The 223,343-nt window shown below is 43.3% G+C and overlaps 11 protein-coding genes and 3 long non-coding RNA genes across 26 annotated transcripts; 8 read left to right on the top strand and 6 right to left on the bottom strand.

Annotated features, from left to right (window-relative positions):
* Nucleotides 1-974: 974 nt before the first annotated feature.
* On the bottom strand, nt 975-6,215 carry LOC127143528 (uncharacterized). Its single transcript, XR_007815042.1, has 7 exons — nt 5,531-6,215; nt 4,715-5,383; nt 3,899-4,567; nt 3,083-3,751; nt 2,267-2,935; nt 1,451-2,119; nt 975-1,303 (listed from the first exon to the last, which is right to left on the bottom strand). It is a non-coding gene; the product is annotated as an uncharacterized LOC127143528 (long non-coding RNA).
* A 5,575-nt stretch (nt 6,216-11,790) lies between these two features.
* Nucleotides 11,791-31,851, bottom strand: LOC108890584 (ubiquitin carboxyl-terminal hydrolase 15). Of its 7 annotated transcripts, none has more exons than XM_018687490.2 (22): nt 31,717-31,851; nt 30,815-30,951; nt 30,380-30,510; nt 28,282-28,408; nt 27,705-27,850; nt 26,574-26,635; nt 26,091-26,180; nt 22,066-22,213; nt 21,498-21,671; nt 20,958-21,116; nt 20,644-20,868; nt 20,479-20,562; nt 20,005-20,099; nt 19,031-19,219; nt 18,823-18,941; nt 18,325-18,609; nt 18,031-18,101; nt 17,367-17,482; nt 17,093-17,242; nt 16,496-16,599; nt 15,818-15,906; nt 11,791-14,576 (listed from the first exon to the last, which is right to left on the bottom strand). In XM_018687490.2, the coding sequence occupies exons 1-22, from the start codon at nt 31,803-31,805 to the stop codon at nt 14,181-14,183; spliced, it is 3,186 nt and encodes a 1,061-aa protein (XP_018543006.1). In that variant the 5' UTR covers nt 31,806-31,851; the 3' UTR covers nt 11,791-14,180. The 7 variants fall into 7 exon arrangements, with proteins under 7 accessions (XP_018543006.1, XP_018543007.1, XP_018543008.1 ...); XM_018687491.2 differs by having other exon boundaries at nt 30,824-30,951; XM_018687492.2 differs by lacking the exon at nt 26,091-26,180.
* Nucleotides 31,852-32,666: 815 nt separating this feature from the next.
* On the bottom strand, nt 32,667-40,749 carry LOC108890586 (sodium- and chloride-dependent GABA transporter 2). 2 transcript variants are annotated; one of them, XM_051077613.1, is made up of 15 exons: nt 40,160-40,746; nt 39,736-39,933; nt 38,928-39,062; nt 37,998-38,138; nt 37,820-37,901; nt 37,603-37,735; nt 37,262-37,396; nt 36,336-36,439; nt 36,122-36,246; nt 35,923-36,035; nt 35,654-35,791; nt 34,364-34,466; nt 34,172-34,272; nt 33,860-34,030; nt 32,667-33,643 (listed from the first exon to the last, which is right to left on the bottom strand). In XM_051077613.1, the coding sequence occupies exons 1-15, from the start codon at nt 40,164-40,166 to the stop codon at nt 33,494-33,496; spliced, it is 1,836 nt and encodes a 611-aa protein (XP_050933570.1). In that variant the 5' UTR covers nt 40,167-40,746; the 3' UTR covers nt 32,667-33,493. The 2 variants fall into 2 exon arrangements, with proteins under 2 accessions (XP_050933570.1, XP_050933569.1); XM_051077612.1 differs by having other exon boundaries at nt 37,820-38,138; nt 40,160-40,749.
* A 498-nt stretch (nt 40,750-41,247) lies between these two features.
* Nucleotides 41,248-54,217, bottom strand: kdm5a (lysine (K)-specific demethylase 5A). Its single transcript, XM_018687489.2, is given in 29 exon segments — nt 41,248-42,186; nt 44,429-44,902; nt 45,027-45,247; nt 45,358-45,505; nt 45,603-45,731; nt 46,237-46,395; nt 46,506-47,066; nt 47,155-47,473; nt 47,586-47,764; nt 47,848-48,024; nt 48,182-48,302; nt 48,440-48,590; nt 48,677-48,801; nt 48,912-49,093; nt 49,226-49,420; nt 49,505-49,624; nt 49,716-49,832; nt 49,834-49,879; nt 49,972-50,153; nt 50,334-50,492; nt 50,618-50,737; nt 50,979-51,137; nt 51,237-51,328; nt 51,418-51,496; nt 51,739-51,930; nt 52,446-52,616; nt 52,831-52,953; nt 53,383-53,460; nt 54,071-54,217. Coding segments are annotated over 29 exon segments (5,232 nt in total). The 3' UTR covers nt 41,248-41,880.
* Nucleotides 54,218-54,683: 466 nt separating this feature from the next.
* On the top strand, nt 54,684-57,033 carry LOC127143529 (uncharacterized). The gene is made up of 3 exons (XR_007815043.1): nt 54,684-54,815; nt 56,549-56,711; nt 56,851-57,033. It is a non-coding gene; the product is annotated as an uncharacterized LOC127143529 (long non-coding RNA).
* Nucleotides 55,937-58,478, bottom strand: LOC108890588 (aldo-keto reductase family 1 member D1). 2 transcript variants are annotated; one of them, XM_018687501.2, is made up of 9 exons: nt 58,240-58,478; nt 57,929-58,130; nt 57,690-57,806; nt 57,487-57,564; nt 57,109-57,231; nt 56,848-56,957; nt 56,523-56,688; nt 56,335-56,417; nt 55,937-56,251 (listed from the first exon to the last, which is right to left on the bottom strand). In XM_018687501.2, the coding sequence occupies exons 1-9, from the start codon at nt 58,326-58,328 to the stop codon at nt 56,209-56,211; spliced, it is 1,011 nt and encodes a 336-aa protein (XP_018543017.1). In that variant the 5' UTR covers nt 58,329-58,478; the 3' UTR covers nt 55,937-56,208. The 2 variants fall into 2 exon arrangements, with proteins under 2 accessions (XP_018543017.1, XP_050933571.1); XM_051077614.1 differs by lacking the exon at nt 55,937-56,251 and having other exon boundaries at nt 56,331-56,417; nt 57,929-58,100.
* Nucleotides 58,479-58,687: 209 nt separating this feature from the next.
* On the top strand, nt 58,688-67,305 carry LOC108890587 (transcription intermediary factor 1-alpha-like). The gene is given in 21 exon segments (XM_051077610.1): nt 58,688-59,428; nt 59,557-59,675; nt 59,769-59,916; nt 60,194-60,219; nt 60,221-60,327; nt 60,435-60,551; nt 60,678-60,792; nt 60,891-61,037; nt 61,123-61,237; nt 62,402-62,541; nt 62,696-62,941; nt 63,172-63,294; nt 63,382-63,471; nt 63,473-63,530; nt 63,655-63,706; nt 63,890-64,393; nt 64,573-64,684; nt 64,808-64,882; nt 65,232-65,393; nt 65,564-65,827; nt 65,829-67,305. Coding segments are annotated over 21 exon segments (3,303 nt in total). The 5' UTR covers nt 58,688-59,154; the 3' UTR covers nt 66,138-67,305.
* Nucleotides 67,306-67,378: 73 nt separating this feature from the next.
* On the top strand, nt 67,379-77,274 carry LOC108890585 (fibulin-1). 2 transcript variants are annotated; one of them, XM_018687498.2, is made up of 17 exons: nt 67,379-68,020; nt 68,331-68,439; nt 69,447-69,582; nt 69,734-69,887; nt 70,507-70,569; nt 70,705-70,794; nt 71,384-71,521; nt 71,686-71,823; nt 71,922-72,065; nt 72,172-72,294; nt 72,392-72,517; nt 72,603-72,722; nt 73,266-73,397; nt 73,488-73,611; nt 75,952-76,088; nt 76,421-76,561; nt 76,644-77,274. In XM_018687498.2, exons 1-17 carry the CDS (start codon nt 67,966-67,968, stop codon nt 76,781-76,783), a joined length of 2,070 nt encoding a protein of 689 aa, XP_018543014.1. In that variant the 5' UTR covers nt 67,379-67,965; the 3' UTR covers nt 76,784-77,274. The 2 variants fall into 2 exon arrangements, with proteins under 2 accessions (XP_018543014.1, XP_018543013.1); XM_018687497.2 differs by lacking the exons at nt 75,952-76,088; nt 76,421-76,561; nt 76,644-77,274 and adding an exon at nt 73,773-74,794.
* A 1,354-nt stretch (nt 77,275-78,628) lies between these two features.
* On the top strand, nt 78,629-87,297 carry atxn10 (ataxin 10). The gene is made up of 11 exons (XM_018687502.2): nt 78,629-78,803; nt 79,308-79,499; nt 79,778-79,863; nt 79,968-80,064; nt 80,206-80,370; nt 80,486-80,566; nt 80,840-80,996; nt 81,195-81,312; nt 81,657-81,829; nt 83,840-83,903; nt 85,163-87,297. Exons 1-11 carry the CDS (start codon nt 78,673-78,675, stop codon nt 85,345-85,347), a joined length of 1,449 nt encoding a protein of 482 aa, XP_018543018.1. The 5' UTR covers nt 78,629-78,672; the 3' UTR covers nt 85,348-87,297.
* Nucleotides 86,354-96,250, bottom strand: wnt7ba (wingless-type MMTV integration site family, member 7Ba). The gene is made up of 4 exons (XM_018687503.2): nt 95,602-96,250; nt 94,114-94,340; nt 90,439-90,710; nt 86,354-89,647 (listed from the first exon to the last, which is right to left on the bottom strand). The coding sequence occupies exons 1-4, from the start codon at nt 95,682-95,684 to the stop codon at nt 89,168-89,170; spliced, it is 1,062 nt and encodes a 353-aa protein (XP_018543019.1). The 5' UTR covers nt 95,685-96,250; the 3' UTR covers nt 86,354-89,167.
* Nucleotides 96,251-108,533: 12,283 nt separating this feature from the next.
* Nucleotides 108,534-140,674, top strand: LOC108890606 (uncharacterized). Of its 3 annotated transcripts, none has more exons than XR_001962179.2 (6): nt 108,534-108,686; nt 109,452-109,888; nt 114,757-114,840; nt 132,130-132,261; nt 136,263-136,314; nt 138,975-140,674. It is a non-coding gene; the product is annotated as an uncharacterized LOC108890606 (long non-coding RNA). The 3 variants fall into 3 exon arrangements; XR_001962178.2 differs by lacking the exon at nt 108,534-108,686 and adding an exon at nt 109,061-109,298; XR_001962177.2 differs by lacking the exons at nt 108,534-108,686; nt 109,452-109,888; nt 114,757-114,840 and adding an exon at nt 128,936-130,755.
* Nucleotides 140,675-142,798: 2,124 nt separating this feature from the next.
* pparaa (peroxisome proliferator-activated receptor alpha a) lies at nt 142,799-153,406 on the top strand. Its single transcript, XM_018687523.2, has 8 exons — nt 142,799-143,020; nt 145,730-145,967; nt 146,666-146,811; nt 149,598-149,736; nt 150,736-150,935; nt 151,043-151,309; nt 151,409-151,652; nt 151,747-153,406. The coding sequence occupies exons 2-8, from the start codon at nt 145,784-145,786 to the stop codon at nt 151,989-151,991; spliced, it is 1,425 nt and encodes a 474-aa protein (XP_018543039.1). The 5' UTR covers nt 142,799-143,020; nt 145,730-145,783; the 3' UTR covers nt 151,992-153,406.
* Nucleotides 153,407-154,018: 612 nt separating this feature from the next.
* On the top strand, nt 154,019-156,062 carry cdpf1 (cysteine rich DPF motif domain containing 1). 2 transcript variants are annotated; one of them, XM_018687527.2, is made up of 3 exons: nt 154,019-154,129; nt 154,487-154,598; nt 155,190-156,062. In XM_018687527.2, exons 1-3 carry the CDS (start codon nt 154,056-154,058, stop codon nt 155,316-155,318), a joined length of 315 nt encoding a protein of 104 aa, XP_018543043.1. In that variant the 5' UTR covers nt 154,019-154,055; the 3' UTR covers nt 155,319-156,062. The 2 variants fall into 2 exon arrangements, with proteins under 2 accessions (XP_018543043.1, XP_018543042.1); XM_018687526.2 differs by having other exon boundaries at nt 154,038-154,232.
* A 131-nt stretch (nt 156,063-156,193) lies between these two features.
* cdkn1ba (cyclin-dependent kinase inhibitor 1Ba) lies at nt 156,194-161,187 on the top strand. The gene is made up of 3 exons (XM_018687524.2): nt 156,194-158,919; nt 159,384-159,545; nt 159,923-161,187. The coding sequence occupies exons 1-2, from the start codon at nt 158,493-158,495 to the stop codon at nt 159,530-159,532; spliced, it is 576 nt and encodes a 191-aa protein (XP_018543040.1). The 5' UTR covers nt 156,194-158,492; the 3' UTR covers nt 159,533-159,545; nt 159,923-161,187.
* Nucleotides 161,188-223,343: the final 62,156 nt, after the last annotated feature.

Raw genomic sequence — 223,343 nt, 5'->3', positions numbered from 1 at the left:
TATACTATGACATTTTTTGATGATTTTTCATGCCTTACTATACTATGACATTTTTTGATGATTTTTTGACATGCCTTACTATACTATGACATTTTTTGATGATTTTTCATGCTTACTATACTATGACATTTTTTGACCATTTTTGACACCTTACTATACTTGACATTTTTTGATGATTTTTCATGCCTTACTATACTATGACATTTTTTGATGATTTTTCATGCTTACTATACTATGACATTTTTGACCATTTTTGACACCTTACTATACTGACATTTTTTGATGATTTTTCATGCCTTACTATACTATGACATTTTTTGATGATTTTTGACGCCATACTATACTATGACATTTTTTGATGATTTTTGACGCCATACTATACTATGACATTTTCTGACCATTTTTGACACCTTACTATACTATGACATTTTTTGATGATTTTTCATGCCTTACTATACTATGACATTTTTTGATGATTTTTGACGCCATACTATACTATGACATTTTTTGATGATTTTTCATGCCTTACTATACTATGACATTTTTTGATGATTTTTCATGCCTTACTATATTATGACATTTTTTGGTGATTTTTCATGCCTTACTATACTATGACATTTTTTGATGATTTTTCATGCCATACTATACTATGACATTTTTTGATGATTTTTCATGCCATACTATACTATGACATTTTTTGATGATTTTTCATGCCTTAATATAAACATAACATTTTTACTTCTTTAGAATTACTATTACTTATGCATTGCTTTTATATTACAGATCACTTTCACCGTTACCTCTAATATTAGATTACATAGATTCCATATTACTTTTGATATTTCTAATTACTTTGACATTACTTCTATTAATACAGACTACTTGTACATTACTTTTATATTGCAGATTACTTCTATTATTACACTTTCCTGATATACTGACTACTGAACATAAACAGTTTAATTTCAGTGTTCTGTGTTGGGACAGTTGATGTAAAGCTGTTGGTGAATTACCTGAAGGCCTCTGTCCAGGTCTCAAAGAACTTCATTGTATAAAGACTGTGATCGTGGACTACGTCTCTGTGATCGTGGACAATGTCTCTGAGATTATGGACAAAGTCTCTGCGATCATCGACAATGTCTCTGAACGCCGGCAGTGCCGACTAATCGGGGACCGAGTCACCACGAGTCATGGACAATGTCTCTGATCGTGAACGATGTCTCCCTCATCCTCAACAATGTCTCTCCGATCATGGACCATGTCTCTGTGATCGTGGACGATGTCGTCAACGAAGTGGTTACACCTGGAGGAAATCAAAGAGAAACATACAAAGGAAAATGATTAACTACTTTTATGATTATACTTTTTCGATATATTCAATACTGAACATGAAAAGTTTAATGTCAGTGCTGTGTGTTGGACAGTTGATGTAAAGCTGTTTGTGAATTACCTGGAGGCCTCTGTCCTGGTCTCAAAGAACTTCTTCATTGTACAAAGACTCTCTGTGATCGTGGACTACGTCTCTGTGATCGCGGACAACGTCTCTGAGATTATGGACAAAGTCTCTGCAATCATTGACATTGTGTCTGTGATCGTGGACCAAGTCTCTGATGATAGACTGTTTCTCTGTGATCATTAACAATGTCAGCTGATCACGGTCATGCCGTCGAATCGAGGAACCACAGTGTCACTACCGATTCTTGTACAGAGCTCTGCGAAGCAGCGACAATGTCTCTGATCATGGACAACGTCTCTCTCATCTTTGACAAGGTCTCTGCGATCACAGACAACGTCTCTGATCGTGGACGATGTCTCCCTCATCCTCAACGATGCCTCTCCGATCATGGACCATGTCTCTGTGATCGTGGATGGCTTTGAGATCGTGGACTAAGTCTCTGTGATCGTGGACAATGTCTCTGAGATTATGGACAAAGTCTCTGCGATCATCGACAATGTCTCTGAACGCCGGCAGTGCCGACTAATCGGGGACCGAGTCACCACGAGTCATGGACAATGTCTCTGATCGTGAACGATGTCTCCCTCATCCTCAACAATGTCTCTCCGATCATGGACCATGTCTCTGTGATCGTGGACGATGTCGTCAACGAAGTGGTTACACCTGGAGGAAATCAAAGAGAAACATACAAAGGAAAATGATTAACTACTTTTATGATTATACTTTTTCGATATATTCAATACTGAACATGAAAAGTTTAATGTCAGTGCTGTGTGTTGGACAGTTGATGTAAAGCTGTTTGTGAATTACCTGGAGGCCTCTGTCCTGGTCTCAAAGAACTTCTTCATTGTACAAAGACTCTCTGTGATCGTGGACTACGTCTCTGTGATCGCGGACAACGTCTCTGAGATTATGGACAAAGTCTCTGCAATCATTGACAATGTGTCTGTGATCGTGGACCAAGTCTCTGATGATAGACTGTTTCTCTGTGATCATTAACAATGTCAGCTGATCACGGTCATGCCGTCGAATCGAGGAACCACAGTGTCACTACCGATTCTTGTACAGAGCTCTGCGAAGCAGCGACAATGTCTCTGATCATGGACAACGTCTCTCTCATCTTTGACAAGGTCTCTGCGATCACAGACAACGTCTCTGATCGTGGACGATGTCTCCCTCATCCTCAACGATGCCTCTCCGATCATGGACCATGTCTCTGTGATCGTGGATGGCTTTGAGATCGTGGACTAAGTCTCTGTGATCGTGGACAATGTCTCTGAGATTATGGACAAAGTCTCTGCGATCATCGACAATGTCTCTGAACGCCGGCAGTGCCGACTAATCGGGGACCGAGTCACCACGAGTCATGGACAATGTCTCTGATCGTGAACGATGTCTCCCTCATCCTCAACAATGTCTCTCCGATCATGGACCATGTCTCTGTGATCGTGGACGATGTCGTCAACGAAGTGGTTACACCTGGAGGAAATCAAAGAGAAACATACAAAGGAAAATGATTAACTACTTTTATGATTATACTTTTTCGATATATTCAATACTGAACATGAAAAGTTTAATGTCAGTGCTGTGTGTTGGACAGTTGATGTAAAGCTGTTTGTGAATTACCTGGAGGCCTCTGTCCTGGTCTCAAAGAACTTCTTCATTGTACAAAGACTCTCTGTGATCGTGGACTACGTCTCTGTGATCGCGGACAACGTCTCTGAGATTATGGACAAAGTCTCTGCAATCATTGACATTGTGTCTGTGATCGTGGACCAAGTCTCTGATGATAGACTGTTTCTCTGTGATCATTAACAATGTCAGCTGATCACGGTCATGCCGTCGAATCGAGGAACCACAGTGTCACTACCGATTCTTGTACAGAGCTCTGCGAAGCAGCGACAATGTCTCTGATCATGGACAACGTCTCTCTCATCTTTGACAAGGTCTCTGCGATCACAGACAACGTCTCTGATCGTGGACGATGTCTCCCTCATCCTCAACGATGCCTCTCCGATCATGGACCATGTCTCTGTGATCGTGGATGGCTTTGAGATCGTGGACTAAGTCTCTGTGATCGTGGACAATGTCTCTGAGATTATGGACAAAGTCTCTGCGATCATCGACAATGTCTCTGAACGCCGGCAGTGCCGACTAATCGGGGACCGAGTCACCACGAGTCATGGACAATGTCTCTGATCGTGAACGATGTCTCCCTCATCCTCAACAATGTCTCTCCGATCATGGACCATGTCTCTGTGATCGTGGACGATGTCGTCAACGAAGTGGTTACACCTGGAGGAAATCAAAGAGAAACATACAAAGGAAAATGATTAACTACTTTTATGATTATACTTTTTCGATATATTCAATACTGAACATGAAAAGTTTAATGTCAGTGCTGTGTGTTGGACAGTTGATGTAAAGCTGTTTGTGAATTACCTGGAGGCCTCTGTCCTGGTCTCAAAGAACTTCTTCATTGTACAAAGACTCTCTGTGATCGTGGACTACGTCTCTGTGATCGCGGACAACGTCTCTGAGATTATGGACAAAGTCTCTGCAATCATTGACAATGTGTCTGTGATCGTGGACCAAGTCTCTGATGATAGACTGTTTCTCTGTGATCATTAACAATGTCAGCTGATCACGGTCATGCCGTCGAATCGAGGAACCACAGTGTCACTACCGATTCTTGTACAGAGCTCTGCGAAGCAGCGACAATGTCTCTGATCATGGACAACGTCTCTCTCATCTTTGACAAGGTCTCTGCGATCACAGACAACGTCTCTGATCGTGGACGATGTCTCCCTCATCCTCAACGATGCCTCTCCGATCATGGACCATGTCTCTGTGATCGTGGATGGCTTTGAGATCGTGGACTAAGTCTCTGTGATCGTGGACAATGTCTCTGAGATTATGGACAAAGTCTCTGCGATCATCGACAATGTCTCTGAACGCCGGCAGTGCCGACTAATCGGGGACCGAGTCACCACGAGTCATGGACAATGTCTCTGATCGTGAACGATGTCTCCCTCATCCTCAACAATGTCTCTCCGATCATGGACCATGTCTCTGTGATCGTGGACGATGTCGTCAACGAAGTGGTTACACCTGGAGGAAATCAAAGAGAAACATACAAAGGAAAATGATTAACTACTTTTATGATTATACTTTTTCGATATATTCAATACTGAACATGAAAAGTTTAATGTCAGTGCTGTGTGTTGGACAGTTGATGTAAAGCTGTTTGTGAATTACCTGGAGGCCTCTGTCCTGGTCTCAAAGAACTTCTTCATTGTACAAAGACTCTCTGTGATCGTGGACTACGTCTCTGTGATCGCGGACAACGTCTCTGAGATTATGGACAAAGTCTCTGCAATCATTGACATTGTGTCTGTGATCGTGGACCAAGTCTCTGATGATAGACTGTTTCTCTGTGATCATTAACAATGTCAGCTGATCACGGTCATGCCGTCGAATCGAGGAACCACAGTGTCACTACCGATTCTTGTACAGAGCTCTGCGAAGCAGCGACAATGTCTCTGATCATGGACAACGTCTCTCTCATCTTTGACAAGGTCTCTGCGATCACAGACAACGTCTCTGATCGTGGACGATGTCTCCCTCATCCTCAACGATGCCTCTCCGATCATGGACCATGTCTCTGTGATCGTGGATGGCTTTGAGATCGTGGACTAAGTCTCTGTGATCGTGGACAATGTCTCTGAGATTATGGACAAAGTCTCTGCGATCATCGACAATGTCTCTGAACGCCGGCAGTGCCGACTAATCGGGGACCGAGTCACCACGAGTCATGGACAATGTCTCTGATCGTGAACGATGTCTCCCTCATCCTCAACAATGTCTCTCCGATCATGGACCATGTCTCTGTGATCGTGGACGATGTCGTCAACGAAGTGGTTACACCTGGAGGAAATCAAAGAGAAACATACAAAGGAAAATGATTAACTACTTTTATGATTATACTTTTTCGATATATTCAATACTGAACATGAAAAGTTTAATGTCAGTGCTGTGTGTTGGACAGTTGATGTAAAGCTGTTTGTGAATTACCTGGAGGCCTCTGTCCTGGTCTCAAAGAACTTCTTCATTGTACAAAGACTCTCTGTGATCGTGGACTACGTCTCTGTGATCGCGGACAACGTCTCTGAGATTATGGACAAAGTCTCTGCAATCATTGACATTGTGTCTGTGATCGTGGACCAAGTCTCTGATGATAGACTGTTTCTCTGTGATCATTAACAATGTCAGCTGATCACGGTCATGCCGTCGAATCGAGGAACCACAGTGTCACTACCGATTCTTGTACAGAGCTCTGCGAAGCAGCGACAATGTCTCTGATCATGGACAACGTCTCTCTCATCTTTGACAAGGTCTCTGCGATCACAGACAACGTCTCTGATCGTGGACGATGTCTCCCTCATCCTCAACGATGCCTCTCCGATCATGGACCATGTCTCTGTGATCGTGGATGGCTTTGAGATCGTGGACTAAATCTCTGTGATCGTGGACAATGTCTCTGAGATTATGGACAAAGTCTCTGCGATCATCGACAATGTCTCTGAACGCCGGCAGTGCCGACTAATCGGGGACCGAGTCACCACGAGTCATGGACAATGTCTCTGATCGTGAACGATGTCTCCCTCATCCTCAACAATGTCTCTCCGATCATGGACCATGTCTCTGTGATCGTGGACGATGTCGTCAACGAAGTGGTTACACCTGGAGGAAATCAAAGAGAAACATACAAAGGAAAATGATTAACTACTTTTATGATTATACTTTTTCGATATATTCAATACTGAACATGAAAAGTTTAATGTCAGTGCTGTGTGTTGGACAGTTGATGTAAAGCTGTTTGTGAATTACCTGGAGGCCTCTGTCCTGGTCTCAAAGAACTTCTTCATTGTACAAAGACTCTCTGTGATCGTGGACTACGTCTCTGTGATCGCGGACAACGTCTCTGAGATTATGGACAAAGTCTCTGCAATCATTGACATTGTGTCTGTGATCGTGGACCAAGTCTCTGATGATAGACTGTTTCTCTGTGATCATTAACAATGTCAGCTGATCACGGTCATGCCGTCGAATCGAGGAACCACAGTGTCACTACCGATTCTTGTACAGAGCTCTGCGAAGCAGCGACAATGTCTCTGATCATGGACAACGTCTCTCTCATCTTTGACAAGGTCTCTGCGATCACAGACAACGTCTCTGATCGTGGACGATGTCTCCCTCATCCTCAACGATGCCTCTCCGATCATGGACCATGTCTCTGTGATCGTGGATGGCTTTGAGATCGTGGACTAAGTCTCTGTGATTGTGGACGATGTCTCTGAGATCATAGACGCCGTCTCTGTGATCATCAACAAATGTCTCCATGATCACGGTCATGCCGTCGAATCGAGGAACCACAGTGTCTCTACCGATTCTTGCGCAGAGCTCTACGAAGCATGGGACAATGTCTCTGATCATGAACAACGTCTCTCTCGTCTTTGACAAGGTCTCTGCGATTGTGGACAATGTCTCTGATCATGGACGATGTCTCCCTCATCCTCAACAATGTCTCTCTGATCGTGGACCATGTCTCTTTGATCGTAGATGATGTCTCGTCAGTTGTGGACAATCTCATGGACAAAGTGGGGACACCTGGAGGAAATCAAAGAGAAAGATACAAAGGAAAATGATCAGTACACTACTACCTATTCCTCATCAACAGTTCCATCCAGTACAAAATTAATTAAATACCAAAGTTTGACCTGACACTTAACGAAAAAAACAAATGCGATTGCTGACATTAATAATTCAGCTCATCAACACATATTGTTCAGACTGGGTAAATATTTCAGACACATACCTGTTGGTCTGTAAGGTGATGTTGGTGTCTCTGTCCAGGCTGCAGCAGCTGAACAAGTAGACCTGGAAAACACAAGTACAACACTTGAAACACTGATTAACTAATATAAAATAGTAATGGAAACCTTTTACCACTAAAATCCACACAGTGTAGGAAATAAACAAATAAAACTTGACTGACTTAAAAGAGAAAAGCCATGTAAAAAATCTGAAAGCATAAACTTTCCAATTACGTCACTGAAGTTTTCTGAAAAAGATATTAATCATTATAGCTAAAAAATGATCACAACGACATCAGACAGACTACTAAACAGTTACCTTGCCTTCGTAAGGTGCCCACAACTCATGTCAGGGACGCTTTAATCACAGAGACGCAAACAGACTTTAACCCACGCAAATAAAAACGACGACAAAAAGGAAAAAGCACCAAACGCATGCTAACGCTCGCCACTAATGCTAACGCTGGCATACAGGTGCAAAGCAGCCAGGTACAGACGCAATCTAATACAAAATGGCCTCAAATAGACGTAAAACGACGACAACGCTATAAAGTTAGTAAGTTAAAATGACCAGAATGTAACACAAAGTTACCTTACCTTAACTTCGCGCAGCGGGTGTATTCAGGGTCCAGCCTCGCTCCTGTTCGACAAGAAAGCAGCTCCAAAGCTTGTTTTATTATCCAGGCTTCTTCGGTAATTCGGTAATAAAGTTTCCCCACAGTACTGACAAACGGAGGCAACGGTTCAGACGTTGGTTTTAATCTGTTTCCCGACTTCGTTTCTCTGCCTCTCTGGGCTCCTCCCCAAAGGTCATGACCGATGACGACACACGAGACGCAGCCAATGACGAATCACGCAAGCCAGCAACGGTAGAAGAAAACGCCAATTGGCCAGCTGACTCTGTTCCGCCTAGCAACCGCCTCTGATTGGTCTTATAATACACCCACGCGGAAGGTGGGATACCGATAAGTTATCATATGATGTTTTTATACATCCCTGATCCAGACCAGACTTATAATTATTATAAGAACTGGATACGGTGCCGCCGCTCTGTCTTGCAGCCATTTTTTTTTCCAGTGGCCACTCGTGGTACTGCAACGAAAAATCCCCTGCGGCACAAAAAGCATTTTCCCCATAGGCCACCATTGTAAAAGAGACACCTGTAAAACTGTTGACAGGAAACCTCCACCTATAAACAAAGTCAGTTATTACTCTTTGTATTTTATATTTTTAAGCCATGGAGTTTTAATCTTTGTAAAACTTTTCATAAGCTGTGATAATACATTCATGTTTACACCACGGACACAGACATTTATTTAAGTACTGTAGTTGTAGTTTTTATCCCACTATATGAATTCAGCAGCTCTGGTTAAGATTTTTACTTTTAAGCTCCAGTTTCACCAGCAAATGTTACTTATACATTCTTGTATTAATGTTAACAGATCTATAACAACATAAAACTCACAGGGAACTGTATCCCCTTTACTTTTGATAGTTTACTTACATTTTTTTCACAAACCCACGCGACGCAGACCATTAAAAACCAGCTTTATTTAAATGAACAGTAATAAAAACAAAGATATTTAGCTTCACGTGTGTTTCAAGTGATCATATCTGTCCCAGTTCACACATTCAGTTCATTTTCACACGCGCTGTAATGTGAATACTCAATGTCCATTCACTTCATTCTGGATCCGGGTCGACTCCTCCGTCGCGAGTCACCAGCGCCGGCAAGGCAGTAGATTGCGCAGTCATCTCCACAAGGGGTAATATGACAACCCGACCAACAGCACAAACTACTACCTCAACCAGCGCCTGGCCCTCTTCTTCTCCTCCCCCCTCTCGCCTCCTTTTGTCCTCCTTAGCTTTATCTCTCCAACTCCAGTTTCGGCTCTTGCATCTCCATTCAGTCGGTGTCGCTGTGCGTAAAAGCGCACGGAGGGGGGAAATGGCGTGCGCGCAGGAGGGAGAGAAAAAAAACGTGGCTGCAATAAAACGAGACAAAAACCCCACCCAAAGCATCGAATGAGGGAGGGGGGAAAGGGACACCCCCTCCTGTATCTTCCCCTATATTTCCTGCACCTCCTGCTCTCCTCAGATGACCTGGGTGAAAATGACATACGGCAGGTAAGGACGGCGGAGCTCTCTGTGGATTATCTGACTAGCAGAGCCGATATTCATCCCTTCATCGGACCAAAAAAAGAAAAGAAAAAAAGGGTGCACTGTGGTTTTAATTCATCTGAACATACCTGAGATTAAACCTGAGTCTGCATAACATGAATAATAATGAGTCAAAACACAATTTATAAGGCACAGTGCGCCTCAAAACATTCAATTTACGCATCACCACAAACGCATCACCTGATTTACCATTTTAACTCAAACATAATCAAAAGCACATTGAGAAATATTAAAGAAAAATAGATAATTCATGCGTTTTCTTTGCATTTTAAGACACGTGAGATTAAAATAGACTGAGAAAAAGTCGCAGTAACTCACAGCTCTAATTCCGCGTTACCGAAATTTTGTTTGTGGTGATAAAATTCAAAAATCCCACATCGACTCCTCACACAATCCTTCACCTTGCAGCTGAACTGCAGCAGCCTGTTTTATAATCTATTGTCTGTTTCTCTCTCTGCGTCGGGGAGAGAGGGAGAAAAAAAAGTTGTCCCGGTATCAGATCCACTCGGTTTATAAAACACATAAAAACCTTTCGCCTACAAATCTACAGAAGCGATTTTCTTTTGCCCCCCCGTTCTCTCCCCTCGCGGACGCCGCATGTGTCAGGTAGGCGCAGAAAATGAGTGGATTTGGCGGAGCGGCGCGTGGATAAAATTCGCGGGGAACGTCAGGACGGGTGTAGGCACGAGCGGAGATTAGAGAAAACGCAGAGGTCTCACTCTGACGGGTTTTCCGAGCACCGGCGAGAGGGAGGAAACTGAGAGAGAGGCGCCATCAGCTGGTCGGAAGCAGACATTTATCTTCCGATGGAAACATACCTGTGGAGTAAAAGACATTTATTTTACAAAATAACGTTTGATCCTTGAATTTTTTTCATTTATATTTCTTTTTTCTAATTCTTCCCTTTTAAAACTAATCTTTAGCCACACTTCATTTTACTTTACATGAAAGTTACAAACAAATCTGGAAAACTTTCACTTTTCTAACAAACACGTTGCTTAATTTCAGTATTTTTTAATCTGTTGATTATATTTACCAGTGAATTAACGAATAGTAATAATATGATAATAGTGAAATAGAGTGGTGCAGGAATGAGTTCTGAAACCCGGAAGTAAGCTTTAGCATGTTAGCACTTCCTGTTCCTTCATCCCAAAGTCAGTGGGGTTTTTGTTAAATGTCTGAAATAAGGTCTGTGGTTTTAACACAAGCTCAAGACATATTCACGTTTTGTTTTATGACATAAAATACAGCACATTTATTTTTTTAAGCTTTTACGTGTCTTAAAAAAGGCGGTTGCTAACGAGTGTCTAAATGAGACTACAGAGGTTAACATGGAAAAAATGAAAAAACATGAAAAAAAAACACTTTTGTTGATCACAGATCTTATTTTCTATAATGATCCAAAAACAATGGAACATTGGCTTTTTCTGGGGTGAAGCTAACTTCCGGGTTGGACTAAAAAAAAAAACATACGTCATCCCTTCGCCACTAACTTTTTGTTTTAGAGCAATAATTTAACACTTAGACAGTGATATAAATCAGAAACCTGTTTTGTCACATTCAGTATCTTTATATATGATTATCAATTCTTAATTAATCAAAATGTTCAGCTGCAAATCAAAAATAAATAGACTCGTGCTGTAATGATGTGAGTATATTATATATTCTTACGTGTCTGTGTCTGAGAGAAGCGTCAGGTTTTGGCGATGAAAGCTGGTTTTCGTTTTCTCCTCCCGAGTGATCCACTGTTCCGTACACACTCCCGTCCTCCTGCACCTCCTTCCTATTGGTCGGCGGGGACGAGCCGCTGGCTCGGGGGGAACCTCCCAGCTGTGAGCGGGCAGAGAACCCCTCAGAACCCGGAGAGAACACCGTGTTCCTCCTCACAGATCAGCTGCAGCTGCAGCTGCCTCTACTGGGACAGAGCGGGGAGAGAAAATGGAGGGCAAACCACAAATCTCATGTAAATTCCTGCAGGAAAAAAAATGAACAAGTTATTCATGGCTCATTTTTATTCTTAGAGAGATAGAGATGCAGGTGAAATATGGGAATACTTGCTGCTGTGACCAAGATTTGTGCATTGAGCCCAGACCAAATTACATTCCCCTTAACACTGATAGAAAGCTGCTTTATTTATTTCTGTGAGAACAAGTGTATCCTCCATTATTAACAGAAAATACACAAAAAACACACCAGAGCCAGTGATGGGAGTCAAGGAAGAAAAGACACACACCCACCACAGACAGAAGAAAAGAAAACCAGAGCAGGACCCACAAGAAGCTTTACACAACTTTATTGAAGATTGTGTATAAATACACATGCACATTTCAAATGTAAACCCAAGTGAACTCAAGTGCAGCCAAACCTGGAAACCCTCATTATCTCATCATGCAAGGATGTCTGGATAATTATTATGTTTTTTGTTTTTGTTTTTTACAAAAAAGTCCCAAACAACAGAATCCATCCATCCTTTTTTTAAAAAATATTCCCTCCCTGACAAGAGCGCAGGCAAGACTTTTGCAAACTGGTTTATGTGTGGACTGGAGCCACGTCCTCCCCCACCCTCCCCCCTCCCCCCGACACGTCAGGTCTTGCCAAGGTTTTAAATATATTGTCTGTTTATTATTAAATGCTTACATATAAATAAATAAACTTTATCAAATGTGCACTCACAGAGTGAACTCTTATGTACAGTATTGTATAAGCCTATAGTAGCAATCACATCTCACTCAGTCAGGATGGGGTGAGTCGCCCCCGAAAGGCAAGGCAACGCCGCGGTGATGAAGCCCGCAGGAGTCGAAGCGCGAAGGCATGGTACACAACTGATATTCTGAGGCGACAACAGCTGTTTACAATGGAAAAGAACAGGTAGAAAAAGAAAACATAACGCTCCACCATGGAGAATAGAGTTCTATCATGAGTTAACGTCGATGGAGGAATATCCTGCAACGATCTGCCAGAAAATATTTTCACTGTATCATGATCCCAAAAGCTGAAAGGCCTTTTAGGGTCGACTCACCCCACAGGTTTCAGTTTGTGCCCCCACTTCCTCACCCATCCTCAAAGCTCAGGACCACAAAGAAGCATCCCCCCCACCCACCCTCCCTGTCGCCTCTGGAAAGGGACGCGTGAATTCATACAGCAAGTATCAAAGGTGAGGAAACCCATTAATATCACATTCAACCAAACCAAGAAAGGGAGCCATGAAAAGAAAAAGGAGGGAAAAATCAGGCCCTATAAAGAATCAAAAGGCATCAACCACATACATCTGGTCAGTGTTCGTTCCATTCAGCATACATTCTGGCCCTCTTGTGGCTTAAATGAAGGAGGAAAAAAACAGTTCGTGATGACGTGGCCGCGATAGAACGAGCAAAAATGCGTACTACGGAGCGTTCGATGTGGTGGGGCGACAAGCGAGAGAAAAAGACGGCGTGACGAGTGGCGTGGAAAGAAAAGGCGACCGGTCTGAGATCAAGAGTTTAAGGCCGAGGTGATTCAAAACACGAGACGAGACGACGCATCTGATGTCAGCGAAATCACCGATGTTTCCTAATCTCACGGCGCCTCCGATACGAAGAGAGAAAAAAAGTAGGCGGAGCCGTGCTAAAGCTTTAAACACCGCCTACGAAGTTAAACGTAAAGAGGGAGATATCTGTCGCAATCCCTGCACACTACGACGAGTTCGTTAGGACAGAAACGTCCGAAACACCTCCCGATTCGTTTCCACAGCTAGCACAGAACGTTTGGTCGATCTGCGGCGTTCGCTGGATCATACCCTGCTTTAATTTAGAGTTTTAAGAGATATGATATGATATATATCGACAGAGGAGACCAGAGAGAGAGAGACAGCAAAAGCAGGAGCTTAAATCGTTTAAGTTCATACCAGTGTAGTAATCATCTGTCTTAAAATGCAAGATCACAGCAGCAGCAGCAGCACAAAGCTAGGACAGTTTGGCTGTTTGACACTGTATAAAACCACACGACTACAGGGCGTCGCTTCTCTACGCTAAGTCCAGACTGTAGACGCGTCTCGCGTATTAAAGGCAGCTTCCTAAGCTTTTAACTGTGAGAAAACCCTCTGAGAGACGACGTCATTGTCAAACAATTTGCAGTATGTCTGGCAATAATACATAAAAAAACAAGGTGGGTGGTTGGTGATTGTGCAAGTTCAAAAATGTCTCAGCGCATCACGAAAACCCAATATAATTCAGTGTTTAAAATATTTACAAAATTATACTAAAATGATATGCCGACAATTCCTCGCTCTCAAAAATATATATGTATAAAAAAAAATAACAACAAAAGGAACACAAAAAGCAGAGGGAGATTCCAAGCGAAGCCTCGAAATCAATCCCTGGTGTTGCTCGGTGAGCGAATCCTAAACGAACGGACGTGGCGACACACACACACACACACACACTTGACACACACTCACACACAGTGATTCAACCACAGAGGAGGGCCCTGATTTCTTACAGTTGCGTACCGCGGCAGCACCCCTGACTTAAAAGCTGTCACACCCCCCCTCGCCCACAGTCGAGCGGCTGAGTCCAAGCCGCCGGGTGGGACCGATGGCGCCCGCTGCCATGCCGAGTGTCCATATGGCTTTGGATGGAAAGATCCCAGTCTCTCTCTCTCCATTGATCCGTGTCCTCCCTGCGTCAGCTTCAGTTGGTTTTCATGGTGACGTCTTGATTGGGTGCCTGCTCCTCCTCCTCTTCCTCCTCCTCCTCTTCGTCTTCCTCCTCCTCCTCCTCGTCTTCCTGCTCGTTGTCGTTCTTCCTGCACCGGTTCTCGTTCAGGTCCTCCTCGTCGTTCTGAGCGGCGGCGCCGCAGGCGATACTGCCGGCGGCAGCAGCAGACGAGGCACCCTGAGCACAGGAGGCGGCGGCAGTGGCGGTGGTTTTTCTCTCCTGTCTCTCCTCGCCCTCGTTCTCTTCCTCCTCCTCTTCGCCCTCCTCTTCCTCCTCCTCATCCTCTTCCTCCTCGCGGTCGAGGGCGAAGTAGCCGGTGCCTTTCACCGTGTCCTGGCGTTGGTAGAACAGCACATAGCCGGCTTTGGACTGCGGAAAAACACGAGGAAACTCAGAGGCATTGACACACTTTTAAATACTGATAATGAATCATTCAACAACAGGAAGCTGCACAATGTTTCAGGTACCACCTCATACTTAGAATATGTCTGGGGAAATGTGTAAACACTAACAATTCCCATTAAAAAGACCAAAACTAACAATGACTAGACCTTAATAACATGTATTGTCTGTGCAGCTTAAGCCTGATGCACAAACAGTGAGTCATGCCGTCACACTGGGTCACACATTGTAGTTTATATTTAGTCACTCACACACTGTCCAACAGCCAGATAAAACATAATAGAGTGTATCAATCTGTCCAAACAGTGCCCTGTTTTTAAAGGATTAAGTCTTGATTAGGAACAATGAGAGTCACACTCAGGCCGAGGAAGCTGTGCAGTCTTTTCCAACAACGTTACTGTTATCATCTGATTCTTTTTTTACAAGTACCAAACATCACAGCCTGACCTACTGAACCAAATGAATCCTGTCAGTCAGTTTGGATGATATTACTGTAGGTTAATATAAAGTTTAACGAGCAAAAATAAATCAAAATGTGTTTGTACAGTAGCAAGCTAGCTGGTAAATCAGAGTTGCTAAATGTACGCTAGCTAACGCCTAGCTCTCGTGGTGCTAGCTCTGCTTTCTTCTTCAGTTTTCTGTACATTTGTAGTTTGATTCAACAGGTGATTGAGGAGAGTTCATCTGGTCTGTTTCTATTAGCCGGTATCAACTGAAAAATATTTCAGGACAAATAATGAAATGTATGACCTCTGTGGAAGGTCAGTTCTCTATAATATAAAGTTTCTTCTGGGCTCTGAGGTGTTAAAGCCTTTAAAACTTTCTCAGTACCCCCCACTGTTAACACGTCTTAATGAGCCTTCACATTGTTTGAGTCTGAGCTTTCTGCCTTGATTCATCCAGTTGTTTTTATGTACCAATTACTGTGAATTTGAACTCAAAAACAGTAAAAGCAACAAAATACCCATAACCACAGAAAACAGAGCTCTCAGTATCTTATCAAAGCCTTTTGGGAGCACGAGCGCAGTCGGACATCAATGAGAAATCACGACTGTTTGGCAAAGTCGTAATTAATCCCAATTAGTCGCAACATTAGAGGAGTGCACCGCTTTGATGAAATTAACCGTTCTAGTTTGTATCCAGCAAATCCGCCTTTGATGAGCATACAGTAGGACCGCCGCCCAGCTTCGGCAAATGAGGATACTCACCACTATTTGATCTTCGTTGGCAGGAGACACGCTGCTGTCATCAAAGTTGTACCACTTCCCGTCGTCTTTGTTCTTAGCGTAAGCGGTATCTGAGCAGGACGAGATTAAACACAAGAGTACAGAACAAAATTAAACACATTACTTTGGTGTTACACAGGTTTCCCTCGTTAAAGGTGCACATTCATGTGCTCACGCTGGTTTTCTGTTGTAAAGTGCTTTGTAACTTTGTGTGAGAAGGTATAATTTCACACTTCACACGTTCAAAAATCCACTCAGGGATAGTACATTTGGAGTAAATGTAAAATCTGCTCATATGAATTTAGTTTTCATATCTTCGTTCTACAAACACAAGCACAAGCTCAACCCAAATAAAGTCAAAAAGTCCTTCAAACAAGCAGATACGTCTTTAAAAATGCAGAGAGCCCCTGCTGTAAAGCCTGTGATGAGCTTCAAACAAAGCTGTGTGTGGTAAGACGCTGCAAACACCACCAGTCAGGACTGATGTTAACATCAAGCTTGTTAGCCCGCTGCAATCGCTGCTTTTCAGGCATGTGAGAGCAACATATTTGCACAGCTTGGTGCATAAAGAAACAGAGCTAAGTGAATATATAGCAATGATAAACACTGAGGGAATCTGAAAGAGGGAATTTAAGTGATTCAGTGAAGTGTGTGTCTTACAGTGGCCTCCTCCCATCCCGCCGTAGTGGTTGGACACAGCAATGAGGTCGTAGCGACACGGCCCAGCGTTGGGGTTGATCAGGAACTCAGACATGTCCAGATCTCTGAAGGGAAAACATTAAAAAAAGATTAAGTCCTGCGGTTATTTTCGATTTGAAATGCAATTTAAAAGGTGTTAATGGCATCAAAAGGTCCTGAAAACTTTAGAATTCAAATGAAATACAGCTGAAATCAAAGGCATTATAGAGAATTTATTTCACAAGGATGGTTTCAGCTCACAAACGCTCATGTTTAACCACGGTTATCTGCATCACAATTCACAAATTTAGTTCATTTTATACAGAATAAATATGTATAAACATATAAAATATAACATATAGAACATAATAATGTCCAGAAATCCCCAGGAATGATCAAACTAAGCTCATTTTTATTTAAATATTAACGTGAATAATAATAAACTTAAGTGAATATTGTGAATTTACTGAGCTGCATATAGATGATGTATTGCGAACAGAAACAATAGATTCGCTGCTGAAAACGCAGTGTTTAGCTCTGGTGATAAATTGCCTCTCTGCTGTGAGGGTGTGTGTGTACCTGAGTGGGAAGTCAACAAGGGAATCCAGTTTATCCCTCATGTAGCGGCTGTAAGAGAAGCGTTTCAGATGGACCACCAGCACCGGCGGCAGAGACCATAGGTCCAGCTTCTTAGTGGCCTGTTGGTGCTGCTTGCAGTTTGGACAGTACCTGCGAGACGGGACACATTTTTTTATTTTTTTATTTTTTAGAAATGCATCGTGACGCAGCGTTTGGTTTGTGTTTGTTTTGACTGTGCAGCAGCAGCAGCGGCGGTGGCGGCGGTGCTTCTCACCACGGATCTTCCGCTCCCAGTTTTTCCTTCGTGGTGAACAGCTCGATGCAGTCCTTCAGCTTGAAGAAAGCCTTCTTCTGAGGCTTGTACTCCATGCTCTCATGCTTGTCAAAGTCCTGCTCTCAGTCACAGACACAGTCAGACATAGATCAGTTAGAAAACAAAACTCTTGTTGCACCGCTGTCGCTCATCAGACACAGATTACATCCAAAAACAGAACACTCCACTCTGAGGAGACCTTAAATTAATACAAACTAAAAAAGCGTGTTACCTATAAATTCTAATTAAAACCATTTTACAGACAAGTTTGTCTTATTATCAGTTTATCAGTCGACTGTGAAGCACTTTGACCTGCACTAACCTGTATGAAAGGTGCTGCAGAAATAAAGTTTGATCGATTGATTGAAAGTCTCAGAGGCAGAAACCATAAGAGGTGGACATTTAATGCTTTTGCTAAAGAAGCAGCTGCTGCAGACATCAAACCTTCTGATTATAAGACAGTCATCACAAAGACTCCCTGTTGCTGCAGTCTGGGTCACACTGCCATATTTTCTAACATGATGGCAGGTTGCTTTTGTTCCACGCAGAGGATGTGCGTGCTAAAAAACAGACGCTGTAAAACTAGATTATCTGCATCAGAGAAAGATTGTGACATTGTCTTTACCTCGACGACGGTCTCATCAAAATACTTCTTCTTGATCTCCGGTTCCCAGTCCAAGGAGAGATAAGAGCGGTCTGTGGAAAGGTGGACAGAACGTAGATACACAAATCAGATGAGTCGTTGTGAGTTTGACTCTACTCTCTCATCACCGTCTTTTTGTCTCAAACATGAATCTATTCACTTTTCTCTGCTGTGATTAAACTGACAGTTTGAAACAGGCGAAAAGTCCTCGGACGCTAAACGATGAACCTGATTACTCTCTGTTTGAATTCTGAATTTCCTGGCTTCCTCTCCTACCGCTGAGTCGCAGGTGTCCCTCGTCAAAGCGGATCTGCCTGGTGTCCTCCTTGATGAGCGAGAAGTCCGTTTTGCCCATGTTATTGAACTGGAATGTAAAAAGTCTCTTTCTGTTGTGCTCGGCCGTCTGCTGGCCTTTGGTGGTGGAGTTCTGCGGGCCGACCACGCCGTTCTCCAGCTCGTTGTCCCCGCCCACCGAGTCCTCCGATTGGCTGTTGTCGTTCTCGGAGGGCAGCTCCTGATCCTGGCTCGACTCGTCATCCTGCTCGTCTGTCTCCATCTCGCCTGAAAAACAGACAGGTTCTTTCTTATCACCTCTGCTGGGAATGACTAAGTGCTAAGAAGCACACTTAATACTGAACTGCCTTTGTAGTTTTCCTCTTTATTCCTCGGAAAAGTTGATAAAAAAGCTTAAAAACGTGCAAAAATCAGAAGATATGACACTGTATCTGAAAATAAAGAGTGAAAAAATAACAATAATAATGCTCGTGTACTCACTCGGTGACCCCTCCTCCAGGAGTCCATTAGTGGCGTTCCCATTGACAGTGTGTTGTTTGGATGGCTGCGTCTCTTCACAATCCTCCTCATCCTCTTCTACTGAAGATCGCACAAACCGGCTGCAAACAGAAAAGGACAGTTTTATTTCGTTAAGTTGCTCTGAGTGAGTTCTTCCTGAGTGGCTCACTGAACGTCTGTGAGCACCCACCAGAGGCGCAGGAGCAGCATGTTGTAGAGCTTGTCTTCGCTGAGGGTTCTGGGTACGGCGATGAGGAAGGGCTGCCCGAACAGCGGCGTGCTGGTGTGGTTGTAGCCCGACTGTTTGTACTTCTCCCTCAGGTGCACGGGGATCACTACGTGGTCCGTGTCCTCCACCCTGTTCACCGCCACCTCAAATCTGCACAAAGAAGAAATAGGGTCGCACTGGATAAGCCACAAGCCAGCAGCAGCTATTCCTACTATATTTATGTCCTTGGCTAATGAAGGAGTTTAATCTGGTTGACAGCCAACTTTCCTGTGCTTTAAATCACTGGTGTCACAAATATTGTCAGGAGTAAAGTCAGAACACACACATTTATCAAGCAAGTCTTCACCTCTGTCATACTTCAACTCTGAAGCTGACGGACAAGCCAGACTAAATCTAAATATCCTGTAAATTACAGGTGTTATTTGTCAGAGGTACACATGTACCAGTTGTTTTTTATGTCTGTATATAAATATAAATCCTGTATAGATCGGAGGATGTGAGAGTGGGGGCATACAGGTGCAGATAAACATGCATACACTGTATTTTATTTTACTTTTTAGTTTTGTCTTGGTCTATAATTTGCTTACTTGCTTTGGTAAATCTTTGAGTTCAGGAGCTGGATGTGAAAATTCCTGCCTAGTTTTTTAAATTAGTTATTTATTTTTAATCTATTTTCTATATGTTTACTCACTTAGAGATTTGTTTTCCTTTTTTTCTTTGATACGAGGGCAGACTGGTAACATGATGCCAACATGTATAACCTGATGTTTATATAAAACATTTCACTTAAATAAAAAAAAAAAAGTGTTGTTTATATGGTAAACAAAGGGCAGAGACTTCACATGAATGTGGCCTGATTTGAGTTTAGATAACGCCGCTGTTGTAATCCAGCTGAAGATAACGGAGCCTGTTTGTCGGCCAAGCTTCACACTCACACGTAGATATCATCTCTCTCCATGATGCTGCTGAGGTTCTCGTTGGTGGCGAAGATCCGGTGGAAGCGGTGGTTGTAGATGTCAGTTACAATCATCTGGAGGATCGGAGAGAGACGGAGAGAAACGCAGTCAGACGAGGGAGAAAAAGTCTTGAAAATGGAGGCTTTAGACTTAGACAGAATAATCCAATATAAGCGAGAGACGTTTTCTAATTTAATTAAAAGTATGGATGTAAGTGGCTTCACAGAGACGTGTTACTGCATCAGTCTTGTGCTCACGATGCACTGATAAGATTGAAAAGATAAAATATGTTCTGCACTAGCTGCTGAAGCCGGGTGGACAGGGACAGTTTGAAAAGGAGTGGACTATTTTGGTCTGTGCTGCCCGAGCAGATGTCAGGATTACAGTGCGATGGATGGCTAATAAGAGAGCGGGGGTTACTGCCCGGTGCAGAGCTGACAGTGATGTTGATACCTTCTCAGCAGGAACTCCAGACAGGCTGGAGAGGGAGGTACACAGGTCAGAGATGTAGCCCACCTTCGGCACAGTCAGTTTGTACTGAAACAGAAACACACGGCCGTCACCTACTGTCTTCACCTGAAAGTTACGACCCCCTACTGAGCATAGTCTGCATGCTACCTGTGTGGGTTTGGCGAGAGGGTCCAGTCTGACGAGATAGACCTCCAGTGTCCGCTCCTTCTTCATGGGAAGGGGCAGGGTCAAGTAGCAGAAAGGATCAAAAGTCACAGAGACCTTTGAGCAATCAGGACACACCAGGGTGGACTTGAAAAGGCCGTGGAAGATGTCCACGATGATGGAGTCGTTTCTCTTGATGTGGTTCTCCCAGGCTTCTTCCGCCACCACCTGGAAACGCACGGCAAAAACACGAACCAACCCGTTACCGTTTTCCCAACACTCGTATAATAAAAGCCCCGATCATCTTATGAGCTGACCTTATCAGGCCTGCCGTTAGCGTCCTTTAGCTGGATGTACGGCTTCTTCCTGATGCGGTTCAAGTCCTCGTGAAGGCCGTCCAGGAGAAAGGCCAGCAGCTCGTGGGAGTCCTGCTGCTGGTAGCCCGAGAACTGTGGGGCAAAGCGGCCCACCTGGGTCTGAAAACACAGACACAGATCCCCAACATGAGATAACCATGAGACTGAATCATTGTACATTGGCAACCCGTCAGTTTTTGTGTCTTTTTAGACTCAATAACCAGATTATATTTAGCACATAGCTCCTCCAAACCTTCACCTAAACTGCTGATTATTTTATTGTTTACATATCTGAGGATTTCTTCCACTTTATCCTTTCAGAATGGGAGTGTACACTTTACATTCCAAAGACATATTTTAGCTTCCTGCTTTCACTGCCTGCACAAACATTTAAAAGTGACGCAAGACTCTGCTCTCACACTCCCCTTTTTCTGTATAAACAACGCAGTGATTTTGCTGCTGAACATTCACATTCACTTCATGCAGTTTGCAGGTATTCACCTTGAAAGGCCTCGGGGTGACATAGCTGTATTTGCCCGACCACAGCTGCTTGATGAGCTCGGCGTAGGCTCTGGCGATCTCCCCCTTCATGCCCAGCGGGTTGTCCTCGTTCAGCTCGTCCGTGTACTTGTCTTTGAGGAAGTACTCCGTCAGGGGAGGGATATTGCTTAAACACTGGGGAGGCGGAGGGAGAAAAAGGCAGAGGAGGACAATAATCAGAGAGGACTGATTTAGGCACTTCATCTGAATTTTAAACCTCCTCATCTCTGACTTTCTTTTTGTTAAATTATGTACATATACGGTGTTGATTACAAGCCTTCAGGACAGCTTCAATACTCCCTTGCATATATTCAACAATTATTTTTTTTCTCGTGCAGCACCTTGATCTCTGGAGATTAGTCTCCCCAGGCACAAACCATTCCAGCATGAACACATCTACATTCAGGACTAAGAGTGCAAAGTGCAGTCAGACACTTTTTTTAACCAAATTCTACTCTGAAGATTTGAAAATGATTAAAATAACTTTCTGTACTTTCTGCACGGAGCTCCCTGAAGGCATGCTTGTTACCTGCACAGCAGAGTTCATGAAGCAGGTGTTGCCCAGGTTGGAGAGTCCACAGAGGCCCGAGCGCTCACTCTGCCTGCTCTGGTCTGAGTAGTCATAGCTGTTACTGTAGGAGTGGTAGGACGGCAAACTATAGCTCGAATTCTTCACACTGTGCAATAAACATAAAAATGCACAAACAGGCAGGTTATACAGGGCTGGGTAACACTTTGTCAAACTGCTACAAGCTAAGAAAAGGCCATGAGCATCCTACTGCTACATCTATGTTAAGATAACTAGTTATATTTTATCAAGTTGAAGTTGTTAATACACTCAAAAAACAGAGAAGAGACCACAAGGCAAACTGTTTTCACGACCGAACAATCCAAACCCCCTCCCACAAAGATTTTCTCAGGCTTCCCAAATAGAGCTTAAAGCTAGGCCTCCCCCAACTGCAGCAATCAGCAGACCTCTGGGGTGGCTGCAAGCCAGTGTTGGTCGTTTCTGGCTCCCACTGGTCAAGGGAAACAGCTGTGATGGCGGTGGAAGCAGTGGCCTCGCAGTTCAGCACACGGTGGTCCACCCTTCTGCTGTCCAGCTCCACCGCCTCGGGCCTCAGGCACCACCAGCAACACAGGAGCATGACATCTCAGCCCCGCCCCGGCCCACGCCGGCCCACATGTCCGCACGAAACTAACCGGGCAGCAGCCTGGGTGAGGTTTGATTCAGGGCCCGGGGCATGCAGATCCTGTTGTGTTTTTTTTTTTTTCTTTTCTTTTTTAAGAGACCAGGAAGGAAAAGTCCAGCTCCAGTCTTCCACTGCTGAGTCCTGATGTTAACTCAGCTCAACCTAGCGCAGCTCCAGCAGCAGTCCGCACCAAGTTTAGGCCCACATTTGACTTCCGAGTCCTGCACAGGCCAACAACCAGCCCACAGAGCACATAAACACACAAAAACACACACTCTTCCTCTTCTCTTTGAGCTAACTAAGCAGCTCCCCTCCTCTCTTCTCCCCCCTTCTTCTTTTTCGGGCTCGACCGCCTGTCATCTTGTTATCCTCTCTGCCTCAGATGTCCTGTCCTGTCCTGCACTGTCCTCTGGTCTCCCCTGCTCCTCCCTCTGGCCTGCCTGCTGCTCTCTGCCGCTCTACGGCTACCAGCGGATATTTATAGCAGCATCAGCAGCAGCAAGGATGCTCAAGACTACTGCTACCGAAGCTAGAGGTGCACAGAGAGAGAGAGAGAGAGAGAGAGGGAGAGAGGGAGAGAGAGAGAGAGGGAGAGAGGGAGGGAGAGAGGGAGAGGGAGAGAGGGAGAGAGAGAGAGAGGGAGAGAGAGAGAGAGGGAGAGAGGGAGGGAGAGGCAGGGAGAATAGGGGGGAGGGGCGGACAGTACAAGGGGGGGAGGCTGACAGAAGAGAAATGAGATGGGGATGGAGGGAGCAGCTGATCCACTGCATCCAGCTGAGGCTGCAGTATTCACAGGCCTGACTCTCTGTTAATATCTCTCTACCTCCCTCCCTCTCTCTCTAACATACATACATCAACACATTCATGCCGAACATTTATCCCCCTTTCCTTACACTCGGCCACTGCGTCCTCGCTCATCCCGACACACTAACACACTCTCAGTTTCCCTCTCTTGCCGTTAAAATGCACCCTACGACACCGTCAGCACCCCTCCTCGGCGAAACACACACTTTTGACACTCCCTCTTTCGTCCTCGTTAATATGCCACGGGCGTCTCTACGGGAGAGGAGGGTCTAAATAAATAAAATAAAGTAAAAGCCAGGGGGGAGAAAGGGTGGTTTCATCACAGGGCGTGGAGCAGGAGCGTGAGATGAAATGTATTCTGAAGGTCACTTCGACTGCAGAACGTGTGCATCGCAATGAGCTCAGGGGAGAGGTAAAGAGACCAAGAAAGAGAGAGAAAGAAGAGAGAGAGAGGGAGAGAGAAAGAGGGGGGACACCGCCTCCTAAGACAGTGACACTTACTGCTGTTACAGAGCATCACAGCTGAGGCGAAACTGACCAGACCGAAGCCACAAAATCAAAAAAAGACAAGTGTTATGTAATGTGGGAACACTTCAAATGAAGAAGGGAGTGAGGAGAAGAAAAAAGAAAAAGAAAAAAGCAGGCCCCATGCATAATTCAGAGGAAACGACAGCACTGGCACTACAGTGGATCAGGGACAGGAGAGCTGCTGGGACTGAAGATCTCATTTCCCCAAGTCACCCACAATCCACTGTGCAGAAAAAGAGGCCGCCGCTATCAAACAATACAACGCAGAGAAATGACGATGTGAAACCACGTTCCCCAACTATACGAGCCAGTGGTGTACGGGGCCGGTGACACCTTCCCTCTTTATCAATATAGACTTTTCAGGTGGCTGTTCATTCCTGCATTCCAACAGCACTGAGACACACAGACACACACACACTCCGGCATGCAGTAAATCACACACATCGGGTGAAAGGAGGGGACAGTGTAAAATCTACTCGACAGCAGAGTCAGAAAAAGCTCCACCCACAGCAGAAGCAGTGCTCTCTAGCAGAGGGGGCCGACCGAGCCTCTGGGGCCCCGGAGCTTCACAGGAGAAAAAAAAAACCTTAATCAGTTTACAGAAACGTTTTCAGAAAACAGAAACTGAAAGCTGGAGGGAAACTGAGCTGTAATTCATTTTGGCGTGGCAGGACATCCAGACTGACTGATACCTGAGATGCTGCTGTGATTTGACACTTCACCTTCTTGTGGGAAGATGAAGCGTCTGAAAATGTAGCCTCGCACCATGGCTGCGTGTTTGAGCATATAGTGATTTTTTAAAGAAAAGTTTCGATATCTCTGAAACTGCTGATGTGGCGCATCAGCGTCCTTTACGTGCACGGGCGCTGTTAGATACCAGAATGGTTCTAACAACAAAACGAGAGCACAGGTGGAGATCAGGCGGCTCAGTCTTTTATTGAAAGTCTTTTCTGTTATTTGTTGGTTTGGTGGCGTCCGGCAGAGAGAAAGAAACACGTCGCCCAGAAAGCAAAAGGAATTATCAGACAATCTGATCACATCCTCTCTCAGTGGATTCACCTTAAAGCCCTCAGTACCTGAGGAAAACAAAGCGCTGCTCTCATCCTGTCATTCCTCCTGCCATCAGGCTGCTTAACATCGACTGTGGTCATTTTGTAAAACTGAACTTCCCTTAGGGAAAAATAAAGTTGTCTGAATCTGAATTTACAGATGCATCAGCACTGTGTTAAAAGGGCACAGAAACTAAAACACTACACGACAGGAGTTATCACAGCAGCTATTGCAAGTTATTTTATCTGTCATCGCAGCAGCAGAAATATGCTGCCAAACAGGTTTTGCGTTTTTATGCTAGATGACCCCGTTTTTTTTTTTTTTTTTAATTGTTTCCCACAGCTCTCTGCGTTCTCCCAAAATACACTGCTAATATCTTATTATTACAACGCTTTGATTGACTGTTGTATAAGACTGAGACCTCGTGGTGCAGATTAATGGGTAAAACAATTATCACATTAACCATAATCACGCAGCCGTAGCCAAAGCTATCGATCAATCAGGTTAGAAAATCAGATGCAAACTGTTAACTAACATAATTAAATGCTGACTAAAGCACCCAGAGGCACCGGAGGGCCATTTGTAGAGAGCACTGCTGTGGCTGGAGAAAATTCCAAAGAGATCAATCCCTCCTCTGAGGCCCCTTCCCCCCCCCTCCCTCGCTATCAGCTCTTACAGCTGAAACCGCATCATCAGGAGATAGCTTAAAGCCCCAAACCACAGCCAGAGATAGACCTGTGTGACAAGTACGACTTCAACTGAGCAGAACTGAAGAAAAAAAATCAAACTGAAGTCGCTTCATTTCAGCGGAAATTTCTGCAGACTTTCTTCACTTCATAAGCCAATCTGATGTGAAGTTTCCAGCCAGGTTTTGACGTGAACGTTTTGCGCCGAGCTACGCCTCCAGGGGCTCCATCTCTGGCTGTCGGCACCCCCACCCCCACCCTCCCCACCCCTCAGCTATTCTACTAAGCCTTACTTCCTGCTGTTGAAGCTGCTGTTATGATTGTTTGTGAGAGATGAAGGCGAGATCTTTGGCAAAGCAGAGAGATTGGAAGCACCAGATGACCTTCAAAAGATAAAGAATAGATCATGAGTTAGAGGAGAGGAAATAAGGAGCCCGTTCAAGAAAGGTGTGTGAGTGTCCATTAAATAAAACTGAGATGAGATAAAAAATAAATAGAGGGATATGTCAGCAACAAAACGTCAAGCAAAAGAGGTCGGCAAAGTCACGGAGAGGAGGGTTTTCTTTTGAAGATGATGAGTGAAATAGCAGGGAAACTTTAAAAAGGGTTTAAATTTCTGATGCTGTTTAACATCATATTACCGTCAATCCTTGGCAATTCAATAATACACTGCCTACTGTTTGTGTTTTAGGGGAATTGCACTCCATTTCTGCGCTAACTCCTTCCCTCTGTCAACAGAGACATACGCGCCAGGTGACGAGCCGTCGTTCACTCACTTGGGTGCCGTGGAGCCTCGGGGCCATGTGCCATCCTCATTCTTCTGCTCTATTACGAGAACCTGCGGGAGACGGCAGAGAGAAAAAGAGAAGGCTCCGTCTGCTTTCACTGGGTTAAAGACGCCAAGTCATGTAAGCATCGGCTCATCTGCACTCTGAGCACATGAGCTGCATTTAGTTGCATTAATCGGAACCTTTTTGAGAATGCAGAGCTGGATGAGTGCTGATTTTATGTGATTTTATGTGGGGGGGGGAAGGCTGGATGGATCTGATCTGCTGTTTCACTTAGTGAGGATTTAGTCCGAGGCCCAGGTGTCTAAATGAATCTGTGTTAGAGGCGACTGCCAGGTGGAAGCCGGGACATACGTGTTCGGTTTAAGCAGCTTACAAAGAGATGTGGCTGGATTCTGCACTGTAACCATCTCATTGCAGGACAGACTTACTGTATTATCTTAGCACAACTCCAGCTTCACTGTCCAGGCTGATTTAAATAATCTGATTGAGTCATTTTCTTACTAATAACTTTACATTTTGCTATTTCCGATCACCGCAGGTTTCACATTTATTGATTTTCTTGCTCTAACAAACTTGTATCGTGGTTTTCCAGCAGCGATATTAAATGTTTTCCCAGGAGAGAAGCTGGGCTGAGAGCAGGAGCAGCGATGAAAAGAAAATAAAAGACGAGAGCACCACCTGCAGAGACGTAAACTTCAGCAGAGCAGCAAAGAAGAAACTCGTCACAGTACCACCTACAGCTCCCAGCGATTAAAAGTAAAAGTCATTCACTTCATTTTAAAATCAGTTTTTGGTTGCCCTGAAGGTGGTGGTGTGATCAGTGATTGCGCCCTCTGCTGGTGATGATAACCTGTTGGACACTGATTCAAAACAAAGCAGAACAGGAAGGTTTTTCCAAAGCTCCACTCTGCTGGGACCTAAAAGGGCTGACTGATGGAGAACGCAAATAAGGAAAAGCTATCTGATACAGGTTACTGAAACTAGAGCATATTTCACTGAGCTCAGGAATAATAACTGTCGACGTAGCAAGCCATATTTGGAGGAAAAAAAAGGAACAATACAGGACTGTTCAAACTGTTCTCACACTGTGGCGAGTTCAGATAAAAGCCTTCCTACCTGTCCTTGGTAGAGGCCGGCGTCTTGGATGGTGCTGTCAGGTTTGTTGAGAGGCTCAAAGGTGTTGCTCATGTACCTGTTCCACAGCCTGGTCTCCTTCTCGTCAGGAATGCTGAACAGCTTCCTCATCTCCTTCTCTATCATATCTGCAGCCAAAGACAAACGTTATTTGGTTTAAAGACAGACGACCTGTCCAGGGTGTTCCCCTCGTTTAGAGAGGAGTGGTTTCACAAGAAGGATTTTAGAAGCATGCCTTGTGTTTGAGTCATTTCTAGTGAAGTGTTTATTACTGGCATAAAGGATTACTAGAGGAAACAACATGCAAGTAACAGCATGTAGTGTAGTTTGTTCAGGCATTACACAATTACTCAAGAAAAACATGACGACTGTTTATAATCATTACCTTTATGAATGTGTGCAGCATGAGTCTGAACCTCATGAATAAAATCAATGACAGCTGCTGCGACTTAATGTTTTAAGTCATGTTTTGAAAGCATCATTTACAGGCTGCCACCTCCTTTATGTGTGACTCCAGCAGTGTTTATAGACAGGTTACTCCACAGTGACTCAGGCCTACCTATTGTGTCAGCTTTACTAAAGCGTCTGGTGATCACGTTGTCCATGTTGCTGTCTTCGCAGAGCTTCAGCTCCGTCAGGTACACCTCCACTTTGCAGTGCTTCACAAACATACCCTGCTCCACCACCTGGGAGAAAACAGTAATATTAACAATTCACTACGCAAACACAGTATGTTGCAGATCTGCCGGTGTCAATGTGTCTGATGACTTATAAGCTTTATATAGGAGCAACACTCGGGCTAATTCAAGATATTTCCAGCACTTATTTCACATTAGCTGTGCGTCATGACTGGACTACATCAGCTGACCGCTTGAAACTTCAACAGGCACACGTTAAACCAAAGTCTGGTGTGGTCAGAATCACCACTGCTACTCTACATTACCTGCATAAGTCTCTACAGCAGATGAAAAGTTCCCTGCTGCTTCACAGCTGTCAACATAAGTCAACCAAACAGAGACCAGGAGCGAGTAAGCTTGCAGCGTTTCTATCATCTAATCATCTACGTTAAAAAGTGACATTAAACAGGTAGATTGTGAGTTGTAGTCGCTGCTGTTTCTAGTGCATAATAAAGCAGGGTTATGCTGGCCTGGTTGCCACTCATCTGGTGTCCTGATAGGAGCAGAGTCAGAGTGAGGAGCCTAAATTAGCAGCACCTCGTGGAAACAGCTGAGGGGTCCCGGCCTATTTATTTCACCGCTGAGCCCCTCCAACACACACACACACACACACATATATATATATATACACACAGCACCAGCTTCACAAATGTCCCTGAGAACTGCAGCAGTCATGCACACACACACACACACACACACACACACTAAAAGCTCAGATTCCCCACAAACCCCTCCCCTCCCCAAAGCCCCGACCCCCCCCCAGTGGGACCATCCTACCCGTCAGCACACCACCCCTGTGTTTGTAAGCTCGCAGCAAAAAGCCCAACTCATGGCCAAACTCTGACAGAATTTCTCAAATCAGAGCCGAGCCAAAACCATTCACCCCCCCACCCCCATACTGGTTATGCCTCTCGCACTCCTCTCAAAAGCTTTCACGCTGCTTCTCTCAGTGTGACCTCAGCCGGCATTCCTCCACTTCAAAAAACAAGGACATGCAGGAGCACTCCGCCGGCGCTGGCAATCAGACCAGAAGAGGACAGCGGAGGGAAACATAGCGCCCAAACCTGTAACTAAAACGCTTGTGCCCCCACCACCACCACCACCACTCCTCCTACCTCCCCCTCCCCGCACCTCTGGATGTCAACCCCACAACAGAAACAAGAAAAAAAAACAGGAAAACTAATAATGAACCTCCTGCATGTTGTGTCTCGCAGATCGCTCCATGTAGCTTTTCAGTCATCCAGAACGTTGCCTGAAAATAGAAACCCGGCGGCCACCCGATACGTCCCGCGACATACATGGCAAAAGGGGAGGGTCGATGGAAGGAAGGGGGGAGAAAGAACGAGAGAGGGAATGATAGAGATGGAGGGGGGAAGAGGAACCTCTTCTAGCAGCCATGATGCCATGACTGGCGAGATTTGAGGCAGGGACTCGATACTGTGAGTCCAGTTAACTTGTGGCTGCCATCATGACGTATTCTACAGACTGAACAACTGTTACCACACGTACAGCCTCTTATCTCACTTTACTAAAATAACACTAAGGCAAATAACTGCAGTTCATGACAGAAATGAATGAAAAGCTGAGGGAAATGAATGAAAGCACCATCACTGCTGCTCTCTATTAATACAAGATAAATATATCAGTATCATCTTTGTAGACAAATCACGCCAACTCTTCATAGAGCATTTCTTCTGACTAAACACAGTCATTCACTCCAAATTAAATGTAATACCAGGCTGTTTTTGCTATTAATTTGGTGTAAAGAAGATAATGTAACATCATTAAGAACTATATCTCTCTAATATAATTTCCTTGATCCACAACACAAGTTTTATTTACAGCTGTACTGCACATTTCTCCCTTTCAACACAACACAAGCCACACTAAACAAAGAAAACCTGTTTTTCTATAACTGAGCAGAGCACGCTCCATTCGTCTAGGCCATTCGTAACCCTATGCTAATGGCTGAACCCTCACCTTGCGTGCAATTGGCTCCTGGCCCTCCGTCAGCCCGTACCAACTGACGAGCTTGTTCCAGCCCTCGGTGGGGACCAGGATGTAGTCGAGCTCGTCGATGAGGTGCTCCTTGATGGCCAACACGTCCCCATCTAGAGGGAGGAGAGGAGGACAATTAGAGGGAGAGAAGGTGTATTTACTCACCCACTACTCACCCAGCACTCACTGTCTCACATCAAACAAAACAAACAAAGAACAAGGTATGCTGGAGCACTTTCTATGAACCCTCACCTCCCTGAAAAAAGCAATAGAGTTGGTCAACAATGTTGTTTTTGTTGCTACTTCCAGAATGACTAAGCTTTACTGTCCTGGGATCCCCAGAGTTATGTAAAGGCCACACTCTGTATACAATTTATTCTTCATGATGACTGAAGATCCAAGGAGTTGAATCATCACCTGTCTTACCTCTGAGAAGACCAGAGTTATCAACCGGTCCTGGGTAGACATTCTGGTCACCCATCTGGTATTTGTCCCAGCTGTCAAATCCCACATATTTCTTCCACTGTTTAAACCAGTGACTGTCCACCAGATACCTGCAAAGAAGTCAGTAATGCAGTACTATATCAGCTCAGATGAAGCGAGGTGGGGCAACGTTAGTCAGTGTAGACTCTTCAAGGGTCATGCAACAAACTTAAAAGTATCAACCACAGCTTTTGTATTTGTTTTTACATGTCAAATAGTAATGGCAGCAATACTTCGGCAGGTGAAAGCTACCTTAGTTCGCTAAACAAATCTGCCTTTAAGAAGCGCTCATTACACAGATTGATAGTTGTAACAGTAGCTCTGTTGACGCCGAGTTGAGTTCAGGTTGCTGCATGCCTGGCCAGCTGGCTCTGTGATTTTGACAGGTGCTTTTTTTCCTCCCGACTCCGCCCTGCCGAACCCACTGACTGGCGAACCACTTGGAGCTTCGGTGGTCTAGCCAGCTAGCTAGACGCTAACCTAGCTAACTAGCTCCGACAAACGATACGTCGGCTCACCGAGATCTTGTCAGCAGTTAAAAAGCGAGGCGGCAGTTTGCGAGTGGTGAATACAACCATCAGAATACAACACTGAAAAGATCTGTGGGGTCTGCCGTTCTTCGCTGACAAGTCTGAGAAGCTAGCGTTAGCTCAAGCACCGCTAGCCGAGCCGAGCTGACACACATGAAGCTGACAGGATTCCGTTAGCTAGCTCGGAGCTAACTGTCAACACGGCCCGTCACCTCGGCTTTTTTATCCTCCGTGGCGTTGACAGCCGCGGCGGAGCCGGCCGACGGCCACGCGGCATCTCTGAAAAGGTTTCAGCTCGAGTCTTACCAAGTGTCTCCCTTTCTTAGCTGTGTTTTCAGCAGTGCCGCGACCTCTCCTCTCTGGGTATCCAGATCAGCCGCTCCTCCTTCCGCCATCTTTCCTCAGACATCACCCCGCTGCATGGTGGGAAAGCGTGGGGCGTCACCGAGGCACGTGGAGAGTGACGCCGCGGCTCCAGCCAATCAGCGGCTCTCCGACGGGACAGGAGCCGCATGACACCCAGTGGCAAACTTATTCTAGAAAAATGCTCCAAAAATGCCCCATCATTGTGGCTGAACAGGCTTCTTTAAGTCTCAGAAACTGTACCCTCCTAAAAAATATTACAAATTCTCAAACTACACATCTCTTTGTCCAGCCAGGAGCATTTGACTTTTTAACAAAAGCTCTGTCTGTAATACAAGGGGCATTACATTTTGTAAAGAATATGGCAGTCGACACAGTCAGGTTTTTTATTTTCTCTCTCTTTTACCTAAGGTGGTTTTCCAGATCAGAATTTAAACGTTTCCCCTTGTGCTGTGATAGAAAAATGCATGACTCCTGCATTCTGCAGAGGACAGCCTGAAAGTCTTTTATTAGGACACCAGGTTTTCAGTGTGGGAAGCACAGCACTGATAGTGTGTCGACACATTATGCAAACTAATCTTGTTTTTGCATCATCACAATCAATAATTAATTCATAAAGTAAGCACCATTATGAATAAATAATGTCATAATCGACAAATTAAAGGGGTACTCCAGAGATTTTACATAAAACTGGACTTGTGAGAGACAGAAAAGAACTGAAGCAGCACAGGCAATGACACACAGACCTAGTATTATCCTACATTTCCCATAATCCCTGTCTGGTAAATGCCCATGCTCTATCAGACTCCATGCCTGTGGTTCATAATGAAGAATTTGAACGAAACACTCTAATAACTTCAGCGGAGAGAGAAGAAATGACAGCTACACTGTGGTAAAATGGTTCAAGACAACATTAAAATTAAAATGTTTATTTAAAAACGTACTTACAAGATTCACATTTATTTGTACAGTCATTTTACATTACAGTACAAAATATGAAACTACGTTGTATGCACCGTGTTAGTCCTAAACCTACTGCGCTGCTACACTGTTAGAATTTTCACTTCCATATTTTCACAGTCTATTCATGCAAAATATAACATTTTATTTCAACTGAATGATAATACAATATATGATACAAATATGACTAAGGAGCCATGGAGTGACGTCTAATACACAAGGAGACTCCAACTTGCATGTCGCCCTCTTTTCAGTGGTCACAAATAGTTCACGTTTACTGTTGCTGTTACAAAACTCATCCTTATGGTGGAAGTTAAAACATTTATTTAGAAACTTTAGGTGACACCAGTGTGTCTGTGTCTACAATTACCATATTTAAATGAAGCGATAATACAATTTCAGAGCAAGGCTGACTCATATTAGCCGCCGTATTAATGGATTTTAGTTTGAGTAGAGCAAATTACTTTTGTCCCTGAAAAAAAATGCCCTTGCCCAAAAACGACTAAGTAATCCAATAAATGTCAAACTACCTTCTACTTTATCCTTCTTATATCACATTACTGCCATCCCTGAAATGTACAGGTGCTGCCAAACCCAACAAACTCCTGAGTCCTCCATAAGTGTTGTGTATTAAAGCAGATGATGTGACAGTTTGTTGTATCTTTCCCTGCAGTTGTCTTTGCGATGGAGGAAGGGTGCAGCAAGTCAATAATGGAACTTAAACCCACATCTATCACCTGAACACGTCACTGACGGGGCCTCATAAGTTGGAGTCTCCCTCTGACACGGGAAGGTAGCCATTTCTGGTCGTGGCGGCGTCTCCCTCGGGAGCAAAGATGGCCAGTAACCTCTCCTGCTCCCTCTTGGTTTTGGGTAAATCGTCGGATGGTGTGATGAGCAGCTGGAGGCGCTGAGGGGAAAATAAACCAGTGTTAATAGGCTGTAGTTATATTCAAATAAAATGCGTCTGTCTCTGTAAAAGTCTGTGAAGCTCTTTATGGATTACAGTGGTGCTCCTAAAATATGTCTACAAATAATCAGCTGTTTCAGTGAGAAAAATGCATTTTATTTTACCTTTAGGTGGGTTAATTCATTTAGGAGCTCACCACTGATGGATTATCATTACCTCTCGGAGCGTCCCCTGGGTGGTGCTGATCTTGTAAACCATCCAGAGTGGGATGCAGACCATGGAGGAGAGAGCGAGCAGCCAGCCGATGACATAGCCCCACCACGGGTACACATACTCATTGTTGTACTTGAGAGGAGTGTATTTAATGAGGGAGAAGGCAAAGGTACCCTGGAGACACAAATATTATTATCGGTGACGAGCGAACAGCTGCCTTCTTTTCATTTCTCTGAGAGAGGCCTCAGTTGTGGTCGGCCCTTTTGTGATCTTTGGAAAGCCGCGACACTACTTAATTAGTTTGTTGAAACTCACAATGCACGTGGCTGGGGTGAAGAACAACCAACAGTACTTGATGTAAGGTCCTGGACGGTAGCCAATCATGTCCTCAATGTTGTCATAAAAGCGATCCGCACCTGCAACAACACAGTGAAGACAGTCAGGATCGTTTATCACAAATGAAAGACGCTGTTGTGTGTGTGTGTGTGTGTGTGTGTGTTGGCTTACCGTAGACCCATGCGATGCAGACGGTCTCAAAGATGGACATGAAGAGGAGACACATGCCACTGGCTGCGTAGTAATCAAAGAGCTGGAAGACATACATCCCCCCTGCAGAGAGAGAAATATACAGGACTGAGTCATTATCATACTGCTACACTTAATCCATTTGTTTTCACACAAAACAGACTGACTGTTCAGTAAATAATCAAATGAACTAAAGTGGAATTTAGTTCAGCTTTTACTCTGTGTGTTAAAACTCCACCTCCAGTCAAACACAAACCATAGGGAAATGGAAAAATCAAGACCTACACAGAGGAAATCAACTGAAATCCACTGTTTATGTGAACATGCTACAAAAAGAATTAAGTTATAGTCACAGTTTTTTCAGAAAAAAGACAAACAAATAAGTTGTTCCTAAACATATCCAGTGTAAAGTGAAATGTCTGAGGTGTTTATATTCATGTATTGTTGCCACAGACTGACTACAGACACTGATGGAGGGCAGGTGATAAACATTTAGGCATCATTACCTGGTTTGCAGTGACTGCTTCTTTTTACATGTGCAAGTTTTGTTTTGTTTGTGTGTTTGTTTAGAACAAATAGAATCTAAATTAGATGTTAAAGGTGCTATATGTAAGTTTGTGCTATCGCTACGTAGCTAACGTTAGCATTAACAGCTGCTTGCGACTTCAGCATCAAACTAACTTACTTTCTGTTGACAAGAAAAATGGCTGAAGCTCTTGGTGAGTAGACAGATGTTAATGCTAACGTTGGTTAATGCTAACTTACACATAGCACCTTTTTGTTTTGCAGTACTTAAAAATACCAGTTCTACATTCTTGAGACTTGAAACTCTGAAGCTCAGACTTAGCACAATGAGACTTACCTGAGATGTGTTGCACAAAACCTTTGACTTGTTGACACCTCTGCAGAGCATTCATGTTTCCAGCTGTGCAGAGGTGAAACCATGTCAACTATGTTGGACTCCGTAAGACTTTATTTCAGCATAACAAAGCATCCTGACCTGCTTTATCCCTAAACAGCCATCAGGTGCTACCCTCCCTTCTTCAAGCAACAGCCTGATTTGGAGTCATTTTTCAGAGGAGATATTTAATTTCACATCATCTAAACGCTGTTTTGGAGGCAATTTCACTGCGTTAGGAAGAATATAATGTCTTAAAACACCTTTAATATACAAAAATATCACCTTTAATATGAAAATACTCGAGGTTATGTTTGTAGATCTTTGTCTCTAGGCATGCATCTGTGTGTGTGGTCCCAGAGTGTGACCCCTACCTCCATCAGCATGATGAGGCCCATGAGGAAGGAGAAGAGGGAGACGGCCAACAGGAAGAGCTCCCTGCGGTTTTTGCGTCGGAACACGGCGGGGTACATGTCGACTATCGCCGTCACGAGGCTCTCGACGCACACAAACTGACGAGGAGGGGAGCGCAGAGCGAGGAGGCAGAGGAGGCGGGTTGACACGGTTTTTGTTCAGTTATTATTACAGGAAACGGAAAAGTTGGGAAAAGCATCATTCATTAACTAAAAGTAATTTATTCTACCTGGCTGTCCAGCCCCAGAAAAACTATCATGATGAAGAAGAGGGCGGCCCACAGAGGAGAGAAAGGCATCATGGACACAGCACGGGGGTAGGCTATGAAGGCGAGGCCGGGACCTGCACAGAGAGACAACTTCAACTGAAAACTTCAGCTGATAAAAAACAGATTACAGCTGCAATTCCTCCATTTATACAGGCCTCACCAGACTCTGCCACCTCTGAGATGGGAACGTTCTGCTCATAAGACATGAAACCCAGGATGGAGAAGATTGCAAAGCCGGCCACAAAACTGGTGCCGCTGTTCAGGAAGCACAGGGAGAGGCAATCCCTGCAACGCACACAGCCGTGGAACAAAGATACTGTAAAGAATCTCCTGTGTATTTGAGGATGCACTGAAGTGGGATATAGCTCACACACCTGTAGCAGTTATTGTTGTATTTGTTGTAGCTGCCCAGAGCGGTCAGCGACCCCAAACAGATGGCGTAGGAGAAGAAGATCTGGGTGCCAGCGTCCATCCACACCTGAGAGGAAACATTAAAAAAAACTCCTTGAATTTAAAGCGATGCTGAATACACACTCACTCAGGCTGATGTATATACACAAACGTGCCATTCAGTGTTTACATAATCCAGAGGAATTCTCGTGCTAAGTTTTCACACGCACAATCATTGACTAACGCAGTTGTACAATAGGAAACTGTTAAAAGTCTGTTATTGGTCTTGTTTGTCTTAACACTGATTAACAAACCAAAGTTCTTTAAATATAGAAAGTGAGGGATCTGAGACTGAGAGCTAAATCAGATCTTTTTTTGTGACAAGTCGTCTTAAAACAGATTCTTCATCGAATGAAAATAAAAATCAGCTGCTGTTACACAATGATTCTGACCCCGACAACTGAGACAGGACCGAGCCAGGGGGAGACGGCAAAATAATAACAGAACTTGGAGAAATTATGAAGTGTTTTGAGTCAACATGGAGACTCCGACAGAGGCTCTCTGATTCAGTCTGAGGTGAGGGGAGCCAGTTAAAACTCTCGCCGTCCTCCCACAGGGGGGAGAAGCCTGGTTAGCCGACTGTCTGCAGCTTGGTCCTGGTGGAGCTCGTGTTTACAGTCCCAGTGGTGTCCTGGCCCTGCATTTGATCCCTGTGGTCCCTGCCTCTTTCATGGAGAGCAGATGGACCCAGCAGAAACTAGGCTCCCCAGCCGAGAACCACGGGATACCTGCACCTGGTGCGCCCTCACTGGGATTTAGTGATTTCATGTTTGGGTGAGGGATGTTTTTTTTTTTTTTTTGGTGAACCACCTAAAGGTAACCACACGCCACGAAGACGAGATCTCGGTACCTGCGGGTCCGCCAGTCGTCCCAGGTCAGGGTAGAGGTAGAACTGGATCCCGATCCCGGCGCCAGGCAGGGTGAGCCCTCTGATCAGCAGCACGATCAGCATCACGTAGGGGAAGGTCGCGGTGAAGTAGACCACCTATACAGACACACACACATACAGGGATGTTAAACATGCAAACAAGACACATGCCAAAAAGAAAAAATAAATACCAGATGTCACATCTTTAACCTCCCCATCGAACCGTTAGGATAAATAGATAGAAAACTGGTCACCTGGTATTTTCCCTTGCGCTCTCCCTGATGTGCAGATAAGGTCAAGACTCTGAATCACCTCTCACCCACCTTTCCCGTGGATTTCACCCCCTTCCAGATGCAGAAGTAGCACATGACCCAGGCGATGAACAGACACAGAGCGAGGTCCCAGTTCAGAGAGCCCATGTGGTCGATGCCCGGGGAAATTCTCAGCGCTCTCCTCCTGCAGGAAAGAAACAAAGAAGTTGACGCATTATTGTCATGATGATAAATCATTAGGAGGAGGTTAGACAGTCTGAAAACTCACTCCCAGAACTCAATAACAGGAGAGGTGATGTTTGGGTTCGAGTTGATTGAGGTGTTCCTCCTCTGAAACTCCACACAGTTTTCTGGAGGGAAGAAGAAGAAAATGGAGAAATTCTTAAACGTATAAAGGATATAACCTGTAGGAGCCTCCTGTTGTATTTTTAATACACACTCGTTACCTGTGTTCCAGGTGTTGTTGCAGGATGACCAGGCCAGATCCCAGGAGAGGGAGAAAGACAGGTAGAAGATCCCCCAGGCCAGAACGATGATGTAGTAGAAGTTCAACAGAGTCACTATCACCTGGGTACCGTAGCCGAGACCTGCAGGAGTGACGTGTCAGTACGTGAAGCGTCCCACAGCTAATAATAATGTGAAATGTGAAAATCAACCATTAAATCTTGAAAAGTTGGCTTCTTATGGTTGAATATTTTTACAGGTCGCTGCCAAAACATCGCCTCAGTGAGTGTATTCGGACTCTAAACAACCGAGGGACTGTAGCAGACCTTGTCTTAAGGCAGGAATGGATTATGTCACGTAGTGTCTTTGCAGTTGTATGAGCATTTTGTGGTTGTTTTGTTTTGACTTTTTGGTCCTTAAATGTCTATTTGTAGTTGTAGCACATCTCTTTATCATTTTAATTCTGTAGTTGTTTTGAATATTTGGACATTTTGTGTTTCTTTGTGGTCATCTTATGACTCTTTGTGGTTGTTTTGTGTCTTTGAAGTTATTTTGCATCTTTCTGTGGTTGTCTCTTTATAACCATTTTGAGTCTCTTTGTTGTCGTTTTCCATCTTTTCATCTCTTTGTAGTTATTTTGTGTCTCTGTAGTTTCTGCACATCTCTTTTTCTCATTTTAAGTCTGTAGTTGTTTTGAGTATTTTGTGGTCGTATTGTGTCTCTCTGTAGTCATCTTTTTGTCTCTTCGTGGTTGTTTTGTGTCTCTTTACAGTCATTTTCCGTGTTTTTGTTGCTGTGTGATTATTAACAGTCACTTCCAACTGAGGCTCCAGGATAGAGGCCTCCCTCACTCCTTCAGGGCCCCTGGGCCTGTATCCAATAGGCTCTTTCAGTAACACATGTGCAGCTTAAGGTGACACACCTGTCCTTACCTTCAAACAAGGGACTGATTTTTCTCCAGCAGGTGATGCCTCCCTGGCTGGTGTACTGGCCCAGGGCCGTCTCCAGGAAGAAGACGGGAACGCCACAGGTGAACAGGAAGATCAGGTATGGGATGAGGAACGCACCTGAGTGGGGAAACATGTTGAAGATGTTGAGAGATGTAGAGGCAAACACTATTCCTTCCATCTGCAGCAGCATCAGTGCATCAACAGATTCACACATCCATTCTCACACATATGAAGAGGTAAATCCACCTGAGTGGCGTTTCAGAAGATGAAATGATTTGTGGGGAAAGTAGATTTCTTCCTGTCTCTCTTTTTTCCCTCTCTTTCTGTTACCTATTACCTACTGGGTACTGATTTTGTGCTGATGGTGCACAAGAATTAAAAATGAAAGAAATAAAGAAAGCCACTGCCTCTCCACCTCCGCTGTCTTTCGGTTTTTGTGTTGACGTCCCGTCGGGCGGCTCAGGATGTTTGCCGTGCTCAGATTTCCGCCTCTCCACGGGGACAGCTGCTGTGAGCAAGGAGCAACAACAGCTGTCTGACCCCGCTCTGCCCTGAACCCTGACCCTGCCGCCCCATGGAGGGAGAAGGGGGGGGGGGCGTCCAATTTAGCAGCCACACAGGCCACGTCCATAAACTCTAAAAGCTCTTATTTACTTCTGTTTTATGAGTCTAAAGCTGAGGTTGACGTCTGATTCTTTGTATGTGTTTACTCTGATTTAAATCTCCCGTTTCATGTCTGCATTGTGCTTTAAGTTTTGGGTACGTCCACCCCAGCTCATCACCCACTCACCTCCTCCGTTCTTGTAGCAGAGGTAGGGGAAGCGCCACATGTTGCCCAGGCCGATGATGGAGCCGGCCACCGACAGGATGAACTCGATCTTGTTGCTCCACTGGCCCCGCTCCTCCATCTTCTCCTCCGAAGGCGGCAGCAGGTCCTTGGCTCGGCCGCTGGTGGTGCCATTGGGGAGGCCTGCTTTGGCGGCGTCTCCTAAAAAAATCAGACAGAGAAGAGTGGAATATATCGCAGCAGGTTATAGAGGCTGGAATTAGAGTTGATTTCAAACAATTCCACCCGAAGAACTGCCAACTGAATATTTAAAACTATACGAATAGAAAGAAAATTGCCAGAAAACTCATTTCCGTTTAGTGCAATGCAATCACTGAAAACTGTCCTGAAAACCTTTTCTGACAAACTGCTGACATGCAGGTCTTACCTTTCATTGCGGTGCTGCGTACAACTCTGGAGGTGTCAGGGTGTGAAGCCGTCTCAGGAGATTATCTGTTAAAATGCTCAGGTTTTAGTATTTAACATGACTGAGGAGAGGGGCGGGGGTTTGTAATGCTAAACTTAGGGCCAGCCTCCGATTTCTTTCCCTGTGTCTGCCCCCTTCAGAGCAAAGTGCATCATCTGTCATCACTGGTTAAAATAAGGTGCAACACAGTGTTTTTAATCAAATTAAAGCACCCTGAAAGTAAGATCTGCTCATTTCCTTGTTGAAATCGATCAGGAATTTTAGGAAAAGTTGCTCAGGGATGCAAAAAGTGGAGTCAGATCTCACATCCCTGCAGACGGATGAATCTCATTAATATGTCTGTATAAATGTCTTCCACTCAGAGCATCAGGGCTGGTGGAGAGAAGAAGCGATAACAGGGGGAGAACTTATGTAATCGATTACAGGTCATATCGCTGATGCGCCTTGCGGCACCTTGTGACCGCACATTTCCACCTCTGCCCTCAGTGACAGAGGTGAGTCACTCAGATGGAGGCTGAAGCAGCTGAGGTCAGTTCTCACCGGATTCGACTTTGCTGAGTTGGGAGCGGAGATCAACCAACCAGTCCCCACCCACAATCCTCCCCTCCCCTCGGTCTCCTGCAACAAAAATAAATCCAGGAATTCATGTGTAAATCTAAATTAAACTGTTGCTTTCTCTGTCTAAGGAATCAATGCTGAAAGACTCAAAAATAAATCGATTTAAAAGTCATCTATTAACAGCTTGTGAAAAAAAAAGGGAGATTCCTGCTTATGACTGAGCAACATGTAACATGTAATTTAACGCGAGTTTTCATACCAGAGCTCAACAACACATCCAGTCTTTCCTCTAATGGAGCTAATGAGTAACACAGGAAATGTGAGGCTTAACTTACAACCTGAAAAATCAATCAACCTCTCAATGACATGGCTGTAAGTCACAGCAGAGACCCTGAGGATGATTCATGAGCAAGAAATATTTAAATTTACAGCCGATTGTGTGAACTTTAAACTCTTACAGCTTGAACAAATTAAGACAAAAAAATCATCAATCATTTGACTAGGAATAGTTTATTAAAGGTGATAAAACAAAACAACAACAACAAAAAAAAAAGCCACAATCCGTTTGTTTAATTGCTTAAAAGCTATGTACATTATAAATAATTCCACTACATTACAACCATTTGTTTTTCCTAGTCTGGAGTCCTACATATTGAGATGTTAACTGTCTGAGGGGCCGGGCTGAGGGCAGAGAGGAGCGGTTCACGATGTCCAGTAAAACACGACCGGGGACAGAACTTTATTGTTTATTTGCCTGTTTGCTCTGACTACAACAGCTGGAGTAAGTGGGTGTTGGACTGTAGAGTTAATTGGACCGATGACTTGTTATTGTTGAAGAAGAGGAGGAGGAGGAGGAAGTAACTAACTCTCGCCTGTGCCACCAACAACCTTCTCAGCACGTCGTGGTGCTCGGAGAGATCGGGTTCCAGATTTTCTTGTGCTCTATAATCCAGGCAGACGCAGGACTGTCCCTCTTCTGCCACTCTTATTCTCTCAGGGTTATTCTCTCCGTCAGATGCTGCACAGTCCTACAGGTTGAGATGCTAGCCTGGATACTGGTTTTGTGTTATGCTCGTTGTGTGAGGTACAGTATTCAAACTCAGTCCTGGGTCGTTGTTTGAGCGCTAACTGCCCTGCTGAGGCTCCTGCTGCTGCTGATGTGAACTCGCTGGGTTTAGATGAGACGCCAGGGGAGCGTGGGACCACGAGGCCACGACGGACGAGGGCAGGCTCGACGCCGCCGCCAGAACCACCACGCTCTCCTCCGCCACCTCCTCCACCAGCGTCACGCCGCCGCCGCCCGCTCCGGCCGCCTTCCGGGAGCAGTCCACGCAGATGTAGTCCTCGTTCTCGGCCATTTCGCAGGACACGCCCACGCACACCTGGTGGAACCACTCGTCGCAGCCGCCGTCGCACTGCACCCAGTCCACCTGGAAATACACAGGACGAGAACGGAACGAGGAAACATAATTACTGAGAGAAAGAAAAAAAAGAAAGAACATGTGGCGGTGGTTTGTGAAGCAAAGTAATCTTTAACAGCAGGCGTCGAAGCTGCGAGTCAGTCATTGTTTAATTGATGTAATTTACTGGATTCAGAGCCAAAACAAGTGAACTCTTTACCACCTGTTACACACCTCTGACCGTCAGCTCAGTTCCTCACGGTGCAGAACACAGGGATGATGAATGGCACTGGACTAAATAAATAAGTGTACTCCATATTTTGTGCACAGTGAACAAAGAACAGCCACGTTTAGCCAAATCATCAAGTGAGTTAGTCATTATGGTAGAATGTCATTTTTAAATAATCTACACATGCATCCTTCTATCTGTTTATGCTCTGATAAACCAAAATGTCTGCCGGGAAAAAAGTCTATTGCAGAGGCCCAATCCCAGCATGCACTCTGCCCCCTCAGGTGCTCAGGTGCAAACTTATTAATCGTTTCTGAGTACAGGACAAAAACCTTTTAGTTTTTATGCTCTGAGCTTTCCTGAGAGGAAAGTGCTGAAATCTTTGAAGGCAAACTTAAAACCTCCTCTTCAGTCTTTACTTCATTTACTCATTTTATTTTAGGACAGTTTTATCTAACTCTGCTTTTATAGTTTCAAATTCTATTTTACTGTTTTTAATGTTCAGCACTGAATCTGCTTTGTCTTTTATAATCTTATTATCGGCTCATCAGTCGACTGTGAAGCACTAATCTGTATGAAAGGTGCTGTACAAATAAAGTTTGATTGATTGATTGATTGATAGGGGGTAGGGTACACCCTGGACAGTCAAAGTGGTAATAAACATGTTTTGGACTCACTCAAACAGAGAGCTCATGTCAGATGTGAATTTGCATCGTGGATGAGTAAGTGAACAAACGCTCTCTGTTCTGTCGGAGTGAGGAAACACCTAAACCTCAGTAACACCACACTGACTTTTCATCACTCCAGTCTCAGGTGTAGTCGGGCCTAGTTCAGAGCTGCACCTTCATAATTTCATCATCTTTACGCCACCCACAGAGCTGCAGGCCTACCAGTTCCTCAGCTCTGATTGGCTGCCCTGCGGACACACAGGGGGGAAGGAGACTGGCCACTGGTTAACTTACTGAAGAGTCTGGAGTGCTGTTTCAAAAAAGAACCACATCGGTGTGTCCTGTTAATACGTTATGTGTAACTCTCTTTAAGGTGTTCCAGTGCTGTTATCAGCTGTTGATATTCAATAAAGTTCCATGATGTTCATTTGAAGAAGTGTTTGTTATTAACTCTGCGCTCAGCAAACAAAAAAAAAAAAAAAAAAAAATCCCTGTGTCATTCACCGGGAGACACCGGAGTATTTACGGTTTCAGGGAGCTCGCTCTGATCGGAGAATCTCTCTCGAAGCGCGGCGGGGATGTTGCTAAGGAAGGTCGACAGACAAAGTGATCTGCCAACGTCACGGTCTTCCCAGAACAGCTACAGTTTAATACAGCATCACGCCTGATTTCACGAGGTCGGCCTGCACTTAGAGGGATTTCAAACAAACTAAATCCACATCACAACTTAATGGACGTCTGTTAAAGAGAAAAGCACTAAAAACATTCAGCAGTCACTCCACAGCAGCATCCTGATCTAACCTCCCACAGGCCTTCTGACCTCTTACATAGCTGAATGAAATGAATTTCCTCAATGCATACACATGAGAAGATTTCTTTTTTTTTTAATTGTTTGATTAGTCGAGTGTTTTAGACTGAGGTTTGGACAAAATAAGACATTTGGAGACGTCACTCTGGGCTTTGAGAAACTGTGACGGCCATTTTTAATTATTTTTATGGACCAGACGATTAATCAAGAAAATAACTGGAAGATTCCTTGAAGTATTTAAACCTGTTGCTAGCAGTTTCAATAATCAATGTCAATTTTACACAATGCTGAGATAATCATCACGTGAATTTTGTCCATGGCTTTACAAAATAATATTTAAAACATACAGAACTTTGAGTTTTAAAAAGATGCACAGTCACATGGTCACCTCTGACCTCTGTTAACTGCTAAACCGAAGCTGCGTTTATCAATCATCTATGATTCACCCCTTGTGCCTCTTTTACTGCGACACAACCTCCTGACAACACAGGTTTTAATCTGAAGCGCAGGAAAAAGAAACGTTTGGTTTTCAGTTAAAACTGTGGAGGCTGACGGCCGAGACCTCACCTTGTCTTTGCAGGGTCTCTGGCAGTTCTTGGCTGCGCACACGGCGTTCTCGTCGTTAGAGTCCTCAGCTCCAGACCAGTCGTACTTGGAGGGAATGTCGAGGATCTTCTTCTCCTTCCTCTTCTCCAGTCCCTCCCTGATGGCCTCGGCCTTGGCGGCTGCCTTCTCCTTCCTCTTCCTCTCCTTCTCCTCCTTGGCTAACCGTTTGGCTAGCTGCTTCATCTCCCGGTTCTTGTCCAGGTTCAGTTTCAGCTTCTTCTTCTTGGGTTTGCCGCCCAGGCCCAGTTCCAGGCCGACCCTTTTCAGTTCTTTGGACTTGGCCGGTCGGATTTCCCCCATCGCCGAGGCTCCGCTGGCGGCCGCGGCGGCCATCAGCATGTGGTGGTGCTCGGCTCTTTCCAGCTTCCGCTTCCTCTTCTTCTCTGAATCTTTAAGCTTGATCTTCAGGGGCTTCTCCATCAGAGAATCGTCAGGCTGGAGAAAACAAACGATGACAGACAATAAATATTTCTATCAATAATTATGAATCTATGTCCACTGCGAAACCAGAATGACTCACTCCAACACAATCCGGTTGCGTAATAAGCGACCTCCCTACCTCCATGACCTGCAGGAATCTCTCCTCCGAGGGGGGGTGTGTGGCCTGAAGGATCCTCCAGATGTGCTGGGTCTCATCCAGGGACACCTCCAGCAGGTCTCCCAGCATCATGAGCTCCTCCAGCTGGGCCTTAGCCTGCGGGGACAGCTCCAGCACCGGCGGCTCCAGGCTGCGAGGGATGAGGGGGGTCTTCCTGGGCTGCTTTCTGGGTGTGCCTAGGTCTGAAGTGAAAATATTTTGAGATTTGGAGACGGAGTTAATAAAATCCAGCCCTGAAATCGTCTGGTGAAGAAAAAACAAACGGGTAGGTATGCGGTAAACGTGGCCTCACTTTGCACACAGGACTTGGAGGCCGAGGAGTAGGCGTGCTCGGCGCAGAAGGAAGGCGTGGCGGCCGGCCACATGTGACTGACCACCTCCTCAGACTTGACGGGAATCTCCTCGTCACAGAACAGGTAGGGCTTCACCTCGCCCGGGTCCTGAAACAAAACCAGACACACAGAGAGGAAAGAATTAGGACTTAGAGATCGTTATCAGGAGTACTGAAGAGTATCTCTCAGGCCTTCGCTGCCTCACCTTCATATCGTAACCGTACGTCTCCCTGATGTCCTCGTCTGAGTCCGTCTCCTCGTCGTCGTAGTCCACAGACTGGCGAGGAGATGTGGCTCTGCTGAAACCGGACTGCTGAAAGGTCTGGATGTGGCCCTAGGGAGGAAAAACACACACACACACACACACACACACAGTCAATGACTCTAATGTTTTGTATATTTAATATTTAATGGGACATTTAGCAACAAATCTGTCTGTGTATACAGTCCTTTTAAAACAAGGCTACCTCAGTTTTCCTGAACAGTTCCCAACAGCACTTAACCACTTTAAAAAGCAGCATCTATGCTGCCTTATATTTTTCTAAAAAGTATAATTTTGTGTTAAAAAAAGCCAAATGTTTTGCCTGAAGCCTTCAGAAGTGGCAACATTAAATAACCAGTTACCAACAAATGTATATACAGCCATCTGATACCTGTTATTACCTGCATTTCTTCACACTTTACGCTGCCTATACAATCTTATGATCTGTTTCATCTTTGCATTTTACTGCCCCCTTTTGGTGCATTCCATATTTACATCCAACGACACAACACTGCCTAGACTCTCACTGACGTTGTATTAAAACAGAAATGAAAATAAAATTATTTACATTTAATACCTGCAAGTCAGGGTTGGCTGCAGCTTTCTGGAGCTCGGCGTTGATGATCTTCTCAGTTTTCTCCCTCGCAGCTTGCTCCACCATGCGCTGGCTCAGCACAGACAGCTTCGCCAGGGCCGAGGACAACTCCTCTGTGGCCAGGGCTTGACGCGCTCGGTCCTGTGGGACAGGTAGACCGAGGGAGGGATGGGGAATTAGTATAGATCAAAAGCAAACTAATTGGGTTTAAGATGAGACGCTACGATCAGTGATGTTGTTTCTCTGCATACCTGCCAGCTCATTGCCCTCTCTGTCAAACACTGGAGAGCCTCTCCTTCTGGCAGACGCACCGGCAGCTTCTGCAGCGACACCAGCAGCGACAGGATGGTCTCTAGCCTCGGCCTCCTCGACCGCTGACACAGCGGGCACAGGAATTTGGAGTCTTTGCTGTTACTCTGCCAGCCCACGCCCAGTTTCTTCTGGGATCCCGTCTTAGGCAGAGGCACGCACGCTCCGTGGAACCAGTCCTTGCAGAGCTCGCACTGCAGCATGAAGCCGCTGGCCGTCTTTCGACACAGGCAGAACTTGACCTCCTCGATGCGGTCGGCCATGGCCATCTTGGCTAGGTTGGCGGCGCGGAGCGAGTGGATGGCCTCCACTTCTTTCTGCTCTTTGGCTTTGAAGGCTGCTACAACAGTGGAAGGGTCTCTCACCTCCTCCAGACTCTCCTCCAGGTCGCTGAGGGCGTCGGGGTCGAAGCCTCCCCTCTCCTTCTCCATGAGCTCCTTGACTCGCTTCCGTTTGCTTTTGCTGTTGCCGTAGACCCCGATGTCCACACGGGGGCTGAGAACCTAAGACAAAGGATAAAGTATGTGTTATTCCACTTTACGTGCACACAAATTTAACACCAAATCAACAACTACTCCATCCTCGACCCACCTGGAGCAGCGTGTACGTGGAGTTCTTCTTGAGGAAGGTGCGAGCAGTCCTCTCCCTCCAGGCTCGGGCTGCCGCCACCTGAGACTCCACCTGGGCAAGCGGATCCAGCCGGACGGGGATGGAGCGTCCCCTGGCCAGCAGGCTCTCCAGCTGCTCCAGGTAAGCGTAGCTGCTGCCGCTCTGGATGGCCTCCACCTTGGCCGTCCACTCCTTGGCCTTCTGCAGGGCCTCTCGGAGGGCCAGGATGTTCGGCAGATATGCCGGAATGTTCCTAGCCTCAAGCACAATGCTCTCCAAGGTCACCATGCTGTGTCGAGGCCTGGGGGTTACAGGAGGACAGAGAGGCAGGGGACGACTGAGCGTGACGCAACTTTTTTTGGTGCAAACATCCTCATGAAGTCTTTGCAAATGTCTTTGCAAATGAGTCTTACCTGGCCTGCAGGCAGGCACGAGCCTTATCCTCCCATCTCTCCGAGACAGTGAGGATCTCTTGCAGTTCGGCCATCGCCTTCTCCACAGCGTGGTGGGGAGCCAGACCCACGCCAGAGTCTATCAGCCTCTTCATCAGCTCCAGAGTGACCCGGTGGGGCTCGGCCAGCGTGACGCGCACCTGGGACGTGAGGAGGACACTGCGTTACATGACGCCGCACAACAACAATTCCTTTAAACCACACAAACACATTTTGCGCCCACCTCATCGAGCCAGCGGGCCTGCTGCAGCTCTTGTTTGAGTCTCGGAAGCTCTGGCAGCTCCACGTCCAGGCCGCTGCCCAGGTCCAACAGCGCCTGCAGCTTGGAGGAATCTGGCATCTCATCTGACAGCGCCGCCTGGGCTCGCTCATGGAAGTCCTCCACATTCTCCAGCAACTCCTGTAGACACGGGAGGTGGGGACAACAGAAACGAGCACCGAGTCAGACAGAATGGTAGTAATTCAGTAGTCGTAGCATGAAGGTGGTTTATAGGAGGAAGAGAGAAAAGAAGGGAAGGGAAAAGAATAAAGGAACGAGAAATGAAGGTGCGGCTGACCTTGACTTGTCGGGCCTGGCTGATGATGCAGGGCAGTCTGTAGAGCTGATCCACAAAGGCCTTGAGCTCGTCCACCGTCAGTTTGGTGCGGTTGCGGCTGCTCTCAGAACGCAGACGGCTGCTGCAGACACACATGGGAAAAACATTGATAATTTGAACCTGAGCAGAGAGAGTATTGATTCCCAAATGGAAACAAAAAAAGCAAATTGCTTTTTTATTGAATTACATTGAGGGTTTTATGCATCTTTGTCTACTGACCTGTGCCTCTGCTTTCGGCTGAGCAGCAGCTGGGCCACAGAGGAGCACGTCTCCGCCTCTTTGACCATCTCCCTAAGGCGTCGGAACAGAGCGTTCTCGGGATACTTCCTGTCCTCCGCATCCTCCAGCAAAACCTTGAGCTCGATAAGATCTGTGAGACGCAGAAAAGAATCACGATAGGGCACAGGTTGTGTGCAACATGTATGCATTTTGTGATAGTATTCAAACATAAAAAACCTTTCTTGTTCTTCTGGTCTGCAGCCAAGGCCTCTGTGACCCTCTTTGCCCACGTGTCATAGGACTGAGCTCGTGTCTTGACCCCGTAAAGCATGGATGGAAACTCCTCCAGATCATAGCGATACCTGAAATATATCACACAGATGACTGGTTGATATTGTTCATGTAGGGAGCTGCTGATCTTTTAATAGATCTAACTGAACTGGTATCAAGCCCAAAGAGCAAGACGTCTCACCGCAGACACTTGTTGCCGAGCGGACAGTCGCAGAGATCTGCTGCATGGTGAAGACAAACCAGACGGTCGGGGCTGCAGGAACAGGTCAGCGCTGACAGGAAACAGGTCGTCTTACACTTGTGGCACTGGCGCTCGTCGTCAGGGACCAGCTCAAAAACCTCCTGTTCTGAGGACAGCACCCCCTGTAGGTACGGAGGAAAGAGAGCTGATGAAAATATGGAACTTTGGCACAAGATAGCAGCGATAAGACACAGGTTTAAAGTCAGATTACCATGAATTATCTACCTATACACAGAGAAAAGATTTCTTCTCACCATCTCTTGAATGGCCTGTCTCAGTTTTGTTTCCTCGTCCATCATATCTCCCATTTCCTTAAACACAGCGGCTGCCAGTTCCACGTCAAGGCTCTCCGGGTCGGCAGCCATCTTGCACAGCAGCTCCTCGTGGGAGAAGACGCAGTAGCGGTGGAGCCGTCGGTAGTGGGCCACACACTGACGACCCATAGGGAGCTGAGGAAGAGCAGGAGTGAAAGATGAACACCCAAGTTCAATATTTTTTTTTTTAATAGAAGAAGAATTTACATTTCTCCTCACCCAGTCAGCAGTGCAGAAGTTAACAGCCTCTGCAAAGTTGTAGCCCTGGTTGAAGCCGCTGTGATAGGCTCTGGGGAAGGTCACCACAAACTCCCCCGCACACTGATTGGTCCTGTACACCTGAGGCGGGGAAACACACGTGTGATTAATAAATCACATCGAACACGTGAACAATCAACAATCAACTCAAGTCCCAGGATACTGCACATACAGGGACGCCATGCTCCATGAGGAGATTGGGATTCATGATGGTGACCAGCTGATGGAGGAGGTCGGGCTGGGAGTCAAACAGCTCCGGAGCCAACTTCTTCATGACGGCCTCCAGCTGCTTCTGCCGCAGACGCCGGCACTCCGTACCAAGTCTTCGGTTCTCCCCTGGAAAACAGAGAAAGGAGTAAATTAACGTCAGAGATATTGACCTGATGCTCAAGTACACACCAGTATCAGAGCTGTAACAAAGTCCTCACCAGTGCAAGAAGTTGATGGAGTAACTCCAGTGGTCCTCGATGTGCCAGCAGAAAGAGGAGAAACACATGCCCACGTAAAGCCAGGGCACTTTCATACCCGAGATGTCCACATTGATGTGGGTGAGCACCGACTGCTCCAGCACTGGCATGTTGTTCAGGTTCCAGCCTGAGTTGGCATACTCCTGACAGGAGGGCAAATAAAGGGCAAACGTCATGTTTTTACTGGATGTAGGTGTCGTTAAGTAAAAGGGAAAAGGTTTTAGTGCGTTTAGCAGATGGAAGTCTATGATTTCAAGATAAGATGTGGATAAAAACATCTGCAAAAGATTCTGGAAATATAAACAATAAAACTATTTTCTAACCTCTTCATCTCCCAGTAGCCTCCTCTTGCCGTCCCGGACAGGAAATCCACTGCCCACCTCTTTGGAGCTGATGTCAGCTCCGTACTCTACGATGACGTCTTCCTCAATGCTGCTGACCAGGCGCCAGAACTCCTTCTCCACCAGCTCTGTGGGAACCATCTGGGGGCACAAAGCAGAACTAATGAAAGTCCCTGCTGGAGCTTTTCAGTGTAGAAGCCTGCGAGCGACACACTCAGCTTCTCTGTGTTAAAGCAGAACAGTGGGAGTATTTTAGCTTGACGTACATGTACAGGCATGTTGAAGTAGTCAGACTTGAAGTGGTCAGCCATCTCTCCGAAGCTCTGGAGAGTGTACTCTCTCACAGCCTGCTCGAAGCCGAATGCCTCCCTGGGCTTACTGCACTCCTGTGAGGGAAGATGGACAACATATTCATTACAGCAGGAATTTACATCATGTAAAGCACAAAGAGAGTTAATTATACAACAGACACGATGAGGATAAAAGGATGATAAAGTAGTATAAATGTAGGCTATGTAGAGATATTAAAACTTACATATAGCACCTTTAAAGACGAGACTAGTTTCGTTTAATATACCTCAACTTTCTTTGTTAATTTTAATTCACCAGGCAGCGTTCAAGCATTACCTCAGCAACACACTTTGGGCAGCGCCAGTCCCCCTTAGGCACATCCTGTAGAGGCGGGATCAGACAGAAGGTGTGGTAGCTGTCGTCGCAGCCGTCGCACAGCAGCAGCCGGTCCTCCTCGTCACCGCGGCCGCACACCAGGCAGAGGTAGAGGTCGATCTGGGGGATCAGTGTCACAAAACATACAGGGATGGTCATTTCCAGGGTTACAGAAGACACACTGAACGTCGGCCATGAGGCCAAGGCTGTGGTACTCACAAAGTTGACCTCCAGGGTCTCCTTCCGTGGTCTCATTTTGATGGCGAAGGCCTGGGCTTTGAGGTGACGCTGCTTCTTGTTGTATCCGTCATCTGCGAGAAAATTACCGATGTGAGAAAAGAAATACTCACAGTAAATCTGCTGACTTGTTGTTCACAGCTCAACCAAAAATGATACTTACCAGCTGACACGATCTCCAAGCCCACCATCTTCGGACTTGTGCTGAAGATTTTGAGGCCTTTCGGCTCCTTGTTTTCTCTCTAGAGAAACACAGAAACAACAACAGCAGACTGTGAAACAGAGCGACAGACGGCCTCCGGGGAGGATGTCTGCCACAGCTGGGAATCTGGACTGGGGCAGGAAGAAAGACGCTAAAAACAGATTAGCCAACGTTAAAAGCACTGAGTTTTTTGGGGGGAAATGACTGCTCTGACACAAATGACGACTGTGCAAAAGGAATGAAACTCTGTAGTGTGAACTAATCTCTTAGTCTTTTGTTTACCTCAGACTTCAGGCGCCTGGACCGTCTCTCAGGCAGAAGTCGCTCTTTGGTTTGCGTCGCATCGCCTTCCCCTTCTTTCTCCTTCTCTTTATCCTCGTCCTCATCTTGCTCCTCTTCTTCCACTGCCTCCTCGCCAACTCCTTCGTCCACTTCCTCGCCATCATCACCCTCGTCATAGAGCCGCTGGATGCCCTGATTGGAGAGGAGAGTTAGGGGAAATGAAATGAATTATTCTTAGGCACAAAGCTATTTGCAACAGGTTTGTTTTGGTGAGGCCAAGTTTGGATGGTGTCCTGCAGTGTAAAGCAGTCCAAGGCTGCGCTGTGACGGAGACACTGGCAGCAGCCAAAATAGATTTAGCTCAGAGAGGAAGAAAAGTAACCAGAGGAGTCATTTCAATATCATCACCCACTCACATGCTGTACATGTCAGCTTGCTCCAACTTTTGAGAGTTTCACTTCATTTAAAGAGTTATTTTAGATGTCTTATGTACAATGGTGCAAAATGGCTACATTCCTGAATCTGTCTGCAACAACTCTGTGTTAACATGTTTGTGGACGTTAGAGCTTCCAGAACGTCGACCAAGCAACACAAGCTCAGAAGACGAACAAGCAGACATGCTTATTTTCCTGCCTTTTTAAAATTATCACGGGCTGACATCTGGTTAATTACAATTTTCATAGCAAATACAGAATATACAGACTCACAGTTAGTGTGGCTCCAGACTGAAAGAGCTCATAGGGGTAAAGAATCCTCTCGTAGTGGGAGCGCAGCAAAGAGCCGGTGCCTTTCCCGGGTGGGAAGCCCATTCGGCTGGCCACTTTGGACCATCTCTTCTCTTTACACACCGTCTCAAAGCCGCCTTCGGACGACACAATCTGAAACACACACAGGTGTCCACATAGTCAAATGCAAAACAAAGGGTAAGGGTAAATTCTATATTTAATGTGCAGCAGCAGCAAGTTTTGAATATTTCTCGACATCATAAAACTAATTGTAAATAGATCCAAGATGTGTCAAAGCATCTGTATCCAAAAAACAAACAGCACACACACAGTTACAAAAAAGACAATCCAATTTATCCAGTTTTACCTTGCTGAGCTGATAGAGGTCCAAAATCTTCCTCTCCACATGAGGGAATCGTATCTTGGATCCCTGCAGCTCCCAGAACTTTGCGATTTGATCCAGAAAGTTGAGCTTAACCCGAGTGAGGGCCTGGACGGGCAGAGGAGAGAGAGAGAGGACAGACTCTAAATGCATGAGCCCAGTGTGCTGCTGTTATGCACACCAAACACCTCGGGCAAAATTATGTCTGAATGGCTGCACTTTGATACACGAACATGCTGCTCTGGTTATAACTCTGGTTATAACTCAGAAGCCGTCCTGCTGCTTTTGCTTTACACACATTTAACAACAGAAGTGAACACAAATCCAAACATAGACAGGTGCAGAAGAAATGGCAGGTGGAAACAGAGTCTTCATCCTCTGCTGATGAGTTCATTAACATCACATCTTGGAGCAGAGTACAGTGTGAAGACTTGCTGGCACTTTCCATGTTCTTCATAAAACAACACTTGAGAAACACCCTCAGTCTTTGTCATTGTTATGATGGCATGACACACTGCAGCTTCCTGACAAACTCACCTCAAGTTCATTCAGTCTTTGCACTCGAGGAGTGAAGCGGAAGTTGCGTACATCGCAGGCGAACGGAGGCTGCCAGTCCTGATAGACGGGAAAACAGAAACATCAGCTCTTCACACCACAACATCAACAATGAGGAAATGACAACAACAACCACAGCTGTATTCACAGCACAATGCCACTGCTATTACCACTACTAGGCTATTATTTTGAAACTGCAGTCTTATGCTTTGCTGGTGACACAGACAATCCTCCCCAAATTAAAGGTCCTAGAAGATAAATATGTGCTCAAACGTCTGCTTTATGACTCTATAACTTCACAGAAATAAAGTATAAACACAGGTTTATGGTCTGACAGGAGCTGCAGGCCTGCATGTGGCCCATCTTCGCAGCTAACGTGGTACAAACCAGGAAAACAAAAACAAAGGAGCTGTTGGATTTACTTTACCCCTTTTTAAAAACTTTTCTACTTTTTACAACAAGTGAACAACAGTGTTACCAAAGCTCGAATATACACGCTCCGCAAAGAAATTGAGCCTTATTTGACCTCTATTAGAGTAATGGCAACTCGTAATGTCGCTGCCTAACGCAAAATTCGCGCAGGCCCGAAGTAAACCAGCACAACCTGCGTAGGAGAAGAACAGGCAAATCCCCACTTTTTAACCCAGTGTTGAATATGATATGAGTTTACCTCGGGGGGTCGGATCTTGCAGATGCCCGTTTTCTCTGCAATGGGTCGGATCTTGTTGATAAATCCCAGAGGATCAGAGAAATCCTCCCAACTCGGCTCAAAAACCGGGCATTCAGGAGGTGGGACGAACTCAGCAAATGTAGACATGTTCGGAGTGGGTTCAGTGAAACAGTCTTTAAAAATATAATGTGTGATTCTTTTTTTAAAAAATATAATGCACCGAGTTGAGTTCAGGAGTCCATGATTATTTCCAGTGGTTTTCTTCTTGGGGAACTTCCTCCGTGTCCATCATGATCCTTCAGATTTCCCGAAGAAGCGAAATCAGTTCAATGACAGGGCAGACCAGTCGCGATGGCGAATCATAATCTGGTCTCAAAGTGAATGCATGAACACAACAACCGAGAGGCCACCGGTCAATGTTTTCCCATCATCCGTGAACAGCGGGCCAGGCCAGGCCAGGCCAGGCCGGGGAGTCTCCACCACCACTCCCCTACCTGGGACGGAGGGCAGGGTCAGTCCGAAACGCCATCCTTCCGTGTCGCTTCGCAAAAATCAACACAGACCAAAAAAAAATCACAGAATTTGTCCCCAAGTTTGCAAACACACACCAAACAACAACACCCCGGGTTCACAGGGCTGGCTGCGGGATCATGTTACGCAAGCTAACATTGCTATTGCTACGTCTATGTACCTGGGTAGTGTATGATTTCTTCGCGATGATGCATCTCCAACAAACTTATCCACGGTGAGCTAAGTCCCTGCGGCTAGCTGGCAGTGTTGTTTTAGCTAACGCAATCGCGCTCTTGTCAGGTTTCCCCCCCAGATAAACTCCGCTTTTGCGTCCACTTCTTCGAGCACCTGATGGCTAAGCACCAAGCCGAGCCGGACCACAACAAGGAAGAAGCTAGTAGCGGGGAGCGTACATTGTTGACTGATGTCTTCACTCAGTGAATCCACCCCCATTCATTGAAGCATTTGGGGCGATGGAAAACTAGCATTAGGCTAATTTGGCTAGCTAAAAATCAGCTTAGCTGCCGCTGCCCGTTGCGCAGCTAACATTGACGTTAGTTACGAAAGTCGGCTGAGCAGGACAGTCCGCCACGGCTTGAGTCGGTTCGTCGGAATCACACAGAAAAAAGGCATTTAATCCCGTTTTTCTGTTTTGCCGATTGTCACTTTCCGTATAATTTAACGTCGTCTGTAGGTACTGTAGCCGCATTAGCCAACTTGCTAGCTACAACTAGCAAGGTTGGGAGAGCAGTTGCTGCCTTCAGGTACATTCGGAAACTTTTAATTACTCCCGAATCCTCTGACTGTATGAGAGGCGGTGTTTTGCATATAAACAGCAATTTTCAACAAGAGAGAACGATTCGTGGCTGGTCGTTTGTTTTATAAATATGACAGTGGGGCGATATTTTACGTCCTGCAATAAGATGAAAGGCAGACGATGCCACGTAAGGAGTAGTTACAGACATTTAGCTCATTAAGTTGATGTTTGGCAACCAAACCAAACTAAAACACTTTCTGTTAATAAAGCATTACCCCTACTGCTACGGATACTATCTAGACGCCACGTTTTAGCAACCGCGTAGCCTCAATCGTTAATAAGAACATGCACGACTTTGTCGGACAATTTCAAAAGGCAGAGCTTTAAAAGTTCCCACAGCACCTTAAGGCAGCATTGTTTTATAAAGGTCCGTTGCAACGACGAAAACAAGTGTTAAGCTAAATATGTTCCTGACTGTATTGCTTAATTCAAAATGTCTTATTCATGATTATCCAGTTTTTATGACCGTGATATATTTTACTGTTAAGATTTCTAGACAATTTTAAAACCAAACCAAACAGCAACCATCCTTCAATTTTTTTAAAATCTTTTAATCAGTCACAAAAGCTTATGAATAAAAAAGTACAGTACGCGTAATTTTAAAATTAAAAAGCTGAATTTAAAAAAAAACAACAAATTAACAAGACTTAATTTAAATAATCACATTTCCTGTTATAAAAAAAGATCACATTAATCATACTTGTAGTAAACTACAGAAATATTAAGTAAATAGTGCTTTCAAAATAAAATGTTGCAAAAGCAAGCCAACATATTTGGTCAAATTGAGGTGAAGTCTTGACATCTGTAGTGTTTAGTATTCATCGTGAAATGGATACTCTGGATGATCTGCCCACCTGTTGGGTCAACAGAGAGGAATGTGAATTATTTGTTTATTAAAAGAGCGGGACATCTCTCACACAGTATACATCACACTCACATGAGGAGCTCCACAAAGCGAATATTCTTGTTCAACCCCTCAATTGCCTTCATCTCATCCTCAGAGAGAGAGAAGTCGAATATCTGCAGTGTTTAAAAACAACAGATCAGTCACTCTTTCATCTATTTCAGATTTTATTTCCTAATTTTTCAAGATGTGTTTTTTTTTTTGGAGCCACACAAACAAACCTGAAAGTTTTCCTTTATACGAACAGGGTTGAAGCTCTTGGGGATGACGATCACTCCCCTCTGCACGTTGAACCTCAGGGCCACCTGGGCTGTGGTCTTCTTGTACTTTTTAGCGACCGATACCAGCAGCTCATCGTCCAACAGCGGAGGGCATTTAAGATTCACCCTGTTTTTGTTTTTAAAAGACAGGTATTTTACTATGACAACAAATTAAAAGAACATCTTGTGCAAACATATTACTGTTAGGACTGAGAACACTGTGTATTTAACAAAACTTTAGTTAAACATGAACTGAGTGTGATGAATGTGCATTTCTTTCCCATACCAGGATGGATCTCTACTTGTCCCCAAGGGGCTGTATCCCACAATGACAATATTGTGCTGCCGGCAGTATTCAAGCAACTTTGGCTGAGTGAAATAGGGATGGCATTCAACCTATATTTAAAAAAGCACAAATGATGTTTGTTAGTTCTTTAAAATAGACTGAATTAAATTCTAAGTTGCTGACTCAGTGCATTTGTCATGTTTAACAGCCCTTTTTTGACCTTAATAGTAGAACATCAGTGTACCATTAACTTCTCTGTACCTGGTTTGATACTGGTTTGTGTTTCAGCCCAGGTTTGTTAAAAATCAATTCCAGTTGTCGCTTGTTGAAGTTGGATACGCCGAGAGATTTTACCAGTCCGGCGTCTTTGCAAGCCTCCAAAGCCTGACAGAGATTTAAAAAAAATAAAAAATGGGCAGAATGCAACAAATTAAACTCTGAACCACAACAATGATTGCCCAATATTATCTGTCTCTTTTGCAGTGACCTTTAGACAGTAGTAAGTCCTTATGGTTGTGATAAAAGGTTTGTAGGCTAAAGTGGAGAAGGGGCAGCTGATCAATAATTATTGAGGTCAATATTCTTCATGACTTTGTTTATTCCTGAAGAATGAGTAGAGCAAATGTAAACAAGTCTCACCTCCCATGTAGCACAGAGGTCTGTCTCATGATATATGTACTTCCCATTCTCATCTTTGGGGTAGAAAGTATCTCCTGGCTTCAGAAAACAATATTTAGTGAGAAGAAATAAGTTTGGCAATAATAATTCAGAGCTTTAAAAAAAATCTAAAATGATAAAACAACCCATTTCTACAGGTGATTTGACATTAAATATGTGTGTACCTTGAAGGCAGTGGGCATTTCTACAATATAGAGGTCGACGTAATCCAGCTGTAAGGTCTGCAGGGTTTTCTCCAGAGCAGGACGAACCAGTTCTGGAGGGTGGAATGTGTTCCATAGCTGCATGATCCGTGCAGATAAAGAAATATTAACTGGTTGCAAAAGTGCAGCATTGAGTTTGTGGGAGAAACAAGATCACAGAGTAAAGCTTCGCCTTTCAGAAAAACAAACACTTTGCACACCTTTCCACAGTAGAAGATGTCCTCTCTCTTCACAGTCCCATCTGCTATTTTGTCCCTTATTGCTTGTCCCACCTCATGCTCGTTGAAATAGACCAGAGCCCCATCAATGTGTCTGTATCCTGTTTCAATAGCCAGTTTGACTGATTCATAAGAAGTTCCTTTAGGGGTCTTTCCAGAGGAGGAAAAAACACATATTATATTTCTGAAGCTCTGAGAGAACAGTGTAAATCTTTACTTTTTTGTCACATGCAGGTCAGTTGTTAGTATGTGTCCTATATATGCGCAGTCTGGTTTAATATGTCTTACCTTGCTGGGGATCCCCGTAAGTCCCCAGTCCTATCAGAGGTATGCTGTTCCCATCACTCAGGGGGATGGAGTGGCTCTCAGGCGTCAAGTTCATCCTCTCAAAGAAAATTCTGACTCTTCAGACACTGCTGCTGCTGCTGCTGCATGTGTCTGTAATAAAATCACGAGTTGACGAGGTTTATCTTACTGGTCTTTGACCACAGCAGAACCCCGCCCAGGTCGCCCACACCCTGGGACTGCCCCAACATAGATAGTCCACACCTCCAGTTCAAGTACGAAAACACCTGACAGGATGATGAAACAACACTTTTAACCACACGGAGGCGTAAAGAGGGTGATTTAATGTGAATACGTGACAGAGGAGTGACTGAGCGTATCACTTTTCAAATCGCTCTCGGTAGTATGTATTTTGGCCGTTGCCAGGCGCTGTAGCTTTAAAATACCGCGGTGCATCATGGGTAATATTTGGTCTGTGTTTTGAGCAGCGAAAGCGCAGATGGTCTCCTTTCTCATGGATATATGAGCTTCATAACACTATGTATGTCGCCTGATTTTAATGCAGATGTGACTGTGCACTGTTAACTTCTGCCTGTATTAATAAGAACCGCCACAAACCGCGGAATTCATTATTTATTGACTGTAGCATATGTGCAATTAAAACAAGCTACGTTGCTAAATTAGCTTCCAAAACGGGAAAATGGACTTTTAACTAAAGCTGTTATGGCCCAGTTTAATGAATCACCTTGCAGGGTGAAAGGGATATGTTTTAAATGTTACCACGCATAATATTAGAGTTTATATCCCCTATCTGGCTTGTTAAGTTTAAGTTATAGGCTGTCCTTTGTTTCCAATCGCAACGCTGTATTGATTGGTTGACTGGAAAGATCGGGAAGCAGCAGTAACAAAAAAAGAAAAAGAGAATGGATGAAAGTGCCGAAAATGTTGACAACGACGACATTGTCATCATCGTGGAGAACGAAGCAGAAAGTTTGCCAGCGGAGGAGGAGAGGCTGAAACAGCAGGGCACCTTCGGGCTCATGGACACTTGTCCCATCTGCAAGTTGAGCTTCCACAACAGAGAGCCCAAACTCCTGCCCTGTCTCCACTCCTTCTGCAAGAGGTGTCTGCCTGCACCCTTCAGGAGTGCCGACCCGAGGCGGGACTCGCAAGGTCAAGTCGACAGCAACAAACCACGTGAGAACACTGTCTAATGATATGATGTCTTGCAGGTCACTGATACAGCTGTGATTGTGGCAGATGATGAGTGATGAAGCTAGAAGTGAAACCACTGAGTTGACAATGTGTGTGGTCTGTTGCTCCAGTGGGCGCCATCCGATGTCCAGTGTGCAGACAAGAATGCTGGGAGATGGACGTGCTGGACAACTTCTTTGTCAAGGACTCTGCCGAGGTGCCGAGCAGCACCGTGGAGAAAACCAGCCAGGTGTGGTCATCGCCTGCACATCCTGACACCACTCTCCCACTGACCGTGTGCTCAATCCTCCTTCATTTTGTCTTTTATTCTCGTCTTTAACAGGTGTGCATGAGCTGCGATGACAACACAGAAGCAACAGGTTACTGCGTGGAGTGTGTGGAGTTTCTGTGCGTGACGTGCATCGAGGCGCACCAGAGGGTGAAGTTCACCAGGGATCACACCATACGGCAGAAGGAGGAGATGTCTCCAGGTAACGTGTGTCCACAGCAGTTATTCTGTTGTAAGATTAGTTTGTACAAACAGAGAGACAGAGAGGAGGGGAGAGTCATGTATAGAAGAAATGCACAAGGCTCAGTTAGCATTTAGCTCATTTAGCAGGAAAAAGAAAGTGTGAAACTGTGATCAGTCACAGTCGGTTTTCTACCTGTCAGAGTTGAGTCACGACTATGACGCTGTAGATATTTTAGGAGACAGAAGCTGCCATTACATCTGTATCTTCTTAAATGTCCCACTTATCTGTATCCCAGAAGCATTAGGTATTTCCACACAGAGGCCCTGTGTTTTGCGACATCCACAAGCAGGAGCCACTGAAGCTGTTCTGTGAGACGTGCGACAGACTCACCTGTCGGGACTGTCAGCTGCTTAAGCACAAGGATCACAAGTACACAGATGTTTTTTTGTTTTTTCTTACCATGAAAACTGGCACTAAGTGTACAGTCCACCTACTTCCATTCATTCATCACACATTTTGATATTCTTTGTGTCCAGCTACCAGTTTTTGGAGGATGCATACAGAAACCACAGGCAGTATCTGGAGAACATGACGCAGCAGTTACAAGAGAAAAGAAAAGCGATTGAGGACGTTTCCAGCTGTATCAGCACTGGGTAAAGTTAACCTCTACAGCTGGAACTTGATCAGAGTTTCTGTTTTAGGTGCATTTCAGGTGTATGAATAATATGAAGTATGATTTTTACAACTCATTTTCATTCTCTTCCATTGATTTATCCCAGACTCCAACAAGTTGAAGAAAACCGAAAGGCTGTAACGAATGAAATAAAGAAGTCCATCTGTAATTTGATCATGGAGATCAACAGGAAGGGGAAGATTCTGATTAACCAACTCGAGGTACAGTGTGTTTAAATCTGCACAGTGTAATGAGTTTGATTGGTTTTTCAAAGTCAACTGTGACATTTTGTGTTGTGATATTTCACATTTACTCTCAGGCTCTGACTAAGGACCATGAGTTGGGTTTGAAAAAGCAGCAGGAGGACGTTAACTCTCTGAGCAGGCACCTAGACCACGTTATTAGTTTCACCAAATGGGCAACAGCCAGCCACAGTGGAACAGCCCTCCTGTACTGCAAGAGACTGGTGAGTCTCTACAATAATTATTTGATAAAATTCAACAATATTTTGATATATTTTTTTTTAAGATTTTCCCTCTCTTGTCTGTTAGATCCTTTTCCAGATCCATTATCTGATGAGAGCGAGCTGTAATCCCTCCATCGTCCCTCAGAGTTCTGTTCGCTTCCAGTGTCGCTCTGGTTTCTGGGCCACAAACGTAGACCTCGGTAAGAATTGCATCACCTGAATCTTGGAGTACAAGCTACTGCAAACCGAACTGTAGAATAACAAATGTTTCCTGCTGATTTGTAGATGGCTTAATGCATCTCAAACTACAAATGTCAGATGCAGCATCTTTTGAAGTAATGAGCAGTTTCTTGGAAAGAAATGTTGGCCACATCATCATGTATTAGTCATTTTATCTTTGTCAGTGTGCTCCAGAATCTAAACCAGATAGATTGCGTTTGTATCTGCGTCTTCCAGTGTGTTAATCTCATCTGACCTAAATAACACTTTTCTTAATCTTATATTTGCATTTGGCAATATTATGTTCTCTCTTCTGCATTATCTTCCTTTTAGTTTTAATGTGTCTTTAACGTCCTTCTTTATCTTTTGATGGAGAATCTTTGGTGCAAATTACAGTCTGAGACAGGACGACTGAGTTTAGAGGCTAAAATCAGTTGTATATGTATCGTAAAAGATCTGTCACTGCTAGAACAGTGGTGCTTGAAAGTTTGTGAACCCTTTTCACCACGTCATCAGATTTTCATGCAAGTCCTAAAAGTAAATTAAGAAGAAGAATCTATCTATCCCTCACAGATATGTAACATTGGATCATTTTCCTCAAGAAATAAATGATCACATATACTTTTTTTGGTCTCATTTTTAAATTCTAAATAGTTCACAACCGGTCACGCATCACTGTATCTGTCATTTCAGCTTGAACTCTGATTCACCTCTGCTTGAAACTGAATCCACTCCTTTGTGTCTCTGGTTTGTGGAAGCAAGAGAAATTTGTACGTACAGAGATTCTTCTGCTGAGGTTTACCACACCCTGTGACTGCTTTAGTCTCCTGATGTTGAAACAGCAGCATTGCATAACTTTTAGCTGAGTTTGTATTGTGGAAATATTTCTTGTAATCCATGAAAACAGAACGTTTTGTGCTGATTTATGTGAGACTGGTACTGGACACTCAGTATATTATCTAATATAGCTAGAAAGTACATTGAGTTCCTGTCTCCAAGTGAAAGGCAGCAAAAGTGGTTTGGTAGTAAAGGGGGTTTTGACGTGAGAGAAAAGTGCATTTATTAAAAGAGAGATGTCCAGACCGAGTGGGAGGACTTGGCTAGAATTCATAGTTACCTCTTAAGCTTTTTCTTGTTTCGTCCAGGGTCTCTGGTCGTAGAGAGGGGCCCGGGACGGCCACCCATCCCCAACCACCAGGCAGCTCCCAGGGCGGAAGCACCCGCCGGAGGTCTGTCGGTCTCGGCTCAGCAGCGACAGAGCACGCTGGCTCAGCTCCAGATGCAGGTGGGACTTTGATCACAGTCGGTGGCTTTGATACCATCACAACATCATCACCGTTCTCAGTGCTGCTCGTTTCTGTCTGTTATATTCTAGATTTTACAATGTTATATCATCAGCCTCTTCCTGATTAAACTGTTCAAATACCCCTCTGTCCAAGGTTGACAAGCTTTCCCAACAGCCCCACAGACAGCCCCCTCCCAACCACTGGTCCTGGTACCAGAACGTGAGGCTCCCAGGACCGCCCGGCCCTCCACCTCCGACCAGGCCCATCCACGGGGGGTCCTCCCCCTCCCAGGGTCCCCCCAGCTTGGCACAGGCAGGACGCAGGTTTGGGAACTCCCACCCCAACCCCAGAAGCCCCACCTCCTCCATGCTTCACAACACAGGATTCCCACCTGCTCAGGTAAGTGGGGACAGGTAGATAGTTCAGAAAGTGGATGAATCAGTGTGTGTCCTGTACACAGGCCGCTTGTAGATGATGCTTATCAAAGCTCTGGATACATTTCATGTACCAGTATTTTATTCCTTTTTCTGCTTTTTTAACAAAAACAATGGGACAACTTGAATTATAGTCAAAGTGGCTTTTAAAAAAACCTGAACTATCCTTTCAACTTCAATTTTTTCTACATCTAGTCTCTGAGAGATCTGATCCATAGCTCCAGCTTCCCTCCTAAACCCATGGATGTGTTGCAGGGTACCTCCCGCTACCCACAGCCTCTGTCTGCCGGAGCAGCCACACAGACGTCACTACACCAGGTTAGTGGGAGAAGAACAGGATTCGGACACCATGCTAATCAGGTTTGTTTTGTGTAACTGTGACGATGTATTATCTGTTTTCCTCAGAGGGGCCTTCCAGAGTCCTCCTTCCTGAAGAGGAGTGAAGCCAGCGCTTCTGTCCCGTCCATCACCATCTCTATCCCCAAACCCAGCTTACGCTCCAAGTCTGGCCTCAGCAGCTGCAGAGAGAACAAGCACACTTAATCACGTAACAGGTCAGTATCCATGCCCTGATGGAGCCGCGGCCCAAATGATCTCCGCTTAAAATAAATCTTTTCCTCATGACTTCCAACTTTTCAAAGTCTTTTTTTTTTCTCGCCTTCTTCTCTGAAATTCAAGGACGGCAGAACTCCCCGATGGCCAAACCATCCTCTTCAGACAGAAGCACAGGGTAAGACAAGATCCTAAATCTTTAATCTTATAAACAACATCAGTTGTTCAGAGGACAGTCTGATCTTCCAAACTAACTGATGGAAGCTAGTGCTGCACTAATTTACCCGATACAGCACGTCTTTTTTAAAACTATGTAATGCTCTCAGGCTTCCCTTCATATCTCTCAATCTGTACGTTGAAGGACGACTACATGGAAGCAGACTGCTGAACCGCCATCCGCCCCCTCAGCCAAACGAAGAAGAAGGTCGTCCCCTGGGCCCATTATCGTCATCAAGGACGAACCAGAGGACGAGGACGAAGTTCGCTTTGTAAGAAGAAGTGTTTTTGTATTGTTGTGTTATGATTTCGTTTTCCTGTATCTAACTGCATGGGTTGCCCACAGGTTCAGTTCCAGCGTAGGGTCCAGCCTGCCCGACAGCAGCACCGGGGCTCAGTCAAAGCCCAGGCAGCAGCCGAAGGCGTCCGTCCCGGTCCCGGTCCCCGTGTCGGAGTCCAAAGCCGGGAAAGATCAGCGTCCTCAGCCCACGGCTCAGCCGGAGTCTGAAAAGAGAGCGGAGCCGGAGGAAGATCCCAACGAGGACTGGTGCGCCGTCTGTCAGAACGGAGGAGAGCTGCTCTGCTGCGACAAGTGCCCCAAAGTTTTTCATCTGTCCTGCCACATCCCCACGCTGAACGAGTCCCCCAGGTGAGGGACAGACGGTCGCTCAGTGACTCATGAATAAATAATCCTGCCTGTAGTAGTTTGTACTGCTACTACAATATATTTAACATTTTAAACGCTTCAGTATAATTAATGATTCATCATTATAGAGATTATTGTGATGCTGGCAAGTACAACAGCGTCCACTTCTCTCCTCTCCTCAGCGGCGAGTGGTTCTGTTCGTTCTGCCGAGACCTCGTCACGCCTGAGATGGAGTACGACTGCGACAGCAAGGATGATCCCGCCTCTGAGGGATTCCCACCTGTTGACAGACGGGTACGCTCAGTCACACACTGAACCTCTTTGTGCATGATATGCTTCAGTAACTAAGCTTGGTTGTCCTGTTTATATGACACTACTTAACATTATTGATTCCCTCAATCCTCTCCCATCAAACAGAGGTGTGAGAGGCTGCTGCTTCGTCTGTTCTGCAATGACTTCAGCACTGACTTCCAGCAGGCTGCTTCTCCATCGGTAAGGCACTGAGTGTTTCATCAGTAAAGCTCAGTAACTCAGCTGGTAAACCTGTCAGCGGTGGTGTAAATTGTACACAGACCACAGAGATGTTGTGATGTTCACAGTGTGAGGTGACGTTTATTTCTTCTACTTTGTTTGTTTCTTCTAATCATTTCACTTTTCATGTTATTTACATCATAATTATCGTAATAAGCTCATATTTTAAACCAGAAACCAGCAAATCTTTCAGTTAATCTTCTAACACTGAGTCGTTTTTGTGTTTTATTATCTAAATTATTTTTGTAAGTGGCTGAGAGTTTGGATTCTTATCAGTTTTATTCAACGCTTAACTGATTTTCTCGCGTAGGAGACGAGAAGGTACAAAGAGCTGATCAAGACCCCGATGGATCTGTCGATAGTGAAGAAGAAACTGGAGTCAAAAGCGAAGGATGGTGAATGTTATAGTAGTCCAGAGGGATTTGTCGCAGACGTCAGGCTGATATTTTTCAACTGTGCAAAGTACTACAAGGTAAACGTCAGGTTTTGTTATTAAAATGTCCTCTTCAGAGATTAAACAGTTATTTTCAAGCGATTCAAGTAATTTGAAATAAGACATTTTCTGCTTATTGTCAAGCACCACTTAAAAATCATGTACTCTTTTTTTATTGTCACTGATATTTGTGTGCACTGACTGAACAGGCGACCTCAGAGGTGGGGAGCGCAGGCTTGTACCTGGAGGATTACTTTGAGGAACAGCTGAAGCTAGTCTACCCAGATAAGGTGTTCCCCGGTGGGAGGGAAGAACAGATGATCCCTCCTTTAGAGGATGAGATAGACGAAGAAGAGGAAGAGATGATGGAGCAAGGCGCGGCACCCGCTGAGGGCGACAAAGCACAAAGTCCCGCAGGAGGAGGAATCCCCCCTGTGGAGGAGGATTTGGCTCCTCTAGAAGAGGCGCCAGCCCCAGGCAGAGGAAGAACAGGCGTTAACCGAGGAGAAAGGGACTGATATGAGCAAAAAGGAGAAGGAGGAAAAGGTAGAAGCTGCTGAGAGAGGCACGCCTCCTGCAGAGGGGATAAATCAGGATGAGAAAACTCCTGCAGTGGAGGTGAAACGCTCCCCTGCTGCTGGTAGTGAAACAAAAGACGGAGGAGCTCCCAGCTCCCTGAAAGAGGACAAACCAGAGCTGCAGACAGAAAAGACTGTAGATCCACCTGAAACTGAGAAGAAGGCGGCGGCTCCTGCAGACACAGCCAAAGAGAAGGAGGGATAGACGGATCACAGCTGTAGAAAGGATGGATGATCTTAGTCTTCCACAGAATTGGCCCCAGTGGGGACCTACATTTGCTGCAATCAGACACTTTTTGTACTACATTATATTTGCAATAGGAAAGAAAAGGGTACTGCTGTACTAAACAGACTTATTTAGTAGCGGTTATGCTGTAGATGCACATTGAAGGGAGTAAATAAGCTCATATTTTTGTGTGTGATTTTTGCTGGACTGAGGTTACACTTTTACTGTAACATGGAAGGTCACTCTCTGACGATGACGACACTGAGAAGCACACGAAAGATAACTCTTTGTCGATAGGATTACGTGTCAGTTGTCATCAGTTTACCTTGCTTATCACTTGTACATAATGCCATGAACTGAAGGCACAAACGCTGCAATCAACATCAGAAAACAGACTTTGGATTAGAAATGCATGCGAGATGTCTTAATATAAATAATAATGCCTCCATTTTTGTGTCTATAGATTTTAGCTCACTTGTACTAGCCACTTGGCTCATAAACAAATCATGTTTTATTGCAATAGTATTTTTTATTTTATTAGTATTGTAATAATGCTATGTACGCAACAGGTAGGGCTGCTGTATGTACTGTAGTTTCTGAGCATATATCGGAGCAGTTTAAACAATCCCTCACGAACCCTGGCAATTTGAAAACTTTTCATCTCTGTGTTGCCAGTTTGAGGCCTCAAAGATGGTTTCTCATTCAGCTGCCCTGTTGGTTTTATCAAGTTTTCTTTACAGACTTTATTTATTTAAATGTTATCAGTCAGAGACACGATTATCACCTTCTCATTGTCAGCCTCTGACAACAGCGTGTCCTTGCCCTTCTTCATGATGAATGTCGGACAAGAACCTGATTGTTTTAATCAGTTTTCCTCATTGAAATAATGAGAAATGCATGAAATTGCACAGATTTGGCCGCCTTAAAAACAAAACACATTTTTGACAGATGCTTCAGTACAACCTGAGAAGAGTGAGTCAAAAACTGACACTTCAGTTTGGAAATACATTCTTTTGTCTACTATCATCACTTTATTACAAATTGTGGATGCACAGGACCCAGAAATGAACTCTAAGAAACAATGTGGAGCATTAAAAACACCTGCATTAACGATATTTGTAATAAACAGTGTTACATGTAGATGTGACTGGTGCTCTGCTCCCACTGTTGTCATCTTTTTCTTCTCTCTTAAACTGGAATTTATTCCAGTGCAGTGGTTCCAAACCTGGAATACGGATCCAGGGGTTGTGAAGGTTTTTTTCCTTTCTTCTCTCCAGCTTTTTCTTTTTTTTTTCATCCTCATTTTTTAGATAAATTTACATCATAGGAGCTCTAGACATATTTTTAATGTCTCTGTGTCAAAAACCAGAAAGTCAGATCTGTGTAAAAACATTTTTATAACTTTATACGCTGGAATCACCTGGTTACCTGACTTTTTCTTGACATTTTCCGAGGTTATTCATCCTCCACCCGGACAGCATCCGCTTTGGACCCACTTCCCGTTCGCACGTTGTCGCATTGAACAGATCCTGTGATCGGCCGTGTTTTAATCATCCAGCAGCCCCTGACAGTTCATCCCAGCCGCCTCCACCCCGCCCTCACCGCCCCCACAACTACAAACCGCTCCAGGCGAGATCTGTGTCACGTCCCCTGCCGCTTCTCACTGAGATGTTCTCCTGCCTGACGGAGCGACTTTTTCCAGGAGACACGCACCGTCCGCTGCGGAGATTCAGCCGATATTTATAACACTTTAAATAAATCATCTGACCGCAAAGTTTTGAAGGTTTAACGGGAGAGACTGAGTCCGATGGCGCAGTGGACAATACTTCTGTTTTGTTTGTACGGAGCTTTGCACGGACATGGTAAGAACATCGCTTAAATTTGGCACTTTGCTGCAGAATTTGGACACATTTCGACACTCTTCTGTTTTAAATTGTATTTGATTAGTTCTTTAATTTTGGGAGTGTTGTAGCCTAACTTCAAGGTGTTGTTGTGGTTCAGCTGGAGCCCACTTTCTATAAACTTTCTATCTGAGAGTGTGAGCCCATTTTAATTAAATCTGAGTCAGTCACTGGCACTCAGGGGCAGCCTTGCAGCTTTTTCCATCCACTGCGCTGCATGCATGCGTCTGCTGTGTATTTCTAATCCCATACCATCATCCCAACGCTGCAGAGATTCAGCCTCCATCTTTACAAGACTGCTGTCAAGATGGGAGGGATCGGGCCCTGGGAGGACAAGACTGTACAGTCCTCCCCCTCATCTCGTCGTCCCACACCTGCAGGTAAGCAACACCTGGTTTCTTCAACGACTTTGGTCCTCTGCAGGGTCTCGACGTGGGGCCCAGGCGTAGACAGCTCCCTGGACACAGATATTAGAGCAAGACTCAGATTCAGAGAGACATCTTTTTGGGTGTTTTGCATCTTTTTTGTGGTCATTTTGTGCCTTTGTAGTAGTTTTGAGTCTCGTTGTAGCTGTTTTAAATGTCTGTGGTTGTTTTTAATCTTTCTGTAGCTGCTCTGAGTCTCTTTGTAGTTGTTTTCTGTCTCTTGTTTGTTGTCATTTTGAGGATCTCTGACTGATTTCTTAACCAGCAGTGTTAACATCACGTAAAACAGAGAGTCTGGCTCAGGGGCCCACTGATCCCATGCCTGGTAGGAGCGTTGAGTCATCTGTCCATGGATTATTGTAAAGTGTTACTTAACCGGCATCACTGATCGGTATGAAATAGTTTTGTGACCCCACAGAGGGTTGGGTTAGGGTTCAGCGGTCCAGGGGGGTGCCAGTGTTATCACATTGGATTGCAGTGATCATCCTGTTGGCCAGTGTTTGTAATGGTATCTTTAAAAGCAGGAAATACCCCCGGGGGGGGGGGGCTGCGCACCGCAAATCATCTCCCCAGCCCCTCAACCATCCGTCCTGCTGCAGGGGAGGATTGCCACATAATAACTACGTAGTAAGTACAGGCGTTAAGTGGCCCCCTGGAGCATTTTTAACACTAAAGGGCCCTGTTTGACTCTAAGAACACGGAGGTGGTGATTGATGAAATAGACGAACACCTGGTCGACACATGGAGGTCAGAGGAGGGAGCATTTGCCAGGGAAAGAAAGAGCTACTGGAAAGAGCAAAACAGAGCATTTTCTACATTGTATTATACACTTAGTTTGTATATAAATAACTCAAATAGGTTACTTATTGTTGCAACACAAATCCAGCTCTGTCCTCAGAGCGGAGAGAGCTGTTTCTGCCCTGGATGAGGTTTCGTGCTGAATCTCTGCTGTTTATTTCCAGGATCGCTCAGGAGCAGTGCTGTGCAGCAGCAGTGCTAGAAAATCTCTGCAACAATGGCATCAGTTTGGCCCGCACTCAAGGGGCCTGTGAGAGGCCCTTCTTCCAAGGAGACCCCTGGGAAACTCAAATCTCAAAGGTGGTTCTCTCTCCTGATGTCAATATCTTCGACCTTTACACACAGACGGCTCGCTGAGCCCATTATGAATCATCACAAAGCAAGTATTTTCTCCGAGAACACGATGTTTGAGAGTTGATTAATTCTTCTTTTTTTCCGTCTCCCCGCGCAGATGTGCTGTGACTGCTGTGTGCTCGGCCTGATGGCAGCGAGCCGGGGTTTGGGCTGCGAGCTTCAGGGTCTGTTGCTGGGGAGACAGTGTGTGTACACAGCTCAAACCTGCTGCGGCAAAAACACAACAGAGGAAGTCAAACCAAATCCTGAAGGTGAAAGACCAGAGTAACCTTTTGCCGTCGACTCCTTTGTTTCTTGATTTGCTTCCACTCTGTCTTATCATGTCTGAAGTCAGTGGAAGGGTTTGAAAAACAATCAATAAACGTGGCCATTTGCACACATTAGGTGCTAAATGACTTTTAGCATAATATAATTTTATTAGCCCTGGGAGCAGAGCCTTGACACTCACAGAGGTTTCATGTAGACCAGCACTGTTTCCATAAAGGGCTGGATAAATGGCCTTGGTGTGGCAGCTGTGGAGCAGATTGCTTCCCACAAGCCAGACAGACAGACAGACAGACAGACAGACAGACAGACGAGGCCACAGGAGTATTCAGCGAGCCAAGCTGCAGACACCCTGCCAAATGGTGACTTGTCACAGCTTGTAGTTTTTGTCGCCAGGCTGGATTCAGGTGAAAAGCACAAACGTGTGATCTGCAAAAACACTCACATGTGTGAAGGAAAAGCAAAGTCGCTGTGTTAGTCATGTAGAGCAAAGGCCAGAGTGATAACAGAGGTTTGTGGAGTTGTACTTTGTTTGACCCCTGTCCCCTTTAGTTATGCTGGGAATTTGATTGTGTTGACGGTAAAGTGTTTTTTCTATCGTTCCAGCAACAGCAGAGCCGAAGCCCAGCGCCAATACCAAGCCTCCAGAGGACTTGGATTCCTGTAAAGGTCTGGCACCTTCACGTCTTAATGTGATCTCCTTCATTGTAATAAGATCTGTAAGAGGCTTAAGCATCCTCCATCAGCCAGTGATCTAGGACACACACTGTGACGTCTTTAATTGTCTCTGTGCTGTTTTTTCAGACTCCACTTGCTCCCAGCTGTGTGTAGGTAACGGTACATGTGCCTGTCACGATGGTTATCAACTGAAAAAGGATGGAGTGAATTGTGAGGGTAAGTAATGTAAATGGAGACATGACTTAACCACAAATCACCTGGAATTATCAGCACTTTGTGAAGTGGGTCCATGGATGACAGGGCGGGTCTTGAAGTTTAGTAATAAGATAATATGGTCCATATTTTTCAAGTCTATTTCAAAGCAATACTAATATTTTAATGTATATATTACAGCCATATCACAGTGTGGTGTAATACTCCCAAATCCAACTTTTACTTAAGTAGAAAAGTGCTAGCATCAAAATACACTTTAAGTACCAAAATACTTTAAAAAAGAAATCTTATTTTAACCTAAAATTATACATTATAATTTATTTTAGTTTAATTTAGTTTGTTATATTTTGTAATATTAATCTAAAGTATCTAAAAATGTCAGATAAATGTAGCTAGGGGAGTGAAAGGTATAATAATTGCTGTTGAAATGTGGAATAGAAGTATAAAGCTTTGCGTTTAGTGCTAATTAGCACGTTAGCATGCTAACTAAAGCTAATCTGTACCTCTCAGAGCTGCTAGCATACCATGAAAACAAAATTTAACGGCACAGTCTCCTCTAAGAGCTTTAATACACAGATTTTTCTCTCCACAGACGTTAACGAGTGTCTGACGGGCAGTCACAACTGCATCCTCGGCCAAATTTGCATTAACACAGAGGGCTCCTTTCGCTGTCAGAGGGAAACCGGCTGTGGCACAGGATATGAACTCAGAGAAAACAACAGCTGCCAAGGTAACAAGTCAGGAGGACTGTAAAAATCACAGTATAGGTGGCTGTCATTGCCATAAGAGAGCCAAACATCCCCTTAATCCTGCAATTATACTCAGATTATAAAAATATTCAAGGCATCCTCTTTACAAGATGTTATGCAGAATATCTCATCTTGCATGTTTCAGACATTGATGAGTGTGCTTTGGGGACCCATAACTGTGGACCAGACTTTACCTGCACCAACACAGCGGGCTCGTTCCGCTGCCACCCAAAGGAGAGGTGTGCTGACGGCTTCATCCAGGACGCTGCCGGCAGCTGCATCGGTGAGTTTGGTGTCACGCTCAAATAAAAAACTTCCACAGGTAAAAGGTGAGCTTGCTTGATGAATGTTTTTTTTTTTTTTTTTGTTTCGTCTGGTTAGATATAAACGAGTGTGTGGCCCATAGCAGTCCATGCCTGCCTGGCCACACCTGCATCAACACAGTGGGCTCCTACACCTGTCGCAGGAACACGGTCACCTGTGGACGAGGCTATCATCTCACTGAGGACGGCACGCGCTGTGAAGGTTGGTACTGTCACGATAAATGAATCTGATGTGTTTAAAGTCCTCAGTATTGTGTTTGTACGCTGTAAGAAATCAAAGTACCTCGCCTTCATTTCTTCTCTTTCAGACGTAGATGAGTGTCGAACAGGTAACGTGTGTGGTGACCACGGCTGTTTGAACCTTGTGGGGTCGTATCGCTGTGAGTGCAGGGTTGGCTTCATCTTCAACAGCATCACCAAACTGTGCGAAGGTATTTACCACTATCCCTCTGTCTTAATTATACTTTTGTGTCCTGCATATATCAGAGAAAAGAGTCTGTAATTCATGACCTGTCCTCTGTTCTGTAGATATCAATGAGTGCAGGCATTATCCTGGACGACTCTGCGCCCACAGGTGTGAGAACACAGAGGGGTCCTACCAGTGCAGCTGCACCACCGGCTTCAAACTGTCCCACGACGGCAGAAACTGTGATGGTAAACTCACTCTTCATCTCATTCATTCATTCATTCATTCAGACTTTAATTATCCCTGAGCAGAAACATTTCGTACCTTTGCCAGATGTGAATGAGTGTGAGGCCAACCCCTGCAGCCAGGAGTGTGCCAACGTCTACGGCTCCTACCAGTGCTACTGTCGCCGCGGTTACCAGCTGAGTGACCTCGATGGGATTACATGTGAAGGTACTGTTACGGTGCTGAGTGACGCAGCCGCATCTGTTGCTGTCATGGCTGCTAAATTGCAGGAATTAACAGGAATATATGGGAATTTAATGTAAATTCAGTTGAATTTCTGCACAGATCATCTATAACATCCTGCTCACTACAGCCACACTACTGCATCTAAGCCCACACACTACATCCTGTCTACTACATTTACATGATATTACTGTGGTAATTATATTTCATCAATGGTATTAAAGTTAAATGAGCAAAAAAAGAAATCTAAATGTGTTTTAACAGTAGCTAGCTAGCTGGTAAATCAGATATAAGCTAGCTAACACCACCAACATTCATGTTTTTTTGTTGTTCAATGGAATTAAAGTTTTACTCACAAATAGATTTAAGTCAAAAATGTACATTTTAAAAATTTGTATTAGTTTGCAGCATGTTTATTAATATTTATGATACAGTTTGTTTAAATTACCCCAAATTTCTGATTTCTAATTTTCAAAATTCCCCAGCTTAACGTCCCATGGAAATTTACTGGAAATGTTCTCCTCTCAGATATCGATGAGTGTGCTCTCCCTGCTGGAGGTCATGTGTGTTCCTACCGCTGCTCCAACATCCCAGGGAGCTTCTACTGCAGCTGCCCACCCACTGGCTACACGCTGGCCCCCAACGGACGCACATGTCAAGGTCAGCAGACGAACCTTAACCCCCTAAGTGTTTATGAAGCGTTTCAGAATCACAGCGTAGGAGTGACCTCTTGTTCTCCTGTGTTTTCAGACATTGATGAATGTATAGCTGGGAGCCATACCTGCTCTGTCTCCGAGAGCTGCTTCAACGTCCAGGGAGGATTTCGCTGCCTGTCTTTCAAGTGTCCTCCAAACTTCCGGCAAACAGCACAGGGGTGAGAGCTGACTTGTTTCTGATGAGCTGGACTGTTGACATGTGCCCACAGCTTTCCCTCCATCTGTCCTCTCCTTCTTTAAGCATCTCTTTCCACCCATGTGTGCAACCCATTTCCGCCCTCCATCCAATGAGCCCTCCCTTTCATTTTTCCCTTTGCAGCCGTTGCGAGCGCGTAACTTGCGAGTTCACGCGGGACCCTGCGTCGTGTTTCTCGCTCCCGCTGAGAATCTCCTTCTACAACATCAGCTTGCCCACCAACGCCCCCGTCCCCGCCGACGTCTTCCGGATGGGACCCTCCAATTCTGTCCCTGGAGACGAGATGCTGCTGAAGATAGCATCCGGAGATGAGGAGGGATACTTCGCGGTGCAGCAACAGGCCTACGGGGGAGTGATCTCGCTGCGGCGCGCCTTGTCTGAACCCCGGGACTTCTTTCTGACCGTAGAGATGAGGCTCATTCGTTACGGGACAGCACATCTGTACATGGCCAAGATCGCTGTGTTTGTCACACACGAGCAGCCCAGCCGAGCCTTCACACCACTGCCATATTCATCTTTGTCAAACTTACAGGGACAATTCTGAATAATTCCAGTCTGTCCCTGATTCGTACTCACCACTCATGATTGGCTTTCATTGTCATCCATCCTTTTCTTTATGCTGGGCTCCACCCATCCTCCATTGTGTTTAATAAGGGACAAATCTAGTGCCACATTGTCTCTCATTAACTGCTGTTATACTCTGGATGGAAAGCCAGAGTTAGATATTTCTTATGAGGATAAAACGGATTACTGAGAAAAAACAAACAATTCATACCAGGAAACATCATTTCCTGGAGTCATATTTCTACTTCCTGGAGCGACTGACCACTTAAAGCGTCCATTATCTATACCCTTATAGATACTCCTATCTTATCCGGTCGCGGGGGTTGACACTGGGCGAGAGGCGGGGTACACCCTGGACAGATCACCAATAAATACAGACAAACAGGAGGAGGACATAATGTAGCAGTAGGAATATTAATATGTTCTTTTACCACTAGATGGGGCTCATTAGCTGCTGAAGATCTCTACAACACTGTCAGTTTATTGTCCATGTGCATTAAGTGTTTACCTCATGCCTCTGCAGCAGCTCCCCATTATTTGTACTTTCTATGTATTTGGAATTAAAAAGTGACAGATAAAAATGGATTTTCGCTCTTTAATATCTGAACACACACACACACACACACACGTGGGCAATGGTTTCTGCCACTACTCTCGCGCTTCCTTCACTGCGGTCATTTCTAATGTAGAAACCTATTTTTCCTATGATCTGTTCCAAGCGGTCTCACCATAAGATCAAACGGGCCTCGCCTTAGCGGACGGCAAGAAAAATAAGCGTGGCACTTATTTATGGGCACCTGGGGCCCCAGCCAGCGTGGGGGCTCAAATTAGTGGTGGGGCGGCGTTACAGCTCATATGATGGATGGTGTTTTTAGTGTTGGTATTGGGTGGTTATCGGCTAATTTTGCTGTAAATGATACCAAAAAGGCCAGAAGCTGTGTGTTGGTCAGCTGGATAAATGCAACCAGGCAAATTTTCCACCGTTCCACTTTCCTCCTGGTGGTTTTTAGGGTTTGGTGCATATAGAGCTGATTGAAAATGCAAAAATATTCTCCCAGGAGCTTTGGATCATTTCCAATATGCTGCATTAACTGCAGAAATGCTGAATAATAATTGTAATAGTACATATTTTTATACTCTTATTTTGGAAAGATGTGATACAGTTGTTTGGAAATGCATTTCTGCTGATTCTATTCCTGCTCATGTCAAAATTTTGCTGTTTTTCCTTCCTCTACAATGTGAATATGATGTCATTGGACCAAATCTAGTGACATTCATTCTTACAGTACATATCCTCCACTGGGTTTCTACCAGCCCGTTTTTCCTTGGTGGCGTTTCACGGTTGTGGGATACCACACAATCATCCCTGTGGCTTTGGCCTCCAGCTTTCAGCGAAACAACTTGGACTCACCTGCTTGCTGCTAATTACATGGCTCTGCTCTCACTGCAGTTTCTGTGGTTGTATTTTGAAAGCACTACTGTCTTCACACTGGGGAACCCTCGCGTTTGTGATTCCAGGGTTTGGCCTCTTCTTAAAGCACCCGTCGCTCGGTTAACCATAGAGGTCTATGGGGCTATTCAGGTGTTGCCAGGTTTCTTCTTGCTGAACTCAACTGTAGAGTTTTGGTCACAATACTGCTGTGTAGTGTCTAGATTGTGTGTATCTGTAAGCCTGTATTCCTCCTCCTTTGGTCATGAATACTGTTTTTTTACGGCTGTCTGTCCCTCTCATATCCAGACGGGATGTTTCAGTCGGCGCTCGTTGTGTTAAGGCCTGTCAGCCTAACGACATCGGCTGCTCTCTGGACCCCGTCCACCTCATCACCCACACGGTCCTCTCTCTGCCAACCTTCAGAGACTTCAGTGGACCAGAGGGTACGACCAGACATGGCTCTGCTGCAACATTCACAGATGCATATGACTGTATGCATGTGTCTGTGATGCCAGCATGAATTTGTTCTAGTATTCTGTATCATATTATTTAACTTAGTAGCTTGTAATAGCAAATTCTAAACTTATTTGCAGCCTCATTGAGATGAAACTTTCCACCCACCAACCTGCCACAGCGCATAAGTTTCAATTACATATTTCAACCCACAGAGCAATTGTTTAATCGTAGCATAAATATGTGACTTGAAGAACTGAATGCACTTTGTGGTTTGCCTCTATCAGACTAATAAAAACTTTTAAACCAATTCTTCCAACAGAAATAGTTTTCCTGCGGACAGTTGTGGCAGCTAACCCTGCTCCTCTCCCCGGTGCAACCGATGTTTTCTTTGAAATCGTGGCCGCGGACCAACAGTCATCTTTTGACGTGGTGAAGCGCACCCAACAGGGCATGATTATGGGTAAGAGGGAAAGGGTATCACCTGGAACCAGGCAGTCAGTCCTAGTATACTGCATGCTAACCAATCTGTGTCCTCCCCTCAGGTGTTGTTCAGCAGGTGAAGCCCATCATTGGCCCCAAGGATCTTGTGCTGGAGGTGGCGATGAACTATGTCAAGTCGGGGATCATTTCCCATCGCAACGTTGTCATCATCCACGTCTTTATCTCCGAGTTCTGGTTCTGAGCTAAGCTAACTTAGCAAATATTATTTAAATATAGTTTTGAACATTAAAAAACAAAAGGCTAATGGTGTTGCTTGCAAGATTTCAAGCACAGATGCACTGAATTCCAAAGTCCAGTAAGGCTCATCCTCTGGGGAGCAGGCAATACACGTAACAGCTGCCACCCATAGAGCCACTCTGCTAGCATGGCTAAAAAGACATTTTTCAAACAACAAAACAGCCACATTTCTCACTTGATACCCAGATGTTACATGCCTTTTTTACAAGAGAAGAATCAAATAAAATCATAGATTAGCAGGGTAATAGCCAGCTGTCGTCTCCTTAACCACTGTCTTCTGTGTTTAATTTGAATTCAGACTTTGTTGTCACGAGTGCCACTATGATCGACTGCCGGTTAACCTGTGGAACTGTTTGATGTTCGCTCCATTTCGTCTGTTTTGACCAAACCAGATGTAACATGCTTCATTTGATAATAAAATGATTCATCCACGGACTTGCTTTCAACATTGACTCTGTTTTGTTACTGTCAGACTGTACGAGCATCTGTGAATAATAAAGACTCAGAGCAGTTATTTGTGTTCATGTTTTGCGCTGAAGGCAGCTACAGCACCACTGCAGACTAAACCAGCCATCTTCTAGTTAGCATAACTGAGGTTTCCAGAATAACTAAAATCTGATAGGATGTACTGTTTTTCCTGTAACTCAACTCTTCAGATTCCCCCATCATACCATACCACTTCCAGTTTGTGAGGATATTTCCAGTTATTCCACTCAAAGAATGAATAATGGGAATCCTATACTGGGAATGTTTGGTTCTTGGGATACCTCATCTTAAAGCTGACAAATTGCTTGAGGTGGTTACCTCTTACCATCCATAATCTACTCTCTTCCACATCGATCTGTCTTTCACCACTGCTGTGCTGTGCCCAGCCAGTGAAAACACAGGGGACAACCTTATGGAGGAAAATCCTGTAATCTAACATTTGCCACTCGACATGGAAATCCCAAAGGCTCGTCCTGTGGCTTTTGTTGTTACAGCTGCAACAATTGTCCCACAAACTTGTCTGGGCTCAATGAAATGAAATGATCTTCAGATCTTACAAACGCAGATGTGGGTGCAGCTGTAACTTACAGCCCGTGCAAGACTTCAGTCTCAGAAATATAGCATGAGAAGTGGTGACACTGTTTTAAACAAAGATGATTGCGCTGGGTGATGATGGCTGGATATACTCCAAGTTTGATGTTATGTTGTTAATCAATGCATTTTCTTTTACTGCGGCTTGTGTGCAAGTTTTAGTACATGTGTTAGCATCATTTAATTACATGTTTAATGTATTGCATCATGTTTTTTATGTTTCATCTCATGTTCAAGTCTGTCTGTGTTTCTATTTGGCTGCAAGACAACGTCTCGGATCAATCCGTCTCTCAGAGGGGCCCTAAAACCCAGTTAAGGGATTTTATATCATATTTCAGCTTTGTGCTTTCATCCTTCTGCTTTCAACTAAATGGATTTGTGTTTGATCAAATTATGGAGCCATTACAGACTGTTATTTTACAGCAAACAGGTTGTATAGTATCACAAATTGCTCAGAATTTGGGGGGTTAGTGGGCCCCACCAACTGATTTTGAACCAAATAAAGTGCTATGACCCTCCTCACCCCTAAAATAAGAAACAACCCAACAACATTTCCCTCTACTTCGACTCCTGGTTCTCTCCATCGGCACTGACCCATCACATGTCTCACTCATGGTCTGTAACAGCAGTGTGTGGGCAGGAGACTGAGTGAAAACAGCAGCACATGTTCTGACTCCGCCTTCGTCCCGGATTGGACCAATAGCGCGTCAGAGATTCTCTCCGGAAGTCCCGCCCACACGCTTGAAGCAGGCAAACATGGCAGCTCTCACCAACAGCAACCTGGACATCTCAGCGTCTATCGCCGGCATTTTGAATGAAAAACACTGCCCCGAGCACTTGCAGGTTATGAAAACATTTACGGCTGCGTTGCGGGACAGGGAATTCAGGTGCGGACAAAGTCATTTATTGTTTTTTTTTGGTCGGAAACTGAGGGTGTTAGCTTACCGGCTAAGCTAGCTCGATGTCCAGCCGTTAAGTGTCAAAATGTCGTGTCTCAGTGAACTGGCTCGTTATCTACTATCACTGAGGCTAATTTAATTTGGTTACTGTCTTAATAAAACGTAGGTTTGGATGTTTATTCAGCTATGTGAGCGTCGCAGTTTATAGACGCTAATTCAACACGGCTCTCCTGCTACACACTGACAATGACGATAGCTATTTACATCACTTACAGCAGACATTTTGAATTGTCATAGCAGCAAAAGCATAGGTACAGCTGTTAGTTATTGACGCCATTGTCTCAGCAATTGTGGAAGCTAACTGTCATTAGCTACACCTTTCTCTGCGATGAAAAAAACTTATGTTTCACATCATATTCCCCCTCCCAGTTTAGGAAGCACTGCACTACACATTCAAATTTCTGTCTTCCTCTTCCTTGTTGTGTGTCTCAGGGATGCCGTGGAAGAGCAGGCGTTCTCCCGTCTTCTGAAGGTCCTGACCAGGCTCAGTGAGGACCTGCAGGCTGCCAGTGGAGAAGATGAGGACCTACAGTCTGTGACCTTGCAGCTGCAGTTGATTGCTGAGTGCTTCAGGGCCCAGAGGAACTCCTGCGTCCAGAGCACACGCAACCAGAGTCTGCTCAGGTAACTCCAGACACTCTGCAGTGTTATTGAGATATTTGACCAGTTAATTTATATGGTATAGTCTCGGACAAGTTTAATCAACACATTTTTGACACCGTCTGAACAAGAATTCAACACTGTATTTGCCAAATTGTAGGTTTTATTACAGTGCTATTGTATTAGATTGCATAATTTATTTATTATGTCCACCTGCCTTACTTCTTTTACAAAAGAAATAAGCAAAGAATCAACTAAACATACAGTAAACACAAAATAATCAAATTCTCTTTTTCATCCAGGGAGCTTGGTTTCGTTGACGTAACCCTGAAACTTCTGAGTTTCCTTCGTAACACAAATTTGGAGAGCAGAGATGGCATCTTTGAACGTAAGTCCTAAATCGGATCATTTATCCAAAATAAAATGTGATGTTCTTCAAAGTGAACCTTATTCATATTAACCTGTTTATCTTAATTTTGCCACATCTTCCAGCTCTTCGTTGTGGAATCCAGTTCCTCGGTAACTTAGCTGTGGGAAACCAAATGTGTAAAGATAACATTTGGCAGCTGAGCTTCCCAAATCTTCTCCTGTAAGTTGTGTGTGTGACACAATGGCACACCCGTAAACAACACTATTTTTAGAAGATTGTGAAATCATTATAATTTAAACAGCACTTCTTTATTTGAAGTATTTGCTCTCACAATGACTAAACCCAGACATGTGTGAACAGGCAGCTGCTCAGTGTTGATGATGAGAAGACGGTGAACTACGCCTCTATGGTTTTCCACACGTGTCTGGATGAAGCCAAGGTGGAAGAACTGTCTGAGCCGCAGAACATCGAGCTGGCACTGAGGGTGATGGAGCTGTGTAGGACTCAGCCTGATCTGGACTGGACGTAAGTGTGTGTAAGAATATTGTGTAAGAGTTTACAGTTTGTGTTTCATTTTTTTTAGGGATTCCTGACTGATTTTCTGCTGTGAAGTTTTAATGTGGTATTTATGAATTTACAGAGTTCTCATTGCAACCCAGCATTTCCTCAAGTCCTCAGCTCTGGTGGAGAACATGTACTCAGGGATGTCTCACCATGACAGGTACTTAACTTTTGCAGAAAGATGAATAAGATGTGTCAGGATGGATCTAATATCTCTCACAGAAACTGATGTGCTGATAAAGACAGTCTTGTTAAATCTCTGTTAAAAGACTTTTGTGTATCCAGACCTGTGATTCTGCTTCTGGTTAACCAGTGATGCACCCAGAAAAGTTAACACACACACACACACACACACACACACAGAATAATATCAAGTACAGATAGATAAAGATGATGATTAATACTAGGTGTTCTACGCATTTGTGTTTTTCAGAGTTACTCTGCTAGAGCTGCTCTTTGCCCAGCTGAGGGAGGAGGACTCAGAGGAGTGCGGCGTTCCAGCCAGCGTGGCTCGTTTCCTGGCTAGCTCCTTCCAGGAAGGTTGTGGAGCTGTGCTGACACTCGCCACTGGTTCTGCTTCCAGTGATGAGGTACAGACGGGCAGATAAACCACATCTAAGGACTTTGATTTGAACTATTTTAAACTTTTTACAGTTTTATTTTAAAAGTCCACATTCTCATTTTTTAATACATTAACACTGCCAAAGAGCCAGTTTTTCCCCCCAAAGCAATATTTCAAACATCCTTTCTTTGTGTGGCTGACACCTGTTGGTTGTAATCCCCTGTAGGTCCTGCAGGAGGCGCTGACAGTGATCAGTCTGCTGGACGTTCTGTGTGAGATGACTTCAGACAACAGGCAGTTCATGTTCCTACAGGACCACCCTGACCTTCTAGTGACCACTGTTGGTAAATGAAATCACACACTCACACAGCCTCTCCGATCAGATCCACAACTGGAGTCTGTGGGCCAGAATTGGCCGTCGTAGGGTAAATATGTCTCTTCATACCATAGGCAGTCTTTGACACGGTGCTGTAGAAGATCCAGATTCCCATCAATTCACCCACAGAAAACAATGTTTGACACAAATCCCTTAATTGGTACTTAAACATGTCTAAAGTAAATTCATCTAGACATCAGATTCCATCAGAGTAATTGGCTGTAATGGTTTAAAAGTAAATTCAGTATCTTTTTTTTCTCTTTTTCTACATCTTCTTTCTGCTTTTCACCTCTTTTTACATTTTCCCTGCAGAGCTCCTGGAGCAGGTGCACGCCATAGGGAAGGCCAGTAAGAATATTTTCAGTGCTGCTCAGAACTTCTCCTTCAGTGGAGACGGAGACTCTTCTCCTGTCATCAGCTTCAAGGCTCACCTCATCCGACTGATAGGAAACCTCTGTCACAGCAATACTAACAACCAGAACAAGGTTTGGGATGGATGGGTGAATGGATGAAAAAACAGATTAAGTAATTAATTGTCAACGTTCATGGTGTAAATAATGTAAAGCTGGAAGAGTGAATTTATATATTTATAATTCATGTGCTTAAAGTTGAATACTGTCGAAGTGAAGAAGATGTCAGTGTGGGCTCTGGGAACTCGTGCTGGTCATTTTTCATTATGTTCTGACATATTATAGATTAAATGATCAGTTGTAGAAATAACTGTCAGATTACTCAGTAATGGAAATAACTGCAGCTCTATTACAGTTGTGCTAGGAAATTATGGTTTGGAAAATATATGGAATTTAAAGAGGAGAAATGTATGGAGTGATTTACAACAATTTTTCAATCTAATACTGACAGTTACCACTTTTTCTTCTCTTCTAATCCACTGTGTCCCTCCTCTAATGGGATCTGGGGCCCCTTTAAGATTTAGCGAGCACCCTTGATCAGTCCAACACAATGGGGTCAAAGGTCAAGAAGAGAGTGAGAGGTCTCTGAGGCCCTGCTGGTCTTGCTTTGACAGACCATGTCTCTCTTCACTAAATTAGCATCTTTAGAGTTCCAGTAATGGACTGTTGTATCAAACCACACGATCTCCTGAGGACGGAGAATAACCGAGAAGTGCAAATTAGTGTAATATCTAATGGAGCGTGAGACTGTGTGTTCCTGTGACTGCAAGCTTACGAGGTCTTTCAACACAACGGCTTGGTTTTGCACTGAAATGTGAAACATTCCCTCCTCGTGATTTTATCAGTTTGTCTCCATCGCCATCTGTCAGCGTCTCACTATTAACATGAAAAACAGATAGATAATAAAGTGGATGGGGAGGAGTTGGCCTCTATCTATGGCACATTATAGACTCAGTCCTACTTAATAGAAACAGATTTGTGGAATGCTTGTGGGATGGCCACCCTCAGCTGGCCTCTCTATAATATTTATGGATGCTGATCTGTGGTCTGTCAGTGGTCAGAAATCACCCCATATCTGTTTTCACTGAGATCTCTTCCAGTAAACCAAATGTCATTTTGTTCACCTTTGGGAGAGATTGTAATTTAAGATGTGCATGCAAAGCACTGAACTGCATGTACCGGGCTGAAGTCAGGGTCCAGTCGCTTGTTTTTCATCTCTTTATGGGTTTGGACATAATGTAAGCAACTTCAGACAATCACTCTGCGAGTGGAAAATGCAGACCTGGGTGCTTGTGCTAGTCAGCGACTTTGTTTCTTTGACAGTTGAAATGACATTTCCATTTTCTGAAACTCAGCACTTGGTGGTGTTCTGCAGCTCCCACCAGTGTATTTGAAGGGTAACCACAGCGGCAGGAGGAGGGCAACAGTGAGCAAAGACAATAATTAAGCCTATAGAATCAGACAAATGATACAGAGCAGATCACCCTGTTGTGATGGTCACAGACTAACCCACAACCACACTGTTGCTTTTGCATGAACGTGAGGCTCTGCTAAGGACAGGGACACTTAGGCTGAGTACATTTCTTTCCTTAATGAATTTGTAGTTTGTTTTCTCTTTAAATAGTGACTTGTGGCCAGACAGCACCGCCTGACCAAATCCTACAACTCACCGAATTGTCTCTGCGTAAGATTTAAATAGTGCTGAGATAGAGACAGCGAATGGGCAATCTGTGCTTGTGGTATTTTTGTTTTTTTCAGACCACAGAAAGCAGGAACATCAGACCTGTTTATGTAGAAGTAAAACCTACTGTTCCTGTTAACACTACTCTCATCTGTTGCTCTGAAAATGTTACGGAAGTTTTGAAACTTTGAAACTTACATTTTCAAAGATGTAATTACGAGTTTTCTATTGTCCTGAGGTTGTTTTATCAAAGCAATGAATAGGGAATAGCCTGATACATGGTGTAATAGAAACACAGTAAATGGCATATACAGACATAATAAACATATAAAAAAATAAAATAAAATAAAAAATGTATCCGCCTATATGAGTTAATTGTCTGTCACTGAATTTGTTTTCCTCAGGTGCGAGAACTGGAAGGCATCCCCCTGATCTTGGACAACTGCAACATTGACAGCAACAACCCATGTATCCTTTGTTTGATGTGGAAAAGCAGTTTATTTAAATGATTGTTTATACTTATGCCTAGAAGTTATATTAGCCCTTGTGTCTCTTATTCTGGCACTTGGCTGCACAGGAAGGCTGGTTAACTCCTGCAGTGTGCGCAGGCAGGCCGACCACACGTGCTGAAATTTGAACACAGCCTTGTTCACCACCTTTTACTTCATCTTTCCCTGCAGCTGTTCAACAGCGTCAACTGATGGGATTCATCCAGTGAGTCATTTGGGCTGCTGGTAAATGCTACTTTTGTTTTTAGAAGCGTTCAAACTGAATTTGAGTTTGTTAAATACACTGAAGCGCTGGTTTCACTGTACGTCAGAACAATATCATGCAGCCTTACACAATCACCCTGCAGTAAATTCAGTTTTGGTGAAGCTCTCTGTATAATGTTCGGTTTTTCTTGACACTGTGTCAGAGAGATTAATTCAATTCGATGCTAATTATTTAGCCCACAGTGGTGCTTTTGTATTAGATTGCATTTTGATAAGTTCCTAATGTTTTATCAGCCTCCACTGACGCTTCTCGGTACGATACAATCCAACAACACCACCACTAACTGTGGCCTGTAAAACTGTTACTCCCTTGAATTTCTTTGACACACTGGCAACTGTTGTGTTGGTTTGCATTCGATTGCACCTTAAGCGGCCAGCAGACCGTGACCTTTAACTGGAGGGAGTGTACATATGATGTGCTTTTAGTGCCCTGATAGAGAATATAGTTATTCACTGAGCTTCAACCCCTGAGTCGTTCTCATACTCAGCCCCCGCTGGACGTCCTGCTACCACTTGGTATTAGTTTGCTGAAGAGAGGGAACTGTGCCAAACTGTCTTTTAACCAGGTCAATAGTCTGAGCTGAGCCTTTGTCCTCATGCCCCCCTCCCTTTCAGGCTTACACACACACACACACACACAGGCTGTCCACCTTTTCCACATCGGTGTCAGTATATGTTTCTGTTGAGAGGGAGATTGTCAAACAAAAACGTTTTTTGGGTTTATGCGTGAAACTTAAGAGGGGTGAGTTGAGAATGTTTTCTATCACAAAACATAACCTGTCTGCGAAACTCGTTTGTTTGTTGGGCTGTCTGCGTACTCAGCGACCCGAGGCAGATACCAGGCCAGAGTCTACATTTTAGCTGTCTTGTTTAGTTTAGTTTAGTTTTTGTTAACGTATGCAGTCCTCTGAAATGAAAATTCTGGCGTTGCTGCCCTTAACCTGATGCCTCCAGTCATCAGCCAGTGGGCCATCTTCACCATCAGGAACCTCCTGGAACACAACACGCAGAACCAGCAGCTGGTCGCCGAGCTGGAGCGCCGCGGCCCCGCTGACTACTCTGCCCTCAGGGAGCTGGGTTTCCTGGTGGAGGAGCGCGACGGGAGCTTGCTGCTCAAACCTGTGAGGAAAGACTCATAAAAACCTTGGAGAGGCAGCCAGGAGAATGGAGATCCTCAACCCACAAGCAGGTTTTCATGCAAAGTAATTGTTTAGAAGGGAAAAAAGTACATGTGCATGCGCTTGTGTGAACATGTACTCTAATCGTGCTACAAGCCTACTTAATGTTACCTAATACTTCAGCTTTATCTGTGGGTGAATGACTCATCCTCTATCAAACATAAGTTTTGTGCCTGTCCAGAAAAACTGACAGCTGCACTGCCATAAACCATAATATAGTAAGCAAAAAAGCGCTTTAGCGAGTTAGATATTTCTATCAGAAGAGTATGTATAACTTACTTTTCTACCTCCATATTAATGCTCAGATGGGCCTTTACAGTATTCTTAACACACAAAAGGCACATGGGGTCCCCCTGGTACAAAAACAGAGGTCAGGATGTCAGGAGCTCTTGTTCTGTCTTGACCTAAGTCTGGGAAATGAAGAGTCTGGGACAGGCGAGCACATGCTGGTACCTTTTGGCAAGGCTGACGCTTTGTGCTTTAATCCAAAGACAAAGAGCACCACAGTGTCCGGGCTTTTCACTTTTCACTGACACTGATGTTACCAGCAGGGGTTGGGGGTTTAATTCCAGGCCCATAGTGACTTCTGCAGTAACTGTGAAACAGAGAATGACCAAAACATGATGTAATCAACCCCCTCACCGCCTCACCTAATTAAACAGTGGTGTCTTTGCTGGAGGGACAAAGACTTTTTTGTTCCTCCTCCAAATGCTTAAAATACCTGCTTAACTAGAGTGACATAATATTATTAATATTAGAAACTAAGACCATCTAAGTGCAGAATGCAATACTAAAACTAATAATAACAAACTATGCATGTTTTGTAATTTAAAATCAGTGCAGTACAGCATGAGCTTGTATCTCTGCTTGCTTTTGCAACGCTTCTTAAGCTTCTAACAGAAATGAGTTTTATACTCAGTGTAGTCGCGTGACTTTCATCTTATTCTTCGTCTTCTCACTCTTGATCTTCTTTTTCTATCCTATTGCTCAGTCCTATAGATAAATAAGGCATGAGGGCTTACAGCACGCGTCACAGGACATTAACTACCTTTAAACTCACATGATGAGTTCATGTTTTGCACCTTGGACTGCTTCTCTTTGCTCCGAGCGAGCTGTATTTGAGTTTTACGACACTGCATAGACTTTTTTTTTTTTAAAACAGATTTAGTAAATACTTCTTCTTTAGCTGTAGCTGCATGTGTGTGAGTGTGTGCTTCTGTTGATCAGTGATAGTGATCGCGGAGCAGTAGTCGATGGGTGAGAGCGTACTGAAAGTGTGCGTCCGAAGAGTGAGTGGATGAACGAGCGAGTGAATCAGACCAGAAGCATTAGTTTGCAGAATGACATCCCTCCCTGCTCCTCCCGTTGCTGGATAAGCTGAACGGTCCTGACACCTCAACAATGCAGCGCTTTATGGGCCTGCCCACACCCTGCTCCACCCTGTTTGCTCTGCCTCTGATTTTTAATGACAAAATGTATTGAAACAATCGGCTGGACTCTCCCCTCAATCCTCCGGTATAGTGAAGGGAGCTTATGTGGTTCCGGTCCCCAGGATTTCAGACAGCTAACAAAACAGCTGTTACTTGCGCTCGACTGGCTGGCTGCAATGCTTTTCAGCCCCACAGGAAAGAGGCTGTGCGAGTCAGCCGGGCTGAATGAGGTGGCATGGCCACAGCCGTCTGTTCACCTCCTAACACATTAGCACCACATCAGTCAAGGCCAGAAGTTCTTGTGTTTCCCATATCAGCGTTTTATTCCGTAGGCCTCTACTATATTGTATTTGTGCCTTCTGGTTTGATATTTACCTGAAGCAAAAACACTATGTCAGGGTGTAAAGTACATGCTTCATGTCTCGGTTAAATGATATGTTTACTTAATGCCTAATAAAGTATTGTGTGTGTGTGACAAACAGCTTTTTGTAATGATTTGAAGAAGGCCAATAAAGGCCAGATGTGACACAAAACTCAATAGGCATAAATAAAAGGATGCTCAGATTTTATTGGTAAAAAAGAAAAAATACAACTGTCCATGTTTGTAAGTGATTCAGACTTTGTTTTAGCCACGGGACAAATAAACTTAAATTAGCTGTATTTGAAGTTATAACTGCGCCTTTAGCTGCTCCTTGTTACCGAAAGCGCTATTAAGACAACCGGAAACACAGAAAACTTCCAATGCACTATCTACTAGCAACTTCCATGTATTTACTCAAATACTTAACAAGATTTCCTGGACTTTGCAACACTTCGATGAGTCAGTCAACTTTTGTGAGCTACTTTGAATCATGAAGGATCGTATCGAGATGGACAATCTGGGCTACTGCGATAAACACGTGGAGTATTTACAACTGAGGAACTTTGATCAAAGACATAAATTCCAAATAATTTATAGCTCTCAAATCAGAATACAATGACATTAGAAAACACTGGTAAATAGTGACTTTGTTTCCCATCTATAAATGACATAAAGTGCCACATTCCTCATATAAAAATATACTCTTCAAATTGTTTTGTAAGTTATATAAAGCCTAAATAAACATTTCTGAATACATTAAGGGTGCTGTCCAAAAATAGCTTTGAGGCCTTTGATCCTCTCATACCCCCTTCTGTGTGGTTGGGGCACATGCCATCCACCCAGGCAGGCCTAAACCGCGCTGGAAGGCCTTGTGTAAGCAGAGGCCACGATGTGGAATTCCACGTCTCTGCTGTTCATGGGAACGCTGGATGTATCTGAACCTGATTGCACCTCTATGGAGTTCCACTGAGGCTTACACGCTTTTCTCACAAGTCGAGAGCCCTCCGAAAACAAAACGGCAAACACAGTCAGGGTTGTAAGTGCTCGCCGAAACTGACAAGTTGGATGCTTAAAATAGTATGTCAGTGGTTTCTGCCTCTTTGGCTCTTGGTGTAACAAAGGGTCTGGGCCCCGGGGGGAATATGTCCGTGAGAGAGAGGTCAGCACCAACCCCCCAGATTTCTAATGTTCAGTGAAAAAAAGGAAGAAATGCGACTATGTGAGTGCAAAAGAAAGAGAATGAATATACAGCAAAGTACCCCGCTGGCCACTGATAATGAATAAAAATGAAATTTAGCTGTTTAGTGGCCGTTACTCCCAGCATGAAATGTATCAGTAGCAACTGAAGATCATAAAAGAGGAAAAACATTAGCGCAGCTGGATTTGCTATCCGTCCTATAAGACTTACAGTTTGAAAGTTTTGATATTTTTACATAAATAATTTTGTTTTATTTTCAGTGTTCAAACAGAATACAGTGTGAGCGTACAGTTAAAAGTATTCCACTGCCGTCTTTCAGTCTTCATCAGGAGCTGCTGTTCTTTCACGGCAGTCTGAAGCACTTTAGCTTCCAGTTAGCGCGCAACAAAAGTCTTGTCAAGATCCCAAAAGTCCTTGTTGCCCTTTCTCTCATGTGTGACGTCTGTAAGCTACATTTTTTTGGGAGATGTTGTCTTCAACGTGTTGCTTTGCTGGAGGCAAAAAGAGAACATCAAATCCTTTCCCCTGCGACATGTCTTGTTTCATGTCAGTACGCAAACAAACATGTTTCTGAAATGTTCATGTTTGTTTTCCCCAAAACTCTCCAAACCTCATATTCCATCTCACGTCTGTCTTTTTCCTTCCTTCAAAGAAATAGGATGTCAAAATGTGCAAAATGTTGAATAAATACTTCCAAGTCCTTCACTTCAAATTCCACTTTGTCAGATCCCCTTACCTCCCGCCCTTGTCCATTCTCTCCATCCTCACCCGTCGCCCTCACTTCCTTGTTCCCTACTTGCAGGTGAAAACTTCTGATTTCTCGCTGCAGGTGTTGCACTTGACGAAACAGCACCAGTGGAACTTGCAGTTGCACTGCCAGACGCGGGTGTAGTGGTGCGTGTTGTAACCCCGGCCGCAGCACATCACGTTACAGCTGTCCGTGTGGGTCGAGGTGCCGTTGCACAGCCTGCCTCTCGTCCCCGTGCTCCCCGTAGCCGTGTCCTCCTCGCAGTAGTTGGGCGAGCGCTCCAGGTAGACCAGGTCAGTGTCCGTGGGCTTCTGGTAGCCCCGAGCCTCTTTGAGACGCAGGAAGGAGGGCTGGCGGAGCCGCGAAGCCCGCACAGGCTCCACTTGAACCGCTTCGCTGTAACGCTCCTTGAGCAGGTAGCCAATCTCTCTGAACTTGGGCAGGGTGATCCAGCAGGTCTTAGTGGTGCAGGAACCGGATACTCCGTGACACTTGCACTCCAGCTTCATCCGCTCCTCTAGGATCTGATCACAGAAAGAGTACAGGTTAGGTCTTTATAAATCAAAAGCAACAGTTTAAAACTTTTTGTCTTCCTGAGTTGGTTAATAGTAATCACACAGCCTTAGAATCGGCCTCTTCTGCTAAGCCAGGCTTTCTGTGGGCATTTCAACTTTCAGCACACTAACCAGTGTGCCAACTTTATGTCAGAAACCTGGGGAAAATAACTCATACCCCAAAAGCTGTAGTCTCTAATTATCTTTACCTTTCCTCAGACCACAAAATGGCGTGACAGCCCGAGAAAACTGACCAGAGCTGTTGTGCAACCCTGCACATATAGAGTTACAATGTGGTCTGAGCCAGATTTGTATTATTATGCCATATAAATATTTTCAGATGACAAAAATGACAGGTGACTGAGTGCCAGTCGATTCATTTTTGAGTGACAAAGCTCGTGCGACTTGTTCGTCCGGAGCATTATCCCTGTCCCCTTTAAAAATGGCTGTCACATTCTGGGGGACTTTGGTTGGTCCAGAAGTGCAGCTGAGAAAAGGAAGAACTTGCAGTAATATCCTCTATCCTGACTTAATGCGTAGTAATTCAGTGAATGGACTGTAGGACTGTGGCACAGCTCCACATCTGGCTGCTGTATCTGCCAAGTCTCCTGTTTCTGTCACACTTCCACACTCACACATGAAAACACTCTAGTGTAAAGTACAGGAGTTTGTTTAATCATTTCTACTCGTATACACTTTAAAATTAGACTAGATGGACATTATTTTAAACATTCTTATTTAGTGATTTATTCTTGCACTACCTTTCGCCCGGCCTCATTGTTGTGGAGGTTCATCAGCCGCCGTGCGTTCTTCTTGATCTCCCGGGCGTCCACGAAGCGCCGTGAGAACTCCACTCCGTACTTGACGTCGGCCGAGCAGCCTCCCCACTTCCAGCCCTCCTCCTGGTCGTGGTAGCCCTGCTTCTCGCGGTCGCAGCCGCACTGGCTCAGGTTGCCTTGGCTACAAGCTGCAGTCACCGCGTGGGCAACTCCGGCTGCAGTGATGGCGTACGTGAACGCTGCCTCCCTGCTGCCTGAAGAGAATAGAGAAGAATCTGAGTAAATCCAATTTGAAGAGACCAATAAGTTCTCTTATTGTTTTTACTGAGCAGCTTTTTCTTTTATTAAAGGAATACTCCACCAATTTTACACAGGAAGTGCAGTTTACTTGTCATGGCGAGAGCTACTCAGCCCATGAAAACAGTACAAAGTTTTCTTGGCTTGAGACTTGAAATTTTTAGCAGAAAGCCTGTGATTCGAACTGAGGATGTTGGGTTTGAAATAAGTGGATATTGTGGAGACAGCGGGGTCAAATGAAAGATGCCACTTAGTTGCGCAACTGGACTTGTTGGATCCAACATTTCTGGAGCTTGACCCATACTAGGGCCTAAAACTGAGGATATCTCAGCTTCTGCTGCATCAGTTTTGTGTTTTTTAAAGGCCCTGCCACGCAGGTATTTTTACTTATTCCAGCTAATTAGTTATGATGATGATATTCTGGAGCTATTGGTTTTACACAGGGACTTTTGCAGGATGTCTGATGTGATCTCATGGGATTGCGTGCAGATAACACATTCCCCTGTTTACCCGGCGGGTTAGGGCTTTAGTAAGTCGAGAAATGACGAAGCGTGACATGAAGCTAAAAATGCGTAGCGATAACGCCAAAATGACTTCAGGAAATTGGCGTGTTATTCATAACGCCATTTGGTGATACCAGGCTGGCCACGTCATGCCTTAACAAAGAGTGTGGGTGTGTGTTGGGGAGACCCACTTCAACACAACACCAGGGAGCTGCTAAGTCATGGCTACTGATGAGATTATTGATGAGATTGACGGGTGGATGAAACCAAGTACAGAGTGACGGTGGGTGGTCAGGGCCTGGATTCAAGAGCATTTATTAAAGTGCAGCACTAAACCGCTGCTATTACTGGCTGACAAGTTAAAGTCACTGAATTGGAAAGGAACTGATTGGTTGAGTAGCTCTTTTGTCGTTTTATGATGTATGTGTTTATCAACAGTCTTCAATCTACTTCAGTACTTTGACCTGAGGAGCTTTCAGCAGAAGAAATCTCACTCTCCCTCTATTTATCAACACAGTAACAGATTGTAGCTCTCTTTTCTCCTCTCTGCCGTGTTTCATATGTCTGATCTGCATCAGTAGTCGGTCACAGTTAGAACAATAATCAACGTAGTGAAGAAAACACAAGTGACATCTACTGGCTGACTGGAGGAGCTATATTCTGGATCGGCTCTTGTGGAGTTGCTGCGTCTTAATGTTTTTCATCAATGGAATTTCTCACGCGGCTTAAGTGTCATTCTGCGTCTGTCTTAGGCGGTCCGCATTATTACAGCAAATGATACTGCTGTGTTACATGTTGAAATAATCTGTGGCCAGGCTTGACTGAGATGTGCCCATTTCCAATCCTTTGTGCAGCATGTCACCATTTGAACTTCAGAATAAACACATTTATATTTATGGCGTGGAGGGGGAAATGAATTTATTGGCACAACAATTGGTAACAGGATATACCTCCTCTCCAATCAGGATAATGCTGGGCCTTCGCTCTTCTCAACAGCCCAGAGTATTAATGCATGGCGTCTCTGGTAGAGGCGATTCTAATGGCTCCTTTCCAACCTGACAAACTCACTCGCAGAAACCATTGGGCCTGCGGTTCCCCCGGTCCATAACTCATAACAAACTCTGAAGTCTTCTCTCATCAGGCTAAATCCACGACCCATTCAGATATATTGTATGGTGAGCATTTCTCAAGGCATCAGGCGCATGAAATAGCCAAACAGCCATCTCCTCGCACTGTGATTTGTTTTGATTGTACAGCAGTGCATGCAGGGTTCCATTGTTGCCATCCAGCTGCTGGAGCTGACTCCAATTAGTGGTTAGCATGAATCTCTCTGGTCTTTCTCAATGCTTAATGAGTTCACAGGCCTGGCAGGTCAATCAAATGAAGTGGCGGATGGTATATTAGCGACACAAGAGGGAGGGAGGGGTACGGTCCTGGCTTTACGTGTCCATTTTGAAAGATCGAAAAAATGGACAAAAATGAGACGAGGAAGGTGATTGATTCAAAGAAGAATCCACGAGGATGCCTGGACGTCTGACACATTCTACACCCTTAGTTACAAGCCTTTAATTGGTTTTTATACAGCTCTAATTAGATTTGGTCTTACTGAAAGCTTGTATTTGGTAAAACCGTCTTCATGAAGAGGACATGAGGAACAAAGCTGGGCCCAAAGTGTCTCTCTGAGCTCGTTTACACACCACAAGAGAAAAGAGACATTTCCTCTGACAAAAGAAATAAAGGGATCCAGACGTCTGTCTGCCTGTCTCCCGTGTAGAAGAAAGTGATTGCTCCCAGAGCTGCTAGATTAAACATGGATCCAAACCCACAGCAAGACCGCAACAAAACATTTCGGACTGAAATACAATTTATATAAGAGGTTCACATTAGGAGAAAACAGGCTTCTGTGAGAAATAAAAAAGAATGTTGCCTGAAACCAGGGAGATGTGTTAGTTTCTGTGTTTACAGATCGCGGTCGTAGATGCTTTCAGAAGATGGCACACCCAGATAGGCCTTAGACCATGCTTCATAAGGAAGTCTTCACGCTCCATTTACGACTGCTTTGCTGTGACAGTGTGTTGCGAGCAAGCACAGTGATGTTCCACACATCAGCTGCAGACTGAGCCTCCTTTGGGGACGCTAGCAAAGCCTTTGGAGTTGGACTTTTTTTTTGTGTGTTTTAGCGTCTCAACAAGGCAGAGAATTCGTTGCGGGTTTTGCATCTGCGGCTCATCCAAACAGAAATGCCGTCGTTCAAAGTTTTGCCACCCATCTTGAATTCTGTTTCATGTCGCTTTAGTTGAGCTCAGCTTTTTCTCATGTCACTGACAAGATTTACAGGAGCTCTGAGGATGAAACGAGACGAGTGAGGAGACAGGCTGATGTCAGAGCGCACAGCTGGATGGCACCTGAACGCACTCTGAGTTTTCATGATTGGGAAATCAGGCTACACAGCTCAGTTTGGTTTAGATTGTCCAGTTAACATAGCTGCTAACCCACAGGTCCACAGTCCTAGGATCAACTTTAGTGCACGTTTATGAGGGTAAAAAACAGTTTTGTGGCCTGGGCGATTAAAGCAACCATGAACTGCAGTGTCCCTAATTTAACTCAAGCTGAAGATTTGTTGCATATCATTTCCCATCTCTCTGCCCTCATTTCCTGTCATTTATCTACTGTTAAAATCACTAATAAAGATGAGAAAATGCCCCAAAAACTAAACGTTTTGCCCCAGTAAAACTTAATTTAAAACCTCTGCCCTCACTCAGCCTGTTATTCTGATTTTCTTTTGTCATTATTGAGGTAAAAACATTCAAAACCCCTTAAAGAAATCTAAAGAATCAGAGTTTCAAATCAGACTGACCTACTCTCAGCTCTTGTCCAAAGACTGTCCTCTCGCCCAGGGCCGAGCAGTTCCACCGGCCGTAGCGGAACTGGTACTGACACTCGTTGATCCCTAGCTGGGCGCCTTCGCCGATGACAATGATGGCGTCGGGGCGACTCTGGCAGAGGGCCCTCTGACGGGGGGCCAGCCCCGGTATCTTGTTGCAGATGATGTTCGCACCCAGAGCTACCACAGAGGACAGCGCCCTATAGGCAGAGAGAGGGAGATTAATGACAGAGGAAAGAGCGGCTCCAGGTTGTTGTTTTTTTTAAACAAAACAAATTCTGTTTGGAAAAGGGAGAACAGATAAGAGAAATGTACCTGCCAACACTTAACATATAGTTTGGATTTAACTCTGTGCCCTGGTTGAACATTACTCAGCTGTCCGTGTACATGTCAGGAAGATAAACCAAGAGAGTAAGAGCATACTCTGCATCATACCCCAAATCACATCATGTGTTAGTTAATGGAGCTTCATAAAGACATGAAAGAGAACAATAGTTAATCATAGAAATGAGTCTAAACCCAGTTCATTCCTGTCTGCCTCTATCTCTCTCTCTGTTGCTGAAAACATGAACCACCACAGCTATTTTAGGTTTCAGGACCTGCCCTTGTTATGAATGAGAGGCATGTATGGTGCAGCAATCATCCTCTCTGTGAGGGCCTGGGTCTTTTAATGTCATAAGAAGGAGCTCATTACACTGGCCTGCTTGTATAGGTGGGAGGAGTGGGGGCCATGAAGTTGTCCAATTGTCCTCTTTTCCATATGCTGCTTTCATATTATACTTGTCTGGCGAGGTTGCTCCCGTGACTAAGTGGTTCTGGTTCAATGTGTAAATCCATAAGAGCAGGTTATCTCATCAGCTGCCCACGTTAAAACTCACGTAGATTAAATATTGGCTTCGTTCTTCCAAATCTTCACTCACTTCTTTATAAGCAGTCGATTTATAGCCACGATATTAGAATGAACATGACATAACCTGCGCGTTATGGGGGAAAAATCTGCAGCTCTTGTTCCGTGCTGGCCTGTGATTCCATTGTGGAATGAAATTAAATTGATTGAACGACACAAGTCACGCATTTCCTACCAATGTTTCCTAAATTTTGGCCGACTGGATATTCCAAGTTACATTTTTTCCGTTTCCAAAATAATCTTTCTGCCAGACGAGAACCAAATGTAACCACAAGAAAAATGAAAAATATAGCCGTTTACTTCATGTGGCAAAGTTAAACTCGAACTTTTTAAAGTGTAGAAACATGTTGCACATTCTGCTGTTGTATTAAAACCCTGTTAACGACTAAATGATGCTTCCTACATGCGATCTAAGCTGACTATCCAGTTTCCCGGTGCGTAATTGGCCAATTTTTGCGCGTAAGGAACAACCACCTGCACGTGTCAGGGGAGCTTCAAATCAAACTGACTGATGATTAAATAGAGCAAGTGCATTTATAGTGAAAGAAACCTACAGGTAGCTACCGCTGGTGAGGATGAGGAAGATCTGTGGGTAGTAGACGGACAGCAGCGCACTGCGAGACGAGATGATGAGCATGGTTGCGCATTGAACACCACTTGTGCTGCACTCTTGCGGTTTGAGGGGAAAAAAAGATGAAGAAAGGAGAAAAAAAGAGGATGAGGTGTGAAAGTATATCCTTTATGTGAAGTCCAGGAGCTAAACGCGGGGGGGTGGAGTGTCGTCTCCTTCTCTCTCCGCCGTTGAGAGGTGGTCTTCAGCTCAGTGCAGCCGTGGCGCGCTGCGGCAGCTCCAAGCTCCGCTGTCCATGTGTTTGGGAGATGAGAGGCTGCATCCCTCGGCCGAAGTGCGAGGCTCTGCCACCTGGGCTGATAGAGGACTGGGTGGGAAACAGAGAGAGAGAAAGAGAGAGAGAGAGAGAGAGAAGGGGAGGGTGTGGAGGTGCAGTTGGGGTTCCGGGTGTCCGATGCGTGCCGCTCACGTCTCCGAAAGTGAGACCGTTGTGGCATTGAAAGGGTGGGAGACAGTGGCCTCTCCCGGTGCACCAGCCCCCGGGATGAGCGCTGCCACCCCGCGTCCCCACTGTGTCCCCACCCCCCAACACACCTCCTACCTAACCTCCAACCCCACCCCCCCAAGCCCTCTCTCCCTCCCTCCCTCTGCCAGCCATGCATCTCTTTTCTGTTGATGCTCTGAGTTGTTACCTTGGTGACACCAGACACAGTGTGAATTGTCAATATTTGCATTTTGGGTTTTCGCTGCGGGGAGGCTATGCAGCACTGCCACCTGTGGGATCAAACCTGTGACCTTCTAGGTACAGTTTTGCAGTGGTGCCAACCAAAAGTCAAGGATTTTACATGGAGAATTACTTTTCTCTCTCATATTGTCAACACACTTCACATTCTCAGTTTTGTCTCTAAATAAGAGAATGACAGTGGCAGTTGAATAAGTTTTCTTCTCTTTTTCTTAAGTGATATCATCAGAATTTACCAAGTAATTTGTTGAATTTAAGCAGCCGACTGATCGTTTAAGTCACTTTTCAAGCAAAAGTGCCAAAGATTTATTGGCTCCAACCTCTGAAATGTGAGAATTTGCTGCTTATCTTTGTCTTATACGGCAATAAAATGGATACATTTGGGTTTTGGACTGATGAAAAAGTCACATGGGGAAGATAAGATTGCCTTTTTTAGTCTTTCTGACATTTTATAGACAAATGATGAATCAGTAATGAAAACAAATCAATAATGTTCATAATTTTACTTGCAGCCATCTGTTTCCTTTATGATGTTATTTGTTATTAATATAAATAGAGAAGTTCTCTCTTTCTTTGCAGTCCTTAAACCTCCAGCTCAGCTCTGTACTGCTGGAGTTTCACTTTCTCACTTATTGGCCCGTCAGTCGGGCAGATACTCTCTCTGCCAGATGATCAGACTCTGTGCTCTTTCAGCTCTTACTCTGTGTTCTGCTTGTGCATCACTAACAATACGCCCTCATGTGGTGGCACGAAGGAAAACGTCATCATCCCAGAACGTCTGACTAAACATCAGTGCAGTATCTCCTTAAAGGAACCAGGAAAAGTTGCATTTTCTGATTGCTCTGTTAGAATACATGTCACATTTTTCCACATGGTGATTGTTCTTGTTAAACCCACATAGTCTTTGAGGTGCCTAAGTGTAATTACACAGAGAGGCCATTAAGGATTTTCTTCCTTTTAAAGATGTTCCCTGCAAACAGTTCCCTGTTTGCTGTGGTACTTTGAAGTGAGTAAAAAAGTACAATGGGAGAGGATGTTCCTCTTCAATTCTAAGGGACCTTCAAAGGTTGGAGTGTTTTATAGGTCTACTTCACAGAGTGGACTGAGGACAAAGTGCATATTTTCTTTGCTTGCTGTTGACGTTTTGGAGGCTGAAAATGGAGACATTATGAGCTTTACTTGAGCTGAGCAAATAACCACAAGGAGATAATATTAATAAAATTTGTTCCAAAATGAGATATCAATCATCCGAACAAAAGTGAGACCTTCTCCTAGAAAATTATTGAGGGTAGTATTGTGGACGTGAACCTTTAATTTAAATTCTCAGCAGCTGCCAGCAGAGCATTTTGAGAGATAGCAGTGATTTGGAGAATAAAAGAATAAAATACCTTTCATTCTTTGGCTGTTATAAGATTGGCCTGATCCTCGTGCCCACTCAGACTGTGTGTAACTATAGCTGCAGTCAGATACACCTAGTGTTGTAAAGAATGAGAAGCAGCTTCGCCACTAAATTGGACCGTCTTGGCTGTTGAAGCCGCGTCACAGGAACTCAGTCTGCAGCCATTCCAGTGGACGACTGACAGATAATGTCTCTGGCTCGGGGGCAGCAGAGGCAGAACCCCCTTTTACTCAGTTTCCCTGTCTCTTCCTTGCCCCCTCTCCCTCTCTCTTTCTGTCAAAATAATCCTCCTAAACCACAATTTCCAAAGCCAAGATAGCACTTAAGCAGTGTGCACTCACTGTCCTGGCATTCGCGCAGCGATATCTGTTTCTTTTCATATTTTTGTGCAGAAGACGAGGTGAACAGGGAGACATGGGAAGTGTGGGGCTGCACAGGAATTTATTTCACTGCTGAACAGGACATCAGATCAGTGATGACGGTGGCTGTAAAACTGACACCACTTTTTTTCCCTTTTTTTTTTTTAACCCATCGGGACAAATGTCAGAGTTGTGGCAGGAATGGTTTTGATAGCGTCGTCCACATCACAGTGATGAGTGACGGGGCTGGAGACAGGCAGGGAGAAACTGGAGCAGTGACGCAGAAGGGCCTCAAGCTGGACGGCTGCCTAAAAACTCCAGATTAATAATGGTGTCTTACGGCTCTGTGGGATTTTGGGCCTATCTTGTCCCTGAGCCCAGAATCCTCAGCAGGATCCCTGAGTGGTTGTCGAGGAAACGGGTGCTACTGATCATAATACTAGCGTCTGATAATTCATCACGAGCTGCGGTTTTCTTTACAATAGCAGGACTCGAAGGTGAATGTGTCGAAAGCCGAGTCCTTCTCCACGAAGCTGAAGGTGCTACACAGCTCGTGAATTTCTCTGAAATTCAGGAGGAAACATTCATACAGCTTAGTGATATTTTGTGTTACAGTGCTGGTCCAAAACTCAGATTATAAAAGCATTCGTACTTTTTAGAAAGCACACTGAACCTCAGGCAGAGCACTGAGGTTGTATTTGTATCAGCCGCTTCGTTCATGCTTCACAATCATCGGCTCATTCACAGCTGTTTGGTTATCAGCTGACTCTTAGCTTCCAATTAATTTCATGAGGGTGAACAGCATGGCCATTATAACCTGACTCTGTGATCTCTTATATGCTGAGCTTTTGTTCTTTTTGTTTAACTAAAATTTAATGTTCATGTATGTCGTCGTATTCTCAAATTCTGTAAAAATTTTAATTCACTGAGCAAAAATACAATGTCTTTTTGACAGCGTTTTAGCTGTGCTCCAGTAAAACTGATTGAACTAACAGCAAATAAAACATCTTCAGTAATATAATCAGCAGTCAGAAACAAAAATCAAAAACGATTTCTTATATTAAAATGATTCTCAGAACAAACAGTCACAAACTCTTAACACTTGAAATAATATTATACTGTGGAACAGTGAAGGTCTTTTATGTCCCTGAAAGCCAATTTAGTTGCCACATAATAGTGAAAAAAACAGCCTGAAGTATAACAATGAATAATAAATTAAAGAATACCCAGTGCTCTCTTGCTGTCATCAGTAATAACGAGACCATTTGAGAAAAACATGCAAGAACACCCAAAGGCTAAACCACTGTCACTACATATGACGTGCACATTTACTCTGCATTTATAAGGGCAATAGCAGACAATAACAAATGAACAGAAAACTGACTATTAAAGTAGAGTTTAAACAAATATTGTCAACTTTAAAACACATTAGTCTCCTTAAGCAGAAATAATCCATGGCTCGTGTTTTCACAGCTCTTCCTTTAATGCTGAGAGTTACAGCGTCTCCTTCCCTTCGCTTCCAGTTGTAAAAAGTAAAGTATTGTGATAATAATGTGTCGTCTTGTACCTGCAACTTTGACGTTATTTTTAAGCTCCATTGTCGTCCAAAGACTATTAAAACACATCAGTGAGTGACATGTTCCTTCATTACAGAGAACACAGAGACCTGCCTTGTTGTAAACGCTCGTATTAATCCTCACCTTAAAGTCGTCCCCAGCAAACGTTTGAACAGACTTTTCCTGAAATCTATAGTATCCAGCTGTTTTTTAGAAAATCACCCAGCTTTAAAAACAAATCAAACTCTTCCTGACATGCTGCTTGTTTTGGTCTTTTCACAGGATTTGTTGACAGTAACAAAAATATAAAATAGCACCAGCCTTAACCTTTAAGTATCACATTTGAGTTTTAATTAGATGAGGAAAGACGTGCATCAAAGACCTTGGTCCTATATATCGTGTGTGTCTCTGATCTATTGAGACACCCTGATGGGTTTAATTTGTTTAGGTCAGACAAGTGCCTATGGGCAATTTTGGCACATAGCGACGTGCAACTCAAGTGGCTTCCAAGCCTCACCGCAATGTCAGAGGCATTGTTTAGACTTTAATACGTCAAGACAAACACATGGTGCTTGTATGTGTAATGGGGCAAAACGCATGCTGGAATGCACCAGAAATCTGAGTGTGGTTGGTGAAATGAATATCGCTCCCCTGCACCACGAAGGGAGTTCGGAGCGTTAGCAGATAAAAAACAAAAAACTCCCCCCGGGGGTTAACAGGCAAAAGGAGTATTTATGACACAAGTAAAAGAAACTACTTTGTAATCAAATCCAATTTACACTGTTCTGAGCATCCATGAAACCCGAAAAGATGACAGAGGGAAATTGTTCCCATGTTGCAGAGCAACAATTCCACTTTTGAGCAATTATTGTCTTTGAAGCATCTTGAACCTTTTTGAGAGCAGATGAAGGGAGGGCTGTATTTTCAGCAACGCCATGAGGTACATAAATGTCTTGTGAGAAAGATTCCTTTTATGTAAATAGGATTTATGTTTTTGGTGTTGAAATACGGATTTTGAGCAGTAAACATGTTGCAGATGTTGAGAAAATGGATACGCAGTGTCACCAGAAAAAGGTTTCGAAAACAACCCCTGTGAGTAAACTTGACAAAGCCGAAAAGGAGAAGTTACACGACCTGCTGTCCTCATGAGTTCATGATTCATCTAGAAAACGACACACAGACAAAACTGCTTTTTATCAGCTTGTTATTCATTTGAATATCTTCGTTGTACTTGGCTATTTTTCCCACTTTTTGCAGCAATTTCAGCACCTCACTCTGTCTTTAATGGCCTCCTCCTTCTGGCTTTATTCAGTTGTGACTGCAGGGGGAGACAAAGTACCAGAGAAGATCTCAGACCTCTGGTTTGGGTCAAGCATGTCCTCTTCATACCAGCTCTCTGTCTTTTGTGGCACGAAAATCACAGCCGAAATATGTTGTCTCGACGCAGACACTTGCACCATGTTTTAAAGAACTTAGAGAGGATTTATTGTCGTATTGCATCACTATCATTCAGTCCAGTATTTAATTGCCAGTGCATATTTTGAGACACTCGGCTGACGGACTTCCTCTCTCTGATCCCACGTATTTCATATTCTTTAAATGTTTGGTAAAATATTTTGCGTCGAGCCCGAGGAGAGTTTGACACCACCATGTCTCTGCAGTTTAGAGGCACTAGTTGTGTATAAAGTAGGTAATTTTTAGATCCTCAAGGGGGCTCTTTACTCCTATGTTTCAAAGTACGGGAGGCGAAGCTGTACAACAGCCCCGTCACTCCCAGCACCCCTCAGTAGTTCCACCATCTTGGTTCCTACCATCGAAATTTCAAAATTTAACCGTCGTGTTTGTTCATGTAAACACGGGACACATGACGTTTTTCTCGAAGAATCTCCAAAGCTTTCAGTGAACGTGAAATTTAACTATAATTGTGTTTGTCGTTGCTGTGCACAGAGCTGCAGTCCTGGGTTTTAACACACAGAAAGCATTTTAACAATAGAAATAAAAGGTTATTTATCCACTTTAATCCACCATCAACTAGAGCTGCCAGGATTTGGATCCTGGGTGTTCAACGTTAAAGAAAGGGGCAACATGTGTACACTCACCTGCGGACAAATAGAATTTACACTCTTGTTTCAAATAGAAACAGCCAGTTATTAGTAATTGACAATGGGATTCAAAAGCCATTAGATCTGCTTGTGTCCACAGTAGCAACAAAAACAGATCTAAATCACATCAACAGCTTCCTAAAAAGCAGAATCCAGTTACCACTGCAGTGCCACAAACACGCTCTTCCCGAAACACGAAAGACCTATTAGTAAGATTTACTGATAATCAAGACTTATAAACACCAAAAAAGGGAATAATTTTAGGAGTTGGGTGTGTGGGTGTGAGTATGTGTGAGTCACTAGGCCTTTGATTCCCCTGTGTAATCCTGGGTTCAAATCCCATCTGCTGTATTCTGTGCTGGTATCTATTCACTGTATTAGGCTCAGATCAGGACCTCCCCACCCAAAACAAAAAACAAAGGTGATGCCGCTTTACGTCCTCGCGCTGACGGTCACAAACAGCTAATCTTATCAATATTTTTATTTTCCTAATTGTGGCCAGTTGCTTTTTTATTTTGTGAACTTTGTAAACAGGTAAAATGTTAGTTAGCTGCTTTTTCACTCCTTTTAACCTTCGTAGACGAAGAAGAAAAAACATGACAAGTGCTCATTTTTGTCAAAGAAACTTAATTATAGAATTAATGGTATTTGTGCATCAACATCACCAAAGACTGTAATTCCACTGTAGCTGGTGTGATCCAGTACAACTCGATTTGATCTGTTAGTAATTCATATGTGAAGAATTATTGCACTGGGGCTTTGGGAATCAAACATGTGTTACACTTCTGTAAGTTTCTATTCCCTTGAAAATACTCGGCCCTTAATGGGTTGGGCATTGTCGAAACACACTAAAAAATTGCTCCCACTCTCTTTCTCTTCCTCTCTCACACACATACACACACACAAATTGATATAACCACGACCTCTTAACCGGTTTTAGCAGGCTCTAATAGCTCAAATCAGACAAAGTCAAGGAGAAAAACTTCTCTAGGAGTCACATCATGTTAGTGCTGACCTTGCTGATTGAGTTTGCTCACAATCACACGGGTCAAGGCTGGGGTCAGGCCCATGGATCATTTAGTTTAATGGCTGTTTCCTGCCTGCTCAAATGTACGTGCCACATTGTAGGAAACGGGGAGATGTAATGTAGTGTGCAACCATATTATTTACGGGACATAATGCAGAAAAGGAGAAGAGGGTGTGAGAGGTAAGAAAAAAAAGAAAGGTGTGCAAGAGAAGAAAGAAAGGCAGAGAGAAAAGCACCTATAGAGAGAGGGGGAAAGAGAAGGAGTTCAGAGGGACGGGGGAGAAAAAGATCAACAGCAAGAAACCGAGAGCCAGAGGGGGAAGAAAGAGATGGTGACAAAGGCGGAGGGAGAAAGCTCTACTAATTTTGTGGCCTGTCTGTGTCACCAGCACCCTGTTGGGACGACAGATGTGCAGATGATGTCATGTAGAAAGGGGATAGGGCGGGAGGGTGGAGCGAGTGGAGCGCGGGAGGACAGTCGACAGGCGGAGCCTCGGTCTGAGAGAGAGGGAACAGGGAGGGAGAGAGAGAGAGAGGGAGCACAGGACTGTGGCAATCCTTCATTGCCCTGCAGTCACGCAATTATTCAGTTTTCATAAGAAGTGACTCAATATAGTTTAAAAAGTGCGAGTGCTTTCCAAAAAGAGCTACTTAACAGCGTTCGACTGTTCGTGAGTGTTTGCATGAATGTGAACCGTACTAGTGCAGAAAAAACAAGTTGTGTGTTTGCTGTGCCATCGTCATTTTGCTCTGCAGAGGCAACAAATGTGCTGAACTGGTGGTTTTAGTTGCAGGACCTCTCACAAAGCGCAGCCTCTCCAAACCACACAGGCCATTGGAGCTATAATTTACTTAGTGCAGTCATTGCTGAAGTTTACCCTCCCATCCCCTGACCAGCCACAGCATAAGAACCCAATTGTTCTCGTGGTCTGCAGTGACAATGGCTGTTTGTGGTCATCCGGAGAAAAAGAAAGTGAGAAACGAGAAAAGGGATTGAAGAGGGGAGAAAGTAGAGCCATGCGATCCAGTAATTTGTACTGTTCACTGCTAAAGATATAGCCAGGGTCAAGCTCGGAGTGGGGGGTCATGGTGACCACCGAGCCCCGCCGGGATCGCCTCAAGGACACGATTTTCCCAACAGTCTGCCCCGTGTCCTGTGCTTTAACCCGTCCAGACCTCAGACAGTTAGAACTGTGTGACCAACTTTAGCTTGCTTGCGTTTCAGCGACAAGCTTCCCAGCCTCCTCTGCCCCCCACCTGCACCCTTTCAGGCCAATTGTGCTGGCATGGCAGAGGGAGAAATTGAATGAATTAGGCAGTCGGATGTTGCCTAATGGTCGTACTGCACAAATGCAGCCATTCCTGGCATTGTTATGTGTTCGAGTGAGACTGAGAGGGATTGTGCTCTTCGGTCCAGTGCAGGAAAGCAGCTAATAAGTGAGACAACCTGTGGGAATCGGCCCAAACCAAGAGAGGACTGAGGCAGTTTTTCCCCCCTCTGTATTTTTTGCTAGCTTTATTTTTTTGGGTCTGCTTTTAAACATTATTGATGTGTAATGAAGTCCAACGGTCCAGTCATTGATTCATTGATTCTGTCGTGGCTGAACACGTGGCAGTCAACTGAAAATGAGATAATCATGTGAAAAATGTAGCACCTCCTTGTTTAAAAGGACCTCTTAGAAAAAAAAAAAACAAAAACGTTCCTCATTGCATAAAATACAGCATAAACTCGTGAAGCGTGGCCCTGCCCCGACACAGCTCGCAGCTACACAATGTGAACACAATGCGGCTTTTCAAGCAGATAAGACACTGATAACTGCACAGGCCTAGAGTTACAGATGGCAGCTGCAGCCCACTGTTGTTCCTCTCTCTCATGGGGAAGTGGTTCTGACCTGAGCTTGAGGACACCCTTGGCCCTCTGGGTAATCATTGACCTGTTACCTGTGGCAACCAAGCCACAACCTACTGTACTTCCACTGGACTGCTGATAATAAAAGCGATAACGCAGGTGCGCGGACACATTCATGCGGTAGTGCCACACATGTGTGCTCACACTGATTTCCAAAAGATGAAATCAGATATAAATTACACTGGGGACATGTGCTCCTCTCAGTAACCCCCCCCCCCCCCCTCAAGAAAAGCTTTTATCCTTTACTCGTTTTCATTATTTCCTTAAACAGGGCGTTGCTGTAAAAACATGCATGCTCAGCCAACCTACACTGTAAAAACAAAACTTTATTGAAAATGATTGAGTGCATACCAATCACAAAGGAGGAGATGGACAAGAAAAGCTTTGCAGCAGCTCAGATGTTCATGATATTAGGGATGCTCTGATCCTGGTTCTGACTCTGATACTTTAACTTAAAGGACTGATCTGGAATCAGTATTCTGTTTTTTCCCCAGAATTAAAACCTGTATCTCTCTGTGTGTGGAATCAAATTGGGATATTTTTTATGTAAGTAATAAGAGTGTCAGATTTCTCTCTTAGTGACTGTGACATAAAATCTGTATTTAATCAGGCTCTGTCATGTTATTTCCCGTTCTGCTTAATAAAGCTGGATCGGGCGCGATTCCGATCCAGCACATCGGCTCGGTGCGTTCCTCTGTGCCTTATATTTTGTCTGTTTGGTGCATGTGTCAAACAGAGCTGCTCAGGAGTTCATCACACATTTTGAACACTTATCCAGAGTCAGATTTTGTTCGGAGCGGCTGAGTAACTAAAGATGGATGAGGGGAAAGGGTCGTGATCGGCTCCCCTGGCCCGAGCAGCGTGATCGATCGGGTCTCGAGTGTTTTCGCGGTGCTAGGTGGGGCGTGGCACTGCACTGCAGCACGTTTTGAAGGGAACAGGCCAGGGTGCCATCCAAGGCGAGGAAGGAAGGAGCAGGCGAGAGGAGGGTAGGTGGTGAGGGCGGTGGGGGAGAGAGAGACAGCAGTTTGGCCCTCAACAAAGCCTCCTCCCACTTTTTTTTTCCACACCTCCCCATCGCCCTCTCCTCTTCTTCCTCGTCCGAGCTTGCTCCTTCCTCCTCTCCTGTCTCTAGGTGCTGTCTTTGGGTACTCCATGCAGAATGGTCTGTGTCTGAGAGCAGTGGCCTGAAATAAAACTAAGAGGGGCCTTGGGCGGCGGAGAATGCTAGCTTTGTCTCAGCTGCCATCCACACTGTCTAGAGACGTGGTAGGGAGAGAGCTCAAAGAGAGTGTCTCATTGCAAATTAGTAGTGCCAAATGGAGTGCCCTGGCCACCTCCACAAAATTCAACCCCTTTTTCTCCTCTCCTCTCCTCTCCTCATTTTACCTCACCTCCTCGGACACGCCGCCGGGGTCATATTGTGGAAATAAAAACTCGTTAAAGATAGTGGGGTCAATACTCTTCTCTTGTCAATACTTTTTTCTTAATTGATGCGAGCGAGTGTATGTACAAATCATAGAAAATGAAAGATTTATGAGTATTGAGTGCTGAAGTCCATTTAGGTGTAAGGTTTTGGATGTTAAGTGCTTAATACCATATCTACAGTAAATCCACCACCATGACTAACGTCTCTTAATATCATATTTAAAGTGATATTTCTTTTTACAGCGATGTTTTGATTTTCTAGTGCATTCTTGTTAAAGTTTGACAGTTGCTGCTCGGCAACATCTCACTGGAGTTTTGGATTTAGTAACATCCACCTCAGTAACTGGAAGAAAAGTAACGAAGAACAGGAAAAAGTTCATCACTAAATATTTCCTCAGTTTGATGTTCTTTCATATCTTCAGAATATTATTTCAAACTAAATGTAAAAAATGTGAGGAGCATCGCTGCAGAGGAAACAGTCAGAGCTGAAGAGAATTAGTTTAAACAATTGATCATTTTATTTTATTATAAATGCTGCTAAAAAAAACACAAGATAAAATAAGGAAAATATGTATATAGTATTTATAGATGAAATTAAAGAAGAAAAAAGTGCACTGCATTTTTTGGGCTTGCTAAAATAGCAACTCTTATATCAGCCTACACCTTCAGGTACCATAATGTGTAATGTTTTATGTATATATGATATATATGATAACATAAAGGGCGAGTAAAAGGCTTTAAATCAAACGTCTATGTATAGAACAAATACAGTCAGCTGCAAAAAAAAAAAGCACTTTGCTTGATTATGTAAAATCATTGTTCTAAAAAAATCTAATAGGTTCATAAGGTTTAAAATATTTGCTTTTCTGGTATAAAAGTTATTACATATTGTGTAACTATAATTAATTACATACTCTTATTTTGAAGTATTTATTCAGAATAAGCTAAAATGAATTTGTATATTAGTGAATTATAATAAAAGTGGACACTTTTATTTATAAATAAGTCTTTTCTAACCCAGTTTTTATTACCTATTAACACTCTGCTATACAACGTTATTTTTTTACTATGAAAGTTTTTGAATGTAAAGAAATAATGTGTGTGTGTGTGTGTGTGTGTGTGTTGAGTCACACCAGGTGAATCTCGGTCAATATGAACTTGTGTCACCTTCTAATCCCTGTTATCTATAGCCGACATGCTCAGCCCATACAGTTGAGCTGTTGGAGCACACACACACACAAACACACACACAAACACACACACTCTTAATCCTATAGCATGTGTCTGTACTGATGGATATAGGCGTGCTGTACACAGGGAAGTACGGTCAGTGAGTGCATTTCTAATATCACCCGTCAGTACAGATTTACCAGCACTCAGTACACTCGCCTGTGTTGTGCAGGTTCACAGACGAACTGCTGCTTCGACTCATCTACACAGAGCCAAAAAAAAAAAAAAGTAAAAAATCAAACAACACACAAACAGTGATTTGAACATGAGCAGCTGCATGAACAAGCCTGTGTTCAGCTGAACAGGAGAGCATCGCCTTTACCTTTTTTAAAAAAGGTTTGTTATTAATTTTAAGTGAAGCATTTCTGTTCCTCTCACAGATTATTAAAACAAATCACATCATATGTTTTTAATAAAACCCTCCCTGTTAACAAATGTTATTTTAAAGGACAATAATGTTTTTAAATGAACTGAACTGATTTTCACAATAAGATTTTTTTTTATTAACTAGCTCATTTAATAATTAACTTTTTACTACTTATTCACTCATTTCCATCACTGTATTTCTTGGTGGAGGAGTGTGTTAATAAAGATTCCGGGGAGTCCATATTAAAAGTTAATTATTATCAGATTCCTGTCTATAATCTGAAAAGTGATGCACTTTATTTAACATGCACTTTGATTTCTGCCTCTGCATTTGAAACAGAGGCTCTGCAGGGGTCTATCCTCAGAATAAACTGAGTGGAACATTTCTTTTCCTCACTGTATGTTGATGTCTTTACTCTGCTGAATAACACACATCTGAAATGATAATAATATGATAAATAATATGATTGTTAGATCACGCAGATGGTGAAAAATCTACTCTATTAATATTGTTATTCACTTACAAGCCTCCTTAAAATGACTCTATTTTATTCCACTGCTCTCAAACAATAAGAATATTGTTCAGTACAAAGCAAAGGCAAACATTCTTACATGAAACACTGGTGTATTGTCATTTACTTAAATTAAGACTCATATAAACCAGCATGAGAGATTAAATGCAGCTTAAATGATGTCGCTTTTTTCATATTTAGGATGCTTTTTAATAACTTTTCTGAATGTCGGATTGGTCCTTTAACAGCCCTGCCTCGCCTCATCACCTCCGCAGCTGATTAATCAATAAAGTGTCTGTGAGGCAAACCGGGTCAACTCAACAAGTCTGTGCTTGTCCTCCAAGTCACCTGTGGTTTTTTAAACCGGATAACTACACCTTCATCAGCTGTTTAAGACGGGGCACATCTGAGTCAGGCTCATCAACAGCAGGCAAACAGGTGTGAGAAACGCAGCTTTTAAATCACACATGAGTGTATTTTATCAGCCAGCACACACAGAAAATAATTAGCTCTGGAGCTAAGACCTGTAGCTAGCATGAGAAATGAACTTATCTGTGTTTAAATGTGTTTTTTGCTGTTATTGGAGCTGGTTTAACTCTGTCGGGGGGTGACGCAGATATATTGAAGATGACAGGAGGACCTGGGTTTTGTTCATTTGCTTTAACACGACGCCTGCCGCCTGTTTGAAAGACATATTTTAGTATAAATAAGATTTTATAGCTAAAACATGCGGAAGCCTGCTGTTAGACATGGTAGTTGGGGGGTGGGGAGGGGGGGTGACACAAACGAAAAACACTGCGTGTTATTTCTAAAATAATCCCAGACGGAGCTGGAGCCTGTGTGCGACGTTTTATCTGTGACATTACAGTGTCCTTGTTGCACTTTATAGCATTTTTAATCTCTTGAAACAGCGCCGTGTTATTCCCTTGATATTCCCGAGTGATGATGTGCTTCAGTTTTATAATTTCGCGGCGGTAATTCGGGAAACTTTAACCCCAAAGAGAAGAGGGTGACACGGTGAAAATGTCCTTTTCATAAGGCTGACATCAGGTAAGTTCACCAAAGCAAATAGTGCTTTTAGGATCCGCGGAGAGGGCAGGAGGAGGAGGAGGGGGGGTGAGGGAGCCCTTAATAATCATCTCAACACAGCCTGGTTTTTGCAGATATTTCAATGTGATGTGCCTTTTCTTTTTTTCTCTTTAGGAGACATTAAATAAGCAGCGCGATAGTGCGGGCTGCCGCACACCCAGGCTGGTTGTATAACGGGGCTTCACCTCAGCTGAACTTGACGCATCTGGTTCATCGGCGGCGCAGGACGCGCGGCGCAGTCTGCAGCCTGTGTGTCCCCATTGAACCGAGCTGGATGGCCGACGAGAGAGACGCGGAGAGAGGGGGGGAACAACTCTTTTCACGGCCCCGGTAGCGGCTCTCGGAGACTGTCTCCCAACACATTCAACGCGACCACCTTTTCTGCTTCTCAGCCTACAAATATTGTCGCTTTGTGCTTTTTATTTCCTGCTCTTACTGGGTCCAGACACATAATAGAAGACGAGCCACCGTCTAGGAAATATAAAGCCCGCGGACTTGGAGTTGGACACCCCGGAGGAAGAGACCATCTAACTTGAACTTGACACCTATCGGTGCGTAGTCTTAAATTTACCCTTCTCTCCCTTCTTAGACGATTTATTAGAGGTTTACATTTGCGTAAAATGCGTAAAAAATGTCAAGGAAGACGGACTTTTTAAGCGTAAGCATGCAGCGGTGTGTTTTCCCCCAGACTGGGTCAGTAGATGTTGACACTGTTATGACTGAAGCGATCCACGGTCCTTGGGGGGAAGTTTCCAGGGTGCTAAAAACAAGCGCTTTCGGAATAATAGCCCGACAGCTTAACATAATCGTCTGTAAATTTGAGAACAAGTCCCAAAACATCCTCTGGTCTTAACGTGAAAATGAAATGGTCGCCAGGCTGTAAATTCTCCCTCGCAATGCAAGAAAAGAGGTCGCCTTTTTCGTGCCCTAGTTTCCCTTCGCAGAGAGGCATAATCTTTCCCTTTGTTGTCCCCGATACAAACAGAGATAGGCAGCCGGGCAGATCACGTCAATCCAGCTGAAAACATCACCGCTCTCCAAGTGAGCAATTTGTAAGATTTCAGTAAAATGTGCATTTAATTAGAAGCGAGCTGTTCACCCTGAGATAATCAGTGTATGTAAGACATGAGAACATATGGTAGAGCTGTGCGGTTTCCCCTGATGTGTCACTGTGGTTTCCCTCAGAGAAGTTTTTGATGAAATTAATTCATTGAAATCCGAGAGGAGCTAACTCAGCAGTAGCTGAATGTATTTTTAATGGTTAAAAGGCCTGTGTGGTGCCTCCTGGCTGTTTCTCAGGTGCACAGTGAGCCTCTGTGAAAGCCTTAAATATATATTTTTAAAAGATAGAGACTTAAATTCTTTTGAGAAATTGAAATGGGGGTGTGTGTGGCAATATTTATTTGGCATTATGTGCGTGTGTGTGTGTGTGTGTGGACAGTCATAACAGGAGTCACACATTCATCAGGTAGGACATGCAGATTTTCGCATTAGAGAACAAAACAAATAAGTGTTTTTTTGGTTCATATAAAGTTCATTTTGTAGCTTAAATCTTTTCCTCTCGTGGTTATAGATTAGAAATTGATAAAAATGCTAATTTTCCTTTAAAATAATCAGTTTGGACAAATCATCTCGCTCCGAGCAACTAAAGCAAAATGCTATACTGCACCGAAGATCATAGAAAGATTATTGCTTTACATCAGAATCACAGTATTTTTTTACACTGCGTCAAAATGCAGGATTTCAGTTGCGAGTGTTTGTCTCTGAAGCACATTTCAACATGTCGCCTCGTTCTGTGTGAGACTCCTTTTGGTTCAGTTGTCTCAGATCATGCCACAGATATCGTTCATGCCTAAGATAACTTTCACCCACAGCACATCGGCACCTTATGCTCAGTCCAGTGTTAAAAAGTGGCGCACACACACACACACACACACACCACAGTTGTATGAGTCTCTCTTAAGGGGCTGTTTGTCCTCTCAGATCATCTCTGGCATCCTGCACATCTGGCCATGTATTTTTATACGTGTGTGTGCTCTGAAAGCTTCGTCTGCAGGTTGTCCGGCCAGCCGGGGTGAGATTTCTGTTTGTACCGTGAGTGTCAGTCGAAATTGCAACGCAGCAGTGTTTCCCAAGAAAAGATGTGTGCTGGCTGACAGAAACATGGTGTTGTGCTATTACCACATTCTCTGCTGCTGCACGTCTCTTTTTCTCACCCTTTCACTGGAAAGAGAGACAGATCTGCCAGAAGCCAGAATATGAGCAGGGTCAGGATGACCTTTTGGCCACAGCCCCTCAGTCACAAACAGGCTCTTTTATGTGATGTATTAATACCCTGATATTTCATGTTTATAAAGCGCAGTCGCCGTTATAAACAGGAAAATGCCATTGTGCTTTCGAGAAAATGGAGCAGAAACACAGGTGGCCCTCAGACAATGGACCGGAGCTCATTTCTCCACTGTGAGTCAGTGGGACAGGAGAAAGCACATGGCTGCAGAGTGAAAATTGGCGAGATTATTGTCTGATTTACCCTGCCACCCTGTAGCTCAGAGCCATATCTGCAGCGGCCAATATGGTAGAGGAGAGGAGAGGAGAGGAGAGGAGGCTAGGATTCACCCAAAATTTCTCTCATTTGCTTTCAGAACAGCTTCGTCCTCCCTCCCACTCTCCCTCCCGTTCTCTCATATATCTCACGCAATTGATTGAAACCCTAAACGGCAAGATCAGGCCAAGCGCAATCCAGCCTTTCTATGAATAGTTGATTGGATGTGATGGCGATGCGGTGTGTTGTTTCTTTAAGGGCATTTCAGGTCAGAGGGCGGGAGGCGGTGGGGTTGGCGGGGTGGGGCGGGGATTTTTCGGCGTGCACGGCTGATACTGCAGTGTGGCGTGTTGTGCTGTCCCGTCCTGTCCTGAGCTGTGTTGTAGAGGCGCACACACACTCCTGTCACTCCCTAATCAGGTCATCTGGCGTTTTGAGAATGGCTGCACGTAGTGCTTTAGTTCCTTCCTGTGAAGAGACTTAAAAGGTGTTTTTCTTTGCCTTTTTCTTTCTTTTTTTTTTTTTTAAATACACATCGTTTATTTTATTGTCTTTGCTCAAGCCACCTTGTCATGTTCTAATCTGCACAGATGGATGGTGTATTAACAGTAGGAGCAGTGGGCGTCTGTCACTGATTATTTCAGTTTTTTTCGGTATTAATAATGTGGCAAGCCATGAGCTGACAGGGTAGTGTGTAGCTGGTGTGTATTTCCAAGTGCAGCGAGCGGTTGTGTGCGTGCATGTTTGTTGCTCTGGTATGCCTTTGCTGTCCCCACCAAACACTTCACGTTTTAAATCTCTGTGCATCTCAGTGCAGGGCATTTAAGTGCTTGACCTAATTTCTCTGGCAGCGAAGAATCCACTAGTGAAGGCCTTCCTCTGTGTGTGTTTGTGTGTGTGTGTGTATGTGCGCACGCGCGTGTTGCTCTGGGTGTTTCCTCCTTGCCTTTCTAACAGGAAGCTGATGTGGAGTTCAACTGAGGACAGGGAAAAGGCCTTTTCTTTCCACTGTGAATCATTTGAGAGAGAGAGAGAAAAAAATGAAAAAAAAGAGGGGAGAAAAAAAAGAGAGACCAGGCCTCTGCATTGATTCAACCCTCTGCAATCTGGCCTGCTTCTCTCTCTTTTTGTTTTTCCCTCCCTCTTCCTCTCTTCATTCTCTATACCTTATTGTCTATTTCAGCTTTTTTTTTTTTTTTTATTTCGCTTGCTCTTTTATTTTATTTCTAGTCCCACTGATGTCGGATAGACGGCAGCGTTCTGGAGGGAATCGGCGGGTTTATGGAGAGTTCACGAGTCCTGTGAGAAGATGGGGAGGGTGGTGGTGGTGGTGGAGGAAAGGAGAGACGAAAAGCAAATGAAGCAGGGCTCTGTGGGGAGCAGTGCAGGTTCTTCCGGTTCAGTTTTAACATACCCACAGCAAAAAGGAGGCTGCCCATGTTATGTACTTAAGAGGAAAAAAAACATAAAACACCTACACAAACTGGCTTTATTAAAGCCAGTGTTGAGGCACTGTGAAGGATTCTGAATCCCTTTGTATTCCCCCAAAGCTGTTATAGTATGGAAAGAACAAAAGCTAAAAATAGATGATAAACCCTTCTGGGTGAGAGATAAATGACTAGAATATTAAAATGAATTTCCTGTCACAGCCACAACACCAAAGAACAAGGGTGACTGAAAGCTGCCTGAACACATCATCTCACTGGCAGACGAAAACTATAATAATTTTTTTGGTCGTAAATTTGCCATGGATTTATTCAGTTTGAAGGTCACTGAGTTTGAATTTGTTCTCAGTCACATTTCATGTTGGATGACACTTGTTCCAAGAATGAAATACAGGCCAAGGCAAATGTTAGAAATGTTGAAACAGCATGACCTAAACCCTAATTGCAGATAATCTCATCTTCAAGGTTTCGTGTACATGTTGCAGTAAAAGGGGATTTTTAGGAATTAAATAAGACCAGATATTCTAACTGAAACCACCTACTCAGCCTCTTTCATGTGCTTGCAAAATCTTTAACCGTTTGAGTTGTACGTCTGCAAGAATGAAGTAGAACGTGGCGGGACATTGTAACTGCTGCTGCTGCTGCAGTATGACAGAAATATTCATGAATACACATTCGGCAGTGAACAGTGGAGGTACAGAGCTGTAGTGTACTGTGCTGCAGTGGCCTTTTCCTTGCCTTTATTTGTCATGTGTATATAGAACTTTGTGTCAGTGCAGCAGAGCGGCTGATTTACCCGGAGAACACGTCCATTTAAGCCTCCGCCTTGACCACGTTCCCATGAGCCTGACACAGACCTCCAACAGAGTCAGAGCTGTGGCTGACTTTGTGCTTTGACCTTGCTAAAGGGCAGAAAGTGAATCAGTCAAGTGTTTTATTATTCTACGCTCTGAATGGACACAACTTGTCGATGGTAAATGGCTGCGGTTTTTTCATAATAAGAAAAAGTTGTCTAATGCTGCTTTTTACATACGTATCCTCCGCGGTGCTGCCATAGATTTAATTACAGAAAGTAAAGGTTGCCTTCATGAAAAGAACAAGTGCCCCTGATGTTTTGTACAGAAGAAATTAAAACAAAACTTTAGATTTAAAAGGAGAATGAATACCTTCCAGTTGGTCTGATGCCCAACACCAACACTGACATGTAACAGCAGAAATGTTCCACTAAGAATGTCCTGTTCTCAGCTTGTACTGGCACACTGTCTGAGAACAACACGCAACAAAACCGCGCACCACACGTCCTAATCAATCACAGCTCTTGATCGTTCTTCACAGAGCAGGTCAAATCGGCCGAGCTGTGACTTTCCACACTTTTGATTTGTGATTTGTGACTCTTTTTTTTTCTTTTCTCTGTGTCATGTGCTCGGTGTAGGGTGGTGGTGGTGGTGGTGGCGGCGGCGGCAGCGTTGGACACAAGTGGATGTGGAGCCGCAAGGCCTCAGACACCGCAAAGCAGGTGAGCACTAACACACACACAGACATCCACTGAAATACACGAGGAAAAAACAAATATATTATGTTTACAACTTAAATTCAAGTCATTTTAATTACACTCTTAGTCAAGATGAAATTTTAGGATTGCTTGAAGAGCGAAAGGGTTGAAGCTACAGTATTTTGCTTCCTATTGCCTTTAAAATGTTGCAAAATTCTGATGATTTTTTTGTAATACAGTCATATGTTATATTATATATATATATATATACATATAAATATAATACATATAATGCATTAATTTAAACCAGTTTGACTTTACGCTTCTCTCTCAGCCAGACATTTCTTGAAAAATGCATTTTAAGCTAAAAAGTTTAAAGAACAAAGTGGGAATCAAAATGTTTACTCTCTAGAAAATCAAGAATTTCTTGATATTATCTTTAGAGTTGAACACAAAACCTGACGCAGAGTCTGGGCATCATTCCTCATGTCTTGTGAAACTGTAAGTGCTAGCAAGACAGAAAATAAGATGATTAATGTGTTAAACTGACAGTCTCTGTCTAATGTTTCACTACAGCAGAGTATATTTTCAATAGACCATAGTGAGCAGAATCAGACTTGAGTGATTAGCTGCAGTTTGTCCAGCGACACCGTCAGCACTCTGACGTTCCTAGTGGAGGAGAAAGATGTCTGACTTTAGCTGTGGAGCGGTGGAGGGATTTGATCGTAGTGGATTTTATGTAAGAAGACTCTCTGGGAATAAATAAACTTGTTGCATGATAATTTATGATTTTTATTTTCTTCCACGAAGTTGATCCCAACAACATGACGTCCTTGACTCCTCATAAATCAGAACATTGTGTTGTAGTCATGGCATTGATGCTATTTGAAAATGTGGTTTTGAGTGAATTGTACAGTGAATGAGTAACTTTTTACTCGATACGGACAGCTTCGGTTATCCTCAGGCTCCAAAACTCTGGGATAAAAGTTGTAGGAAAGATTCATGGTTTGTGTTCAGAGGGAAGTTTGTGACAACAGTGTCAGAATAATGTGGATGAGCTCACAAAATGTCTGAATGAGTGCTGCTCTCGACAGCAGTACCTGTCCCTGGCCTGGTTAAAAGTATTTTATCGTGTTTGTTTTTACTTACACGGGCTACCAGATGGGTGGAGTTTACTGGTGCAGTATAATTCCAGTAGTACAAGATCAATATCAGGCTCAGAGAAGTTCACCGAGTTCGCTGAAGCAGCACGAAGCCTGATGTTCATCTTACATGTGAAGTGTTTCTTCAGGGAGAGAAGCCCTCCTCCACACATCTGACCAAGTCACGTACAAAACAGTATTTTGTATGTAAGGCTTCGCTGAAGCCACAGCGTTTAATGCTCCTATTGAATGAAGGATTCTGCCTCAAGATGCTGTCTTTTTATGGCCCTACCATTACATCAAATGGAAAAATTCTGCATGCCTCTCGCATCAATTTATACCATCTCCCCATAATTCAGCATGACATATTTAGTATGTTGGGAAACATTAGGAGCTTCACTAGAATATGAAATAAAGTTCTGTGGGTTTGAATGATTGGCTGCAGGATATGCTTTTGACTGATGAAGTGGGACAGAACAGTTACTTTAAATGTTTTATTTTGTTGTGGTCGCTCTGCCCGTCTAGACCTATGTCGTTTTTCGTGCGTTGCTCAGGGTTGAGATGTGACTCGGGGACCCTCAGAGCACTTTAGCCCCTCTGTCTTATCCGGTGGGATAGATGAATAAGCATCAAATTATTATAGGTCTAAAAATGTGAGCAACTTATTCTGAAAAAACGCTTCCCTCCACTTAAATTATTGATTAAAGTAAAGTTTTAATGTTGTAGTGGATTCATGTGGCAGTAGATGTAGTGATTTGTAGCGCTGGGTGGTTGAAAGTCGAGCTTTATATTTTTTGTTTAGCCAGATAAAAATAGAAATGGCCTCAGTAGTAATACAGAAGAACTGAAAGTACTTTCAATTTTTATGACTCTACCTAAAAGTTACTCTCAACATTTATCTGAATATATGAATCAGAAATGAAGAGTTCTCCTGCTCTTGCTCTCTCTGTATTGTTCTGGATAGCGAGCTGCTCAGGCCCATAAAACAAACTTTAACAGTCCATAAAAATAACTATTTGTAAATGCTGTTAGGCTGAAGTCTGGTTGTCACCTCTGTGTCTGTCTCTCTGCTGTTTCTCTTCCCTTTCCACTTCCTCTGCTCTTCTCCCTGTGGAGTTTTAGCTCATGTGTGACCTCTGCAGGTGTCACTACACATACAGCATGGCCGACAGACCCACTGTAGGATGAAGGATCAGTTTACTTCTCTTTCAAAGCCTGCCACTGGAAATTAAAAAATAAAATGAAGCGCAGCGCTTACTTTATATCGCGTAATAATTACGAGTCAAACTAAGTTACCAGGATTTAAAGTTAAAGGTTTTGAGTCAGTATGAAATCAGCTCCTTATGTAGTTTTAGTGAAGTTCTGTAACATAATCTGTTTAAAAACAGCAGTATTTATGTGACATAACTTTAACATGAACTTTAGTTACTAATGTTTTAGAGTTGAGGAGGAACTCACTTACGACAGTTTGATTCTGCATTTCCAAAAAAAATTCTCTGATCAGATGAATCCAGACAAAAGTTTATTATTAAAATCAGTTAAACAAAAGAAACAATTTGGAGTCAAATGAGTCATAGAAATATTACATAAAACTCAAAACAGTTGAGGTGTTAATTTTGCGAGGGGGCCACAACTGCAAAAATAAAATGTCATATTTTGTGCATGAAATTAATACTGAGACTTTAGTTTCTAGGTTTACAGTGTGCTGGATCGAGTGGATGGATGAGGTGACTTAGGGATGGCTGGTTTACCTCCCACCACATCCGTCCTTTTGGAAATAACCCTTCATTTGATAGAACCAGTTTAGTGGAGGTCCAGTAGGCAGCGTCCCTCAGATCAGGTGTTGTCCAGATGTGCTGGTGAGAGCCATCCTCAGGCTTCTGCTAATCTCTTATTTGGAGAGAAGGGATGGAACAAGAAAGCCCTCCACGACTTCCAACAACCTACTGTGCTGTATACTGTCAAGAAAAAGCTTATTCCTTCGGTATCACATGAAGATTTGTTTTGTTTTTACAGATCCGCCGTCTTCGTGTCACATTTACAGCCGAGCTGAGCCTCTGTCCTACACACACGATGCCGTATTTCATTTAAAGGTAGATATTTTCATCCCCAAACCTCCCACAGTGCCTCGACTGCTTTCATTTTTAGCATCAGAGGCTGCGTTTACATGCAGAAGAATTTTGTTTTTGTAACCCAGTTAACCCAGTTGTGGGTTGACTCATTCAAATCTCCTATCTCAGTTTGAATAGCTCATTCTCTGATTATGGAAAACCTCAATTGGACTGTCTGGCTTTCTTCCATTTCTGTGGCATGTAAATACCTTACTCACATTTTAGCATTTCTCAACCAAATGTCTTTGCATTATGGTTAAACGACTCCTCATTATAGCTACTATTATTGTATTAGAATTAATTTAGTGATTAAGACGAGGGGAGCTAGTCTTTCATATGGTTATTTATTTGTTATTTAGTCTCTATTTGAGATCACATCTGGGTATTTCTCTACCCCTCTCCTCTCTCTCTCCCACTTGGTCTCTCTCCTCATTTCTTATTCTATACCCCATGGACAGAATTAAGAAGTAGGATATGATATTAGCCACAGGGACACACTGAGTATCCTTGCAAAAGCCTACGTGGATTAAGCAGTGTCTGATTATCAAGCATGACTGGTGCCATGCTTGATAACAGGAACAGTTCAGGTCCACTGGCGTCCAATTACAAACTATTACATACGAGGTAATTATGGGGTAAAGTTCAGGGCAGTGTAACAGTGTTTGTGATTTAGTAAGGGCAGAATTACAGCAAAGGTGTAAGGTAACTTTATCTTGTGTGTGTGTGTGTGTGTGTGTGCTCATGACGGAGAAGTAATGAGAGTGGATGGTTGCTCTCCACCAGACAACCAGAATGAACTGTGCAATGGCTAAAAGAATCTCTGTGTCCCTCGCTCTCTCGCTCTCTCAGACAGGGGGCTGCCCTGCCTCCACAGAGCGCTCGGCCACTGCTGCATTGTGGCCCGGGGCCTCATTTGAATGGGCCTTTAGTATTTTGTGTGAACAAGTCAGCGCCATTTGCATTTGTTCCAGTCACAAAGGTTTAACAGGTCAATAGGGACTCCCTGGCAGAAAACTAACACGCTAGGGTACCCCCCCTCTCCTCCTCCTCCCTCCCTCCCTCACGTCTCCTCCATCGCTGTGGTTGTCAGGCACCCGGCCGGCTTGTCCTGGTAGTATATAACTCAAGCATGTGGTGTGTATACATGCGCGTACAAGTGTGTGTGTGTGAGTGTGTGTGTGTTTTAGGACACGATTGGTGACAGCAGGGTGTCAGGGTCAGAAAATAGGAGCTAATACTCTCCAGGCTGTACTGACAAAAGTTTAATTAACATACAACTTATAGCAGGAGCTTGTTTGAGTGACAGAGGGGGTTTGTTTTGTGTATGTGTGGAAAAAAAAGAGCAGAGACTTTCTCTGAGACACACACACACACACACACCAGCTCATTTGAGTCTGCAGGCCGGCAGAGTTTCATTTCCTGATCCTGGAGTATTTACACTCTTAATAAAATTTGTAACATGGTGTGGAACAATACTCGACGATATGTGGGAGCTAATTGCACCTCACCAGCTTCACCACAAGTGTGATGGCAGGATAAATGACCGTTGTGCCATTTACGAAGAGATAAAAGTAACGCTTTGTTTGAAGGGCTTTTAGCTTGTTACTTCTCCTCTCTGGGAACTTGATACATTATCGTCTCCTGTTTTGTGTTTGGAGGCAAACAAAAAACTTTGTAGCTGTGTTAGCATTCCTAATGAAAACTAATCGGTTTAAGCTGTTAGCTTAAATATGTCAAGCTATCTTAGGGCTAGCAGTGTTCATATCCTTTGAAAGGAGTGCTAAGTTTGCTAACATGCAATTTTTCAATTCAGGGACTGCCAGCACTGAAACATCTTTAAAGCAGATACTAATTCTGTTTCTAATACATGTTATTAGCCACATAAAAGCTTCTAATGGGTGACATTAAAATATTTTCATATGTCTAAGTAAAATACTAGCTTGCTAATTTGTGTGGAAGTGCTTTTAGCAAAGCCATTACACCCAGAACTGGTCCTAACATTGTTAAATAGTTGTTTTTGTGCCAGTAAGCCTATTTGAGGACAATATCTAGAGAGAACAGAGCATCGTCTCATTAAAGATTTATTGTGATTTTTGGAAGGACAGCAGAATTGACTTTTTATGGTTCTATTTTCTTCTGAGTGTAGCCTCTGTCGCTCATACAGCTCGCTTGGGGCTTTCAAAAGCCAAAACCAACAACACGGCGAGCAAGTATTATTGTATCGACTACATGCTCATATATGTAATGATATTTTTAAAAGTGAACTTAGTGTGAGCAGTGGGCTCTCTGAAATAATAGAATAATGCCGGCCCGCTGCAGCATTTCCATCCACTTAATGTGGGTTTTAAGTGGCAGCGGGGTCTCCTCGTGCTCACAGAGATTGTCCTGCATTTAAACTGTCAAAGGCTGCCTCCCCATAACAGCCAGGTGTGCTGCTGAAGGGTCCTCAGGCAGGACAGCAACACACACCCCCCACCTGCTCCCTCACACTGACCGAGAGGATCCACCTGAGTGGCTCACGAGTGAATATCCTGTAAAGCTGCAGCGTCAGACTGCACATGTTGCCTGTTGTATACGTCAGTTTTCACAATTGTGAGCGACACAACAACATCACGAAGCGTCCTCAGCCTCGTTCGTCACCTGATGTGTTTACACTGAGGTTTTATCAGAACGTAATAACCTTCAACAGACAGACAACTGCTGTTGACCACAGTGGCGTGCCCTAAGAGACTCATTGTGCATAATGTGTGGTGCAGAATCAAACATAAAGCCCGAGTCAAGTTCACGTCTTTGTATGGTTTAAGTACGGTCACAGGAGTATGGATTTCCTTCTGCTACACATCATTTGAGTTGTATACTTTTGGATTTGTTTGCATCAATAGCAGATTATCATTTAGTGTAATCCTGAAGTAATGAAGTAAACCCTCGCATTATTTGTGATTGAAAATATTAAATTGGCCGTGTAAGGCTTCAGAGAGAGAAGTTTTAGTTTTCAGTGTATACCAGACTGTGCAGTTCATGCCTGACCACAGGTAGGAGGTTCAAACTGTATGAATGCCTGCGCTCCAAATGTATACACAAAGCCGTCGAGGGCAGACAAATCATTTCTGTGGAGAAAAAACATTTTCAAGCCCATGAGATTCTTGCTCATGAACGTCTATATTCCAGTGTTAAAGCTCGTTCCAGGCATTAGCCAGTTTAATCACTGTGTACACTAACATGTACACTATAAGGAACTTGCCTTAGTGACTTGGCGCACATCACATAAATATATCAGAATATACAGACACACACGGACACAGTGTATACAGTAGGCTACAGAACTATGTACACATCATGCGCAGCTGTACACATGATTAAAACATGCAGCGATGGTATTTATATCTGCACATTACAAGTAGTCTTGCAGAGTATTTTACAGGGGTATTTGACAGACGGCAGAGGAGGGAGAAATCAAATATTTTGTGGCAGACCTGAGTGGGAGCCATGCTTACAATTGCTCCTGTCATGCTGATCTGAGCCCGCCTGGCCACAGCGTCGTGCTCTGCTGTGCTGTATTTTGTTGCAATTGTTTGTGTTGAGCCGTGTGACCCACTATTTGGACTTCTGTTCCATTATCTTTCAAAAACTTGCTGCACTTGGGTCTCAAGGAAAGAAAAGCAAAGTGAGAGCCCAGCGTCAGGTGCTACAAGCTGCTAGCTAGGCCTGTAGCCAGGCCCAGAGAGCCAGACCTGGCAGCTCCGAGGCTGCGACGTGTGAAACGCTGCACACAAAGGAGCTCGCTCCATCTGTATGCACCCTACATAGGCAGGCTTTTGTTGCAGCCGACAGGCACATGACTGCTAGCATCTTAACCCCTGAGAGCCAGCGTCTCCTTTCCCCTCTCACTAGACTGCACACTGCAGTAGACACCACAGTGAGTTAACACTGGTAGGAAAAAAAAACACTTTATTTAAAGTAAGAGCCAGTGGTTTAATACTGATTTATGTGTTTAGTATTTTCGTGAACATTTCACTCGGAAAAAACTCCCCAGAAAATATTTTTAAAAAGATGAAAAGATGAATATCACAGTCAAGTTTTAATTTAACATTTGTAGTTTAAATTCTCTCATAAACGTGTTAATGTCCAGGCAAAATGAATGCTCTACATTGTTTGAAGAACTGGATCAGGAGCTCATCTTCAACAGTGATTTGGGGTTAATATCGAGGTCAACCATGAATAGGGGGGAAAAAAAAGTGCTCAGTGTTTTCACATGAAATATATGTAAAAATATGCAGATGAATATTTTCTGTGCTGCTGTGTGGATCCACAAAACAACAATTATGCAGGTCAGATTTAGGATGGTTTTCGCATTTCAGCTTTAATAGCATTTTCGCTTTACTTCTAGGCCAACTTTGCTTATTTGTCCGAACATTTTGCATAAAGTTATAGGGACAGTTCAGAAATGAGACCGCCGCCTCCCACTGGGAGACCCCTCTGTAAAATCCAATTAAAGATAAATCACTAGCATCAAGACTCGGCGGCTGCGGCAGTTAGGAGATGCTCCGACCTATTAGCACTCTTCATTTTTCAATTTTAGCGTGCTACGTGGATGTCCTCGAGTAGATTGTTAAGTCACACACACACACACTCTTATTCTCTGTCTGGGAGTGTTTTTCCTCATTAAACCACAGTGAAGCAGCTTTTAAAAAATGATACAAATTATCTTTTAATTTCAGAAACTTTACTTGTGAATTTCCTGCTCAAATAAATAATATTGGTTTCATGTTCACATATTCCAGTGCCTCATGTTGCCCTGTGTAACCCGGACAGCTCCAGACGTGTGTGTGTGTGTGTGTGAAGGCGGAAGCATGTGTGTGCGTACTCGTGCTAGATATGAAATCAAGCAAACGCTCTATTTGGAGCGTTCCTGAACCCTTAGTCAGCTGAACTGGATATGGGCGACTGAAGCGAGCATGCTGTCACTCAGTCAGACAAGTGCCTGATTTTTTTGGGATGGGGTGGGGTGGGGTGGAATAAGGAGAGAACAGAACTGAAATCACAGGAAGGACAGAGATGTTGCAGTTGAAATAAAACATGGCTTCACCCCCACCCCCTCGCTCCCCTTCCTCCACCACCACCGCCGCCACCTTCCTTGTATGAAATGTGGGTGTACGGTCCCTAGGGGGGCTGGGGTGCGAAGGGCTCCTATCTGGGCCGAGCTAGGTCACGCAGGCCCATCCAGGCTGCAGTGCCTCTGTGACGTGGCATCAAACTAGAACCAACAGCAGGTCCGAACCCTTTAAGAGGTGGTACCACTCCCTGAGAAAGCCACAGACCTGTATGAAAGCTGATGTTTGATAAGAGCCGAAAAATAATCATTTATTAATATGGGATGGACCCCGAAATGTGAGCAGTAAGTAGCTGGGAATCAGGAGAGGTGTGTGTGTGTGTGTGTGTGTGTCTGTGTGAGATGGGAGGAGGAGAGAAGAGGGGTGAGTTTCAAATACAAAAAAAAAAATGCGTCTGAAAATATATTTTGAATTTGTGTTTTGCCTGTCTGCAGTTTGTAATTCACCTTTGTTTTTCTGTATTGATAAAAACAAGTTATTCCAGAGTAACAGTGTGTTGAAAAATGACACGTTAGAGCTGAAATGTTGGAGCCTGGAGAGCACTTGACTTTGCATTCAGAGCATTTTCCCTGTGTCATCTAGCACAGAAGAATATTTTGATGCCTCATAATCAAAATGTATTTCACGCAAGCTTGAATAAGACCAAGGTAGTGAGGATTGCTGTATTGATTTTGTCATAAATTGAATTTTGTCATGCTTTACACAGTTATTTCAAATAACGTGAAAAATAAGCCGATTTTGCCACAGATCAGGTCAACGTTTCTTTGTTCCCTGGATAAATGTCCCTGTAATTAAATTTTTTTAATGTCCTCGAGATAGGCAGTGTATTCTGTTAGCTAAATTAGAAACCAAACTTTTCTAATAAACCTGACAGTTGCAAAATGACCTAGAGAGGGGAGTCTCATGGTTAACTGAAAGTAGGACAATGATTCTCCCAAAGCACTGCCCTTACTTTAATGAGAGAAAAGCTACGAAAAAGGACGAGCGGTGAAGCTGTCAAAGTGCTGCTTGTTTGGGATTTATTGTCTGTTTGGCTGTTTTAAAAGCTGTTTAGGGCACTTGTCTGTAGCGAGCGCAGGTCCATTTCTTGCCTCCTCTTTTCCAACCTTTGCTCTGCTCTGCTCTGCTGCCGAATGGGCTCCCTCCACACAGAGAAGCTCGGTTTTCAGAGGTGAGTGGCTTAATGATTATCAAAGAAATACATTTGAATCAAAGTGCTCAGTTAGTGCCCTTGATAAGAGAGAACTGTGTTCGGAAAACACTTGAGAATGTTTTTTTGACCTTGCAGACTTCTGCCACTGTGTTTATTTAGAGTTGCAGTAAGCTGCTTTACCCTCTTGTGTATTTACAAAATAAGAGTTTTAAAAATCATTTTTGCGGGGTAAAGAAAGTGCATACATGTATATAATACTTTTTAGGTTTTATGTTTTAATATGAAATCAAGTAAACATCTCTTATCATGAGATCCACACAATTTTCAGACAGTCAGATTTGAAAAAGAGGATTTTCTAATTGCACATTCAAAGTGTCTGAAAAGTCTGAAAGTTAGATGATTTTGTACACACGATGGTCTCTTATTTTCTCGACAGCTGCAATATATTTTTATTATTTCACCTATCTGAAGAGATTAAAAGTTTCATAAGAGCATGTTGTGACAGCCTGGATAACAGCCTCCTCAGTACACCTACCTGCATAAGCCGAGACATGAATTTCTCATCCGTTTTAAAGTGTCTCTGACTGAAACTGAAGCTTGAGTAGTTTATAAAATAGCCATATCCTAATTTTTAAACTATAATAAAAATGTATTTTCTAATGTCTATTCCTCCTGATAGAGTTTTGAATAAAAAGGAGTGCTCTGCGTTTGCAACTTTTCCATATTACTTTCCAGAGTTCAGTTCATGTGAAAAAGTTCAAAATTAAATTTATAATGAGATTGTGTCTGGCAGAAAGCAGGGAAAACAAAGATATCACCAGTTTGTTGTTGAAATATACAGAATCCCTTCAAAATAAAAGTTTGTCCTTTTTTTCTGGGGTCTTTTTTTTTTTTTAAGGACCAACAATTATATTTTGTTTTATCTTATTAGGTTACATTAAAATTTAGAAATGAATTTTCCAACTTTTTCTTTTAAACAAAGTCCTGTATTCTGTCAAGTCACTTTTTAATGAATTCATAAATTCATTCAGAGTTTTAAAAAATTTATCCAGAGCAGGAAAAAAAAAATCATTTTGATCCCTGACTGAATTTGCCTTCTTTATTTACTCCACTGAATGCTGATTATATCGGCTCGTATTACATTACAGATTATTCACAATGTGGCTTTTATTTTTACTCTTTGTTAATAGACTGTTATATATATTTCAAGATTTACATTTATGCATTTATATACACATATATGTGACTTATACATTGGGCCGCTCCTTTCCTGTTTTTCAAATAAGCGCTTGTCTTATATTCAGCATATGTCCGTTACAGTGAGAGAGAAGGAAATGCTTTAATAGTTTAGACTTTTATTTTTCTCTTTCGAGCATGAAATAATTATATTTCAGACTTGTTCTAAACTTTGAAAAGGCTAAAATACGTTTTTTTGTCCCCAACATGTTTTGAACAAAAAGAAGAACTCATTAAATACGACATAAACAAATCAAACAGAATAAAAAGCGAACAGTGTATCTGCACGCTTCGTTTCTCGATCCTGACGGGCTGCAGAGGGTTAACCTCTGTATCTGAGTGACTAAGGGAATTCATATCTTCATCTCCTGCAGTTAAGTCATTGTAGGATTCAGTTTGGCATTTGTTAGAAAATAACACTGTTTTCCATATAGAGATATGTTACACATTGTACAACGTTTCTGACGCAATTTGGCAAATTCTACTCAGTGTGTGTGAGTGAGTGCATCATTTAGGCCACCATGTTGTCTCCTCCTGTCCTCCATTTTGTGATTCTGTCTCTTAGTTCTTGCTCACCTGCTTCTGTCAAACTTTTACCAAACTCTCTCTGGTTTTTTATCAAAGTGAAAAAATTAATTCTGTAGCTCTCACATGATTTTCAGATGTACATTAAAATTTTTTCAGGCTTTTGTTTTATCACTGCGACAGCTAACCTGATGGCTGATAACTTTGCTTTTTACCGTAAAGAACCTTCCTTAAAGACTGAAATCTGCCAGCTACTACAGCCGGCTGAAAGCTGACAGGACAGGCAGAACTCCTCAAAAGGAGAACTGTGTCCTATTTGACGAGGTGTTTACCTTTTAAAACAATTTGTCCATGGAGTCAGCAGCGCCCGTGTTAGCGACTGCATGCGATGTTAGTTTTTACGGCTCTGCAGCGTGAGCGACTGTGACCCGTAGCCCCATAATGGCCGCCGGGGGTCATGGAGGTTAATAGAGACTGATGTATGAGGCCCCAGAGTGACATCCCAAAGGGGATGGCCCCTTAATCCTTATTAGGCCTCTGTGTTAGTGATCCTTACCTTTCAAAGCAAACAGCACGCTCCCTTTGCCGTGGGGCCCCAGCCTGCCCCCGGCGTTACACTTCTGACCTCAGGGTCGTGGCCTTTGTTCAGAACCCTTCAGAGACTGACCTTAGGGGTCACGGCTGTAATAGAGAAGTTGTTGAGGCGCGTGCTGCCGAGGGGCCCCTCAGCGGACCACCTCGTAGAGAGAGCCGGCCCGCCGCGCTGGTCACCGAAGAGGAGAGGGAGCGTGTGTGTGTTCGCCAGAGTGTGAATGTATAGATAGCTGTAACTTATAGGCTTCAAACACAGCAGGGATTATATGTGTTAGTTTTTACCACGTAGGACAATGTCGTAAGCTCGCAAGTAAGACCCCAACTTTGGCATTTTAAATGTGGTAAGTCAGGTATTCACAGAAGTAGCTACTTTAGAGAGGGTCACATCTTTCTTTACTGGCGTTCCCGGGTGGTTCTACTTATTTAACTGCGTATTACTCGCTGCTAACTTAAAGCTTAAAGCAATAAATTTAAGAGACTGCTTTTTCAGTGCAGAAATGGATTATAAATTTTAATTTTTGTGATTTTTTAGCTGTGTCTTGTGATGATTTGTCTTAGAAAGAAAGCTGTTAGTCTGCTAATCGGCTCTAATTCCTATAAAAACCCATTCGTTCCTCATTTAATTACAGTTCACGTGGTGATTTATCTATATTTATACTGTGTATTTTTTGCCTCTTAGTATTAAAAATGTTGTGGCTCATATTATTTTCAAGCACTATAAGCAGAGCTTTTTCCCAGTGCTGTACAGCACAGAGAAGTGTGTGTGTGTGTGTGTTATAAATTTAATCTGTGTATGCTGATTGGTCGTGTTTGTAGTGTTTGGATGATTCATAAGGATGTGAAGGCGCCGGGGGTCTGATAAGACCACAACAACAACAACAACTCCATTGTTTCAGTTCATGAGTGAACTACAACTCATTTTGACTCTGAGACGTTCACTGCCATGTTGCCATCGTGCAACACGAGTTGTGTGTCATTGACACATTTACTGTGACAGGTTTATTCGATAGTGTTTTGTATTTAATGCATCTTTTTGATTTCGGCAGATTTGAAAGATTGTGTGGTGAAACTGAACTGCTTCACTGCACCTTCTGTGTTTCAGCTGAAATGTGCAGAGCCTTAAAATAAAATGTGACCTGCATGCATGTCAGATATCAACAATGCAGTGTGCCTTTATATACTAACAATAAATGTAAAGCAGAGCACAGCTTGGTTTTAATCAGAAGGTGAAGGGGGTTGATGAAAAAATTGTGGTTGTGGACTCTTGGAGGTGTCATAAATGAGGTTGTTAATATTGGAGTTTCATCAATGGCAGCATTACGCAGGCCGCTCCTGCAGGGGCGAGGCCGTGCAGAGGGCTACAGTGTCAGAAGTTGGCAGCTGAGCCAAAACCAGAGCCGTATCCTCAAGTGAACTCTCCACGACGTACGGTGCAACAGGCTCTGCCAAGTTTTTTGAATTCCTGCCACATGTTAGATGGTAAACAACTGACTAGCAGAAACAGTGTCTTAGATAGATGAGGAGGGCTAAGGGACTCTTCAAATTGCTGATGAAACATGCATTTGTTTACACTATTGTTTGATTTATATTCAGCACGCAGTTGTAGTGGCGTTTTATACTTGCAACGATTGCAATTGGTTCAAAGACGTGGCGAGATGTGACGTCACAGGGTTCAATCCTGATGACTGCTTGGTGCTCGATCCGTTTTTCTCATCAAGGGACACGAGTGAATTTATATCTTAATAATGTGCGCCCAAATCATCTTTTTACCTCGCGATGAACCCCCGTGGTGACCCGATTTGTGCTCATTTTTGACGACACAAAGTTTTTCGTGTTCGTGCATTGTGTGTTTTTGATATGCGGATGGTGCAGCAGTACACAGAACACAGGGAACCTGAGTTTCATTTGAGACTGTGGAAAGCTGAGGAGAGTTAGGCAAGACAAGTGCACTCTCTCTCTCTCTCTCTCTCTCTCTCTGTCTGTCCTCTGAGGTAGAAACACACACACACACACACACACAGCAGCGTAACGCCTTTTCTTTCAGCCTCCAAGACTGAGAGTAAGGAGGCAGGAGAGACTGCAACTAACCAAGCGGCCATATTAGTTTGCTGTTCAATCGCTCATATTCGCTCTGCACTTCGTCTACTTCTCCACAGTAAAAAAAACACACATATGAGAAAATGGTTAAGTGTACATAAGGAGGTTTTCCCACCTTTTATTTGTTTCAATGTCAGCAATCCCCCTCTAGACTCGGTGTGAGCAATAAAGACAGATTGAAATCAAGAGCAGCTAGCCGTGCTCCATGATGTGAGATCCGTCGTTTTTTTGGACAGTTTTCCCTTTTTCCCCTCTCTTTTGTGCGGCTGCTACTTTGGGGAGAGAGGAGGGGAAAAAATTTGCCTGTGCTGAGTTCTGGGTTTCTTTTGGGAAAGAGAAGACTGGAGGGGAGGGGAATGGCGTCCAAAAGAGAGGAAGTTGGGTTTTTTTTTTTTTTTGTTGTTTTTTGTTTTTTTGTTTTTTTGCTATGGGGGAATCTGTTGCAAACAGCTAAGGGGGCATTACAGCGTTTTGGCCACAGAGGGAAGTTTTTGGGGGCGGAAGTCGGGCGGATACCGGACGGGTGTGAATAACCTTCAGCAGGCTGATGCAGAGGTTGGTAGGTGTGCATGAGACCGGGAGGGAGAGAGAGAAAGACAGCAGGGGTGGTATCTGGCACAAAAACATCAAAAAGATCCTCCTCATGCAGGCTTAAATTAACACTAGCTGTTCAGAGCAGGGCTGTTTATTACTGTAGGCTATAACAGTGCTACTGAAAGGACAAGAAAGGGTGGGAGACAGAATAGGCTGGACACTGAGGGGGAGGCGGAGGGGGAAGGAGGGTGCAGGACACGAGCAGAGTCATCAGCAGAGTCCATTTTATCGTTCGGTTACTGCCCGACATTTCTCCTCTCCTTATTCGCACGCAGGACCGCTGCTGCAGTTCGCAGCGAGGCAAGGGTGGCCTAGTAATGGCACATAGCGGGCGCACTGCGGTAAATATTACAGGATTTCACAGCACGGTTCGCTGTTGCAATCATGGCAGGGCAGTCGCACCCAGGTGCTTATCTAGCTTTGATAGCGTGCCAAAACAGTCGGCGTAGCTTTTTCAACTCATTAACGTCTCTGTGGTCATGAGAACGAAGCAGTAATCAAGGCCGTATTCATCAGCGACCACGCCAGACTCCGGTTTTCGGGCCTTTATTAGGTGCCTGCTGTTGGTCCCATCCACACTCTGGAAGTTTTGTGATAAAGGACATGTAGGTCAAAGACGAACGTCTCTGAAATAAAGAGATGAATAGTTAATCGTTCACATGACACTCAAAGTTAGGTGTTAAAAGTTGTCCCACAATCCTTTAATCATTTCTGAGTGTATGTGTGTGTGTGTGTGTTTGCTGTGACTCTCCTCCTCAGGAGAAGTGCACTGTGCCCCCCCCCCCCCACCCCACCTACACACACACACACACACACACACACACCCCTCCAGCTCCCTCCCGCCTTGTGCACACGCACGTCGCACAGGGTCGGTGATGAAAACGCGTAGTGCGCACGCACTCCCACACGTCCCTGTTTCATCATCAGCTGAGCCCTTTCTCCTCCACTCACAGCGCTTCTTCCCTCCCTCTCTCGCCCCCTCCCCTCTCTGCTCTTGCTTCTTTTTCTATCCATCGCTCTCCTCCTCCTCTCTCCCTGGGTCCCGGCCACATGCGAGAGGGTAGACTAGGACGCTGCAGCTCTGAAAAAAAAAAAAAAAAAAAAAAAGAGGGGAAAAACGCTCTGCTGCTATTTCTACAGGCGGGCCCTCCCCTTTAGCTAGTCTGTGCCAAAAGAGGGAGGGATTTTTTACTACTCCCAGTCCCAGGATTTTAACCCTCTGCCTGCTCTCGCTTCTCTCTGCAAGATCTGCTCCTCAATATCATGCAACAAGTGGCTTTGCTTTACTCCTGCTTCGACACCGCTGCGCCATTTGCGAAGACGTTTTTCAGGACCCCGGTTTTCTTCACTTGGCGGGCATCGATCACCTGCACTTGGTCAGTTTTTTAAAATATTTTTTTTGCTTCTTCTGGGTTGTTGTCAGTAGAGTTAAACTGGACTGGGCAGAATCAGTGGTTTTGGTTTGTGCCCCGCTGTGATGCGAAGGCTTTTTGAGCACGTGTTTCTTGATTTCTCGCCATGCTTCCTTTTTTTTTTTTTTTTTTTCTTTCTCGTGAGTCCTCCCTGAAGCCGAGGACGAGGACGGCGGTTTGTTTTTAGCGCGCCGTTCGACCAGCTGCTCGATTTCACGATACCTGAGCATGTGTCTCGATTTCAACAGATGATTTCTCATGTATTTTCCTGTTCTCTTATCTCCCTTACCCACCACCTTCCTCACCCTTTCCATCTCTAAACCTCTCCCTCTTTTGGGTTTTCTGCCCCACCCTCTCTTCCTCACGCTCTCCCCTCTCTCTCTCTCCCTCTCTCTTTTTCTTTCTCTCTCTCTCTCTCTCTCTCTCTCTCTCTCTCTCGTGGGCAGTCTCCAGTGAAAGGGGAGCAGGAGGGCGGAGCAGCAACGGGGCTTTTTCTGGGACAGGTGCCAATTTCAAACAAAAGACACAAAAAGCCAAAAAAAGAGTGAGATAGCTCCCAATGACAGGAAAAGAGTGGCATGTTTCAAGAACTGATTTGTAGTAATTACATGTGTGTGCATGTTTAACTATCCTCCTCTTCCTGGAGTTTTTTTTTATTGCATTACTGAGTAGCAGCAGAGATCTTGAATCCTCTCTTTCCCCCCTCTCTGCTGTCTTGCTCCCGTGAAGGCATTTGAGTTTCGAGCGGGGAAAAGAAGGAGGGGCGGGTGGAGTTGGGAAGGGGCAGTGGGAGGCGGAGCCTTGCCTCCTCTCCTCCCTGTCGAGTCTTCTGCATTATTCATATGCCTGGGCCAGTGCTGCGATCTGACTGGCTGCCTGGCTTAGCATTCACCCGACATTCAGCGGCTCTGTTTGCTAACATTCCTCATTCAAAGCCTTGTTAACTGCCAGACGGGAGGAACACACGACTCCATGGGAAACCCACATGGCCTCCCCATTGTGGCGGGCCCTGACAGTCTCAGACTAGGAGGTGGCAGACAGGGGAGAGCGAGGGGAGCCAGTTTGTAAATATTAGAAAGCAGTTAGCTGAGGTTAGGCAGGTTACCCGAGGTTTAGAGACGGGTTTGGGGTGAGGTGGCCAGATTGACAGGGTAAAACCCAGACAGAGGGGCAGACAGATGGGCAGACAGACATATAGACAAGGCGTTGAGGCAGACAGGGAGGCTGGCACTTGCTGGGACTCTGAATGGGTCTCTCGTTGGCGTGCCCGCCTACTCCTTGCAGGGAGTGCAGAGCTGTGTGACTGAATCCAAGCTCCTTCTCTGCCCTTCTCTACAGAGAGGATATGTGGACATACTGTGTGCAGCTACGGCGAAGGATCCAGCACAATGAGCGGCGGGGATTTCGGCGCTTTGCCCCGGATAGCTGATGGCTGTGGTGTGTGTGCCAGCTGCCTCAAAGACTCAGTGGGTAAGTCAGAGAGTATGTGTGGGTGTGGAGGTAAGTGTGTGTGTGTGTGTGTTTGTGTGTGTGTGTGTGTGAAGCATGCACACATGCAGAGGTGTTGTTTTTACAAAACGATGAAAAACGCAAAGGCGAAACAAAACGCCGGAGAGCGGCTTCGTTTGACCCGATCTCCATGTTGGTGTGTCTGAACGCTGTGTCTGGGTGTTGTTTCCTTCAGGGCTACATGACTATCCAGAGAGAGGGAGAGAGAGGAGAGGAGGCTTAACTAAATATAGGCAAACCAGGGGGGAAACGTGGCATGGGCTTTGAATTTCAAACGAAACCGAGCTAATCTGTCCTCTGGTGCGTTCCTACCTGCAGTTTTGCACTCCAGGTCGGCCTTTTGTGTGTGTGAAAGAGAGACGGTTTTGGAGGGAGCAGAGAGGGACCAGTGCTGTAATGTTGGGCCAAGGGCCAGACAAGGCCTGCTACACAAGGCCGAGCCCCACCACAACGCTCCCTCTCTCTCTCTCTCTCTCTCTCTCTCCCCCTCAGTCTCTCTCAGTGTCTCTCTCTCCTTTTCTCTCCTGGTCAGCTATCAGAAAACTATTAATCGCGATTTTCATACTGAGTTTTCTCATTAAAACCTCGTTTTAGTGCGAGGTTTAGGGTTTGTAATCGAAGGTTAAACATTGAAAAATGGGTCAATCCTGACACGTGGCCACACGTAGCTTTAATATAGCTCGAACAGGCCTTTTTAGACATAGCGTTTATTATGCTTTACTAACATGGCTCTACTGTAAAGCGTTTTACTTAACATGCCTAAACGAGAAAAATGCTGCAAGGCATTAAACATTTCTCTCTTTAGTTCGATTGTGCGGTTCGACCCAACTTAGATTCAAAGCAGTACAATCTGTCTGCACAGTATTTAGGTTGTGTGTCTTAACCGAAATAGAGCGGTGTGCTTTTTAAAAAAAAGTTAAATATTCATTAACACGAGTACCACAGCTGCTTCATCCTTCAGGACGAATATCAGATCTAATTTTCAGTGTATTATATCATATTTTCCACATAATTAAAAAACTCAATATGCCACACCCCTCATCAATGCCATCCAGCATGGCATCTTTTAATTATCCCCCATAAATCAGTTTTTCGAACAGACGCTAATTGAAAATCGTACTTTTCCCCACTCCCCCCCACATCGCCTGTCGATATGGCTTCATGTTGAGCACCTCAGCACATCAGAGTCGACCATGACCGATAGGTAGGAGTGGAGGCAGTGTGAGTCATCACAGATAGCTCTAGTCATCCCACCTACGTCCTACGTTTGACAGGCCTATTCATCCGCCACTCTCGCACCACAGGGCCTGGCGCGAGCTCCGCCATCACTGTCACCCCGGCAGGAAACCCTGACGTCGCTTCCCGCATTCGGTGCGTCCGAAAGCCTCCGCCGAGACCCTCAGCCAGGTGAAATAATGAATTATAATACGTCAGCATTTGGGGAAGGAACACGTCATTGCTGGACACCAATCAGAATTCTCGAGGTGCAGCATTAATAACTGCAGCAGAGTCAAATAGATGTGTTTTTCATTTTTCTCTTTTCTGACTCTTTCCTTTCTTCTTGTATTTCCTCTGATTCTGTTCAACACACTGTAGAAATAAAAGACAGTATTTGCGGCGAAACAAACAAAACGGCCGTAAGAGAAGCGCCGAAAAACACGCTTTGATTCACTTTTTGGAACTCGGAAACGTACGATCGTCGTGTTAATTTTTGAAAATCGTCGAAAATATTTTGTAGCTTTTTCCTCCTCACACAGAACTTTAAGTTTCCTCTGCATACTGTAGGCCTATTAATATCATGGAAGTCTCAGAGTATATATTCCCTGTATATAGAGTGTATTTTCTCAAATTATTGGCCGAACTAGAAATAATATTTTATCCCGAGAAAACCAGAAAAACGAACCTGGTTAGATCGTGGAATTTGTAAAAATGAACATCATATTTTTCACACACCTGGCAGTAAGTTTCACACACTGATTTCCTGCGCTTTAAAAAAGTTTGATCTTTACATTGTAAATGACAGATCACTGAGGAGTCCTGCACTGATTTTTTTTTAAAGAGACGAAAATGAAGAACAATCGTGGATTTGGCTCAAAACGTCCCAAACTACGTGTCTGGTTTCTAAACAAAACCGTCCGACGTGTTAGAGAACACAAAACCGAGCGACCTGAAAAACTGAACATAAAGACCATCTCACCACATCTTGAACCAGACACACAGGACACATGCACGCACAAACACACACTCCCTCACCCACCCTCACCCACCCACACACACACACACACACACAAACACCCAGACACATTTGATGCTATGTACCCCACAATGGACCCAGGCTCCTAAGATGAATGGGGTTCCCACGCCTCTCCCAAGGAGTGCAGGGCACAGCCTCCTCCTCTGAGCATTCACACACACACACACACACACAATGCATGCACTACAGATGGCCACAGTCTTACTCAAACACACACAGGTGCATTTGAGTATAATACAGAAGCACACACTTGCAGTGAAATGGTACAAGGACACTTTTTAAAAAGCACACACAGGCATACTGAAGGAGCTGGTTTTTAATCAGAGCTCTTACAACTGTTGAAATTAAAGATGGAGTCAGATGGAGTTGTCTTTATTGCTGGCACTTTTGCAATTTGGCATAAAAAGCGACTTTTAATTTGCTAAGCAGCAAACCAGATGGGAAATGAGGTATGAGACGTATTGGGGGTGTTTTACTTTCAGTTATGTTTCTGTTACACCTCTTTTTGTTTCACTCTGTGTGTGTGTGTGTGTGTGAGAGAGAGAGAAAGAGAGAGAGAGAATGTGTGTCGTCAGTCATAAGGTTTTGTTTTGCAGGAAGAATTTAAATGAAGCAGAAACAAAAGTTCGTGGGAAAATCTAACATTTCATTTTCTAAGGGTTCAGCAGCACAAAGTCCTTCAGTGTGTGTGTGTTCAGCGTGTGTGTGTGTGTGTGTGTGTTTGTGGTTTGCAAGTGAATTTATACACATGGCTTGCATTCAAACTCTACAGTCTGACTGTAAAAAATTAAAAAGTGATATATTTTAATATTTATTGTTGCATCATAATTTTCTTAAACAGGTGAGGGAGTTTTTTAAAAATCATGTCGGATTATTGGATTTTTTTTTGTGGAAAAATTAATCTGTAATTTATTGTTACAGTAAATACAATATATTTTCATTGAATTAAATGTCTAATTACACTTAAAATTAGAGGACGAAACGTCCTCTGAAATTACTTTTGCTTTGACAGTGTGTGTGTTTAGGTGTGTGTGTGTGTGTGTGTGTGTGTGTGTGTTTGAGTGAGAGAGAAGACACCTGTTATATTTATTTATATAATACACATTGCAGATTTATTTAAAATTATTTGTTACTAAAAACTAATTAAAAACTAAATAACAGTGGAGTTTACCTGGGGCTTAATTTGCTTCGTGTTTATGTCTAAATGTTAAATTACTTCCTTTTATATTTTTAATATTTTCAGCACTTTGTAATTTAGCTGTTTTATTTTTAGAAACTAAAATTCGACCACAATAAAGAAACGGCTAATTACAGAAAATGAAAATAACTTGAACAAAAAGCCACAAGTTAATTTCTATTTCTAATAACACACTTGTAATATAATATAATTCCCACTGGTAATTTTCTCAAGCATGTGCTTTTTCTGAGAGATGAATCTCAGCTTCTTCCACACTGGCCAGTTGATGGTAATATAGTTATCCAGTCTAAATTCGGCTGCAGTATTCTCAGCCATGATCACTCTAACATATGTTACATCAGCCTTAATGATACACTCAAGTAGCTGCTTGGCAGGTTTATGACCTGAGGGCTACATGGACACCTTGATGTGTGTGTGTTTTTTGTGAATATATCTACAGTATTTTGAGTGTGTGTGTGTGTGTGTAAGGATTACTATATTTACGTCTCTGTTTTTCTCTTTCATCTGCAGGCTCATTAATCGGGAATGACTTTATTTTTCCTGCTCAGACCTCAGCATCAAGGTTGGTTTAACATCTTATTAATTTTCTATATTTTTAAATATATTTTTATTTCATTTAAGTCCATATTTACTTCACATTCGTTTAACTGCGTGTGTGAAGTGTGTGTGTGTGGATGCCACCACACTGCAAAGTCAGAAATCACCTCTGTCTCGTCTCTAGCAGGGACTATGCATCATTAGGTTTGCTCTGTCAGCAGCCCGCAGGCACACAACACAATTAACACAGTTTGTCGTTAGTTTATTGAACCCAGTCCGGCTCACGTTGTTCCCAGCACACTGCAGCGTCCGTGGCAGCGAGTGACACGTCCCATCAAAACGGGCTCCAACGCGTTTTGTGTGTGTGTGTGTGTCGTGTCATCTGAATCGGTGAGTGTCTGACGCGGCTCAAAGATAATCTCCTCAAAGGAAATTAGTCGGGAAAAAGGGGGAAAGAAAAGCCGTCAGCCTAAAGGTCAAATGAAGATTAGAGGGAAACAGTACACGAGGGCACACCGGCTGGCACCCGGAACTGCACAAAGGCCTCATTGTCACGGGAGCCCTCAGTCCTGCACACACTCGCCCTGTGTACTTGGGGAGACATGACACCTGTTGGTGGTTTTGGTCAACTGCAGGCTGAGTGACAGGACGCCTCCACAGGGCGAAGGCTGGTCCTCAGATTCTGGGTTTCTGACTTTTTGTTTGTTTGTTTGTTTGTTTGCTTCGGGCTCAGTAAAATAAGATGCCATTCCAAGGCACATGAACGTCTTGGATAACTCTGGACGCAGCCTGGATCAGCAGACGCCGACACAAACACGGTCACGGGTTTGATTCAGGGTCACAAGTTTTATCTCATGTCGTATTCTCTTTATCTCCCGGTCTTTCCAGTGACGTGACCGAGTGCGCCGTTACGTCAGAGTTCAAATGACAGAGGTAAAAACACCAAACCGCAGGGAACAAAAAAAGCAACTGCTCTCGATTTCTATTCACCAATTTTACATTTTTATTCTTCAGGCGCACATGGTCCACTCACTTCAAAGAGAGCAGTGGTTAATCTCAAATGATCGTGCGGATCATTCCTGACAGTTTAACACAGATTACAGTTTATGGCGCCATGTGTCCAAAACACTGGGTGAATGTTCTTTTAGAGAGTTGTAGGAGAGCACATGGCCGCAGGGCGTTCCTCAGTCCCACCTCTCGTTAGTCAGTAATGTATTTTTTAAATGTATCCCTATGATAATACACTCTGATTTATAAGAATTTAAAATGTTAGTGGAGCAAATACGAGATTAATTTAACACTCTGCTGGCAATAAAAAATATAAAATTAACACTTAAATAGTTTGAACTCTGGCACCAAAGGCAGGGTTAAAGGGCCAGGGCATAAAAATGACAAAAAATCTATTTTCTCATTCTCCCAGGCCTTTACCCACTCTAGTACAATGGATGTGAATGAGACTGTGTTGCTGATGCTCACAGGAATAGTGTCGTTGTTGCTTTGTATGATTTGCAAAATGAGGTGTGGGGAGTTTTTGTAGTCGCTCCAGAACATGTTGTACATGACAGGGAATGAAATGAGGCTCAGGTGATAGCAATGGTAAAATCAAGAAGAAAACAACATTAAAAATAAGAGAAATTGCAGTGCGGCAGTGCCCAGCACTAAACTAAGTTATTCACAGTTGACAGTTGAGTTCAGACTGAGGTGTGTGGACTACACAGAGGAACAGCGACACTTTTCTTCAAAGGAGATGCTGAATTTTTTAGTGAGTCATTTTTTCAAAAGTCCCTCCACCTCTGTTGTGTTGGAGCGGGGGTGTGTGATGTATATTCCAAAGCCCAGGCACATTAAACTAAAGCGAGATACCCGCTTGAGGTAAGTCATAAAAATGTTTCTTTGCAATTTGCCTTAAGTGACCCTTTAAGTGAAAGGTCTCCTCTTGTGTAAACCTGATACCCGGCAGCCGGGTACATTAGCAGTGTGAGTGAGGCAGGTCTGCTGTGCACCTCACAGGCCTGGACATTAAGTAGCTCGTGCAGAGATTTGTGTGGCATTTACGGGATAACCGACCTGCAATAAAAAACAGCCGCAAACTGGTGCGTGCGTGTGTGCGAGAAGTCGAGGCAGTGACTCACTTTTATAAGTTCGACCCCACCTCACCCTCCTCCTCCTCCTCCCCCGCCGCTCCCCAGCTCGAAGGGGAAACCACAGCAGAGCCACAGCCTCTCCTGTCTCACTCAGGAAACTCCCTCAAACAACCACAACCTGTCTGCTTGACCTTTCAGCCAAACACACACACACACACACACACATACAAATTTATGCTCATTTGCACCAAGAGTGACACACACAAATAAGGCTGCACAGGAAGAACGACAGAGGATATCTGCAGAGGATTTATCCGACTAGTTTAAATTTAATCAGGATTGTTTGTGTTTCTTTTCTCCTCAATCACCTGCTTGTTTGCCTAATAGGTGTTACCTAAGCTACCAGGTAACACCACAGCCTGCCAAACAGGATGCTCATAAATAATACAGAGAGAAGACACTCTCACTCTCACGCCTGCGTCTGTGTGCCGAGCGCTGCTGCTGTTAACGCGACGCTCGCGTTGTAAGACAAGAGGTGAAAGTCTGACCTTTCGACACCCGACCGCAGCTCACTCTCTCTCCTCTCGTTTGTCTCCATCAGGACGAGGAAACGCGAGAGGAGGCGAGCCGACAGCCCTGAAGCCGCAGCTGCACGGAGGAGGTGACCCGTCAAACACAAGTGACATACAGGAAGTATTTTGACAGCACGCAACAATTAAAGCGTGAAAAAAAAAAAAAAAACCCACACAATCTCAATTTACTCAGTTAGATGCAAAGTTCCCTCTGCTCTACTCTCACATCCACTCTCACATTTCCTGTTCATATAGAAAGTAGAAGAAGATAAAAACAGAACAGAGCAGCGTATTGAGTTTAGGTTAGGTTGTTTAGAAAATGATTTATATTTTTAATTGATTAAATTGAAGTTTACATTAAATGTACTGTAGCAGTTTAATTCAGCTGTATCTCCTGACAAAAATAAAGTGTGTAGTTATGGCCACAGTCTTTAGCTAATACAGAGAATTAGGTGGTTGTGATTTAAATACTGTAAAATACTCTTAAATAGCGTGGAGGTTCAGGCTGTGTGTGTAAAACATCATTCAACATCAATTCAAAAGTCCATTTACTTTTTCAGACTTTTTAACTGCACCTCGTGGCCTTGACCAGCAGGTATATATTTAACTTTTCAAGCTTCTGAAAACAGCAGGTGTTAGTGTTTTTTTTCTCCCATTACACAGAGTTAGAATTTTTACACACATCAAACACAATAATCCACTTACAGACACACATTCATGTGTCATTTAGTTTCCTGTGTCTCCTCCTGGCTTCCTGAAGGCCGTTTGTCGCGTTGAGTTTCTGTTCCCCACAGGCCGAGCTGCCGAGCGTGCGACAGGAGAGACCTCTGCGGGAGATGAACTGTCCTTTGGGGTGAGGTAGTAGGTTGTATAGTTTTAGGGTCATTCCCAAGCTGTCAGATGACTATACAACTTACTGTCTTTCCTGAAGCGACTGTGCTGGCATCACGACCGTCACGACCGCACTGCAAACGTTTGTTTCTCCACTTCAAATCTGGACAAACAACACACTATATTTAGAACATAAAGGGCACTGCTCCTTGTTGATTTCCTTTGATAAAATTGTGCAGAAAATAAAGAAGAAGCAAGTAAAATTATCTTCACATTTTCAGGCAACTCAGATGTTGATTTTAAAAATAAATGCAAGATCTGGGAAAGATTTCATCCATTTTAATGATGTTCATTAGTGCATGATTCTGAAATATTTTTGGAATTTTAATCAGAACTAAAATGTTAATTTATGAGTCTTTTACTTCTGTGCTTATTATAATTTCAAATCCTTTAACATGAGTCCATTAGCTAATATTTGAATGCTGATTTTGTACAGAAACTGTGATAACCACACAGCAGCTCTGTCTTCATTTACACAGCGATCATGTGACCTCTAACCCCCACCCCCCACCCCACCGCCCACCCGGGTGACTTATGGTGTTCGTACAGGGTGAGGTAGTAGGTTGTGTGGTTTCAGGGTTGTGATTTTACCCCATCAGGAGCTAACTATACAACCTACTGCCTTCCCTGGAGGGCAGCAATACATCACAGGAGCACACACACACACACACACACACACACACTACTGACTTGAACTGAGAGGTTTCATTGAATCGGTGAGTGATGCTGAATCACAATTTGACTGCAACATTAATAAACAGATTTGTAACTGCTTCATTCATGTTTTAACTTTGTACTTTTCCCTCAATAAAGACTGAAAACAAATACTACACAGCAACCGACGACTGGAGTCTGATCTTTTCAGAGGTGCAACAGTGACGCCTTAGTTGTTGGAATAGTTTCTTATTGTGTAATCCTTTCAAGGAGCTCATTATACAACATGTTGAAATACTAATCTCCAAAGCTTCAGTGGCTTAGAAACATGTAGACATGTATCTACTGTTTCTGTCTGTGTAGACGAACGCTCCAAAGCGTGCACATCATGTGTCTTTGTACTTTAAAATAAAGGCAATTATTTGGCATTTTTCCATGTAAGATGTCGGTAAAGCCCTGGATCAAAGGAAAACAGGCAGAAAATTCAAAGTCAGTGAGTTTTTTATTTGAGCTGACAAATGTTCAGCACTTTGTCATTTTGAAGACACACTTCAGAATGCAGTCGTGGGTTTTCAGTTTTCAAGTTTGATCCCAAACTTCACTCACTAGAGCTGATAACTGCTGCTTAGCTGAGCTGCAGACAGCTGTCTGTCCCTCTGTCCGTCTGTCTCTGATTCAGAAAAGATGAGAGTGTGTCTGTGTGTGTGTGTGTGTGTGTGTTCCTCTCACACACTGAGCAGGAGACCAGGTGCCGAAGCATCAGCAAAAAGAAGATCATAAACGAAGATTATTACACACCCATGTTCAGTAGATGGCGCCAGATATTACATGTTGTGTTGACTGGTGTTTTATGTATTTTCCTTTTTTATTCAGTCTGATTTTACAGCAGGTTGTAAGGTGGAGGGACCTTACAAAGTAAAGTGCACATCACAGACAGAGCAGTCAGTCGTACACATAAGACTTTTACATCATCATCATCTTGTGACGGAGGGTCAGAGAGTTTTTGGTTCTGAGGAATTCAATACCAAAGATGAACGAAAACCACCAAAGTGTCACGTTCCCTTTACCGTGATCAGACACAGTGTCTCAAACAGCATCTACAGCAAACTGAACAAACTCATGTCACACAAACAGCTCGTCAAACAGTCAGCTCACAGGTTTCTGACTCAGTCTTCACCTTCCTGGTGTGTGTGGGAGGTAAAACAGGACTTACAGCCTGGACAACACTGAACCAGTCTTTTACATTTACAGTATATAACATAGTAAACGCAGCTGTTCAGCCTGGACTGATGGTCTCATGTTTATTCAGTTTCCTCTCAGTTCATAGACAAAAATAAATAAACAGGAAATAAACAGGCAGAAAGCAAAGTGACACATTAAACTCAGTTAGTGAAATAAACAAACATGTATGTAAAATATTAGACACAAATAAATATCAATAAGTTTATGAAGTTTTTTTTTTTTTAATTCTGTCAGTTTTCTTCTGCTACATGCATGCAGCGTATTTTCAAAATAAACTTCCGCGTTCACGGGAAACATCAAAATAAGAACAACATAACAAACGCGTTACAAATGCAAACTTTACAAGTGTGAACCACAGAGTTCATTGAGGTCATTTACAGTAGCAGCACTGTTACTTGAGTAAAAGAAAGAAGTATTACAGGCTAAAATGGCTCCTGATGGTGCCGTATTGTTATATATTATATGATTAGATTATTGTTACAGAGACATTCATGTATAAGGAGCATTTTACTGCGGAAGCTGGTGGAGGTGGAGCTCGTTTTATACGCTGCTGTGTAGCTTCAGTGGCGGTGCATCGTGTTTTATGGGATTAAAATATATTTTGTCAGAAAAATCTTTATTTACAGCAGCTGAATAAATGCACGTTGTTACATTCCGCCGCTGAACAACACACACTGTCACACAATAAGGTAGTTATTCATCAGACAGTCTGTTGTTTGGTGTTTTATTGTGAAAAACGGTCGTTTTATTGAGAATTTGCGTGATTAATATTCAGTAAAATGAGGCGTTTAATGACGGTGATTTACAGTTGTAAATGGTTTAGGAGACGATCAGGTGATGTTACAGCTGTGGTGTGTTTTTATTGGGGTCTCGTGTGAAGGAGACATCCACACACCGCGCGACCCCGTGATGTCCCGTCGTCCCTAAAAACCCCACCGGGAAGCGATCGTTGCCCACCCCCCCAATCCAAAAAAGCGAGGCGGTCTGCTTTCAGCTCCCCGCGCGCCCATTGGTCGAAACCATAGGTGTGTCAGGAGGTGTGCGCGCGCCATGTCGCCGTCCGTCGCTGCGTTATTTCCTGCGGAGTATGAAGGGAGGTTTGGTGACAGCGCGGAGGGAGGCGACGCGTCGAGTTTGTAGCAGCTGAGCCGAGCGGGACCCGAGTGTGTGTGAGTGTGTGTGTGTTTGTGTATGTATGTGTGTGTGTGTCAGAGGGACCAAACCTCCCTGACACAGGCGTCCATCCCGGTAACAGCTCCTGGGAATGATCCGGATCCTCGCCTCTGAGGTAAAAAATAACCGTTAAATAACCTTTAATTCAAAACCACGCTGTTGTCTGATTGTACTTTAAAACTTTTATGGAGTTTAACAAACTTTTATCGCTCATCAGTACGAGTGTAAGTGAACCGGGCTTTCTTAAAAGACCATTAACTGTCACGTAGTGAGCTCCACTTGAGCTTCCTGACTTGTACCTGGTTTTGTGATGAAACCACACACGCCCACATGTTGTCTACAAAGCGTCACTTTTATTTTTCGGCCCCGAGCGTGTTTCCATCTCTGTGCATGTACAGCAGCAGCAGAGGAAACAGTCAGATCAGTAAATGTGGTATTAATCATATAGCTGATGAGAATGCAGAAGCTGGTTGTGGGGGTTTTGGTCAGAGGTCTTGAAAAGGTCACAGCAGCTGATCCTGAATCAGCAGAGGGCACCTGTGTGTATCGTCTGAGCTGAAGTGCAGTGTTTCGTGTTTTGATTTTCCACTGATTCTGGGTCTGTTGTGTCCTTCCCTGTCATCTGTTAACAGACTTAGAGCACAGCTGATGTTTCCTCCTCCTGCGACCTAAAGATAGAGCCCTGTGTCTGGGATTAGAGTTCCTCTGGGATTTCAAACACAATGTCCTCTGAGGTGAGGTGGAAACATGGGCCGGGCTCGGGTCATCCATGAAACAGGAAATAAAGCCAGTTGTTAGTCACTTATTATATATCAACACAGACCCAGAGAGGCTGAATTATATGAATGAAACAGGGTCAAGTTACAGATCAGATGGCTTCATCCAAAAGTCATTAATCTGATAATTCTTCTTGTTTGTTTCTTGTTTTGTCGCACAAAATGTCCAAAAAAAAGTCCAGAAAAGCAGCAGTTTGTCACATTTTAGATCCTGGAACCATCAGAAATGGGAATCTGTGCTTGAAAAATTACTCATTACTTCTAAATCTATACTGTAAGATCATGTAAACCTCATCTGGAAATGATCTGATTTGTGTTGTGATGGGGTTTTACATATTTTGGATACAATTCAGCCACAGTGCAAATTCACTGTGATGTAAAGAGGAATCAGAAGCTGTAAAAACAGATCCATGGCCATAGCTGTGGGGGAAAACATGGGTTCATTACAGGGAGTGTGGAGAGGTTTGTGAACTCAACGAACTTTAGGTGTAAATGCAGTTTATGGGGTCGCAGAGAGCACTGGGTTTACTCAGTCCACCCTCTCGATGGAGAAATCTTTGGCAGACCAGCAACTCGACAGACCAGTTCGTCAGCAGTTGGTCTACTGTGCGTACAGTTTTTGTCTGAAAAACCATCTGTAAACAAGAACAGAGAGGAAGCTCTTACTGTGTATATCACTGTTTGTATCAGTGATATCACCATACTGCAGCTGCAACATGCATTTACTTACATATTTCCCCCTTTGCACAACTTTGGCGCACTGTCAGGACGTGTTCCCTGACATGCCGCAACACAAAGACTAGATAAACAAGCGTTGATCAATCACGTCCTCGCTGTCTGGCCTCCAGAGTTGACGCATGTTTTCTCCTCAGACTGATAACGACAGCACTTACCCTAATTATGACATTCAACCATCAGCTCAGAGAGCTCACTCTCAGTCTAAAGCATTCTCAGAAATTAAAGTCAAAGTTGCTAAAAACTGAGGTTTTACATAGAGCTCACAGGAGAGCCCACAGCAAAGTCTGTCTGTGATTCCCGCTCAAATGAATGTTAATAAATGTTGCAGCGATGTAAAAGCAAAGGAACAACACTTTGGACTGGAGGATTCCCATCTTTTCCCTGCCTTTTTAACGTCACCTTTTTCTTCACAAACACATCGCTACTCGTGCGAGGAAGCTTCAGAGCACGGATATGTTCCACAGTCAATCCGACGGCGGCGGTAACATCTGCCGCCATGAACTACTGGAAGTTGGAGAGGGCGTTATAGAGCATGAGCGTTGGACATGGTGCTGTGATGTTGTGCGATGGCTCGAGCAGATGTCCTTTACCCCGCTGTGAGCAGCTGGGAGCTCCACCAACCCCCACCTCCTCCACCCCCACCTCCCTCACATACTTCAAGATTAACTCAGAAAAATAGACAGAGAAGAGACAGACAGGCAGAGAATCAACAAACAGGTAGTCGACGGTTTATTCTGCGTTGGGAGTGCATACATCCCGCAGCTATACACACAATGTAAACACCATGTAAGATGCACAGTGTGTGCTCACAACTGAAGCATCAGTGTTGGTCAGTAAGTCAGAGCTTTGTAACAAACTGTGCGTGTGTGTGTTTACTCCATGGGCACGGTTCATGGTTCACGAAATCCGGACAGATAGTGGTGTGTTCACTGCTGCTCTGGTGATCTCGTGAAACATTCAGGAGTGTGTTCAGATTTAGTCTCTGGAACAACAGGTGGGAGAGAATCAGTGTCATTCACAGAGTACTTTCCCAAAATAGAAAATACGGGAGCTCTGAGCCTCCACCACACACGCTGAGCTGCGTCTGTAGAAACGTAGTATTTAAAGTAGTAGTTGTACACTAATACAGCGGTAAGTTGGAGTGGTATTGCCTCACAGCCAGGCCCTCTCTTCCTCTGTTTTCCACATGAGCACATGAGAGAGGGCAACATGGCTGAAATCCTTCAGCAAGGTGTCAGTATCGCAGATTTCCAGTCTCATTATCACCCACTGTCCTCATCCTCATTATCTCTCTCTCTCTCTTATTCCAGTCTGGTGAGTGAGGGTTTTTTTTTCCTCCCAGGGTTTTGGCTCGATCCTCCACCATGGCAGGGGATCTCTACAGCCCCCCGTCCCCACTGGGGGACTCCCTTCTGGACAGTCCCCTGTGCGGAGACCTGATGGAGGACCTTCGCGACATCTCCCAGTCCATAGGAGACGACACGCTGGGGTTTGACTTCCCGGAGTACCAGAGCACCGGGTCGGGGTCGGAGAACTCTGTTGCACTGGGTGAGTAGTAGTGAACTGAAACTCTTCATGCTCACAACCAAATAAGGGGCTCAGCTGCAAATGCACTTATTAAGTGTGCACGGTGACGATGCCAAATATTAAGGGCCCTCAGTGTATGCTAACTAATTATCCTACACATGGACGACTAGAGGAGCCCAAGCTGCTCTGAAATGTATTTTTATCTCAAAATATAATGTGGATCATTACAACACTCAACCTCTGACCTCTCAGCTCACATATGCACATTCACTGAGGAGGCTAATGTACAGCACTGTGTGTCTGATAACAGGAGATTAGATACCGTCATCTCTCTGTGTCTCCACATTCCTGAGCAGCACTTGAACTAAATGACCCACGTCTGTGGTCATTTTAGGAAAACACATCAACTGAAATTATTTCAGTCTGCAGAAGACACTTATCTGATAATACCTAAGTGGACAGAGGCAGCCAGGACTCCTCAGAGCATGATGTGAAATACAGGGGAAAAAAAGCATCGCAGGTAACAGCAGATAATTTGGGAACTGAGTTTGAAGAGAAGATCAGTCTCATCCTTCCTCTCAGTTTGTTGCTTGCTCTCTGTAAATGCACCATAATTGCACTGTCCATCATTTTTTAAGAACACAATTTGCTCTCAGTTTGGAGCAGATCTTAATCCAGATGATGGCCCAGTAAAACCACTCAGTGTTGCTTCTTTTCAGACACCCTGACCCCAGCCTCCAGTCCGTCGTCGGGGGTGTGTGGAGCCACCCCGGGTCCCGAGGAGAGCCTCAACCTGGAGTGCCGGGTGTGCTCGGACAAGGCTTCGGGCTTCCACTACGGGGTGCATGCATGTGAGGGCTGCAAGGTGAGAGATGTGGGACTAAAACAGGGACAGTGCGGCCAGCTGACACACACGTACAGACATACTGTACATATCAGTGTGAAAGTGAGAGAGGACACAGAAGACATACACAGGTTTAAACATAAAGGTAAAGACAGATTCAGATCCATTCAGACTGATGATCACATGTCCTGCAAAGACAAATGTTAGTTTTAGTGTTCTGACATGTAACTGTGCCACGGTATCAGAGGTTAAAAGCACAACACAAACACACACACTCTTGTGCATACATGCTCATACATGCCTACTCTCACGCATGCACACAAAAACACATACAAAGCTGGGCATGCAGGAGCGCCTGACCCAGAGGCCAGTGGAAAGTTTCTGAGACATGCAGGCGGGTCATGTGAGGTGGGGGACATGGTGGCCTGGGCTGACTTGTCACCTCTCCCCTGCTTGGCACAGAGCCCAACTGAGTGATGTTAATACACACACACACTCTTGCACACACATGGAGCTGCCCCTGGCACAGAGTGCTGCGGTGCCCATGTTAAACTACCTCCTCGCAGACTCACTCTTGGATTTTTAATGATAAAAAACGTCTTCATCTTCATGGGGGTTGAGCCTTCAGGCCTGAATGAATTTAGCTCGTGAAATATTGTGTGTGTGTGTGTGTGTGTGTGTGTGTGTGTTAAAACCATTAAGGATCACTGCATTGTTTGTCTAGTCATGTGAGCTTGTCGTAGTCTCATATCTCTCCAAGCCAACCACAAGTTGTCGCTGCCAATCTGAGTCTTTGTTTGCTATTTTTGCACGACTTTGAACCTCACGACCTTGCACGCTTTAACGTCAACACCCCCCATCAGCCACAACTCCACCTTGAGATACTGCTTTATGCAACAACAAGAAATCAGAGTGTGGTGACATCTTTTGAGATGTTTCAGTTGCTACTTGTGTTCTCCTCTTTATGTTTCCTCCATATTCACTCCTTCTTCTCCAGCCGGAGGGGATTGTTCACTCGTCTGGACTGGCCTTCACTTTCTCTGGAATCTATAGGAGACAAGAGCAGTGGATGCAGGCGGGAGAGCGGGTGGGGGGATGGACATTTCACAATTTTCATTTTCAGTCCAAGTTGCACAATGCACATCTGTGCGTTTGTCTGAGGGCTGCAAAACTGTCCAGCTCCCTGCAGGTCTCATTCATCAGAATCACCACAAATGAACGCTCGTCGTTCCGTCCTGGCGGCTGCCTGACTTTGGCACATGACCTGTCATTGTGTCAGACTGCTGCTATTCTAAAGCAGGAGCGCTGTGACGCTGAACTGTTGGACGCAGCTCATGTGAGAGACAGCGTTCTGTCGCTAAATTCTCTTATTGATGATGTTGTGCCATCACGGAAAAATCTGGCTTGTGATATGTGGCTGTCCCAATTCACGGGTTTCCATCTCTGGACAGGCTCTGCGTATCATTTTCAACACCTCGCCTTAAAGAGACGAGCGCTCAGTAGTGGGAATGTGGATGGAATGTGTGCTGTGATTCTATGGTGTGAGGGCTTAAGTCTGTGGTGGCGGTGATGATGGCATGAAATATGTATGTGACACAGCGGGAACAGCGGGACAGTCAGGAAAAGGATGGATTAGAAATGGAAAGTTGGATCTCAAAGGTAAAAGTACCTGCTCAGTTTGTTTGAATTTAAATGTAAACTTTTCTCTCAGTCTCTCTAAAAGACGTTTGCCCTTAAGGAAACGTTGCACAATGCATCTCTCTGTTTACGTCTTTAGCCTTGTTACTCACTTCTCCCAACTATATATCACAGCAAAGAACTGACATCTGGATGTGTCTGTACACTCATGCACTGACATGCAAAGACACGCACGCTGTAAACACACACATCTGTTTTTTCCTTCGAGTGCAGCTGTGTTGTTTTGTAATGCTTTTTTGATGACTATCATATGGAACTAAACTGCAGTATATGGACCTGGACCTTCACATTTCTCCCTTCAACATTATTGTGAAGATTACACCCAGATCTCCTCACAAAGCTACATTTTTTTGGATTAAATACGACATGAAAAGCGATGTGTGACACGTAATAAACCTTAATAACAGTGTGTCATAACCGCTCTCCAACATAAACGCAGCCAAGGCCGAGTGTAAAATGATGGCTGATGTGTTGCGTGAACATGTGGCTCCGGATTCGTTGCCAGAAAAGTCCATATTTCCTTCGTGACAGTGAAGGTTGAGGAATGTCCTGACTCGAATATCAGCGATGTGCAGAGGTGTGTGGGAGCGTGCGTCAAAGGATCATATGCTTTAGCATATGTGTGACATGTGTTGGCGTGCTGCCTTGTATCTGTGTGTGTGTGTGTTGGAGGCATGCAGGATGTGTTGTCCAATCAGGGCTCTTCTTCAGAAAGGACAGGACTTCCTGTACTGTCCACCTTGAAGCATATATCCCTTTAAATATAGATGTAATTTAACTGTACAGTTCAATCCAAAATGTAACACAACACCATTCCTACAGGGGCTTAAAATGTACAGAATGCATGTACAGTATTATCAGGTGCTGCAGATATAAGTGTCATATGGTGCATGACATACCCATTAGATGTATGACTTTACTGACTGATTATGACGTATGTGATCAGATTTCACAGACAGATACTGAACGTTCCCTCTTAAACCTCCTGTTGTCCTACGGATCAAAAGAAATATAAAGACATCACGCCGATAACTGATTTTCACATATTTTTGCAGGCTCTTTTGCGTACACAGTCCATGGCTACAGTATGTGCTGTTCTGTCTTACCAGGGTTTCTTCAGAAGGACCATCAGGTTGAAGCTGGAGTACGACAAGTGTGAACGCAGGTGCAAAATCCAAAAGAAGAATCGCAACAAGTGCCAGTACTGCCGATTCCACAAGTGCCTCTCTGTGGGCATGTCCCACAATGGTAAGGCTTGAAACCCCCAAATTAGCTTGAAGCTAAACTATGTAGGTTTTGCAGGAGGTATTTGTAAGTTTTGCTGTTGCCACATAGCTAATGTTAGCATTAGCAGCAGTTTACTTACCAGTGTAGAGGTTGCAAGTTCATTATCAAACTTTATTTCCGTACTTGTCAAGTGGAACGCAATGGCTATGTTTTACTTCCCGTTCTGTCACATCTTTTCTTACCTTTAAGTTAGCATGCTAACTAGCTAGCCCTGCCTGGCCTGTCTCATCGCTTTCTGTAGTCGTTTCTTCAGCGTCCAGGCTGCTCAGGAGAAATATTGTTTCGCTGCTCAGAGGGCGTATTCTCAACAACAATGGCTGAAGCTCTTGGCGACCGTCGTCACCACCCGCTCCCGGCAAGAAACCACATTTTGGCGGCAGACAAAACTTACAAATAGCCTTTAAAGTGTATATGAGCGATCTCTGTGATCACAGCAATTACTGTAATCATAATGTCCACTGAATGACTTATATAGCAATGAAAGAAGCATTGTGAAAGCAGTTACATAAAACTCTGCTCACAGTCGACAGCATAGCATGTGTTCTTAACAACAACAGCAGGACACGTCCTTCTGTGATTTGGCTGTAGTTCAATGTTCTTTACATTGACAGGGTTTTTATAGAACAATGTCCTGCTGGAGGCGGCCTGACATTGAGAAAACACAGGCCTATATAGCTCCACATCTGGGCTGTCATCTGTGCTGGCTGCCAAAGGGTCACTGGGTTTGTTACGATGGCCTCCCACTGCAGACAGAGCAGTGTCAGAAACCCAAGAGGGAGACGACATGTTGTCCTCAGAGGAGACGAAAGAGAACAGAGCACACCAGATCTGTTGTGGGCGAATGTTTGTGTGTCTGCACACATGCACTTTTACTGTGTCTGATGTCTCTGTGTGTAGTTTCATTGTAAAATAAGAAAACTCTTCTAGCAGTTGCTAATGATGAATGTTTCTCTGCACCAGCCATCCGGTTTGGTCGGATGCCCCAGGTGGAGAAGCTGAAGCTAAAGGCGGAGATCAAGATGGTGGAGAAAGAAGTGAAAAGTCCCATGTTGGCCGACCACAAGATTCTGATCAGGCAGATCCACGAAGCTTACATGAAGAACTTCAACATGAACAAAGCGAAAGCTCGGCTCATACTCACCGGAAAAACCAGCAAACCGGTAAAGTGAAAAAATAAAGCTAAGGACAAAAGTTTGAGGATGTTCTGTATCTCTGCTCTGTCCTCTGTGGTACCTGCCAGCATCCTCTCCTCTGTCTTTCCCACCAGCCTTTCATCATTCACGACATGGAGACGTTCCAGCTGGCGGAGAGGACGTTAGCGGTCCACATGGTAAACGATGGATACCCAGAGCCCGAGAGTGGCCTTCAAGCTAGGGATGTGCTTCCGGGTGTGGGGTGTGGGGAGCTTCAGCAGAGGGAGGCTGAGGCTAGGCTCTTCCACTGCTGCCAGAGCACCTCGGTGGAGACGGTCACAGAGCTGACGGAGTTCGCTAAGGCCGTGCCGGGTTTCCAGAACCTGGATCTGAACGATCAGGTGAGTTTTAGGGAGCTGTATCTGTCACCTATCTTCCTGTAACTCACATGTGAGAAGGTACAGAAAGTTAGATCTTGATTTCCTCCTTTTTTCCTCCAGGTGACTCTATTAAAATACGGTGTTTATGAAGCCCTCTTCACCCTCCTGGCCTCCTGCATGAACAAAGACGGCCTCCTGGTGGCCCGTGGTGGAGGCTTCATCACTCGTGAATTTCTCAAGAGTCTCCGGCGTCCATTTAGCGACATGATGGAGCCCAAGTTCCAGTTTGCCACACGCTTCAACTCTCTGGAGCTGGACGACAGCGACCTGGCCCTTTTTGTGGCGGCCATTATCTGCTGTGGAGGTAACTGACACTGCGTGCAGGGATAAAGACAAATCATAGGAATTGAAATTCATAGATTTAAAACCTCCCTCTTCCTCATCTCTGTCCCTCTCAGACCGTCCAGGCCTGGTGGATGTACCTCTGGTGGAGCAGCTGCAGGAAGGCATCGTTCAGGCGCTACGGCTCCACCTGCTGGCCAACCACCCCGACGACACCTTCCTCTTTCCCCGACTCCTGCAGAAGCTGGCTGACCTCCGGGAGCTGGTCACCGAGCATGCTCAGTTGGTGCAGGAAATCAAAACAACGGAGGACACGTCGCTGCACCCTCTGCTGCAAGAGATATACAGGGACATGTACTGAGGAGTTAGCACATGTCATGAACAGGGGCATGTATTAAAATGTTAATGTAAGCCTGGTATACATACAGTACCCAACAATAACTGATCCCATCGTACATATCAATGTACTGTAAGTAGCTTATTGTGCAGCTTCTATGGATGTGCCCTGCTGCGACCATGTGACTGAAACATTCTACTGGAACAAAAAAGTGAATTCTTTTTCGGGGGATTGGCGTCTTGTTGGGGGCCTGACTGCTGCAGTGAAAGGGGGGACACAGTGGGGAACAAACTTTTTGATCTCACACCATACATGAGTAGAGATATGTTCTTTTTTTTAAATGCATCAGTTTGAACTGAATCCTGGATGCCATTTTTTTCCTTACTAAAAAAAGCTAATCAGGGAGTACGCGATGCAAATATGCATGTGTGCACACATAAAGACACAGACGTTACTGCCACAGCCATTCACGCACTGATGCTAAACTGTGCTTTTGAACAATGAGGTAAACATTTTAAATCTTTGAGACAGCTGCTTTAGCAAAAGGGGATAAATGTCATATTCCTAATATTTTGGATATTTAGTATGATTTTTTAATTTAAAACTCATTTGAATACAGTAAAAATCACTGTCATGTCCTTTTATTATGCACTAGTGCCTCACTGATGTCAGCCAAATTTCCCTCATCCATCTTGAGATAAGTGGTTGAAGAAACACCTTCATCAGTTTTCACCATGTGCCACAACGTTTCACCAGCTGAGCTCATATTTCCTCCATTTTGACCACACCTTATACACATAATATATATAGAATAGAGATTTTTTTTAACCATAGTTTAGATGTGGAACTATTTAATGTCGGACCAGGGAATGTTCTCACATAGTATTAAATCAACCATCCTTTGAAAATATTGTAATTTTATGAGTTGTGTATTTATTTAATCGTCTTCATCCTACTGCTAAAACCAATACAACATGACAGCTCACTTTAAACCTATTTTTCAGGTCGGTGTTACCATGTACAAAATGTTTGGTACAAATTCTGCCATTAATACACTTGTTTTTTTTGTTTTTTTTTCAGGACATTTTTTCCCGGGTTTTTTTCTTGGAAAGAAAAAAAAACAGTGCTGGCCAGTATTTAATATTTTGACCACAAACGCTGTTAAATCTGTTAAACTGGTTTGTGTTTTGTAAATATGATGAAGAATGTGGTGACCGCAGTGAAAGGGTGAGTGTATCTGCAGACAGTAACGCAGACCTCAAAAAGAAAATCTGATTGTCTTGTTTTCTGTGCTTATACATCACCTCCAAATGCAGTAATGAAACTCTTTATATTTTTTTATCATGTACAGTACAGTGTACAATAAGAAAATATATCTGCTGTTTCAACAAGAGGAATTATGTTATGTGGTAGCCCAGAATAAACTGCTATATTTAAGAGTTTTATTTGTAATTTTCTGACTTAATGAGGACAAGATTATCTGCTCATCTGATTCATACAGATGAGCAGTTTTTACAGTTTTTAAATGAATTAGTTAATAGGCCCTTTTCACTGCAGACATTTTGAATTGTCATGGCAGGAGAAGCACAGGTGGAGCTAATAACGTTAATGATAGCTTTGCTCCGTTTAAGTGTCCCAGTAAGCCTTTAATGTTATTAATTACACCTGTGTTTTTTCCTTAATGACACCTTAGACTATTTGCAGTAAAAACTATGGAAATTACTCCTACTACTATGGAAATGTCTGATTCACTTTCATTTAATTTTATGTAATAAAATAAAATAAAATAAAAAACGACAACAAAAAAACAGGTTAATCCACAGATATTTGTTTGACACATCATAAAAAACATTGTGAAAAAAAATGCCTTTGCTGTGTAATATGGGTCAAATCAGAGTTTTCATTTGTAAATGAATATAAAAATCAAAAGACGACGCTATGCTTTAAAACTCACGATATATTTGTTTGTACCACTTAAATAATTATTATTTATGTTTTATCTATACGTGTGGCACATTATGTTCTCAACACACTGTGTGGTTCTACTCCCCCGGGCCTTTAGGTGGCGGTAAAGCTTCATGAAACAAAATGGCTGCTGGACTCGCTTTGAAAACCAGGAACAAACTTTTTCCCTGCTCCCCTGCTCTGAACGATGGAGCAAAGTACGAGTGAAACCCCTCAAAAAACATTTACGTGCCAGTTGTGTGGTTTAGTTAGCCCTTATAGTTACTACGGCCAGAAACCACCAAACACTAGAGCTATTGTGTAAGTGGAAAATGAAGTATAATGGTCGTCTTAGCGCTCCGGAGCTAGCTGTGCTAAAGCTAATGTTGTTAGCTGCTACGTGACTGTTTGTACTATTAACGCCAACGTTTAACGTTGAATACACGGCGAAAATAACCCCCGGCGATTTATACGTTGCATTTATAGCAGTGTCTACTTTAACCCTCATTTCTGCTTTATGTCTTGGAATCTAAATTAAGTTTTAATTTAACTTCTGTCTGTCTGTTCTTCATCAGGTTGCTTGAGGAGTGTTTTGTGACTAAGGACCCCTTCACTCCGGACAAGGAGAAGTTTCTTGTTTTGGGGTCTACCTGCAGCCTGTGCAGCCTGTGTGTCTGTGTTGGATCGGTAAGATGTCTCAAAATTGAATTGCTACGCTCTGTTTTTATCACAGACTTAATGTGGGATCATGTAATTCAGTATATTACATGATTAATATCTGGATGCAGAAATCCTGGCACACTCCTCCAGGGACAAATGACATCAGTCCTGATAAGACTGTGTGAGGGTGTTACATGTAGCAGAGGAGAGATTACTCACTGTGTGTGTGTGTGTGCACTTTTTATTAAATCCAATACACAGGAACAAAAACGTTACCATCACCTTAAACTGCATGTTGACTCTGAAAATGAAGCTGTCCTCCTGTTACAGTTTTCCACTTGGCATGAAGTGACCTTGCAGATCTCTACTGAAAAACATGAGACTGTGATTTTGATGTTTTCCTGAGATGTGGCATCAGTCATGTGGCATATGTGCTGTACATGCTGAGCTAGCTTCGTGACTGCAGTGCCCTTGAAATCTATTAATCAAATTTCACAAATAGATAGTAGGAAAATAAATCATCCTGTTTTGGAATAAATGTGATTAGTCGTCCTGTCTGATGATGATCTTGTGTAAAGCTGAAGCGCTGATGCTGAGCTCTGCTCTCTCCTCTGTCAGGACTGTAGTCTTTTCTACACCAAGAGGTTCTGCATGAAGTGTGTGAACAAGCACCTGGACCAGTTCCCCCATCAGGTTCAGGCTGAGCTGGCCAAGAAGAAGCAGAGCTCCAGGGCTGCCATCTCATGACATCGGATGTCCATAACCTGCTCAGGTGTTTAGGACAATAATATAAATAGCTATCATCATTAATCATTTTTATCAGCACTTTTTATTAAACCCATACCAGACCAAATTATAAATTCATCACGCTGAACAACAAAACATCCTGTACTTTATTAGCATTGCTCTGGGTTATTATTATTTATGTGGGAAATTAACACACACCCTTCAAATAATACTAGTTTAGGCTTGTAGCCAGTATGTTAACCTGCTGCATTAACCAGGTTTTATTTATTTCATGTAGAGTTTTATAGAAGCAAACAGCAGGTGTGACTAGTGTTGCCAGATCCCTGCTGGACTGTGTTTGCAGGCTGAGAATCAAACCTCCTAATTAAAAATCTGAGCGCCATGCACTACATGTGGGTAGTTGCCCTAAAGTTGCTCTACATTTATAAAGTATAAGTGTGTTCAACTTTTTTCCAGTGGAGCGTTCTCTATCATTTCAACCCTATGCTATATTAATTCATATGGACAAGCAGCATTAAAATTACTGCTAATATATGTGCCATTATTTCCATGATGGTCACTTCAGTCCACTGCTTGTTGAGCCCATTTTGGCAATTACAAATGTATGGCCCAGAAGAGCAATGTGGAAGCAATAGCATATCCTGAGACCAGCTGCTAGTCAGCCTGAAAACCAGATTCATGTTTCCACTGCTGTTGAAATGGAAAGAAATTAATAAATTGCCCACAATTTCTCTTTGTACTTGATGAATTATGCCTCTTGCACAGTTTTTGAATGTGCCTTTTTATGAGAGAACACACTTTTATGACTTTTCAGCAACATATGGTAATGGTAACGTTTATATGACACATCCTCTCTAACAATAGACACATGTATGTGTTGACAGTAACACATCCTTTGCAAGAGTGAATTACTGCTGTCCCTTTGATTGCTTTGTTCATGGTCAGAGGATGAACTCCTGTGGAGTTAAAAAAATTACGTTATCTGAAACCATAAAATCCACATGAAGTGACCTTTCTGTGAGTCGCTTTGTGACCGTTTAATCACAGATCATAATTAATGTTTAACTAAAGTTCAAGTTACTGTCAAAATGTGCTGCAGCTGCATCATCCTGCTCCATGGTGTGAAGCTGTTACTCCCATTTTAGTCATTTTAAAAATACAAACTGTGTCAAACCTAGCTTCCCTGCTAATAAGGATCAAAGTAACATTATACAAATATGACAGTAAAATATCGATGGTTTTTTAGACTTTATCTCCTGGTGGAGAAATCTCAACCTTGGCCTCAGCAAAACTGTAAAAACACAAAGAAACTTGAGCAGAATCATCTCCAGGTTTCACATTTATCACGATGGATTTTCTTACTCATACTTTTCCCCCGTCTAAAGCTAGGAGAATCAGCCCTGATATTTCCAACTGTGAAGAAAAAAAACAACCAAGCATTAGCTTTAAAGCTCTGGTTATGCATGTGTGACCTTAACAGAATGTTCTCGCCTCGTCTCTCTCTCGTGCCTGTCTAATCATTTCGATCAAAAAATCTGTTCTCAGCTCAGGGATCACTGTGTGCAGTTTGCAGCAGCATAAACACATTATGGATTAAGTGTGATCCCGGCGATAACATCAATACAACAGATGGCCTCAGTGTATTTATCACGAGATGCTCGAGTCTTTTCGAGGGTTAATTGAAACAGCATGGCCTTTAAGGCAGGCCCAGTGAGTTTTACAGGCACAACACTGCAGAGGAATGCAGAGTGACACAGCAGAGGTTTCAGCTCGGACATCATGAACTCCTGGGTACATGTAGTGCTTACTGCTGCACTCAATTACTACAGGATTCCTATGCTGCTCGAGGATGTACAGAAGATAAGCGTGATAACCGTTAAGTCTTGACATGAACACCAATTAAGTTCTTAAGAGAGAGAGGGGGAGTTTTTTTTTCTCTCTGTAAGATGCAAACTGACAACCCCTCTGAGGGGGAGTGGCTGCGAATTTCTAAGTGTTTTTTAAAGCTGCACCACTTTCTGTTTCCTCGGTATTTAAATTCTGAGCACACACGAGCAATTACAACCAGTGGAGCACACAAACTAACCCCTGTGGCACCAGTGGCAAAGTCTGAAAGCGATAGGCACCGAGCCAACGATGACGGAAGGCTCTCTGCTTGAGAGAGCTGATGTCATAGGAAGCTGCGAGGCAGATTTGTGGCTTCTTTTTTGTTGTTTTCTTGCTTAAAACTTCACTGCAGTGCCTCAGTGTCCTTCAGTAACCGTGAAGCTCTAACTGAATAGATTTAAACTGATTGAATCATGTGTGCCTGGGCCGTTTATGTGACACAGAATCAGATGAAGTAGTGATACTTGTCAGCACTCGTACAATCACTTGATGATTGATTCATGTGATGGAGTTACCAGGCTGCAGCCCCACCCCCCAGCACAGTCCTCCTGCAGCCAGATAAACCTATTATCAGTGTTGTTTTCTTATCAGGCCTTACTCCTCAGACAATCAGCTGCACACTGAACACAGGGATGCAAATATCAGTTTAGGATTTCAAATGAAATCAGTGACCTTTAAGCTTTATCTGAGCTGATGCCTGCTTGATAAATCAGGTGCTAATGGAAAGATAAAACACAGTCACCCTCTCCTTTATAAGCACAGTCTCTTCTATTCGCTCTCTCTCGTGTATTTAACTCGTCAAACACATTAATTGGGGCATATTCATGCATAGGAGTTAATCCAATCCAGCTCTGTGTTGTTGTTGCCCATGTTCGACTTTAAGAGAGCTATGTGGGCGGTCCTAGCGCGCAGACCAATGAATCGCCGTCTCTGTTTAAATAGTCCTTGATGTCAACTTCTTCACTCATAGCTCCCTCTAACGCCATGTTGGCTGTTATGACTTGACTTGTTGTTTTCATCAGCCTTACTACGGACTTGACAGGAGTGGCTCTTTTAAACACCCCCTGCTCTGCGCCTTTTGGAGACGCTTTATTCCTTCTCTTTTTTTTTTTCCTTTTGCGCGTACGCGCTTTGGATGATACGCGCGGAGTACTATGCATGCATCATTCCCGTGATTTTGCATTTGAAAGGAATACAACTTGGAAATAACAGTTTGAGAGGCTGTAGCTGTTTTGTGTGTGAGTGTGTGTGTGTGTGTGTTTTTTTTGTTTTTACCCCGGTTGTCATATGTGCAACAAAATGTCAGATGTTCGCCTTTCTAATGCGAGCCCGACATTGGAGAGGGTGGATGCGCGGCAGCAGGACAACCGCAGACCTTCGGTTTGCAGAAATCTTTTCGGCACACCTGACCGAGAGGGGCTACAGAGGAATGCTGAGGCTCACAGGCAGGAAGAACTGCAGGCTTTTAGGGAAAGGTACAATTTTGATCCGGAGACCGACAGGCCGCTCTCTCCGGGCAATTACGCGTGGGAGGAGGACAGCAACCCACCGGAGTTTTATCTCAGACCGCCTCACGGGACCCAGCGGCCCCAGCGAGATGCGGACTCACCCGGCGATAATAACACCCGGCGGGACGCCGAGGAGAGGAGTGGGAGGCGGCCGAATCACCAACCGGACCGAGAGGGTTCGAGGAAAAGACGTCCAGGACCTCCAGGTGATTTACCTTCACTTATTAAAGCTGTCACGTATTTTTTTGTGCGTGTGTCTGTGTGTAGTGCCGCAGTGCAGAGGCGCTGAGCAACAAGTTTGTGTCCGGGGTTCAAGCGCAGGCTGCGATAACCGTGTCTCTGCAAACAAACAGGAGTGTGCTGGAGGCTGAGGGGGGGTGGGGGTGGGGGGCAAAGTGACATTTTCTCTCCAGGTGTTACAGTTACTGGAGCTCTGGTTGTTACTGAAAGTGACACCGCTGCGCACAGTTTCCAAAAAGCTTATTACGCTGTAGTTTCCTTCTCATACCTCGGGCTGCTTTCGGTTAAAATGTCTTCACCGTTTGCCAGCAGCAGCAGCAGCAGCAGTGTGCCGCGGCTGTCAGGTGCTTCTGTTTTTTAAGTGGGACGTGCAGCTCGACACACAAACACCCTGACAACTGTTTCTGCGTCGTGTTTTTTTGTCCGCCAGGTCCCTGCTCCGGCGAGTGTCAGAATAAAAAGCCGCATACCGACGGAGATGATGATGAAGACCAGTCGGACCGAGGTGCAGGAAGTCAGGCGGTGAAAGCCGCGGAGGAGAGACCCAACAGGCCAGAGAACGGCGCGGAAGTCCAGTGAAAAACTGCGCCAGGTTAGAAATCATTATCTCGTTGTTCCACTGTAATGGAGTGATGTGAATTTATAATAACACACACGTCTTCAATGGGTAAAATACTAATTATCGGCTATAGTTTTGGATGCTAGTGGAGATTTGTTTACTTGTTTATCATCAGCATCAACACCAAACCGTTGTAAACACATTTCTTTTCCTGCACGCAGCGCTAACACGTCACCAGCCCTTCATACAGACAGTATATTGTTTCTCTTTAAATCCTCCACAACACTTCACGCTGACTGTTCACCCTCTGTGTGTGTGTGTGTGTGTGTCTGCATGAGGGATATCAAGCATGAGCAACTGCTTTTTCAATTGCACCATTCAACAGCCTGTTTCCTCTTTATGTCCCACAGAGCGGGAGAGACCTGTTGCTGGTGGAATACTGTAGCGTTTCTCATCATCTGACAGACGAGGGGGGTGGGGGGAGAAATTAAAAAAAAAAAAAGGCAGCCTTTTCCTAAAGAAGGGGAGGTGGAGAGGCTGCACAAGCACTGAATATGTACACTATCAAGTTTTGGCACTCATTTTTAATTAAATTGCCTCAGAAGCAGCAGACAATGTAGCAGTGTGCAAATGGATTTTTGCTCATATTTTTTTTTTTTTTTACCTACTACCTATGTTTCAGATGTAGCACATAAAAAAGCATAATATGCTTTTCATACCGTTTTGTTAAATGTATTTGAGTAAGTGTGTGAATTTGACTCGGGAAGTTGCAGTGCAATTTCCAACAGAGAAATATTATTTTGTTAAAATGGTCATATTGTATCATTTATTCAGGTAAATTCATGTAATGCAGATTTCAAAAGTCAGGGTTTTGTGGAAACAAAAAAAAAATGTCTTCACTTTTTCTGTGGCTTTATTTGTCCCCAGTGTTAAACATCTTGTTTTTTGAAGGCCCAGATGGCCACACTGTAAGTTGAGGGTCCATCTAACTGGGATCAGCCATGATAGATAAAAGTTTACATGCAGATAATATCTCTTTATTTCCCCTTTTTTATTTTATTATTTTTATTCGGGGGGTTTTTGCCAAAGTTTGTACCTTTTTTTCCCTGGGGGGTGAGGGGTGGGGTGGGGAGGGAGGGAGGCTAAACTGCTGAGCAATATCCAACCAAATTTGTAACAGTATTTGCTAATAATCCTAAGAATTAGCTTTTATTTTTTAAATTAGGTGAGTTCATATTTTAGTGGCTCGTAGGTCACATATCCCAACCCTTAATAAAATTCCACAGTCCAGGTTAACATAGATAAAATATGTTAAAATCACTGGGCTGCCTATTATGCAAATATGTGAATCAAAGATTTGTCTTTGTGGTGTGGAATTCATGTGGAACATGTAATTGCACTATTGTTAATTTCTCATTTTATTTTTTGTGAAGGCAGAAAACAAAGTTACACTGCCTTACATGGTGTCAAACTTTGAAGTGTACCTGTGTGCCTTTTTTTTATTTTCTTTTTTAGTTTTTGTTTTGAAAAACACTGAAAAAATTATACTAACTTATTTATGTTGAGCTTTTTTTGTGGGTGTATGTAAAGCTTCCCAAAGCAAAATTCTTGTGCATTTTTGTAAATATATATTTTCATTATTGTTTTTAAGATAATAAAACTGTTGCAAAACTGAGCCTAATAATTGATTTTATACCCTGTGTCTTTTGTATTTTCTTTTTTTCTCCTCAGTCTGCAGCTGGATTGATTAAACAACACCCCTGGTGTAATAAATATGCATGCGCTCACTATTTTGATTGCACAGCACACAACCACTCCACCCTTAACAAACACACACTTCTACGTTTAAAGTGGTCCGCCCATGTAAATTAGCAGGCTGATGGACACACAACCGTGTTATTACAGAGGTTTAATGAGTCCTTCAGTCGAACGAGTGACACAGTAGTGATATGATTGGTAACAGTGCCATTGCTAATCAACAGTGTAGCCACTAATAAATAACTTCATGCTTTCCAATAATCTGGAGTTCCTAATGCACCAGTGATACTTGGTAAATGAAATGTATTTTCGTGCAGGACACCGTGACTACCCTGAGTGCAGAGCACCAGAGTGCAGTGCTGTGACTGTGCTGGATCGTCTCGGCCCAGCTCTGCCTCTAAAGTTGAAAACAACAAGGGTATGTCCTGAGGAAAAGAGTGAGGAGAGGGGCGGGAGGAGGGTGAAGGGGGAGAAAAAAAGTTTTTAGTTATTGGCTTTCCCTGGCTCCAATCACAGCAGAGAGAAGAAAAGCAGACCACTTAGGAGCCAGCCAGTCAGAGAGCTGTGGGAGGGAGCCCAGGACAGTACAGGCTGTTCTTTTCATAAAACACACACCACCCAATTAGTTTCATTGGCTGACTCTTTCCTGTTGATACCAGCTTGTAGGAGTCAAATACAGAGGGAGAGAGGGAGAGAGGGAGCTATTCCTATAATATCTCATACTGGCTTAGTGTCTGCAGTAATTACTACTGAGCTCATGGCCGTTTTGTAAACTTTTAGAGAGGATTGTAACACTTTTTTAACACACTGGTGTTTTCTTTTCTTTGTTACCACACAATCATGTTAAGATGTAACAACAACATCATAACTCTGCACTGAAACGTTGGACAAATATGTGCTGACGTAAAGAAAATCCATCATTTTTGAATTCATGTGGAACAATCCTGTTTGTTTGTGTCTTTTTCCTAGAAAGATGTTTTGTGTACTACTTCATAGATTTCAATCAAATATGCCAGAAGCTAATTATCATTAGTTTTTCTTGTTGATCTGGATATGATAGCACCACCATGTGGTACTTTATAAAGCACTTTTAGGGCATTTAGGTCATAACTGATCTGGGAAAAATAGTGGCCTAGTTTTACAAGGAAACAAGTAGTTCAAGTAGAACCTAACCACCTAGACACTTAAAAATTTCTCACCATTAATGCACCATTTTCTGGTTGTGTTACACAACATATAACTCCTGAATTCAAAATGCAATTACAGCCAAAATCTGGCTAATTCAGCTGTTAACCGCTAGCGTTAACGCTGATAGCGTTTGACTCACTGTATTCACTGTTGGGATTTGTGAATTGACTGATAGATACTGTTGGGAGATACATAATAAAGCAGCTTTGACATATAGTTGTTGTACATATACATTTTATTTGAAATGTGAGTCTACTTGAAGTAGATGTACAGTAGAGGCACATTCCTTATATTTAAAGTATATTTAACAGTCAATTATGGTAACTCAGAAATATATGAAAGTGATAGTATCAGTATGTTTACAGATATCTAATGTAGACACTAATACACCAAGTGCAGCTTTACCTTAGCATAAACTAACTATTAGCTATTGGAGTGCACTAAGTTATGTTCACATGTATGCAGATGACACTGTGATATATGCACATCGCATTCCTGACACATATTGCTACTCAACCCCAGCTGAATCTGTATCGTCTGTAATCCAACACAAGACAAACAGCTCCACTGCAGAGCTCATCCATCCATCAGCTTTAGGATGGTAGCATGGCGGCTGGCGCCCAGGACAAACTGAACCTAATTGTCTTTGAATTGTGATCAGCTACAGCGGGTCACGATGGAAAAAGTCTAAACTGAATCAAATTTCCTGTAGACAGTTTCAGATGCATAAGAAGCTGCAAGTCAACCGAGGTGGCCTACATGCACACTAATCATTTAATCACATGATTTATTGTTTAAGATGTAGAGCATGGTAAGCACGCTACATTCAGTCTGTGCGCAGAAAACTTGATTTTCCATGCAATTGCACGTCTTATGGTCAAAATTATATGGAATTTATATGTACTTAGAATTAGACACAAGATGAAATTCTATATATTATTGTTTTATCCAACTTTTCCACAGATCACATGCTTGTGTCCAATGTCAGAAAACTGCTTGTTTAACCTTTGTTTTTAATCAAATGTACCTTTAAAGAGATTAAAACTAACCTTTTAGGCTAACTCTGCATTTACAGTATGCACACTGACCGTGTCAACTAAATAAACACAAAAGTAAATGGATAGCCTCCAAATACATTTCCATTCTGTCACACCAGTCAGGAATCATACGGCGTGTAGAGTATATTAAATGAACAAATTATGACCCTCTCTTCTCCAGTTAAATCAGGTCTTTCACTGAAGGAATAGTGTGACTCATGACATTTAGCTGATGTTTGTTATAAGTGACAGTGAGTTCCGGTCACTGAAATACCAATTTCCTCTTCCTTTTCTCAGGTTTCCAGCTCCGGTGTAATGAAAATAACGTAAGAAGCAGATGCAGTTAAAGCAGAAAAATTTGACATTTTAGTGGATTTAAGGGTCTTTGTTTTTCAAAATAAGGTTGTGACTAATCAAAATGCAGCTCTTGATTTAGAAGGGATGGTCAAGACGAGGGAAAGTGGTGAACCTTTGACCTCATGGTGATTCAGGAAGAGAGATAATAGATCTATGATGTAAATATGACATCACCACTTCAATGGCTTTCAGAGATCGGTGCCAGGGATGATCTCAAAACCACGGCCGATAGCGAGTGAGGGTGTCTCTGTGTATGTTTGTTTGTGTTACCCCAGGCTGACCCAGTTCATCATTACACAGCAGCTCAGTGAGAAAAACACACACATACACACACTTGAACACAAAGCCGTGAGCTCGTGTTGACTTTTACCAGTCTCCCACTATGTTTCAGGATGTATGAAGAGTTTAATCCGTCCCTGTACGCACCAGTTCACTGCGAGCCGTCCCGAGTTTCCTTCCAAGTCAGGAAAGCACTTCCATATTCCCAGCGTTAAATTAGCAGGCCCCTAATTGTTGCTGCAGATAACGAGAGGAGAAATGGGTCATAAAAGTCTGACATCTTGGAGCTGACGCTATGAATAGATATTCAGCAGAGGGCCTACAAAGTATGAGCTCATAACTTGGCAAACTCCACAGGGGAGAAAAGGAGTGTTTTTTTTTTTTTTTTAACAAATGTCTTGTTTTATTCTGGAAATACGACTTCCCCATCTGTTTCGTGTTGTTATTAATTTGTCTGATTTTCCTTTTTTTAAAAACTTTGTTTTAATTTTTTACAAGGGCAGGGCTGCTTTATTTTTCCGCTTCACTCTGCCTCATGGTCATGTGCTCTTGGCAGCGGTGAGAGTGGGAGAGTTAGGAGGGGAGAAAGAACAGAGGGAAGGAAGGGTGAAGGAAAAAGGACGGCAGCAGAGAAGGATGGAGTTAGAGAGAGAAAAGAGAGGACAGGCTCCTTGGCTGTGTCTTGCTGCAGCCAGGCCAAATCACGTCCAGTGCAGGATGTAAACAAACTAATCTGCCAATGTGAAGTTTTTACACATTTTGGTTTTGCTCTGGGCTGTGTGACTCATGCAGCCTGGCTTCGTGACCTCAGATGCTGGCTGGCCTGCTGCTACAGTGCTGCAGTGTTTAGTTTGCCTTGCAGCAGGGGTCACCAAGACGGTGCAGACCGGCTATGTTCCCTACTAATGCATTCAGATACCCTTCAGTAGAGCTGACAGAAAAAACAGCCTTTTCAAAAACACTGTCAGCAGTGTGAGTTTTCAACGATTAGCATTAAATTTAACATTATACAACTTTACAGACAGGGTTCTTAAAAGTGCTATATGTATGTTTTCACTACATAGAATTACCATTTACATAGGTGCATTTACCAGAGTCCAGGGTGATTCTTCATCCTCTCACATTGAACTGAGGGCAGAGTGAACGCTACAGTGACTCACTATCACAAAGTGATTTTATGAGATGGGATAGGACAGGGCTAGCTGGTTAGCATGCTAACTTCAGAGGAGGAAAAGTGACAGAAAGAGAAGCAGACTTTGATATTGCTTTGCGCTGCTGGAGGCAGGTCTTGGAGAGTAAAGGACTGCAATTCCTGTGACTACTTTAAAATAAAAGCCACTCAGAGTTCCACTGCTTCAGTGTTTTTAATGTGAATCAGCAGCAGAAGGAAATGTTTGGTTTGGATTAGCAGTAACTTAATACAGCTCTGATACACTGTGAGGATAGTCAACAATGAAGAGTGAGGCTGATATCAATGATATAAAAAACAGTAATGTATATGTAGAGATGTAGAGGATTAGAACTTTAGGATCACAAGGATTAGAACTCGGTATTTTAGAGATAGTACTGTCCATGTCTCTCCCTCCTGTCTTCCCCTTTGTCTGTGTGTGTGTGTGTGCTGGAGGTGTGACATGGCACTGATCACCTGACTGTCCTGCTCACCTGCGCCTCATTACTCATCAGGCTCTGCAGTATAAGAACCCCGGCTCGTCTTCCACTTGTTGCCAGATTGTTCTTCCATTCGTGTCGTATTGTGACCTCGGCTGCTCAAAACTAGTTATTTACATCAGTGAATTACCTGTGCTTGGACTCACCTGTGACCGAGCAGCTGCTGCTTCACCTCCTCTCTCTGTTTGCCTGCTGCCAGCTTCCTCCACCATTCATCTGCAACTCTCTTCATTCCCCTAAACAACGTCTTATCCTTTCCCCTGTTTCCAGAATAAATCCCCCGTATTAATGTCATGGAAACACCCTTAAGGCTGACTGAGTTTTAAGACCTGCACACACATGAACCCACCATCCTTGACCCTCTTCCAGTCCTTTTTGCGGGTCACATGTCTTTGATTTCTTTCATCTGGCCCTGAGGGTTTGATGACGTGTATCTGAGGAAGAACAGCTCGGTTGAAATGAGGCAACAATCAACTGCTGAGGTGACTCGTGCTCTAGCTAATAACCTGGGGCCATGTCTCTTACCATGTATACATCACAGTTAAGGCAGCTGGGGGAGGGCATGCTAGCCTCAGTTAGCCACAATGCTACTCCCAAAAGTGTGTGTCACTTCTAGACATTACATGTTGCACACTTCATGTAGATTAGTGTATATGAGCTAAGAAGTGAGAGGTGTGATTTGCTGATAGGGATCAGTATCTGTTTCACTGTGATGTTGTATTAATGATGTATTTGACAGGCTGCTCCACGATGCCAAGATACATAAATCTGTGGGTGGATACTGTGTAATGTATCTGTCAGTGTACCACCTCAGAGTGTTTGCAACTTGCGGAAAAAGCAAACAACTTTGAAACGAGAACCGTGGATGATCTGTGAACAGTTGACCCTAGTGTGCTGTTTGTTTTTTTTTCTGGCGGTGAGTAATGTTTGACCTGAGGACAGACGTGTGGCTACAGGAAGTATCAGCACTCACGGGGTCAGGGTGAGGGCAACCAAACTCCTCTAATGTGCGTGATTGGTGCTGTGACTGGGCAGAGTTTGAGTCACGACCCTCTGAGGGGGCAAAATGTTAAAGGCTAAATCCCTGCATGAAGACAGGAGGGAGATGGTTCTCTTTTGCTTCAGGTCAGAATGGTTTGAGAGAGGTTTAAAAATCACAAGACACATGTGACCACAAGTTAAACCTCCTGTGAAGGACTTCCCCCGACTGCATACGTGTTTCTTTGCTAGGCTCGGCTGACCATATCCACGGCTGTGGCCTTGTGTGTGACCTTTACCCCTTCTGTTTTTCCAGAACATGCTGTTGTAGGAATAAACAGCACGGTATATAAAGAGTGCGAGTTGCTGAGCATGTGGCTGTAGCACAGCGTCTGCTGAGGTGGTATAATTGTGATAGCAGAAGCTGGATATTTGAGTGTCTGCGCTTAAATGTCAAAACTCATGTGACAGAGAGAGTGTGAACGTGCAAGAAGAGGCTGAGAGAGATGCCTGTGGCTCAGGAGACGACAAACCTCGTACACTGTGTTTCTTCTCTTTCTCCCTCCATGTTTTCCCCCTCTTTGTTTCTTCACCTCCTCCCTACACACATCTAGGGAATCTATTAGCAAATCTGTTGCCTCCTCTTCCTGCTGACACCAGTGTGTGTGTGTGTGTGTACGTGTGAAAATACATGATCCTATGATTCACTGACAAATCTACTGAAGCTCTAATGAGGGAAGGCTGTGAACTCTGGAGAAAAAACGATTCTTCTTTCTGGGAAACTTCATCACAGCAGTTGTTGAGATGTTTCCGATATTTTGTACCAAAGTGGTGGGCCCACCAGATGACCGGCATTGCCATCCCTAGAGCCACGCCGCTGACATGGCTAAAAAAAACAAACATGTTTTCCATGAACTGGGCAGTTCAAAAAGTCCAGTCACCTACAGAAACGCTGATCTCCCACAATAAATTTCCCACATGGGTATCTACGAACGATGGGTACCTGCGAGCTTGAGTCTCTCTGAGAAACTATGATTGAGTTTGTTGGTGCAGATAACTTATTTCTCTTTTCTTAGGAAATGACAGAAAAACCCTGCGGTTTATCCATTACGTTAGATAGTTGAAAGATTTCCATTGTAGCTGCACAGCAAACATCTCAGTCTGATATTACGTCATCTACGTGTGACCACTTATCCACAGGAGTAGATAAGACACTGTAAAAATGATGCTAAGGTGACTAAATCTCAAACAATGCATTGACCATAACCCGATAAATCACATTTTCTGGGCCTGTTTTACTTTGGAAATTTTTTGTTACACTCTTTAACTTACACCATCAGCTCGGAGGAGTGCACGAACGCAAACCACACTCAGGCCTGAGTGGGGAGCTGCCCAGCCAACCACAACCACAGTTGGGAGTCCAGTTCAGCAAGAGGCAAAGCGCATCCCGTTCACTTCAGCTGCCCACATTTATCCTCTCTGTCTCAGTTTACCCGGAGAGATGAATTCCAGATGTTTAAAAAAACTCCACATCTGCAGCTTCGGCTCCGTGCTGCTGTTGATTCGTATCAGCGTTTTGCTGCGAGAGAGGATGAGCATTAGTCATCCTGACTGGTTTGCTAAGTTGAAAATAGATATTGTAGCTATTTTCTTTATGAGTAATGAACCGCAGAAGAAGGTGAGTGGTGGGCAGTGCTGCATTTTTCTAAACTTTTATCTGATGCTTTTATTTTAAGCGTCACGTAATGAGTGAATCTTGCTCAAAGAAACTTTGGTTGTTGCAGGGATTCAACTTGCAACATTTTAATAATAGCTCAGTCTTCCTGCAACAAACAATTTAGATTAGAAGCTTATTGTAGCTCATTAGCTGCCATGGGTGGGTGATGCATTGGTGCATGGTGAGAGATGGACTCAGAAATGTAAAGATGTTATTTTGAAAATGTTGAAAATTGTTTTTTGGGGGGGTGTGAGAAAAACGAAGGGAAAGAAAGAAGACAAATGCCTGCAGGCTCGAGTTTTTTTTCTTTCTGAATTTCTGTGGTATCAGGGTCACCGGTGGCCCACACATTTACCAGGCTCTTGCACTTTCACACTCACACACAAACATAGACATGCACACACACACACACACAAACACACGACCAAAAGGCACCGCTTCCCACACACTTTCACTGAGTGAAGCAGCTCTTTTAGACTAACATAGACTAACATTTTGAACCGAGCAACACTTGCAAAGAGGACATCCGACGACTTGATCAGATCAAACAACGGCAAAAACCTGCACCCACGCTTGCAATGGTGAACCACTTGTGTGTGTGTGTGTGAAAGACAGAGTGAGGAGAGAGTCCTAACAGAAAGCAGCATGTCTGTCTGCTGCTAAACCACAAGCCAAATGTCACATCCTGAGTTCTTTTTCTCACAAATAAACAAATATATTTAACTCATTTGAACTGTTTTAAAACTGTTGAAGGGTTAGTATGACCTTATTAAACCAGGTGAAAAATAAAGATGAAATGTTGAATGTTTTTAGCAAGAAATGCATGATACATATTGTACCACTTGTCAGGAAAAGAAATCAGCATGGTCAGCACCAGTCGCCTATCTCTCCTCTTGACGTTAACCATCTGTTCACGGGAAATGTACACACACACACACACACACACACACACACACACACACACACGTGCACATACGCACACATTAATCCACAGTAAAACCAACAACACACACCTGTGAACATTTGGGCCCAATCCAAAAGCATGGCTCCCTTTTTTATGATTGATGATGATGCATGTTGCCTCTGATAAGCTGTAATGTGGCTTTATTGGTCAATGATTAACTGTAATTAAGCTCCAGAATCACATGTGAGCGAATGCATGCTGGGTTTGCTTCGAGTGCACTGGCACAAAGAGCAGCCTGCCGTGCACGAGCACCTGACAGATGGATGAAAAATCTGACGCCATGCTATTTTTGGTAACAGTTCAAAGTTCAGGTGTAAATGACAGCAACTGTTTGCAGCTGAAAAAGTCTCCAATTCTTTCATTTCTCCTGAATAATATGAACTTTGTATTATAAGGAATAGGTCTGTACATCATTTCTCATTTTTAAAACAAATTTAAGCTTCTTTTTCTATGTTCTTGATTTCCTTAATGTCCCTGAACTATTCATTCTGCATCACAGTATCACATCTGTGTAATGTCTACTTATCCTGCAATTTCTAACACCGCTGCTTATCTTTCTGCTTTCGGCTGCCAAGGTTTTACTTACCAGTAGCAATGCCAGTTTTTTCATAAGGAAGACCTGTTTCTTTCGGAGATTTTTGGAATTAAATTCAAGTCTCAAGTGGATTTTCCTTTTCTTTAAGTGCTATTATCAACTGCTGCTTTTGATCTTGGAGACCTGAGTCTTAGATAAATATTTAGTTTAAAACCAGCCAGGTAGGTTGGCTTGCGGCTGTTGTTGAACAACTGATAGTCAGTTGTCAAATGGGTACAATCGTGTGTAGCTATCTCTCCCATTAAGAATATAGCTCTCAATCATAGCTTAAGTACTGTGTGTAAACATACATCTGTTTTGAAACAGTAACCTGAGCTGAATACAATAGCTGAGCCAAGATAAAAGAAACACTGATGTGGTTTCAAAGTCTTTTAAATCATATTTGTTCTTTACACTGTTCAGAAGAACCACAGAGACACTGATGTTTTCTGTCTAGAACAAGGTTTTTATTAGCAACCTGGTCACATACATATATATGTGTTTTTGGTGAATGTTACTCAAACTCAAAGAGAAAATAGCGCATTTGTTGGGATTATAAGTATAAAGTCAGCTTTATACTCCAGAAGTGCTTATCAGGTGATCTAATAGAGTCAGTCCTCCTCACCCCTTTCAAATGTTGGACTATAGGTTAGATTTCTGTGTGTGACGGACAGTGTGACAGTGTGGTTTACTGGTGTGACTTTTTTTAAATAGTTTTTGGACAACATGTGAGGTCTATGGCTTAAAATAAAGTATGTTGAATCATCTGCAAATGTGATGACACTAGCTAATCAAGAGGAAGCAAAATACACCAGGAACCAGAGCCTCAAGCATCCAGAGCAACAAACTCACTATCCTGCATTTCAGGAATTTGACCGATCAGTGGTGGATGTCTGGTGAACTTGTTTTCGCTGCAGCAAATCTTTCTCACTAAATCTGGTGAGAAACTATATGTTAGACTGTGTTAGCCAGGTGAAGTTGATAGGCTTGTCGTGGTGTGTTGTTTTCCCTTCCACTGTGTTTTTGTTTGTCCCCAGTTTGTGCCCTGTCCTTGTTTGTGTGTTTCCATGTGGGTGTGGCTTCCACACCTACCTGTTCCACCTGCACAGCTGCAACCATTCATCAATCAGCCTCACCGGTATATATACCCAGCTCAGCTCTTCAGACATTGCCACATCGTTCTGTTTGTCAGTGTGGTAACTAAGCTCAGGCCTTTCTTTTTTTTCTTTCTAGTTAGTTTGCTCCACATGTTCTTTGGTTCTGATTAACTCCAGTTGCTCTGTGGTTCAGGGTCTTCACTCTGCTGCAGCCTGTTCCCTGCCTCGTGCTGCTCAACAACTGGCCACCTGTAAGCCATTATCCTACTTACCTGTCCACTTCACCGGCCACTCTGCCCAGCTCTGACTAAGCCCACCAGCCAGCTCCCTCCACCCCCAAAGCTTCCTTTAGTCATAATAAATCCACTTTTTTGAACTTTAACCATTTTTGCCATCATGCTACAAATCTAACGTTAGCATTAACAGCCATTTACTTACAAACAGCTGTTGCTTTCCACTGGTGGAGACAGCTCTTGGCGAGTAAAAGAATGAAGTTTGGTGCATTTCTTCTGGACTGTTAAGTAAACAACTGTTAATGCTAACATTGGCTACGCAGTGATAGCCAAAACTTACATATAGCAACTTTAAAGGCCCTGAAAACATATTTATTCTATGTGAATACTACATTTTCTGCCAAAGTTAGAGTAGTTTTTGTTGTTACATCTCTGTATGAATGTTTTTTTGTTTGGTTTCACTGGTTTGAAGTTGATGGAAAAGGATAATGTCACTGTTAAACTCTCCAAAAAATGTTTAACTTTGATGGTTTATTTAGTTATGTTACAGAGAGCATCTTTATTTTTGAAACCAGGCTTTAACTGTGAACTTCATTTGTGTCTAATATTCTTCCCGGGGTTGAAACTATAGGAAAATGCTGAGCATGTGTATGATTAGCATTCAAAATTAAAACCAACTGACTTGTCTCTAGGCTACTGTATGGACTGGATGGGCATCAGACCTCTTACACGCTAACACTGCCTTTTGTAAATCTCTTAGTCATCACTTAACTCCATTTGCCATTAGAATTAGAGGCAATTGGCATAAATTGTTTTAGCTGGAGGCCACAGTGGTTGGTGAATCTTAATGTTTTACCACCACTTCCACTGTTATACCAGCTAACCACACAGAATAGAATGGGACCACTGACTGATCTATTTTTCTATCTGCCAAAGAGAATGGTAGACAAACTTACAGGTCACAGCAAAATTTTAACCAGAGTATGACTGGTGGCTGTTGTTAATTTCCCAACCTGTCTGTCACCCAGGCCATTTTTGCAACTGAGTGCATTCTGAGCTTCCTCTATGGCTCCAAAGAGGCCTATAAAACGAGCCATAATTGTTATGTAGATGAGCGATGAGGTTATGTCCTCGGGTGTATAAATATATCTTTATATGAGAGCATGCTAGGTAATGAGCAGTCATTATGATAGGGGCTGTCTTAGATTGCACACTGAGTCACATCCCAAGGGCTCCGTGCTGCAGTATAAACATGCACACTGCATGCACACACACACACAAAAGGCAGGCAGTTTTCTCTGAGGCCCGCAAATCGATGGAAGGAAGGAAGGGGAAAGAAGGAGGGAAAGCTAACAGAGAGCAAATAGCTGCAACCACAACTTTTCACTGGTCTAACAGAGAAAAGGGGAGATAAATGGATAGATGGAGTTAGACACAGAGACAGAAAGAGAGAGAAAAGAGTGAAAGAAATACAGAAATCCTACCACCCAACTGCAGGAATGTCTTGGCTTTTGCAGACAGCTTCTGCCATTAGTAGAGAAAGAGAGGGAGGACTGGCGTGTTTGGCAGCAGCAGCCTCTAAATCAAACCCAAGAGCTACAGCGAGGGGAAACCACTGCAAGGAAACCATGAATTTGATTTTGACGTTATCGTCAGTTCTCCTATCTCTAGTTACGCTACTGGAGTTTCTGTGCTGTAATCTAACACTGACATGCTTTTCTGGGGTCTGATAAAACCAGAAGGCCACCATTATCATTTTCACCAACAGAGCACACGCTCACAGATTTACACAGCGGGCCACGCCCTCCTCAAAACAACAGTCACCAAACTGACACCACAGAGCACAACCACATTTGTACTGGTACCAAAAATCACATGAGAACACACGATCACAGTGTCTTTTGTCTGGTTTCTACTTGGTGGAAACCAGACAAGAGATGGAATGAAAGAGAAGATGAGATTTGAATTTATCAAGTGGCCAGAAACAAGACTTCAGATGCTAATGCTAATGCTAACGTTGCTGGATGTGTGAAGACCTTATTTTAAAAGGTGGTAATATGTCAGTGTTGTGTTTACAGCTCGCTCCATTGCCTTCAAGTGGCCCAAAAAATCTGTTAATAAAGATTTTAAAAGCTCTTTGAGCACTTGAGGTGCTATGGAACATGTGTTTTTATCAACAGGTCTCTATTTTGTTTGTATTTTTTCTGCTGCTGATTTTTACTGAAACAAATCACATAAAATGGAATATGGCAGTTGTTTGAAGATGTCCTGCCAGTAAAGCTGCTAATACCTTTAGATAACTGATGGTCAGTCACTTGGGACGGCTCTTATTCCATCATGTCATTAGCCCCGAGGGAGGCTATTTTCTCTCATCTAGGTCAATCTATAAAAGAAGGAGGGAGTGGTTTGATCAGTGCTCTCTCTAACGTCCAGTGTTGTTAGGAAACCTATCCACCTCTGGGTGGATTACTGGTCCACTTCAAAGGTTTTGGAGTAGTGCAAGATCAGGGGTCAAACTGTTTGTCCTCCTCCCGGGAGTGCAGTCAGTGGGCCATGGAGAAGGTAGATGGAGGGGGAGATAGGCGGAGATCTTATCAGGGCTGTGTGTGTTTGGTTAAAGAGAAAAACACGACTTATACCTTCAAATGTGATGACTGAAAGAGGCTGGCTCTCAAACAGATGTCTGCTATGTTCACCAGCTAGTTGCTAACTTTCTGTCTCCTAAGGCAGGATGTGTACATTTAAGTAAAGTAAATTTAAGCATAAGTTTTACTACCTTAACCTTAAATAAACCAACATGTGTCCTCTATGTGTTTGTTACATGTCACATATAATTTGTATTCAGCACTTTTGTATTGCACAATATCACTTGGGGGATTCAATCAAGCTGAGCTAAATGCAGAACACAGGGATGAGAACACAAACAAGGCATCTATCCTCAGCCATCAATAATAATCATTCAGGGTCAAGCAAGGAAAAATGAAAAACAACAGATGGACACAACATGAACAAACAATGAATAAACATGGATTCACTTTATTTTCACCTTTTACAACTCAAACAAAAAACTGAACCTGGGCTGTTTTTTCATGAGCGTGTGGTGTGTTAATTAACAGGTGATGCATCATGCAGCTGAGAGCAGATACTGAAACTAATTCGCCACATGCTGATGATTGCTTGGCAAAAATTTTGCAGATTGAAAACCTAGAGATGACTGATGAGCTTCAGGTAATGTTTCAACCCCAAAAACTGACACCCCAAACATTTTTGGAAGCGTACCCCTCACATGCTCCAACCACCGAGCCATAATTCATCTCCTGGTAGGAAATCGTGGAGAGTACTGGGGCCCATATTCGTTCCTTATCAAAACAGAACATACAACAGCGGGCCATTAAATTGGAAGGAATGTCGGGCGCACGTCTCGTAATTTCTCTCTCTGTCTCTCTTGGCCTCCACCTCTCTCGTTTGCTGTTGGAAAGGTGAAATGAAAGACAGGCGCTGGTTTCATGTGCTCAGGGTCTCACTCCACTGAACCCTGAGGGCTAAAGTGCAAATGTGTGAGCGAGCGAATGTTGGGTGATGAAGAGCGTTTGGAAGAGATGAGGAACATATTTCACCGGTGAGACAGATCAAAGAGTGGCGACATGGTCGATTATTTAACATTTTCTCTCCTTTCCCCTCCACTTTTTCTTTTTCTCTTTGTCTTTGTCTAACTACCTCTCTCCTTGGTTCTCTGCGCAACTAATAAAGTCCACTAATCTAATTAGGACCCACTTAAAGAGACCAAGTGGAGCCTCATGTGGAGCTAGAAAATAAGGCTTTTTTTGTACTGTGGTTTGGAAAATCTCCAGCTTCAAAGGGTGAAGCAGGGCTCTATCTTTCTGTTATTGCTTCACTTCCTACCTCTTGTCTTTGCTGTTTGACAGCTGCTCAGGCGTGATGAAGCTCCGAGGCTCGCTTCTCTGAGGACGAGATTTTATCTCTGACAGCTGTCTAAAGCTGGAGATCTCTCCAGGTCTCCAAAAGGTGTGTGATAAAAGTCATTTAAGGTGATCACAAAGGCATGGGCACATGACAGAGACACTTAGAGATAAGACGTGTGACAACAAGTGAAAGATAAGATATCTAATTGTACCTACAATCAGATTGAATGGATTAAATATACAGGAAGATGTGTTTTAGGTTTCATACCAGTTTTTGCATAGGCAGTATATAGTGGATTTTACACATGGGAGACATGCAAGGTGCTTGATTTCCTGCCAAAAATATACAAGCCCCAGAATATTTTCCATACTGAGCAGCCACATATGGCTGATTAATAATGGAGATACAGCTGGCACCCACACACACTCCACACATGTATATATATAGATGTGTGTGTGTTCAAAATTCAGCCATTTTATCCATCACACTTTCTGTCTTCTTGTCACTTGTTTGCTTTCATTTTCCAAATGAAAACCTTTTCCAAAACATGCCAAGTCATCACTGTGTCAGCTATTAAAGTACCATGTGACAGAGAGTATAGAAATGACTCAGACTGGCTTTAAAAGGTAAGAGCAATCAACTGGTTTAAAAGAGCAGCATGATGCTGATAATGCAACACACACCGTCATCTTTCTGCCGCTGTTTTGTAGCAGCAGTTGAGTTTTGTTTGGGTTGCGGTACAATGATGTGTGTGATTTTTACTATGACAAGGGTGTGGCTGTGCTTAACTCTACCACACACACACACACACACACACACAATGTTTTTCAGCTTTAAAGAGCCAGTGTAGTCATGAAAATGTGGAACTCACTATTGCAGATCCTGTTTTGTCCTCCTCTTCCCTCTGTGCAGCAGCTGATGATGGAGGAAATGAAGGGGAAAAAAGTAATTTCACAATTACTGCATAGTGATTAATAACCTCTGTGGAACTGACCCTGGGACAGAGGTCACTGGTTCAAATCATTCCTCATAAATCCCTCCACATCCTCGCTCATGTATTTAAAATATAATGGATGAGCATGAATTAATATTATTCTGGGGTTATATTTGTACCAGAAATGCAGTATCAGTATCACTAACTTTGCTAGCTCTCACTAGCTTTGATGTAGCACATGTGGAATCGAGTACCCAGAATTTCATGGCTTAAAATGAGAGAAAACACGCACACAAACACACAAGGAGCTGATTTTACTACTAGTGCTAACAACCAAACTGGTCCAACCAGCAACTCAACAGGAGCCAAATTATTTCCCTCCAAATCTGCTGGGCGGAGACACAGGTGCAGAGGGTGCTGGCATGTTGCCCTTTCTGCTCTGCAGGCGAGGGGACATTTCCAAACAGATAGAGGTACTTTTCCAACTCAACTGTAAAGCCTGTCCGGGAGGGTAAAACCACGACTGGAATCTGTGCCAGTGTTTTTCCTCACATTCCTCCAGAAGACATATGGTATCGAGAAGTTGTAGCAGAGAGGCTGTAATGAAAAACAGTGCTTCAGAGTTTTTATTAAACCCTGACGTGATGCAAATACGATGAAATTAATGAATAAAAATAAGTGAGAGACGTCCAGGAGTCCAGGGGATTGTATGGACAAGTGTGTGTATAGAGCAAGTGCATTTCTCTGTAAGTGGGTTTGTCCAGTTGTAAGTATATGAAATGATTTGTGTGCATAGGCGTGTGCTTAAAGCTTGTGACAAAGCTGTGACACTGAGTAGGTGCAGGTGCATGTTTATATGCACCCTGAAGTATAAAGTTTACAGTGACATCCATAAATCAAGCCATGCAGGCGGAGATTAAATCTGCATTATAGGCAATAAATGTCTGGGATGTGTCCTGCCCTGAGTGTGAGTCTACACGTACACAGACAGATGATCTTACTGTTTATTAATATCATTTATGAATTTATTGATCCAAGATTAATCCTCCTGGCTCCTAGTAGGTGTTTAGTGAGCAAAGGATTGACGGGAACAGATTGTTTCACCATTAGTGTCAACCTGGGTGTTGTTAATGAGTTTAACTTCCCTTTTGATGTTCAGTTAAAAGTGGATTAACTTCTCTTTATTGAATAATCATACAAGCTTCCTCATATTTTATTACAGTTTGCCTACTGCAGTTAAAATTCTCAAAACACCAAGTGCAATAACTATATCAAATGTTAAACTGTTAAAAATGATCACCCAACTCTGCAGTTTCTCTCAATTATAGGGAGATTTTAGCTTCTTTCAGCTCATTGTTTTGGTTGTACTTGTTAGATATTTTCCTCAGTGGCTGGTAGGGACCAAAAACAGAGCTAAAAGGAGAGTGAATACTTTGTGTCTGCTGAATAGACAAATGGTAGCTAACACCTTAGCAACAACAACTTTACAAGTTCTTGTTTTGTTCAAAGTGGCAGAAAATAATTGTTCATACACCACTTCCTCCAAAAGGTATTAATTAACAGGTTTTAGTTTTCTGTTCCACTCGGTGCTCTGTTCAAAATAAGCACCATACCAGTAGCAGCACTGTAAAACACAAAATGAACTGAGTTCTCAGCACATGACAAATCCTTCACTTCACCTATATAAAACACAGTATAGAATTCATATCTTGACTATTCCAGATGTAGAACTTCACCTCCCCCATGTGCCTGACTGAAGGCCACTGTGATACATAGGCTAAGATAAGATTACTCCCACACGTTCTTTGTCTGTCCTCCCTCTCTCCTCTGTACTTTACCCCCCTATACCTCACCCAACTGCACCCTCCCGCCCTGAACATGAGCTGCACTCCAGTACTCCCCGCCTGTCCTGCCTTGTCATCAGGAACACCATACCTCATCATACTTGTTTTTATCTCTTTCCCTCTGTTCTTACTCACTCCTCACACTGCCCTTATCTCTCTCAGCCAGGTTCATAAAGGGTTAATTTGTCATTGTGAACCTCAAGGCCCCATTTAAGGAGCACATGGAACATGGATGGTACGTTAATGTATTTTAACATAACATTTTCTCCAAAGTAGCCCAGTTTATAAGAGAAAAACACGGGAATGCCACTTACAAAAAGTGTGTTTCAATCATATCTTGGCATGAGTAAGAACTAAGGAAGCATCACATATTTGTGACTGTGGCTAATACAATAAAAACAAAGGGGGGGGGGGGGGGGGGATTCACTCAGCTGTTACCATATTACAAAGCTACTGGCCTGTAAAAATCTGTTCAATCTAGCATTTACGAAATGGAGAATGTCTGGAATTAACAAAGTCACCTTGACTTTGGTTGATGATTTGTCCTCTAACGTGCCCCTGGTCTTACGTCAGGTATTTGGAAAGCATGAAGGATCACTGGGTTGGAAAACTTCTAAATTAAGAAAGTCAAAAAAGGAAGAGAAGTTTTTTTTTTTTTCTTCATGTTTGTTGACCATCTGTCAGAGTGCCATGGAAACCATGGGTGTTGGTGCTGGTAGCCACAGATGTCCAGAGGGGTTTGTTTGTTGAGCACAGATGACACAGAGCTTCGCTATCTCCTTTTATCTGACAACAAACCAGGTGCACACAACTATGCAACAGTGAAACAACAGTGATATTCAAATTTTACAGTTACAGTAGGCCCGTTACCACTTTCCAAAAGAAATGTTTAAAATCTGTTTATTTATACACTACAAGTTGGGTGTGCATACATGTTTTTAAAACAGTGCTCAAGGTTGCACTAAAAACAAAAAAGAAAAAAAAGCCACCACAAATTGATGAATTTTGTGGATTTCTCTTCTTGTTTTATGAAGACACATAATGTTTTTTAGATTGATTTACAGATATTTTGGGGATTTGGGACTCCAGGACAGGGTTACAGTTGGAGTGAATGAATCACCATAATTCAGAACTGAAAGAAAAAACAGATCTCTACTAACTCTAACTCTGTGCAAAAAAGGCCATGCTTTTATTACAATTTGCCCTCAAGGTGTTTTATGATATTTACATATGAATTTACTGTGAACAGCCAAGGCCAAGGCATGAACCTTTTGACATCAATAGAGGAGATATACAAATTACTATATCTCTTGATCTTGTGAACAGCATGTACTACCTTGCATTTGAATTTCAGTGCTATCTCACAATTGTTTGAAGTTGTATTGTAGTTTCTCAATAGCTAATTAAACAGAAGCAGCAGTGTCATCTGCATAAAGATGAATTAGATTAGATTAATGTCCAAACCTGAGCCAGTTACATTCAACCCTTGAGAAACTGACAAAGGATAATCTTTGTGAAAGTAAAGAGCAACTGTAACTGTCAGACCTTTGATAAATCATATCATTCTTGTTGTCCGGAACAGTAGATTAATTATTTAAAACAGATGATAAGATGAAACGGAAACAAATGAGTTCATTCAGCAATGTAATCCAGTCCATGTGGCAGCAGCAGCATGTAGAAAACCAATATTCCTGTGACTCAATGCTACATTGCAGTTAGATTACTTGGAGGTAAAAGGACGGTAGATTTATTTTTATTGAATTTGACTGCCTTCCAGAATTTGGCCAGGTCTGAGAAGGAACATGTGAGTAAGTTCAAGTCGTATCCTGTCTTGGCAGCTTTGACTGCAGTTGCGCATTTGTTCCTCAAACGCCTAAATGCTAACCAGTGGGTTGGATCCCCTGTGTGGTCACCACCCAGGCGGTATTCCTCTCCTGGAAGAGTACAGCCAAGTCAGGAGGAAACCAGCGGGTCAGTCTATTTTTTATTATAAAAGTTTAAGAATATGTGAGCAGCATGGCCCCATGGATGGCAATGACAATCAGACTGAAATACATCAGCAACTGTTGAAGGGGTTGCTATGAAAAGTCAGAGTCATCACTTAACCATTGAAATAGCTCAGCATCTACAAGGTGGACTGGCACAAAATTTGGTACAAACATCTATGGCTCTCACAAAATGTATCTTAATGTTGAGCTCCTGGATTTTGCAGTAGCGCCGTCATGAGGTTGACATTTGTGGTTTGGAGTCAAATGGCTCAACAGCTATCGAATGGATTGCCATAAAACTGGGTACAGACATTCGTGATCCCTTAACTTTTCATCCATGACCATCACCAGGTCAAAATTTTATGTTGTACTCTACTCTAGTAGATGACTGGTATCTGCAAAATTAATAACAGTCCCATCCATCTTGGCTGTACACTGTAGTTAGTGCTGATAGTTATGCTAATGCTAACTGTCTAACAAGCTAACATGCAAAGCTGAGGTGGTGAACAAGTTATCCCAACTAAAAATCAGCAGCATGTTAGCATTTAGCAAAGCACCACTGTGCCTATGTACAGCCACCACACAGAGCCACTAAAATGGCTATAGACTTGTTCATGACAGAAAGAAAGAACCACAATACTTTTCAGCAACAAGATAGCAGCTATCTGAGGTGACATTTCCCTGTGATTACCAACACGTACAAATATAGAGTCTTTCACAGCAGTATAAACTGAAAACAAAAGCAGCCCAGAGGCCTGATAACCAACCAAAAATATGATGTTTGCACTGGAGACAGGTCAGCATCGATGTGAAGTATAAGTGATTTGAAGTTAATAGGCTAAAAAATGTAAAACAGTCAGCATGGTCAGCCTCTCATTCTGTGTCAGCTAAATCTAGAAGGAGCTATAGTTGATCTTTACTCAGCAAGATCTGTTCTGCTCTACAGGGGAAGACTTTATGAGCATAAATCAGCAGGAGACCATCCATTCCTCAGACAGACTTGATAGCTCAGCTTTGCCAAATCGGCCAAAAAAAGGGCAAACTCCAGAATAATTTTAAGTGCTCCTGACTCCGGGGTAAGTCAGCCGACAAATTTATCCCTCATTAATGATAATAATACCCTTCAAGGGCTATTTTCAGCCAACGGTGGTTGCCATCAGATACATTTTTAGCCTGCTTAAATGCTCTGTGCTTTTTTCCAACTCTTAGTTTCTGAGGGAAAATAGATGCTGGTGGAGAGACCTCAGACCGCAGCATGGAACTACGTCAGGCCCATTAAAACGCCAGAAGTTCACTAAGTATAGGGAGCGATCCTCACATCGCACGCCGTTCTCCCCCCTCTTTCTCTCTCTCTCTCTTTCTATCTCTGAAGTGTGTGTGTGTGTGTGTGTGTGGTGGTTATGAAGTCCAGTTTTATTTGTCAAGTCAAAAGGAGACTGAAAGTGGCAGTGTGATGATGCAAATTGGCTGTCATTCAGTCAGTATACCATCCCTCAGTGCTTCTCTATTTTGTGGTCTAGATTTAGATGGTTGTTCTGCTTTTGCGTCACTGCTGTGCTACTGGCTGCATTTTATACACTGGAAGCCTGGAGCAGCCACAACTCCACACACTGCGTCTATAGGATTGATGCAAACTGGGAAAACAACCATGTTCCCAATCATGAATCTCATAAATCACTCTTCTCAAAGTCTTACAACATTAGAGGTGTCAAACAGGAGAAATCAGTTTAATTCAATGCTCAATTTGGTGAAATGTAGAGGGCACAGTTTCCCCCCTATGCTATGTATAAATGTAGGTATGTTAAACAAGACACAATGACAAAAATACTGAGGAAAAAGTAGGCATTTCCCCTCACATCCTTTTTCCACAGAGGCCAGTCAATCACAAAAGGGAGTGGGATACTGTGACCCCTACCACAGTGTACTGAACACCAGTAGGAGTTAAGGAGTCAGTTTTACTACCAGTTTCAGTTTTCATTTCACAGTTTGTTTTTTTTTTAAACATGTGAAGCCACAACCTTTCAACCTGTCAGGACATGAAGCCTACACTTTTTCTAACTATAAAAGGATTAGTGAAACTCAAAGTATCATGGCTGAAAGTGTTTTGTCCACAGAAGAGACAATTATTGCTAATTCGATGTAAAAACATGGTGCAGGATGTTGAAGCCAAAACTGCACAGCCCTCCGTTAACGAGGCTCTCGTCTCAGTTATTCATCGGCGGTGGCCTGTGCCTGTGTGTCTCCAGCTGGATTATTTGCCATAGAAGCGGCACAGATTTGAATCAACACTGATATCGGGATCATTACTGTGGTTGTGCCTAATCTTGACTGACCTTTTTCTGTTATGTGACACGTCATCATGGTCTCTCTGTTTTGCGTACGGCAAACTCAGAATAAATGAGTCCAAAGTTCACGATAAAAATGTGAATGTTTGATTTATTTTAGTTTAACAGATTCCCACTAAAAGGCTTGTATAGAGTATGATTTTATTACAGGACTACTGCAGCTTCACTTCAGTGATCTTACGACAGCTATTCTATCAGCTGATGTAACACACTCTGACAATCATCTGGGCTTGGCCATCTTCCCAGTTCTGTTTTCACTGGTGGAATTTATGTTGAGATCCAGCCGGTTATACCAACCTTTACCATTTATGAACGCAGCTTCACCCTGCGTTGCGCGTCAATCGAATCCATTCATGAATAAAGTGATGACTGAATGCACACTGGCATGAGCAGTCACAGGAGACCATACTATACTGGACTTGTAAACACATGTGTTGCGAGATAATGGTCAAAGATTACCTCAGGACTTGAGGCACATGCATACCACCACAACGAGTGAGAAACCAGACCTGGGTGAACTTTGCTCACACTGTCCTTTGGCTACAGGTCTTGGCCCGCTGCAGTGTGAGCAGCAACAAGCTGGATGAGCTCTTGCTGTATCTAACAAAGTATCTAGGATTCTTATTGTCATTATTCAGGTTCTGTGTCTAAGGGATTTTCCCCTTCAGGCTTAAAAACCTTATTGAACTCGTGGTTTGGACACTTATCAACTAAGATGTGGGAAAACATCTTTGTTTATACATATGATTGTAACAAAAATGACATTATGACATGAATTCACTCTTTAATTGTGCTATGTACAGAGTGAGGGTTATGTGTCATTTATAGTGCATCAGGAATGAATACGGGTGGTAGAAATGAAAGGGTTTTTTTTTTTTTTTTTTTGCCTCGCCTATTATTTTTTGGCATAAGAGAGGGAATTTCATGCCTGTAGTAGAACCTTTTGTGTGGAGAACACTTTGGATCCAGAGCCGCATGTCTGAACCAGTTCTGTGTCAGCAGGTTTTCCAGTTATATGCGGGCCCTAAAGTGCTTTGCAAAGATAAAATCAGGAGCTTTCAAACAATGTATAATTTGTCTGGGTTATGTGAAGATTGAGTCCGGTGCAGATCAAAACACACCTAAAGTACCAAAGAGTCCCATGGGTGGGACAGTGACCAAAAAGGTGCATAAATTCCTGCACAGTCCCAACAGACACACACAGTGAGATGACAGCTATTTCAGGATGATGACTAATAGAGGAGGTGAAGGTAATTTTTTTATGGCTGGGCCTGGGGACTTTCCTTGATGAAAGTTTCAGATATCTTGAGATACAGGGAAAGGGATGGGCATTAAAGGAAATACAAGAAAAACTCTCGCTGAGTGATAGGACCAACGTGACAGACAAGAAACTACTGCGGTTCAATTTATAGAGCATTTTTCTTGTCAGCAAGGTGTGTCAGCTATTTCTCATTTATAAGCTGTGTGCTGTTAAGACCTCTAGCTGTAAACACGATTCATTTCTAAACAATGACTTAACTCGGAAATCATGCCAGATATCTGGAGACAGTGATTATTTCTGTGCAGTTAAAGTGAGTTGTCAGATGGGTGCTTGGGGATGCTGGAGGGAATCAGGTTATCGCGCTTGCCTCTGGTTTCTATGTCCACAGTGGTTTCTTTCATCATTTTGTTTTCTTTTATAACCAGGTCCATGTTATCGGTCAGTGTTTTGACTTTGATTTGGAGGGAGCTGTTCGACTTCTCTAACTCGATGATTTGGGTTTAAGCAGATTCCAGGCTTGAGCCGAGGTCTTTTATTTCACTGGGAGGTGAAGTCAGGTTTACTGTTGATGGATTGTGACAAAAAAGTTTAAGGAGTGCTCTGCCATTTTTTAGCCAGATGTGTTGATGTTTCAGAGCTATAAACCTTCCTTGCAGGTTTTGTAAAACAACGTTCCTCATGTTTACAGGTGGCACAATGACAGGACTGAAAGAAGGTGATACATTATCAGAATGAATCACTGGCTATTCAGCCCAATACACTGGACAAATCACAATCATAGTGGAGGACAAGGAGAAGAAATGTCTTTCTTAAATTCTTCATCTCCTGTATCAGCAATTCTCGTCTTTTACTTGTAACATATATGAGTAAAAGACAGGGTTATGTGTCTAATTCTCTCCTGTTCTTATACATCCAGTCATTGTTTGCATAAAACCTCAGCCAACATTACTCAGCACTGCACCGTACAGTTTAATGTTGCGCAGGTTTATCTGGTTGTGCCAGACAGGACAGTTGGATTCTTTGGCTTGTTAACTCTCATTATGAGCCACATGAAGCCCAACAATGAATTTATGTAAATGGAAAGAAAACAGGGCAAGGTCCTGCCTTTAAACCTTAAACCACAGTAATGAGGCTCCTCTGTGTAAAACTCTGCAGAGCTGGTGTGACGAGGTGGCTGTTGCGGTCATGAGGAGGGTGTAGTTCAGTTAGTTACTCTGATGTCGTGTGATGAGATGAGTTTCAGGCAGTCACAACAGGCTAATCCAACCAGGAAGTTAATTTGGATGCACTCATGTCTTTCAAAACCTCTCTCTCTTTAAGGCTGATATCCCACTAAGATTTGTCGTCCTGTACTGTCATATCACAGACACTAAATCCCTTCGGTAATATCTGCTGGCTTCTCTCAACCTCTGCTCATATTTTTTCCCCCCATTTTTGAATTTCTTGATTGATTGTCCATGAGTCCGGGATACTGTGAGACCGAGACATTCATTCATCTCATCCCATTTGTCTCACTAGGCTCTGCTTCCATGGTAATATTCACAATATTATGGTGTATTCTGTTTATTCAAGCCAAACAGGAATTGAAAAATCCAGTAGCATCAGACAGTGAGAGGTCACCAACATTTTTTTTTGTTACCTCGGTCCACTGAAATCGCGTCTACGTATGATCACAAGTCTGGTGATCAAAACAAAAAACATGAAAGATTTCTCTTTCCATAATAACAGCATATCCCAGGGCGAGAAAACTCCCTAGTTACTCCAAACTACACTTTGTTTGCACACTTCTAAAAATAAAAGTCCTAAGAGAGAAAAGCATTGTATATATACCTTCTACGGTCCGGACAATTGGGGCCTTTATGGTTGCATATAAAAATAAACAAGCGTGCTGTCATCGCAGAGGCTGTTATATTCTAAAGCCAGGCAATTAAAAATGTGCTGATAGTAGCAGGGCAGCAGCCGAGAGCCGAGACGGTGCCAGGGCTCCATATGTGTGAGGGGAAGAATGAACTCACAGCTGAGGTCACAGGAAAGAACGGCACACGTGGGTAAATTTAGTGGATGGCACTGTGTGGTTTGTACACGCTGGTGAAGGATGTGCGTGCATTTGTGTCTGTATTTACTTTATGTGTCAGAATGTAAATGCCTTGTAGTGTTTGCTTACTCCATATGTGTGTGTGTGTGTGTGTGTGCATGGAGCGTCAGCAGCATACCAATTATTGTATAAAAGACTCCCATGATGGTAAAGATTATAAGCCAAGTTCAATGGTCGCACCGTGACAGCTTAACAGGGTGTGAGCAGAGCTGCATTGTTTGGTCTCCACCAGAGCTACTCAGCCGGTGTGTGACACACATACACACATGAATACACACAGGCTTGTTTGAGATGTGGCGTGCAAGCAGGCTTATGTACTCAATCACTCATCAGCACCGATGACAGGTTGCACACACACACACTCTTTCTCTCACACACACGGGCTCTGCGCTGCGTACAAACTCCAAGAGTATGCAGCAGCTCTTCCCAGGAGAGCGAGTTCACACTTTGCACTCTGTATTCTGCAGCCACGGTGGCCTGAGCCGCTGCCCAACACCTGCCACACTCTGCATGTAGGTAAACAAAGAGGAAATTCTATAAAATCTTATATAGGAGTCTCTCTCATCCCCTGTTGTGCGTCCAGCTCTTTTGAAGCTCAAATTAGTTTGGGAAAAATTCTCGCCCGGCCGAGTTGTGCAGCGCAGGTCTTTTGACGAGGTGGTTCACGTTGCAAAACACACAAACGTGCAGTAATGCGCGTTTATACTGTAATCAAAGCTGAGCTGAGAGAGCTGAGAAAAGTGCAGTGTGAGCATGTTGCCCCCGGGGGGAAGGCCTGAAGGTAAACACCGCAGTTTATCTACGTATACTGTAAACTTCAAAACAAATTGTTAGGGGTTTATTTTCATGCAGGCTTATGGCGCAAAGTGCAACTTTTTCTGTGCTTTGGGTTTTTTTCCTCACGAGTGACTCACCATGCACTCCACTGGGAGGGACGACATGATGTAATAGGGCAGAATTGTGGCTGTTCAGGTATTGTTTTAAGAGCTTATTAAAGAAATCCACAATTATTTAAGGACTGGAATAAGGATAGTCATGGGAATGGTCAGTTTAAGCAGCCACATAGAGCTTTAAAGTGATTACAAGTTTGAATTCTTACAGGAATAGTTTGACATTTTGGGAGGAGTTAGATGAGAAGACTGGTACCACCCCTGTCCACCTGTGACTCCTTTGTGTCCCCTCCCTCTTGTGTGTGTGTGTGTGTGTGTGTGTGCTTGGGGGTGTGGCTCAGCAATCAGGAATCGACGCACCTGCTCGTCATTACTCATCAGCCACAGTATAAGAACCCCAGCTCTGCTTCCACCATCAGCGATGTGGCATCTAGACTTTAGGCCGTTCAGAGTCTTTTGTAGTTTCTGAGTGTTATTCTCCAGTGTCTCTCTCTGTGTGTTTCACTAGCCTCATGTTTCCTGTGCCCCTTTAATAAAATCCACCCAGCAGCACCTCTAAAGCATAGTCAAATCAGAGCAACATTTTTCTACGTGCTGGACTATTTCTTGGCTTTGAGCAGTTGCCTGGCAACCAGCTCAGATACCCAAAAAGTTCTGGCTAAGAAGTAGCCTGGCTATGCTAACAGTCTTTTCATATAACTCTCCACCAAACAAGCAAATACAAGTATATGCTACAGTTAAAAAAAGAACCTGTAAACACCCTTCAAAACAGTGCTGCATCATTTCTAATGGAAAACATGGAAACTGCTGGACTCTCGATAGACTCTGAAATTTGAAAAATGAAAGAAAAGTAGTTTGTACACTTCCATATGTACTGGAACACACATTACTGTATGTGTCATCTAAGGACTACCAGAGCTCCTCCTGATTCTTTCCTCCATTACTAAACCTTCAGGGTGGGGACAGCATTGCTGTTAAAGGGGATCAGAGGAGCCACTGTAATTAAACATGGCTGTTAACACACCCACTGATAATTAAGTATGGTGACAATAGATTTCTTTTACATCCCCACGTGTGCTGCATGCCTGCAGCCATGAAAATATCAAAAGTGCACTGCCACTCCCACAGTGCAATGTGAACACGGTCCTTGAATGCATCTTTAAATTCAAATTGGGTCACTTACAGACCCAGGCTTCAGTTTTATTGAGACAATACCCTCATGTGACTCCCTAAAGTAGACTGCACTTAGGATTGTATTAAGTTGTATCAAATAATAATAAAAAAAACAACCTTTTTCCTAGAATAGTTTGCTGAAAGACAGAAATAAACACACATGCACGCACACGGGCAAGTCATAAGTCTACAGTCTGTGGGCTGCAGCATTCAGCTTCAGGCTGAGAGTGAACTCATCCTCTCACAGATACAGACCAGTGGGGGGAAAAACAAACCAGACACTAGACTTGGTGTGTCTGAGCCCTGCAGTCTGAGCAAGAAAGAGTCCTGTTTGATAAGTGATGTCACCGAAACTCCGCTCAAAGAAAGACCGAGAGCAAACACTGCTGACATGCAGAGTCCTAAGTACACACAGGGACACACAGACCTATGCCCTCCTGGCCTAATGCCTCCTGTGCTGTGTTGAGATCATTAGGTAAAGAAAATATTCTTCCTCGTCTTGTGCTCATTTAGCTTCTCTTTTATAGTCCGAAGCGTCAGTAATTCTACTGTTTACCCATATCATATCAGCTTTAAAATGTAGCCGTCTCAAATTTCAGGTGTCTGGTTGGTCTTTCCCAGCAAAACGTGGCTGTTCAGGTCAAACGAGTGAATTGTTTTACATAAAAATAAGGAAGCGGTGGGCAGTTACAGTAGCACAAACGCTGGGCAGACAAAGAAAAGAGCCACACCTACAAAAGACAGAACACAAACAGTCAGCGATTACAGAATTTATTTCGAAATGAATTTCTTTAAAAGTTTTAATTTCACTCCACATCATGACAAAGAGGAGGTGAGGAGGTGATTTCTTGTTGTATCCCTCTGTGGCTCCTTGACCTTTATAATCTACAGGGTGGAGTGCCAGAGGGTTTCACCAAAGAGACTTTTGTTTTGTTTGGTTGTTGGATCAAAAAGCAAATAAACAGGGATGAGAAAGCATGATGTAGAAGGGAGGAGAGTTCGTTAATCGACGTCGACGAATCAGTGGCCTAAAACATGCAAAAAACACCAGAATATCCTCAAGGGTTAAAGGACAAGTGGTGAATATTCAGTATTTCTCTTGGTGTTAATAAATCCCATGGAGAGACCAAACTGAAACTGCTAACAATTAGCCTATTGTTTGTGTAGCCAAAGCCTGAGAGAGCATAGAGCATCATTGTCTTAAAATGATTAAAAACACAATGAGCCACACTGTTGCACCAGCTGACATCTTCCTTCATACAATAAACACGAGCACTGCAGTTTATTTTGAGTCAGTTCCACGTACACCGTCCTCCCACTGTAAAAACCCATTAGAGCTTGACTTGTGTATTCATCCGCGTGTGAAAATAGTCCCTGACAAATGTGTACATTACGCCTGTTTGAGTAATGTTTCCTAAAAGCTACAGTGCTCAGCTGTTTCAGGAATTTACTGAGCTTGTTATAAGATTGAAACTATATTTTTTAAAGATTTACTGCACATCCACAGCAGGAACAAATGTGCTTGAGGCTGAGTGCACAGTCAGGATAAGGAAGTCATAAAGGGATGGACTAATACAACTTTGGTTGTGGTCTTTTCTTTAAGGTAGACCCCTCTGCCACATTGTCTGGCAGCCAACATATTTAATTCTAAAGCTGGACATTTGAAAAATCAATTAGTTCTCTCTCAGTTGACCCACAGGACTGAGAAAGAGGTAGACGAAGAAACTGACCACACTTAAAGTGGATCTTTGCAGAAACCATTTACCTGAAGTCATCTCAAGCTTTTCCAAATGAGCTGGGTAACTGATCCTGCCAGGCAGCTGGTGCTGAGGGTCTGCGGCTTTCGACATGACGAGACGACGAAGGGAGGGAATGGAGGATGAAAAGTATAAGGAACATATTGAGGTGGTTACACTTAATGCTGCAGTAATTCTGAGCATCTACATCTGAATCACCGTCTCTCAGTTGTCATCAGTGCCTCTTTCTAGCTTGTATCACTTGTTTTTGCTGTGTTTGCATCCTGCAGTTGCGTTTTTAGGCATTCTGCTAATGCAGTTTTGATTCACAGTGAGTTTAAAAGCTGAGTAAATTGTGTATTATATTCAAAACTCGACGAGAACTAAATGAGAAAAACACCAATCACTGGATAGAAGTTTTATTTCTTTAGTAGAAATTGATTTTATATTTTATTTGAGTGCAATGTGTATGTAACAGAGGTATTGAATGATAAACAGCTTAAATCACCAGGCAACTGATGGAAAACTTGTACTTTTTTTCTACATGACTTCACCCATCTCACTGACACACACACACAGATCCTCCCCTCCTCCCCCCTCTCTGTCGTGCCTGGACCCGTCTCTGTTTTATGTGCCCTAGGAGAGGGGCGTACGTCTCTCTGTATTTCTTTACCATGTCTGAACCGCAGGCAGCACACGCGACTTCCACTCGTCCATTAATGCCTCCGGATCAGGAACAGGTGGTTAATATAATTCCATTTGAAGGCTTTTCCATCACCGGTTGCACGCTCTGTACGGAGGCCTAAAGTGGAAAAAAAAATTAGTTCTGTACTTATACAGATTGCGTGAGCAAACATTTTTCTTTCCTATAAGAAGCAGTTACCGGATTAAACATATGTCAGAAGGCGTGTCTCTAGAAAAATATACAGCTCAGCTCCTGACAGGAGGAGATGGGTGTGTTTGTGCGCACACAGTGAATATCACGCCTCGTGACATGAATCTGTTCTTACCAAACAAGTACAACATGAATCTTGTTTGCCAAGACGACAACAACAAGCAGTGGAATCACTTTAATCAGATGTTTTGCAAGACATAACTCAGATTAAGATATCTGGATCAGTTTGTTTTGCATTGTGGTGGTGTTGTGTCTGCATGAAACTTCAAATCTAAATTCCCCAGTTATCTCTTCCCTCTGTTTCCTCCACTCCTAACAATGACAGATGTGTCACATGCTGTGTTTGTAAATAAACAGCAGCAGGTGAATGTCAAGACTTCATTTTCCTCACGGCAGAAGACTGCCGGAGTCACGTGAATCCGCCTGTAGATGGAGTTTGTTTGTTTATTGTATCGTCATGGTGATGATGAAGCTGATGCTGCCAGAATACCTCAGGCCATCTTTTCACACTAGATTTACATTTTTTTTTATTTTTTTTTTTGGCAATGTCACTGATATGAACTAAAGTAACAAGATAAGATCACAATCTGTTTTCCCTGTAGATTGATCTGCTGGATGTTCCCACAGAAAAGGCCACGGGGCTGAAATTCACTTCCACTTATTCAGGATGAGAACATTATGGCATCCACACATGTTGTATATAACATTTCCATTCTTGTGTGTTAAATTATCTGTTTCCAATGAAGGGACGTATCCAGTGGAAGAAGTGTATCTTCACTTAAGTAAAAAGCAGCAAAACCACAACGTATAAGTTGCAGAAAATGGAAGTATGGATACTAAAATGATTTAAGAACATTACCTGAGTAGATGTAGTCGACATAAACTGCTGGTGTAACTTCATCAGTGACAATGAGAAACCATCTAACCTTCTTGATGTTTTATTTCAGGCCGTGGTCTGGGCTTATTGTGTTTTGCGTCTTATTGTTTCCCGGCCGGTCGACTGGGTGTGACTCGAAACGCCAGTGGGTGGGACTATTGACTGTTGTTCTAAAACAGAGAGTACAAACTGAACCGGTGCATTTATGAAATAACAGCACCTGGAAAAATAAAGGCTGAGATCTTGGCGCTGATTAATGAACTTATAAAACTCCTGCGTGTATTACAAGCTTTTATATGGAGGAGTAAGAATTATAGTTAATGGGCCTTTAAGATCCTTAGAGTACAGTGATGCACTGTGTTTGTACGGTCTGCAAAAGAAAGAGGGAAATAAAGAAACGTGGAAGATTAGGGCATAAATAAGAGAGTTAGACAGTAAATCTAATCTAATCTAAGAAAATTAGGCTTTTTTTTAGCCCCTTTGTGAGTCTGTGTTGGTTTAGGGAAGCCTTCAAAGCAAGTGAAGTAATGCCATTTACAGTACAATGAAGCTGATGTAATAACTGATAGAGTTTGACGGCTTTAGTAAAGGAGGGGAACAACATCTTTTCTCTGTTTTATAATTCAGCAAAAAATAAAAATAAAGCTCAGCTGAGCAATTTGTTATGAGAGGGGGCCACATGTTCTCTTTTCTTTTCACAATATTTACATGATTTTCTTTCATTTCATCCCACATTTCTGGATTATTGCTGGATGCGTGACCACATGTTGACCTCCTGGATGGGACGGAGAGAACTGAGGCACACAGCAGATCTGAATGGTGAAGCGATAGTGATGGAAATGTGAAGGGAGCCAGTAAGAAAGGGGCCTGTGCTTTAGTTGGAGGCCGACCAAGACTCCGAGCAGTGAAAACAAGGGCAGGGGAGCTGCTGCAAAGACAGTTGGGATATTATGCACACAGGACATGTAGGGTTGAGGCTAGAGGCTGATTTATAACAGCAATGTGGAACTTGGCAAGCGTTATTTTTCAATGAAAATCGGTTTTCTGCCTCTCAGAGTTGTTTGCTGGATTGCACCGGCTGTTTTCTGGCACGAGTTTTGTAAGAAAGTCATATTTTTGACTTTGAATTGTTTCCATCTCTTTCCACTCTGCAGGAAATGAAAAGTCATTCACAAAGGCATTTTTTCAGCATTACAAACGTGACAAATTATGACTTCTTCAGAGAGCCTCCGCGTGCGCTCCTGCTTCTTTATGTGGTTTGCAGGAGGTGCACCCTCACAGAGATAGCCACAAATGGAAACAAAACAGGTGCTTCTGGCAAATCATGAAGTTACACAGCTGAACAACAGGCAGCATAATTCACCCAAACATACAAAGAATACAAATATCAAAAACCACAATGTGGTTACAGAGAGAGTGTGTATCATTTCTGTGTACCAGTACACCATTACCATGTTAATCTTTTTTTTTTTTTTTAATGGGGAAAAAACAAACACTTTTTCCAGTGCTTTCAGTTTCTTGATGATGTTGACATGTTTTCCCAGGCCTTCCTCAGAGCAGCCTCTCAAGCTGATTTATATCACCTGTCCTAGTTAGTATAAATCAGGTGATTGTTCCATTGACTGACTGTATCTTTATCCTGAAGAAGGCAGCGCGCCAAAATGTCAGTCTTTATACAGTAAGCAGAATCGAGCCAAACCCCATGCAAATTCCTACAACTTCTACTCGACTCGGTTGTTTTGTCGGCTTCTTCTCTGCTGTTCATACCAATTAAAAACAGATTTAGACATGATAGCATCAGTCCTGCCTTCATTTGATTAATCTTTCCTACTACTCATTTGTTCTTAACATTGCCATCGCCAGAAGAAGTAACAGGACTCGGAGGAGTCCTATAAAGAGACATCATAACAGGACATTTTATTAGATGTTACTTTGCCTGATCTCTCCTTTCTCCCTCTGCTCCCCCAAAAGGTACGACTGCTTTACCTTGGAAAACTGAATAATGTAATTGAATCACCAGATTTTCCTTTAAAGTGAGAAAGGCCAACCGCTGTAATCAAATAAAGTCCCTGGTTGGGTAAAGTAATTGGTCATGTAGAGTAATGTGAGCAGCTCATGTGCCAAAGCAATGACTAACAGCTGATGAGTGGAAATATCTATAGCATAAATGCAGAGTCCAATGCTTTGTGTCGCCTCCCTCCTCCTCCCTTTACTCCCCTCTGCTCCCCTCCCTTCCTGCTTTCCCGCCAACTGAAATTTTCTCAACTCGCTCTCGCTTTTTTTCTCTCTCTCCCTCCTGTCTCATTTTCCTTTTTTTTTTTCTTTCACTCTCTCTATCTCTCCTCTGACAAATAAACAGGTCTCACGTGAGCAGCTTCTTCCACTCCGTCTGCGTGCAGCTCGGAGAGGACACCGCCCTGTCTGGCCTCGGTGGCGTTCTGAGCCGCGCCGTGATTGGCTGGGGCCGAGAGACTGCAGCGAGGAGGGACTGCGAGTGGCAGACAGGCATAGCGTGTCTGAGACAAAAACACAGGGCGTCCTGCCAGCTGCTGTCCCTCAGGGGTGAGGACTGGAGATGCAGAACACGGACTGAGTGCCTGGCTGGCTGCTGGACAAGTCGGTGTGAAGGGTTTCGCTGCAACACACTGTACATCTGTTTTGCAAGCACACTGTCACCACATGTTTAATACTTCCAAGGCTCAGATGATTATATCCTTTAAAATTCAAGTATTTTACTCTTGACAGTCAACCTAAATATTACATCGCGAAATTAATTCATGCAGTCATTTTGTAAGAAGAGACGCTGCAGTTTTTAAACGGATATCAAATTTAGGAATGAAACCCTTCCCTTGTGGACTGGCTGAGTGATGAAATGACTAGACGCTTCAACGGATGACAGATGCTTGAAACACCTCATGGAAAAACTAACTAAATCACAGTTTCTGTCAGTTTAAAAAGAGCTCTGGCAATCGGTGCAGTTTTCAAAGCAACATGAGACAGCAGAACTCTATTTTTGCCTCATGTTGACGGCTCAGGTCATCTGTTCCCAAATTGCAGCTGCATCCAATCAAAAAAAAAAAAAAAAAAAAAAGCTGCAAAACGATTTAATTCGGGAAGAGCAAAGAGTCTTAAAAGTCTTGACAAAAAGGGATCACAAATTGAAACTTAACCAAATGGGATATTATGAACCTTTAAAGGTTAAGTCCCTCTTCTACAAAGTGTTAATTATATTTTGTCTGCCGCCTCTCTGCTGTGACTGCCTGAGTGACTAATTGGCAGCCTGACAGACTGAACAGTTCCCTCACTGCTGAGTGATTAAGTCTCTAATTAACTGTTTAATTGGCCTGCTGAATGACTAATTGTTAGCATGACTGCAGTAGCAGAGCAGAGGCGCGCTCGGCCATGCAGGGGCATTGGGACAGACATGTTTAATATTAAAAGTCAAAATGAAATAAAAGAATTTCAAATCACCTTGTTTGTTTTTTTTACTTGTGTACTTCTAATGACCCAAAGTGTAAACATTTAAGAGTTCTATATGTTTCTGCTGTGATAGCAACAATGTTGTGTACTAAGCTAGCTAGAGCTAGGCTAGCTTTGCCAAGTTGAAAACAAACTTAAGAGACAGCTATGTGTGTTTGTTGAAGACATTTCTCTGGTGACTAAAACCTACTGCATTAACTCACTGCCACAAAAAATTATTAAATTGTTTATTATTTAACTATTGTACAGTGCAGGTAACCCCTTTTATAGAAACCTTCTCTCCAACAGGGAAGCCTTGGATTTTTTCAGTGAAATTGTTCCAAACATTTAGGCCGTGCTTTGACAATAATTTCTTCGAGCTGACAAAAATAATGTGTCAATTGAAAGTTAACTTGAAGATAAGCTTTATTCCAACTCTTGGGTTCTGTATACGCCATTTCACATGTAATCTGGGCTGTTTTCATGTTTCCTGCAGTTTCTCACAGTTTTGAGTTAATTCTTTATATATATGTTTGATTTCCTTGTTTGAAAGAAAATATAGGACTATGACATAAATCAAAAACAAAACTTACACTTGGGGGAAAACTAGGCTGGGTGTTGGGAAATGAAACACAAAGAGAATAGAAAGAGAAAGAGACAAGATAATAAATGAGCCAGACAGCCAGATATTCAAGACAGGATAAAACAAGAAGACAGCGGGGAGAAAGATATTTACTCCAAGGATTTTACAGACATCCCCATGTGTCATCCAGTGTCTTCCTGCCACACCCTAACCCCCCCGCCCCCCTGGCTTTGATTGTTAATTAACATTTTGCTTTATGTGTCTGAACCTGCCATGGAGGAGCTGCTTTGCCTCAGCCGTAAATATCTGTGTGTGTGTGTCACACAAACACTCATCACTGATTATATCATAACCTAGACCAGTAACAGTGTTTTATTTGGTTGCATGCAGGCCAAGCTGTTCAAGCTGATCTGGGTTCAAGTCAAGAGTTAGGAAACATCTTTGCATACTGAAGTGTCTAGGAACAGATGAATGAAGGCATTTGGATAACAGTAAATAGTGACAATAATTGAGGACAAAAACATTTAATTAAAAAAAGCAGTGATACTTCCTGCTGCTTTAAATCAGCCCTGCAGTGTTTTCGTCTCTTCATTCTCAGGTGTCAGAAGAAGCTTCCTCTTTCGCAACCTGCTCCTGCCAAGGTACTGATTAAGCTTTTCACCATCTCATCACTTGATCGACTACGAGCTACAAAAACATACACCTGCATCTCCTAAAGCGTTATAGTGTTACCAAACCATGTCTGCGTTTGACATGTGTAAGCCATTGAATTAAAGGGGATTTGGGGATGAGATTATATTTCCATTTGTGAGTCGATGTGTGTGTGAGAGAGACATGTGGTTATGTCATACCACTGCTTTGTCCTTTATTATGAGGAAACAAAGTCTGCACTTGAGGAAACACAACACAAGAATTCCAGTAACAAATAAAGGAGGAGTTTGTGATTTAGCATCATTAAAAGATGTAGACTAGTAAAAGGGGTCTTAAATCTGGATGGCCAAATACATATATGTTTGGGCAGATGTTACGCTGTCTTAGAAAACACTGGCTGGCGTCACTAGTGTTCCCCAAATCCAATAAAGAGCAGAACAAGTCGCTGACATTAGCCTAAACTCTGATACATCTGAGACTGGTTTACACAGATTTCAGCTTGTTGTGAATAAGACTTTTTAAAGTAACCTTTAACTCCACATACTAATATAGTTAATGATGTGCTCCATGGCTTTGAACGTAACTCTGGATTAAGTTACGACTGCAGGTCGTAAGCTAGCTGGCTGAAAATGCCACTGATTGCGTCTTACTTTAGAACTCAGACAAACTGCTAAATCCTTTCCTACGCTTTTGCTTTTGTGGTTTTGGTTTTAGAGAGGTAATACCACGAGGGGGCTGAGTTGACTTCGAAGCCAAGGTAAACTAGTTTCAGATAAGGATGATGCCATTACCGCCCGTATACATCAACAAGTGTGATGCATCATCGCAGTGACCTTTGCTCAGAAACTCCCTGCATTTTTTGGACTTCAACAGACCCCTAAGGAAAAGTCTTTGCATCTCCAGAGCTGTTTGTCTACCACCAGGAAATGATGCATGATGATGTCACCAGATCACCAAAAAACAACGTCTGAAAACTGAACATTCCTGCTTCAGGAATGTGAAGAACGCTCACTGTCAGCCTTTTTTGTGTCCCTGTGGGGTTATCAGGCAGCTGTAGGAACTGACCAAAGTCTTTACAACAAAACAGAAAAACATCCATCTATCTGTCAGCACAGTGTCTCTTTCAAAAAGACCGGCAGGGTAAAGGACGCCGGGGTCAGGTGTGATGTACATGACAAACGGCAGTTACAGACAATAGGAGGATCTGTAGGAATGAAAGCTTTATCTCCAAAGTGTGGACGGGTGAAGGCAGAGGAAAGTGAGAGCTCTTGACCCAGGCTAAATATCAAGCAGCTCAGTAATCTGGTCTCACCTCGTGCGTGTTTAGTGTTAGTCTTTGATAGTGTAAGATGTCAAAGCAGAAAAGCAGCGGTTCTAAAATACCCGCCTTCTGTTAATTAAGTTTGAGATTAACTGGGCGAATGAACATGTAAGTTCACAAAATACTCAAGATGCCACTAATGCTTTTGAGTGAACTGAAAACAAATTGACGCTGTTTATTTCTGTTGCATTTCAGGGAAATATTGCATCATGAACAACGCAGCTATCAACAAGAAGCAGGCAGAGGGACTAGCATGACTCACGAGCAAATATGAGCCTCACAGAGCTTCTTCCTCCTTCTTCTTCTCTTTGTTCTAATTTTAAAAGCCTGACATTGACAAATAAATAACCTCTCCTTAGGGTTTCAAATGAGTCAGCAAAGCCTTTCATCACATGCCGATGTGTCAGTGGGTTCAGACGTCTGTAATTCGATCGGGGAATCAGAGAGTGTGCAATTCTGGCCTTTGACCCCTGGCCAGGCTCTGCATCCTCTCATCTCTCATGAGACGTGATGCAAAGCTACAGAGTTTAAATGCTGCCAGGCCTCCTGGACATCTGAGCAAAGCTGCCGCTGTCCTCAGCGTGCACCCCAGGGACACGACACAGACAAGTCACAAAATATGTCCCTCTGATTGATGTTAGCGATTGTTTTGCTGTTTCTCTGATTTGATCTTTTTTTTCTGCCGATCTATTTATCTTTCTTTCTTTCTGTCTGCCTGCTTGTCTTTCTTTCTTTTATGGTAGAAAGAACATGTTTATGATTAAGCTGTCGGCCACAAACCCTTCCTCCTGCTCTCGTTCCCTTTCGTTGTAACCCTCTCAATCTGTCTCTCTTTTAGTTGCATGTGTTTACATGTTACAAGACAACAGTGGGGCTGTGCGCTAAATCTCACAAACAGATATCCGCCACCACTGCATACCTAAAGAAATACTAGCTTGGCCAGGCAGTGTCCATACTACACATCAGTTAATGAGATACTCCAGCAGTTTAGTATTTCACTTTCATAGAGTTGTGTGAGATTTTTAAAAATAGGAGCTATCCTATCTTATATCCTGATTTATAGTTCCTTGTATTGGTCAAGCTTCCCCTCTTTCCTAACTTATCATAATGTATAAAATCCGTAGAGGCGTCTCTTTAAAGGTGCTAAATGTATGTTTTTGCTACATAGCCACTGTTAGCATTAGCAGCTGTTTACTGTTCAGCATTATGCGTCAAGAGCTGTCCTCCAATGGTGTTAACTCTTGTTTTGCTTCTTTTTCTATCACTTCCTCAAATGAAGTTAGCATGCTAAGCAGCTAGCTCCAGCTGAACCCAGCCACCCAACAAGAAACCACACTCAGTGGCAGAGAAAGCTCGCATATAGCTCCTTTAAACAAACTTTAATGTATCTTGTGAAGTTTTCGATCACTAGTAGCACTGTTTGTGTGAGCAGGGTAATGTTTTCTTATTTCGGGCACATGAGTAACACGACGTACATACTTGCTGTATTTTCAGTTGACAGTTGAGGGAGGAAACACAGAAAGAAGAGCCTGCAAACTAGTGAACATCCATATGAACAATGCAGGATTTAAAATATTCCAAAAATTGACTTTACCGATGTTTTACGAAGACTGAAATGAATTCTGTCCATTTTGGTTTGAATCACTGAATATATATGAAAGCACAATAGAACACCTTTTATTTTGCAGAGTAAATTCACTTGATTTCTGAATGTACTGTTGACTGCACAAATGATGGAAGAGCTGGAGAGATACATATGGCTGAGACAGCTCTCTCATTTCCATATCGTTTCCTTTTAGTACAAAGCAGTAAAGCGCATTATTTACATGTATGTTAACATGCATGTTAACTGTATACTCATTATGTAGTGTAGAGTGCATGAAATCGGGACGCACTGTTTGCTCACTCATAAGCATGTACAGTGCACACAGTCATGATCAGAGTCAGGCATTAATGAGTTACAGGCAGGATGGGGACGATGAGCAGTGACTAAGCACAGATGGGACAGATTTACCCTGTGTGGCGCAAAAACTATGATGCGCAATGCCCTGATAACCAACCGTCTTTAACCAAACTGGAACCTTGGCATTTGAATGCTAAACGATTCAGATGGCAAAGAATTTCTGAGAAGCCAGCAAACCATTTTAATAAAAACTTAACCAAACAAGCACACATTGCTGATAATTGTGGGTAAATTTTTAAGATATCTTGATGCAGAATATGTTAACATTTGCTGACATGTTAACACTTGTTTGCACACGGAGTGGGTTGTGTTTGTATAACACACACCACCCCCTCTGTTGTTCAGAGAGAGATAGACTGTTGATAACTGCCTGTCTGGTGTAGAAAACCGCACAGGGCTGTGAAACCACTGCTGAGGTCTGAATAATGAGGAACTATAACTGTCAAGTTCAGACCCCCAAACACACGAACACACACAAGAGCTAAAACCCTAAAACCCTAACCAGCGCAGAGAACGTGGAAGATTTCATCTGCCGGTTTAAGGTAGAATCCCTTACAGCAAAATGTGGGTTTGTTAAAGGAGAATGATGTGAGCTAGTTGCCTTGCAAAGTTAATGACTGACAGAAACGGTCTGAAAAGTTGGACAAGAAAAGCCCAAAAGATCAACTTGTCCTGACTAGCCCTCACTACATCAACTACAGACACCTGATCAATACTATACACACACACACATCCTGCATGAATGTCAGCACACTCAAACACATGACTCACATGCTCTGGCCTATCATTAGGAGTGGGTACGTGATAGACATGTGGTGAAAGAAATGGCGGGAGTGTGGAGAGAAGAAGAAGGAGGATGTCGAGGTCAATGGGTTCCTCCATGCTCCACTTACTGGTCATACCACAGAATCACTTCTAGCTTCTCCTCCTCCTCTCTCTCTCTGTCTCTTCCCAACAGACATGCAGCCTTACCACACACCAACGGTCTGAGTCAGAGAGTGGGCCACTTATGAAATCCAGGTTTGCCACATCGCCCCTCGCTCGGTTAGATAAAAAGAGACATAAGTCAGCTCTGTCTTTCAGCACTAATCCCAACTGAGCTGCCATTATATCTCCACCTGCATGACAGAAGACAGAGACAGGTGATGCATGCGTGTGCGTGTGCAAAATGTGCATCTCGAGTGCATGCCTGCATGCTTGCGGCCTACTTGTTGATGTACGGACCATTTCATTTTCATGGTTCAGCTTGGTCAAAACAAGCCGATTGAACAACTTAAAATTCTTGGCAGACGTCCCACAGCAATATGGACTGACAACATAAATGTGGCGGTGCGTACGGTATTACTCAGATCAAATGTTAAACCAGGAATGTATGGCAGGAGAGGGCATTGTTGGTTTTGCATATGAGGGAAAAAAAAGACCACATTGTTATGCAAATGTTTTGCAGGGAGAAAAGCAAGTAGTCCGTGCATAAAGTGGCACATGAGGTGGATATCAGAAAACATAATCCAAAGCTTGGAGGAACATAGTGCTGCTTTATACAAATAAAATAAACCAACCGCACAATTAGAGTCAAGCTTTTGGGGTTTGCTTTCAGTTAAATAAACACAGACGAGTAACAGAGCAATGCAGCGGGCATAATGACACACAATTAGTTTCTTCAAAGTTTACATGTTGGTGTAGTAAAAGTTTCCCATCATTTTCCACATTCACGTTTTCCACTAGAGAACAAAATGGAAGCCGTGGGATTTGCAGCTGTGGTGTAAAGGCATTGTTCACAAACGAGCTGAACATAAAAGCAATAATAACAACAAAAACACTTAAGTCCCACACACAGTTGAAACACGGAATCAACGTACATAAGCTGCAGTGTACATGCACACAGCTGACAGGAACCAGATGTGTTTAAATTTGAATTTGACATCAAAAACACATTTGTCTATCTCGCTGCACGCAAACTGTTACAAGACAATGCCGTGTGACATAAGGTCGGGATCATGTTACCGTGTATCAGTGATTGAGGACATAACAAAAGGTGAACCCACATACCAATACAATTACTACAGTAAGATAAAACCCCAAATAAAGACCACATGACTCTCTGACAGTAAAGCCCAGATAATCCAATCATTTATTTATAGTAAATGCACAGTATTGACTCACTGTATCGCCGTCACTTACAACAACAAAGCATCCAGTGTCCTGTGAGTCACTCTGCTCAAACATCCCTGTTTTTGAAATGTGCAATCTACACCCACGACTTCTCTTCTCACCTTTGACCTGACAGAGGAACAAAAAGTCTAACAACAAAATAACAGAGATCATCAGTCACAGCTGCGTTTGAACCGTGCACACAAGCCTGCACGCATGTTTGTATGTGGTATGTTTGTGCAGTGTACAGAATACATGTGGACACATCTTGTGCATGTGTATCTGATTAGGGAGGCACATACAATATATATAAGTTTTATGTTTTATTTCCATATATTGTCCCTTTTTTTGTGATGTAAGAAACTTATTTCACTGTAGGTTATAGTTTCAGCCTCTATAGGATAAAAAATATTTAAAGTGAAATTAAACAACCTTTTCTTTGTATGAACTCACTGTCCTAAAGGGAAGCAACTCTATATTCACTTCCAGCTCAGTGAATGATTCAGCAGAACAAGACAAGGAGACGCATTGATGCAACGTTGCCTGCACTGACCCTATAGATGTAACGTCATCTGAGTGGCATGGGACTTTGAAGGAACTGAATCAGCGCTACAGGAGAGAAAGAAAGATTATTTGATATTTGAAGGGAAACAGTGTGAAAAAGACGACGTGAGCCAAACACAGACAACCTGCTTCAACAAAAAGACGCTAGTTGTAGATTAAAATAAGCAAACAGGGCGATGACAAACATGTTATACTTGTGCTGCTGACTGGCGTGCAGCCACTGTAGCAGTGTTTACAAAAGGGATTTAGATAAGTCCTTTTTCATGCAGTGTTTGCAATATTTCCTCTACCCCCTGTGTATCTAATACAACCGCTGGACCAAAGTGGTGACGGTTTCAGTAAAAGCAACCACAGTACACTGAATAATGGAAGCAACAAATAGTGTTTGTCTCTCTAAACACTCTCATCTCTGAGGAAACATATTCTCAGTTTAATTACAGTTTTGTCAAGTCATTTCCTCGCAGGGATGTAGCCAGTGTGACAGGTTTACCAACCGAGGAATACTGTGGATAACAAGGCCTGACTAGCACCACCCAGCCACATCAAACCTACATGCAGTCCTACTGAGTACATGCACATTCATTCTCTCTCTGTCTCTTTCTTTTTTCCCAGAGAGGAAAGCAAGAAAACAAGGATCTTCTATCGTTGCCTCGCGGCCAGTAATTTTCCTTCAGGGCACCCGTGGGAGCCATACGTTTTCACATATGGCAAGCTGAGTCTGGATTTTATGGGGTGAATTGTTTTGGGATTCTGTGAGAAGAGAAGGAGTAAAATTTTAACTGTGGCAAGACAGAGTGAGAGCGAGAGAGAGAGAGATGTTTTGAACCTTGAAATTTATCTGCTGCGACGTGAATAACGGTTCAAAGTTGAAAGTGATGAGCTGTCTTTTTAATACACAATGTGAAATAAAAAGAAAGTACTCTATACTTTGATGTCGGCCTCCTGGAGATTCTTAGACTGCTTTTGTGACACATTTCCATCTCCACTGCACACACAGATACACACACACACACACTTTCAGGTTGATTTAAATTCAGCGTTTCTCTATGACTAAGATCGGTTGCACAGACGAAACCATGTCTCTTAATCTTGCAATCTTTACAAACGATTTCCACCAAGATAAATGGAAACATTTAGAGGAACAAGCTTCCTAGAAATACACCCGCTGTACCTGATATTTAATCTATTCTTATCACGGTTACACTTTGATAGAGTCCAGAAATTATAAAACTTCCTTTATCCTCTGTGAGAGAGTGTGAGTTTCTGAGAGTTTCATGGTGCATGTTACATCACTTTTCTTCAAATAGTGAGTCGAGGCCTTTTAACTTGACCTCAGTGATTGTGCTCCGGGCAGACAGACTTGAATGCACTGCCCCCTGCTGGATCTTGAACTAGAGGTTTAAACATGAAGGTGTTTATTTAGAGTATAGAAAATATTTAAATTGTTAATAAATTCTGCTGAAAGCTTCTTTTCAGTGTGAATTTAAAGTTTTTTTCTTCTTTCTTTTTTCTTCTCGTGAGGAGCGAGGAAGCCAAACATCCACTTGAGTCCATTCGTCTTTGCGGATCAATACCTGTCAAATACACACTAGAGTGTAGATTCATTTATCATTACCTCGTATGATCTTGCGATAATGAAATCATACATAACAATGAGAAGTACACACATGCATACAATGTCAGTCTGGAATCTTGGCTGGTGAACAGCACAGAGATTATCTCTTCAGGCTTCAAATAAAATCGTCCAACAAGGGAAATCACTTTTCGGTTCATCTGTTCATGAGCCAGAGACACGCAGCCTGTGATAAGGCACTGAAAGAAGATGGCTGACTTCCTGTTTGGTTTAGGGTATGGCTCCTAGAGGCTTTTTTGTACGTCCTGGGTTGTTAAAACGGTACACCAAGGCTGCGTCACTCATGTGCTTCCACAGACGTAAAAATAATAATAATCTCTACAAAAATAATATGTTCCTCGGCAATCACATCACCAATGGCCATGTGGTGATATCCACATCCAGAATTTGTGAATTACATAAGAGAGAGGGACTTGATTTAAAACTCACTCCCTTGTGTGGTTCTCCCTGAGCTGGCAGGAAAAACTGCACTGTTCCACAAGTTCTAACACGTCCCATGACCAACTTTACACATAATTCATTTAATTCATCCTGGAGAAATCTACCAGTCAAGTGCACAACCTGGCAACTCACCCAGCTCGATCATTAACCCTTTCACCACCTTGCAGGTTATATTATGTTCATTTTCCCCATGGAGCTGTGTAAAAATCGGACTTACTGGTCCTTTAACATCTCCTGAGGAAGTTCCTTCTGCTAAGTGTGACATTCTGCTCTAATGAAACCCTTGTCTCAGAGGATGGCTTCCCTCCCACTGCCAGGCAAAAAAATTTAAAAATCCAAATTAGCTGCTCTTCCTTTAACCCTATTTTTGCTTATGTATATTGTTACATTAGAAAGATAAATAATTGTCTTTTAACTGTGTTATTTACTTATGTGGATTGCAGTTTATTTTTCTTTTGGTCTCTCTTAAAATGGAGTCCGCTAATCTCAGCAGAACCCAGTAAAATGAAGGTCCCTTCCCCTCCACCCTAAACAACCTGTAAACTCCTGATTTATTGTTATTACAGCTGAGCTGAATCAAAGGGTGGCAGGGGCACAGACAGGAAAGGCAGCGAGGAGGGAGGGGCGTGACGCGGCCCGAGGCTACGATCCGCAGACAGTGCATGGGGTTTTTTAAACCGAGCGGGTCAATATGGCATTTTAACGCGTCTGTCGCAGTAACCTCCATTTCCTCATGTGGGCCCCGGTCGTCGTCTGGTAGGAAATCAAACTCATTTCAGAAGATTCAGGGACAAAGTTGGTATGTGCTGTGGTATAGGGATCCCTGCATGGGTTTGATTATGACAAAATGTGAGCGATTATATAGAAAAATAATCAGTTTAAAGAAGAAAAATGGGGGAGTTTTTCTACTGGATTTGTCAAACCTATGGAACATTCTTGATCCATTCCTTATTTGCTCTGTAACTCTTCTAATTTTTCAATTTTCTGTCCACTTCTTGCTTATTTCTGCTGCTCTGCTAAACTCTCCAAACTGTCTGAAGCATTCCTACTTATAAATACCAGAAAATTGTAACTATTTCTGATGGATTTTGTCAGAAAGTCAGAAGCACCGAAGCCAACATCCTGCACTGATTACATATTCTTGAGCACTGTATGCAGCGTAATGTTTTTTTCTGTCATTACTGGTCCAGCTAGTGCTTTCAGACAAGTATGATGAGTCAAATGGCACAGGCCTCTCCGTGCCAAAGTCGCATGATTGTTGTTCAAAAAGCCTGGAGAGCAGTAATTGTCCAGATGTTTCGTAGTTTTGACCCTCTTTCAACATAATACAGCTGTATACAGCCTTGCTGATTGACTGACTAATTCACTCAACAAAAACCTGCTGGGAATATGTTTGCAATCAAAATGTATAATCTTTTCAATATGGCGAAGAGCAGTTCAGCGATGTTTCTGGCAATGTCCCATAAGTTTGTATTTTGTTCACTCATGTGAAAGTTCATCAGTCAAGAGAAGTTAGGAATTTACTTTTTCAGCGTTCAAAAGGTTTGAAATGTTTGTCTTCAGTCCCTTTGTGTGTGTGTGTGTGTGTGTTACAGTTTGATGTGGTAAAATATCAGTAAATCAGATCATCAGACCGTACATACTATAACATTTTACATCATTTCAAAATGCTGGTCAATAAATGTAAATTGATATAGTTTGAGGTTAAGATTAAGCCAAACTAAGTATTTTTGTTTAGCTTTGCTTTTGTCTCTAATGTAGTCATTTAATGTTGTGAAAGTTTTGAGGGTAATTCTGCTTGTCCCACAGATGACTATCTTTAAACTGAGGTCATGAACTTCATCATCAGAGGCCACAGTTCAGCAGTCTGTGTTCAGTTCTGTAATAACGTTTTTCTTCATTCTTCGACTCCAGCTCTTGTCAGGAACTGGATCAGCCACTTACTTTGTTGGCGTGTTCTTGAGATTTGGAAAGTGTGTGTGTGTTGGCTCCTCTGTAAGCCTCTGTGAACACAGGTCTGCAGAGACAATTACATGTTGCCCAGCAGATCAATCAGTGACATTTCTCTGATTGGTAAAGCTTTTTTTTTTTTAAATTTAACCACACATGCATGGCTGTGGAGATGGGTTTGTCAGTCCACCACTGTGGTCCAGATTGAAATATGTCGGAAGCATTGGCATGATTTTCTGTTCAGACATTCATGGTCCCCGGAGGATGAATCGTAATATTGATGGATCATGTGACTTTTCAACTGGTGCCATTATCAGGTCTGAATTTCAGTTTGTCCAATATTTTGGTCCATAACCAAAAATCTGCAAAACTAATCAGTCACAGCTGAATTTTCTATTTAGTGGCAAAAACAGCAACGCTAGCGCTCTGAATTCAGATGGCTGTGAACCTTCTCTCTCTGACGGTGTTGTGCCTGTTACTTGGGGTGTGGCCGTTCTTCTTGCAGGTACTGGAGACAGGTGTGGCAGGGGGACCACAGCACCCGAGCTCGTTAGTGAATCTGACACACCTGGGCCTCGTTTGCCAGTGATCCTTATAAAAACCCTCTCAGAGCTCAGTTCTGGTTCCCTCTCTCCTGCCTGAGACACCCATTTGGTTTTGCTTTGGTTTTAGCATTTAGCATTTAACAGTAGTAGTTAGCTCAAAGCACTGCTGTTCCTACAGTAAACAAAGCCTCACAGGGCTGTTAGCATGGTGATAGCATGTTGTGATTTGATAAACTAATAAAGTTGTCACTGTTGTTTTGATACTTGCATAATGGAAGTTATAGCCTCGGGTTTAAACGAAGCAGGAGTTGTAAATGTTTCACAGCATTTAGAGAAATATGTTTTCTTTCAACTTAGTGAGAAAATGAAAATTACATGTGTGACGTTTTCTTGTAGCAGAGCAGTGAGTGTAACACTTGCACTGTGTCTCCTCAACCCGCTGTTTCCTGCTTCCTAATGCCCACAGTTTCACACGCTAAGTTCCCACCATCCACCCCTCCGTCTCTCCCCCCTCTACTACCACTTTTCCTTCCCTCCATGCAATTGCCTCTGCTGTCCTATATCCACTTACTGGCTCCTTACATACCTAAATCCCTCTTCTCCCCTCTCACCACCTTAAACCCCTCCTCCATCACTTTTTCTTAACTAATGCCCCCTTTCATTTTCTCAGCTCTCTGCTTTTTCTCATCGTACTTCTTTCTCTCTCTTTCCTCTGCTGCTCGAGTTCTTTCTTCCCCTCCTCTGGCGTTTCCCACCGTACAGTCCTCATCTCTCTGACACCATATCTACCTTCCGCCCTCCTCCTCAACCGTGAAATCCACGTCCAGCTGAGTTCTGCTGGGAGCCAGAGCTACCAGATGGCACCAGGCAGAACCCAAACATCTGCGTTACCCAACTCGGCCCGAACGGGGCTCCCAAGGATATGCAGCTGTATAAACAGCTTGTGTGTAAAAATGCAAGCTATGCAGCCGAGCACAGGGGTCCTCACCAGGTCGCTATGAAAAGAAATATTATTAATAATGATAATAACGACAGAGGAAATACCTTCGCTTGAGACGTGACTGTGTGTGTGTGTGACCGTGGGGCATGGGAAAGATGACAGAGCCCTTGGGCTAAGATTAGATTTATTAGCATGCAAGGTTCAATAAGTTACATTAAAAACTTATTCCACTGCAGTTACAGTTACACACAGTATCTGCACAGCCACGAAGAAAACTTAAAGGAATAGTTTGACATTTTGGGAGATTTCTTGCCGAGAAATAGATGCAACGATCAATACTACTTTCGTGTTTAATATGAAGCTACGGTTTATTTTATGCTAGCTTAGCTTAGCTTAGCATTAATAACGGAAATAGCGGGAAACAGAACTCTGGTCTCTCACGTGACCGTCCTGTCGTTTGTATACCCAACAGACACCCCCAGTGTCCTAGTGACGACCACTTCATTTAAACATTTGTCGTACTTCCAGTATTTATGCTAAGCTAAGCTAACTGGCTGTTGGCTCCATCTACATACTTTTGGTCACTTCTAGATTTCTTTAAAGCAAGAAAATTTTCGTGTGCAGCATACACATTTTCTACTTTTCTACATTTTTATGAAGATGTTTATATGATCTTCTAAGAATTTAATCTACTACTTTTGTAATTTTTCATCAATAATTGTGACCAGAATACATTTTTTAATACACTGACAAAACTGAAATCCACTTTTTGCATGTACAGTATGCTAAAGTAAAGTATGCATTCACTGATAAAAGAATGGTACTTCCCTGAACTTTTACTTCAACTACAGAATGTATGGTATGAAGGCACACTGTCACACACACGCACACACACACACATACAAAATACCCAGAAAGTCCCTTCTGGTGAAAGTTGAAGAGCGCACAAAGGCCAGGATATAGTGCAACAATGGGACAGCACACAGTTCACGAATGACTAAGCCAAGCTAGATGAGTTTGGGCTAAACTAGGATTACCTGCATGTGGACCGTAACACAAGTAACTACTTATACAGGGAATCTCAAAATTCAACAAAAGCCTGATCTGTCTTGTGTCTGTTCAGTGTACATTTTGAGGACACGCAGATTTGGGCAGTTTCTGTGTTTGTGTGAGTTGAGTGGATTATAATAGCTTATCTCACAGGGAGCCATTGGCCTTTTCTCTTTTGCCTCAAACTCCAAAACAATACTCAGGCCCACTTGAGAGTACTCTGGGCTTGGATGAGCTTTGCCTCTGGCACAGAGTCACCGGCACAAGAATCTGGCCGTTCTCCAAAGACAATATTTGTCAGAGTAGCCTTGTTTCAAACCTTTACTGTTTATTATATTCTGCAGCCTCTACTTTTTCTCTTTTCTTTGCATCAGAGATGGGGTTTCAGATTCAACCTTAAGGTTCCAGTGAAAAGCCCTTTCATGTTTTTAATCACTCTAAAAATGTTCAAAAGGTACAGTAAGTGTTTCTAATCAGGCTGCACAGCTGCACAGAGAGTGAAAAAAACATGTATTAATTTTTCATTCGCTTCATATGGTTCAAATAATTTTCCTTCACTATTTTTTGAGACTTGAAGAGCTTCCACTTCGCATGTCAGTCCAGTGCAATCTGGAGTTGAGAACAATTATGGGCCACACTGAAAAAATTAACATCTCACCCAGTTTGAGATTCTTACTTTACATGCAAGCTGGATGGAAAAAGTTCTGAAAAGTTTACCTCTCCAGTTACAGTAAATCTCAATGCAACAATAAAACAGCCATTTGTTTGTATCAAAATCAATTTTACAGAATAAAAGATGTAAAGTGAATCTCCTGGGAAGTGTATTTCGCAGTACACTCGTGGAGCGAAGCATCAAAAATGAAACAATCTGAACTTCCTGACCCTCGCTGCTGTTTGGTTACACAGACATTTTGACTAGTGGAAAGTAATTGGCTCCTGTTCAATTGAATACTTTACTGAAAGCTTAAAAAAAAACTTTGCAGACAATGCAACGAGCCTTTTAAGTTAACACTTGGGTCGAGTATCAAAAGGCAGCGTGTGATAGACCCAAATGTGCCCAGTGTTTAGAGCTGTCAGCTTCCTGCACCTGCAGGCTCGGCATATGGCAGAAGTCTGGACCTCCCGTGATAACTCAGTCACAATATTGCAGAGAAACAAGCTTCCCCGAAATGTGTGTGTGTGTGTGTGTTTGTGTATGTGTGTGTGTGTGTGAGGCTGCACACAAACCACTTGGCTCGGTTTGAACACGTCATTCCGAGAGTCAGCCACAGATTTCAATAGAAATTTTAGCCGCTAGATTAACGTACAGTGTTATTGTGTTACTGAGATTTCTTTGAAAATGAAGATTAGCGATAAAACTGCAGCGAGCGCTCGTTTTTTCATGTGAAGATGGTTATTTTGTAATAGTTAAAGTTGGCCCTAATGGATAAAACACACCTCAGGACCAGATTACTCTGTCTTTTCAACGAGAGCATCAAACGACTCTGAAGATCAAAGTGATGTGTGTGCCCTCACATTTCTGTGTACCGTGCCAGCTCCTTCCTTCTAGCTGCAGCATGTACACTGTGGATGGCAGGCGGCCATGGCTCAGGTTCTCCATCATAAAGCAGCGGAAACCCCTTCTGTCTATTGTTTGAAAGCTCTCCCGATGGCACACCAACCACAGCTCTCAACAGCGAAGATTTGCAAATGTTCTGTGTAACGTTAATAGAAAATGAGTGCTGAGGTCTCCCTTGAATGACTTTCCAGCACATTAGTGCCAGGAAGCCGTTCATTTTAATGTCAGTGGTGTATTAGAGCTGCTATATAGTGTTTTGACTGTAACTATCCCAGCATTTACTCTAAATATACACACAGCATTCTTCGTCTGCCGAGCATATCTTTAAGGCATAGTTAAGTAATTACTGGAGGTTTTAAAATAAACACATCCGGTGCACAGACTCGGTTTTGTTAACAGGACGACAGTTACCACCCTTTCATGGTGTAGATCCAGCGCTGTATAACACTTGAGTCGATTCCCGGGGAACATGACACAGGAGCTCTCTCCAGAATGAGGTGGAGAGATGCTCAGGGCTTCTGTCCTGCATCTCAGCTCTACAGTATCCTTCATATTTCATACTGTCTCAGTTAAAGAACTGATTCATTTTTAAGGGCCCAGCGTCCTGGTTACTCAAGCAGACTGGCATGAATGGTATGCGACCGCAGTGCCGTGCATTTAAATCTGGCCCATGTCATGCCCCTCCATTTTCTCCTCTTCCTGTCTCACTTTAGAGCATTTAGACATAAATAAAAATACTCAGCAGACCTATTAATTAAACTTAAAACATACAGAAAAAAAGAAGGGAGGAAATGCTGCATTGGCTCATACCATACATACACTGAATCCGAAAATAACAAAACACAAAAAGGTAATCTTATACCTGGGCCTTCATGAGTGCCAACTCCAAGACCACTGTACCAGCTGTAAAAAATGCTGGAGGTAGTGTCATGCTCTGGGACTGTTTTACTGCCAGTGGAACTGGTACATTGTGCAGAGTGGGTGGAATAATGGACAAGGAGGACAACCGCAGAATTCTTCAGCATAACCTCAAACCATCAGCTAGACGGTTGAAACTTGGACACAATAGGACGTTCCAACAGGACGGTGACCCCAAACACACATCAAAGCTGGATGTGGAATGGATAAAGCAGGCTAACATCAAGCTTTTTGAATGGCTTTCCCACAACCCTGACCTCAACTCTATCAAACATGTGTGGACTGTGCTTAAAAGCCAGACCCATGCCAGGAAATGAACAACTGGACTCCATTAAGAAATGTTCAACCAGAATTCTGCCAAAGTCTTGTTGATGGCTCCTTTGACCTCTGGTCAAGGTAGCACTTAGGACATTCAGCTAAATATTGGTTGTGCCAAATTCATGTTTTTTCCATTGATGATTTATGTTGTACTCTCGTTCTGACCCCCCAGAATGAACAATTAAAAGAAATTACTGACAGCCCAATATTACTATGACACTGATGTCCATGATGAGCGTGTGTAAACTTCTGACCACAACTGTAGTTACTTCTGGTGTCTGTTTTGGGGCTAATGTTAGACAAATTAGAGTAAACGACTTGAAATACTTTGGACCTTAGTTTGAAAAAACCATGACAAAAATCTTGCACACAGTCCAAGTGAGGGAACATAAGCATGCTACTTTACCACCTTAATTTGGCGTGTTAGCCTGCTAATTAGCTCTAAAAACAATATAAAGCTGAGGGTGATGGGAATGTCCTTAGTTTAGCACAGTTTTCTTCATTCCTCATGGAGGCAAAAATTAAGGGATTGGCAAAGCTATGATAGTTCAACCTGAGGGGAACACGACTGTCTGTACCAGTTTTCATGGCAATCTACCGAACAGTTGTCGAGGCATTTCAAAAACCACAAATGTTAAGTTCATGGTGGTGCTAGTGGAAAAGTCAAGGGGTCACCTGACACCTGGCATTATCCTGTGCATGCCATCAATGGCTGTACCAAATTTCATGGTAATCCAGGCAATAGTTGTTGAGATATTTCAGTCTGGTTATATCCTGACAAAGACAAATACAACTGCTTCCCTGGCTACAGAAGTTTCAATGACATTTATGATTTAGTGTCGTATCTCTCTTGAGTAGAGAGCTTTTCAAGCTGTCATTGGTATCTGTTAAAGCCATTGTTTCCTCAGTCTGCATCTTCTGTAAATTCACTGTCTTGGTATTCAGCCTGGCATCCACCACACTCCAGCTATCATCGAGGCCAATCCCCACAGTCTGGCACCAGACAAAGGTATTACAGTAACATCCTGCCCTCTCTTCACAAAGAATGCTTGTTTTGGCATACATTTGGATGTGCTCTCCATTAGAGGCTTTAACACTCTCAGTCGCTGCATTATCTGCACTCATTAATGACTGTCAAAACACGGGAGGGAGGTTACATTGCCAGACATAGAGCAGGATACTTGACACCACTTCTAATCTTTGCCTGCTTGAAATACCAACCACAAGTAGGTGAACAGAAGTACAGACACAGAGACAGAGATTGTTGAAATGATGATGATTATGGCAGTGAAGTGGTTTCAGTGTAACTACTGAAATGGCGCCTGGGTAACCATGCTTTTTCTGCATCTCATATATTTGCCTTTCAGTCTCTAACAGAACAACTGCCTTTTTTGTCATTTTTGAGTGTTCATTTTTGGCATTTCGTTTCCCTTTGAAGGAGCTGTTCCACATTTTCAGCAATGCGTTTAGCTGCCTCTCTGAGAATGAGACAAGAGGACTGATACTGCTGCTGCCAACTTCTTCTGTGTGTAACCCTTTTTTATTGTTTTCTGTATGCTAATTGGGATGTGCAGTCCCTGATGTATGATTGGCTTCAGCTGGGAAGACGTGACCTCTCCTCACCTCATTTCCTGCCTCCTGCTTCCTGATTGGCGGCTCCCAGTCCAACTCCACCAATCCCTTGGACGCAATTTGGGAACTGAAACCTACATAAACTTGAGATGAAGTTGGGCTTGTCGGACACATGATTTGGCTGTGCTTGGTAATTTCTAATGGTTGCACTAACTCGAAGAAACTAGTATAATTGAGGCACTCGTAAATTTACCCATGGACTTTGGTTGTAACATAAACCTATGGACAGAACCAGGTTAGCTGCCCTCGCTTCCAGTTGCTATGCCACGTTAAGCTAATCAGTTGTTGGCTTTGGCTTCATATTAGTTAGTTATTGCAAAAAACCTAAATTCAAGGATAAAATTAACACTGATTAGATGTTTTAACTAAAGCAGAACATTGACCAGTAAAGGTTAACACTCGTTCACCTTTTTATGGAATTACCTTAACAAACTTGAACATGTTGGCATGTCATTTTTGCCAAGAAGCCATAAGCACCCTGATTAAAGGACTCACCGAGAAGTGAGGACTAGACCTCCCAGGCATTTCCTCTCAAACACCTGCCTTTAAAATCTGTTCTTGATTGGGTCAGATTAATTTGACCAGACTCCCTCACATGTGCTTCAAGTCCTACCAGATCTTGTAACTGCCTGTGATAGGTTAACGGTGGAGTACGCCATTAGCTTGGAAATAGAGTGTTCGGGAGGGCACATGGGGTCAGCCAGCCACTAATTCTGATGGTAATCGCCTGTAGCACCCTATGGCACATTCTAGCACAAGTTTCCTTTCTAAGGTAAAGCTCTGGCTTCCTGTTTAATGTTTCTTTACACCCGACTTAGGCTAATGTGTTTCTGAAAATTCAATGTGAAGCTCTTTGTTTTGAGACAAACTACCCTCGCAGATGATACTGATTGGAGGCACACTGCATTATTACGATTCACTCTGTGAGCTCTGTTTTCTGTTGCCTTTATAATGAGCTGGTCCGGTGCCCAAACCCTTGGGAGCAGTATAATCACAGTTTAATGAGCTGTATCGGGACCAGTGCAGAGAGCTGGGGGATTTAGAGAGTTCCTGACGGGGCTACAGGCCCTACCTGTTACCCCGAATGCTCCCATAGCCAAACATCTGGATTTAATGGCAATAAAACACAATTTGTATGTCTGTTATTTACGCCTGTATTAGCTTTGGCCAATGCAGTTCATATTTATCAGCAAATTGGTTCCAAAAAATTAAGGGCCACAGTGTTAAATTGCTTCATTTATCATTAACTGTTACACATACACTACCAGCAGTGCTATGTGAATTGCCCCCAGGCTATACAGCAATATTTATAAATTCTATTATTGTGGTTATTATTACAAATAAAGAATATATTTTTTCATTATGATTTTTTTTGGTTTGTTTTCCCCCGTTATTTTCTTTTCATTAAAATGCAACTTTTCCCATGCATTCACTTCATACTTCTTCTGCGGCACACACGAGAGCACAGTGCTGAGAAACATGGTTGAAAGCAGCAGACACCAACAGGACTGAGAACAGCTCTGACAAATCAGACACCTCTTGAGAGTCAAGAGTCACAGTCACCTCTCGTTCCACTATAACTACAGTGTTGTTAGCAATGGTAATGCTAGAGAAAGTATCTTAGCACACTGACCTGCAGATTGCTGAAATCACAGAGAGTAAAGTATTGTGTGGTGTTGCACAAAGTACAAACACAAACAGTGATTTGCAGGATTGCTGATATGGCAGATTACTCTGATTTCCATGACTGCAAAAGCAATCACAAGCTGAGAAAGTCGTAACTCGGTGACTAATTAGAGTTGACACAACTTTAGCAGTGAAGAAAATACCTGAGTTGTGTTGAACTCTGCAGTCCAAGTTGATCATTCTGTTGAGGCTTGTTGAGGCTTATGTGGACGAGGACGTGTCCAACGATTGCTGCTTACTGGAGTCAGATGGTTATCTGGGGCTTAAGTTTGATGATCCAATATGTCAGGCAAAATCAACTCTGTTCTCTTGCACTACAGGGTTTCCTGTGGTTCACTTGTTTGACAAGATCAAGAAATCTTAGAAAAGTAAGGGACTATTCCGCAACTTTTATTCCTGGAAGAACAGTGACTGGAAGATGTGGGACAGCAGTTTACCTTGATGAACAGTAACTGGAAGGGCATGAAAACTGGAAAAACTACAATTGTTTCTTACCTGGAAGAGCAGTTAGCAGAGTATTCTTCAGTTGTGGTTACATCAAAGTAGACCAGGAGCTCCTTTAGTGTAATGCCACACACAGGAACACAAGGAGGGTTTGGGTTTGTGACCTGAAACAACATTTGCTATTTAATTAACTATTTAATTAGGTTCAAAGACAGAATTAAAGATGGTAATTAATGCCTTTTTGCTACCACCTGTGTTTGAGTTGTTTTGGCATTTTAATCAAATCATTTCCGCCCCCTCAAACAGTTACATATTTTACCTCAGTTCACACTAATTTCTTCTGTCTGTGTATCTGTCTCTCTTGCGTACACACTGTCTGAAATGGTCATGGTCTCTGTAGCCAGGTCAGGATGTGTTATGGTTTCTTCTGAGTGGAAACTGACTGGAAGGAGACCCTTCCCTGGAGGCAGCTCTCTAAGAGACCGACAGCCAAGATGTATAAAAGGACAAAGTCTGTGTTTGTACAAGTGTTTCACATAGGACTGGTCCCAGACATATTTCTGAATGGGACTAAGTGACGGACGATTTTCGGAATCACAGCTTTTTCCTCTCCGATGGGTCCAGTCAGATTCCATCGTCTACAGACGCCTGCTTTATTTCTCAGGAATTCATCCACAGGCCCGACTGTACCACACCTGTGCTTTTACATTAATATGCACAGCTCTTTAAGTTGTCTTTTTTTTGCCCAGGCACCATCAGTGCATCAATACTTGACATTTATAATGCCTGTCACAGCTGCTAAAAGATTTTTGATGCAACTAGTGAGCTTCAACCACTAGACCACCCTCTCCCAGGTTTATTTGAAACCTCAACACGTAATTGATTATAAAAGCTGCTGAAGTGTAAACTGCATTTTTGCAGGATGGGCCAGGTTCTGTTGTTTACTACTGTTTCTCTCTTCATATCTTTGGGTTTGGAAGAGAGACGGCAGAGAGCGATGAGCAATCGGCTCCACCACACTGAGGATCTATACTAATTGATAACATGTGTATAAGGAGGTAACTTGATACTAAGCTAGTGTACAACCCAAACACAGGCCACCTGCTGCGGTTTTTGGAGAGAGCTGACTTTATCTCCCACCACAGTGGAGGCCTTTCTGATTCAGACAGTTCACATGAGGACACCCTGGCCAGTGTCCATAAGTCAATCAATCAGCTTGTTCATTTTAAAGTCCAAAGTTGGAAAGGTTTGGCTGGAGAGGGGAATGTTGCTTTTGCAGCAGCAGAAAATGAAAAGCTCACTTCCAAGATGCAATATTAGAGAGGAAAAAGACTTTCTGTGAATGTCATTAATCACTGTTTCTAAAATAAAGAGTATCCAACATGTAAAAGTGTTTTGTCAATGGAGGTTTCTTCACTGTTTCACTGTGTGCTGTTTGGCAAGACGAAGTTTCACCTTTTTCCAATAATGGATATCTCATTTTGGAACCAAATGTTCAAATGTTCAAGGGTTATTGCAGCCAAATTGACCCATATGTCATTTAGAAGATTTCATTAAATGTCTTTGGTTTGCTCTTCAGCCAAAAACGAGCTCATGAGCTGAGTGCAATCACACTTTACTTTCCTTCACAACATTTTTTCTCTCTCTGGACAGTTTTGTACATATCAACTCGTGGAGCAGTGGAACATCCTGGGGAGAATTAGCTGAAACCTCTGCACTGTCTCCCAGACTCCCTCCGTTGTATAGCGAGACAGGCCTGAGGCGTTTGCCAGCTACCACACACACAACTGTGCTTGTCACTCCTAGGACACGGCGTAGTCAGTGGCTTGGACGGTACACAGATAACACACAGCCCAGCCACTTCCCCTTTTCCCACATTTATCAAAATGAGGTCCAGCTACCTCATGTGAACTGTACATACAGCGCAGTATGTCTGCCATGATGTCTGTCGTCGGCCGGGAATGGCAGTGTCTGTTCTACGCTAAAAATGGGCAAGTGAATCATGTGGCATTTAGAAACTACAAATAAATAAATAAATAAAAAACAAAAGGGCTGCACTTTTTATTTCCCATTGTCTCTTAAAAGTGCGTCTCTTAATGCTAACATTGACTATGTTAGCAACAGCAAAAACTTCCATAAGCGCCTTTAAGGTCTGGCGCAGTAAAAGTAGCTGGAGCTCAGAGCGTAATGTTTTGTTCCAGCTGTAGTTTTCTAGGAACCTTGAGCCTGTCTTGGATTCACTGTCCAAAAGATTTGAAATCCACTTTTATTTATTACTCAGTGACAAAGGTACATCTGTTCTAGGTTGAATATACATGTATATGTCTTCTGTCTTCGTCCATTTTGAATCTGATGAAGACATAGTAATGTCAAACTGTAAAGTCTGTGCTGTTGTACTATTAAAAAATAAAACCCTGCTCGTGGTGGTAACAAATTGCTTTTCCCACAATCTGTGCAGCTGCGATGATGCGTGGCACTGCAGCTACATCACAGCTGGGTGTGGTCAGAGGTTGAAGAGAGTTAAAATTTTCAACCAGTGCAACTGTGTTTTCCTCCTTCAGAAATCTAATATGGAGTTATTATTTTATAAGATTATAAGATGTGGATCAATCCACGTGCTCCAAACCTTTGCGTTACACCTTAACAAAAGACCGATCTGGATCTGATCTCTTCATGATATTTCTGTGCTCTGACACACTCCTCTTTATTACTGTACACTCCAATATATTTCTCATGTGCTTGGAGTCTCTTCATGCCAAACTTTTACTGTTCTTCCCTCTATTTTCTGAGCTTGTCAGATCATTTAAACTGAATATATGTTGCATATATTTTCAGTATTTATTTATTTTTACAATAATGGAGTTTCAGTGTTTAAAGCATCAGTCTGAATCAAATCACATCACGCTGGGGTAGTGAAAACCTTCTCTACTTTTTCCCCAGAACTTTCCAGACGTGTGCCAGTTAAAAACTTACAGGAGCACTGTGAAGACTGGCTGAAGTGGAAAATGAAGAGGACCAAAATAAAGCAGAAACATATTTATTTCATCCCAACATGTTTTCTATTACTGTCATCTTAAGTGGAGAGCAGCAGGAGCCAAAGTATTACAGTAAAGATACAACTTTTGGAGCACTGCAATATACTGCATATCTTCAGAGACTTGATAGTATCTTGGCTGGACTTACAAGAAACCTGTGGAAAGTTTCAAGGTTATTTGGACAAAATGTACTATTACCCTCCCAAAATGTGAGTCAAATACTGTTGAATGGTGGTATTTTTCAAGGTCATCATCATCTAGAATCTGAGGTGGAGACAGATTTTAAAGCAGCATAATAACAAATCCTACACCTGAGTGGAAGCACACGGAGGCAGCAGCTAAAAGCACTCTTGTGACAGCTCTGGGGGAAAATAAACACGGCCACCAGGAGATAAGCATTTCTAATCCCCGGGAATAAATACACAGGATGATGAATGGCTGAGTGACAGCTTAAAGACAGAGCCTATTTGTATGGGCGTACTTCCTCATGGCAACATTACTCACAGGCAGCGCGTACAGTTGTCAGGCAATTTTCTCTCTCTGCAAATAGCACCTCTCTCTCAACACGCCCAGCTATGCTCTGCATGCCTGCACATTAGTCCTGTTTTTTCAAAAAAAAGTCCTCAATTACTACAGCTGACATCAGCCCAGAATATGAAATCATCATCAACTTATTACAACAAGTGGCAAAACGATTCCTGATTCCTTATGCATACATACATAAAACACACACATACTCAAACATAAGCCCGACGTTAATGTGAAAACCACGTGTTACTATATATTCTCCCCTTTTTATAGCGAGCAGTAATTGTCAGTCAAGCTGTTTTATGTCATGCTGGCCCACTGTAAAACTACAAGTGTGCCGGAGTGAGCGCCATGGCAGGTACGAGCGGATCACATTTCATCTAGATTATCCTTTCAGCAGATGGTAGACTTCACAGGAAAAGATATTATGATTGTTGTGGACTGGCTGGCAGTCACATTGTTAATGTTGGCGAGAAGGCGGGACGCTGAGAGGAGAGTGCAGAAAAAGAGATGCATGTATTCAGACACACTAAGATTCATGTGTGTCTTTTTAGTCATGCTAGCTGACAGTTGCATTATCTGGCTTTTGTTCTATCACTTTGATCCAGGCTCATCTCAACAGCTACTGGATGAGTTGTCATGAAATTCTGTGCAGACGTTCATGGTCCCCAGAAAATCACTTTTCCAATGGCAACACCACATGGTTCAAATTTGTTGTTCTGAGAGAAATTTCTCAACAATTATTGGATGGATGACCATAAAATAGTAAATATGATGCACAAGGTGGAATGATTTCTGCAGCCTTTGTCTCTTCAACCCTCTAGAGCTACAAATTTTCTGCCTAAATCCTAAATAAATCTGCTTTCTTACAGCATTGTGAAGACTTATCATAGGACATATTAGAGTTTCAGGACACACACAAAGTTAGTCCACACATACAAACCACATGAAGAGAGATGAGACTACGTACAAACACTTGCAGACCGGACCACCCTGTAACTACTCTGACAAAGAATCCCCTGCGACCGGTCTGTGCGCGCGAGAGTGTGTATGTCTGGTCTGAGTGTGTGTGGCCGAGTCCACTCCTTCAGGCTCCAGACAGACTCCCTCTCCGCGCTCAGTGTAGACACAAAGTCAGACGATGTAAGGTGAGATAGGAAAATGTAAAAAATTGGGGGTATGACCCTTTAAAAGGTCCTCTGAGCTGAACGAGTGAACAGGAGACAAAAGACGGAGGGAAAGAGAGAAGGATTTTAACCCTTGTCATCAGATGCCATGACTAATGGTGGTGTAATAGTGGTGTGGATAAACTTGGACACATACAGCAGACCACATGCAGACAGGCCTGACTGACGCACCCTCAGGCCTGGAAAGCTATGTGTGTGGCCCTGAGCTTCTCTGCCCCCCACCCCCTCACATCCACACTCTCTCTCTCTTTCTGGCTATTTCTGAGCCTCTCTCGCCCTTCTTCTTTCTTACAAAATTTAAGATTAAAGGGAGAGAAACAGAGGCCATGAAAAAAGGGCCAAGCTCAGAGCCCACAATGGTTTTGCTCTCCTCAAAAACTACCTTCACTCTGCACGTCCAGCACCCTCCTCTGCTCTACCTCCCTCCGTCTTTTCCTCCTCCTCAACCCCCCCCTCCCGCTCCCAGGGTTTGCTGTAACACGGTTTAGCAGCAGGGGAAATGGAAACCCTCCCCTTCTAATCCTTTTTTTCCCCTCTCCTCTCCACTTCCTACCACTTCACCTCTCCTCCTGTCAAATTCACCCCCCCCACCCAATTCCCTCTCTCCACCGTTCTCCTCTCCCCACCTCCTCCTGCCTCGCTGTTATGTTCTCCATATGCTTTGATGGCTCCTCCTCTGAAAAGAGGGGGAAATGATTCAGATCCCTGGCATGCATGGCAGGGCTGCAGCTGGACGCTGCACCTGCAGCTCCGAAAAACAAGCTGACGGGTGCATGTTCGGGAACCCTTCAGTGTGTGTGCGTATGTGTGCATGCATTTTTTTCTCAGACATCAAACTCCCGCTCTTTTCTGCACCCTTCTTCTCCGTTTCCCCCCTTTTTTTAACTTCCCGACTTTTTTTTCATTTGTCATTCCCACACTTCTGCTCCCACAGAGGCAGCGTTAGGCAAATTAAAATCAGTGTGATGTGGTGTTTAGAGGAGAAGTGGACTCAGTCATGGCCCCTAGGGTTCTCAGGTTCCAACCAGGCTCAAGAGGACTCCATGGGAACCTGTTGGTACCATATTTGTGTTATGATGACAGAAATACCTGAGGCACACTAGCATAATTTGTACAAAATTACATATGGCAACTGGGAGTTACCATGACCCCGAGCTTTTCAGCAAATTCAAATCACTTTACAGCCTCATCAAAACAGCCATTTTGATTGAGGGTTGTGGGAGAGAAGGTATAAAAAAGTATGAAACAAAATGATGGAAAACGACATTACACTTTTCATTTTGATTGATGGCAAGTGCTGCTTAGTTGCTGCACCTCCCTGCCTCCATAAATTACACCATAAATCATGTAATTAGCAGAGGCAACCGCTGGGGAGTTTTCAAATGCAAGTTTGCAAACCTTGAAATGAGGTCACTAAATCTCTGGAGAGATTTTATAATTGAATTGGTGGTAGGTTTTAATGGGCCATGATGTTTCTATGGTTTTATTTCTGCTGAGAATAACAGGCATAACTGCATGTGTACAATGCACCGCAGGTTCTTACTTGCAGGTAGTTATTTTCAATTATCAGCAAAATGTGGTAACATTGTCAAGCATCTCTTAAAGGTGGAATCCAGTCAGGTAATAGGAAGCTCTGAAAGGCACTCTGCAGGAAGAGTTTCAACAAGGCTATTGTTGTTTCTAAGTGGCAGATAAGAGCGCTGTCTCTCCCTGACTGAAAATGCATGACATTTGTGTTTGCAGTGGTGAGAGATATTCCACAAAGAGGCCTGCTGTGGAAATACACCAGTGCAGGATGTAAGGCTCTGGGGGTCAACCCCTGATTACTGGAATTAATGGAAACCATAATTACCTCCGCACTAACGGGCCAGTTGTCCTGAGCTGCAGCCAGGTGTTTAGCAGGAAACAGTATGTGACAATTTGGGTTTGGTGTTCACCCATCTGCACACATACACAAACACACTCGGGCTCCAAGAACCTGACTTGAGTTGAGCAAACATTTCGCCAGCCGTCAGTGCTCTTCTCTCACCGCATACATTCATCTTCATGAGATGCCTCCTGTCCTGCAGCACTGCAACTTTCCCACCTTGGGAGCCAAATAGGAAGCTGTGGTATGGTTTTCACATTTGTTACCCTGTGACAGCTTCACTGAACATGTGTGCTTTAGAGCAGTGGGGTTTTTTTTGACTGGTGTACCCTCACAGCCATGTCAGATGAGCTCAGCTACCACTTCATCAACACCACACATCATGTTCATTTGAATCTTTTTTGGGGTTTTTTGTGGATGTTGCTACAATCATTTTCTTTCATACAACTTGGCTGTCATTGGACATTCATACTGTTACCACATACAGTGGCAGAAGCTGGACATTTATCACATTTAGCTTTCTACATCAACTAGCACTAGCTTTAGCTATCCAGTACTTTCAGCTTAGTTTTGAAAATATCCATTACTTTAAGCTATCATGGGCTATGTTAACCATTTATCCACCAGAACCATTGAGCTGATACGTTTGGTTTAAAATTTAAACCATATCCATCAAAACCATTCGCCAATACTTTTAGCAATTTCAGCTGTTTATCCTTTAGTGTTAGCTTGTACGTTTGGCTAACATCTGTTTCAAATCTTTACACACGAGAATCATTTATCCAGTTATACTGTGGTTATTTACTTTTTGGTTAAAATCAATCTCTCCATACATTTTAGCCAACAATAACTGATAAAGGTTATTATTTGAACTCATTCATTACATTTAGCTAGCCAATGAAAATTCTCTGCTTGCTTGTTAACAAGTTTTTGCATATTCTTAGTTGCAGCATGTAGCCTACTGCTCTGTGTTACTTTTTTATTTTATTTTTTTTGCATTAGCAACCCCTTAGCAACTTCAGAAGTGCCCTTAGGGGTAAAATTATCTTTGGCTAGGAATCACTGGGTTAGAGAAATTGGTGTGTACACTCTCTATCTGTTTTTAGCTGGACCACAACAGCAGGGGCAGCCCTTTAAAAGCCTCTCAACATCTGATGAAGTTACACCATCAAATATTATCCCTGTGACAAACTGACCACAATTTTACACACCCATACACAGTTCAGCCATATACTAGATTTATCTTGTTTTTATGTTTCGTACTCTGTCCATCTGTGTATATACGTCAACATCTGTGTCAGCAGATGTGTGTGAACTTGCAACTAACAAGTTGACAGGTTAGGTGCCTTGCGATGCCCCCGGGGCCCTCAGACTTGCACAGCAGGCATGAACTGAGCTCACTTTTCCTCAGACAATACACTACTATGCTCTGCTCTGCACCTGTGTTATGTTTTCACGCTGACATAGATGTGCTTTCCTCTTTGTGGACTAAAGATGTGCTTTGTTTCCATGACTCAGAGACTAAAATAGAAAACCTGCCACCAACTCTGACCAGAGGCTCTTTGTAGTAAAATGGCCAAATAACTTCAAACACA

The sequence above is a fragment of the Lates calcarifer genome, linkage group LG18 (assembly GCF_001640805.2).
Source record: "Lates calcarifer isolate ASB-BC8 linkage group LG18, TLL_Latcal_v3, whole genome shotgun sequence".
NCBI lineage: Eukaryota > Metazoa > Chordata > Actinopteri > Centropomidae > Lates > Lates calcarifer.
Note: the sequence above shows the minus strand (reverse complement) of the source record. Positions and strands in the feature narration are given on the sequence as shown.

What these genes read in the sequence shown, in the direction of transcription:
- LOC108890584 (XM_018687490.2), bottom strand. Translation starts at nt 31,805, where the DNA reads ATGGCGGAAGGAGGAGCGGCTGATCTGGATACCCAGAGAGGAGAGGTC. An exon ending in TCACCCCGAGGCCTTTCAAG is followed by an intron (nt 21,117 to 21,497) that starts GTGAATACCTGC and finishes CTGTGTTTTCAG; the next exon opens with ACCCAGGTGGGCCGCTTTGC. An exon ending in CTAACGGCAGGCCTGATAAG is followed by an intron (nt 20,869 to 20,957) that starts GTCAGCTCATAA and finishes GTGCGTTTCCAG; the next exon opens with GTGGTGGCGGAAGAAGCCTG.
- LOC108890586 (XM_051077612.1), bottom strand. An exon ending in CTGCTACAAGAACGGAGGAG is followed by an intron (nt 39,063 to 39,735) that starts GTGAGTGGGTGA and finishes TTCCCCACTCAG; the next exon opens with GTGCGTTCCTCATCCCATAC. An exon ending in AATCAGTCCCTTGTTTGAAG is followed by an intron (nt 38,139 to 38,927) that starts GTAAGGACAGGT and finishes TCACTCCTGCAG; the next exon opens with GTCTCGGCTACGGTACCCAG.
- LOC108890588 (XM_018687501.2), bottom strand. Translation starts at nt 58,328, where the DNA reads ATGAACTTGACGCCTGAGAGCCACTCCATCCCCCTGAGTGATGGGAAC. An exon ending in ACATCTTCTACTGTGGAAAG is followed by an intron (nt 57,807 to 57,928) that starts GTGTGCAAAGTG and finishes CGGATCATGCAG; the next exon opens with CTATGGAACACATTCCACCC. An exon ending in CGCTTTGTGGAGCTCCTCAT is followed by an intron (nt 56,252 to 56,334) that starts GTGAGTGTGATG and finishes TTGACCCAACAG; the next exon opens with GTGGGCAGATCATCCAGAGT.
- LOC108890585 (XM_018687497.2), top strand. Translation starts at nt 67,966, where the DNA reads ATGGCGCAGTGGACAATACTTCTGTTTTGTTTGTACGGAGCTTTGCAC. An exon ending in GGATGGAGTGAATTGTGAGG is followed by an intron (nt 70,795 to 71,383) that starts GTAAGTAATGTA and finishes TTCTCTCCACAG; the next exon opens with ACGTTAACGAGTGTCTGACG. An exon ending in GGACGGCACGCGCTGTGAAG is followed by an intron (nt 72,066 to 72,171) that starts GTTGGTACTGTC and finishes CTTCTCTTTCAG; the next exon opens with ACGTAGATGAGTGTCGAACA.
- atxn10 (XM_018687502.2), top strand. Translation starts at nt 78,673, where the DNA reads ATGGCAGCTCTCACCAACAGCAACCTGGACATCTCAGCGTCTATCGCC. An exon ending in AGCTTCCCAAATCTTCTCCT is followed by an intron (nt 80,065 to 80,205) that starts GTAAGTTGTGTG and finishes ATGTGTGAACAG; the next exon opens with GCAGCTGCTCAGTGTTGATG. An exon ending in CATTGACAGCAACAACCCAT is followed by an intron (nt 83,904 to 85,162) that starts GTATCCTTTGTT and finishes TGATGCCTCCAG; the next exon opens with TCATCAGCCAGTGGGCCATC.
- wnt7ba (XM_018687503.2), bottom strand. Translation starts at nt 95,684, where the DNA reads ATGCTCATCATCTCGTCTCGCAGTGCGCTGCTGTCCGTCTACTACCCA. An exon ending in CTCACCAGCGGTAGCTACCT is followed by an intron (nt 94,341 to 95,601) that starts GTAGGTTTCTTT and finishes CTCTGCCTATAG; the next exon opens with GGCGCTGTCCTCTGTGGTAG. An exon ending in TGGACAAGAGCTGAGAGTAG is followed by an intron (nt 90,711 to 94,113) that starts GTCAGTCTGATT and finishes TATTCTCTTCAG; the next exon opens with GCAGCAGGGAGGCAGCGTTC.
- pparaa (XM_018687523.2), top strand. Translation starts at nt 145,784, where the DNA reads ATGGCAGGGGATCTCTACAGCCCCCCGTCCCCACTGGGGGACTCCCTT. An exon ending in TGTGGGCATGTCCCACAATG is followed by an intron (nt 149,737 to 150,735) that starts GTAAGGCTTGAA and finishes TCTCTGCACCAG; the next exon opens with CCATCCGGTTTGGTCGGATG. An exon ending in GGCCATTATCTGCTGTGGAG is followed by an intron (nt 151,653 to 151,746) that starts GTAACTGACACT and finishes TGTCCCTCTCAG; the next exon opens with ACCGTCCAGGCCTGGTGGAT.
- cdpf1 (XM_018687526.2), top strand. Translation starts at nt 154,120, where the DNA reads ATGGAGCAAAGTACGAGTGAAACCCCTCAAAAAACATTTACGTGCCAG. An exon ending in CCAAACACTAGAGCTATTGT is followed by an intron (nt 154,233 to 154,486) that starts GTAAGTGGAAAA and finishes GTTCTTCATCAG; the next exon opens with GTTGCTTGAGGAGTGTTTTG. An exon ending in TGTGTGTCTGTGTTGGATCG is followed by an intron (nt 154,599 to 155,189) that starts GTAAGATGTCTC and finishes CTCCTCTGTCAG; the next exon opens with GACTGTAGTCTTTTCTACAC.
- cdkn1ba (XM_018687524.2), top strand. Translation starts at nt 158,493, where the DNA reads ATGTGCAACAAAATGTCAGATGTTCGCCTTTCTAATGCGAGCCCGACA. An exon ending in AAGACGTCCAGGACCTCCAG is followed by an intron (nt 158,920 to 159,383) that starts GTGATTTACCTT and finishes TTTGTCCGCCAG; the next exon opens with GTCCCTGCTCCGGCGAGTGT.